This window comes from Lycorma delicatula, chromosome 4 (genome assembly GCF_047948215.1).
Source record: "Lycorma delicatula isolate Av1 chromosome 4, ASM4794821v1, whole genome shotgun sequence".
NCBI classification, from domain to species: Eukaryota; Metazoa; Arthropoda; class Insecta; order Hemiptera; family Fulgoridae; genus Lycorma; species Lycorma delicatula.
The window spans coordinates 26,755,259-27,043,616 of record NC_134458.1 but is presented as its reverse complement, the minus strand read 5'-3'; the positions used below and the strand labels follow the sequence as shown (position 1 = coordinate 27,043,616).

General features: G+C 30.2%; 4 protein-coding genes and 1 pseudogene across 11 annotated transcripts; 4 read left to right on the top strand and 1 right to left on the bottom strand.

Annotated features, from left to right (window-relative positions):
• Window positions 1-4,440: 4,440 nt before the first annotated feature.
• On the top strand, window positions 4,441-51,493 carry LOC142322588 (cytochrome P450 4C1-like; annotated as a pseudogene).
• Window positions 51,494-61,200: 9,707 nt separating this feature from the next.
• On the bottom strand, window positions 61,201-122,392 carry LOC142323212 (vascular endothelial growth factor receptor 1-like). 4 transcript variants are annotated; one of them, XM_075362551.1, is made up of 10 exons: window positions 122,263-122,392; window positions 85,066-85,211; window positions 75,453-75,620; window positions 73,760-73,898; window positions 71,169-71,320; window positions 67,713-67,855; window positions 67,412-67,540; window positions 65,995-66,076; window positions 63,863-63,968; window positions 61,201-61,222 (listed from the first exon to the last, which is right to left on the bottom strand). In XM_075362551.1, the coding sequence occupies exons 3-9, from the start codon at window positions 75,523-75,525 to the stop codon at window positions 63,958-63,960; spliced, it is 729 nt and encodes a 242-aa protein (XP_075218666.1). In that variant the 5' UTR covers window positions 75,526-75,620; window positions 85,066-85,211; window positions 122,263-122,392; the 3' UTR covers window positions 61,201-61,222; window positions 63,863-63,957. The 4 variants fall into 4 exon arrangements, with proteins under 4 accessions (XP_075218666.1, XP_075218667.1, XP_075218668.1 ...); XM_075362552.1 differs by lacking the exon at window positions 122,263-122,392 and adding an exon at window positions 105,776-105,918; XM_075362553.1 differs by lacking the exon at window positions 85,066-85,211 and having other exon boundaries at window positions 122,263-122,390.
• Window positions 112,591-246,446, top strand: LOC142323210 (uncharacterized). Its single transcript, XM_075362549.1, has 7 exons — window positions 112,591-112,814; window positions 146,818-146,919; window positions 194,410-194,511; window positions 227,756-227,995; window positions 236,491-236,667; window positions 241,256-241,444; window positions 246,393-246,446. Exons 1-7 carry the CDS (start codon window positions 112,788-112,790, stop codon window positions 246,423-246,425), a joined length of 870 nt encoding a protein of 289 aa, XP_075218664.1. The 5' UTR covers window positions 112,591-112,787; the 3' UTR covers window positions 246,426-246,446.
• LOC142323213 (dynein axonemal heavy chain 1-like) lies at window positions 246,434-269,224 on the top strand. Of its 4 annotated transcripts, none has more exons than XR_012756051.1 (7): window positions 246,434-246,579; window positions 252,352-252,504; window positions 256,182-256,369; window positions 260,746-260,902; window positions 262,676-262,877; window positions 268,362-268,532; window positions 268,630-269,224. XR_012756051.1 is itself a non-coding variant. In XM_075362556.1 (6 exons), the coding sequence occupies exons 2-5, from the start codon at window positions 252,373-252,375 to the stop codon at window positions 262,841-262,843; spliced, it is 645 nt and encodes a 214-aa protein (XP_075218671.1). In that variant the 5' UTR covers window positions 246,434-246,579; window positions 252,352-252,372; the 3' UTR covers window positions 262,844-262,877; window positions 267,262-267,763. The 4 variants fall into 4 exon arrangements, 2 of the variants coding, with proteins under 2 accessions (XP_075218671.1, XP_075218672.1); XR_012756050.1 differs by lacking the exons at window positions 268,362-268,532; window positions 268,630-269,224 and adding exons at window positions 265,642-265,783; window positions 266,770-267,220 and having other exon boundaries at window positions 246,435-246,579; XM_075362556.1 differs by lacking the exons at window positions 268,362-268,532; window positions 268,630-269,224 and adding an exon at window positions 267,262-267,763.
• Window positions 269,225-281,351: 12,127 nt separating this feature from the next.
• On the top strand, window positions 281,352-284,977 carry LOC142323216 (dynein axonemal heavy chain 10-like). Of its 2 annotated transcripts, none has more exons than XM_075362568.1 (3): window positions 281,352-281,475; window positions 282,847-283,003; window positions 284,776-284,977. In XM_075362568.1, exons 2-3 carry the CDS (start codon window positions 282,854-282,856, stop codon window positions 284,941-284,943), a joined length of 318 nt encoding a protein of 105 aa, XP_075218683.1. In that variant the 5' UTR covers window positions 281,352-281,475; window positions 282,847-282,853; the 3' UTR covers window positions 284,944-284,977. The 2 variants fall into 2 exon arrangements, with proteins under 2 accessions (XP_075218683.1, XP_075218684.1); XM_075362569.1 differs by having other exon boundaries at window positions 281,358-281,448.
• Window positions 284,978-288,358: the final 3,381 nt, after the last annotated feature.

The window sequence follows — 288,358 nt, the reverse complement described above, 5'->3', positions numbered from 1 at the left end:
TGTCTTGTGGAAAAGCAATTTCCATTAATTTGAAAATTAATCGTTATAAATTTTAATCATTTAAAATGTTGCACTCACCTTTCAAAAAGTTCATCTCAACACTAAGCCTCCTACCATTTCCATCACTAATCCATAAATTTCACACAATTTACAGTAAATTTGGACAGAATTAGATCATTTCGATTGAAGATCAAATCGCAAATTGTCACACTCAACTATCTCTACCTGCTGTTATGAGAAAGCAATTTATTATGGTCTGAAAAAAATACCTGATACCCCTAGTAAATCAGTTAAAAATATTCATACACAGTCCAATTCACTATTGTTAATTCCTTTTTATAGTAACTGCTCCTAATTCTTGCACATGTCTTGTATGTCAGCAAGTATTCATGTCGCTCGGTAGATTAAAAATTTATTTTAAACTAACTCTTGTTAGCTTATCACTTATTTATTTTAGAATGAGCGGTTAAGAAGAGTCTGGTCTTTTTAGGTAAAATTTTTGGTTTTCCAAATAATTTAAATCAAGTAGAAAATAGTTTAATTTTTTTAACATGACACAACGTTCAAGAATGTACTATAACAGTAACTAAATTTCAATTTTCCTTATATCATTGTTGTAGAAGAGTAGAAAATGTAGCAGTATCTCTACATTTCTTCAGCTTCTTTTAATCTAAAATATCATTTAATTTAAGCACTAATGTTTGTGAGAAGTATAGCAGATTATAATGTGTGTTCAGTAAAACAAAAATCATTTATCATAAAGTGTTCTAAAAAATTTATTTAGGATTAATCTGAAATAATAAATTTAGACTTTTCTCCTACTGAGTTGAGGGTTGAGGTGGTGTTTATAATGTATTGTATATTAATTTTATCTGTGCCAATCTTTCTTGAAGTTGTGTCATGTTAAAGCAGGTCTGTTACAAGAGATACCGAACAGAGTTGCTTTCTCTTCGTATGATAATATCCATATATAATCATGTGTTAAATTGACTGAAGGTATCATTTGCATCCCAATAAGCTAGATATGCTTACGTACAAAAAGTATGTTCAACTAACAGTGAAGAAGGAAACAGGAAAACACTTCACTCCATACTTTTCCCTGTAAGCATGAGTACATTGTTGGATATTCTTTCAGTGGTTGTTATCTGCATTTTGCATCCTGAACTAAATACTAATCTGCCTTCTATGTAAAGAATCTCAGCTGGTGTATAAGATTATTATCCCTTCCTCTTATCCACCATGTTTTTTCTGATGTGTAAATAGTATATGAATATCATACACAATCCTGGCAAAGGTTGAGGATGGAGAAGATAGCATAGCAGTAGTTTTTTCTTGGAGCTTGGTGGTTGAGACAGTGGTGGTAGACTTTACTAGGAACGCTGTTTCCTGTTGTGCAATAATCCAAAAGACCTGACTAATGACCATTGTTCCTATCAGTTGAAGATTGGTCTCCTACTTTTATCATGTAACAGCTGTATTTTTGGACATGTTCACAGGTTTCTCAAAGAAACTGTTCAGCTAGTGAATCAGAAATGGAGGTCAGTGTGCTGAATAATGAAGAGACTGTGGATACATCTCATCAAGAGTCCCCGCTACGATCTACGATAGCAGAAATAAATTCTGTTGTCTCTCGGAGAAGAAGACCTGTTAATCAGAATTTTAAAAGATCACACTCTGTTATATCACGTAATTAGACTACATTTTTTTTTTTTTAAAGTGGAATAGTAAAATGTATTGTAGATGCCAAATATAGGTCAAGTAACTGAAACCTACTGAAGAGTCAGGGATCTATTTATATGCCAGCACTAAGATTCTTTCTTTTCTAGGTTCATATTATAATGAAAATTGTAGTATAAATGCTGTAATCTTTATTTATTTTTAAAAAGGAGAGGACTGATTATTTTTAGTGATGTATGCTTGTGTTTGGAATTTATGAAACAGATAATTGAGGACATAGAATGTAATAAATATTGAGTCTAAAAGATTAGCAAAGAACCATTAGAAATGGAGAATAGCATCAAACCAGTCAAGTGACTAATGATTAAAAAGAAAAGAAATTTTGTATAACTGGTATTGGGTACCATTATTTACAGGTAAAAAATAATTTCTTCATTAATGTATTTATTGCAAGTTTTCTAAGTGTTGAAGATTATCTCTTGCCCATTTCAGTGTCTACAATCAACACATGTATAATCAGATTATTCATATTCGACAGATAAAATTAAAAAAGATCACAGTTTTTTTTTTATAGTGTCTCGGTAAGTAATATGTATGTATGCAAGACACAGATCAGAGAGTGCAGCCTTGGACATGATAATAACAGTAGTCCTGTACCGAAGAAACCAAGTGCCAAGAACAAACATTTACTTTGGCAAAAAACCATTTAATTAGTTTTCATGTAACCATATGGGTCAAGTTATTCTTTTATTCAGGTCAAGATGCTTTGCTTGTTCAATGTCACACATTGAATTAAGCATTTTTCAAAAAGTATCTTCATTTTTCCACCGATCACAAATCTGTTTTACACATTTTATTTATTTATTTTATTTCTTTGTAAAATCTGAAACTTTTTAACTTAAATAAAAAATCATACTTTATGCAACACTCATTTAAAAATACTATACAAATAAACTACAAAAGTAAAATGTGTAATTAGATAAAATTTTAATTTAACAGTTGTACTACTGGATTAGGATACAGACATTAACACTGGCCAGACTGAAGAATATTTAGTGTGTGTGTCTAGTAGTAGATTGAGCTTCTGCTACTACTGTCATGTCCCTGAAGTAAACAATAAGTATACTTACCATTACAATCATTAAAATGTCTGTTTACATTGATAACTAGGTTAGTGTATTTACTTGATTCACGTAAATGAATACCATTTAAAATGAAATTAAGTAAAGAAAGGAAGCAATTGTGACAGGGAGTTAGGTGTTGAGCTTTTCATCTAAATTTGTAATTGAAACTGTAATAATTTTCATTACACTGAAAATGACGATGAACTTATGTAAATTGTATCAATCTTAAATTTATTCAATGAACTTTTTTTGTGCCCAGCTACTGGTGATCACTATTGTCAAGATGCATTACACTCATTTTAGCAGTCTATCTGTCCAGAATGGGCATTAACCTCTTGAAATGAGGTAGCGCTAATTTTTGTAATCAATCTTGCCTTTTTTAAATCCATTAATTTTTTATCACACAAATTAAAGCTAAGGGTTACTATCTGGTGACCTCTTAGAACTTTGAATCACTGATGTTCTATTTGTGCATAAAATTCCTGTAGTATTCCAATTTTTTTATATTTTGATGTTCTAGTCGTGTTACAGTAATTATTTTCAGGTAATGAACTTATTTTCTTGTTTTTTTATATAAAAAAAGGATTACCTAAAATAAGTTTTGCAAAACATAATTGTGAATTCTGTAAACATAATTGTATAGTTCTCTATACAAATGCAACATCAGTTTAACATATAAGCTATTTCAGAAATAGGCTTAAAACTTTTGAATATTTTACTACTCAGTTACTCAACTTTTTGAGAATAGAAGTGAAATGGAGTTGCTCTTGATAGATAATAAAAAAGGTTAAAAAACAGCATTCAAACAGCATTGTTTAATTGTTTAATGTGACACTATTCTTAAAATCTAAAACAAGAAAAATGTTGAAAGAAAAATTATTAAAATATCCAAATTCAAAATTTCGGAGGAACAAATTTCAGATTCATTCAAAGTACCGTTAGCAATATAAGAAAATTTATAAAATGAATTTTGAGCTAAATTTCAGAAAAAAAGTTATAAATAGCATTAAAAATCATTCATTTTATTTAAAATCATGCACAAGTTAATTTTTACAATTTTCAAATCATCATCCTTCTGTTGTTTGACGGTTTTCTTTTCAAATATAAATGGATGAAACTAATTTGTAACCCTTTCACTGATGTAGTAGATCTACCACACACTTTTACTTTGGAAGCGCCCACTTCTATAGCTTAGTGGTGGGAGTTGGTTATAGCTACAGTAATCAGAATAGACAGTTTGTGTTCAGTATTATTTCTAGTTTATAACAGTGCAAGCCTCATTTATCCTCATTCTAATTATTAAGATGCACTGGACTTAAATATGTACAGGTGAATAGCTGATTCTACTTTTCTTTTATTACAACAGTACATTCTCAATACAAGTCTTTTCCATAGTTTTACTGATTATTTTTCTTTATATTTTTTGTTTTGATGCACTATAATTTTTAGGGGGTTTTTGGTAAAAAAACCAATATAACTTCAGAAAAAAATTGTGGAAGTGGTAATATTGTGATATCTATATCAGAAAGTTGTTACTGTATGTTTAGGAAGCTACCTTCAAGATGTTATCATATGAAGAGAATGAATTAGGTCATAAAATATTAAGAAAAATATGGGATCCCATTGAAGAAGAAGGAGTATGGAGGATAACATAAAACTATGGTTGTATCAAGATCCTGATATTATAGCCGCAGTAAAAGCAAGAAGGATAGTTGATTGCAATATGTGTTATGAAGGAACAAAACTAATAGTAGTAATGAGAGCTACACCAGAGGAAAGAAGACCACTGGGCTTGGAAAAATTAAGATTGTGTGACCAATTGTAAAGGACTTAAACCAACTGGAAGGTGGAGTTCACATGGCGAATGAAAGAGGGATGTGGAATAGGCTTATCTACAAGGCAAAGAATCTACTGAGATTCGTGGTGCCCCAGCAGTAAGTAATAAGGTCATAATGAGTCATAATTTTCCCCAGTTCATATAGTATGTAACATAGAGACTGTAATCTGTTGGTATTCCTATTTTTAATGGTATTTATAATACTTGTGATTATCACTTTACTTCACATTATGTATTAATTTTTATTTAATAGGTTTTATGTTTGTAAATTCCAGTTTATAATGATACAGAAGAGGTGATAAGAAAGAAGAAAAGAACAAGAACACACAAATTACATAAGCATGAATATAAAAAAAATAATCGAACCAAATCTTCAAGTCATTCAGATGCATCATCTGAGTTCTCAGATACAGATTAAGGGATGCCTAACATCTGCAATTTTTTATAGCACTCAGGTAGGTGTGTATGTTCACTAAAATATGTATATATCAAACTAAAATTAATAAAAATAGTTATACAGCTGAGGAATAATTTTGGAGACCATTGATTCTCTCTTGTAGAATATCTGGCCAACATTTTTGCGGTAGCAAATTAGTTGAATTCCAATGAACCCTCTTTGATAAACTATGCAACTAATTTGTCCTTTGCCAAGCAGTGTAGTATTCACTGAAACTGTAATTTTAATACATTACAAGTATGTAAACATCCCTTCCGCATTTTTTAGCCAACAATTTTATTTTCTTATTTCACATCTACCTGATGTTACCTGCATTTTATTGCTGCATAAAATGTTATTACTTAAGTTTTGAGATCCTGATAGTCTTTGAAATTCACATTTTTTATTCATAAATTTAGTTTATAATTCGTGAGATTACTTTCTTCTGTTAAAAAAAAAAAACAATAATACAATCTGTCAATATACAATTTAAAATTTCCAGGTGTATTTCAAAGTTTTAAAGTTATAAACTTATTGTTAAGTTTATTTAAATTTATAAATCCAGTTTTCTTTTATAAAACACACCTGTTTTATTTATGACATTATTAAAATCTAATTTGTAACAATGAAATGGATCCTCCTGTATCAGATACTTTTTTGTAAAAATAAAAAAACCATTCTTGTGATGAAGACGTAATTTTTCATTAAAAAAATTCAGTATGAGATCAATCTGTTAGAAGTTTCATGTACAGTTGACTCCAGTAATCTGAATTAATAATGAAGTACTTAATTTTATGAATATTCTAATTTTAATGACATTTATCAACACTTACTCAAATTTTTTAAAATACATTTTTTTATTTAAGAGATGAATAAATATTTTAGTTCAGAAAATTAGACCGATTGAAAAAAAAAAGACTACATTTTGTCACATCATGCTCCTACAGAAAAGACAAATATTCTTTAATAAAACTAGACACTTTAAAAGATTATATGTAATCAATTTCCGTGTTTTTCTTGTTAAAATCATTTAAAAATTTAATTCATTATGTGGTAAATTTTATTATTTTCAAATTTTTTATATTGTCCAACATTATTAAAAAAATGTATAAATATTCAGTATCTTGAAACTAATAAATAAACAGCAGTTATTAATGAGTTCCCCTCTATCCAGTGCCAATGGCCTGTTAGGAGGGCAGATGAGCAGGTAGAATTAAGGGGATTTTCTTGCTTTTGGAATAAGAAACTGGCTCTGAAGATGTTATAACCACACATGTTGGTCAACAGCATAAAAATATGAAAGGAAACGGGAAACCACTGCTTAAAGATTCTAGTGAATATCCTCAGTAGAATCATCATTGCTTTGTTCAATTTAAAATTATCCAGAATTTTAGAATTCTACCGGAAAAGATATTGAAAGAAATTAAGAAAAAGAAGTTGAGTGTGACATGATAATTTTCTATAACAGGTACATGGAATGACTGATCAACATAAGCTGGAAAAATACACATTGTAATAAAAGAAATTAAAATATTCTGTATTATCATCAAGGATGTTAGTGAAATGAGATGGCCAGGACCTAGTTTTTGTAGTGTTGAAAGTTGTAAGGTTTACTATTCTGAAACATCAATGTGAAGTCAGAATAATAGTTAAGGACTTAATTTCAAGACAAGTGGTTAACTTTGTACAATTTTGTTGGAAATGTGTTTTGAGCCCTATTCCATTAAATATTCAGGTATATGCTCTACAACTGATAGTATGAATGACAAAGTGACATCTCTTTATTTTACAAAAGAGCACATGATAAAGAGAATTGCAAAATACCAAACGATAGTGCTAACAGGGGATTTTAATGCAAAAGTTGGGAAAGGAAGGACTGAAATTATATTGAGCCACACGGTTTAGGAAAATAAAATGGACCCAGAGAACAACTGAGCCACTTTGCAGTAGAATACTAACTAGGTGTGTTGAATACGTTCTTTGATCTTCCTCCTAGATAGCAGTATGCTTAAAGGTCATTGATTCTCTTGACAATAATGTCTGGAATCAGATTGCCACTATTATTGGATATCGTTTTTTATAAAACTAATTATTATATGCTCTTTTGTTTGCAGATTTCTTTTTATTTATTGTGTTTCAGGAGAATAAAGACATCTTATTTCAATAAACAGTTGAAACGAATGTTACATATACATCTGTTCAAGATGTATTAGACAAGTCATCAAGATAATGATTCAAGTGTTGATGATTATAGTCATATTCAAGAAATGAAGTTTAACGTTTATGATTCTTATAGTGACTTTTATTTGTTTGAGTTTATACTAATTCAGTTCATTATTAATTGAATTTACAATTGTGATTGTGCCTAGAAAAGTAATAATTAAAAAAATTGTACTTTTTCTGTAATTAATATTATTTTTTTAATTTTGCATTACATTCAGAATAGTTCTTAGTCTTTTAATAAACAATGAAATTTTTAGAAGTTTATCTAATTGTTGCCTGCGTCGGATCTTATAATTATATAATATATTTTCAATAAAACTTCTTTCGAAATTGAGATACATTATCAAACAGTAAAAAAAAACCTCAATAAGGTTTTTTATATTAAATGCAATGTTCATTTAGCAAAATTTCAGTGATTAAAAATAACATCTATTAAAATATTTCTAAAAACAATGTATATGTTTTAATTATGTAACATATGAATGTTTTTATTAACCAAACAAAAAATATTAAAAACACAAATGTTCAATAATGTAAATTCTTTATAGTTTCAAAATTTGAGTCTATAAAAAATATGTAAAGAACCAATTTTTTTGTTTTAGTAAAATGTAATTTTTATTATACAATTTTTTTTATAATTTAAAAATTGTTTAATCTGGCAGCTGTTTTATGTCTATTATCCATTTCATTGTTTAATTTTGTAAAACTAATTTTCATAAATGTTAATTATTTTTTTAATTGTTGGTTGTATGTGATTTGATTCACTTTTTTTACAATATAATGGTAATTACTAAGTCAGACAATAAAAAATTGCTAATTGCAGATGGATTAATAAAAATTTTATGTAAAAATGAAATGGAAAGTGGTATTTATTACCTGACTATGGATGAGAAGTAATGTATTTGAGAATCCTTAATTCAGTGTTTCTTTTACATTACATTTCCAAAGAATATGTACAGATCTTTTAGGAATATGCATCAAAATCTTTTCTGAATCTTGTAAGTGACAATGAACATGAGACATCTGAAAGAAATGAAGTACCAGATGTGGATGTCTAGTGTCAACCAAAAAGACTGGAACTCTTGGCATATTATATATATATATATGAAATATGTATACTATTAAATACGATGTAGCAGAAATGTATAGTTATAAATATTTCTATCATTCTTTCTATATGTACTTTGACATAAAGATCAACTGTAGTGGATTTTGTGTAGTTAAGTTTTTGTTAATTGTACATCCTATTTGTTTGTATTGTTAGTAAATTTTATTTACCTGGTCTTCAAATCTTAAAAATTAAATATGTCAGTACACTGGCATTTTCAATGCCCGACACTTTTCTGTTTATATTTAGTATTTTAAACAGACTGATTTTTGTTGTTGTAGTTTATTATAGTTTTATTTATTGTATAACATTGTTAATAAGTTAAATAATCCAGTACGATATGAATCTTATCAAAATTTTTGGTACAAAGTTATTCATTTAAAGAGAATATTTATAATACTCATTTTGTTTCTTATATTTTGTTACTATAGTTATAATGTAGCAGAAGGTAAGATTTTTAAAAACAGAAAAATGTATCTGTCAGTGTAGAATTTCAGGCCTGCACTTAAAATGTCAATAAATTTTCCATTTTCCATTTCTGAAATCTAATAATTTTTTAGTGCACTATCATGGAATTTTCTAGTCACTACTTTTAGAAAATTACATTACTTTTAAAATAATTTTATTGACCTGTAGCCATCTCAAATTGCCAAGGCATTATGTTATTCATTAAACCACAATTATTTATTACTGCAGTGAATATAAAGTTCTAATGTTCACAGTTCACTATCTTTCTTTATTGTATTCTTTTGAATAAAAGGACAGGTCATTACAATTAGAATTGCCACAGTCTTAGTTTCATTTGTTTATTTTATTGTGATATTAAGTGGGTGATATTTGTACATATTAAAAAATAAAATTGTATAATATTTATCTATATATATTTTTAACTGATTTATCTAGTCATCCAAAATTTTACTTATTAAATTAGTACCCTGTGTATAAGCATTTGTTTTGTTTACTGTCCAATACTATTATCTTTATTTTTTTTACTTTTTTATATAAGTAGTATTTTTCTTTAATTAGATGTAGTAGAACATTAATATTGTTCATGTTTTGTTGCTACTTTGCACTCTTGTAATAGAATATATAAGTATTAGTGGGTTACATTAGTAAACATTCATGTTTATATTAGAATCTTTGTGCAGCATTTATAGTGTATGATTTGTGTTTATCTTTTTTAAAATTGTTTTAAATGTGCTGGATTTTTTTTATTGTTCATTTATTCAATATTAATAAAGATAATTTTGAATATATCTTCTCTTGTAAATCACCTTGTTTCATTCATCCTATCAATTAAAGATAAGATCATCATAACTTATCAATGGTAAGGTTAGAAAAAACAAGACCTATAACCAGTGATTTTTGTCTTTTAACCAGTTTCACTTCACTAACCTATGCCTTGCAGAAGTTTCATACTTTGAAACCTAATCATGGATTAGTAATTGAAACCTGTTATTTCATTCTGTATTAAATCCACTCAACATATTCTACTTAATTGGTTTTATGATTATTTTCTTTCTTGATGAATTAATTCACCACAAAAACTTGTTTTAAGTTGGTATGTGGGAATATGGCAATGTGATATTGTGGTGTAAGAAAAATGCCACGTCTGACCAGGATTAAAAGCCAGGACCTCCAGGTGAGAAGTCAGGACACTACCACACTGCCAAAGAGATTTTTACCAGTTACTTTTATTGAATTAACCAGTTTTAATTGAGATTAACCATAAAATAGAAAGCTAAACCTGAAAGTTATTCATTGTGACTGCTCAGTCGTTTGCAGAGAGCATGCGGCCAAGCTGTATAATTGCCTGTAGATATATGTGTGAAAACTGACAAGAGTCTGGTACACAGATGGCTGTCATCCACAGTGACATGGTGATAACATGAAAACATTGATTGTATTGGCCAATTAAGATTTAAACTCATAAAGACGGTGACCCTTACTGCACAGGGTGGGCAAGAAAGTTATGTTTTTAAACCTTTTCTTTCTTTCTTTTTCCTGTTTAGCCTCCGGTAACTACCGTTTAGATAATTCTTCAGAGGATGAATTCGGATGATATGTATGAGTGTAAATGAAGTGTAGTCTTGTACATTCTCAGTTCAACCATTCCTGAGATGTGTAGTTAATTGAAACCCAACCACCAAAGAACACCGGTATCCACGATCTAGTATTCAAATCCGTGTAAAAATAACTGGCTTTACTAGGACTTGAAGGCTGTAACTCTCGACTTCCAAATCAGCTGATTTGGGAAGACGCGTTAACCACTAGACCAACCCGGCAGGTTGTTTTTAAACCTGGAGCGAGCTTTGCTTTACCTTGGTCATCTCCTCTTTCAATCTGATTTGGCCAATAGTGGCCTCTGCTTCACATCTCTAAAGACCAGATACAGGTTCCCACATACTGTAAAGTGAGCAACAGGTTCCTTTGAATGATTGTTAATCAACAGTGTTTTAGCTTTACAGAGTGACTAATATGGAACAAGGTGACATCCAACGTAGGGGTTACCATCCTTGAGGTCTTTGGTGGGCCCTGGACTGGATCCACACTGACAAAAATTCATTATTCCTGGCATCAAACCTCACCACATGCAGGGAACAAGGAAGTAGGTAGTTTTGATCCATCGATCCCTCGGTTGAGAGTATTAAGTACACACTAATCGTTGATTGGCAGCTGGAAATCCTAGTGGATAAACAGAACAAAATCTTGTTTCACCACCCATGGTGGCATGGTTAGCAATTAGAGGGTGACTTTTATTTTATTAATAATCATGGATTAGTAAGAAGCAACGTTAGCTTTAATACAGGTGATGTTGTATATATAAGAATTGGAATATGTCTCAGTGATGAATTACTGTTCTATTGATAATAATTTGTGATATTTGAATATTAAAGTTAGGTTTAATTCTGTATTTGTTATTATCATGGTAATTAGATTTCCATGTTATAACTAGTTATGTTTTCTGAAAAAATTAAAGAAAATGATTTTGAATTTTGTGAAAATATTATATTAGTGTGTGATATTAACATAAATCTCCTTGAAAAAAATGATACATATGCTACATCATTGTTATCAACCTAAATTCTAATCAAATGAAACAAATGATTCATAGGCTTACTAGGTTAACTTATATAATACACTTATATAATACAATAAACACACATTGATAGAACATACCTTTATACCAATACTGATTACTTAATTTGTGAGGTCGTTAGCCAAATAAGTAAATCAAATACAACTTATTGAAAGTAGAGCACTTTGTAAGCACTAAATAGTAAATAATTGGCAATATATTAATTAATAGTAAAGATTTTAAAAAATGCCTATATGATTGTGTTAAGCCAGTCAATGAAAATCATGATAGAATGGATAATAGGATTAATATTTGATATCTGACACTGGTAAAACTTAATTGAAGTAGGTGTAGAGAGGAAAATCTGGTAGGATTGCAGCCCATAAAAATGAAATATTTAACAATTAAATCCAGGAAATTAAATGTATATGTAAATTTTATAAAATACCAGTGAGTATAATCAGCAGCAATATAAATTACATACAAACTGATTCTACTGCCTATTCATAAATAAGCAAAAAAATTCATTTAAATAAAAAATTATGTCTTTCCAAAAACATACTAAATTACTATGGAATACAGTAAAAGAGATGATTGGTACTGTTAACAATCACTTGCCAGATCAATTGTGATTAATGTTGAAACAACTAATAATAGACTGGAAAAAATTATTAAGCTGGAAGGGATTTTATAAAAACATTTTTAATACCATGAATTCAACAGTATGTATTACACAAATATCTAGTTTGAGGTGATATTCACGAGTTGCAAACCGTTCTACAATTAGATTGTTAGATATGGAAAATCTAAGAAAAATTTTATTTATTTGCAAAAAAATCTTACTGGCTTTGATAACATTACTATTTTTTTCTCCCAACCTAGGAGAGTGGACCAGCTAATGCATTGCACACCCTCAGAGGTTGCCTTTGCCTCTAACCTACCAAGACCCCGCGGGTCCCAGCTATGCCGTTCCCTGCAGGAGTCGTTCTCCCAATAGGTCGGGATTGGGTCTTTTATATACCTGCCTCTAACCGTACCCCCTCCCTAGGGAGGGATCCAGCCGGTCTCGGTCTTTTTTTTATTACCCACAAACTCAGGGGATCCCTGGTCAGTCATCAAGAGTGGTTCACCTCAGCAAACCACTCTCTCATGAGCAGAGCTACCCCTGTAAGACCCTACCTCCAGGTTACTCCGTTTCACCCAACAGCATCTCGTTCCTTGGCCTTTATAATATTTGTGACTAAGGTTGCTAAGGTTGTTGTTGTGTCACGATGTCCCATTAACATGTATTGTACAGTATTATCTGGTGTCAGTCCTTGAATGGCCCGTGTGTGCCTCAGTTCGTCCCACCAGTGACATAAGTATATCGTGTGTTCCACAGTATCTATTTCATCACGGTATTGGCAAACCGGTTCAGGCCTTCTGCCAAAGTGGTAGAGGTAAGTCCCAAACCCTCCCATCAACAACTGAGAGAGGTGGAAGCCCACCTCCCCGTGATTTCTGGAGACCCACGAGTCAATTCATGGAATCATCCTTCTTATCAAACAACCGGTATTTGAGGCTTGCCAGTATGTCTGCCATTCTTCCAACATCTGATTTCAGGCTTCTTTGCGCGGCACATCATGTCGTATCCTTTTCAACATCAGGACGTGAAGATGTACGGGAGGAACTCCCGTAATCAACTTGAGTGCATTCTGTGAAACAGTTTTGTAAGCCGATAGTATGCTTATATTCATCCTATGCTGTAAAGATGAGACCCGTTGAAGGTTTTGTTTTTTATCAAAAGCCTTTGTAACCATACACCTAAATATTTGACCATGTCGGTTGCATGGATGTTCAAATCACCTACTCAGACGATTATGTTTCAAAGCCTATGACAGCCAGTTAATGCTGTTGCTGCGGTCTTAGTGGGCGCTAACATCAATCCTTTGTCTGACAGCCATGCCTGTATTTTGATGAGCGTGGCATTTGCATACTCCTCCATTCTTGTTCAGAACACCCTGAAACCAGTAAAGCTATGTCATCCGCAAAGGCCACTAGTTCCACGTCTCCATCAAATTCAATACATAACACCCCATTGAAAGCTAAGTTCCACAGGAGTGGTCCAAGGACTGACCCCTGTGGAATTCCTCTGAATACTTCAACTGGGGCATCTCCCTCTTCAGTGCTGACGTGCATCATTGTGTGATGAAGGTAAGAATTTATAATACTTCTGAGATAGGGACTAACGTTTTTTCCAGTCAAGGCCTGATTGATAACCAGCCAGGAGAGGCTTCCAAAAGCATTTTTGACGTCTAGGAGAACAACCAATGGTATCCTCCGTCAACGCCGAGAACCACCTGCTCTTTCTCTGGCCCAGTTAATCATGTACTGCAGAGCGTCAACCGTGGACCTTCCTTTGACAAAACCGAATTGCTTGTGAGACAATCCGCCTCTCGTTTCCAGTTCAGCCCCGAGTCTGGTGACAATCATTCGTTCTAATAATTTCCCATTGGTATTTAACAGACATATCAGTCTGTATGTAGTTTCTCCTGGATTTTGGTCTTTGGTTTTGGAATCAAAACTAATCTTGTGTCTTTCCAATAGTCTGGGAAGCATGTCTTTTCTAGTGCCACACTGAATACGTCCAATACTGTCTGTACACTATTTCCTTAGTAATTTTGCCTGGAACTGAGTAAGGCCCTGGACACTTGTTGGGATGTAAGGTGGTTACCGCAGATTTAAGCTCATCAATAGTGAAGCTATTGTTATGCAGTACCGGAATTTCCCACCATTTGGTCTCTATGGCTGGAAATAATTGTTCCACCTTCTCAATCACCACGAAGAGGGGTGATATGTCTACCAAATCGGTCCATCACAGCTTTGTAGGCTTCCCCCCAAGGATCAGCATCAAGCTCAGCAATGAATTTCTCCCATGCGTTTATGTTAGCTTCTTTGATAGCATCAGTTAATGCCTTTCTTGTACAACGGCATTCTTCTCTCTTTACCTCATCCACTCAATCAGTTCTATGCATGTCCTGCTGCATTCTTCTCCTCAATGCAAGTACTGATACTCTTATTTCTGAAATTGCTGGGGACCACCAGTATACCCAGGATCTACCTGGCCCATCCTGCTGTCCTGCACATCTGCAGGCATTTTGCAAGTATTCAGAAAGATGTTCTGGGGTTATTTGTGTATTTCCGTCGAACATTTGTGAAACCTCATCAGCCATGTTTCTGGCTTCGTAGTCCATTGGCTTCTAGCATGGGATTCTGGTATATCTGGGCCATGTGCAAGCCACAGAACATTACTTGCAAAATTATAAAGGATAATTTTGATTGTTTTAGTTATGTTCCTACTTAATATTGTAATAAAGAATATTATTGCTTTGAGTAGTTTATTTTATGGAGAACTGTCTGACTGAGCTAGCTAAACATCTCTTGCATTACACCTATGCCAAAAGTGGTTAATGCTTCAGATTTTAGCTAATTATGACCTATTAATAAGTATTAATTGATTGTATAATCAAATAAATAATTATAATCTATTGGAGATAATTGAATATGTTGTACATCTATAAATTAAAGTGTTATTCATATGATTGGAATACTTGTCACATTATTCTGGTTTTTGGAAAAATGTGGTTTTGGAACAGATTGCAATTTTTACTTGAATGCTTTCAAGATAATCTTGAAGTTATAATTTCCTTTTTGTGGATTTAATGTGTATCTTTTAAATTATTGATCATGATTTATTTCTTTTAGCCATAGAATTTTGGTGTTAGAAGAATTGCTCTGAAATGGGTGGAGAGTTATTTTTAAAATATGTAATACATTATTCAAATAAATGTTGATGTTATGTGTAACTTTGATAATATTTGTAACAAATATGAAGTTCCACAGAGAAGTGTTTTGAGGCCTCTCCTTGTTTTATACATTGTGTTAGTACAATGTTTAAATATTATGATTATGATATTCATTTGCTTGCAGATGACCGGTTGACTATTTTTAAGTTTATCTGATATAGATGAGTTTTGTACTAAATTAAATAAAGATGTCTTGAATTTGTGTAATTATTTATCTAAAAACATATTACACAGTAATCTGTAAGTAAATAGACAGAAAACAATAAGAGACAAAGATCTGATTATATTATTGCAGGATGAAATTTTAAAAATTTTGGAAGATGTTAGAGATCAAATATTTAGGATTTATGTTAGATAATTGACTTTTAAAATGCATTTTCATTATTATATACAAAGACTAAATTAAAAAGCTGGCTATATTTTTGCAGAATTGGTATTAATCTAAGGTATAATCATATTTATTGGTATATAAAAATATTAGTGTGCCTTGCTTTAATTATTATAGCATACCTAGCAATTTTGAATAAATTACAGCTATTACAAAATAAATGCATGATAATATTAAATGTACTTTATCCAGTGCACATATCTGATGTACTTTTGTGGTTAGATTTCTTGGATATTAATAGTTTTATTAATTTTAATGTTGTTTTTATTTATAAAATGAAAATCAGGCTAATGTCAACTAACTGAAAATTTATTATTGAATAAGGATTTACTTAAATATGGTACTAGATCCAAAAGCAATTATTAAATAATGGCAGTTAAACATAAAAAAGCTCCAATTTATACTATAAGGGATTACATATATATTATAAATTACGTGATTTTCTTAAGAATGTATGTGTTATTAGGGTAAATGAAAGGTATGTGTTAGTAGCATATTCTTTTATTAATAAAAAAGGATCTGGGGGCAAAACACAGCTTCATTTAGTTTACTGTTGAATCTTGGCACAACTATTGTGACTCCATCTTAACTGCTATACTGTATTAATCAGATGTTTATATTTAAATCATATACTGTTCCTTTTACAAAAACTGTAGTAAAAATATTTTATCAAAGTTTTATTTTTTTATTTTATTTTATTTATTTATTTTTTCAGTTAAGTTAATTTCAATTAATTAATTAGACACGATTTCTATTGTATTGTCCAGTTGTTAAAAATTATTTTCTTTACTATGTAAAACTATTCACAATAATAGCAAAAGTTCCTAAATATAAATGAATTTAAGTAATGGTGATATGGGAAAATTGGTGAATTAAGTATTTCTGAACCCTGTAAGGCTATGAGAACTTGGTTAAGTAATTATTTATTATTGCATTGTAAAACTTTCTTAGTACAGTATATTTTTCTACTTTTTGACTTTCCAGAAGAGTGTACAGGCTGAAATTACTTTACATGAAGAATACATAAGCAAGACTCTGGAATTGGGTACATTTATTCTTCTAAATATTTAAATTTTATCTTTATAGATGCTTGTGTATATTACAAGCATAAATCTAGATATTTGCATAAATTTTGGTATGATTTTTATACTTTTGTGATAATTTCTCTGCTGCAAACTACATTGCGATTGGGTTTAATTTCATTGTATTATATATGTATGTATATATATATATATTTTTTTTTTTTAATAGTAGTAAAAGATGACTATTAATTGCACTGGTGACCACTTTATCACAGCAATTTAAAAACATTTGTTTTAACTTTTATATTCTTAAAATAAATGTTAGTTTTTAATTTATCTTTAAAAATTTGTCAAGATTTATAAAGTGATCTTCCTGAAGTTGTTATGATTTGATCAGAAGAATTTTATTTGTCATTACTCACAAAATTATAGCATTATCCACATTGCTAGTGTCAAAATAAGTTCTCTTTTCAATCACTGAAATTTTTTACTAAAATCAATTTTTAAAATTTTATTTTTTTACTGTCACAGTTGCATTTTGACTTTCATCTGGTACTTTCCTCTTTTATCCAAGTATGAATAAATATGATGTCAGGTATTTAAATATAGTGGGATAAACATAATTTCTTAATTCCAGTCTTGTTCTTTTACAGATTAAAATTTTTCTACCAATCTTATGTAATTACGTTGCCTTCTATAAAATTTCCTAACAAAATAGTTTTCCTTTCCTTTGAACAAAGTTTTCCCTGTAAATTGCACATTTATTTAATTACCAATTTACTTCATAATGTTTCATTTGATGCTAATATAAAAAATTACCTAAAAATATCTTCTTTCAGATAGTAATTTAACTGGCCACACAACATTTTGATTGCATTACTTATTATAAAGGACAGCTTCTAAATTTATTAAACAATTTTAATGTACTGTAATGAAGAGTTATAGTCAAATCATGACTGAGAAAACTTAACTAGTTACAGAAACAAACTACCACAACAAATTTCTATATACACCTAGCTTTTCGATACAACTATTGCTAAGCAGATTCATCAACATGTTGACTGGCAGTAAACATTCTGGCCCATCAGCTAGCAAAAACTTTGGTGAAACCAAGTACTCCTTTTTTTTAGCTTGTATATTACAATAATAATTATACAGTTAACACAAAATTAATGAATCTCTCAAAGACTGAAACAAAATAAATATTCATGTTTTATAGTGAAATAAATAAAGCACTGTATTGGTGCTTTTGTGATTAATGACTAGTAAAGCAAGTACATGTGTGTAACTACAATGTAATATTTCACGGACTCTTTTATTATAAGGTAAAGTGTGTAAAGCAGTATGTCAGGAACTGGGAAGTGCTTGGTCCTCATTTTATCTATTCAAAAGTTCCTCAGAATCTATTATTTTTACTTTGTGTGGGTCACAAATTTTTCTGTCACCTGATGAACTTATCATTTATTATTAGACTTTTGTGCCATGATCCAGCAGATGTAATGCTTGGAAAAGGCATGTTCATCAGTCTTTTCCATATCTTATAAAACTAATTGAAGGGAAAAACTCAAGTGACACAAATGAGTATAGTGTGAGTTGTTTTTTCTACAAATTACTTAATTTATTGTAATTAATAAGTATTTGAAAAATGAATCTTTTTGTTGTAGGTTAACTGCAATAATTGATTTGCAGGATAATATAATTTTAGAGAAACTAAGTTAGCATTGTTTTCATCAGTGATGATAAAAATGTTAAAATATACATTTTTGTAATGAAAACCCTTTTTAAAAACATAAAAAATTTGGTTTATCAATTGCACTTTTATACATGTAAATATAAATTATACATAAATAATATATATATATTTATGTATAATTTATATTTACATGTATATATTTATTTATTTATTTATATAGAAGTAACTATGCACTTTTGTTGCTGGACATAATACCGGTTCTATGTCTGGCACACTTATTTTAATTGGAAGCATAGGTAGTGTAATTAATTATGAATCTGATGTTTTTTCTGCCAGTGCAGTGAAGTTTGAAATAGTTCATACATGTATTATCCTTATAATTTTACCTTTATGTTTCAAAAACATATTTTCTCAGTACAGTTACACAAAAAAATGAAAAATAACCACAATATCTATGTTATTTCAGAGTCCAGCATAAGAATAACCCAGAATAGATATAGCACAATGTATTATAGATAATGAAAACCTAATTTTGGTATGCTCATCACATTAAACTTTGTGAATGTTTAAAACTATATGTCTTACGATTTATTTAGTAGATTTAATTTTAGAAGCATGTGATTTGGTTTGTCTGGCATTTCTCCCACCACCACCCCATTTGATCGCCCTAAAGTATAAGACTGAATGTTTGTGCCACAAACAGCTACTGTGCCTCAAAATGGTTTAGCGACCAATATCCTAATTAGCTCCTAGAGCTTACCTAACTGCGTGAGCGGAATAAGCGTGGTGCTCTACAGCACCCACTTGCGTGTCCCACCGCTCACTTGTCATATATTACTAAAATGGGTAGGCGCACCCCATCTACATACTAAAATATATGACTTGTCAATAAATTAAAATTTATTCTGTCAAGGACAGCAATTTGCTGCCACGCCTAGGTCGCTGAATGCTAGCAAGTACCTGTCCACCATATTATAGCGCTTGGAGCTATATTTGACTGATGGCCAGCCATTTCTTGAAGGTTGCTTCCTACAACAAGCAGTAGGAGTCTTATATCCCCTTACTCCCACACAGTCCGACAATGCAGCTCACGCCACATTGACTCGCTGCTTATGAGTGGCCAATTTTCCCCTTGACCTCTAAGTTCCAGGGTGGCCTGAGTTCTGCCCCCCCCCCCCTGAGCTGGGCAGTCGAACATCATGTGTTTGTTTGACTGGACCTCCCCGCAGATGCACAGATCATCAGCTGCCAGGCGGAAGCATGTGATTTGCATCTGTCAGCTGTAATCTATTCAAATCTATACCATATAAAAACAGGAATCATTTTTAACAACACATGTAAATATAGAATAGGCATGAGAAAATGTTGAATTATGGATCTGATACAATGTCTATTTCTGATTTTGTTCTGTAATTTACATATGACTACGTGCTGTAGCAATTACTATGTACTTAAACATCTTATTGTATTTATAGTGTAATTCTCATCTGAAAATATTTTTCACAAATTACAAAGTGAATTTTTATTAACCACATATAAAAAAGTCATGAAGTAACAGTGTGAATGTCAAAAACTGAATTTAAAATGTATGCATAAAGTTTATTTAATGTTTATTCTTTCTGTCAAATTTAGAATTAAATTTGTAATAAAAACAACAAACTTCTATAATGCATTTTTTTCTTTCTAATAGTGCTGTAAAAGTAACAATAAATTTAGTACCCATATGTATTCAGTATTTTCCTGTTGGAAACCTGTTACTGAATATTCGTTACTAGTAACTAAGATACAAGATACTGTATGGCAGTTTATCTTTATTAAATGTACAAGTACTATGTTATACAAAGAAATTTCGGTATAATTTACATCATACACCATTTTAAAAAAGTGACTTGCAGTTTTTACTATTCTAACAAAAATTAAATTACAATGAAACAGATTTTTACTTGACTCATTCACTCCACCGATTTATTTTTAATGTCTTTTTATTTATAATTATTACTTAATTTATATTCTGCAAAAAAATATTAAAAAAAAGAAGATATTGACTCACCTCTTGTGATTGATCATTTCTGAATCTTTAATCCAGTAAAATTTTCATAAAAAATTGTTTATAACTAAAAATTATTACATAAAAATGTGAATACACACTCAACAAAATACAACTATACACAACTGAACTGATACATCATGATCAATAAGGAAATAAAATTTTAATCAATAAAACTTATAACTTCTATTTATTTATCTTACTGAGTTCTTGGGTAGATTTCAAAAAGGCTACCTATTGCAATAAAGCTACATTGATATTGAAAGCTACGTATTGTAATGGATACCATGATTCAACTTCTGGAAAATTTATATATCTTCGCGTTTCACATCCTCTAGACCCCAAAACCACTGTCAGGTCAAAAGTTTATATATATATATTTCACTTTCTTGTGGACACGATAACTGCTGTAATTTTGTGCCAGTTACTTTCAAATTGTTCCTTAAAAATAACTCATCCCAAAATCTTGGTCGAGTTCGTTAATGGCCAAAATCGGATCATGGGGGTGGAAATGGGTGACTTTTTAAAAAAAAAAAAAAATATTGCTATATTTCTTACTATTCTTTGGATAAGGGCCTAAAACTTATCTAAGTAAAGTCTTTTGATACTACCAACCATTGGCCCATGGGATGGAAAAAATGAGGTTTCAAAGACAAAAAAATCATACCTCCCTTAATAGCCACAGCATCAAATTGGTTTAAAGTGGTCATTAGTCCTCTAAACATTACCTAAAACTTTTGTCTGAAACAATTTTTGACTTAACCAATGCTTACGGCAAGGAATGACCAAAATGTTGCTGGATGGGGCTTGTTGTATGCGAACATGTAAAACTTTTTTCACATGCAACCATTGCCGTTTTGATTTAAAGTTTTTCTTAACTTTAAGATGGAAATCTTTTTTATCCCCTACTTAGCACCAGTGAAATCTGCCTTCACCTTCCAGCGTGCTGAAAGGGATTTTTTTAATTAGGGTTTTTTTTTTACTTTTAAATATATTTTTTTCTTAAGTAATCTACTGTTGACGTTTAAAAATAACATTTTTACCACTTACCATTTTTAATATTTGTCCTGATTTTGAAAAAAACTCTTTCCATTGGCACTGATATAGCCATAACAAACAAGGATGTTTTTGCTAAATTAGCGCGTTCTGGGTATAAAATTGCCCGTGTACACCACCAAAGAAGTGAATCTTCTTTCCAAAGTGTCTTTGGTATATTCATATGAAAACATATCACTAAATGCTTGCCTTTTGAATCTAGGATCCAAAAGAGCCACTTTCCAAAAGAGACAAGATATTGTTCCACGAACAATTTTTAAATCTGTCATTAAATTCTGAAATTAATCTTTCAAGTAAAGTTTTTGATGATTCATTGTTTAAGATACGATGAAAATTAATCATTATTTTTATTATGCTATCAGTAGCTGGCAAAACTTTTGATATGGTAACTTCATTTTTAGACGGCATTTCTTCAGTTAATAATTTGAAAGGCTTAAAAATTTTTATAATTTCTGGAATTATTTTTTTCTGACGGGATTGTGTAATAAACCTGTTTCTAATGGTTCTTGCAGATTTAAAATCCTTTTTAACATGTCTATTGTACTAGTCCAATGAGTTATAATATCTATTTTAAGTTTTACTGGTTTTATTCAGGGCCTCAGTTGTTCCTGCATGGCGATAAATTTGTTGGTGGCTAGAGAACTTCTATAGAAATGTTCTGCAGTAATTTTTACTTTCTGAGTAATATTCTTAATTGGATCCAAACTGGCTCGAACTATTAAATTATAAGTGTGAGGAATACAAGGAAAATATTCCCTTTGAGTTAATGGTACTGTGGCTTTTATATTGCTTGCCATATTGTTTACATCTGTTACACAAATATTTTTTCATCTATTTCCCAATCAGTTGTAAAACTTGTCAATTCTTGTTTAATATATTCCGCTGTATGTCGCTCATTACATTCAAAACAGCCTGAAAAAGCTGACTTTAAATTCCACATGTCTCCTAGTATATAGTGAGCTGTCACTGGTTGGTAAAAAGTAGTAGCACTAGACATGTACCCATCAGTCGTTAATGATATAAAGGATGCAATTTTCAACTGTTTCTTCAACTTTTCTGTGGCCACAACATATTGTGCAGCAATGTTGCTTAAAAAAAAAGTGAAGTTATTTTGTATTTCGGTTCAAGATATTTCAATAACTCGTTAAAACCGGAATCTTAAACTACAGAAAATGGTTGCAAATCTTTAATTATCATTTTTTAAATCAAATCATTAATATTTTCTCTCGGGAAACACTCATTGGCTTCCTAACAAGTGACAATCATTTTGTTTTCTAACTAGGCTACTATCAGAATCAGACTGAGGAGAGCGGTTGTTCCAGCTATCAGTAACGCTTACTTCGGTTCTATCTTGTTGCCCTTGATGGCTACTGCTACTAGACTGAGGAAGTTTGACATTGACGATGTAAATGTTAGTGTTGATATTATTTCCGATGGGAATGTGCTATTATATGTAGGAGGATGTTTTTTTTAATAAATGTTTTTTTTTTTTAATTTGTTGTTGAACCACCTTTTACAAAATATGAAGAGAGGAGCTAATTTTACTCCGCCTTATTTTCCGATTCTTCACTAAAAAGTTCCAAACCTCCGCTTTAAACTTCATCAAAATAACTTAACTTTCATCAGTAAACTTAATTTTTTTTTTAATTTTTACCATGTATCTAAATATGAAATAAAAATGATAAGAAATAGAACAGCAAAATTTTGATACATAGCTGTTAAATCAATTGGCATATATGACTAATTTGTTATACTATTTATTCAAAATTGAATAGGTTAACTAATTAAAGCAGACAGACTAAACCTTCATAATTTTAGTTACTTAAATATAAAGAGATATCAAGAGAACAAGACAAAGGAAAGGGAATGTGGAAAGGAATAAAAATGATGGGATATTCTGGAAAAGTAGATTTTTAAAAAATGTTAAATTAATTCTAACAACATTACCTATTCAAAAAAACAAAGTACTTGAGTTCATAGATTATACATGCATATGAGGATTCTTTATAATTGACTAGAAAGTCAAAAAGTGAAATATAACTTTACTCTCACAATTAATTAATGGTATTTGATTGTACTGTAATCTACAATGACAATATCAAGTCTTGTACTTGAATAAACAAAAATAAACACATATATACATGCTTAAATATATATATGATGACATTCAACTAAAAAAAGCCAGTTCAAAAAAAATGACAGCTATTCTCACCAAGAAAAAACTTCCCTCGCCAGGCTTTCTTCATAAAACCAAGTATAATTTTGCTTATCAAAGAATGTTAATCTCATTGACATGTAAATGATACTCAATCCTACAAGCAATATCTTTACTCTGTTAACAATATCGAACATCATTACTCTTAGAAAATTAGTTTGATTGATATCTATTGTAAAGTGGGATTAGAAAACCTCTTTAGTATATAGTTAATATATTCAATGTATGTTGTTTGTTTATTTTACATATTTTATTTTTAGTGCGTTTATAATTTCATATTGTTCAAACATGTGTATCAGAGTGATATACATGGTCAGAGCTAGCCTTTCTATCCAGGAAATTGATACCAATTATATTTTAACAATAATGGCTTCCCAATAGGAGCCGTAACTCCTAACTGAGGAGCCATCATTCTATTGTTTAGTTCACATATCCTGGCTTGAGAATCTACATGTAACAAGTTACTTACTCTCATTATATGAACAAGTGACAGCTAGTTACAGGACCCACATCAAGAAAACTGCTCTGGATATCAGATGACTTCCAAAATATCTTATATATTGATCAGTAAAATTGTACAGACATGTTGATTCTTAGTTATTATGTACATGTTAAAATGTTTGAATGGATGTCATCCTCTGAAGTAATACATTACAGTGGTTCCGGAGGCTAAACAGAAAAAGAAGAGAAGAGATGACTGGATGTCTTGTTTCTGTAAGATGATTTTCAAAAGATTATTCTGTTATTGTGTCAAGTACATGACTATTTCTGTTTTTGTATTTAAGGGTGAATATACATCCAATCTAGCCAATGGAGAATTTAGTGTAATCACTAGAATTTAAATTAAATGTACCCGGATTCTTTTGTTATCAGAGCGTAATCTGTTATTTAAAAATACTTGTTTTGTCAAACTAAAAAATAATAATAGTAAATTCTTCAATTAGATTCACAAATTATTTGAATTTTATTTTATATTAACCATAACTTATATCTATTTCTATGTAATTTTTTTTAAGAAAAAACGTTTTCAAGAAAGAAAATTTTATACAATAAAATTGGAATATTATTAAAGAATCTCTGTATTTTTAATTTATTTTAATTTTTTTAATACAGGAAAAAAATAAAATCAATAGTTATATGTTAACTTTTACAGTTTACTGAACTGTAAGAAATAATAAATTAAATGCAGAAAGAAAAACATATTGAGGCTAATATTAAATAAATGTACATAAGTAACAGAGGAATAAGCTTTTTTCTTTAAAGTTCTTCTTCCAGGAAAAATATTAATATTACTGCATAGAAAATTATTTACAATGAATACATTATTTGTAATATCTACTGAACAAAAGAATACACATATATATAAAAAAAAGGAAATAAAACAATCTTCTTTAAGCAAAAATATGTAAAACAAAGTAGTAATGGTAGTATAAAATTTTAATATAATTCAGCATCAATAAATTCAAAGAAAATAATAACAATAATTTTTTTTTTCTAGGTGGAGAGTTGAAATGCACTTACGTATGGAGTGTTGGGCTCCCTCTGGTGGTCTTATCAAACCACCACTAGTAAACTACTGGTTAAAACCACCCACCTTTCTATCAGGATTCTGCCTGGAACTGACCATTTTTAATTGACCGTAACACATTAAAAACTGGGTCACTTAGTAGAGCAGCTCTCCATGCCGTTATGAGAGAGAGCGGTTATGCTCTCGTGGCTTTGTCGGTGGCTCTTCATAACTGTTCAGCAAAGCTGAGTTTCCGGTCAATGATCATACCAAGGTTTTTCGCGGAAGATTTGATCTCGTCAACCTCATCCCCGACACGCAAGGGGAGGAGGATGTCAATACAGTTTGTTAGAACCATGATCTCCTTCTTACTGAGGACTAGAGACAATCCTTGGTCATCCAGCCAACCGCTGACACTGTGCATCGCTCGGCTGAACCTTAGTTCGGCGTATCCCACGTCGCGGGCTACAACAAGTAGCGCAACGTCATCAGCATAATCAACCAAGGCCGAATCTTTCGGCATCTCCAGCCTCAGCAAGCCATTGTAGACAGCATTCCAAAGGTCGGGGGCAAGGATCGACTCCTGCACCTCCCCGACATGATGGTGGTTCTATGCCAGCCTGCCGCTGTCTTATAGATGAGACCGCAGTTCCTTAGGTATGCATCCACCATTCTGAGGAGGTATCGAGAACACGTAGAATGAATTCTCCATATCCCGAAGCAAGTCGTTCCATTGTGAGAGTTGAACGCGTTTTTCACGTCCAACGAAACGAGAAGGACCACATGGCGCGAAAAATATTTGTGGCCTCTGCTTGCCGACGCACTGCCTCAACAACCTCGAACTGCATCCAGGGTCGACCGACCCTGCTGAAAACCGTACTGGTAGGACCTCCTGATTCATCGCCGCAACCAATCTCTTACTTAATAGTTCTCTAAAACCCCTTAATAAGACATTCTCAGCACAACCCCATAATCTCCTGCGTCCATCAGTAAACGGGTCACTTCCAGTGCCTCGGCTTCCCGTGGGGGATAGAGGCGACACATGCAGAAGCGATCAGTCGCACGGTCTAAGGAACCACGGCTTCAGCGCCAATGGCCTCCCGGTGGTTATGTTCCCAGGGATTACCGCCCCTGAGGAGATCTTTCCTGTGAATCTCTTTTCATCAATTTTATTGAAATTGTATTTTTTCACCAGCCGTGGAGCCTCTGGGCGCTCCCGTGCACCGTCTAGGACTCTAAACGAGATGCATTGGTGGTCTCTGACAGTGCAGGACTCTCCAGTCTTTGACGAGCGTGACCAGCTCTTTGATGAGACGAGTGAAATAACGAGAATGGTCTTTGGATATCCTATCTGAAGACCGGGAACGTCATCATGTTCCCTACATTGAGGACTGCGAGTCCAGTATGTGCTGCCACATCCAGAATATATTTCCCTCTTGAGTCATTATGCTCCATACCCCACTCCACAGCCTGAAGTTGAAGTAACCAGCTACCACCACCTCACCAGCAGCAGCAAGGACAACATCAGTGCGTTCAACAATCCACAAGCCAGATCCCATACCCACCTGAAACACTGAGGGACTTGTGCTCTAGACCTAATCTGGCAGTACACCCAGCCAATCTTTTTCATAGACTGGCTGAGTAATCTGAAAGCAGCCTTCTTGCCAATCTCTATCATGACTACCTTCTGCTTCCTGACATTAGTATTTGTAATGCTAACCTTCAGTTTCCTATATCTCCAAGATCTCTTCTTAGTACTGCTTCCACATCCTCCCTTCTTTGTCACACAGTTCAAATCTCGGATCTCGGATCTCCAGGGTCTCCTGTGGTTCCAGATTGCAGGCAACACCTTCTCTGAGTACAGCCTTTAGGACACACTGAATGTTCAATTGTCTTTGGTGCTGCTCCCAAACTCAATTAGAACGTCTCCTGCTCTGGCCTTTCTTATTCCACCTCACTCTCTTCCAGTTTCACCTCCTTCCAGATTGACTGAGGATTTCAGCATAAGTTCTCTCCTCAATCTTTTTTATGAGGATCACTTTTTTAAGAATCTTCCTCTTTTTCTTGTTATTGCTGCTCTGGGTGCTGCCTCTGGGAGGTTTTTATTGCTCCTTTGCAGCCTCTTTATCTTCAGAGTTTTGCTCCTTCTTTTTGCTCTTCTTACTTTCCATGCATGTACATAATTCCACTTGTGGATCGTTTCAGTTTAAATGGGTGCCCAATTAATAATAATTATAATAGTAAAAACAACAACAACAATAATATACCATTATTAAACAGAAGAAAAATTAAATATATCACAAGACCTTCAGAAATGAGAAATATTTAATATTTGCAATAAAATCCTACTCCATAAAATTAGCATAATCATTAAATAAGAAAAGAAACAAAAAATAAATGATTGTAATTCTACAGATCATAATACAGATAAATATGAAATAATATATTTTTTAAATAATAAAACTAAAATTTTACATCAGATCCAACTCGAATTAGTTTTGTCGAATAAATATTTATGCAGGAAATAATAATATAGAAAATCAAAGTAAATATGTAACAAAATAAATAAAATTTTAAAAATAATATATTAAATTTCAAATTTTATAGGTTTTTATACCTGTAACCATACAAGATTCACAGTCACACCAAAAAAGTTATTAATATTTTGATTTGCTATTTTAAAAAGTTTGTTTGTAAATAAAGAATTCAGAGTTCAAAATCTTACCTTGTATTGTACATATGATTTAATTAAATTTTGTAAAACTTTGTGATGTGTGTTATGTCTTTTAATAAGTGGGTTATTAAGTAGTATTAGGTATGTGCTAACTGTTAGTATGCAGTTATGATTATTATTAATAATAATTGTATCAAAAAAATAATAAATGAACATACTAAAATTTAATGAGTTGTACAAGACACCACTAAATTTTTTAAAACATTTTCTTTACTTATTCTTCTTTCATATACGATAAATAAATTATAACAAATTAAATTGCATAATTTTAACAAAAAAAAATTATATTACAAATCATAACATACAATTATGTTGACTCAAAATAGTTGAAAAACTTTCTCATACAGGTTGTGAAGCAAAGACAACAAATTAACATTGAAATTTAATAAAAGAAACCACAGACCAAAATTATTTAAAAAAAAAAAAAAAACAACTGTAAATAATTAAGTCTAATAGCATCCTGAAAAAACACTATTAAAAAATATAAATATTATATTTATATTTCTTAGTTTTTTATATTTCTTTATATTTATATTGTTATTTCTTTATACTTTATAAAAATAAACATTTCGGGATGCTATTAAGAAATAGCATCCTGAAAAAAACACAAAACTCTTACTGTTACCTTAATACTCATCAACAGTATAAAAGCCACTGGTCCATTAACAACAGAGTAAGCTTTTCCAAAATCCTCTTACAGAAATGTCTGGTTGGATTCAGCAGCTACTTGCCATCTTGTCACAAATCTGTGTATATCCCTAATAACTACTCTTTTTAAATTCACAGTTTTTTAACATCCTCTTTAAAAAAGGATGTTTTTAAACATTTTTTTTTTATTTTGAGATGAGATTCTTCTGAGGGTTCAATAGTAAACTTTTTACATACATCTTTAGTCATAATACTTTGTCTACATAGATAATTAAAAACTTTTCACTTTTATTCTCATCATTGTTTATTAACCTGGGTTTCAATTCCAGTCAATTTTTTTTTTTTTTGGTTTATTCTGGGTGAAAAACACTTTTGTGTTTTCATCTCCTGGACACGTATTTGTTGTAATAAACAAACATATATCACATTTTATGTCTCAATTAGAAAACTAAAATTTCAAATTGCTATATGGCAATTGGTATGAATAGCTGATACACATTACAGAAATTTAAATTATTGAGTATAAACAGGTGGTCCTAAGAAACCGTAAAACATAAAACAAAAATATTTCATTATCCGTAGAATAGTTTGAATGTTAGCCCCAGTTTAAATTTGCGATGCAGTGCTGCATAACAGATCAATCCACAAGAATGTGATCGTTCTCAGTCAGCTGTCATAGCGAGCACAAACTGGTGCATCCATTTGTTTCATCAGATATTCATGAGTGAGTCTAATGTAACCTATTCACAAACGGCAGATAATGACCTCTTCTCGACAGTTATTTCTGCATGAGAAGCTCCATGGTGAAACAGTGTTCTTAATTAAGTGAAGTGTATTTTTCATGGTAGCATTCCAGTCACTTTGCACCTCATCAGGAACCATCCTCTTCAGGCAACAGACAAGATCGTTAGAAGCAGTGGTGGTTCACGTATAGGCACTGTGGAACTGCAGCACCCCCTATTTCCACTTGATTTTATTGATAACATTTAATATAATAAGATCCTTTTTCTTTATATTTGTACAGTATATAATCCTTGAGCTTAATGTCAGTAGCCATCCCCCAGTTTACGTAAAACATACAAAAATCTTGGTATGAAACTGTGCGCTTCATAGTTCCAGCAGTGTGGTGTTTGGCTATTGTGCACAGGCGCACATAGCTGTGCGCGAGGCTGTAAGGGAGAGAAAGCACTGTTACTCCTGCAGTGCCATCTCTGGCGTGCGTATTGGTGGAAGATAGTTTTTTTTTTACTCTGGGTGTGTTAAAAATGATAAAGTGTTAAAAATTGTGTACTATATTTTTGAATGTGATAAAGTGTAGAATTAGATTATTATCCTGCTTCCAGCTATTCTATTTGATTCTTTTTTTTAAAACAACAACAATGGATTTCATTTTTAAATGAGTAGATCAATCTTGAACTGTAACAATTTAGGTTAAAGTAAGTAAAAAATGTTTGATTTTGTTCTTTTAGGGTTTTATCAAGTTTTTCAATAAATTTTCATTTTATACATGTTTGCTTCCATTTACACAATTTTAAAGCAAAGCCTAAAACTTTTCTGGACCAGCACCCTCGTTAATTTTAGATAAGAGCCGCCTTAGAAGCAATGACTAAGTATTTTACACTCACTATGAAATTTATCATTCATAAGAGGATGCAATAATGTTACTTAGCATTATTTTTTGTGGTATAATAATACAGAATGATCTGTTCTGATAAGCAGATAACTTTCAAATGAAAATTAAAAAAACAAAATAGAAAACTTAGGATGAAAAAAAATACATCCTGCATTTTAGAAAGCTTTGAAATATTTTAATGAAATTCAATGTGCATGTATACTCAAAATCTACAAAATAAGTAAGTTTGAAAATTCTACCTTTTGAAGATTCCAAAATGGTAGCCATTTGAATCTTTAAATATTAACAATTCCATAAATATTAGTTTTATTAGAAAATATGTTAAGCCTTTAATTGTAAAGACACCTCAATTGTTCAAATAGATTGATAAACAGCTGAGATATGATTAAATTTTTACAGTGGATCACAAAAATGATGCAATTTGATAATTGTGCTTGTTTTCACTTTTTTCACTAATTGAATTAAAAATAATTAATAATAACCCCTTATTAATGATTAAAATTGGAGCGGTTAATGATTAAAAAAGTTACATAACCACCATTTTGGAATTTTCAAAAAATTATATATGTTTACTGTATAAATATTTATACATGTTTTAAATATATTCATATGTTTTTATTTTTGTTTTTTTTATTATATATGTATTATGTTTTTACATTTATTATGTAGAAGATGCCATTGAGTAGATGTATCCAAAATTCATTAAAATATTGCAATCTGTTCTTAAGATATACAATTTTATTAAAAAAACACAAAATGGCAGACACAGGAAAATGAAGTTTGTTCACAGGAACGTTTTTGTTTATTCTGATGCCCCGAATAAGTCCCTTAAGTTTGGCCAACACTCCCAGAAAAAAAAGGTTACTCTAAAAACTAATACTTTTAAAAGTAAATAGCTTAATAATATTCATGTTTCCAGTTATTAAAAAGATGTCAATTATAGAGTTTTTTAAACTCATACACAGAAAGATCCTTGAAAGAATATTTGATAATTGAGAAGAGTTGGGAGTGTGGAAAAAGTGGATTATAATTTTATAAATATTAAGAAAGCCTATAGTAACCTGTCTAGAAGAATTGTGAGGGCAGCATAAAAGAGGAAATGAAAATTGTGAAAGCACAATTAGAACCTCAAAAAGAATGACAGTTTTTTTTGGTGGAAACTAGTTTAAAATCCCGTGCAGAACCTTTGTTATTTATCAGTGTTATGGATGAAATCCAAATGGAAAAGAATAAGAAATAATAAGACCAGTAAAAACAGAAACAGGAAAAAGAGGATATAGACAAAAATCACCTTACTGCTTGGGTAGAAGAAACAGGAAAGTAATAGATGCAAATAACTATACAGAAAAGTAGAAAAGGTGACTGTTCTTCTTATGACTGTTCCTAAGATTAGTCTAAGAGCCATAATGGCCCCTCCTTATATAAATGCTTTTTGTGAAACCAAATCAACCTAATATGCCTTCTATCATATATTCTATTTTCCTGTGATCTACCCTGTTTTTTATGCATAATAAACTAGTGGTAAAATAGTACTCAAATTTATCTTAATCTACTTATAAATGGCAATAATTACATTTTTTTTTAAAGAAAGAAGTTATTTCCCAGTTTCATAAATTTAGTTTATTAATAAATACAGTTTATTCAGTTTTATTTCTTTCGGACAGTGTAATAATTCAGGTGATATGTCACCCAATTTATGTACTTTATTCTTGTTTAAATCCTTCAAAATACTATTGAATTGAATTTAAAATATAGTTATCTGTAAAGTAATCAATTTCTTTTGTCTCTTCTTGCACTTCATTAAATAAAAAAACTCTCCTACATACTTCTTCTATGTATTTTTACCATACATTTCTCTCTGTAACAAAGATTACCATCCACATCTTTGTTTAATTTTTCAAAATTATTTTTTTAAATCTCTTTATGTATGTTACAATCTATCATTTTGTTACTTCAATAGATCTCTCTTTCAACCAGTTTTCATTGCTACATTTCTTGTTATTAATTTCATTTTTGTCCATTTTCATTATCCTAAGTCTTTTACTACTCTTAAATTTTACTTTACCTCTGCTTTAATTATTTTTTTTTTAATTTGTTTTCAAATCTTCAGTTGCAGTAAATTCTGTGCCTGTTTATTTTAATCATTCTGGAGCAACTTATATACTCATATTTCAATTAATTACATGCAGTGCAATATTTCTTGTAATATTTAATAGGATTAAAAATAAAATAATCCATTTTCCGCATACAAGTGGGTACTATAATTTGCTGTTTAAGAAATAAAGTCCAGATGGACACCATTATTAAATTATATAACATATAACTGTCCCAATGCTCCTATATAGCAATGAACAACAATATCTGTGACAAGAAAGAATCAGATAGACATGAAGATGCTGTTTTTAAGAGTGAAGGAAGTTTCTTGAACAAATGAACGTAAAAATTAATTTATAAAAAGTAAGTTAAATGTGGATTCTATTAATTATAAGATATGGGCTGGGTGGATGGTGTACCTAGAAAGAATTAATGATACCAGAATACCTAAGTAGACTCTGAATTATGTAAACACAAAAGAAGAAGAATTAAAAGCCCGTGGCTGAAATGTGATGTTTACAAAAATTAATCTTTCTCTATCTATTTCCCATCTCTTCCTTCTCATACTTTTTTCTTTTTTTAAAACTTCAGTATACATTACATCATTATTAAATTGTAGTCAGAATCAATGTCTGCTCCTGCGTATTTTTTAATTAACTATTGGGCTAATACAATAGTAAAGATTTTTGCTTATGATTGATTCATAGCTTAACAAGAAAGCATCCTATTATGAAGTCCCCTTATTTGCATTACCGGTTTTATTTTACATATTGTTATTTACATGAACGATCTAGACAAGGTATTTTAATTTTGGAAATAAAATGTGAGATTACATGACAAGTAAACAAAGAGGCCTCTCTGATTAATCCAAAATTCTTTTGTGAGGTATTTCTCAGTCAGGGACAAGTAAATTTATGATGAAAAGAGTCTACATTAAAAGATTTATGGGTAAAGAAAAATTTATTTTCATTCCTGTTTACTATGCAGTATATAAACAATTAAAAACATTTTATTATCTTTTTAATAAAGATGTTTTGCAGTATTTAACTTTAGATAAGATCGATCTTTGAGCATTACAATCTATTTGAAAATAATTAGTAACTAGAGATCAAATGTTAGAATTCTTTCCGTACTGACATTCCCCTTAATTGCTTTTAATGCAACTACTTGCAATATGTGATTTTTAAAAGAGTGAAGTTCCTTTTATATAAACATAATGATTTATAAAATATAATTTATAAAAGAAATTTATCATGCTATAAAGAAAAATTTTATTATTGCAACTAATAAAAGCTTTAGGTCCTATTTTAAAATTAAAATAATATTAATTGTTATACCATAATTACAGTACCTCTGATTTTGTTTATATTTTTTTTTATATTTAATCATTCATTCCAGCAACTACAGGCTACACCCCCATTAACTTACCACACCACCATTTATTATTTTTTTAATTATAAACAAATTTTATATACAACAATAGTACTCCTTTCTAAGTTACAATAAATAAAAATTAAAATAGAAAATGAGACAATTGAATTTAGAAACTTCTTCATTTTACACTTGAATGCATAATGGATTTACATTTTGAACTGTTGTGTAAAATGTTTGAGATGTCTTGTTAGATGATAAATTTTCATAGAATGATTAAATTGATTTTGTTTAGTTCAATATTAAACCACTTGTTTTGTTTTGACGCATCTAACTCAATCCCTAAGCTAGTCATAAATAACTGTTATTCCCATACATATTTCTGTCTTAAATATAATATTACATTTACTTTAAAAAAATCAGAAGAAAAATGGGCAGTCATATCTTTTATGCCAGTAAAAAAAATCATATAAACCACCTTTTACTAAATTAAAAATTTTAATATTTTTTTGCGCTTACATTTATGATTGTATCAAATTTTTTTTTTAAATATCACTCCTACAAAATATAATAATATTAACTTTTATCAAACCAGATAACAAAATTACTTTTAGTGATGCAGTGCAATACTTTGAGCCAATGAGAAAGGATTTAATTAATCTTAATTTCTACTTTCAATAAATCATTCTTCAACCTACAAAAGAACCTTCACATAATTTATTTAAAATTAAATTAAGATCCTTCCTCTGTAAAAAATAAAAAATATATATATATACACATTCCTAAAAAGTAATACTGATTAGATAAACTTGAACTTTCTGCTTTCTTAACAGACATTTACTTATTACAATATTAGAACGTATAACCTTCAAAATTGTTATTTTATATTGTATGTTTCAATTTTATTTATAAGTTTTGTATAATTTCTTCAAAATTATTATGTAATTATTATTTTTATATATGAATAGATATATCCATATATGAATACATGGATTGTAAACACTTACTTTCTTCTCATTTATGATTCATGAAGTTCTTTTTAATGCTTAACTGATCATTGGTTTTTTCATTGTCACACTATTCTCTTCCAGTGAAATATTAAAGCAGCTGTTCTTTGTTATCAGTGGAATAATACATTTACACTGTTCTTAACATAATGTAAATAATATATAATTATTTTCTGATCAGAAAAACATATTTATTTACTTTGAAGTTTTAAAATTCAACTTAAGCAAATCGGTACTAAATACAATTCATTTTTTAAATACGCTCATTATTGGTTTACCTTTTCAAAATCCTTTAAACTGGATTTAAGAATAATTAATTCTAATTTCACAGATCAATTCAAGAGTTGGTGAATGTACAGATGTATATCCATATGTAGCATTATGTACATTAGATGCAATTTGTAGAACAGCAATGGGTGTATCAGAAAAGCTCAACATGGAAATGGAGGTGATTTTGTTAAAAATTTGGAAACTGTGTTCAAGGTAAATTTATATGCAATTTTATAATCGGTATAAATCTTGATAATAAGTTTGTCTTTGCATCAGTACTAGATTGAAATATATTTATTAATTGGACTTAATGGATTTAAATCCAGTTATTATATGTAGAATAAGAATGTAAAATCTGCAAGAGTAAAATCCTCATCCTATTTATCAATATGAATCAAAAAATTTTAATAGTTACGTATTTAAGAGAGAAATTTAAACTAAACTTCTCAATTATATTCCCCATTGGGCTACCCCAATACACATTCACCAGATCATGATAATACTCTCTCCATCTATCTTTATTATTATTCTTCTTCGCCATATCTTTTCCATCCTTGTTTTTTATCAACGCTGCTATCTCATTTTTATTTTGCCTCTTCTTCACCAGGCCGTACAATTGTTTCTTTCTACTACCAACATTCTCTTCTAAATCATTTACAAACTCTCTCCAACACCTCTCCTTATCTTCCTTTATTATCCTTTTTCAATTCCTCTTTTCTTCTTGACACATTTTGTTTCTTTAGGCTATCACATCACCTTTCATTCTAGAAACACCCTTTTCTTTTCCCTCTCTGTTTTTTATCTTACAAAACATCTCCATCTTTCCCTGTGCAATTTGTAATGTTCTGTAGCACATTTTACCACATGGTATCTTTAAACTGTTTCTATTCCTTCTCCATTTCTCCTACCTCACTCCTTAGAATAATATGTTTTGTATTTTTCTTAAAATTACTCACAAACCCTCTTACTCTCACTTTCACTACCTGTGTTTAACATCAAATGCTTCTCCCAGGGCAGCCTCTATATCCATTAATTCATAATCCATAAAGAAATTTTTCTTGATCATTCTCTTTATTTCCCTGTTGAGGACCATAGAGTTGGATAAATTCTCTAACCTCTCCTCTGATAGGAAAGCTTAATTTAATTATTCTATCATTTACGTATTCCACATCTTTAGTCTGTTATACCACTCCTTTTATAGGATAATTCCTACTCCATTTTTACACTCTTTACCTCCATTCCACGCCAATTTATAGTATCCGCTTTTTTTTTATTCCCCATTCCATGCAATTTTGTCTCACTCAACCTAGGATATTCAAACCTTAAGTAATCACTATGTCTATTATTTCCTCTATCTTCCCAGTTAATGTCCCACATTTGTATTCCAATCTTTAACTCTTTACCTTTCCTGTGCTGTTTCCCATATTTCATTTTTCCTAGTAACCTATTTCTCATAGCACCCCTGGAAGTCCAAGTACTACACATTGCCTCAGGGGAACGCCCTAACCGTGGTTGTTTCCTAATCAAACTTTCCATAAGCTGTTCTTACAAAGAGGTCGCTTTGTTTCAAAGCCATTTTTAAGCTGCTGGAAGCTATTTTATGGCCCACCACAGCCGTTATTCTGCCGCCACACATGAGGGATGAGTCAAATTATTTACTGGTAGTTGATACTCACCATTTCACAAGACTGTTTTTGGCTTAGTTGCATTTTTTAAGTGCACTGTCCCTCTTTCTTGACAGTATCTCACCACACCACTTCAGACCTTGCTAATTATTCAGGCAGCTTTATTCAGGCCTTGCTGCCTGTTACTGCTTATTCGGGTTGCCCCTTAATCTCAGCAAACCATCATACTGATACCTGTTCCCTTAACCTGGAAATACAACCAATGCTCACAGCTAGGGATCCCGGTCCACAGGACAGGATTTACTCGATGAGTAATTTTCAAGATTAAATTTCGACATTAGAAGGATTAAATTTGTATTGCTGCTGAGTGATTGGTACCGCACCATTTGAATATAAAATTTACAAATAGTTCTATCGGTGACTGACAGTTAGCATTAGAAGAGGAAAATGCTTACGAGATGCAGGTGCCTTATAATGCACCTGTGGAAAAGTGAATACCAGACAATGGGGACTTGTAACTCACAAAAATTATATGCATAAAAAAAATACTGCAGCCATGTTAATAATTACAAAGGTACTTTATAAAAATGATTGAATACCTTCCTTTTTATTTATCACTGTGCTCCTAATACTACAAATACAGAATCTAAATCAAAATTGTTCCTTAATCTTGAGATATATTCAAAACCATAATGTCCTTAGACCAGACATCTCCAAGAATGTTCAAGATTGTTTCTAGGAGATCAAATATGGTATTTAAAGACTGTACATTTATAGAGGTAAAAAGGTTGCTGCCTATTATTAATTATACATCTCCTAACAACAAACGGAGTATTGATTGAATTATATGTCAAAATAGAGACGTTAAAATCAAAAGAGAGCATGTTAATAAAATCCATTATGTGCAAAGAGAATTGCAGAAGACTATTCTACAATTACCACATATGTCTGAAAATATAAAGAGGATGTGAATTCAATGACTGATATCTTTTTATAACCTCAGTGAAACCAGAACAACTTCCAAACTGTACACATTCATCATCAGATACCTGCTGTTTCTAACAGTAGTAAAGATTGATGGATGACTACATTTATGAAATTTACATTTGTCAATCCAGAGCAACCTGATTTGGAATGTTCTGTGTGTAAATTTAATCTTAATCACACTAGTGGGGATGAATATAAAAACTATAATCTTTATAAACATTTAATTATAAGGTTCAATTATCTTAACATCTGGCACTGTTAGTATTATACAATTTATATAAAAATAGAGAATCCACTTACCAACAATTGTGAGTATCAACTATCCAAGCGCTTTCGGATTATTCCTCCATCATCAGGGATTACTGATAAATTATGAATTTTATAGTTGTGCATATAAATTTTTATAAATGTAATCAATACATAACAGTTGTAAACATCTTACTGACAAGATGTTTTCTTTTAACGTTGACTTATTTTAACTATTGACAATCAACTGTTATGAACATAATAATTTTAAATTTTATTTTAATTTTAATTCCCATTTATAAAAATGTTTAATTTTTATATAAATTTAATTATAACTATGTAGTTTGCTAAGCAAGATTTAATTTTTTTTCACAATGAGTTCAGGATATGTTATTACATAGGTTCTCTTTATAATTAAAATATGTTAATACAATCACTTCATTTTCTCTGAAATTAGGTTTAAGAATGAATATGACACAACAATATAGAATATTGAGCTACCAATATATAAACAAATTTATTCTGCTGATATTTAGAGTATTCACATATCATTTCATATCATAAAAAACTATTCAATTTAAAAATATTTGATATCCTGAAAGTGGTGTATTAATGACAATAGCCTACTGGGTTATAGAGAAATTATTCCTGATCAACCAATCTAATTTTTCTTGTACGCTTGTAACCCATACTTCAGAAACCACCTATCTATTCTTTTCATTTCTAAATTAATTATCATCCATGTTCTACTACCATAAAGGATACACTTAAAAAATATTTTTAAGAAATTCTAAATCTAAATTTAATACTAGTAAAACGTCTATTTTTCTTGGAGGATCTTTCTTTTGCTAATCTACTTTTAATATCTCCCTTGTGTCATCTACTCTTAGTAATAATGTTAAAGAAATAGGTTTTAAAAACTTTTTTGTTTAAGGTTTGGCAACAAAGAATGGTACGAATATGGTTACAAATACCAATATTATTTTCACTAAGTAATATAAAAAAAGTTCATGATGAAGCAGTTAAATCGACTCTACAGTTCACAGAAAAAGTTATAAAAGAAAAACATGAAGAATGGGAAATGAGCAAGGATGAGTATTATAAAAAATTAGGTAAGTAATGGTTTCTCCTTCATAATTTTATTGTCTAAAATTGTCAGAAGTAAAATTGAAAAACCTTTGTTAAAAACTGATCTGGAATTTTAAATTTTTAAATGTTACTGGAAAATTGACATTGCATGATGGGAGTACATTTTATTGTATGAACAATCAGTTTCAATTATTTATAATTTTCAATTTTTCCAGGATGAAGATTAGATAATATTTTGACAATATATAAATTGTAAACTTATACTATGGCAACATTATTAGCAAATTTTCACAAAATTATTAATTGATGAGATTTCTTAGAAATGACATCAACAACACAGTGTAAATCTAGACCTACTGTAAGCTCTTACCTGTGAAATTAGAAATAAAGTGTTGATATCATGGATTCTAAGATGATAATATGATTTTAAAATCAACACAAGAGTGATTAATGTGCTATTTTTATTGTAATAGAACCAAATATAGACACTGACAATAATGCTACATCAGATCTAAAATCGAAGTAGAGTTCTATGTAGAAAAACCTTTTGATTAAAACTAAATGTTTAATATTTAAAAAGCTCAACAATTATATTATTTGTACAAACATTTACTGTATAGTGTATAATTTATTTTACACCGGGTTGGCCTAGTGGTGAACTCATCATCGCCAATCAACTGATTTCGAAGTTGAGAGTTCTTTTCTAGGTTCAAATCCTAGTAAAGGCAATTACTTTTATATAGATTTGAATACTAGATTGTAGATACTGGTATTTTTTGGTGGTTGGGTTTCAATTAACCACACATCAGCCTAAGACTGTACAAGACTACAATTCATTTACATAATCCTAATTCATCCTCTGAAGTAATACCGTACAGTGATTTCGAAGGCTAAACAGAAAAAAGAAAAAGGTGATTTATGAACAATGTAACAAACTATAAGGACATTTTCTACTAGTGAAAACAAAGAAGAATATTTATATAAACATGGGTCTAGAAATCCTTTGTTAACGAGGCTAAGATTTCGTCCTGATTTCTGCACCTTTGGTAAAATTAAGCCAGACTGTATTCTTGGGACCCAAATTAAGGGATAAATTCAGTGATTTGACCTAGGAAATCTGACCTAAAAAATAGAAGAAAAACATAGGTCCCACAACTATATTTTTAGTAGTTTTTGAGAAATCTGGGATAAAAGACAATGATTTACTGAGAAAATTTCAAGTACCTACATATACACAGACAACACAGGTCATCAGAAAAAGAAATAAATAAGTTGGAACTGAGATAAAAGTAGATGAATTAGAATGTATTTTTTATGCTGAATCTTAAAATGAAATCAATTTTTTTCATCACCCTCAGATTTTTAGTTATAACCCTTTAAATTATTGAGAAACTTCTTAAATAATAGAATACAAAAATAATAATAATTACAATTAAAATTCCTACTTTTATTTTGCAGGCATTTATGTTTATCTTAATTCCTTTTTTCTTATTTTCCTTTTGTCTTCAGTGAAGTCTTCTCTTTTTATCATTCAGCAGCATATAGATTCATCCCATCTGCCATGATAACGTTCCATCTGCAATATATCTTGGTGGAACCTTTCTCCTTGTTCGTCGCTGATGTCACACAAGTTTAAAGGAAAAAATCCAAATGAGAATGTAAAAAATGAATTTCAATGACATTCTGCAGCCTAAATTTTTGTAGTTCACTAAGAGTTCATTTATAAGCTGATCATGATTTTTTTGTTTTCAAGAAAATCAGTAACAACATTTTTGAATGATTTCTATGCTGCCACTTCTTGAGGATTCAGTTTGTTGTCAAATATATTTTCACGAATTAATTTTCTTATTTGTGGCCCGATGAATATTTCCTCTTTTGATCTGGCTTCACTTAATTGTGAAAAAACCTCAGTTAAATGTTTAAAGTCACCTCCATCTTTATCTAATGTTTATACAAAATTCATCAGGCCTACTTTTATGTGTAGAGGTGGTAAAATAATACAATCTGTTTTGACAAGGGGAATATTGACAATATTTTCCATTCCTGGGATAAACTAATTTCTTTTTGGCCAGTCTTTAACTGCATAATGTTTATCTGTAGCCCAACTATTCCACACACATATATTTTGTAAAGCCGCTCTGGAGACCAAGAAGAAGCCCTATCACTTTCAGATCAGCAATGATTTGCCATGTTCATCATACTTAGTAGCTTTTAAAATTTTTGACATACTTCTCTATGTTTCTTTCGTTCCTGCAGCATGTGCTACCGGTATAGAAGAAAACTTATTCAAGCTATGCAATAATAGTGCCCGTAAGCTTCTTTCTGATGAATCTATGCACAAACGCCAATCATGAACAACATATTCAATGTCCAATTCAGACATCTCCCTAACATCATGGCAGGAACAAATTAATCTATCTCTTCTAAAGTATTTCAGTAAATTTTTGTTTCGATTTCTATATACTGAAATTTTAGTTTTGTTGTTTAATAAATTCCATTCTTTAGGACATGAACTAGGAATTTTGTATGTTGTTTCAACAAATACAAGTCACGAATTAGGTCGCTCAGTTCTGCTTGTGTGATGAGGTGAGGTTAGGTATTTGATTCTTCTGGAATGTAATTAATATCTATTGAAGTAGAGGATTCATTGGTTGAGCCTTCTGGGAAATCAGAAATTTCTTTCCAAGAAGTTGGAGCAATCGGAATCAGTAAATCAACACCATGAAGTACTGATCTTATAGCTGAACGAACATTTGGGTATGCAATACTGCTTTTATTATTTGTTAAGCAAAAATAGCAGTCATCATAATTGTTAGTAAGCTGTCACCAAATCATAGGAAAGCCAAAACGCAAATGCTCTTTTTTCCTTTTAACCACTGTGTTAGTTTAATGTAGCACTTGATACATGCTATATGTGGACCCCAGGATTTATCTCGGTCTCCCAAGGGACAGTCAAAATAATGTCTATAAACAGTTTTCAGCAGATTTGATAGTGGTTTTTATTAACTTTTGGTGGCGAATTCTCCGCAAAAGTAACAAAAAATATTTGGAGAATTTTTACAAAACCGATATTTATTTATTGTAAAATTCAAAATGTTTTAATGAAAGAAAGTGAACTGAAATACTACAAAAATACTTAATTATAAAAATAATTAAGTTTTAATTTGTTAATACTTAATTACTCAAAATTCTTCATAAAATTGTTTCCCATGGAGTGCAATAAAACACAAACACACAACTTAACAATTCTTGATGTTCAATAAAATAATACCAAAATTTGTTCTGTCATAAAAATCTTTCACTACATCTATAGCATTACTTATAAACAATTTTGTTGATTGTTAGAAACAATCTTTGTAATATATATATGTATGATAAAACCACTACCACAATTAAAGAATACAGCTAGTCATACCAAGAGCTACAACATGAAGAAAATTTCATCATGTTGAATTGCTCATTATCTGACTCTCTGACTTTTCTATACATGTCTGGCTTGGCATGAAATGACAGCATTCAACTGTTATGTATCAAATACGGTTCTACAGCATGCATTGCAATATAAATCAGATGTGAGCAAACATACAGAGATTCTAACTTATTTGTATTGTTCGTTCCAAGAATAATGGAATAAATAAATTTAAGGTGTTTTGTAACTTAAGAATGTTACGTGATGGTTTGTTTCAAAATAGATATTCAGATTCAGCATACAAATTATTATATAGAACTCCATAGAACTCCCTGTTCGGTTCCAAATTTTATGTTGACCAGTGTAATTAATTTTTTTTTTAAATTAAAGTATTATTAGCCTGTATGCAATTTTGTTGTTTATTTCTGTTTTCCATAAGAACTACAGGAAGTTTAAACAGATTTCTAGTTCTCTTGCATAAGTTTTTTATATGTTTCTTGTATAGGAGGCATTTTATCAAAAAATAAGATTTTACGAAGAAAACTTCAAGTAAATAAAATTTTCAAAATCTTCTATGAGAGATGGTTTTTTTCTCTTTTTTTATGACTGAATTTTCTTTCTTTGTACTAGACAAAAACTGACAACTGAAAAACACTGGAACAACTGTGAAAAACTTATCCAATAGATAATCTCAATAGAGATCTACCATTATGTAGAAACAAAATTTACATCTTATTATGTTTGAGGTCTTAACAATATATACTATCTTTCATCAGGAAAGAAGTAGACAAAGAAGTCAATCGACCAAGGTACTGCTTATGTTCAAGATAATTTATTCAGGATTCTTCTTAACAATAAATTGTAAGCCTTTCATTAAAAGATATTTTAAAGATTGTAATTAAGTAAAACTTTCTTTATCGTTTACAGAAGATGGTGGTAAATTGGCATTCTTAGATTTGATGTTAGGTAATGGAATGACTGATAATGAATTGCGAGATGAAACAATGACTATTATAATTGGTGGCCAAGAAACTACAGCTACTGAATTGAGTTTTGCACTTTTATTAATCGCCATGCATCCAGATGTACAAGAATTGGTATGTATTATTTTAATAATTTATATATAAACAATTAATAAATTGTATTTTAATTAAGACTGCTTTTGTCATTTATAGTGATAAAAATAATAATTTCTGTGGATCAATATGCTCAATTTTAAATCATCTAAATAAAAAGAAACACTATTTTCTTTTACATTTTAATTTTTTTATGTTTATTTTGAAATTATGCTTTTGATTATGGTGTAACCTCCAGAAAAAAATAAAGGCATCATTAGTGTTGAATTTTAACAACTTCATAGATATGATTTTTTTTTTAATTTTAATTAATGTAACAAAAATAAGTTGCAGAAAGCACTATGTAGATTTATTTATCAATAACAAATTAATTGATTAATGATAATACAATTATAATATAATCAAAGGTACAAAAAAACCAGGTTTATCCATCATATATACTGCAGGTAATATTTTTTCCAAGCAATATTTATGTTGTTCATACATTACATGTAGACTAAAAATAAAATAAAATAGAAATAACCCATAGCCTTACCAAACATTCCCTTAAGCCATTAAGAACATTCCTTTAAGCCAAGAAGAACAGAAATGGATCAATGAAAATATTAATAAGATTACCAACTTACAAATTCTGTAAATAAAGTAATGAGACTAGTTTTTTTGGCAGCCAAAATAAACATACAATTATATGAACAGCTGATTTATATTCAGTATTAATATTTTTAGTCTATTGTTACCACATGAGAGTAAACAAACTTTTTGTGAAACAGGTTTTTGTTGTGCATTACAAAAATGAGTGATATTAATTATATACAATATTGTGCAATCAAGTTTTGTGTTAAACTCTGTGAGAACGCTACTGAAAATGGCGTATGGAGATGATGCTCTGTCATGAGCCGAATTTTCAACGTGTGTTCAAATGGCCAGGAACAGTTGCGAACGATCCACGCTCTGGAAGACCATTAATGTCAAAAAGTGATGACAATGTTGAACAAATCTTGATATGATATGGCTTGATAATCTTGACTTGATATGGTAAGACCAGCGATTAACTGTCAGCATAATTGCAGAACAATTGAATTTGAACCATACCACTGTCCATCAAATTTTTACAAATGAATTGGACATGAAAAAAGTTTGTGCAAAATTGGTCCCAAAAAACCTCAATGTTGAACAGAAAAACAACAATGTGGGAGTGTGCCGTGATCTTTTTGGATGAATTGAACTAATCCTGATTTTCTAAAACTAATGTTGTTACTGAAGATGAATCTTGTATATTTGAGTACGACCCAGAAACAAAATGCCACAGCAAGGAGTGGCACACTTCAAACTCCCCACATACTAAAAAAGCAAAACTGAGCAAATCAAAAATCAAAACCATGCTAATTTGCTTCTTTGACAGTAATGGCATTGTCCATAAGGAGTTTTTGCCTACAGGACAGACTGTAAATCAATATGTTTACTGAGAAATTCTTGAAAGACTGCGGAAAAAAGTTGCCTGCATGAGAACAGCCACCAAACTGGATGCTGCATCCCGACAATGAACCTTGTCACACTGCACTCACAATTAATAATTTTTTGGCAAAGAAAAACATTACTGTAGTTCCTCAACCACCTTATTCACCTGACTTGAGTCCCTGCGACTTAAAAAAAACACCAAAGGACACCATTTTCGAACAGTAGAAAACATTAAAAAAATGTAACTGAACATCTGAATGATATTCCAGTTTCTGAGTTCCAACACTGCTGTGAAGAATGGGGAAACCATTTGAAGCATTGCGTGGCTTCCCAAGGGAACTATTTCAAAGGTGTTAGTCGATGTATAATTGGACTATAAATAAAAATTTTTTCTGAACCATACTCATTAGTTTATTTATAAACCTCGTATATCTGCAACAACAAAAATAAAAAAAAATCCATTACTTCCCAATCATTAAAGTTAACACCAGAACCTGTTTCTAATTAACTACCCTAACTATCTATAAACCTGGAGAATTCTACAAAAAAGCATCAGTTTATTATATACCTCCTGACTACATTTCATCATTTGATGTACAAAAAGATGTAAAATTCTTTCTTGTTTTCCTAATACTAAATATTACCTATATTTCCGAAGATTCTCTCGCACGCTGATACAAGCATTATTTTCTCTGCAAATCCTCTTCTAGTGGTCAAATAAAAAATAACACAGTATGTACCCTCTCAGCTTACATGAAATATTATAAATAATTCTTATTTTTCCTAACCAGTGATTTTTCATGGGAACAAATGTGTTAAAAAATCCTCTATGACCATCTACTTTTTAAGTTATCTCTAAAATAATTAATGGAGTTATGTGACAGATAAACTTACTAACAAGTTTATTGTTTTACCTCCCCTGTCATGCATCTATAGTTTCATGTTATAATGTCCTAGCAACTATTCTATCATTCTACCTTTTCTTTGAAAATATACTTTCTTGAAGAGCCTTCTAATCAATCAGCGCACATCTTAATAAATCATTTAGTATTTTTCTAATCAATTTTTTCTTTAAGAATCTTATGCAATAAGATTCTTTATGGGCAAAGGCTAATACGTAATTAGTATTAGCCTTTGCCCATTAAATAAAATTCTTCTATATCTAGTAAAATATTTAGTTAGGATTAATGACTAAATTATTAAAAACTTTTTAATTTTTCATTGTTCTTTTTTGAACAGGTTCATGAAGAGCTAGATTATATATTTGGTAATGATAAGTACACAGAACCAGGCCTATATGATCTTAATAAATTAGAATATTTAGAACGGGTTATAAAAGAGACTATGAGATTATTTCCAGCATTACCAGCAGCTATTGGTAGACAATTAGAAGAGGACGTAAAAGTGGGCGATTTTGTAGTTCCTAAAGGTAAATTTTACTTTTTTTTATCATAGAATATTTAAATTAAAATAATAATAACAATAAAATCTAAGTTTTATTTAAGAATTAAAAAAATGAAATGGACTGGCACTGACTTTTTATAAACTAAATATACATATTCAAATAATAACTGAACTAACTTATAATTGATTAATTATTGTTATTAAAATAATTGCACAAGTTGTAACTCAACTTATGTAATTTACAGGTGTATAGCAAGTAAGCATGTTAGCTTAGGAACATGTAAGTTTCTTTGAGTGAGAATATTTTACATTAGCTACTTACAGACAAATACTAATCAAACCTGACTCATATGTGAACAAAAAATATATAAATAAAAATAAAAAAATAATAAAAATAAAATAAAAATTCTATAATTTAAAAACCATCCCCCTGATGACTTTTCTATTAGTAAAAATCCTGTTGCCTTCAACTTATTGATTCATATTTCGATCATATAAGTAGCATTTACATAATATTTCCATTTAAGAATGAAATGTAAATGAAACACCCAACGTTACTTGCTAGCTGTCTCATAATTATCATTACATCAAACCATTAATGCAAAAGCATACTGTATAACAGTTTACTGTAATTACCATAGGGTTAAATTTGATACAATTATCTGCATTAGAACAAGCAGTATTTTTACTTTCTATAATATTTTAAGGAGGAATTATACTTTCTATGGTATTTTTCTATAGAATGAGGAATTTGATAATGAAATCTAACAGTATATTCTTTAATAGGGATTATAGGCAATACAACCTTTTATGAATAAAAATGTTAAGATTTTCATGAATCTTTCTTTCTATTATAAATAAAATATGTGACTGAAATAAATTTATACACAGTAAACATCAATCAACAAGAAAACTAAGTTTTAAAAATACATTGAATTGCACGAGAATGACCATTAACAAGTATTCAGTAGGGTACATTATGAATGAATGATCAAATAAAGTAATTTAAAAAATTTAATTAATTATGACTTAGTATTATTGATTTTATTAAAAAAGTCTCTTTAACTCACTTCTCCATACTATCATAATAATTTTTTTGCTCAGTTCATAATGGATGTTTCGTTTGGAGTTTACAAAAATGCAATGTTTAAATATGCTGAGTATCTCATCCTACTTTGTATAGATTATATACATTCATTCTGCCAGTTTTACACTTATCATATAAAATATTAATGTTTACTATTATAAAGTTGCGCTTTAAAAAAATACTGGCTCTCTTGAGCTGAAGTTAATAAAAGATTGAAACATATTAGAAAAAATAATTTTAATTTGCAATAAATAATACCATAAAATTTTACGCATCTTGTTATTTATTTGTAAAAGCCATGAAAGAGATTTTCCTGTTAAAGCCAGGAAAATTACACAACTTTGGCTACTGATGTCTTTGCTTTTGATAGACTACTTCATAGAAGGATGGTTAAATGGAACATTAAGATAAGTAAGCTAGTAAGTAAATTAATTAATTAGTAAATAAGATAAGTAAGGCAGTACAAAATGATAAATAAAAAAATAATTCTACTCTTCGAGTAAAATTCTTTGATACGAGACAGATGGTTACTTTATCTCCCCACTACCTTGAGCAATTGCTACCACAACTGAATAACATCAATGACATTCAGAAATCATCATTCAAAATTTCATAAATATAAATTAATCCAGTCTGAAGATATCAAGTAAAATGATAATTGACAAAAAAAATTAGGCTTTTCATTCCCCTGTGCAGCAAATTATATAAATCAAAACATAGTTACAATTATAACTTTGACACAACAGTATAACTTCTAATTGTATAATATTACGTTACCTAAGATCTCTTTTTTATGGGTAGGGGTGAATTACAATGAAATTTTATTGTAATATTATTACTAAAAGTTTATTAATTAAAGTTTTAATAACATGAAAAGTTTAAACAAATCAAGAAACATTTTAAATTTCAGGAAATCAATATTTTAAAAATTTTATAGACTCCCCTGCCTCAAATATTGTCCTCAAAGTATTTTTTTGGGTCACTTGCACTACTACTACTATGTCTAGGAAGTTGTTAAAAAAATGTAAATAAAAAGATAGCTTTTTTTATTTTTTGGGGAAGGAGGAATTTTGGGGCAAATTTTTTTAAAGAACAGTAAGATAAGCACGCACTACTGAGCTTAATATAAAGTGGGGTTATGTTTGCAAAATTTTGATACAATTGACCCTAAAAAAGTATTTATTCCCCTTTAATTTTTTGGGTCATGAAATGTCAAGAGAAGCAGAAAAAACCTAATCCACATTTATTGACTGATTACTGTACTTTCCTTCTTGCAGCATATCTCCAGAGCTATGATCCCAATAAAGTGAAAATAATATACAAGTAATTCTATGAACCTTTAAAATTTACTCCTACTTATAAAAATCAAATTGAACTATTTTTTTGCTATAATTCTTCTTCTGCTTCCAAAATTATACCAGAAAATTACCCCATATACACGAATCTCTGAACCAAATTTTAACAAAATCGATTTATCCAGTAAAACGTTATTAAACTTCTGACATGATCCATGCCTATGTATGGATATTTAAATCAATAAATACTTTTATTAATTCCTACCTTTCTATTACTGTTGGAATTTTGCATTTGAACTTTTCTCTTCAAATAATTGTATTTAGGATATATATATTTAGGAACATAAAAATAATAGGATGAACTCGCTGGAGTATATGGATGAACTTTCATCCATATTCAAAATTAAAACATATGAAATATTCATTTACTTCATTATTTCTTTTGCAATCTGTTTTCCACTTTCTCTATGTTGAAAATCAAAAGGATATCAATTCTTTTGGGGAAATGTTTTTTTTCCAATTGTTCATAAAATAAATATATAGCTCTTAAAGGTTTCAATTATTAAGATTTTTGTAAGTTTCACATTTTATAATTCATTAGCAGGTGAAATATGCATCAAATCTACATATCTCTTCTGGCCTTGAAACTTCAACAGCTACATTAAAATTTAGTTATAGAGCACATTTTCTATTTCTAGACAAAATATTTTTTTCTTTTATTTATTTACATTTTAATTTGATTCATAACTAATTAATATTTTTGTTAAGTATTCAAATTTTCAGCTTTGAAAGCTCTTAGTTAAAGATGTACAAAGGTGTAAAAAAAAAAGGTATTACAATTTGGTAAAAACCACTATGTTCATATTAATAAAAACAATCCAAGTAATGTTTCATTCTTGTTGTTTCAGGTACTGATATAGGTATATTTATATATGAAACACATCGTGATCCAGATCACGATTTGTGCAGCAAATTATATAAATCAAAACATAGTTACAATTATAACTTTGACACAACAGTATAACTTCTAATTGTATAATATTACGTTACCTAAGATCTCTTTTTTATGGGTAGGGTTGAATTACAATGAAATTTTATTGTAATATTATTACTAAAAGTTTATTAATTAAAGTTTTAATAACATGAAAAGTTTAAACAAATCAAGAAACATTTTAAATTTCAGGAAATCAATATTTTAAAAATTTTATAGACTCCCCTGCCTCAAATATTGTCCTCAAAGTATTTTTTTGGGTCACTTGCACTACTACTACTATGTCTAGGAAGTTGTTAAAAAAATGTAAATAAAAAGATAGCTTTTTTTATTTTTTGGGGAAGGAGGAATTTTGGGGCAAATTTTTTTAAAGAACAGTAAGATAAGCACGCACTACTGAGCTTAATATAAAGTGGGGTTATGTTTGCAAAATTTTGATACAATTGACCCTAAAAAAGTATTTATTCCCCTTTAATTTTTTGGGTCATGAAATGTCAAGAGAAGCAGAAAAAACCTAATCCACATTTATTGACTGATTACTGTACTTTCCTTCTTGCAGCATATCTCCAGAGCTATGATCCCAATAAAGTGAAAATAATATACAAGTAATTCTATGAACCTTTAAAATTTACTCCTACTTATAAAAATCAAATTGAACTATTTTTTTGCTATAATTCTTCTTCTGCTTCCAAAATTATACCAGAAAATTACCCCATATACACGAATCTCTGAACCAAATTTTAACAAAATCGATTTATCCAGTAAAACGTTATTAAACTTCTGACATGATCCATGCCTATGTATGGATATTTAAATCAATAAATACTTTTATTAATTCCTACCTTTCTATTACTGTTGGAATTTTGCATTTGAACTTTTCTCTTCAAATAATTGTATTTAGGATATATATATTTAGGAACATAAAAATAATAGGATGAACTCGCTGGAGTATATGGATGAACTTTCATCCATATTCAAAATTAAAACATATGAAATATTCATTTACTTCATTATTTCTTTTGCAATCTGTTTTCCACTTTCTCTATGTTGAAAATCAAAAGGATATCAATTCTTTTGGGGAAATGTTTTTTTTCCAATTGTTCATAAAATAAATATATAGCTCTTAAAGGTTTCAATTATTAAGATTTTTGTAAGTTTCACATTTTATAATTCATTAGCAGGTGAAATATGCATCAAATCTACATATCTCTTCTGGCCTTGAAACTTCAACAGCTACATTAAAATTTAGTTATAGAGCACATTTTCTATTTCTAGACAAAATATTTTTTTTCTTTTATTTATTTACATTTTAATTTGATTCATAACTAATTAATATTTTTGTTAAGTATTCAAATTTTCAGCTTTGAAAGCTCTTAGTTAAAGATGTACAAAGGTGTAAAAAAAAAAGGTATTACAATTTGGTAAAAACCACTATGTTCATATTAATAAAAACAATCCAAGTAATGTTTCATTCTTGTTGTTTCAGGTACTGATATAGGTATATTTATATATGAAACACATCGTGATCCAGATCACTGGAAAGATCCTGGTAAATTTAACCCGGATAATTTTCTTCCAGAGAATTGTCGAACAAGACATCCATATTCATATATGCCATTTTCAGCAGGTTTAAGAAATTGTATAGGACAAAAATATGGTATGTTACAAATGAAGACTGTTTTATCTACACTTTTGCGACGATATAATATACAACCAGGGCCTGAACATAGTACCGTAGATAAAATTGATGTAATAATGACAACCACATTAAAATCTAAGAAAGGATTTAATGTGATATTTAATCTAAGATAATCGTATTATGGTATATAAATTTAATAATTAAATAATAATTTATACATTGTATTTATTTATTTATTTATTCTATAAGCATAATTTTATTGTAATAAAATTTTATTTCATTTTTACACTTTAATAAAACATTTTTTTGAAAAAAAGAAAATCAATGAAATTACTTGTTTTTATTACCATAAACATGAAAAATACTAAATCCATCAAGATAGGTTCTAGCTTTAAACTCCTAAAATTCTGAACAAGATGTAGTAGTCATTACACCACAACTGCAGTGAAGATCAACTTAAAAAAATTTTTATTAGTGAAGTGGACTTTGGTGAATTTATGTTAATGCAACAATTTCCCATTCAGTTTAGATGCGGAAAGCTCAGGGAAAAAGGTTCAGTGAAATATTTGGCACAACAAATTTGATCAAGTGAATATTGTTAATTTTGAATATTACTAAATTATTAAATCTCTGCCACATATATTCTTGTACAAATAAATTGTAGTTCTGATCAGTACACAAAAATCCATTATATAGATCAAATAAATATTAATTAAATTATCGGATAAAAAATAAATGTGTTTTAAGTCTATTAATTATTTAAATACAGACATGAAATAATGTTAAGGTAAATAAATATATTGATTATAAAAAATTACTATAAAATAATTCACAATCAGAAGCAGATATTAAAAGTTATTTTATACATTTATATACTTTTTGAACAGGTTGCACATATGGTTTGGTTTCTTTTTACTTCCTTGTTACAAAGTAAAAGTATAGCGATTGCAAAAAATTACGGTTTTCAGATTTCAACAGAAATATCCATTTTTATCATCTTTGAATCATTTTGACTAGCATTTTACTAGTATTTCAGTTATTTTGACTTTAGCATTTTCAGCTTGACATCTGTATGTACATACATATGTATATATGTACGTATGAATGTATCTCACATACTCAAAAATGATTAGCTGTAGTATGTTGAAATTTTATATTTAGGAATGTTGTAACATCTAGTTGTGCACCTCCACTTTTGATTACATTAGACTGAAACAAAAGCGTCCAAAAAAGCCCGTAACCCAAAAAAAAATTGAATTTTGGACTTTTTCTTAACTGCAGTAATAAGCCCTTATTAAGAGCTTTTCAATTATATATCATAAGTCCTACTTATTTTCAGTGATTCCAGAGTTATAGCCAAATAAAATTCTTATTAACAAAATATTTGAATCTTACAAGGGAAGGGCACATCGGTTTAAATCAGACCATCTCTTTTATTTAATTTTTTTTTTTAACTTGTTTTGTAATTTAAATGTATTGTTTTAATAATTATTAACCTGGGATTGTAAAAAAGGTTTTACAGTAAATAATAATTCAATAATAATAATAAAAATAAAAAAAATTTGAAAAAATATCAGAAGTTATTAGTGAAATAAAATTGTATGTACTTTTAAAAATGTGTATATGTAATTTAATAGGCATTATTACATATGTGTATATGTAAATATTTGGTGAAACATCTGATTATTTAATATTTATTGAAAATCAATATTTAGAATCGTATTGTTTTTGGATTTTCTAGTTTAATTTCTGTTTAATTTTATTTAATTATTCTGAAATTTTTGTTTAATTTTATCAGCATTAAATTCAACTACAGAGTGATTGAAAAATAGACCCTCAAAAAAACTATATATACTCTGAGGCATATGTGCCTGATCTTTAATAAATTGCAAAAAATTGTTATCTTTTAGTTTATCACTCCAATGACATGGCAATAAATGTGTAAATGTAATTTAATACATGTACCAGGAAGTCATCTGGTGTCCACATCAGATTTTTTAATAATTAGTTTTATTTAAAAATTCATTAACAGAGTAATTTTGTTTCCATAAAAGAAAATCTTTTAATTTTACTTTAAATAAATCGGTGGGAAAAGTTTTCAAATTACAATTTATTAAAAATGACAATGGATACATAATAAAGCCTTTTCTCAACAAAGCTCCAGCTCATGCATTACAACTTATACATAGATTCTTGACAAATTACAGGATCAAATGACTTAAGCATGCTTCTTACTCATTAGACGTGGATTGCTGAAATTATTGGCTCTTTCCTTATATATTATTGGCTCTTCCTTATATTGGCTCTTATAATTCTGCTTAAAGGAAAGAGAATTGAAGACGGAGAAGAGATGTAAGAGGACTTATAAAAGTCTCAATAAAAATAACTTTGAAAGATACTTACAGTAATGAAAACATTGCTTGAATAATTGTCTCACATCAGAAGGGGCTCACTTTCAACGATCATTGATTTAAATAGGTAAAGTATTATTGTTTTTACGAGCCAAAGTCAGATATACTTTGAGCACAACTCATACTAATCACTTCAATAAATACTATATGAAACTGCTACTTTTCTCAAGTTTTTTTTTATATGTTTATTGTAATTTGTTGCGACTTATGTTGGTTGTCGGCATACATCTAGACAGTAATTTTTCTTTTTTTTTAATCTTTGGGACTACCGTTAGGTATTGCTTCAGAGAATGAGATGAATGATTTGTAGCATGTGTGAAAATGCCATGCCTGACCAGGATTTGAACCTGGGACCTCGGGATGAAAGGCCGAGATGCTACCACTTGTGCCACAGAGGCCAGCTAAGACAGTAATCTACCACACATGATAAAATGCATCATGTATAGTAGCTCCTCATTCAACATTTTCTGCAATTCTTGTTTTCAAATATTCATTATTGCTTAACACAGACACTAAACATTGCTTATAATTCTAGAATTAAAAGTCTTAAGGTTCAATGATCATTATGGTCATTCCTCCCACCCATCCTACCCAGTACTTTGAAAATCTTTATCCAGAAACACATACATAATATTATTGTAGTGAGGAGGTACTCCTTGTTGATAAAATAACATTTCTGCCTATGATTTGGGATATTTCACATAATTGGAGCACAATTTTTATTCTAAACGTTATCTTTCTTTTCTATACTATTTGAAAAATTCTCCAAAACACAAATTATCTGCATCCTGTTCAATATGTGCTGAAAATAGTTTTAAATAGCAACTTCTGAATTACTTTGTTGTAATTTTTTATATTTAATGTATTTACCTTAGCATTCATTGTTCGTATTAAATAATTAGCAAGGACTTTAAACACATTCAAATTTTATCCTATTATTTAATTTTAAGAGTATAATTTATGTATTTTTATGTTCTGATCAGAATAAAATATTTATAGATTTATCTATTTAATTGTTCTTCAGTGTTCTATCCTTTCAGAAACACTTTAATCGAGGTACATTCATTAATGTGAAAAGCTCATACATTAAGTGCTAGTTTTCAAGATTTTGCTACTTGAAGCAAAAGGAAGGTGGTTATCAAACACAGGGTTCTTTAACATTTCATGTATCATAAGATGCGAATCACCTGTTACATTTATATGGAAGAAATAAGGTCCCATACCGAACAAGAAGTCTAGCATTGCTAAGTTTTTCTTAATACATATATGAGAATTTTCATCAGATTGACAAACACAAGTAGTCATTGAACATCTGTACAAAATAAATAATAAATTCCTCACAAAATTCCACTCTTTGGTCAAAATAATTTTCACAAAGTGTATGAAGTAACTCAATCGGCTGATAAAACAACTTTAAATTGGTTTAAAACTTAAACTTTTGGAATTACATTATGAGTATTTCTAGCCAAAACCATATTGGTTCGTGGAAAGTCCGCCCTTATCTTCCATGGGTCTGACCAGTCTCGGCCAGATCATTCGTTCAAAAAGCTTTGCCAAAACGTCTATCGTGACCAGCAGTCTGAAAGACGAAGGGAGGTCAGGGTCTCTCCCAGGCTTAGGTATCAGTACAAGCTTCTGTCTTTTCCACAGCTCCGGGAAACTACCCTACTTAAGGCAGGCGTTATAAACCTCTAATAGTGCCTCCAGCCCAGCTCGGGCCGCCTCTCTAACCACCAGACTCGGAAGGAGATCCGAACCGGGTGCCTTATCAGCGCGTATTCGCCACGCGGCGATATCAATCTTGTCTCTAGTGAACAATGGAGAGGTCACGTCGCCCCGATCAAGAAGCGGGAAGACATCCCGATGGGGGAAGAGGCCTTCTATAACATGTCTGACCTCTCTTGCATTTCTGGTAGTGAGCGTTCTACACTTCAGTACTCTTTTAACTATAAGCGTATATGGTCTCCCGCAACGGTCAGCGTCCACCTCAGCCGCCGCCCTTTTCGAGACTCGAATAAGTAGAGTTCGCTGTTTTCTATATTCTCTGTACCGGACAGTGTAGAGATCTTTCATAGAGTAGTAATACGCCCGCGACGCCAGTCTCCTAAAGCGATAACATTCTTTTCTCTTCATGGCCTCTCCCAACTATCTTTTGGGGAGTAGTCTGGAACAGACTTCTCGAAGGAAGTCCACAAGGTGAGTGGCCTTCTACTCCGCACAGGTGACCTCTGGAATGCCTCGAGCAGTATTTATTATTAAAGTCAAAATAAATTATTAATCACTGATAAGAAACAATTTAATTTAAATGTTCAAACAAAACAAGTTGTTTACTGCCGATGCAGTAAACAAATAAACATCTTTTTCTTATTAAAACTATACTATATACAATAAAATATATAAAAAAAGATTGTATCCTATGTGTAACAGGTCCAATCGCAAAAATCACAGCAACATGTTATAGTCCATCATCCAAATAATCTTAATACGTAAAACAATCCTTTTTAACAAACATAAAACCGTATCACAAATTGTACTATCGCAGGGCAGAACAAAACACAACCTCAAGTCTTCAGTCAACCTCATGGTATATTATATGTTTTAAAAAAAGTTTGCATTGTAATTATTTTCATCTTATTTCTATCGTAAAAAGCATCATATTTATATATTTATATTTATCATATTTATTCTCCTTTTTCGATATTTCTGAATACTCAGCCCAGAGATAGGAAACTATGCCCGGTCATAGGAAATACAATCTGCAGCTTTGCAATATGGGGTGGTGCAATTTATAACCAATTACCTATCATAGTTGTCAAAATAGAATTGTTACTTTTTCTCCACACCCATCACCTATAAGGCGAACAATGCCCTAGGGTTCAAGGTTAGTGGCATTCAAACAATCAAAAAGAAGGATGAGATGTCATCAGATCTTTTACTGTATTCATTTTCTGTCCAAACACAGGCTGTTGCATTTTATTTTGTAAGCTTAGATTTCGAGTTGAGTGTCCTTTAACGAAACAAACTTTGTTGAAATATAGCTGTCTACTGTAATAACTAGACTGGTCGGGTAGGTTGGGAAGAGGTTGATCTTTTTTACAGTCAAAGGAAAGGATAACAATCTTTTTGAAGATTAAAATTTCATAAATAAAATGAAAAACAAATATTTTAACTCGCAACACTACTACCTGAACAACAGGCTTGCTGAAAACAGCTGATGTCATGTGATCAAAGTCGAAGCCTCTCATTGGTTGGCGAAGAGAACATAAGTTTTTCAGCCAGACATTAAGCAGAATGTGAGTTTTTTGACGGTAACCCAGATTTTATATTTATTATTAAATAGGATAGTGTTTGTTTTGCTTTATATTGACATTAAAGAAATGCAGATTTCAACATAGAATACAAGAATCCATTAAAATATAATTTTCAGAAAAGGATGAAGAATATGAGTTTTGCAGTTCAGCCCCTCAATTTTAAAATGCAATAACAAAAAATGTTTTATAATTTTTCCTAGATGTTTGTGTATATATTTCACAGCGATACCTCAGAATTGGTTTGATCAGTCAAGTTGAAGTTCAAAACAAATGAACTGAGTGCTTGGTTGCCGGCTTTTTTAACATGCATATAAGCCTGAAAGCAAACATTTATTTATTTACTTCATGCAATTTAGCAGCATAAATGATTCCCTGATCTGTTAATATCTCAAGAAAGAGCTTTTTACGTTATCTTACAATTCTATATATGTTTTCAATATTATATATTTGCCTTTATACCTATATTTTTATCAATTATTATTGCAATTCGCGAGTGTGACCTTTGAAAAGTTGAAACAGGCCTATGGGGAACATTGCTTATCAAGAGCACAAGTTTTAAGCTGGCACAAATCATTTTTGGAAGGCCGAGAACACGTCGAAGATCAACCTCGCTCAGGGAGACCTTAAACTTCAAAATCTGACGAAAATGTTGAGCATGTGTAGGTTCTTGTGAGATCAGACCGTTGTTTAACTATAAGGATGATGAGTGAACAGTTAAATTTAGACTCTTTCACCGTACATCAAATTTTGACAGACGATTTGGACATGCGAAATCGGTGCGGAAAAAACCTCACAACGGGACAGAAGAACAATCGAAGAAACGTGTGCGTTAATCTTCTTGAGAGGATTGACAATGACCAAGAATTCTTCAATCGTGTGACCACAGGTGATGAATCCTGGATATTTGAGTACGATCCTGAAACAAAGCGAAGAGTGGCACACTCCGTCATCTCCTTGACCGAAAAGATGTCGAATGAGCAAATCAAAGATTAAAACCGTGCCGATTTGCTTTTTTGACAGTAGGGATATCGTGCATAAAGAATTTGTTCCTCCACGACAAGCTGTCAACCGAGTGTTTTACAAAGGTGTCCTTGAAAGGCTCAGGAAAACAGTGTTTCGCGTGAGATCAGACATTGCTGACAAGTGGATGCTTCATCATGACAATGCCCCGTGTCACAGTCACGGAATTTTTAACCTCAAAACGCATTTCTACGGTTCCTCAACCCTCCTCTTCATCTGATTCGAGTCCTTGTGACTTTCTCCCTTCCACGAAATTGAAACGTGTCTTAAAAGGACGTCATTTTGGAACTCTGGAGAACATTCAAAAGATTGTGACCGATCAGTTAAAAGCCCTACCGGTTGAAGCCTTCCAGCGCTGCTACCAGGAGTGGAAACAACGACTCCGCCTGTGTATAGCTGCCCAAGGCAACTACTTTGAAGGGTATAATATTTTTGTTTGAAACATATAAAAACTTTAGTAAGTAAAAAGTCAATCTCATTACTTTTCTCACACACCTCGTATATATATATATATATATATATATATATTCAAGCTCGATTGAATGTATTAATTTTATAAGGTTACAGATTGACATAACTAAAATAGAAGTTTCACACACAGTACGGCGGATATATCTATTACGTAATACCAATTTAATTTCTTGACTAATCATCATAATAAAAGCTTAGTATATAATGTTACTGTGAAAAATCAATATATGGCACATATCGATATTCTCCGTTGAATGTCGACACATACCAAATAAGTCAGTGAAATATTTGTTTATTCAGACTTTCGCCGGTATATGTAGACAAACACAGTTAACCTATGGTGAGGGTCGAAACGATAATAATTAAAAAAACAAAATCATCTAATACCAATCTCTAAGGTAAATAATTTTTTACGAGAAACCTTTCTAAAAAAAAAAGTTTAAATTTAAGCAAAACATACCTACGCTCGCTAAACTCGTCTAATTAACGTTAAATATAAAAATTATATATGTTAATCTCTAATATTGGAGGCAATTAATCAAATTCACCTCATTTATAAAAAAAGTTAATCAAATTTTCCACATTTTATAATTTGGAAGGGCCAATCAGGATATAAAGAATATGCTAAGTGCATTGATGAACGGTAATGTTCAAAAATGCTCAATTTTTTTTTAAATATCTTTATTCAACTTCTACCATCAGTGGATACTGAATGCGGTGAATTTGATTAATCGCCTCCAGAGTGTTAGAGAATATCATATATAATTTGTGTATTTAACACGAGGTTAGCGAGTATAGCTTATGTCTTCTTTCTTTTTCCTGTTTAGCCTCCAGTAATTACCTTTCAGATAATACGTCAGAGAATGAATGAGGATATTTACACTCATATGAGTGTAAATGAAGTGTAGTCTTGTACAGTCTCAGTTCGGCCATTACTGAGATGTATGGTTAATTGAAACCCAACCACCAAAGAACACCGGTATCCACGATCTAGTATTCAAATCCATGTAAAAATAACTGACTTTACAAGGACTTGAACACAGGAACTCTCGACTTCCAACTCAACTGATTTGGAAAGACGCGTTCACCACTCAGTGGGTTACACAGCTTATGTCTGGCTTATTTTTAACTTCCTTTTTTTACGATGATTTCTCATAATCTATTTACTTTGTAAGAAAAACAAACCAACATACTTGGCATTTATAGACCTAGAAAAGGCATTCGATAATGTAGACTGCAATAAAATGTTCAGCATTTTAAAAAAAATTAGGGTTCAAATACAGAGATAGAAGAACAATTGCTAACATGTACAGGAACCAAACAGCAACAGTAACAATCGAAGAACATAAGAAAGAAGCCGTAATAAGAAAGTGAGTCTGACAAGGATGTTCCCTATCCCCATTACTTATTAATCTTTATATAGAACTAGCAGTTAATGATGTTAAAGAACAATTTAGATCCGGAGTAACAGTACAAGGTGAAAAGATAAAGATGCTACGATTTACTGATAATAATAATTAGTAATTTTAGCCGAAAGTAAAAAGGATTTAGAAGAAACAATGAACGGTATAGATGAAGTCTATATATATAGTATAGAGAGTCTATATATTTCGTATAGAGAAGAGTAAGATTTACAGAACATGCAACATTACCTAATCCTTGAAGTTTTAAAAAATTCATATTTTTTGATCTTACGGAAAACTCAAATTTTAATTCTGTATTTTCATGATTTACTTGAAAACAGACTCCTATTAAGTTATTTTAATTTAGCTTTATTTAGTCGTTATTTGACTATATATTGTAAAAATTTGTCAAATTATTGTATCTGAATCAATTCTCATTGTTTAACCAAAGACTAAATCAAGGAAATTCTCTAAGATTTAAGAAAATTATCATGATGTTTATTGTTGTTGATAAAATACTTATTTTTGGAGGTAAGCATTATTTGTTTGCATTTCCCTCCTTATACTTCCCATAATTGCCCTCAATTATATAATAAACTTATTGTTTCCTATAAGATTAAATAAAATTTAACATTCTAAACCATTTTTATCATCACTACTACTTTTCCTTTTTATTTAAAAATTGTCTTCTTTCTGTTTAAATGTTACTTCATTATTGTTATATTAATTTTCAAATATTCATATCTTTAATAATTTAAGCATATATATATATATATATATATGCTATATATATACATATATATGCTATATATATACATATATATATACAAATATATATATACATATATATATTTATATATATACATTAAACTATTAATTTTTATTAAACGAGTTTAACATTAAACGAGTTTGATTAAAAGATGTTTTTGGAAAACATTTTTTAATCCGAATGATAACTTACAAATAAAGATTAAAAAAATAACAGTTTTTAAACTGATAATAAATTTAAAGAAACTCATATGTTAAAATGAAGATAAAGCTAAAAGATGGTAAAATGAAAAAAAAAAAAAACATACTCAACATCGGTCGTAATTCAGTCTCTTCTTGAGCATCTGTTTTTTGCGTTGTTTCATACATACATATCCAGGTGTTGCTGGATTCGGTGTTCCATCATTTTCTCTATTAAGATTTACATAAGTAGGGGAACTTAACATACTAAGATAATCCTGTTGACTTAAAAATTCAGCATTTTCTTTCAAAAATGGATCATTCAAATCAACATAATGCTGAAAAGAAAGAAAAAGTTGAGTAAATATTTAATAATGTAATTAAAGATACAAATTAAAATATATTAATATATTTAACATTTAATTTTATTTGTTTTTTCAATTAATATTCAAATATTTTTTGAACATTTTCATATAAAAAATACAAAAAAAAATCCATTTTTTCATTTTGATAAAATAATGTAATAGTTAAACAAAAAATACATTAGAAAAAAAAGGTTTATTTGTGATTTTTTTAGCACATATTGAAATATGACTCTGAGAGCACCTTTATACATTTTTTCATAGCATCTTATTATTTCTAAAAATATCTTATAAGTGAATTAGACAGGTTCTTGTCACAATACAATAAAAAACATATCTTTTCATTCACCCCTACATCAGTAATGGATTGTCAGATGAAGGACCCTTCACCAGTTCACCTAAAGTATAATAAAATAGGCACAGATTTACAATTATTTTTATAAATATCTTCTAATACAGTACAGTATGTAGAAGTTTTTACTGATGTAGAAATTTATATTCCATAAATAAACATTTATTCACAAATTCCAATTAAAAAAATGTTAAAATTTTAACTTGTGAGAGTGCTTTCTGTTGCTATGCAATAACTTAAGAATGCTATGCAGTGAAGGATTGGTTCTATCTTTTTTCTTATTAGTGTTGTTGTAAGGGTAAAGAGGGTGAACAAGTTTGCGTTATCGTCATGACAACTTGGTCCATCGTTCTATTTGCAGTGTAGTAGAAAGAAGATAACTGATACAATATCTATTAATATACAATCATTATTAGATACAATATCTATTAATTAAGAATTAATCTGCCAACTAAATCTGACATCTGCTTCATCCCAGTTCGATTAACAAATTTCAAAGTATTTTGTATGGAGGGGAGATTTTTAGGTCCTCACTATCTTCTTTGATCTCAAGCTGCCATTTCCATATATAAAATATGTTTTTTGACTTTTATCTATGGCCAATTTTTTTTTTTTACGAACTAAAGAAAAAAGAAAAATAATTCATCAGCAAAAATTCTCTTCTTGTTACTATTAATACACACTTAATGCAGAGTATAACAAGAAGAAAAACAGAATCCACAGAAGACAGAGGAAGAAAAATGATAGTAACAAATAAAAATAGTGATAGTATAAATTACAGGTTTAGCTAATACGAGAAAATAAAATTACATTAGATTATGCTAAATATGACACCATCATCATGGTGTTATTTTTGGCTAAATAATCACCAATTGGTAGTAAAGATGGAGGATTATTGTGATGCAAAATCCAATAATTATTTGTCCCCATTTGTGATGATTTTCTTTGAAATGCCTCTCATAAACAGCATAAAACTGCTAAATAATACTGTTTATGACTTTACAACCTTGTGATAAGAATTCATAACAAATAATGTTGTAATAAAAATAAACATAAGGAGAACCTTATCATTCGATCAAACTTAAGATTTTTTTTTTTTCAGTTTTGACTTTTCAGAAAGCTTTCGTTGAGATGTTTGGATCTTCATTTTGATATTATAACCATAATTCTCTCTTTTTTCTGTTTAGTCTCTGGAACCACCTTAAGGTATCACTTATGAGGATGATATTTAAAGTGTAGTTTTGTACAATATCAGGTTGACCATTCCTGAGACGTATGGTTAACTGAAACCCAAACACCAAAGAACACCAGTATCCAACATATTCCTGTATTTCATCACCTGTCATGACGTGTCTGATTAAATTTGGGCCATTAGTAACATCAGTTAACAATTGTTCTTGATGTTGGTTTTATTGAAAATTAAACTGTTTTGGAACACATTTTTCTGCTACTCATTTCATACCCTAAAAGTCAGTCAAAATTATTTCACACGAGATATAAGAGATTCCAAATTTTCAGCATCTACTTTAATAGTATATTCTTGATCACTGATCATAACATTCTTTATTTTGTACATTTTTCCATCGGTTATTGATGTGTTAGGATATTCAACCCTTCTGTTGTCTTCATCATCTCCTTTTTGAAACTGACTGTTCTATTCATAAAGCCTTGTTATCATCGTAACGTCCATTCCAAAAGCCTTCTCTAACATCTTTATCACTTCACTGCACCCTATTCTATTTTTAAAGAAAAATTTAACGCAGATAAGAATCTGTATTGTTTCATCATTTTCAAACAAAATAAATTGCCACTTATAATAATATATATACTAATTACTTGCCTGCCAAATTTGAACTGTACATCTAATGTAACTGAAAATATTGTTATGCATTACAGACAGTGCTGCCATCATGTCAGAAAATTATGAACTCTATCAAAAACGCAGAGTACAGAATTAAAAAAAATTTATTATTTTTTTATCACACCTTGGATATGTAGCTTTGAAATTTTTCAAATTATATTTTCAAAAAATTTATAATAACCACACTTTATTATATTTTTCATACAATCTTAGGATGGATGATGACAAAACACAGATATTTAGAAGAAAGTATTTATATTTTAGAAGAAAGAAAAGTTGAAATGGGAGATTAGTATATAGAAGCAAAATATTAATTTTAAACTAGTCAGATAATTTTTATTAAAAGGGTTAATAAATTTATTATTTAAAAGATATTAAATTAAAAAATAAAACAAAGCGTTACCTTTCGAACACTATCTTCTAGCATATCTCCTAATTTTTCAGCAAGACCAGTAAAAGATGGCCTCATGGAAGGTCTTTCTTGCCAACAATCTAACATTACATCATACCTATAAAAAAAGAAGCAAATAAATAAAAATATAAATGTAAAATTATTATTATTATATTTGACTTCTTAAAGGTATTATTACACTATTGTAATCAAAAATTTCCTTTATTATGAGGAAAGGATCAATCATCTAAGAGGTCTGTTCAGAAAATAACCGAAAATTTGTAACTATGCACGGACGGAGATATTTAGTAACATGTGTTTGGCAGCATTGTGTTATGCATAACCTCCTCTGTAACCACATGTTCTTGGATTGTTGATATCTCATTTAGTTTTCGTGTTGTTGTTATTTGGGTGCAACATGTTTAAGTGTTAGCAGCAATTTTTGTGTTGTGCGATTTTCAGGAGCAACGATACAATGTAAAATTTTACATGAAACTAGTGAAAAATTTCACAGAAATGTCTCAACTTTTGAAACAAGCTTATGGAGATGATGCTGTAAATTGTACACATTGTTATAAATGGTTTTCACGATTTAAAAGTGGTTGTCAGTCAATCGAAGATGACTCTCGACCAGGAAGATCTTCGCAACTGATTATACCCATGTTCAGAAAATCAATGAACTGGTGTGTGCAAACCACCGATTGACTCTCAGATAACTTGCATAAGTGGATAGTATCTCAATCAGATCATGCTATGACATTTTGACTGAAAAATTGAACATGCATTGAGTTGCAGCAAAGTTTGTTCCTCGTTTGATAACTGAACGGCAGAAAGAACATCAATTGGATGTTTGTCGGCAAGGTTTTGAACAAGCCGATGATGAAACATTCATGTAAAAGATCATAACAGGAGGAGAATGCTAGATTTATGGCTATGAGATTCAGACAAAATTTCAATCATCATACACAAAAAATGATTATACATTACAAAAATTGCTACTAATACTTAAACATATTGCATTCAAATAATAATTACACGAAAACTAAATAAGATATCAACAATCGAAGAATATGTGTTTTCAGAGAAGGTTGTGCGAAACACAATATTGCCAACCACACACCACTAAATATTTCTGTTGGGCCGTAATTAAAAATGTTTGGTTATTTTCTGAAGATACCTCGTAACTGATAAATGCAACTGAAGTTGGCAAAGCAAAGTGCTGTCCTATTTTAACTTTACCTTTTAGGATTTCATGAGTCTATATATTTAATAAACAACAATTACCATAATAGTAATAATCATAACAAAGGTGTTATCATAACAGAAATAATAATATATATAAATAAATATTTTTTGAAAATGAAAAGTATTTTCAACATTTGACTCAACCTTATTAAAAAAAAGCAAAAATTAGCCCCAAATTCCAACTCTTAATTATTATCTGTAATATAAAAAATAATCAAAATAAATTTATAATATTACGACTGTAATAATAGAGTTATGATCAAATATGATTTCCAATTTTTATAAAATTATGCAGTAAAGTTCCTTGATATTAATAAAAAAAAACAAAAAAACCATGTAATAATTTTTCATAAAAATGTTTTTCTCACATCTGTAGGTATAACCTGATCTTTTTTTCTTTTATAGATTGTTAACTATTAAAATAAATAACTATTTAATATTTAGCAAATGCTCCTACTTTAAAAGAAAACAAAACTAAGAAATTACCATCATTAAAACATTAAAATTAAACATCAACAAAAGTATAATTAATTAACAAATAAATTTGAATATGGTAATTATCTTCACGAAATAATAAGATTTATATTATTCAAATTTATACTTAAAAAGTAATAAAAATTTAAACTATGGTACCAAAATCAGTTTTATTATCTATAACAGATTGTAATAGCAGTAAATAATTTATCTTTTGTATCAGTATTTGCATCGGTAAATAAATGTATATCCATATAACTTAAATTGTCTTTCAATTAAATATTGTACAATAATGTTCTGCTAAAACAGTCATCTATGCAGAAGTATTAAACAAAGACAATGAATAAGAGCAGTAAGTTAAAAAAAAAAATATAGTTTTAATAAATAACAACGCAAGTAAAAATATTAATTTAAAAAAATCTTACAGATCTTTTGCAGCATATTCAGGCTTTTCCATTCTAAACCCTTCTTCAAGTTTCTGATATAATCTTTCAACATCTTCAATACCTAAAGAACATCAATGGTAAATGAGAATTATAAACTGCAATATTAACGTTTTTTATAGATAAGTCAAAGTAGAATTATCAACAATATTTTTATATGTATTTGCAATAAACATACTTTAAAGTAACTCATTCTCACTCTGCTAATCTCCATAGCAGAATAGTACCATCTGTCTTTTATCCAGAGGTTGTGGATTCGAGTTCCAGTCAGGTATGGCATTTTTCATGCATTACATAATTATCATCCATGCGGACTTCTGCCTGTGGTGGCTGTGTAAATAAATTAGATTATGTAAGTAAATATAAAAGTACAATAGCAATAATTGGTGTTCTGGCCAATGAAAATAATTCCCACAACACAATACCGTATGCCCAAACATCCGATTGTATTGAAAAGTTTCTGTCACCAATTGCTTCAAGAGCCATCCATTTAACTGGTAATAATCTCTATAAATAATGGTACATGTTTTAGAATATTAAAGGACTAAAAACTGATGAAAAATAAAATTTAACATTACAAAATAAATACTTTAATAAATAAAATAAAAAAAATAACATGGGAAACTTAAAAAATGATTTCCAGTTTCTTAATTCAAAATTTCTTTCAAATTCAATGCATTTTTTTAAAAACAGTTATCAAAGTGAAGTATAACAAAACCTCTACCTTATAGTTATAAACAGCTTTCAAGTTTACAAATGGATTTCACAATAAAAAATAGTATCAACATCAAACTGTTTTAATAATACATAAAAAAAGTTGTTAGAATAACTTTTTGTGTTTAATTTTATGGTTTTATAGAAATATAATACAATACTATTATGCCATTGATAATATTATAAGTGTTTAGTATCCTTTTCTAGGTGGATTGTTCAATGAATCACTAGTGGATGCAAAATATAAATATTTACTGTAACATAAGATGCTTAAATTAGTCTAAAATTACTTATCTCCAGTAAAGCCCATTAGGGCTATGAAAGGAGGGGATGGTGTGGCGACTGGGGATGGTCTTCCCCTATGGGTTCAGGATGTCTATATGTAAAATACCAACTATACATAAAAAAAGTTTTGAAACACAAAGTTTGCATCTTTACACAACTCTAATATAAAATGAAAATTATCTATCCTACGAAAAACACCATAACAACGCATTCTCGGCCTATTCGTTTGGAGGACAAAATACAACTGGTTTTTTCATACCATTAAGATGGTCCAGTACACACTACTTTGCCACCAGAACACACTACCATATGGTAAGCGTATTAAAGCGTACAGAACCTACTATAATATAATAAAATAACTTATAAATAAATTTATTGTATAAAGAAATCAATCGCTCACTTTGCCTTTCTTAAAGTAATTATTGTTTTTGTACATGTACATATTTTTAGACAGACCAAAATCACATATTTTAACAATATTATTTTCAGCAAGGAGTACATTTCTGGCTGCAAGATCTCCATGGAGTACCTAAACATAAAAAATTTAAATAAATAAATTTCTATTATCATACATTTATGTTCAAATTTACAAATTTAGAAAAAAAATATCAAAATTACTGAACTGATTTTCCAAAAAGAATTCCTACTTTTTTCTTATTTTATATTTTAATTAACGAAATAAAAATAAAAATGATTGTTACCTTACGACTAGCCAAATATTCCATTCCTCTTGCAATTTGAAAACTCCAACATAAGAGATCTTGAGTAGATATTTGCTGTATATTATTTCTACTTTGTTTCCATTCTTGAGGAGGATCTCTACAGATAAGATAACCATCTTCACCTAAAAATAAAAGTGCATTCCAATTCCGTATAAATACATATTTCTAAAAATTCTTGACAGGGTGAATAATTTAAATACATTTTCAACAAAAGTAAATGACAAATATTAGATAGATATTATACCTTTTGGGATGGAAGAACAATGTTATGTGTCACCATTAAGATGGAGGGGGGTGTATATATATGAGAATGGATCAATAAGTGCAAGTGTTTGAAGATAAGTGGCATTGCTGAGGAAAGTTGGCATTACTACAGTATATTACTATCCACCAAATGATGCCATACAAAATTTCAGACCGATTCTTAGGTTAATTTTTATCTGACAATCATTTGTATTAAACATATTTGGTGTTTTTCGATACAACAGAAAAAGAACAATATTGATTCCTAATTACCTTTTTATTTTTGGATGGAAAAACGTGCAAAGAAATAAAAGCAAAGTTGGATTTTCTCTATAGGGACTCTTCACCATCTGTGACAACTGTGAGATATTGGTTTAACAAATTTAAATGTGTTTTAAACACATTTAAATCTGTGTTGGATCTGTTTTAGATGAGCGCTCAGGTCACCTGGTAGAATGGTTACTGAGAAAATCGTTGAAAAGGTCCATGATGTGATTCTTGCTGATCACTGAATGAAAGTGCGCAAATTAGCAGAGACCATAGATGTGTTGTACGGAACATCAATAAACATCTTTATAAGTTAAAATTGAGAAAGCTGTCGGCCTGATGGGTACCGGGATTGCTCACTTCAGACAAAAAGTGGATACAGCTGTCAACTTCAAAGCAGTGATTGGATCTCTTTAAGTGAAATCCACAGGAGTTTTTACATTAAGTCATCACCATTGATGAAACCTGAATCCATTACTACATGCCACAGACAAACGACAATCAAAACAATGTACTTTCTTTATTTCCTCATTTAGATGATTTAGGAAAGATGCATAATATTGCTCAGTGTTCATTCCACGCTTCTCTGGAAAGTCACCGAAAGACGAAGATTTTGCCATGAACATCCCAAAATTCCATATCTCACACACAAGCTTCAAGCTTATGTGGCAATACGAAAAAAAAGGCAGTGGCCATCACATTTTCCACATATGGAACAGTTTTTGTCTTCTTTGGATCAAGTTTCCTGATTACAATCCACTGTTTTGACTGCTGCATAGTCTTAGATTAATTGTAGTGTATTAAAGTTTCATCACCTGCATAAAAATACCACTAGACTACATTTAAACATCTCCAGTACTGTGTTTAAAAATGTTTACTTCTTCATGGTTTTGATCAACTGTGAGCACTAGTCCTGCGAACTGTTTTCACATATATAAATGTTCATATACAAATTTGATATACCATTTATTTTGATGCCAATAATTTTAGTGATTTCATGCACTTCAATCTTTCATTCTCCATTACTATACTATGGATTTTTTCAATATTTTCTGGAGTTTTAACTTCAACAGGTAATCTACAGATTGTACAGTATTGCTGTGGTCATCATGTGACCTCACCAAAAATAAACAAACCACTACTAGTAAACTGTTCTAATTGATGGACCTGATTCACCATAATATTTTTCTATCTTTGCTTTAGTTACCTCTGTGGTTTTGATTTTCAAAAAGTAATGTTTTATCATTGCACGAAATTGCCTTTTTCCATTTTTCACAAATCATAATACTGGATTGATTTAAATGACTACCAACAACAGAATTATAAATGTATCTGACTGAAATTTGGTATATGGGGCTAGTGGAATTGTGGAAAACTGAGAATGATTTAATTCGGTACTACAAGCAACATCTCTTAAGTTTGCAATTGGTACTTTGTCTTGACATTTGAATAAGAAATCCAGATTTCATCTCCAGTAATGATTAATAAAACATCAGTGTGAAGAGGCAGTTTTCTCAAAATCTTTGTCAATTCTTTCTATCAAATCATCTGTTATTACCAAAATCCAAATGATTTGGATTTTGGGCCTTTTTGGCCCAGTTGATTGCAATCTAAAGGGAAGGTGCACAACTAGATGTTACAACAGTTCTAAATATAAAATTTCAACATTCTATATGGCTAATCGTTTTTGAGTTATGCGATATACATAAGTACACATATACGTACGTCATGGTCATGTTCCATCTTGCCATGCCATCAAGATGTGGGTTTAGAATTTTGAGGAGATGGGTTCAGCTCTCAAAAAAGATACCACAGGAAGTTCAACGAACTCAATGAACCCCAGAAAACATTGAAGCAGTTTGGGTCTCATTGGAAGGAGCCCACAATGATTGACAAGAAAAACATAACAGCATTGAACATACACCGAACAACCATCTGCTGAATACTCCATAGTGATTTGAAGTTTTATCCTTACAAAATTCAAGTTGTACAAGAACTGAAATCATCAGACTACCGAGGTGCAACAACAATTCTGTGATAAAATGATTGAGAAGATTAATAACAACCTTAATTTTGTTGACGACCTTTTCATATCGGATGAGCTCATTTCCATATCAGCAGGTATATAAACAAATAGAATTGCAGATATTGGGCAGCTGGAAACCCTCCATCAATTGCATGAATGACCATTACACAGTCAAAAGGTTACAGTTTGGTGTGCCGTATCAACACGATGTGTGAATGGGCCTTACTTCTTTCAGGAAGAGAGGGAATGCAATGACAGTAACGTCTCTATGATATTTTGATATGCTTAAAACTTTTGTAACAGAACAACTTCAAAATTCAGCAAGATGGAGCTATGACCCACAATGCAACAGCTTCAATGCCAGCCGTTTGACAGCACTTTGGTAACTACATAATTTCACAGTTTGGTGAGATTCATTGGCCCCCAAGATCACCAGATTTGTCGTTCTGCAATTTTTTCTTGTGGGGCCACCTCTAAAGTAAAGTGTACATCACTCATCCAACAACAATTCTTGAGTTGAAAACAAGGAAGAAATCGCTTCGAGAAAAATTGCTCCAATTACCATGGAAGTGTTTTAAAGTACCATGTAAAATCTCAGTATTTGTTTTCAGGATGCGCATGCTTAAATGGCATCATCTTATGGGCATTGCTTTTAGAAATTGAAATTTTTTATGTTGGGACACTTAATGGCATGTAATTACCTTTTGTTTTCAACAATAAAACTTATAAATCCATTTTTTTTACTTTTGTGAGCGTTATTCAAAATTTACCATTTCCTTGTGTCACACTGTACAGTTAAAACAATTAAAAAAAAATATAGTGAACACCACTTGATCTATATAAGGTATAACATAACAACTATTTTAACTACATTCTAACTATCTATAGGTATAACATACCAACAGGTGTAGAAGAAATAGATGTCATTTCAGTTCCAATACTATTTATTTGTTGACTATCCTCAGACATGCTACCCAAACGAGATGTAATTCCATTTGATTGTGATGTCCCAGTAGTGCTATTAGATATTGGTATATTAACATATTTTAATCTAAAAACAAAACAATAAAAAGTTACAATATTAAACCCCTTTAGACTTTCTTGAGTTAAAATGACCAAGATAAAAATGTTAAATTCTAATATGCTAGTTAAAAGTTAACAAAGTATCTAAATTTTAATAAATCTCCATAAATTATTTTGGTTTTATTTAAAATTAAACAAAAATTCAAAATTCTAGTAATCAAATTTTCATTATGTCTATCAATAAGAAAATTTTTTTTTTATTTAAACAAAAATGTAAATACTTGAAATAATTCCTAGTAAAGGTTTTTTCATAACCACATGAAAGAGAAGAAATAATCAAACAACATTCATGTATTACACACATTGTATTTTTATTTATTGTATCTTTATTTATGTAAAATGTTATTAATATTACTATCATGAAACTAATTTTGCACTAAGTTCATGAGTAGTGCTTTTCAGTCATACTATACATCTAGTAATTCATTTTTAACTAATTCACACCATAAATTTTCAACTTTCCTAAAAATGTATGATCCATTTTAAAAAATAAATAAAAAATAAACAATAAAATAAAACTACGAAAAAATCTGCAGTAACTGAACAAAAAATATCTCTGTTCATTTTCCCTCTATCTGCACATTTTGTGTCTTTTTTTAACAGGAATTTAAAGAAAAAATTGAAATCTTTATTGAAATTTGTTGTACATCTACCCAACAACATCTTCTACAAAATGAACAAAGTCATTTAAAAAAATCTAAAGCAAATTCATGAGTGATCCCTTTATACAGAAAAAGTAACTGTTTTCTGTGCTGTCTCATTCCAGAGATTTGATCTATTTCTTTGAAAATGAGACAGGTCACACAATAACTGTTATTGCAGCTCAATAAATCGATATGATCAAAACATTTTTAACTAATCAATTAAGACAATATAGTGGATCACTTTGGTTTCAACATGACAATGCAACAGCATACGCTGTTCACATCTCTATTGCTGCAGTACAACAGTTATTTTGGAATCGTGTTGTGTCACGAAATTGAAACATTTCATAGTCAGGACAATCTACTGATTATAATGCATGTTATTATTTATTGGGGTATTTTTTTAAAAAGTAGGGTCTACAACACTAAACCCAGAAGTACTGATGAACTTAAGGCATTAATGTGAAGAAATCAGAAATATTATATTGAAATCTTGCAAAAAAAATGTGAGACACTTGGTAAGACTTCAAGAAAATGTTTGTTCTTAAAGGAAATAATTTTTTATGAGTGATGTTTATAAGGTAGTTTGTAAATGGCATCTTAAATTTGTTGTAAATAGAATTAATTAAATTCAGTTCTGAGGTTTTCATTTGTTTTTTTTTAATTTCCCTTTTTTGGCTCTCTCTGTACATAAAAATAATTTTTTTTTTTTTTTTGTCTTCAGTCATTTGACTGGTTTGATGCAGCTCTCCAAGATTCCCTATCTAGTGCTAGTCGTTTCATTTCAGTATACCCTCTACATCCTACATCCCCAACAATTTGTTTTACATACTCCAAACGTGGCCTGCCTACACAATTTTTCCCTTCTACCTGTCCTTCCAATATTAAAGCGACTATTCCAGGATGCCTTAGTATGTGGCCTATAAGTCTGTCTCTTCTTTTAACTATATTTTTCCAAATGCTTCTTTCTTCATCTATTTGCCGCAATACCTCTTCATTTGTCACTTTATCCACCCATCTGATTTTTAACATTCTCCTATAGCACCACATTTCAAAAGCTTCTAATCTATAAAAATAATAATGAAGGTAATATATGCATTTACAAACACAATAAAATCAGTATAAGATAGGATAAGAAGGTTATTAAATGGAATTATCTGTATACATATTGAATGGAGAATCAGAAAACAGGTAACAGTCCTTTTGTGAAAGGAATTTTTTAATTAATTTTTAATTAAATTAAGTAAAACAATTTTTACTTTTATAAATAACTTTTAAGTTAGTACTAACTACTGAAATACTGTTTATGTAATTTCATTTATTAGGTTAATTTGTTATAATTTTCCAGACCCTAGCTGGGAAATGAACCAATGACCTTTTGTATACCAGGCAAACAAGAGGAGCCCACCAGGTTGGTCTAGAGGTTAACTCGGCATCGCAAATCAGCTGATTTCAGAGTCGAGTATTCTAAGGTTCAAATCTTAGTAAAGGTAGTTATTTTTACATGGATGTAAATATTAGATAAAATATTAGACCGGCGTTCTTTGGTGGTTGGGTTTCAAATAACCACACATCTCAGGAATGGTCGATCTGAGACTGTACAAGACCACACTTCATACATATCATTCATTCTCTGATGCAATACCTTACGGTGGTTCTAGGAGCTATAAAAGGCAAGCAAGAGAGTATCTTATAAGCAGGACTGATGAGAAAAAAAATAAAATTCTTAAATTAAATTTTTTTAAAAATGAGAAAAAACTTACTTTGGAGATGATTTAATTATAGTAGGATCAATCCGTCCAGTAATTGGATTAACTTGATTAATAAAAGTTTCTCTATGACTTTGTAAAAATTTATGAAGATTACCATATGGGCAATATTCAACAATAACCAATAATTCATCTGAAAATACACAAAAAATAAATAAACAATTATTAAAATGAATTCATATAATTTTTCTTTATAATACTATACAATTAACTCTTTGCTTACAAAGCAATAAGGATTTTTATTTTTTTTTTAAATTTGAAACATCATGATTTAATGAATTTGAAATATTGATTCATTACAAAGATGTTCTTGCCATAAAAAATTGTGTGGATCAGTTCCTTTCCTAATCAGAAACAAGTATTACTAGATGATAACTTATATATTGATCAGATAAAGATTTACATTACAAGGCCATATATCAACCCGACATTCATGATTAGTTAATCATTTAAAATTAGAAAACCATAAACAGTAATAAAAAATAATTAATTAATCAGTAAGATTAGTCTTCACAGATTGCCTATTATAACTGCTGTTCTCTAATGCTACAAGAATAACATTAAAAAGAAGGTACTTTTTTATACTTATCGATCCAATTTTAATTTAATTTTTCATAAATTTAATACTTTAATTGAAGATTGACAGTAACATTTACTTAAAAATACTTTGTATAATCTTAAAACTTCAAATTTCTATTTTAATAAGACATACATTTTTCAAAACTAGTCTGAATTTTTATTTGAACTATATTCAGTTTTTAATAAACTTAATTGTAGTCATAGACATATATTTTCAGACATTAATAAATAAGGGAAATTAAAAGGAAAAATATTTTAAAAATGGACTATGTTCTTACTTCAGAAACAACAACAAATGTACAAGTATAAAAAAAACATGGTAGGAAACCAATTACAAAGAAATCTTTAAATGACTGAATTGTGAATAACTTTTAATAGTATAACTTGTAAAACTACATGACTTTTGACTGTATAGCTTTACTATATATGACTTTGAAAGGCTCTATTTGCTATAAATATCAGATAATGGAATTAGACCATTACATTTATTAGACCTTAAGAACATTAAATTTATCTACTGTCTGAGTAAAATTTTAAGATAACCCATGGGATTCATTTCTCTCTATCCTGTTGACTACTTCTTATCAAAATTAAATGTCATCAATTCTTCATATATAAAAACTGCCATGTCAAATTTCATTCAAATTGGTTCATGAAGTCTGGAGACATCAACAAAAAGACAGGTCAACATACGTGCATAAGTATGTACATACACATATCCCGTGTACATCCTTCAGGAATTTTTCAATGATAAGTTTGGGCTTTTTAGTTAGAGGGGATCATGAAATTTCAAGTAGGCAAAAATCCTGACATCCAAAATTTGACTTAATCAACATACTTCCTCTTATATAATATACTGAATAGTTAACAATATAGATGGGAAAATAAAAACAAAAAAAAGAAAAATTTATTGTTTTTTTAAACTATATAATTTTAAGTTAACAGAGTATTTTATAGTTAAAATATTTTTTAACAGGTAACGTAATATATTAATAGTTTCAAAAGTGTTAAAATGAAGTAAAAGTACATTTTATTATACATATATACTTATGATTGCTAAGATTGCGAGTACAAGCAGCTAATAAATTAACAACATTTAGATGTCTACCTAAATGAATCATTATTTTTAATTCAGATGCGAGAGCAACTATGTGCGTCTCATCAACATTTTGTTTAACCATTTTGACAGCAACTGTAGTAACAACATCAGGTTCCAAAATACCATCAGCTTCACCTTTCAATACAACACCAAATGCACCAGAACCCAATTGTTTACCTGGAAAAAAAAAGATTAACACAATGGTTTTTAACAACTGGAAAAAATTAAAGATGTAAACAGTTACAACTATTGATTTAATCTGTTTGTAAAACTTTAACATAACATTTTAATGCAGTAATTAAAAACTGTGCACTACAAAGGTAGAAAAATAGCATAAGTGTTTGATGTTACTATGAAATCAATAAACCTGGTTCATCATTTTGAAAAATGAAAGAAGTAAAATGAAAATTTAAGGAAAATTTTCAAGTGAGTTCATAATTCAAACTAGCCTGAGGTAGGAAGATATATTCCCAGCCAGCTTCTTAATATAGGTAGTGAAAAATTAGTAAGAGGAATAAAATCTAAAGGAAATGGCATTAAAGTAACTATATAGAGTTTGCTTCTTCTAACAATATAAGACCTTATCAGTAAATATAAAAATGAATTGATGAATGAATATTTGCATTACAGAGTAGAGCAGAAAAATCTAATAATTTTTAAAATAATGTAATACAGTAATTACAAAGATCTCATTTTTATTCATGTTCTACACTTCAACATCATATAAATCATTATTATTGAAAAATAAGTTTTTAGTTTTTCAACTAATAATAAGAGGGAAAAATGCAAATTGCAAATTTCATCCGTTTTGATCCAAATGCTGCTGAAACCTCTCATTACATTTTACAGTATGCATCATGTGAGGTGGTATGGCAGCCACCTCATGTTGAATTGCTACTTTTAGTTCAGGTAGTGAATGTGGTTTACTACTGATGTACACATTGGATTTTAAATAACCCTCCTAGGAAGATCACATACTGAAAGATCAAGTGAACACGATAGCCAGGTGATGTCTCTACATACTGTTAATTAGACGTTCCAGAAATATCATTCTTAACACTTCCATTGAAACCCATGTGGGCAGTCGTCCCATTCTTTTGGAACACAGTTTGGGTGAATTTATGTGTCACCTTGAATTTCTGCAGATCAAACTGTATCATTTTGCATTCACTGACTGTTTGACCATCTTCTTCAAAGAAATACAGACTGATCATCCCAAGCTTCACTACCACACACCATATTGTGACTTGTTGTGTATGAGTGGATGCTCATGAAACTACCATGAATCCGTATTGAATTAATATCAGAAGTTCTGTATATTAACATCACCCAACAGGTGGAACTGGGCTTCATCACTCTTGAGGATTATTGTACTTTCTGTCATCATCTCCAACATTGTCTCTGCAAAAACTTACCATTGTTCCCGATCATGAGAAGTAAATTTTTGAACAACTATCAGAGTTTGTAGGGATGGAAATTCAAGTCAGAATCCAGAATTCTTCTGACAGTTTGATTGGGGATATATAGAGTAAAGGAATGTCGATGCACCAAATGATGAGGGCTAGCCTCAATCACCTGCCTTACCTATTTAATGTTCACCAGTGTTTGTAAGGATCTTTTCATTCCTAATAAGTTTTTTTATATTGATCTTGTCCTCCTAAAATTTTCCATCATACGTATGATTACGTATGATGGAAAATTTTCTGGTCTGCCATAAAGCATTGACATGCCGTTCTATATTGCAAATTTTTTCTTAAGTGAATTCACCTGACTTCTTAGCAACATAACCAGCTGCTTTTCTGATGCAATTAAATCTATCAATTTCACACCTGCAATCGAGATTTCACAGGAGATTGCCTCCTGTGAAATAGTACAGTAACCACCCATTACCATCAATAATAAAAGCGCTCTTAATAATATATCCTAATAGCTTTTAAATTTTAGCCTACTGCATATAGCATAATTGCCTTGCACACGCCCTTATACAGGAAACTCATAGCCTTAAAATTAAGACCACAATTAGGATTGACCCTTGTCAAATATCAAAGAAGGTCATGCCTTCTTCATGATGTAATTAAGGTGTTTTCTTGAACCGCAATTTCTCGTCAAGAAACATCCAGAGATACTTTTGAACTTGAACATATTTAATACGAAGGCCTGACATTGAAATACGAACTTGATAGCCTCACTGCCAAATGGCCTTTAAGAAGCATCATCGAAGACTTTTCTGGGCTGAACGTCATCTTATGTTGATGACTCTACAACTCATCCTGTATGCCTGAGTTGCTCGGAGCTCAACCTCCCTCTGTGAGCTTCTTTCAACCAGCAGGAGCCCATTGTCGGTATAAGCCACGATGAGACACACGCCAGGCAATCTCAGCTGCAAAAGGGAAGCAAACTCCACTACCCACAACAATGGACCCAACATGCTGCCTAAGGATAACCCTTGCAGATGGGTTCCCAAGATGCTTGGGAACACAAGCGGCTCCGTTCTATGACGAGGGTATTGGAAAGTTTGAACCACGCTATGACAAATTTCTAAATCGGAGTGGCGACTATGTAGAGAAATAGCGTAACTTGTTACAAATAAAAAGTTTTTTTATTTTCACTGTGGTTTTAATTTCATGACCGATCAGACCTTGAAAAAAAAATAACCCTCGTATGACAAGATTTCATGCCAAGGCTTCAAAAAAGGAAAATCATTTTTCATAATCTTCTCTGAAACTAATACTCTATTGCTTATCAACATACCAAGAATACTGAAATTCAGATAATATTCAGATCCACAAGTGACACAGTTATTCTATTCATCACAGAGACTGGTTGTATAATGAACATCTTAACTCTTAGAGAAAGCAACTCTGAATAGTGCTAAAAAATATACTATATAGAAACATTAACCTTAAAAAAATAGATTTAAAAAAAACAATAAATTAAAAAAAAAACAAAACAATCAGTTTCATTAAATTTTGCTTCATAAAACATTTTAAATATCTAGTTCCACAATTTTTATATTTATTTAATTTAATTTTCTTTCATGCTGAATCTTTTAATTCTCTTATGCTTTTATGTAAATCCTTTTTAAACTGTTTCTAATAGTTAACTGATATTTTATTTTGTTCAGGGTTAATAAAAAATGTGAATTCATCATTTACACAGTATCATAAGATTAATTTGAAAAAAATACTGTATTTTTAATACAATAAAAAAACTTATTTATTTCTACTGTAATTTTTTATTTTTGGAGCCTTCCAGGCAAGCTAAATTTTTTGCTAACTGGAACAACCATGGTTTTAATTAGTTTAGGTTATTGAAAGTCATGTTTATTGTTAACTAAGACTAATAATAAAAAAGAAACACAGAAAAGATAATTTCTTTAAAATAAATACATGTAAAATAAAAAGAAATAAAATTGTGAAAATGTACGAAGGGTGGGTGAATTGTAATACACATCTTGCTCATAACTTCTAAAAGAAAAACAGTCAAATGAAACAAATATAGCAGAAAAGTACATTTTATTTGCTACAAAACATTAATTTTTCCACTTAGTCACCATTTACAGCAACACATTTCTTCCAACAGTGAACTAGGTTTCTCATTTTGTCAATGAAGAATGCTGGCAGCCTTTCCTTGATTCTTGACTTCACAGTGTCCTTCAGTTCATCATCCATGATGAAATGAGTACACTTAATATCACTCTTTAATTCTGGAAAGAAGTGAAATTTGCAGGACTTTAAATCTGATGAGTATAGATTCAAATTTCAACTTCATAAGAGCCATGGCAATTGTACGCAATGTATGTGGTTGAACATTATCATATTACAGAATTATCAGCTCTGTGAATTGTCAAACATGATACACACACACCTCCTAATTCGTTCTAATATTTCTATAAATGTCACAGAATTTACAGTCGACCAGGCTTCTATGTATTCTGTCATGTACACATTTTTGGAATCCCACAACACTGTCAAGAGAATATTGTATATTTATATATATATATATATGTTGGTATATATATATATATATATATATATATATATATACCAACACAACCAATATCACATAAAAAATCAATAGTCAGGAATCTTGTAAACAAAGAGTAATAAAATTTACAACCCCGAAGATAGACTGGAATATATATAAAAAAAAAGGTAAAAGATCTATTAATAAATAATTATCTTGAAAATATCATAAATAAAATATTTAAAAGTACAATTCATAAACACTTTAATAATATATAAGCCAACCATCCTAATAATAATGATAAGAGTATGAATTATGTTGCATTAACATTAATTATGTTGTAATAGATTCCCCTACTCATGTACGAGTAAGGGGATCAATTACAACAAAGGTGGAGATAAAATATTGTTATCTCGACGGGTAGACCAGTTAATTTGTTAGTATGCAAGAGAATTTTGTACGATGTATGTGTGAATGTGTACTGTCACCTGAGGAAGCTTAAAGAATTCTAAGTGAAACATAGTGAATTTAATTTATAAGTTTGTATGGTTGGTTGGTTAACCCAAGAGAGATTAATAAGGATAATATTTTTAAGTAAAATATGTCTTGTTATTATATATGTCCCCTTTCCTTTTCCCATTTCCCCTTTTCACCCCCTTTCCATTTCTTTCCCCCATTTCTCTTTCCTTTATTTTTCCTATCTCCCTTCCCTTTTCTGTTTCCTTTTCCCATTATCCATTTTTCCTTTTCTTAGTTTTCCCCTTCTTCCCTTTTTACCTTCTTCCCTTTTTTGATTTTTATCTTTTCTGATTTTTCCCTCTTTCCCTTTCACTCTTATTCTCCACACATAAATTGGTCCAGCAGTATTTTAGTCTATAGCAGACACACATATCGGAAACATTGAAATGGAATAGTAAAATATTTAGTATAGTGTGTGTTGCTTTTACGTCCAACAGATAGCGCTGTTTTTCAAAAAAAGCATGTTTTTACCTGTTATAGGTGTGACATCTTAGGTATATAAATAGTAGGTATATGAAAACACGCACATATTCAAATGCAGTGTTGTATCAAAATTTCAAAGCAATCGGTGAAGAACTTTTGGAGATTTAAGATATTGAACAAATGAACATTTACATTTTTATTTATATAGATTTACATAAACAAAAATATACAGATCACACTAATAAATGACACCTTTCCATAAGTAAAAGATGCCTTACACAAGGTGCTCACATCACCTCATCACACGCAGTCCTCATGGGAGCCCATTATTATTAAAAAAAATTTTTTCTTAATTTATTTAATATTATTTTATTTAATCTATATTTAATTCTATTATATTTGTAATATTGTTCATTAGGTTGGTTCGAATCTTTCAGTTCAAACCCAGCTCACACAATAATAGAGGCTCACACATATATATATATATATTTAAATAGCATATGACATGCTTGGTAATGTAAGGATTCCAATGCTGAGTCATACATCTAAATCAGTTCAGCTGTTAAGCTGCTATGGTGGAACAAACATAATACATACGTACACCCGAAATACATAACTACTTTTCGGGCAGTCATGTATTTATCATCAGTCTTTCTCAAAATAAAACTAATATTGATTTTTTTAACAGTTATAGTATAATATATATAATAATATATGTTAAATCATTCAAATAATTGCTTTTTCACTTTTTTGGATTCAGAGGACAATGAAATGTCAAGAAAAAATGAGTGTAAATTCTGTTCATTCAATCATGCATATGTGAGAGGGAATTTTTGATATTATATTATTCTTATTTTTACAGATATTGACAATGATTTTGGAATAATTGGTCCAAAAAAAATAGTTGCTGGAGATAGTGCTAGTTTAATTTGCAGAGCCTCAATAATTGATTTCAATTCACATTTTGATTGGGAATTTCCAGATGCTTCCAATAAACAAGGTAGGTCATATTTTTTTTTTTTTTAATTTGAGCTTATTCATAACATAATCTTCATGTATTACTTGAAATAAAGTAGAAATTATGTATAGAAAATCTGTTAATAAAACATCTGATTTTTTTTCTTGGCTAGAAGCATTTGGGGATCCAAGTATAGGACTTAGGAAGCATTGTGATTAATCTGGCTGACTTTTCTTCAAATATCTCAGATTTGTATATAATCAAGCTTGTTAAATGTTTCATTATATTAGGAGCAGCTGAAATGCTATGCTCACTGGAATGTAATGGTAGAACAAAATGTCGGACAAAGAAATAGGTGCTACCATCTTGTAGCTTCATTCTCCTAGTCAAATTGTTAACCCATGACCTCTCATATCTGTCAGTTAACATTGTTAGTCAAGTACTTCTACTATCCCAGTGTGTCTAAAACAACTTAAAGACTTCCATTTCAGTATTGTGATCCAAAAGAAAAATGGCAGAACATAGAATACCAGTACTATGATTTGTCACAATTAAAAAATTCTCTTGACAGTGTTCTGGGATTTCAAACCATCTACATGACTGAGTACCTTCAGGGCAGGTTAGTTGTAAATTCTATGCGATACATAGAGACATTAATTCATCTTAGGAAATGTGTGTGTTATGTTTGAGAATCAATAGAGCCAATAATCTGGTCAAAAAATATCGGCCCCCCACTACACTATTACCAGAAACAGCACGTCATACACCAGTTTTTTTCATTATGAAGTCAAAGCTCAAATATCTGGTGAGGATTTTCAGTCATCCAATATCTGGTGTTGTGCAAATTAACATGCTCAGATAAATGACACCATTCCTCGTCTGAAATGAGATACAGCTAGTTATCTGTCCATTAACAATGTTTTTAAACCAGTTGCAATAATTAAAACATTTCAGTTTGTCTGTTCTCTTAGTTATGGCCTTACACAATACAGTTTAAAATTTAAATCATGAAAAATCTTTTAGCAAGATGTATATACTTTATTCCACTTTGTTGTGACAACTATATATTTTTGTAGAGCAGCAGAAATTCTTCTTTGAATATCTGCTACAGCCTCTGCAGTCCAACCAGAAGGTCACCTGTTTCATTTTACATTTGAAATAGACCCCGTTATATTCATTTTCTAAATGAATTGCATGCTACACTTTGCTGGGTTACTGGCATTCAGAAATTTTTATGTGAATATTTGACATGTATTGACAGCTTTGAAACAGTGTTTTGTATCAGGTGACTCTTAATATGATCACTTGAACATATAAGTGAATTGCTGCACAAGGTGCTCACTTTGAACATTTTTGTAAATATATAATAAATATGTTAACATTTGCTGATGTAAATACAGAATTTAATTTAATTTGTGTTTTCATTTTTAGAATGTAACATATCATGCCTGTAGTGGTTTGATTTTAAGCTGCTCATACAGTAGAGTATTTTATTGATTGGATAAAATGAATTTGTTTAAAACTTATACTCACAAATCAGAATTTATATACAAATAGTTGTTTCTTAACTTGTATTTGTTTTAATTTTTTTTTCAGTTGTAAGAGTAAAAAATAATACAACAGAATATTCTTATCAATCAATATTAGAAATGATAAATGTTACAACTGATTTGACTGGAGCTTATCATTGTTATGCCGTTAATTCAGAAGACAACAGAAAAAAATCTGTAATTCACTGGCTGGAAGTTCAACGTAAGTTATGTTACATTTATTTTATTAATAATTATGTTTATATAAATATTAATTGTGTTTTAGAATAATTTTTTATAATAAAATTTATTACTGCTATCAAAAATTTATAGACAGAATTCTTTGTCATTATCTGTCCAGAATTTATTTTAATTAGATTTTTGTTGTTTTTAAATTATGTTCCAAATAAGCCATCAGTTCAATGGATTCTGTGCCAGAATGATATTATTTTTTTTTTATGCAAAAGTTTCTGCATTCAAATCCTGATCACCCTTGGGAATTTTTAATATACCACCAATTTTTCATATCATATTTACATGCACAAGCCTTAAGCTTTTCTGGTGAATTATCATTTTAAAGAAAACAAAATTTTTAATGTTTATTTTTACAATTAATTCTTCTTAATTATCTAAAGCAATAAGAAACATATATATTGCATTAAAAATTATAATAATTCATCAGTTGCATTACCATTTTTATCGGTTGGGATAGATTTAAATATAATATATTAAACTATGAAGTTCAACCTCAACAATCGCTTTATCACCTTGGATGCTCGAAATTTTTTGCCTATCTACTCAAAATACTTGCAGATACAATACAATGATGAATTTTTCTCACTAGGGTTAATTTTTTTGCAGTTAAAAATTCAATTGCTGCATGTTGTTTTAGATGCATTGACATAGCAGGTGTAAACAATTCCATAACAATGTCAAATGAAAGAAAATGAGAGGGCAAGGATGAAAAAAGTTTTGGAATGTAAGTAGTAGAGGAATGAAAATACAAGATGAAAGAACCTGTCACTCTGTGTGACATTTTATTATTTCATTACATTTTAGCTGTCCCTCTTATATTGTTTAACCGAAGTATATTGTGAAATTTCAACCAAGATTCATCTTTCTGTTAATAAAGGTTTTTTTTATGTTGACATAATAAATCAAAACATATATACATAATAAATATAAATACAGATATCAACTGAGTTAATTAAAATAATGTTAAAAAATTCTGATCAATATAAGATTGGAGTAAGAAAGTGCTCTTTTTGTTTGTTGTATAGGAATAAATAAATTTATAAAAAAGAGAAAGAATATTGTAGGATAATACAGTGAAGTAGTTCTTCTTTTTCTCCACTTAATAGGTAAACTAAGTAACCTGTTTCTGCATCCACCTTTTCAGAGGTCTTCCTCCATATCTTTTTCCATCTGGTCTATATATCAGAACTTCAGCTGACAGGTATTGTGACTAATAATGTGGTATACCGCATGAATTTATATCCCTTAATAGTCTATAAGAGAACAGGCATCCCTAACTCATTTCTCTTCCTGTCTGTCCTAATGTATCCAGCTGTTGCTTTTAAGATCGTCACCTTCCTGACTGTAATAAATGAATCTCTTCTTCATTGTGATCCAGGTCTCACACTACATAAAAATACAGTTACGGCAAGTGCTTTGTGGAATTTCATCCTTGATTAGTTCTTTAAAGTTTTATGAACATTTCTACATATTGCTCTAAACTTGTTAAGTTTGTTTAAAATAGCTTCGTCTTTGAAAAACTGCACATCACATCTAATGTGATTAAAATGTGAAGCTTGTACCAAAATAATGTATAAGCTTCGAAACCTGGGATCAGAATTGAATACTTTTTTATAAAGACCATCATTTTTGATTTCAAAGCTAATATTTTCATCTTATATTTAAACTTTTGCAAGGTAAAAATTGCTCTCAGCAGATCACTTTCGTTTTCTTCAATTACTATTTTATATTTGCGTATAACAAGGAATTTAATTTGTAAATTACAACCTGCACTCCTGTATCCACCTTTTTAGGGTGGAAAAAGAAGAGAAGATGTTACAAAGTGTTGGTGTTATGGTACAACTCAGCTTAATGTTTTTATTAGCAGGTAACTTTACCAGTTACCTGCTGCCAACTGGTAAAGTAGTTATTAAGGAAAGAAGGAAAATTAAACAGTAAATAAATAAGAGAAAAGATAAATACGCATACTTACACCAAGTAATTGAAGATTTGGTGGTACCCAATCAAGTGTTACAATTACACCAGCAGCAACTGATACCGAACAATCTAATTCAGCATTACCACCAATCAATGCAACACTTGCATTAATGGTAGGTTTTTCAACAGTATCTACATGTGCTATTAAAAATAAAAAACATTTTTATTAGTTTTAAAACCAATCAATCACAAAAAAGCTAAGTGACAAAATTAAACTGGAAAAAAATAAAATTATAATAATAATTTTTAAATTTTGAGGTTGGGGAAAAGTTTCTTTGTATTCTTGAATAGATGGCTTTATCACATAAATCTGGTAATATTATTCAAATCTGGCAACATGCTTTTGAAAGGTGACATATCACTAAGTATTTTTTAGAAAAATTATTATTATATTAATTTATTTATTTAAAAATTATTTCATCTCGAAAATGAGCAAAAATAAATAAAAGATTCAATACATTTTGAAATTGTATAATAAAAGAGGAGAATGTGACTCAAGCGATTAAAAAAATGTGACATCTTTATGAACATGATCAGTATCAATATATGAAGAAGAAAGCTGGTTCAAGGGATTTCAACATGGATATTTTAATCTCAATAATGCACCTTGTTCGGATCGGCAAATGACTGAAAAAGTCGATGAAATCATGAAAAATTGAATAAAATCAGAATATTAACAATTTTGATATCAGTAACAAACTAAACAATAACCACAAACAGTTCTAAACTATTTAAAGAAGTCTGGATAAAAAATACTCAGCGTTTGGATGTCACAAAATTTAACAAAGATAAATTTAATGGATCAAATTTTCATCTGCGAATCATTACTAAAACAGAACAAAATCAAACTATTTTTGAAATGGCTCATTATAATGTATAGAAAAATCACGGTCAAAGAAAGCTAAAACTCCACAAATGGTTGTAAAGTCAGAATTGATGCTAAGAAAAGTGGATGATTGTGATGATGATGATGATGGTGTGTGTGTGTGTGTGTGTGTGGGGCATTTGAAATGCATTGTTCACTATGAACTGCTGCTACATGGTCAAATGATTCTAACCTCACTGTCAATAACTGAAAAGATTATAATAAATAATAAATAAATACTCAGAACAATTGTGATAAAGCAATCAGGATTAATCAATAGAAAAGACGGTGCCTTCCACATGGCAACACCAGACTCACCTTTGGTGATCTGTTGAAAATTGCGAGAGTCAAGCTGAGATATTTTGATGCATCCACTGTATAGTCCTGTCCTAATAAAATCAAACTACTACTTGCTTTGGTCTCTACAGAACTTTCTTAAAGGTATAAAGTTGGCTATAAAAGAGACCTGTGAAAATCACTTACCACAGTTTTTTGTCCAGAATACATACAAGTTTTACAACAATGGAATTATGATTTTACCTCAACAATGACAAAAGTTGGTTGATCAAAACGGTGTATGTTTGGTTTAAAAAATTTCATTTGAAACATAAAAAAACTTGTTCTACTTTGCATTAAAATACAAAGTATTTTCATTTCCCCTACCCATTTTTAATTATTATAAATATAAAATAAAAATGTTAACTATTTAAAAATTTCTTACAGAATTAACATTAAAATCTGGGTAGAAAGATTTAATTACTGAATCAAAATAAACGTATATAAATTACTTCTGGATTAAATATCATGTGCCATCAAGTTTGAGATCGATAATCTGTAAATAGGCTGACCTTCATAAAGAATACCCAAAAATACAGCTCATTAAATTCTCTTTAGTGATTTAAGATTCAGACTTTTTATTCAAGACATTATTTAGTAAAGCTGACAAAACGAATCTGTTTTTACAATTATAATTTCAAAAGACCTTACTTTGAGGTAATTGTTACAAAATTCATTAGTCGATTGAAATATTGAAGCATTATTTATTACAAATCGATTTGTTTTAAATCAATCTGCCAACTCTCAAATTGCTAAATCCTTTTTTCACTTGTTATACTTTTTATGAGGCCATAATAACTTATTGAGATATAGGAAACATACACATACTGTATTTGCTTTGTTATAAATTCATCATTATAAACAAGATAATAAATTAAAATTATAATGAGTAGATTGTTTTATTATTGTAATAAATAATTTTCTTATCATATAACAAATGTGGCAAGATTTCTTTGAAATATAAAACTAAATAATTTATATAAAGATATAATGACAGATAACTGGAAAAAATCTCAGCCAAGTCTACATAGTTTAAATTTATTATTTAGTAATAATAAAGTTGAAATAAAAATCTTTTACATACAACTTTCAACAGACAAAGGCCAACATTAGTGAACTATCACATCTTTATAAAAGCAAAAAAATATAAAAATAAAATAAATATATATTTTTTTAATTAAATGATATGTTTACTTATTTGTATCCCACAGCAAGAACCGAATCATTAATTCTATGTAAATTTTCTTATTTGACTACATATTTTGTAAAGAAAAATTATATAAAGGAAAGATAATGTAAGAGTGAAAGAAACATAAAGAAAGAATTAAAAAGTAAATCTCAATTATCAGGTTATGATAATTAAATCAAGTTAAGTTGAAAACTGAAATAAATTTGAAAACGAAAAGATACTCAAAAATGTAAGTACACATAAGAAAATAAATAAATGAAAATGAAGAAATTATAAACTAATACATTAGATTGTAATGGGAGAATCTGAGATGGAAGTTTCAGTTAGATGTTTTTAGGCTAAATAAATAATTTTGATTCAAGTTGTCTAAAAACTGATATGTGTGTATTTTATTCTAAAAACATTGTTAGAAATATTTGTTTTATATCTTTTTTTATAAATTATTATTTATTAATGTTATTTCTTATTTTCTGTTTTATATATATGAACATTTTACTGTGCACATCATGATATACACTATCACTCCATTATGGACTATAATACAGAGATATTCACAATTATTTTGATTCATGGAATGCAGTTATGCACAACTGGTAATGTCTTACAGCAAGTATTGGAAATGTCCACCATCTTTCTGAAGATAGGAGCGAATCATTCGCACCATATTTCTTGATACCCTTTGTAGAACATCACTGCTAATGAAATTTATCTCGAAAAATATGGTGCACAGAGTTTGGTCCTTCTTTCAGGAAAAAGTGGACATTTCCAACACTTGCCTTAAGACAATACCAGTTACGCATAACTACATTCTATGAATCAAATGAAATGTGAGTACCTCTGTATTATAAACCATAGCAGAATTATAGTATGTAGTATCATGATGTACATGATAAAATTATCTGACTGTATATATATATATATATAGTTACTGAATATAACTAGTAAAATTAATAATAAAAATCTGTTACATTTATTAATAATAATAAAAAAGGAAATAACAATGCTTAATATGCAATACATGAACAGTTGTAATATGACACTTGCAACCCACACTTGTACTTGTAACTTTGTAACTGTTGAGTCAGCTAGTGGTTTAGAAGTTTTTAGGCCACATTTTTTCACATGAAATGTGAACTTGGTCACGCAGTACATATAAGAGTACACTATTTCTACTTTTAAACAATTGAATGGACATCTTTAACATTTTTATTGTTAAATTTTCATGAAAAATGTTTGTTTTCCAGTTTATTTCTTTATCTCAATATTGTTTAGCAAAGCTCTTTATTCATATTTAAAAATAAAAGCAAAAATAAAGCCAAATAATAGAAGGCATTTAATGTTTTTCACAGCTAGTTTCAAAGCACAGTAAAGCACTAAAAAAAAAAAAAAAAAAAAAAAAAAAATAGCAATAAATTTTATTTTCTTTGTACATAGAATAAATGTAACAACAGAAAGAAAGAAGATTTTATTTTAATAAAATTTAGTTAAGTTTCTAGCAAAAAGCAAGAGCAAAAAAGGTAAACCTAGAACAGAAGAATATAAATGAATTCAAGGTGAAAAACTGAAAGAATATAAACAAAACTACAAAGATAGATAGAAAACAAAAAGTAGTGATAATGAAGCTGTTTTGTTGTGGAATACACAGGAAAAAACATGATAATATGTACAATCTTTTTTTTTTTTTTCATTTAAAAACCGGAAAAAAAACAACAAAAATTTAACACACCTAGTTACTTTAATAACTGAAGGGTTTTTTGTAGAAAACAATATAAGTGCAAAATAAATAAAAACTTTTTCCTTATAAATATTCTATGTGGTCATGCTTATACAATAGAAAATGAATATGTAGTTAAACAAGTATCAGAAGATTGATATTGAGAGTACGTATGTGTACGTGCATGCTGAATGTGTTTGTGCATGTCAAAATGATGTTAAAATAAATGAAACACAGTGAGATGCCGATTATGTGGATATATCCAACTATCCGACATTAATCACTAATTATCACTAGGCAATTTAAAAAAATTAATATACAGAATGTACATAAAATAATAGTGGGGTTTTAAATGTTTATAGCTTTGGAACAAAGCATTGTAGAGAGATGAACTGTGTGTTAAATGAAAGAGAAACCCTCCAAAGTTTATGTATGTGAAAACTAGCGCATGCGAGTTCTGATTCCAGTACATACAAGCAGTGGTAGTCACCATGTTTGTGGTGGAGAGGAAGGTTCAATGTATGTTTTGGCTTGCTATGTTTGTGTCAGTTATATGTGTTAAGCGTGAAGGCTGTCATGTGTAAATGAAGACCCTGCATGAAAATAACATTCAGCGATGTGACAATCAACCCAAAGAAATAGGTAGCCTACTGAAGCAAACACATCCAGGATGGCCATCAGTGTCTGATGAAACGATTGAAGCAGTGCAAACAAGTTTGTTGCGTAGCCTGAAGAAATCCGTGTGAAAGTGTTCTAGACAGTTGGGCATTCCTTAAACTACTCACTATGTGTTAAAAATATGGTTACATTTCACTGCATACAAAATTCAGATGTTACAACAATTTTATCTGCAGGACAAAAAAAAATGATTTGATTTCACTGTAGATATTCTGGATAGGTTAGAGTTATTGGCCCCTTAATTTTTTCTGAAAAAACAATAATGCAGCAACCCAAATAACAGAGAATTCCATTTTCCAGTTAGATGGAGGACCTCCACATTTCATTGCAATCGTGCAGGATTTTCAAAACGAAACATTTCCTCAGTGATGGGTCAAACAAGAAGGGTGGATTGCCTGGCCACCATGGTCTCCAGACCTTACCTGGATTTCTATTTTTGGGGTTATGTAAAACCACAAGTGTATTCCATTCAAGTTCGAAATCTGGACCATTTAAAGGAAAGGATCATTGAAGCTGTTTCTTCTACATGGTGGATGTTCTCTGCCATGTATGGCAAGAAACTGAATATCATCTTGATGCGTGCAGGGCAACTAAGGGAGCACACATCGAAATCTACTCAACAAGTAAGAAATTTTGTTCTCTTTCATTTAATATATAGTTCATCGCTACAATACTTTGTTCTCAACCTATAACCATTTAAAACTCCACTATTATTACTACGGACACACTGTACTATTTAAAAAATCAAAAATACTATTAAAATAAAGTTTTACTTTAACAGGAAGTGTATTTTTTTTATATGATGAATTAATTCATCACAGAAACTTTGAAGCCTGTACGTGGGAATATGGAAATGGAATTTTGAAGCTTATATAAAATACAATACCTTACCAGTATAAAAAGGATTTTTGATAAAAAACTAAATAAGAAAACCAGAATAAAAAAAATAATAAATAAGAAAGTTATTAAAGTGTTTCAAGTAGTGCCAGAAAAAAAAGAAAATTCATCAAAGTAATAACAAAAAAAAGTAAAAACTGTACCAAAAAATGAAAAATTATTGGGAAAACAGAAACGTGAAAATCTAGAAAAAAAGCAGCTAATTTTGTTCCTTTTACAGAATAATGGAAAAAAATTGATGCTTATATTTTTTATTCATTCTAAAAAGTTTTTTAACTTTATAATCATTTCACTCATCTCAGAAATTTTTCAAAATAGGTCTTTATATAACTATTATTTACAATAAAACACTTTTGTAATTAATAATATTAATACAAGGATCATTAACAAAATATATACAAGTATAGCAATTATTACAGCTTTCTTATAACTGATTATTTTATATAGATTAGCTGCCATGTTCCCAAAAAGATATTGAGCCAATTAGAGTATTTTCATACCACTTCACAATTAAGAATGTCATTACTTAGTTCTGTAACAGGGCGACATGCACATAAGGTGTTGTTTTTTTTAATTGAATGAATTTTTCAGTGGCAAAGAGATGAAAATAGATGATGAAACAGATAAAATTGTTTTAATGGACAAGCTGTATATGCATGTCAGCCCTGACGCAGACTTTAGTTATATGATTAAGATTTTTAAATTATGCCTCATCATAGATATGTTGCTGTAAACCTGATAGATTTGAATGACACCATTTATACAAGAGACGGGAGAATAGTTACATTCTAAGGAAAAAGCTTATATTTCTTGTTTACAGAAATACCAAGCAAACTTATATTTTTATAGGAGGTTGGTTTCCAACTGTTTTTTTTTTACTGGTGTAACTATTGAAAGTGCATTTTCATGAAATATATTTTTCAGATTAGAAAACTATTTAGAATAGTTTTTATTACTTCAAATTTACACGTAACTGGTAATAAATGGCATAAAAATTTTTTTTTAAACAAGAAATAGTAAACAAACTATAATAAAAGACTGATAACGTATAATGTGAAATTTAGGTACTATAACACAATGATAAAACTTAAATGTTTATAATTCACAGAAACAACTACCTAGCAAATAAACCAAGAATGCAAAAAATTATCATAAAGTAGAAAGTAAAATATTATGTCAATGGTAGAAAGATAATAAAAATACATGCAGATAAAATGAAAAGTTACAGTAATTTGAAGAGATTACAGATAAAATATGAAAAAGGAGATTATGCTTCTTGGACAATTAAAAAAAATAAGAAAAAACAGGGTGACTATGAAAATATTTAATTGCTTCGTAAAATGTAAGAACAAATCTAATCGCTTTAGATAAATGGAAGAATTAAAATAAACTAGACAGACGAAAAGGAAGAGAAGATATTTGACAGAAAAATATTTAAAAACAAAATACAAAATCTACAGACTTTCCAGGAAAAACCAAGGGAAAAAGAGGAAAACCTAGAACAGAAACAAACTCAAAGTGAAAGAATGAATCAACAAAACATCAAGCTAAAAAACAAAATTCAAAGTGATCTCGTTTTGATGTGGACTATAATAGACAGAAACAGAAAAACCAAACAATATCTACAATATTTTTACATTTAAAACTGAATATGTAAACAAAAAGAATCTAGCACATCTAATTATTTTAATAGTCGAGTGTATAAAACAATATACTCAAACAAACCAAAATAATAAAAAAAAATTGTTTTCATAAAAGATATTCTATGTTAATCATGCCTATTCAATAGAAAAAAAATATATATACCTAAACATGTTTCAGAAGCTTGATAATTAGAGCGCAGCACCATTTGTAATTTTATAGAGAATAGTGTATGTACCAGAGAGTCTTTGTGCTGTTGAAAAGAGAACTTTTAACTTGTTAATAAAGTAATCTGTCTTTATTAATGAGATACAGTAGTGGAAGAAGCAAAATTACAGTGAAAAAAAATCAATTATTTGGTTGCATGGAAAACCACATTCACATATATGTAAAAACATTTAAACAGATTTTCAGCCTTCAAACAGTTAATTGCAAACAACTCATAAAAATAAAATTGGGAATATTGATTACACTGATAACAGAAGGAAAAATTCTAACACTCAGAAAGGCATTTAAATTCATTGAAGAAAACTGCATTCCTTTTTATAAGCATATTGACAGTTACACTTGACAGGAAAGCCACTATGGAAGAAGGAAATGCTCAAAACAGTAGCTTAGTTCTGATCTGAATTACTGTAGAATGTACTGTGCGTTTATAATTAAGTTCCCTCAATTAAAAGTATCTTGTAGATATTATCTAAAAATTATATTATCTTATAAATAATATTATCTTAAAAAACTTAAAATGTTGCCTTAATATTCTATACTATATATGCCTGCCTATGTAAACATAATTCAATGTGGTTATAGTCTTTTTTCTAGCCAACTTTGGATCATGTTTAACACTTTTCTTAGTGTTGACTGACCTTTATCCTAAATTCTTTTGTTACTAATTTATATGTTTTTTATTTTGGAGCTTCTTCTTCAATAAAAACCCTCCCTTTTATTTTAATTTTTTGATTAATTTCTGATTTTGTAAGTCCAGAATTTCTATTCCTAGTTTGATAAGTCTTTTTTAATGTAATCACAATAAATACTTTTAGTTTTTATTTCTTTTCATAAAAGAGGAGTATTTTCTTTACAATTCTATTATCACTAATTTTAAAATATGTCCTATGAAAGCCGATCTCTCACGCATTTTTTTTTATTTCTTTAAATTTTTGGCATAGTATTTTGTGGGGGTGGAATTTATATACGTATATTATGTCATTTTCCTTATTGAACCAAATATTTTCCTGAAAAATTTATTTTCTTTGTTTTGGATTTGTTTTAAAAGGCCCATATTTATCACGGTCAAACGTTCTGCTCATACAACACTTTTCGACGAATTACCATATCGAAATACCTAATTCTGCATTTATAGAGGCATATATTTTTTGTTGTATGTTTTATTTTAGATGATAAGCCAATTTAGTTTTCAGTTCTCTCTTTCATAGATAATTTCATTTACATTTTTTTTTTATCTAACTGGCATTTTTTGTTGATAGATTTAATACGTAAAACTATTTTTGCTATTGTTATTTATTTCATAAAAAAATTTATATACAATATAATAAACAAAAGAGACCGGTTAGGGCATATAGTTAGAGGAAGTGGAATCTTGACAACTGTCAAGTAGACAGTTGTAATCTGTAGAAGGATGAAGAAAATAGATTATGTAAAGATCAAAAACTACAATGGGGCAGCTGGTAACAGGAATGGCTGACCCAGCGTTGGCATAAGGGACCTGCCACCAAGCAGAATACTAGATAATGATGAAGCACAACAGAAAAACAAACAATGTTAACTGCTGGACTGTGATCAATTGTTTTAGAGGCATGTAGTAAGTAAAGTGAAAATAAAGGACCAAAACTATACTGGGATTATTTTGTAGTAATAATTTTATGTGCTTATTATATTTACTTTATCATTACTTCATGTGTCTATATAAATAATTTAAATGAATTTTAACCACATAAATTCTAATCTTACAATTTATTTTATAATGACATGATCTATATATACAAAGTATTATTATTATTATATATTGATTAGAATAAAACAAATATTTATTTATTTAATTTAATAATAAAACTAATAACAGTTTTAAAAAGTATTCCAATTTTCATATAATGGGTAGAACATCTATGCCACCCAGTGTATCAATAAAATTCTTGTCTTAATTTAAATTTTACAAATGTAGTGGATTTTTCTGAAATCCTCCAAAACATCCTTACAAATTAATCCTGTCATATATGTTAGGTTTCACAAAGGATAAATATGAATGAAATAAACTAATGTATTAGTTTATATATAGTGATTCCAAGTTGCACAGTAATCTCACTTACATACATACATACACAGACACAAACATACACCCTAAATACATTACACTCCTTTTTGAGCAGTCATGTAAAAATAATGATAAATGATCACCACTTTGGTTAAGGTCGTCATAAACAAAATTGTTTATTTACATCAACCTATCCTTCCGATGTAAAATTTTTGTGTTACCCCATGGCTTTCTGAGTACTTTGGGTATAACTGTCTTGAAAAAATAGATTGTTTTGAGGTAGTTGCATTTGTTAAATTTCATTTTTCTATGTTTAATGGTTAAAATTATTCAAGGTTTCCCATACTCTATTAATAGCGTAATATATATTCTCTCTCTGCCTGTCTGTCTATCTGTCTCTTTTTGTTTGTCTCTCTGTCTGTTTGTCTGTCTGTCCCTCTGTCTGCATGTCTGAATGTGTGCGTGTGTGTGTATGTGTAAAATTATATTTTCATTTGTGATAGATCTTGCTGTCAATAACAAATCAGATTTTGGTGCTTCCAGGAAATGCTGCAAGATGAGAAATGAATAAAAAGTGGATGAAACTATATTTAATAAATCCAGTACTCATAAATTTAATAAAATATTGGTTACAGTTTTCCAAAATTGGTATTTATAAATGACTGATAACCATAATGGTTATTATTGCTTAAAATTAAAAATTGTACAACAAAAATTAAGTGAGTTTGTTTTAAATGCAATTGTTACATTAACAAAATTAGAGACCTTTGAATTAAAAAAAAAAAATATGATAAAAAATTAAAACCAGCAATAAATTAGCCCAATATCTTACTAACCTTTAATTCATAGAGACTTCATTATCTCAATATCTTTATTAAAACTGACTGTCACTAATATCTACAAAGAATTTTTCTTGATTAATGTACAATATTATTATTATTTTAAATGGAATAGGAAGACTGTTGCCACTTGGTACAGTCTTTGCTAAATATTTTAATACTATAACTTTAATTTTAAAAACCCAATAAATAATTATGATAATATAGTAAATTTAACAAAAGAAAAATATTAACACGTAAATGACAATATACTGTAAAAAATAAACTATTAAATTCTTTAGTAACATATTCCATATTTATTTTTGAAATAACACTTTTCAACAGCAAATGTTACATTGGACATTGTTTGCTGGTACAGTATAAAGGTTGTTACTAGATTTCAGTAAAAATTCCAGTTATGTGTTGAATCAACTAACTGTCAGTACCAGTCTAATTTGAATATTATTGTTGTTAGTCGCCATAATCATAATTGGATGTAGGCAACCTGATCATGAGTCAAAGTCACTTCCAATAAACAGCATAAAATTCCAAGAATAACTTACATTCAATACTAAGTTAACTAAGGATTGTAAGGACCCTTTGTTCACAGAGTCAAATACACTACTGCAAATCAACATTCCAAGTCCATTGTAGTGGAGATGATATTTCGCACTACAAGTGACACTTTTATCTCTTCACCATCCACACAGACCGTGTGTACAAGTAACATCATCACTAACAGAGAAAGTCACTCAAACTGATATAGTTTGTATCTCAGTTCCTTTAAAATTATAATTCTTCTTTTATTACTAATAAAAAGTATATTATTATTATTTTGTTAGAAAGTTGGAAGTTTAATATCTAGTTTAAATAATGTGCAAAGAATTACAACAAGAAAATTACATGCATGCAAGGCACTTAAAAACTATCCAGCTAATACATGCAATTTAAGCAGTAGCAATTTTTTTTACAAATATATTGTTAGTTATAAAAAAAAAAAAAAACAGATATGTACAAATTCTAATCTGTATGATTTTAAAATATATATAAAAACTTGGCATATATACATGTAGTTAATATATCACATACAATGTTTCAAGAGAAATCTGAGTATTTTATAATGAATAAAAAAAAAACAGAACTAAACAAAAACATCTTTTGATCATAAATTATCAATATTTGTTTTTAATGAAAGATTTAAATATTCATTTAATAATTTAAGCCCGAAAAATAAAATTAACGATTTTATTTACATAAAGAGATCTAGAAACTACTAAATTTTATTACAGTTACAAAAAGTTTTTTAATTTAAAATATGAGGCAGCTAAAATGTAACGTACATTGGAAGTAACAGGAAAACAAAATCCCACCCAAAGCAATAGGTGCTGCTGCTATCTTGCAGTTTAATTTACCAACTACTAAGGCTCTAGTGAAGTTGAAATTTGAACCTATTTCTGACCCTCCACACTCAACCCACTGGGATGGGCTAATTGTGAACTCATCATCGCAAACCAGCTGATTTGAAGTCAAAATTTCTAAGGTTCAAGTGCTAATAAAGGCGGTTATTTTTATACAAATTTGAATACCAGATTGTGGATACCGGTATTCTTTGGTGGCTGGGTTTCAACTAACCACACATCTCAAGAATGGTCGACCTGAGACTGTACAAGACTACACTTCATTTACGTTCATACATATCGCCCTCATTCATCCTCTGAAGTAATACCTTACGATGGTTCTGGAGGCTAAACAGAAAGAGAAAATGCATATTCACCAGATTTGGTGTCCTGCAAACTTCATTTGTTTTAGCAATTACAGAAGCATATTAAAGGTATTCATTTCACCACTGATGATGAACTGAAGGATACAGTGAGATCGTAAGTCAAGGAAAGATTACCACCATTCTTCACTGACAAAATGAGAACACTGGTTCACTTTTGCGAGAAATAGGTAGCTGTTAATGATGATTATAAAGAAAAATAAATGTAAGTTTTTATAGCAAATAAAAGGAACTTTTATGCCACATTTGTTTCATTTGACTACCTTTTTTTCAATTGCGAGTTATGAAATAGTGTGCATTACATTTCAGTAAGTCCTCATATTTGTTTGATTATTTAACAACCTTCAGGTACCTATTGGTGAAAAATTATGTTGGATTAAATAAAAAATGTAATTAGATTTGAGAATACATATTTTATAAATAAACATTTTATTTTAATAAAATGTATTCACTGATTACCTTTAAAAATTTATCTAATACTTATGAAAGGTTTTTAAATAAATCTACAAAAGGGCTGGCTTTAATTTCTGAAGGCCATACTTTGGCTGATTAAAACTTGCAAAAGTGATAACTATCTAATTTAAACCTTTTGAAATTTAATAAAATATCTTTTAATTATAACAAAAATTTATTAGTTAATTTATACAGCTGATTATGTTAACAAAACCAACACAGAATGTTTCACATCACTATGAGTTGTAAATACAGTCTCATACATATAAGTAAGCACATGCAATAATTTTAATAAAAAATAAATTATGTTAACATAAGAACAGAAAAAAGATGATAAAAGAAAAATGAAAACAGAATGATAAAGTTAATGTTTTATATATATATATATATGCACAAAAAGTGAAGGTGAATTATTAATGTTATCAGATCCAACTTGAAAGAAATAATAAATTTGGTTAAACTCATTTCTATTTTAAAGCAATCAGTCTATTAAAAATATTGATAAGAAATAAAAAAAATACAGAAAACAAAATGAAATTGACAAATATGTAGTTTAGCAACTTAATTCAGAGAATGAAATTATAAATTACTTAATTTTCTGATTTTGCATAATAAAGTGTTATTACATAAAATTTAACAAGTCCATGTTTTTAAATCAGGTTGTCAGGTTTATTAAAATTTTATTTGCCATAATAGGCAATACAATTTAAACATTTATAATCAGCTTATGCTAAATAGTAATCTATTTCTATTAATACATAGAAATTTAACTAAATCCGGTTTGCGTTCATTCAAATGGGGAATATATAAATAAAACACAAATTTATTGTTAAAAGATTGAATTAAAATAATAAAATTTTGTTTAGCATAGAAAAAATTGAAAATTACACAATTAATGTCGGTTTTCCCATTATTTTATAATTAAATAATTGATTTCAAACTTAAACAATAACTTATACAAGATGTTACTTCATAAATTAACTTTGTCATCTAACAAAACCTAACCTCAATAAAATACTTCCAATAATAATCTACACATTAAAAATAAATCTGATTAAAGAAATGTATTAACGTAATGACAATTATGTGATGATGTCATTATTATAAAGACATGATGGTTAGCTATGATGATGATTCATAATCCTTTATACTTAGGGAAAGAAAGTAAAGTTGTAATGAATTTTAAGCATATGTTTATCAGTAACCTTTATTCACTGGGCTTTAATAAAAAATTAAAAAAAATATTAACATTTTAATTAAATTTTTCACTGTTTTATTATATCGCATAATTAGTGCTGTCACATACTTCAATATTATTCCAAAATAAAATATTTTCTTTTTATAATTATGATACAGTTTTAGTAATTTGTTCACCAATTTAAATGAAAATAAATTTTTACAGGAAAATGTAGATAATGGAAGTACATTTTAATACACAATAATGGAGTCTGAATCACCATAGATTTCCACTTAACTGGAAATAATAATAAACTTAATAACTGATTTGGCCAATAGAATAATGAAACATCTTTTGGTCCTTACACCATAATCAGTTTTAATTTTAAATTATTATAATTTTAATAATATTTAATGTAAAAATTAAATGACATTTTTGAATTTGAGTCTATGAATGTAAAATTAGTATAGTCATATAAATATATGAAATTTCTTTAAATGTTAGACTGAACTCAAATATGTGTGCCATTCATATTTGATGATCCAAAATTTTACATGTCTTTTTATATAATATCTAATATATCTTGCTTTTTATTTATCTCCGGGACCATCCTCCGTTAGATATTGCTTCAGAGGATGAGATGAATGCCTGACTGGGATTTGAACCCGGGACCTCTGGATGAAAGGCCAAGATGCTACCACTCAATCCACAGAGGCCGGCAAAATTTATCTTTCCTAATATTTATTATAAACTAGGAATTCTGTAAATTTATAGAACTGGTCTTCATGTATTACAGAGGGAACAAGTACTCTGGATTTAGGCAAAAATTAGATGCTAAATTTCTTTTGACCAGATAGTCAAAATGAAATCTAGGGCTGATTAAGTAAGTATAAATTTTCAATATGCCAGTAATTACATTCAAAATTTTAGTCAAATTTTAGATCTGTGCTGAAAAATGTAGGACTACAGCTTGTTTTATAACAACTGAGAGGGTAGCAGATGTACAGAAAAGACTTTTTTTAATTATTAGTAGGGTATAAGTTTTTAGTTCTGTATCATATGGAGAGTGATGTCAATTATCAAGAATGGGGTACTCTGTAAAACAGATAAAAGGAGATAAGCATCTTATAGTTGTATAAATTACTTCATGGTTATACATACAGCAGTATTAGAAACATTAGGCTGAATGTACAGTTCAGAAACCTAATAAGTATAAAATTTTCTATTTTATTTATTAACCTAAAATTTCTCCTACTTCCAGATGTATTACGATTTCAAATTTCAAATCACAAGTATTAATCTCTTTAATGGGAATTCCATCATTAAAAATATATCTTTGATACAATTTTATTTTTTTAATCAAAATTTCATGTTATTCACTTAAATTTGTATTAATAATTTTATTTATTTTTAATACCCTTATAATTACAATTTTCTAGAGATTATGTGAAGAATTTTAAAAGAATTCTATAAAATATGTTAATGTTTTAAGATTGTTCTACTCCATACATCTCTCTCCCTGTTCACTGGTTTTACTAGTGAGAGATGGCAATGTGCAGGGAAGTACAAGAATCCTGATTAAAAAAGAAAATTAGTATTTTAAAAACTATTTTCTATCATTTTAAAAACTTTTATTTTGAACTTGTGATTAAATAAAATTTTTAATCATAAAATAATTTATGTACAGGATAAAATTTATTTATTTATTAAAGATAATTTTGTATAACATTAAGAGATTTTTCAAAATTTTATATACTCCTTTTATATTTTCAAGTCAATGTCTGAAAACGTAAAGTATGTTTAAAACTCTCTCAGCACATGATCATATGCAGTATTTACTTAATTTTATTATTTTTATATTATATATTTTTACATTTATTTGTCATTATATTATTTATTTTATATGTAATATTTTTATATTATTGTACGGGAGAAAATATAAAAAACTCTACTAGAGAAAATTCTGTACAATTCATATGATACTAATTCTAAATTGATGTGAAAACTTCAAAACATGAAGACTAATTAAAAATCTACAGAATATATCACAATACTGCCTTGATGAACGATCGGTCGATCATTCATAATTTTTTATAATCTACACAAGTTATGTTATTCTACAATAATTTTTCAGGTTTTTGATATTTAGTACAATAAATTACAAAGGTTATACAATACAAGTAGCAAAGGTGTATAGTATTCTTTTCAAAATTGGAAATACTGGTTCAAAATCAGTAACTTCTTTCCAAATTCAATTCTATAAATACCTCGATCAGATTTTGTAATTTTTTATAACTGATGAAGGCATAATTAAATCACTGGACATTAATTGTAAGCTATTTTAACACATTTTACTAATATGTGTATAAATCAATATAATGTAATTTATACATTCACATAACCTACGGCATTTATAAAAAAAAATATATTTGAAAACCGTGAACTACACACAGCGTACCAAGCGTACACATATTCACAGAGGTAATGTCACTGATAAATAAATAAACAATTAAAAGATGTAAGACAGTTTTACATTCTATTTATCAGCAATCATAAATTTAAACAATCATGCAAAAATAAAATATTTAAAGAATTATTTTCTTACGTAAAACATTAATGTCATATGAAATATGACTTTCGTTTTCTTCTCTTACACCAACGCATTCAAAAAAACCAGCATCTTTTGGTGATAAATTCATTAATATAAATCCTTCTCTTTGTGTAAAATTTAAATATAGTCCATTTTCAGTTCTCCCAAGCGCCATCTTTTGCAAGCCATAACACCCATAATTATTAGTAAGCAATGATATCAATCACCAATGATTTTTTATATTATAGATAAATATGACATTACTTTCCAAACTGTATTATCTCAATAACAAATGACTATCTATAAATGCTGTTCTTGGTTAAAAAGCTGTGCAAAACATGTATGGTTAGTTAGAGGTGATGGTTGGTTTAGAAGTGTATTTTTATACATCATACTATTGAGATTGCAAGAAAGGTTGTTCCGACAATTACGTGGATAACATGGAACCCTGTTGTTAGAGAGAATGATGACCCGTAAATTGAATCTGCTAGTGTGAAGGTTGATTGTTGATATTCTCATTTTTGTAGAAATGTAAAGTACAGTCCTAGAAGGATAGTTAGTATTAGTGATTTATTTGATATTGATAATTTGTTTGATAAGATTCTGTGGTGTACTCATGTTACTGTAATTTCTGATGAAATTAGGATAATTGTGTTTAATAGTGGGATTTCTATTGGATTAAAGGATTTAATAGATTTTCGGGGTCAATTTATTCCGATTTCAATTGATTGTGCTAATCTTGAGTGGAAGAATATTCAGAAGAATGACAGGAAAAATATTATTTCTGAGATAATAAATATGATTATTCCTATTTTTATTAGTGATTTTACTTTATTTGTATCATTTCCTTGAAATGTTGCTTCTCATGTAATATCTCGTCATCATAATATTATGGACATTGTTGATAAGGTCATACCTACTGCTATAAGGTTATACTCTTTTGTTTGAGTTCATTTAACAGTTCCCGTTAGCATTGTTATTACATTTATCGATAAAATAATTGGTCATGGTCTTTTTGTAACTATGTGAAACGGGTGATTTTTTTTTCATAAGGTACTTCTCTAGAGTAAAATGTTACAAGGATTGCAAATACATACACTTGAATTATTGAGATTGCTGTTTCAAATGCTGTTAAGATCATTTGAATCGGTATAGTAAGTATTAATATTTTCATTGATGTATTTCTTAATAGTGTTATTAGGAGGTGTCCTGCAATTATATTTGCTGCGAGTCGAACAGCTAGTGAGATTGGTCGAATAAGGTTTCCTGTAGTTTCAATTAAGATTATTATTGATGAAATAGGGGAGGGGGTGTTCCCTTTGGTAATATGTGTTTAAATATTTCATTTGTAAAGTTTTTTCATCTATATGTTGTGATTATAATTCATCTTGGTAGTGCGATTGATATTGATACTACTAAGTGTCTCGTCGATGTAAAAACATATGGAATTAACCCTAGTACATTTCTAATTATGATAAATATAAAAATTGATATCGCTAATTAGGATTTCTTTTTGGTGGGTCATTGATTTAAATTCATTTATTAGTTTTTTTCTATTATTTTTATTATTATATTTATTCGAGTTTTTAGTTCAGTATCATTTTGGTAAAATTATTGTTGTTATTAGTATAATTATTCAATTTCTTTGTAATAATTTAGTTGCTGGATCAAATGTTGAAAAAAGTCTAGTTATCATTTTCAATTAATGTTTATTTTTATTTTTTTGGGGGGGTTTTTATATTTGTTATGAAGAATAACTTTGTTATGTTCATTATAATTGTAGCTGTTGTCATTATTAATATAATGTTTCATATTATAGGGGACATTTGTGGAATCAAGATGCACATTATATGTATTTTTTATTTGACAGTTAAATGCTTTCTTTAAACTAGCGTCTTTCATTAAGAGTATTCTATGTTTACTATATTTTTAAGAGACCATTACTTTCTTTCAGTCGCTTAATGTTTATTTATTTTTATGTTTTTATTCATTTAATAAATGATTTTATGTCAATTCTTTCTACGGTAATTGGTATAAATCTGTGGTTTATTCCACAAATTTCTGAACATTGTCCAAAAAATACTCCTGGGTTTTTAGTTATTAATCTAATTTGATTTAGTCTTCCTGGGATTGCATCTATTTTTACTCCTATTGATGGAATTGTTGTTAAGAGTGGATTACATCAGATGATGATACGATTATTCGGATTTGTGTTAAGAATGTAATAATTATTCGGTTGTCAACTTCAATTAGTCGGAATGAAGTTAAGTCATTTTGTGGTTTCATGAATGATTCAAATTCTATTTTTTTTGAGTGAGTATTTATATGATCAGTATCATGGATGTCCAATTGTTTTAATGGTGATTGATGGTTTAATTATTTCTTCTATTAAATATAAAATTTTAATTGATGGGATAGCGATGAAAATTAAAATAATTGCTGGCATTGTTTCTATTATTTGATTTTCTGTTAGTAGGTTATTTGATAATTTATTTTCTGTTATTGTTATTATTATAATTGTTACTGTTATTGCAATAGATAACAAGATCATTATAGTATGATCGTGGAAATTTATTAGTTGTTCAATAATTGGTCTAGCTCTATTTATTATATTAAATTTTATTCACGATGAGATTTCTAAGGAAATTATTTTTTAACTTATTAATGAATTTTAAGTTCATGGCAATTTTCTGCCGCTCTTAGAATGGCTTTGATACTGATGGTAGTTCATTAAATGAGTGTTTAGGGGGGGGAGTAATAAAAAATTATTCAATTGATGACGATTTATTGTTTTTGAAGATTGTAATTCGTTTGAATACTATCGACTCTCATATGATGAATATAAATATTATAATTCTAATTGTTGAAATTAAGGATCCTATTGATGAGATTATATTTCATGTTATGTAATTGTCTGGGTAGTCTGAATATTGTCTTGGTATTCCCGCTAGTCCTAGGAAGTGTTGGGGAAAGAATGTTAGGTTTACTCCGAGAAATATAGTTGAAAATTGAATTTTTAATCATTTTTTATTTATTCTTATACCTGTTATTAATGGGAATCTGTGAATAATTCTTGCCATAATAGCGAAGATTGCTCCTATTGATAGAACATAATGGAAATGAGCTACTACGGATAACGTCAATTGATGAGTTAGCTAGGATTATTCCTGTTAATCCTCCAATAGTGAATAGAAATACAAATCCCGTGGATCAGATTATTTGAGGTGATTTTTATTTTTGTTATTCCTTGCATTTTAGCTATTCATCTAAAGATTTTAATTCCTGTCGGTACTGCAATAATTATAGTCGCAGAAGTAAAGTACGCTCATGTATTGGACTTATTATAAGAAAAAAAAAACCATACTTAAAATAAATAAAAAACCAAATAATAAAACCGAACTAAATTTAAGTCACCTCTTATATAACCAAGACTATAAAATAAAACACAACCTCTAATTAAGAATACAAAAGACATAAAAAAAAACAAGAAATTCAATCAAAAAAAAAATTAAACTCATAGAAAAGGAATTAAAAAAGGTTTTGTTTACATATGAATTTTTTGTTTGTTAACAGTTATAAGCTACAAGCATTATGTTTATTCTAAGTTTTTTCAATTTTTTAATTCAACTCTTTGTTACTGAAATAAAAGTGATAGTTCTAATTTAATATTCGTTTAACAATCATTAAAATTGTCTCGATGAATTTTTAAAACTGCAGAACATTTGAATTGTTAGGTTGACCGCTTTGTAATGATATACAATAATTAAGACAAACAAATAACCTTGTACACAAATGAAATGAAAAATTGTCACTGTTAAGTAATAATATGTACGAATGGAGTATGGGGTAAATGTGCAAATAACTAGAAAAAACCATACAGCAAACAAGCTTGTTTCCATACAATCACTAATTTAAATGTTAATGGTAAATAATTTAAGGTGTAATCATGTTTCATCATGCTGTTCCACATTAAATATTAATTTTTAAAATAACATTGACAAAATCTCTTCTCTTCAACTCTTACTATAATTTTCTGTGTATATTTTTTATGATGTTCACAACATTGAAGAAACAGCATTATTAGTATATAATCTAAAAATGATTACACAACTGTATCTGAAAACAAAACTATTGTTTACGGTTACTTATATTACTTAAAGGTAGGTTAGAAGTAGGTTACTTAAAGGATAAAACAATAAACGTTAAAAAATACGTTGAATAGAACTACAGTTGACAAAAAAGACTTATTTTACATTAGCAGACATTAAATATTAATATTAGCCTAATTAACTTACGTGTATTACAAACAAGTAACGAATATCAACGATCGACGATTAAATTACATTCATTTGCAATATTTTTAACTCAACCAACATAACTCCCAAACAGATGATTACGACAAATCAGTCGGACCGACGATACCAACATGAATTTTAGCAGTAATGTAAATGCTGACATATATAAAATGACTTTTTATAGTACAATTTCCAAAAAAAAAGCAAAAATTACATTACAAAACAACGTTTTAAATAGTTGAAAATAAAAAGAAATGAAAAAAATTTTTAGCCGACTTACCGGTATTGTATAAATGTGTGGAAATATACTCACAGAAGACTTTATATCTGAAAGACTTTATAACAGACATTTTATATCTGTTAAATGTTAAAAAAACTCGACTGCCAAAAAAAATGTCCCGGCCAGAGCAGATCATTACACGAAAATGAAAAGTACAATTCCAGAGCTCCTAAATTTCCGACCTTTGCCAATAAATCCGTGAAGGCAGTATATCAATATGACTTTCGTTCTTTTTCCTGTTTAGCCTCCGGTAATATTACGTATCAGATAATTTCAGATGATGGTATATGTATGAGTGTAAATGAACTAAATGAACTGTACAGGCTCTTTCTCATTCCTGTTTAGCCTCCGGTAACTACCGTTTAAATAATTCTTCAGAGGATGATATGTATGAGTGTAAATGAAGTGTAATCTTGTACATTCTCAGTTCGACCATTCCTGAGATGTGTGGTTAATTGAAACCCAACCACCAAAGAACACCGGTATCCACGATCTAGTATTCAAATCCGTGTAAAAATAGCTGGCTTTACTAGGACTTAAACGCTGGAACTCTCGACTTCCAAATCAGCTGTTTTGGGAAGACGCGTTCACCACTAGACCAACCCAGTGGGTTCTTGTACAGGCTCAGTTCAACCATTCCTACCCACACATATGCAATGGCGGTTGCAGCATTTGCCGTACACTGGCGACCGCGTGATTCTGCCCAAATCGATCGCTACCTTGTTTAAAATGCCCGTAGTATAACCTTCCTGTTGCCTATATCTTGGAAATGACATTGTTCATTTCGTTCGATGTAATTATTTTGCTGCATCGTGAAAGATTGCAAAATCGCTTTGATTATTTCGTCTCTGTTCATTTCGCAATCAATTTGCACAGTAGCGTATAAGTATAAGTATTTGTAGCGTATACACAGTAGCGTATAAGTATTTGTTTTATTCGAATCGTCCTTAATAGAGTTCACCAGTCAGCGGTCGAAATCGGTGACTTCTGAGGACCGGTTTTGTAATTTGTATTTGATTTTAAAATGAGCACATTCTTAGCCCGTTAGCCGTGCGGGTGACAATTTTGGGTACTGTATAATTTCTTACACAACTGCCCAAAAAGGGGTGTAATGTATTTACGGTGTATGTAAGTATGGTTTTTCTATTGTAGCAGCTCAACGGCTGAACCAATTTACATATTAGAACCCGAGTTGGATTCCTTACATTACAGAGTGTCATAGGTTATATAAATAAATATGTTTGTGTATATATATATTAAAAAACACTCATATGTTTATATATATTCTTGGTTAGATAAAAAAAAATAAAAATTTGAAATTTTTTTTATTTATTTAAACATGTATATATATATATATATATTTATTTATTTACTTATATAGCCTATGACACTCCCAGTAACATAAGAATTTTAATGCGCTGTCATACATCTAAATCAGTTCACCCGTTAAAAACTGCTACACTGATATAAACATACATACATGCGTACACCCTAAAAACATTTTAATTCTTCTGGGCAGTCATGTAATATGTATAAATTTATTCAGCTGTACCAAACTAATATTTATATTTACTTAGAATATTACTATGTATGTATATATATATATATATTTATTTATTGACTTTTTTTTTTGTAGCCTACACAACTCCTGGTAATGTAAGGATTCCAACACAGGGTCATCCATCTAAATCGGTTCAGCCATTGAGCTGCTATGGTGGAACAAGCATATATACTCAAACACCCTAAATACATTACAATCCATTTTGAGCAGTTGTGTAAAAACTAAATTAGCATATGCTTAAATAATATTTTAACAACTTTTCATTATTTTTAGTGGGGAAAAGTGATCGACCAGAGATTGTTACAGATTGGCCTTCAAAATAAAAATAATGCTGCGGGTTCTTATCGACTGTACAATCCCATTGAAAAACCTTATTAAGGTATAAGATTAAAAACCCATTTTTATGGATTTTTAATCTTATACTCGTAATATCAATTTTTTCATTATTTTTAATATTGTTAAATAAGTTTGTTTACTTATATCTTATGGTGGCAGTTAGGTAAATCTGTCAAACAGATAAGCATTCTTGGTTTTCACTTGCCGCTCTACCTGAACCAGACTATTGAGGTGCTATGTAAGCGTACCTCAATTTTTATTTCTTTATGTGTGGTTCCAATATTTGCTTTTTATGCTGAATGTGGGTACCATCAGTTGGATTCGGCCAATTTTTTATCATAACTGGCGGCCTACGGTTTGCAAGCACACGAGCATTTTGAATTAATTTTATGGAGCATGGTTTGATAAATCATTTAAATTACCCTCTTAATGTTTCAGTCAAGTCCTTTTCAAATGAATGCTTATTTAGTAACCTACTTGGGTAAAAAAGTCCATAGTTTTATTTTTGCATTTTGTATGCATCGTTTCAACAGTCTTAACAAATTTATCCGTACACCATATTTTTAACATAATTCCTGGTTCAAGAGCCAAAATAAAATTTCACTATGGTACATCGACACGTTTCATAAGTCCTATCAAGGTATGGTGATTTCCCACTCTATATTAATCATTTCTTTGCTCCAGCAATACAGGAAACAAAGCATCGATAAGAATCTTGTCCTTCAGAACTATTTCTTACTTTAAAAACACTTCTGAAAAATTTTTTCTTGCTTTATTGTCTAAACAGGTACAGCTTGAAGTAGTTTGCAAGGATGATTAGTGCCATACATGATATTTGTGAAAACAATATACTGTTTTTGGAGAAACATAATAAGAACCGATGCCGCTCAACAATTTACTTATTTCTGGATTATAGATTATCAAGTGCCAAATAAAATCAAAATAAAGATAACAGTAAGTATGCCATTTTTTATTTTAGCTTGTTGTACTTGGGGATATGTTACACATGAATTTAACAAGATATGCGATGATAAAATGTGAGGTGAAAAGAAATTTAATCTTTGCCAGGAATTGATTACAACACCAGTTTTTCTGTAACCTAATACTTTAACTACTACACTAAACCGGTAAGAGTGGACATCTGTCACTGAGGGCAGCATCTGGGGATGTCAAATCAATGTTACATAACTTCAGAATGGAATATTTTCCCTGCTTAAATGCACTTGCAGTTTCATTTTGAAATTAGTGTTTGTCCATTCATAGGTTAACATATGGAACAAATTTCAAATTATACTCGTTAAAAACATAATGAATAACAATAATTAAGTTCCAAAGTGAATCACAATTTTACTTGATCGGTTATTAATTTTATATTTCTATTTTTTACAGATATTCAATAAAATGAAATGAGCACAACAGAAAAAATCAAGTTGAGCAAAAGGAACCCAAGACAAAGAATATGTGACTTCAAGCAAAGTTCTGACAGCTTTTGAAAAAGAGGAAAAAATTCTTAATTATTGACCTCAAAATCAATAGGGGATGTAATGAGAAACACATATCTTGCTCTAATAAAAGCCTTGGAAGAGAGAGGTAGAGTAACGAGATTGATTCAAAACAGCCAGATTTAAATAAAACAGAATACCAAGGTTCATCAGAAGATTCTGAAGAAGATTTGGATGATGATTTACCTGATCCAGTTCAACAAGACAAGCCAAAATATACTAAAATTGTAGATGATGTGATTCACCTTCAAAATATTGGATATATGAAGTTTAACCAGGCATCAGGAAAAGCAATCATGTCAGAGAAATAGTACAAAGAGGGTAAATTTATTTTCAGAATAGTGCTGGGCCTTTTACACAAATCAGTGACTTTGTCATGATTTACAAAAAAAATACAAAAAGGAGGTACGGTGAGTTGATTTTCATTGGTACATTCCTCTGTGAAGGGTGCAGCATTTTGTTTTTTGTATCTGCTTTTCCCATCAAAAGATGCAGTCAGTAATTGTTCTCTGGAAACAGAAAATGGTTTAAATAATTGAAAAACCAGACAAAATTATTGAACATGAGAATTCTCAAAGGTATTAAAATTCTTTCACAACGTGAAAATAAGACTGATAAAAAAAAAGTTTAATAGTTGCACAGCTTCAAAATCACATTGTTAAAGATAAAGAGAAATGTTGACAACTATTTAAAAGGTGTAACCCTGCATAGAATATTTAGCCAAACAAAATTTGGCCATAAGAGACTGCATAAAAACAAACTATCACTGAAACTGAAAAACAGGAGTGACAGAAACACTGGAAATTTTATAGAACTTCTGAAGCTTGTTGAAGAGTTTGATCATGAAGCATCACCTTTTAAATGTAGAGCAAAATTTAGTATCAAATACATACCTTTCACCAGAAATACAAAATGAATTCATCCAGCTTTTAGCATCTTCAGTTGGGGAAAAACTTGTGTATGACAACCACAGAACCAAATACTACAGAATAATATTTGATTGATTCAACACATGACACTGCTCACCAAGAACTGTCAAAGATCATTAGATATGTAGATATAAACTTTAAGGAAAAACTGTAGTTATGAAGGAGTCTTTCTTAGTATTCATTCAAACTCATAAGTCTTGAGGTAAAGGTATGATATTTTTCAGTACTGTGCAAGCTATGTACGTTTATTTTTCGTGGTCAGCTGTTCGATCAGAGAGACTGAAAACTGCTCTTGGTAAGTGAGTGAAGAAGCTGTTAAATTGACAACACTTGGTAGAACTAATGGAAAATATAACAGACAATCAGAATGACAATTCAGATACAACAAGTGTTGCGATTCAGTTTTACATCAGATGTTAACTTTGAGTTTCTGGTCCTTTTTCAGTTTTGAAGTGCTATACTTGTCAAGATTGACCGATTTTAGAAATGGCTTCAGGATGACACAAAGAATTTCCATAATACTGCTCAAGATATTCAGGCTTTACAAGAGCATTTCCTAGTAAACAGTGATGCCATATGCAAGAATTCTCTTGAGAAGCAAAGGAACTGTGCAGTACTCGTGATCTTCAAGTTTAGAAACAACAAAGGAAGAAGAAAATGGCTGGAGAAACAAAAGAGGATATAAGGCTAACAATAGATAATGAAATGCTATGAATGATGAAAAGTATGCTTGACAAAAACTTATGGAAGAAGAATTGATCATCAGCTTGAAAAAACTGAAATCAGTTTTGACTTTCTTTTACATACAAATGTACGCAAATATGTACGCAACTAATGAAAGTAGCTTGAAGCATTTTTACGGGAAGGTTGGATGGCTTGGAGATGTTCAGTGAAATAATGGACTGGTGAATGCTACTCAACACAAGGGCTGATGTTAAGATTTCGACACCAGCAGACCTGCTACACTTCATCGTGTAGTTTGGGGATGATGTATTTCCATTTCTGGAAGCCGGTCTTCAGATCTTACTGACTGTTACAACATCCAGTGCCAGTTGCGAAAGGTTAAAGTTAAAACTTATCCTGGTTACCTGAGATCATCAGCGGGACAGAAAAGTTTTCAGCCTTGGCTTTGCTGAGTGTGAAACGGGAGGTTACCGACAATAGCATAAATTTGAGAAACTAATCAATGAATTTGCAGCAGTTGAGACAAGGAGCATGTTTATTTGAAGTTATGTAATTATATCTAAAGTATTACATCAAACTACTTCTTTCACTTTATTTTAACTTATCAGGTTATGACATCCAAAATAATGTTTTTAGTTTTCACATTGTTATATTCACAGTATTCACATTTTATATAATATAAAATAATTTATATATTAAAACAATTATATAATAGTATTTTTATTTGGAGACATGTACAACATTCTCGAGGGGAACCTTTTTAAAATTATTTTCAAACAGGTGGAATCCATCCTTTCCGCTACACCTACCTCAACATAAAAATCTTAAATGGCAATAGTTACATTTAATTGCATTCTGTCTTACACCACGTAACCACTTCTAGCACATGTGTTAAATTCTTTACTCTACTTTGTTGAACAAAAATAATAAATAAAGTGAAAAGCCTTACTGTATTTGGTTACATGTTTAAGTTGTGTTTTTCTGTTTAGTACTTTTTATACATTATACTTTAGTATAAGTAATAATGAGTTGATCTAATAATTTAAAAATCAATATAAAATCTTTTCTTTCTTCAAAATCTGATTCGCTAATCATATAGCCTCCGATAAAATGAAACTTTATCTAAGATTCAACACTGTCATTTTACCTCCAATAAATTGCAACTTTATACACGATTCAACACTTTTGTGTGTTTTATGTAAAATAATAAAATATTTAAGACGTAAGCAGGTTTATAAGGTTATATTATTAAACCAAATTTTTATATAATAAAGGAATAAATCAGTTTTCATTGTCTAGATTTCAAATTCTAAATCTGGAAAGATTGTAGTCGCAAACGTGAAAACTAGAATTGATAATAAAAATGGGCTTAATTCAAAAGAAATAATGAATAAGTTTTTGTTTTTATAAAAATATTTTATTTACGGGTCTCTAAATAAAGTAGACATTAGTTTGTTTTTTTTTTGCAGCCAAAGTGACAACACTGCAAAGTTACATAAACAAACATATGGTTATATGAACAGCTGATTTATATTAGGTATTAATAATTCTAGTCTATTGCTGCAGTATATGAGTTGTTAACAAACTTTTCGCGAAATGAGTTTTTCTTGTGCGTTACAAAAATGAGTGATACTAATTACGAGCAACCGTTGTGCAATTAAGTTTTGTGTTAAACTCTGTGAGACTGCTACTGAAACCTTTTCAAAATTAAAACGGGCGTATGGAAATGTTGCTCTGTCACCTGCACGTACGTATATAAACTATTAATTCGTATAATCGCCTCCATTGTTGAAGAATTTAACAAATATATAGCGATTTATTAAGTATACCGATCATTTTACATATTCTCCATACAACATTCATAAAATATGTATTTAACATTAGTTATAAGAAGGTATTCATAAAATATGTATTTAACATTAGTTATAAGAGGGTAGCTTACGTAAGTTATGTTCGGTTAGGTTATATTGATACAAGGTGTGGCATTTGCACACAATCTGGTTGGTCTCGTGGTGTACGCGTCTTCCCATATCAACTGATTTGGAAGTGAGAGTTCCAGCGTTCAAATCCAAGTAAAGTCAGATTTGAATACTAGATCGTGGATACCGGTGTTCTTTGGTGGTTGGGTTTTAAAAAAGTTGGTTTTTTAAAAAGTTTAAAAATCCTAAGGAATATAATTATATTATAATAAGTGTATTTAAAAATATATAATTTAAAAAAAAAAAAAAAAACATCATGGTTTAATTCTTATCTTAAGGTTTAGTTTGGTAAAATAATTACATATGTTTTATTTAAGTACTTATTTTGGTTCTTTAAGAACAAATTTATTATTATACTATTGTTATTTATGATGCTAAGATTATTGTTGTTTAAGTTTACTTTTATATATTTTGAACCATTGTTTTTTTTTTTTTATAGAAAATTATGATAATGTTAGGGGTAGCTTTATCTTATATTTGTGTGGCTTTTAGATATCAACTTTTAAGTTTACTTTTATTTATTTAAATTAGGTAATGTTAGGGGTAGCTTTATCTTATATTTGTGTGGCTTTTAGATATCAACTTTTAAGTTTACTTATATTTATTTTAACTACTGTTTTTTTATTTAAATTAGATAATGTTAGGGGTAGCTTTATTTAATATTTCTTTTTCTTAAATTATTAGCTTTTGATTTTATTGACTGGTTTAAGCTATAATTTATTTAACTTCAGTTAGGGGTAGCTTGAAGTTGTATTTGCACAAGGGAGGAGATCCTTTTTTGAATGTAATTTGTTTAATTTGTTGTTTAAAATTTTGTAGTTAAGGTCCCCTTTAAATATAGTTTTAAAAAAAATTTGATTTTTGTTTTAAAATTTGGCTTTAAATTTATAACGCATGTAAAGTTTTGTTAGGTTAAATATCCTTAATGGTTAATTTTTATTTTCAGTGTTAAGGTTTTTTAATTTAATTTTTTAATTTAAGTTATATTTTTTAGAACCAAAAAATGTTGTCCCAGCATTTGCGGTTATTCCTCAGGTTCAAGTTAATTTTTTTAGAATTTAGTCTTATTTAGTTTTAATATTTTATATTTAGGTGAAATTTATATAATAAATTTTTTTTTCTATGTAAATTTGAATTTAAACCAGGATTAGATACCCTGTTATTCTTAATTAGTAATTTTTTTCTAAGGTAGTTTATTTTTTATAATTGAAATTTAATAGATCTGGCGGTTTTTAAATCTTTTTAGAGGAACCTGTAATTTAATGATATTCCATGATTTTTTGTACCTTTTTTTTCTTGTATATCTCTGTCGTTGAGTGTAATGAAAATTTATTTTCTTTTCATTTTAAAGATTTATGTTAGGTCAAGATGCAGTTATAAAGAGGTTATTATGGGTTACATTAATTTTTGTTTTTGATTTTTTAATTTGATTAAATTTGAATTTGGATTTAATAGTAATTTTTTTAAATTAATTATTTGAATTTTGCTCTTAATTATGTACATATTGTCCGCCACTCTCATAAATTGAGATAAGTCGTAACAAAGTTACGACTTATCTCAAAAATAATTTCGCCTGTTTATCAAAAACATGTCCTTTTGTGATTTATTTAAGGTTTGGCCTGCTCAATGATTTAAATAGCCGCAGTATTTTGACTGTGCTAAGGTAGCATAATAATTAGTCTTTTAATTGAGGTCTGGAATGAAGAGTTTGACGAAAATTATACTTTATTTTTAAAATTTAGTTTGAATTTTATTTTTAAGTTTTTTTTTTTTTTTTTGTCTTCAGTCATTTGACTGGTTTGATGCAGCTCTCCAAGATTCCCTATCTAGTGCTAGTCGTTTCATTTCAGTATACCCTCTACATCCTACATCCCCAACAATTTGTTTTACATACTCCAAACGTGGCCTGCCTACACAATTTTTCCCTTCTACCTGTCCTTCCAATATTAAGGCGACTATTCCAGGATGCCTTAGTATGTGGCCTATAAGTCTGTCTCTTCTTTTAACTATATTTTTCCAAATGCTTCTTTCTTCATCTATTTGCCGCAATACCTCTTCATTTGTCACTTTATCCACCCATCTGATTTTTAACATTCTCCTATAGCACCACATTTCAAAAGCTTCTAATCTTTTCTTCTCAGATACTCCAATTGTCCAAGTTTCACTTCCATATAAAGCGACACTCCAAACATACACTTTCAAAAATCTTTTCCTGACATTTAAATTCATTTTTGATGTAAACAAATTATATTTCTTACTGAAGGCTCGTTTAGCTTGTGCTATTCGGCATTTTATATCGCTCCTGCTTCGTCCATCTTTAGTAATTTTACTTCCCAAATAACAAAATTCTTCTACCTCCATAATCTTTTCTCCTCCTATTTTCACATTCAGCGGTCCATCTTTGTTATTTCTACTACATTTCATTACTTTTGTTTTGTTCTTGTTTATTTTCATGCGACAGTTCTTGCGTAGGACTTCATCTATGCCGTTCATTGTTTCTTCTAAATCCTTTTTACTCTCGGCTAGAATTACTATATCATCAGCAAATCGTAGCATCTTTATCTTTTCACCTTGTACTGTTACTCCGAATCTAAATTGTTCTTTAACATCATTAACTGCTAGTTCCATGTAAAGATTAAAAAGTAACGGAGATAGGGAACATCCTTGTCGGACTCCCTTTCTTATTAGGGCATCTTTCTTATGTTCTTCAATTGTTATTGTTGCTGTTTGGTTCCTGTACATGTTAGCAATTGTTCTTCTATCTCTGTATTTGAACCCTAATTTTTTTAAAATGCTGAACATTTTATTCCAGTCTACGTTATCAAAAGCCTTTTCTAGGTCTATAAACGCCAAGTATGTTGGTTTGTTTTTCTTTAATCTTCCTTCTACTATTAATCTGAGGCCTAAAATTGCTTCCCTTGTCCCTATACTTTTCCTGAAACCAAATTGGTCTTCTCCTAACACTTCTTCCACTCTCCCCTCAATTCTTCTGTATAAAATTCTAGTTAAGATTTTTGATGCATGACTAGTTAAACTAATTGTTCTATATTCTTCACATTTATCTGCCCCTGCTTTCTTTGGTATCATAACTATAACACTTTTTTTGAAGTCTGACGGAAATTCCCCTTTTTCATAAATATTACACACCAGTTTGTATAATCTATTAATCGCTTCCTCACCTGCACTGCGCAGTAATTCTACAGGTATTCCGTCTATTCCAGGAGCCTTTCTGCCATTTAAATCTTTTAATGCTCTCTTAAATTCAGATCTCAGTATTGTTTCTCCCATTTCATCCTCCTCAACTTCCTCTTCTTCCTCTATAAAACCATTTTCTAATTCATTTCCTCCGTATAACTCTTCAATATATTCCACCCATCTATCGACTTTACCTTTCGTATTATATATTGGTGTACCATCTTTGTTTAACACATTATTAGATTTTAATTTATGTACCCCAAAATTTTCCTTAACTTTCCTGTATGCTCCGTCTATTTTACCAATGTTCATTTCTCTTTCCACTTCTGAACACTTTTCTTTAATCCACTCTTCTTTCACCAGTTTGCACTTCCTGTTTATAGCATTTCTTAATTTCCGATAGTTCCTTTTACTTTATTCATCACTACCATTCTTATATTTTCTACGTTCATCCATCAGCTGTAATATATCGTCTGAAACCCAAGGTTTTCTACCGGTTCTCTTTATTCCGCCTAAGTTTGCTTCTGCTGATTTAAGAATTTCCTTTTTAACATTCTCCCATTCTTCTTCTACATTTTCTACCTTATCTTTTTTACTCAGACCTCTTGCGATGTCCTCCTCAAAAATCTTCTTTACCTCCTCTTCCTCAAGCTTCTCTAAATTCCACCGATTCATCTGACACCTTTTCTTCAGGTTTTTAAACCCCAATCTACATTTCATTATCACCAAATTATGGTCGCTATCAATGTCTGCTCCAGGGTAAGTTTTGCAGTCAACGAGTTGATTTCTAAATCTTTGCTTAACCATGATATAATCTATCTGATACCTTCCAGTATCGCCTGGCTTTTTCCAAGTGTATATTCTTCTATTATGATTTTTAAATTGGGTGTTGGCAATTACTAAATTATACTTCGTGCAAAATTCTATAAGTCGGTCCCCTCTTTCATTCCTTTTGCCCAGCCCGTATTCACCCACTATATTTCCTTCCTTGCCTTTTCCAATGCTTGCATTCCAATCTCCAACTATTATTAAATTTTCATCTCCTTTTACGTGTTTAATTGCTTCATCAATCTCTTCGTATACACACTCTACCTCATCATCATCATGGGCGCTTGTAGGCATATAGACGTTAACAATCGTTGTCGGTTTAGGTTTTGATTTTATCCTTATTACAATGATTCTATCGCTATGCGTTTTGAAATACTCCACTCTCCTCCCTATCTTCTTGTTCATCACGAAACCTACTCCTGCCTGCCCATTATTTGACGCTGAGTTAATTACTCTAAAATCACCTGACCAAAAGTCGCCTTCCTCTTCCCACCGAACCTCACTAATTCCTACTATATCCACATTTGTCCTACCCATTTCCCTTTTTAAATTTTCTAGCCTACCAACCTTTTTCAAGCTTCTAACATTCCACGCTCCGACTCGTAGAATGTTATTTTTTAATTTTCTGGTGACCCCTTCCTTAGTAGTCCCCACCCGGAGATCCGAACGGGGGACTATTTTACCTCCGGAATATTTTACCAAGGAAGGCGCCTCCATTATTGCTATGTGAAAATGCAGAGAGCCACATTTTCTTGGAAAAAAAGCAGCTGTAGTTTTCCATTGCTTTCAGCTGCGCAGTACTCAGAGGACTGAGTGATGTTGATACGGCCGTTTAAGTCGTCCTGACTCACGCCCCTAACAACTACTGAAAGAGCTGCTGCCCTCTTTCAGGAATCACTCCTTAGTCTGGCTCTCAACAGATACCTCTCCGATATGGTTGCACCTTCGGTCCAGCTACTCTGTATCCCTGAGCACTCAAGCCCCCTCACCAACGGCAAGGTCTCATGATTCATAGAGGAGGATTTTTAAGTTAAAAAGCTTAAATTTAGGAGAGGGACGATAAGATCCTATAGATCTTTATATTGGTTTTAAATTTTTTTTTTCGTTTATTTTTTAAATTTTTATGAGTTTATTTTTTTGTACCTATTTTGGATTTTTCTGTATCTTTAATTTTTTGATTAATATTTCCTTTTAGTTTTAATTTTGTTGGGTTTTCTTTTTGCCTTTTTTTTTTGTTGTTCTGGTTGGGGGTTTATTTTATTACAATTGCTGGATGATCTTCTAATTCTAGAATTTCTCAGAGTATTTCTTATGAAGTTGTTTTTTTTTTTTTGATTATTTTTTGTTTTATCTTATATTGTGAGTCTTTATGTTGAAGGAGTTATTTAGCTGTTAATTTAAATTATATTTTGGCTTTTATTTTTTTTAGGATTTTTTTGTTTTTCATTATTTTAAGGTGATAAAAAGTTAATAGTATTTTATACTTTCTTATAATTTCAAGTTAATTTTCAAGTTAGTTATATAATTTAAGTTAGTTGATATAATAATTATAATTGATATTATTAGGGCTATAATTAGGGCTAATTGATATTAATATGGGGAGGAGTTCTAAGTGGGTTTGCTGGTGTAAAATTCTCTGGATCTATAGTGAGGAATGGATTTATATTAATTATTATTATAAAAATTATTATTGTTATTGCTATTCCTAAAATATCTTTGGTTGTGAAATATGGGTGAAATGGGATTTTGTCAATGTTATTTTTTATACCTAGTGGGTTAGAGGATCCGGATTCATGTAGAAATATTAGATGTAGTATTACTATTATTGATATAATGAAGGGTATAATGAAGTAAAAAGTAAAGAATCGGTTTAGTGTAGGATTATCTACAGCAAACCCACTTAGAACTCCTCCCCATATTCAACCTGAATGATATTTCCTATTTGCATACGCAATCCTACGATCTATCCCTAGAAAATTAGGAGGAGTAGTAGCCCTAATAATATCAATTATAATTATTATATCAATATCATTCTCAATAAAAATAAAATTTCAAACAAGATCATTCTAACCAATAAATAAAATAATATTCTGAATTATAGTAAATACATTTATTCTACTTACATGAATCGGAGCACGACCAGTTGAAGAACCATATATTATTACAGGACAAATCTTAACAACAATTTACTTCTCATTTTTTATTATTTACCCCATGTCCACAAGGATATGAGATAAATTATAAGTTAATAAGCTCAAAGCAATGTAACTTGAAATTATAAGAAAGTATAAAATACTATTAACTTTTTATCACCTTAAAATAATGAAAAACAAAAAAATCCTAAAAAAATAAAAACCAAAATATAATTAAAACCTTAACACTGAAAATAAAAATTAACCATTAAGGATATTTAACCTAACAAAAATTTACATGCGTTAAAAATTTAAAGCCAAATTTTAAAACAAAAATCAATTTTCTTTTTTAAATATATTAAAAGGAACCTTAAAACTACAAATATAAACAACTAATAAAACAAAATACACTCAAAAAAGGATCTCCTCCCTTAAGCAAAATTATAACACCGAAGCTACCCCTAACTGAAGTTATAATAAAAAAATTACAGCCCAAAAAGATGAAACCAAACTTAAAGCTAATAATTTAAAGCTACAAAAATTTAAGATAAAGCTTAAAAATCATTTTAGAGGCTGATTTTTAAATCATTTTTTAGGCTGTAATTGACAAAGCTGTTGTGATTGAGTTTTGCATTACATCTAAAGCAAATTAAACACATGAAAGATTGACAAAATGATTCTTTTTGCATTATTATCCAGTATCTCTGTCGCAGTGTAAGAGTCTTAAGTGTTCAGAGTTGACAATTAGATTAGATTAGATGTAAATCATCCAAGCATGGATCTAGTGAAATAAGCTTACTTTGTTTATCAGTAACCTGATTCTTTATCTCACTGAATTACATGGATTGTGATTGACATGTAAAAAAGTACAGAGTGTGATCTAACTCCTTAGTAGTAAAATGTACTAAAATTACATTCAGACTGTTTGGATTTCATATGGTGAATGAATCTGAAACAGAAACTAAATGTTTCTGTTTGTTTGTAAAGATGAAAATCTTTGTGTTCAATCATATACAACATTAGATATACATGAAGTTAATGTAGTTTTACGCCTTTCTAATACGCATTCAGGATTTAAATTATCATCATTTAATGTAATATTACAATCCCTTGGCTAATGAGAAGAAGACTGTAATAGCTAAGGAAGACCACGCCACCATAGTGACATATCAAGTAACCTGCTTGGTGAAAAGCTCTAGACAATATGTCTGCTGGATTATCAGAGAATTTGATGTAATACCGATTGGTAATTGAAGTGTTTTGTTGAATGTCAGAAACTATTACCTATAAATACTTTCCAATTCGAAGAATGTCCATGAATACAACAAAGTGCTATGATTGAATCAGAGTATAAGTGTATCTCATCAAAGTGTATAATGCAGTTATACAACCTTCACAAATAAACTTGAAAATAGTAAACAACCAAAGAGTTCAAGTCTGGATAATATGATTTGTTACAAGGGGCTAACATTGACTTAGAACAGTAAATTAGTAATTACATGGTTGGAGTATAAGTGTGTATATAAATATAATAACCATAGCCATTGTTATATAAATATAACAACCATATACAGGCATCAGAAAATCCATGTAATTTAATAGAATGAATTTTTCTATTTTTATTAAACCTAATGGATCTACTTATCTTACATGACTATTAGATGTAATTGATTATACAATGAAAGCCACTGTATTAATGGTTTGGGCAGTCAACTTTGAGTTGTCATAATTACTACATAAACTGTTTGTATGATTATAATAATAAGGCCAATGAGTCCTAGAGGATCACAGACACCTGCTGTGATGGAAAGAGTATTCCTTTTAGTATAAATTTGTAAATTGTTAGAATGAGTGATTTGGAAATTTAGTGAATCTGACTTTTTGTTCCTTAGAACTCTTAAGAGTACATATGTTGTCTTCTTGATTAGATAGTATGGATGAATTATGATAAGACAAAGAAAAACTGCAATTGTTAGAATACCACATGTGAAGTGAAAAACCATACTGTTGTAATAATTTGGACATATCGTTCTTTAATAGAATAACTCCATTTGGGTAATCTGAACTGGTAATTAGATCATCGACATAGAAATAATTTTTAATAGCAAACAAACGTAAGAATATATCCTAATTTGGTTTCTTGGAGTACAGGATATTTAAAGTTTCAAATAAACTTTGTAGGTTTGTCAGTAGGCTACCTGTTATTTCTGTTAAATCACACATCCAATTGCACATTGCAATTGGAGTGAAAAATTTTGACAAATTTTCCTTTCCTTTGAGATGAAAATTAACCGTTTTCTTTAAATTGTTTTAAAATAGCATTCACTGACACTTGACCAACACAACACACAGAAGCTATCTGTCATGTCCAACTGATATGCTTAGAGAGAAACCATTGTCAAACACAATTTAAAATTTTGTATAAAAGAATGAAATAAATTTTCAAAAAACATGACAACTTAAATAACGAATATCTAATAACCTCACATTACACAGACAACTTAATGAATTTGGTCAAGCAGTACCCACAACATGGAAGTTACAAAAAATTCCCTGTTATCGATTAATGCCCGTTTACTTCTGTAAAATAATCCGACTGTGGAAAAATGTAATGCAATTTATTTTTCATAAAATGGATAAAATTGATGTGAATCAAAAATTTTTAAGATATATAAAGTACAGATTATAAAGTAAAGTTTCATATTTGAAATTATAGTAATTTTTACAAAATATCCTTCATCATAAAGTTTTAAGTATTATTTTCTATTAATTTATTTCCTCGGTTTATTTTATTGCTCAATTAGCCTAAAATTTATAACCAGTCGCGTAATTTGTTTGTTTGTTTGTTTATTTTTCAGATATTATTTCGCCGGTATTATAAACAGAAAACAAAGTCAGAAACGTTTGCGTTTACGAAATAGTTAATTTATTTTGTAAAAATAGGAGAGTGCAAATTGTATTTTAAAATTCAGTACGTGATAAGTTTGGATACAATAGTCAAACAAAAATAATGACACTTATTTTAATCTACCTTAAAATAATATATATAAAAAATGCTTACCCCGACCAACAACGAGGGTTATCTAAAATAAACGTATAAGATTTAATATTAATGGTTAAGTCTGACCACAGACATGAGAATCTAGACTGTGCAATAAACCCAAGATGGCCGCTGGAACCATACGCTTCACATTATGTCACGCCCGTAATCACACTGTCTCTCCCCACCACTGGATAACCGTCTTCCACAACAAATTTCTTCAACCGCCAGAGTTAATAATCGTGAAAATAACCACCCCATCTAAACTTCCTACACGGCAGCTCTCTCAGAGCAAGCGACCGACCGACAGTTTAATATTAATTTTTTTAAACATTTGATAACTTATAATCATAAAAAATAATTGAAACCAAATTTTAAAACGTATATACACGTTAACAAAGGAACGTAACCAAGGAATCCAAACAGTAGTAAGGTTCTCAATTATTTCTTTTTAGCTAGTATTTAATTTACCTTAAATAATTTACACTCACGCATACTTTCAGTACTTTAGTTTCAACACAATTTTACAACTTAGACCGTATTCTCATTAGTAATCAATCAGAAACACACAACAGGATCATTTCTATTAATACATATGATAAAAAAATATTAATGAATATTTTTTTAATACATGGGGATTATGATATAAAACGATTATTTCCAAATTTACCTCATATCAAGTCGACTACCGTATTTCACAGTACAACCCAGCACATCTGTAATACAAATAAGCTCAATAACACTTAGAGATGTTACTAATTTCACGCTAGTCCTTATAAAAAAAACAAGTAAATTTAGACTCGATTTGATCGCTATAAAGTTCCCTTTTTCTAATGTAAATTTTGTCTATGGATGGTTCAACAAGCGATTTTTTTCAGCATTTTTATAATTATTTTTCTCTCAGATTTGTCACATAATGTTTGAGATATGGAGGTCCGAATAATCGACGTTTTAATAAACAGTAATCTCAGATTATATTTAATTTAAATCATAATTAATCTGTGAATCTTCTAACACGAAAATCTCTCAAATAATTCGAATACTATAACAAGCAATAATTTATGTAAATTTTACGGATAAATAAAATATGTAAGTCCGGAGGTCGGTTGTATAAAATCAGTGATTATTTTACTAACTGTATTATACAACGTAAAAATAAAAAAGTTATTAAGTATGATTTTTTTATTAACACTACTACATAAAACGAGAAATATCATAAAGTTCATTAATAGTACTGTCAAATGGAGAATATAACATCGATTTCAAATATTTTAGGAATTTTTTTTTTTTTTTTTATAAATAATAGTAAAATTATAATATGCTGATTCGTTAATAAAATTAAAAAAATAAATAAAAAAATTTTACCGTAAAAATTAATTTTTTTTTTTTTTTCATTTCCTTAACGGTTATTGCTTGGAACGTTTATTCTATGCAAATGTGTTATAAGTAGAAAACACAACGGAGTAAATTACCTGATCCCGAAATTAGCAGCCAAAGGGCGAGGGGGGAAGGAAAATTCAGGATAATTGGCAACATAGCACCTGTGTAGTTACTAATGTTGATCTATTTCTTATTAAGATTAATATTCTCCGTATATTAAGAGTGGGGGAGAGTGCAGAGACTCTCCCCCCTCGTTTGACTCTCGTTCTCTTAGTTGTGTCGAAATTCATCAAACTGCGTATGTCAAAATGTGTGTTAGTTGATGAAAAATTTTATTAGTTTATAATATTAGCTGCTTCCATTACATTCAGCGATGGAGAAAAAATAAACAATCTTACATAATAATAATATTAGCTTACATTTTTTTTTCTGATAATTTAATAATCTATTAAAAGTGTTGTTAACGAATAACGTTGTCATACAGTAAATAATGCTTTATTTCTTTTCTGTAAGTGTGTTATTGTTTTAAAAATCGTATCAAATTTTTATTATTTGTATTTATCGTATTAGATGTATTTTACGTGAAGCTAGAAAACCGTTTAGAAAATAATTCTACGTGTAAACTAGGTAAGTTCTTTCAAATAATAATATTTTGTAATAAGAAAAATGGTACACAAATAATGTGATTATTGGTTAACTTATGGGAATGTAATGAAGTAAACGTTTTACATTTGGACATTTTGTTTTGGCAAAAATCATTATTTTTAGGTTAGTCAAATATATTTTTATTCTTGTTATTTTAATTAAAATTAAGTACTTTATAAAAATATGTAACTAAAATAATTTGCTTTCAAGTAAGTTCCGATACACTAGAACAGGGGTTTTGCTGAATCTTTTGTAGACTAAACGTTTTATTTACGTATTTCTATTTAAAGTGCTCCACTTATTAATTATTTCGGGTATCAATATTCTAGTTTTTTTCTTTGAAGTTCTGTTTTTTGTTTAGATTTCTGTTAATAACAAAACCTTTTGCCTGTGTCTACATTTGGTGATTAATAAATTAGCTATCTATTTTAGAAAGATAAATTGCCTTTGTTGTTTAGTATGAAATACTTTACAAATATTTTCTCACTTTTCTTGAAACCTTCATTATGTTCTGCAGATCAAAGCAGAAGGTCGATTTTATGTTAGATGGTCAGACTTATTATTAACTTTAAAATTTAGCCAAAAGTTTTGTTCTGATTTTTATTTTCATTTTTATTTTTTATTAACCGTGATAACTTACAATTGAACAACGTAATAAACGAATACAACTTTTCAAATTCACTTGTACGTGTTAGCTAAAGAACATAGCTAACGGTACATAAAAGGGTAATGATGAATGAGGCTTTCAATTATTTAATTTTACCTAATATTCAATTAATATATATAATTACAACCGCGCACGTAAACGTGACGATTGCACATTTATATAAAATTACATTCGCGGTGCGCGGTTTTATAATTTTTTTTTTACTAAATATTTTTTATTTTAATTTAAAGCAGAAATTTAAAAAAAAATCGAATATTGTAATTAACAATAAAAATGTAATGTCGCCGCGACTGTGTCACAGAAAGCGTACTTCCTTGCTACATAATACACCAAAGGTCTTGGGTTTTATTTACGTATTAGTATCTGAAGAATTTTCCACATCTAGACTGTAACTACTTCAATAGCTAATCATCTTAAAGAAAAATAACTGAACTACAAATTAATGTAGATTATAAAAACGATTAACGAGTGATACGTAAGGATGTAATGATATGATTTCACTATTTCTAAATTTACCACATCTACAATACAAATACGCGCGTTCGCCCTCACACGCACACACACACACACACACACACACACACACACACACACACAAACAAACAAACAAACAAAAACACACCCACAGTGAGAGAGACAGAGAGATTTATTTTTTATTAATACTATCAAAAAGTAATGTGTGAAGTTTATTCTGTGTTTGTTCAGATTTTAAGTTATACTTCGTTCTTATATAGTAATGAGCTATTTTAACATAGTACAAAACATTTAACCGTGTCTCATTTTCATTTTTATAATATATTGTTATCGTAACACTATTAGCAGAGACAGTACAGCAAATGACTGATGTATTGAAGGTCTCCGGTTTGATTCTCATGTTAGACACCACCACCGACAATTGTTTCAGCCAGGTTTCATACATTAAAAAAAAAATTAACAGGTCTTGAATTCAATTCTTGACTTACAACGATCTTTTCAATAATTCCAATCGAAATAATCTTCAGAACGAGTATATGAACGGATTATATGCTATCTATAATTATACATTTTGAATTACTTGCTGTAAGTTTTTGAGAATAGAGGTCAGATAATCGAGATTTTGATAAACGTCAATCGTAGAATATATTTATTTTGAATAGATTTATTTGTTCCGTTTTCCAACGAAGGAAATTTTTGTTTAGCTTTTATTCATAATTAATTCATATAACAATCGAATTGCACAATAAAACTATGCATATTTTACGGATAAATTAAACACGAAAGTCCGGGTAATTGAGAATCGGATTAGTAAAATAACTAAGTGTTATAGTAATTGTATCATTTAATTTTTTGTAGCACGGTGATCCGAGCGGTAACGTAATCGTATATTCATTTTTTTAGGAGTAAAGCGTGGTCATTGTTCGTATGAATATAAATTTATTAAGTACAGATTATAAATACATTTTTTTTTTTTTTATTTTTACTTAAATTATCTAATAGTTTTTTTTATTACCTTATACTACAAATCGTGCTTGTCTATGTAAGAGACAGAGAGAGAGTGAGAGAGAGGAGAGAGAATAATCTAGCGGCGAGAGAGAGTGTATTAGTATGCAATACTAGTGAAAGGGGAGTGAGACAATTTAAACAGCATTACAACAATGGATGTTTATTTATTTATTTATTTTTTTTACTTCAGTATTTATTCACTAAGAGCTCGGAAAAAATTACAAAAATGTGTATTTCTATGAATATAAAATATTAACACTCGGATGTTATTTTGCTGAATCGGTTACATTTTATCGTCCGATGACTCCTCAAAAGTGACCGGCATTATTCTGTTGTCGAGTTCCATTAACAATATATCCCAGTCTGGCGAACATTTTTTAAATAAATAGGTAAAATCGGTTTAAAACAGCAATATTACATCGCCTTGTTTTGCAACGGCCACATTAATTTGCTGTTATATCTGCCCCAGATTTTACTGTAGTTGCAATACATCTAAAATACCTCAGATACTAAATGTAACGGTCAGAACTGTTTTCTCTGAAAGTAATGAAATATTTATTCCAAAATGTAAACCAGATAATTTTACGTTAATATATTATAATAGTTCTTTTCTTTTATTCTGCAGTTGAAACATTTTATTTGCTTTGCCTATGCGTGAGTGTGTGTGTGTGTGTGTGTGTGTATATGTATTGAAGCATAATGGACGCACACTTATATCACAGTCACAAAAAACAAAAGAGAGAATATGAAGAAATTTGTTAGTTATTTATAAATCGTTTATATTACAGAGCATGCTTACTCACTTATTATATATCTCTCTCTCCCTCTCTCTCTGCAGTATGTATATACACACACACACACATTAAAACGGATGAACACGTACAAGATTTTACTATTTTAATTTTCTGATTGTTTACCGTAATGTGCTCTATTACCAGAGGATCTATGGCCATTAGTTCAGTTTTTTCGAAAGAGATATGAAGCCCTGTCTTTTGTGCTAGGTTTTGAAGGCTCATGATTTGTGTTTTGGCTTCTTGAATATTATTTGCTAAAAGAGCGAGGTCATCTGCAAATCCTAGGCAATTTAGTGTGATAGAGTTTTTCTTAGTACCCGTTTTTATATTTTTGGGATTTATTTCATACCATTTTCTCATGACAAATTCGAGGGCGCAGTTAAAAAGGAGTGGTGAGAGGCCGTCTCCTTGCCTCAATCCAGTTTTTATGTAGAAGGGTTGAGAGAGTTCACCTCTGAATTTCACTCTGGACTGGGTATCGGTTAAAGTTAATTTTATCATGTTTACGAGTTTAGGGTGAAGGCCCAGGTTTCTCAGAATATTCAGCATGGATGGTCGGTGTATACAATCATAGGCCCTTTTAAAGTCGACGAAGGTGATTATTAGTTGTTTTTTCCGTCTTTTATATAAGTCCATCATAAGTTTTAGGGATATTATTTGCTCCGGGCAACCTCTCCATGGCCTAAATCCCCCTTGGTATTCCCCAAGTTCCAGTTCAAGTTGGTCTTTGCATCGGTTGTATATGATTCTCGACAGGATTTTGTATCTGCAATCCAGGAGAGATATGCGTCTGTAGTTTTCAGGATTAGTTTTATCCCCTTTTTTATGTAATGGATGGATGAGGGCTGTGGTCCAGTGTTCTGGAAGTTTTTCTTCGTTCTATATTTTCACGAGGCATAGATGTAGGGAAGTTTTGACTGAATAAACCGATGAGTGTTTCCAGAGTTCTGCGAAAAGCTGGTCTTCTCCGCTTGCTTTGTAGTTTTTTATTTCATTTAAGGCTGCGAGAACTTCTTGAATTGTTGGCGGGTTGATATTTACCGGTGAAGTTTTAACTGGAGTTTCAGTGTCAATCTCAAAAAGCTCTGGGGGGTCGTCACAGTTGAGGAGTCTATTGAAGGTTTCTGCCAAAATTTCAGCATTTTCTTTATTGGTGTGGGCCATATTTCCTTTTTTCCTCTCAGCATAAGGGTGGGTGGTTCATATCTTTGAAGATAAAAAATATATATATATATTTTTTAATTTGAATTCAAAACTTTTCGGGATTGCAGAGAAAGGCGCTACTACCCGCCATGAAGTGTGTGTGTGTGTGCGCGCGCGCGCGCTTGAGATCAATGTCAACAATTATTTCATGTCTTTTTTATTATTTTCTCATTAGGTTTTGTCGTTTCATACAAAAAAAGAAAATTCTGAAGCCTGAACTATGTACATTAAGACAAAAATAAAGCCTGAAGTTTGCAACAATTTTTGCACGATAATTTTTGTTGTTGTACATTTTAATACGACTCGGTCCTCCATGCTATGTTGGTTAAAAAAAAGTTATCTATCACTGTAACTACCAATTTTGTATTCGCTCGAGTATTCCATTTATTGTATGTTAAATTTTAAATTAATGTAATTATAATATGTAATGTTAAATTACATAAATTTTAAAATACGAGAATATGAAAGATTAATACAATTTTGAGTCTTGTGTTTACAAAACTAATCGGTTTTAAAATAAAGCGCTGCTGAAAGGTGCCGAATCCCCAATCAGCCTTTGTATTTTTAACATGCCAAAAAAATTAAAAATAATTTTATGTCGATTCAAATTTGTTAATAGATGGAATTTGACGCGTCAATTGAGTATTTCTTTAGTATGCGGAAGACATAACAATTTTTTTTTGACACGCTGTCTATCTGGCAACGTCTTAGCAACGGTTGCTGTACCATCGGAAGGGGATTCGGTCCCCCTTCCTCGCTTCATGTACATTCAACCGTTCAAGGTTAAACAGTTACCACTTTTAATGTGTTCCATATACTATAATTTATCACCAACGCCTTTATCAATGATTTATTTATTTTTTTTTATATTCGTTGTGACCATTGTTTCGATTGAAATTATTGAAAAAAATGCTTTAAGTCAGGAATTGAATTGAGACATGTTACGTTTTTTTTTTTTTGTGTGTATGAAACCTAGCTAAACAATTGTCGATGGTGGTGTTCTAACATGGGACTCGAATCTGAGACGTTCAGTATATCGGTAGGTTTTTAAAATCTTTTATTATGAATTTATATATAGATGTCGATGTAAAAATATATTTATTTTTACAAGATACCAATAGATTGTGATTCTAATGTTTGTAATATTTCTTTTTTTTGATGAACGATATGCGGGTAAGGATTACGAACGCAAATTTGTGCCCAAAACGAAAATAAACTCGAAATCTTCAATACGTTAATCTTCGGTTTTTAATGATAATTCAAGCCAAGAATCGAATCTAGAATTTTCTGATTTTTTTTTTTTTTTTGAGAGGAGAGCGATACTCATATGGGATACCTTGTAATCTGAGAGGTGTCCAAGTTAAAAATGGATGCCGAGACCTTTAGTACATCAGTCATTTGTTCTACTGTTTCTCTACAAACTGTGTTAAGGTAACAATCTGTTATAAAAATGAAAATGAGACGATAAAATTTATAATATAACTTTTTAGCGGGCATCTACCGTGCGAGTTGTAGCGTCTTGGCCTTTCGTTCGGAGGTCTCTGGTTCGAATCCCGGTCAGATATGGCATTTTCACACGCTACAAGATTTAGAGTTAATTACACTACTCGATTTTTTTAAATTTCTGCTTTAAATTAAAATAAAAAATTGTAATTTTTGGCAAAAAAAAATAACTGAAGCGCGCACCCGAATGTGCTTTTATGTATATGTGCAATCATCATGTTTACGTGCGCGGTTGTAATTATATATATACATACTGAATATTACATAAAATTAAATAATTGAAGGCCTCATCATTTATGGACTGTTGGCTATGTTATTTAGCTAATCATGCAGGTGAATTTTAAAAGTTGGATTCATTGTACAATTGTAAGTTATCACGCTTAATAAAAAATATTTAAAAAAATCAAAATAAATTTTTGTTGCAAAAAAAATTAATAATAAATATGACCACCTAACATAAAAACCGACCGTTTTGATCTGCAAAACACATCAATGTAAGTTTAAAAAAAGCGAGAAAATATTTTTAAAGTATTTCATGTAACAATAAAGGCCATTTTACCTTTTTAAAATATATAGCTAATTTATTAATCATCAAATGCAGACACAGATAAAAGATTTTGTTATTAACAGAAATCTAAATTTTTTTTAAAACAAAAAACAGAATTTAAATAAAATATTGACACCCGAAATAATTAATAAGTAGCAATTATTAGAGGACATTTAAATAGAAATTAAATAGAAAAAATTTAGTCTACAAAAGAATCGGAAACCTCTCTTTTAGTGTATACTAAAAGAGAAATGTATAACTTACTTGAAAGCAAATTATTTTTATTGTGTATAAAGTAATCTATATATAAATTTTATAAGGAGCTTCAGATCAGTATATTTTTGACAACGCTACCGATGGGAATGTTTTCCTTTCTTGCTTAGCATTCATATATATATATATATATATATATATATACACACACAACATGCTTCACTCTCTTTTAATTATTGTATTTCATAAGATTAGGTTTTTTTTTAACAGAACAAATAATTTAAATGATTTTTTTATTTTGGTTGGTATATAATAAGTAGAATACAGCGGAATTGAGTAATACGTCAACCAACGACGCATAAAAAGAATGGCATAATTACCTTTAAAAATATGTGAAGTTATTATGTTTATAAAATATATATATTTAGAAAGCGTTAATGAAAATCATTTAGCTATATAACATTTGTACATATTAATTGAAGATGCAGAATATTCAAGTTTATTTTTATAATTAATCATTAAAAGTTCATTAACATCGGTTCTGTAAAGTAAGATATTTAATTTTATTTTGAATGAATAGGTTATTAAATAGTTTTGTAATTTCTTAAAAACGTTATCGAGAAGTAAAATGAGGCTCTTGTAAACTCGTATTGTGCAGCAAAAAAAAATCTAGTTCTGTTATTTTACAGAGGTGAATAATTATTTAGGAATGTTACTACTCTTTTCAGTACAAATAACACACATTCTTTCATTTAAACGAATGAATAGAAAACATAGAAAAAATAAAATTATCTGTAACAATAATTTTATGCTTATTTATGATTGCGAAAAGTGAACATTGTTTCTCTACAAATTATTTTGTAATTTAAATACACCACTTTTCTTTAAAAATTATTCACGTAATTTGTGATAAAATTGCTATAATTAAAGATTGTTAATTTTTTATCCGTTCGATGGCATAAGTATGTTTGCCTGTTAAACAGAAGGCCCCGTGTTTGATTCCGAGTAGGGTCCCTCCTAATAACGAATCAACCTTCAATGTAGTTACTGATGATTTTATTTACTGATCCGACTTAAAAATTAATATATCTAAAATGAGATATGATAAATTTCATGTTGAAAACCTCTTTCTAACACGTGAAATACACTTGGCTTACATCAGTAAATTATATACAATAAAGTTTACTTCCCTAGTTAATGGCCAAATAACCTATATAGCCAAGCATATAACGCATTTCATTTTTATTTGTTTATTTTTGCGATTCTGGTTCGCAACTATTTAGAACTATTTGGATACATTGTCAACAGATAAAGACAGTAAATGATTATTAATTTATTTTGTAAAAATAAATTGAGTGTAAACTGAGTTCTAACATTTTTAATCTAATAAATAATTTGAATACAATAAATGGGAATTATTGTTTCAAAGATGTTATAATATTCCGTAATAATATTAATTTAAAAAATAAAAATCACTTTGTCAATAATAACAGACGTCTCATACAAAAGATATAAACTGGATGACGTTAACAACTGGATTAGGTTATGTTAAAAAAGAGTGAAGACTCGAGGCACTAACTGAATGCGTATGCGTAATCAATCTATCTACCGACAATTTCCCGCCAGTCCAGTACTAGAGTTCCTGGCTTGATTAGTTATTTCTCGGTTTGCACTCATTATGTTTGCCTGTCTTCCCCCCCCCCCTACGGCGCGACCACCATCAACAGACATCTAACTAGTACTTTTAAACAACATTTAAGTAATGAAAAAATTATTCCATGTAATTTATTTTTTAACTCGCCATCTCTGTTTACACTGTCTGTCTTCTCCCCACCACGGCGCGACCGCCAACAACAGACATCTTTTAACGAGTACTTTTAAACATTAAAGTAATGAAAAAATTATTCCATCTAATTTTTTTTTTTTTTTTTAACAACTCACCATCCAGCACACAGGTTGTCTAATATTAAATTAGTTTTACTATATTGTTATTATTTATCAGACTTGACGAACTTATAATTACATAAAATATTAAAATATCTTTTATAAATGTGCACTAAAACAGCCAGCGTTATATAATGACATTTTTACTTAATTATATCTAACAAACTGTTATGTATGTAATCAAACTCATTTCGTACATGTCAATACAGACCTGCAAGCGCATCAATAATTTTTGTTTAGTGTCACTATTATTTTTTTTTTTCTAATCAGGAATTTAAAAAAACATGGCATCTTTTATGACATAGATTACAAAAATCATGAATGGTACGTAAGGAGGTAATGATTAATATTATTTCTAAAGTTCAAAGTTAACATATCTAACCGACTTCCATATTTTACAGTTCAGCAACATTCAATATTCAAATCAAATGGATGTGTGTGTACGCGCGTGCATACACGTACACGAATCTACTTATAAATGAACTTTAGTATACACGTAAAGCCTAATTTAATTTTATTTAGATCTTTTAAAATATAATTCTTTGTTTTTAAATAATACTTGGCTATCGATGAATGAAACACTTTAATCCAAAGATTCTATTAAGCGACATGAAATTAGATTTTGTTGGGTCTCATTTTCATTTTTATAATCTATTTTGTCACCTCCGTAATATAAAAAACAAATGATGTACTGAAGGTTTTGGGTTCTATTCTCGGCTTGGACACTACCTTATATGTTTAATGCTTGTTTGAATATTGGCTATTAAAAAACGGTTACTCAAACGATTTTGTCCGGATTTTTCTCAGCTTGGAGACAGTTCACATATAATATGCTTATCCGAGTATCGTCTTTAAAAAACACTATTCATGATCTTAAAGCCCCGGGATTGACTCTTGGTCGCTACAAATAATTACTTGCGTAATGCTTCTGCCTCAGATTGCTTATATTCATGTGAATATTAATTACGGAATCGATTTGTTCTTCACAGTTCAATTTTATTTACTTAAGTATCATCTGTAAACAAGTTTGATTAATATGTTGGAAAGAACCGATTGAAACGCTGAAGGTCTCGGGTTCGATTGTTAACTTAGACATCAGCTCACAAATATACAGTTTAACCAGATTAAAAAAACTAAATGTATTGGGTTCCACTCTTTGAATTAGCGATTTTTTTTTTTAATATCCTCATTTTTAATTTGCATATAAAGATAACAAATTCAAAAATAAATAAATAAAAATAATCAGACGGTGAAAGCGAACGAAAGCGAAAAGTTGAACGTTTTATCTGATATTGTTGACTTTATTTAATTATTTTATAAAACAGCAAACTCTATTCTGGGATGTATTAACGTGGTAGCCTGTCTAACCTTGAACGTTGAACGTTTATACTATGATGGAGTGTGGAAGGGTTACACAACATTACATAACAAAGAGACGCAGGCCAGACAGCGCGGCAATTAACGGTTATCGTCTTCACGCCCCATTACTAAAACAAATATTCATAATCTGTTCGTCATTAATAATTAATTAATTCGATTGATATCATATTAATATCTATTTTTTTTTTCTCTTTAATTATGAAATGAAGAGGATGTAAAAATATTGAGTCATGTTTTTATTTTCAAACGGTTTATTTTTTTAAACACAGAATCACATGTTATTAAATCAAATCAATATGATGTTATTAATCTATCGTAACGTACGTATTTAAAAATTTGACATTGCAATAGTTAAAATGAAATATTTGAACAGACACAGATTTAATAACTACTATGTCAGATAGTTTATTTATTGTGTAAATAACAAACGGAATAAAGTCGGTTTTCGGCTGTAATAAAGCACTCAACAGTTTCTAAGGGGCGGTTAATAAAATCTCTCTCTCTCTCTCTGCGTGTGTGTGTGTGTGTGTACATTATATTAAACTATGTTCCCCTTCAGTGATCCCAAGCTTTCTATGAAAGAATTACTGTTAAAATTTTTTTTTTTTAATTTCGTCCTATTTTAACGAAAATAATAAATATTTCCATCAAAACAAGTACCGTATAGTTTGAAAGTAATATCTGCGCAAGCATATGTGGTTCTTCATATTTAGTTTATTTTTTATTGCATTTATGTCCATATGTTAATATTTTTATCTCACGTATTTTCCAAAAATATTTTTTCTTTAAATCTTTTTACCCGATAGAATCGTGGCACTTTCTAATTTAACCATATTGTTGCACATTCCTCAGCTTTCTATATATATATACACACACACAAGTATATAGAAAATATATTGATGTAAAATAAAAGTATATATATTGGATTGCTTGGCATTTCTCCCGCTACCACTCCGTTCGGTCGCCCTAAAGCATAAGACCGAATGTCTGTGCCACACACGGCAAATGAACCTCGAACAGCTTAGCGACTAGTCCACCATTTTATAGCGCTTGGAGCCATAACAATTAGCTGGTGGTCAGCCGTACTCAGGGTTAGCTTCCCACGGCAATGCGGTAAGAGTTTTTTCCTTAAGTAAACTATGGATGCCGGTTGACAAAGCAACTGCATCCAGGAACACACGTTCAGACAATGCAGCCACACATATTGACTCGCCTTCTCCTTCGCCCTCCTCGAACACCGGTTCAGATAATGTTGGTTCGAAAATGGATGTAGGGGTGACCACCCGGGAGGGTATGAACCCAATCATTGAAGAGTTTTCACAAGCCGGGGGCAGCCCTGGCAGCTCTGCCCCATTGGCCCGTGCATGATGTTTTGACGGAATAGAAGGGTTGTTTTCCTATTTAGCAAACCCTAAGAGTACCAGTGCAGCTACCAAGGGGAGCTTATTGCCTCGTCTAGAATTCCTCCGAGCAGCTTTCACAGCTCTCGTTAATGGTTTCGAAAATATTGCCTCAAAGCTTAAGGAAGTAACCGTAGTTCAGAAACCGGCCCCGGCGCAGCCGCATAGGTATACTGAGGTGCTTAGAGGCATATTTAATTACGATTTGAAACTTAATATATTTTCAAATACAGTTATAAAGAATACCTGGAATGTAAAATCATTAAACGTTAGTTAAAACCATTCAGGTGGCAATTAACAGCTTAGAAAGTAGCATAGTTAAGTATACCTGATTACATTTTTGAAGTCATAACTTCTTTTTTCAGAAAATCTTTGAAATTTATTTAAGATAGTGCAATTTTAATTGAAAATAATAAGGATTAAAGCAAAGCAAATCTAATTATCAATTAGAAATTCTTATTTTTTTGTAAAAGATTATTAATTAAATTAAAAAAATTTCTATTTAAATAAATATATCGAAAGTAGTTTAAAGGTATAGAATGTAAAAGACTATTAACTCAAAAATTGAAACTAAATGATTCAAGATTAATAATATAATAAGATATCTTTAAACAATGATAAGAGTTGAAGAAAAATGTAAGTACGGTAACTTTGTTGGTAGTAGTGACGTAATGTTAGTGACGTAGTAGTAAAGTAATCTTTACATTAAAAGCGTATATTGCGTAATTGTATTTGGAAGCTGATGTGTGATCAGATTCTGCTTTCGCCCCATACCATTTGGTTCTTGCTGCAATCTGTCTAAGCAACTGCATGTGTCAAAATATGTACTGTTACATTGAAGAAAAATTATATATGTTTATTAATTGCTTCCCCATTATCGGTGTAAAAACCAAAAATAAAACTTATATTTTAACTTATCTAATACGTACAAGTTATTAATCTAGTATAAGTTATTAATCTAGTATCAGTGTTATTAATGATTAACGTTGTCATTTTCAATAAATTGCATTATACATACAGAGCCGTAGTTAAAATTAATAAAATTCTCTAGCGTATTCGCTGTGTTAAGTAGTGTTCTATATGAATCAACAGTTTAGGAAGACTGTTGTAAGTAACTTCTGTTGTAAGTAAACTATGTAAGTACTTCTGATAATAATATTTTATATTAAGAAAAATAATACACTATTAAATAATGTTATTTGGACGTAGGTTAATGTTAATTACGTGAACGTTAATTTATTAGCAGAATTGTGAAAATTTAAAAACTAAACGTTTTGACATTTACACACTTATAAAGCTTTAAAAATTACCATTTTTAGCTTAGCCAAATATGTTTTTATTCTTGTAATTTAAGTTTAAACTGTATAAAATTTATATATATAGATTACTTTATAAAAATACAAAATAAAAATGCTTAAGTACCAATAAAACATTGAAGAGGGGGTTGCTGATTCTTTTGAAGACTAATTTTTGTTTTTTTAAAATTATTTTTAAATTAGAAGACTATTTTTTTTTCTATTTAAATGATATAATTGCAAATTATTATTTCTTTTAAATATGAGTATTTTATTGAACTTCTGTTTATTGTTTTATAAAAGTTATGTTTTTGTTAATAAGAAAATCTTTTACCTTTGTTTCCATTTGGTGATTAAGTAGCTATTTATTTTAGAAAGGTAAATTGCCTTTGTTGTTCAGTATCAAATATTTTACTAACATTTTTTACACTTTTATAAAACATACATTAAAAAATTAAAAGGAATATAATGTTAAAGTTGCAGAAAATATTATTTAGTTTTATATATCTTGTTAATGTATCAAAGTTAACAGCGATAACCTTTTTTCTTTGAAAACATAAACTTTTGAACAGAATTTGATGAGATTTAAAATTTTGACATATTTTTAATCGTTCCTGTGGTCATGTTCAATGACTGGTACTGCCATTGTTTCATCCTGGATTCAATTGATGTTGTTATTATTGGCAATTTTTTTATATTAGCAAACATCTCTTTAGAATGTGGTCAATGATTATGTCGGATTTAAATGTGTATTCATTGTGGACATTGTTCTGTTTGTGTATATATATTTATTAAGAGTGTTGTCTTTAGTGTCTGTGTACCTTTTCTTCACTTATCCCGTGTTGTTGTTTTTACCTTTTTGTACATTAATTCATACCATCCTGTTTTTTCTTAATTTTCTTCATGCGAGTGGTCTCATAAAGCCATTTCTTCTTTGTTTTTTGTGTTGCTCTTCTTAATTCATTATTCAGTTTTCTCCGTGGTCTCTTATCTTCATTATATTTCTTGTAAGACGAAGAAAAAGATAATAAGTCGGTAACCTTGGCTTCCTTAACCTAACCGATGATTAGTGTTTTATTGTTTTTTATGGGATTTTTCATATTCACACTGAATTCATTTGCTCTTTGGCCTTCATTTATTTCCTTCAATAAAATAAATAAAAGAAAAGTAAATAAATACTTGTATTAAGAGGCTTTTCACAAACATTTAGATATAAAGTATTTTTACTTAATAGCTTTTTCTGATTTCATGAAGAAATACGGTTAACTTCTTCAGTTACATTGATAAAGTTATGTTTTAAAATCATATTTATTGTATTTGATTCATTTTAGATTATTTATTTTTATCTTTTGAATCAAATCTTATCTTTCAGTACTTTATATCCCAAACAAGCTGTTTATTAGTTAACCGGTTTATTGTAGTCTATAAAATTATTATTAGTCTGTAAAATTTCACATATTTATTAGCCTAATTGTGTTTATCATTTTACAGCATTAAATGTATTACTGTGAACCTATTTCAAAAATAAAGTAAACCGATTTATTTTAAGCCAATTAAATGTCAGTCACAATATATAATTAATTATCTAACTTTTTTTAACAGTTTTAAATAATGTTATTGAACTTTTCATTTTATTTTTGTTAAGGATGTCTTACATTTTCTTTAATTTTAATTGTTTACATCAGCTAGTAAAATTAACTATTTCAGAAGCATATTATTGCAAATTACCATTATACAACCAGTGTTACAATGCATATTACTTAGTCCTAGAACAACCACGAAAAAAACAAAAATTATTATAATATAATATTGATTAATAAACAGTATGTACCACTTATGTTGTCAAGAGCAAGAAAAATACAATATTTGCACTAAACCACAGTTAATTAATTATATTCTATTAAACTATATTTAAAATAATTCATCAACATCTTCCTATTAGTATTTTAGGATATGATAAAATAACAATTTTAAAAGTCTTAATTATGAAACATTTGTGCATATATATTACAAACAATAAAATCATCATTATAATTAAAAGTGAATAATGATAATGTCTTACTTATTATGCTTCTGTTTCCATTTTTAACAAATGACTGGCCTTTTTAAATATCTCTCCATCAATTTATTTTCAACAAAATTGTAAGATTTTCTTTTACAAAAGTAATAAAACCAAAACGGTTGTAATTATTACTTTAGTTAATAAACTCTGAATTATGTTTATTATTGTTTGAGGTGTACAAAAAGTTGTACTTAAATTATTTGCATTTCTATCTTCTAAATTTGTATTTTGTATATACTTGATATATTTAGCATCTTCATTAATTTGTCTTACTTTTATTTCACGTATAAAAGTTATTCTTTTATTTAGAGTGTTGTGGGAGGTGTCTGAAAAATTTAGACTGATTCATGACATCAAAATTTAAAAAAAAGTTCATGCGGAAAAACAATCCAAATCACTTAATTTTCCCTCTTTCTACCATTTTTTTTTTTTTCAATAAAAATTTATATCTTAAGAATGATTGTAATAATTTAATAAAATTTGGTGTATGTGTACTCAATAACATCTTCTACTAAATAATTAACTTTGAAAATCCAAAACGGCAGCCTTTTAACTTCTAATCATTAATAGCCCCATAGATATTTGTTTTATTGAATTATGTTGTATTAAATTAAAATTAAGCCTCTTATTATAAACAAAATTGAAATTTATTTGTTCAGATTAATCGCCAAACATTTTCACTTTTGTTTGTTTAGATTCACTTAAACAATTTCATCTGTAACAGGTAAAATTGTTTAAGCGGATCGTAAAATTATGTAGTCTTAAGATTTTGCACTTGTTTTACTAAAAATAAAAATAATAATTAATTATTTTAAATTCACAATAGTGAAGGAAGAGAAAATGAGCACAAAATTGTCAGATTGCATAATTTTGCAGGACATTTTCCTAGGATGTTACCTAGGAAATTCAGAGTATTTTCCTAGGTTGTTTTGTTTATTCTAGAGACATTTTTTAGTAAATAGATTTTTTAAATGTACGAATGACAAGTTCCAGCTGAAATAACTGTGGTCTGCAGTTGACACTCATTCATTTTAACTAAATCAGGCGTGAGAAATACCGATAAGAGATATTACTCTTACTTCGCCCATTATTTCTGTTAATAAACATAATCTTTAATAGATAATATCTGAATAGTAAAAAGCTTTTTGAAGTTATAATTCAAGGAAGAATAAGTCGATCCAACTGAAAAAGAAAACCAGATAATTTAAAATAAGTCCATATTAAAAGAAAAAACAGTTTATATTTAATTATATGAGTATGTAAAGTATGAAGTAATTAGCCGTTTAGCCAGAACCTGGAACCTTGAGGCTCAGGTCAGCCCAGACAAATCCTGGAGCCAACTCAGGGGCTCCTCAGGCTTCCTGGGGCTGTGAGGCCTACCCTATAGCCACAAAGCTTGCTTTGGTCACCATTCCCATCTACCCAGAGAGCTCCACCCCCTGAACCGTGCAGTGTACGTTATCTTCATGGTTGTGAGAATAATACCGATAAATAATAATTATAGTATTCAGGCTGTATAGAAACCTGAAAAAGAAACTAAATTACAAAAGATAGAATAATAATAACTACGGTAACTAATGCGGTACAAATACCCAGTTAACAATTTTGAAAATTATAAAATTGTGTGGAGAGTTATTATAATAGCATCCCATTGCACCTCCCAAAACAGTGCCCCAGGAGCATTCCATTTGTTACCAGTTGATGGTGAAGATTGGTCTAGCCTCTCACCAGGTGTTTGCGTACCTCATCACTCTAGCCTCACACACAGTTCCCACAGGAAGCCCATTATTGTTAAACAGAAATTATTTTATTTTATTTAATGTAAATTTAATTCTATTATTTTTATAAAAATATAATTAGATTGATTTGAATCATTCAGTTCAAACCCAGTTTACACAGTGATAGAAACGCAAACACGCGTTTGAGTTTGCAAAAATAAAATATATATATTTTATTTTTGAGATCTTTCGAGATGAAATATCTAAAAACCTTCTCATGCCAAGAAACACGGCTAAAAATTTGGTTGCGATTGATCAAGTAGTTTTTTTTGTTTATCCCAAACAAGCAAAAACCCTCTTTCTCTTATATAATAGTATAGATTTATAGATACCCATTAATTTTGATTTTACATAGTCTGTTATGGTTACTAACTTCTTTTTTTTAAAGTCATTTTAGATCACTTCACACAAGCAATAGTAGAGTTGAAGAACAGGGTGTTTGCAGTCATTCGCATACTATTTCTTATTACCTATCCAAATATAATACTCATAATATAAATATTCATGTTGAAAGGAATTAATCGGTTGAGAATAAATAAACAAAATCTAATTATTTACCAAGAAAAATCCTATTTTTGCCATATTTCAACTCATCACAGTTAGAAAACCTTGTGAAATAGTATAACTGTAATTTAGTCTAGGACATTTGTGATCACTATCTTTGGATCACTTCAGGAAATGTCTTTCAGCATTTTCTGATGTATTTTGGCTGTCAGATCGGTAGATATATGAGGTTTGTAAGTAAAGTAATGAGACCGGTTCAGAAAAACTTTTTATTTACAATCCAATTATACATGGACTCTATCACCTTTGAAATAATTCTCTTGGGAAGCCATGCAACACTTCAAATGGTTTTTCCACTCTTCATAACGGTGTGGGAACTCAGAAACCAGAATATCCTTCAGATAGTCGGTTACATTTTTTAAAATGTTTTCTACTGTTCAAAAATGCTGTCCTTTGAGATGCTTTTTAAAGTGGGGGATAGGAAAACGTTGTAGGGAACAAGTTAGGTGAATAAGGTGGTTGAGGAACTACAGGAATGCTTTTTTTTTGTCAAAAACTCATTAAGTGTGACAAGGTGCATTCTCATGATGCAGCATCCAGTTGTTTTTGATGGCTGGTTTCATGCAAGCAACTCTTTTCTGCAGTCTTTCAAGAATTTCTTTGTAAACATATTGATCTACTGTCTATCCTGTAGGCAAAAACTCCTTATGGACAATGCCATTACTATTGAAGAAACAAATTAGCACGGTTTTGATTTTTGATCTGCTCATTTTTGCTTTTTTGGGACACGATGAGTTTGAAGTGTGCCACTCCTTGCTATGGCATTTTGTTTCTGGGTCGTACTCAAATATCCAAGATTCATCACCAATAATAACATATTTTTAGAAAATCAGGATCGGTTTCAATTCGCTCTAGAAAATCACGTCACACTTCCACCCTGTTGTTTTTCTGTTCAACAGTGAGGTTTTTTGGGACCGATTTTGCACAAACTTTTTTCACGTCCAATTCGTTTGTCAAAATTTGACGGACTATGATATGCTTCAAATTTAATTGTTGTGCAATCATTCTGACGGTTAATCGCCGGTCGTACCATATCATGTCTCTGATTCGCTCTACATTATCGTCACTTTTTGACGTTAACGATCTTCCAGAGCGTGGATCGTCCGCAACTGATTCTCGGCCATCTGAAAATGCGTTAAACCATCTAAAAACTTGGGCTCGTGTCAGAACGTCATCTCCATATGCCCTTTTCAATTTTGGTAATTTTTAGTAGCATTCTAACAGAGTTTAACGTAAAACTTGATCGGAGAACGTTGCTTATAATTAGTATCACTCATTTTTGTAAAACAACAAAAACTCGTTTCACAAAACTTTGTTTACGTCTCACGGGGCAACAATAAACTAAAGGTATTAATACCTAATATAAATCAGCTGTTCATATAATTATGTGTTGTTTACTAGTAACTTGAATTTACTAGAAACTTGTTTACTAGTAACTTTATTTCAGGTCGACCGTCTCTGAGGTGTTTGGTTAATTGAAACCCAACTGAATATACCCAATTTGAATATAGTATTCAAATCCGTTTAAAAGTAACCTGCCTTTACTAGGATTTGAACTTTAGAACTCGACTTCAAAATCAGTTGATTTGCGATGACGAGTTCACCACTAGACAACCCCGAGGGGTAGGTGCGCGGTAGGCCTGAGTCTATTTAAGACTACACGTTTACCGGTTCACTTAGCAATCCTTTGCAAATTTTGTTACGCCCCAGTCTTGCCAATGACTTCTTTTTTTTTTTTTTGAGATGAAGGGCATCGACTGTGTTAGTCATTTCGCCGTATGATAATGGAAATTTGTAGCATATGAAAAAATGCCATGCCTGACTGGGATTCGAACTCAGGACATCCGGATGAAAGGCTGAATCGCTACCACTCCACCACGGATATCAGCATTTTAATTGTTGATGCGACTGTAAATAAAAAAAAAAAAAACGATAGGTTATTACAAATTATGAGAAACTTTTTTTCTTTCCATATTTTTTGTTATTTGAAAATGTTTTGTTCTGAAAAAATACGCCTTTATTTCTTTATTTTATCAAATTTATTTTTGAATAAAATCATATTAAAGAAAAAATCTTCAAAAAAAGTGGAATTTAAAATAATTAAATTACAACTATTTTTGACAACTTTTAATCGATTATTAAATTATCATCAACAGATATTGGGGGAAGCTGATACGGGTGGAAAATTTTACATATAAAAGAAAAAAAATATATATTTGTGAAATACTAGAAAAAATAAAACATTTGTTCGTCGATTAAAAACTTTAGACAAAAATATCAATGTTAAGGCTTACTAACATTTGTTTTTAAAAATAAAAATTCTGGAAAGAAAAAACTACTTTGTGTGTAGTTTTGAGTAAATCTTGATATCAGAAAATAAATAAATAAATTTCTTTTGTGTTACTCATGTTATGGTGGTGTGGGCGCGTGGGTGCGTGTTAACCGTACGGTATATTACAAATTATGATGTGTCAGCAGTTTGTAAGTGATAAACTAATTTGGGTAGTGTGTATGCCAGTTGTCATCCAGCAATATGTGACCTTCGGCAACTGTTTGAAAACATGTTAGTTGAATTTTATATTACTGTTTTTTTTTTTCTTGCAATCATCCAAGGACAACAAAATCAACGTTGTCGACAGATTCACGGAACACTTCTTCGTCAGACAATACATTTATTATTATTTTTTTTTATTATGGCTGTGTAGTGGTTGGTTACTGATGTTTTTTTTTTGTTTTCAGTCATTTGACGACTGGTTTGATGCAGCTCTCCAAGATTCCCTATCTAGTGCTAGTCGTTTCATTTCAGTATACCCCCTACATCCTTAACAATTTGTTTTTTTTAATTTTGTAGCCTACCAATCTTTTTTAAACTTCTAACATTCCACGCCCCGACTCGTAGAATGTTATTTTTTAATTTTCTGGTGACCCCTTCCTTAGTAGTCCCCACCCGGAGATCCGAACGGGGGACTAGTTTACCTCCGGAATATTTTAACAAGGAAGGCGCCTCCATCATTGCTATATGAAAATGTAGAGAGCCACATTTTCTTGGAAAAAAAGCAGCTGTAGTTTTCCATTACACAATCTGCCATCGTTTAAAACACACACATACACGCGCGCGCACACACACCCTCCCCTTAGAGACTATTGAGTGCGATATTAAACTCGAAAATCGTCTTTTTCCTTTCCTTATGTATACAAAATAAACAAACTACGTATCATTGTATTTAATTAATCATTGTCTACTCAGATATTCCATTTTAACAAATACAATTGTTACATTTTAAAATGCGTACAATAAGATAGATTAATAAATAAATTACACTGTTGATTCTTGTATTAAAAAAACCGTTTGAAAATAAAGATATGTTGCAAAAGGTTCTGGTTTCGAATCCCTAATCCCAGACACCCTAAAAATTCATTTCATAAATAAAGAGAAAAAAATAACCGGATATTATTTGTTGGCAGTTTAGATTAATAAATTGTTTAATATAAAATAGATTATGAATATTTGTTTTAATAATGCGTATTAAGATCACGACAAGTTCCTTCCCGCGCTGTCTGGCCAGCGCCCGTTGTTGAACACAGTTATGTAAAATATTACTCACTCCAGCCGACTACAAAGGTTCAAGTTTAACAGTCTGACGCGCTTTAATAAATAAATCCCTTACGCGATAGAGAATTGAGTTATCTTATAAAACAATTAAATTAAATGAAGTCAAAAATATAAAATAAGACACGCAACTTTTCGCTTTACCTTTTGATGGTTTTTATTTATTTATTGATTTTTGAATTTGTTGTCGCCTTAAGAATTATTTTTATGTGCAGATTAAGAATAAAATATAAAAATATAATTGAAAGAGCGGAACCCAGTATCTTCAGTTTTTTCTGGTTTAATCTGGTTAGCATGTAGATTTGTAAGTTACGTCTAAATTGAGAAACTAACCCGAGACCTCCAGCGTATCCAATCGGTTCTTTATTAACATTTTTATTATGAACTTATTTACGTCAGTAAATCTGAACTGTAGGAAGAATAAATCGATTCCGTATCTAATATTTATATGAATATAAGCGATCTGAGACAGAAGCATTACGCAAGTAATTCTGTGCGGCAACTAACTATCAACTACAGTGTCTTAACGTTATGAATAATTTTTTTTTTTTTTTTTTTTAATTATAAGCATATTACGCTGCTGCAAACCCTCTCCAAGCTGAGAAAAAACCTTAGATCTTCAGACTACGAGTAACGTTCTTTTAACTGGCAATACCCAGATAGGCATTAAACATGTGAGCTTAAGTCCAAGCCAAGAATCGAACCCAAAACCGTAAGTATATCATTCGGTTGTTCTATTACGGAGGTGACAAAATAGATTACAAAAATCCGACATCCGACAAAATTTAATTCCACGTCACTCAAAGAACTTTCAATATAATTTTTGGATTAAACTGTTTCGTTCATTGAGAGCCAGGTATTAGTTAAAAACGACGAAATATATTTTAAAAGATCTAAATAAAATAAAATTAGGCTTTATACGTATAATAAAGTGAACTAATAAATAGATCTACGGGTGTATGTACGCTCTTACACACCCATTCGATTTGGATATTGTAGACGGGCCGAACCGTGAAATTTAGAGATAATACTAATCATTCATTACCTCCTTGCGTACTGTTCGTGGTTTCTATAATCTACATCGTAAAAGATGCGGTTCTGTTATTTTTCTTTTTGAGAAGGTGACTGTTCGTCTTCTCAAAAAGAAGCAAATCTTTTGTTCATCTTCTCAAAAAAAAAAAACTGCAGTTCCAGATATCGATCGAATCTGGAACTTTTAGTCTAGCAGGTAAGGTAGCCGGCGCTACCTCTTCTCTAATAGCATGTAGGTCGTGTTACATCTAAAAAAGAAAAGATTAATAATACAATTTTTTTTAAATTCCTGATTGATATTTAAAAAAAGATAGTAACACTTAATTTTACGTTATGACTCTGTTTTTGATTAAGAATTGATTTCACACTTTTGTATATTTATTTTCATTTGCTTTATTTTTTCTCGTTTTGTCACCTTGTTTTAGTTAGAATCGGTTATATCTGTACTAATTTCAAAATTATATTTACGTAAAATGCACTGATTATTCTAAAAAAAATCAATGAAAAACTGAAAAATTACTGCTTAGATGTTAGTTAAAATGTTTCAGCGGTTGGTCTCGTCGTTGCAGTAGGCAAGATTTCTTACGAAAATTCAGGATTAAATTGACGTTAAAAGATTATATTTCACACTCTGTTATTTTTCTGTTTGAAAGATCTTATTACAAATCTTTAAGTTCTTTCCTCGACGGTGTGCTTTTTTTGTACCGATTAGCTGAGAAAGGTGCAAGAATATTATCTATAATTTTTAAGTTACAAACAGATCTAGATGAAATTCCAACAGAAAGCGAAATTTTAACCAAATTACAGAAATAAATTTTTATAGTTCTATTTGTTTTTAAACGATTGAGGTTACGGATAACAAACTATTAAATACATAAGTCGTAATTAAACCTTCTCTTTTTTATTCATCTTAACTAAATTTGATTTCCTATTAAAATATGCCGGTATATTTACGTATCTAATTATTATTATTGCTATTATTACTTATTCAACACACGTGTAAGTCTCTAATTCATTTGTTAGTTCTTTTTAATCGGTACGGTTTATTTAATTAATTAAAAAATTGGGATTTTTCAGGTTACAAAAATTGAAATACAAACTACCCAAGAACAATACACATACTCTGAACGGTTGTTTCTGGATAAACTTGAAAATCTACAGCAGTATTCTTCCTTTCTGGTAATTATGAATTTCTTATTTCATATTGTTTAATTAAAAATTAATAAAATAAGTTTATCTTAAGTAGTTTTTTCTCGGAAATTGTGATCGAATTAATTTTACTTTTCTACTACTGGTGGGTAGTTTTATACTCGGATGGCGTGCTTAACTTCAAAATGGAAACATCGATTTTATGAAACGTATATCAAAAGATTAATTTCATCATGAAAGTTACAATCGGTAAAGGTCGATGTAAAAAAACTAAAATAAAAGATCAAGTTATTTTAGATTAAACTGAAAAAAAATTGTTTGAAATCAATTATGAACCAAAAAAGTGCAATGTAAAAAAAAAAAAGTTGAGATTCCGTAACAATATTAAATATATCAAAAATTATTATTAAAATTAAGAACATGTGTATAATTTAGAAATGAATCGTTTTAAGAAAATAAGAATAATTAAATTAAAAGATAATTTACGTAATAAATCGTGTATCATAAAAATTAGGTTATGAAATAACTGACATATGTAAATTTGTTACAAATAGTGTTTTATTCGGGCGGGACTGAGTTCTAGTTACAGTTAGACTTGGGGTTTTTCTCATGGGACGAAATACATTTCTCATACAAAAAAAAAGGTTGCGGGTTAATTCGGTGTCCGCTTACTCTAATAAACAAAGTTTTGGCGATTGAAAGTTTTATTGTAACCTTTTTGCTGAATTGAAAAATGAATTCAGAATATTTCCATCGATCACAGTTTTTAGTGACAATATTTTTAAATATTGATTTTACGAAATTCTATGTCTTTTTCTTTAACTTACGTACATAAAAGAATATTTTAATCATCTCTAACAGAGAGTAGGGTACAAAGATAATATTATGAAGGCAATAACTGTATATGCATGATTCATTACATGATCTACATTTCAGCACAGAACTTTATTCTGTCATACAATTAACACACACCAGTATTGTTAGAACGACAGTGAGTGTACACTACTGAGGTTTCATTCTGTTTTGTGATTTACAGTTATTGTGTCAGGTATGTTATATTAGTAAATAAATATGTCAAGGAGTGCATAAATGATCCGTGTGTGTGGGAATTTAAAATTTAAAAAAATAACGATAAACTTAACTCTATATGTTGCGATTAAAAATTATCGCGTTATTAATGGGTTTGCAGCTTGGCTACTCTAAAATTTGTTAATTTTTGTATGAATTAGACAGCAGTGATAAAATTAACATATTTTACATATTAAAAATATGTTAATTAGGAAAATTTAAGTTATATAAACGTATAATGTTAATAATATGAATGTCTCGGGAATAACACAAAAATTTGAAAAAAAAAAATTTTTGATAGGAAAGAAAGTAACAAATAATCGTTTTAATAAATTTGTAAAAATATTTTTAGAAATTTATCGGCGTAGTTTTTATTTAATATATATATATATATATATATATATATATATATATATATATATATATATATATTTAATAATATAAGTAAGAAAGGAAAAAAACATAGGTAGTGAGTTTGTAGAAGGCGACCGATATTTATAATTTATGTGAGGTTCTGAGTTCGACACCGAGTAATTGTCATATATCTTAATAATTATGCGTACATAGTATTTAAAGCAGAAATTATTTGTAAAAAGTGTACGACATATATACAAGAAACAGTCATTACAAATTTTTATATTTAACATTTCCCGTGTTTACTTTATATTTTTTAAGCTAAATTAAAAAAAATCACAACATTGTTGGTCTAACATTGTTCATCTAATTCTTTACGTACAATTATAAACGACGCAAAATAAAGAAATTACAAAAAAAACTATGTTTATTTGGCTGATCAAAGGAGCACTGAAATTAAAAAAAAATTGAAGTAACATAATTTAACGGTGTACTCGTATTTTCGAAATAAAATTCTATACGCGTAATTTTTTATTACTACAAACGACGTTGTAACTTTTCTTCTCGTCGGGAAAAATCTTTGGATCAGAGGTTAAATTTTACGTAAATTTTTCATTTACAGTTACCGTTTTTTGTTATAATTCCAACGAGAAATTTTTTAAAGCTTTTTCACGAACGGAAAGGCATTAATAAATTTAAAAAGTGTCGAAAACCTTAACGGTCAATTTTTTTATTACAAAGTTTTTGTAAAAATGCACTTTGAGTGAGAAAATTGAAAAAATACACACATGTTTAAGTAGCCCACCGCATACAGCGAGAGAGATTGATGGTGGGGGTGAGTGAGAGAGTGACTGTTGAGAGAGGGGTCGAGTGAGAGAGTATCTGGTAGAGAGAGGGGTCGAGTGAGAGAGTGACTGGGTGAGAGAGGGGTCGAGTGAGAGACAGAGCGGGTAGTGTGAGAGAGTTTGGGTGGGAGTGGGAGCGAGGGTGATGGAGAGAAATTGAGAGAGGGGTTGGTTGTATACATAGGTTACGCGAAAATTTGGTTTCAGTTATTATTTTGTAAAATTAAAAGTTTTCAAATCTGTAAAACATTAATGCTATACTGTCGGTTGTTATTATGAGAGGAGAAACAGTACAGTGTAGGTAATACATTTTAGTTGGCGCGCCAATTTTCATAATTTATTTTGCAGATTTGTTCGGACGTTGTTTGAAGCGACAGAGAAATAACGTGCGTAGCAGAGAACGAAAGCTTATGGAATCTAGCGACATTACAGATGACGCTGTGATATTCAGTTCAATTTGGATCCTCGTGTCTGCGGTCATTCTTGTTTAACTATTTATTATACGTTGTTTATTTTGTTTTGGTGTTTAATGACCTTCATTATTGATCGAGGTAAGTTTCTTTATATTAATATTATTTTAATATAGCTTAAAATAAGTGTTATTATTTTTGTTTTCTTATCACGTACTGCATATATACTGATAAATTTAATCGTAATATTTTTAAAAAAAATTATTAAAATTAAGGGAGATTAATTATTATTTTAAATAAAATGTAATAATAGATATAAAATGATCAACAAATCTTGATTTAATTTAATTATATCGAACGTCTATATAAGAAATATTTTAGGCTTATTAACTTTGTTATTCGACCGCAATACACACACACGTACGCACATTTACGGTTGATTTGAATTGTTGTACCATCGCGTGACCAAATTTCGCAAAAAAAACAAATTTCGCTTATACCGTCGGAAGATTGTTGCAGCTTGTGAGGCTTAACACACCAGGTACTCAATTAACCGGGCGATCGAGTTCGGGACCCGGCCAGTCCGAATTATTTTTTTTACACTTTAAATATTATTTAATTTTACCGCTCGCCTTTGACGTCACAATATACTCGTATAGCAGTAGTTTAAAGCATTTATTGGGGTGGAGGTGTGCGATTTCGCAAATATTTTTATTTTTAAAAAAAATACGACTTTAATTAGGTGAAATCTCGAGATACTGAGGGTGCCCTTGCTCTACAGCCTCGCCCCCTTGAGTTTTTAAGTTGAAAATTTAACGCATCAACGCCCCATATATAGAAATAAACTGACCGTCTTTGGTCAAAATCGGTCCGGTTGATCTGGTCGAAGATTTAGAGGCCAACACCGAACTCTCACACTCGTACATACGAACATTAACATTCGGAAAATTTCCATCCTGTTTTTTTGGATTCCGTAGATGCGAAAACGTCAAGATCCGGCGAAAATCGCATATGCCCAAATCGGACAGATTACGATACTTTTTCCTTCTAGAACTACAGCTCTATTATTGCGTTATTTAGACGGGAAAGTAAAAGAACCGCTCAAGATTTTCCTGGATAGATCAAGGGAAATCATGATAAATACATAACCGTGATAAATTCATGACAATGAGTGTCACAAAATATTTAATTAAATGAAAAAAAAAAAATTAAAATCAGTTAAAAATTGTATTATACTAAAAAATAAACACAACCTCAGGCGATTTAGTACAATTTATTAACACAGGATCAAATTGTATTTACTATATATAACCTATCGGCCAAAATGTTCCGTTGAATCGCTTAAAACTTTACTTTAAATTTACTTTAGAGATATCCTTCGTAAGTTAGATCCACGTGTGGATGTCTGTTGCGTATGGAAAAATTATGCAAACCATAGAAATATGATTTTACTCGCAAATAAATATACATACAGAATGTTTATATAAGAACTGTTTGATTGCAAGTACGATTTAAACGGCATTATATTTAAGGTAGTATAACTTACTTACTGTGCATTAGTGTCTATCCTTAACGGGTAGATTCTGAAGTTTTTCTTGGTGTACTTCGATATATGTACCGTTCGTTGCCCTGCAAATGTCCAGACGGTAATCCAGCTCTTCCCACGTACTCTTCAGGATGTCGAGTGTAATGTATGCTACCGTCGCACTGCAACAACCCTCTTCTGTAGATGGTTGATGTTGCGAATTTTTTTCCGAATAATGATTTTTACATGCCCTCCCAAAAAGAAATCTAATGGGGTTTCGGTTCCTTGGTGGCCGTGCGATCAGCCCTCCTCTGCCATTCCGCTTGTTTTGAAACCGATGTATAATGCAGCACGGACACGGTTGCTGTAATACCGCAGAGCGCCATTTAGCCGATAGAAAATTAATCCGTTTTACTTCCTTGTACGAAGTAAAGGAAGTAAAAAGTATTTGAGCTAAATGTCAACTTTTAGTGGTTAAATGGGGTCACATTAATTCGGCATTAAGCAGGTAATGAAAAAAAAAAACTACAAAAAATAAAATTATAAATAAATATTTATTTTTATTATTTTAGATGAGAATAATGATATCAAAGATTAAATTCCACGGAAAACTAAACGAACTGTTCCGGCATTTGCCCTATTGTATCAAGGGAAACCGTGGCAAAACCTTGATAAGAACAGCGTAACAATATTTATGTCTACGATACATATCACATTACAGGCTTATAATATAGTAAAAACGACTTATACATTACGATAATATTACAATTTTAATTATAATAAATCTTTATGATTTATAAATTTCTTCCACATCTAATGATATCCATCCTTTTTCCCTGAAAAAAGAAATAAAAATTATATAATAATAACAACAATCTACAATCTCTTATCGATAAAATATATCGAAAGGTTTTCACCTGTTACACCCGTCTTCAGAAGAGAATATAAAAAGAATGGAATGAAAAAACACATTATGTGTCACGGTGGTTCATTACAAGCACGAGTATATTACTTCAATTCTAACGATCGATTATGAATACATTTTTGATACAATATTAAAAAAGGCTTATATAATATAAGGAAAATTACAATGAATGCAATCGATATATGGATTAACAGAATAAAAGTTCTTTGAACGATAAACTCAAACATAGAAATTTACAATTACGTAATCTATTCTGATCGGTTCCTGCGTGCTGATATTTGTCATATATATGTATTTCTGGGGTTTGCAACAAAAAAAAAAAACATCAGTTATTTTCCAGTTATAAATAAATCAAAAAAATTATTGTGCTTTAATGAGAAAATATCGTTTACTATGATTAATTTACAAAATGTATGAACAGAATTGTCCCTTTCATACAAGTGACGTAAACAAACAAATCGTTTTCAACTCTAGATGAGGGAGATTAAAATTTAATGAATCAATTTTTATTTTTTAACTAATTTTTCTTGTGCTACCTCGTTAGGCTACCTAATGATGGCATATAGACCTGCAGTCCAGTCTTTGGAACTGTTGCTAATTGCATCTTAGTTAGCAGTCATTTTACTGTTAAAGTTAAATATTTAAAACTTATATTCAGGTATAAAATAGATAATAGCGTAGATAGAGCTATTAGTCCCTAGTCAAATGTAGGTAGACTACTCTCGCATCAGAGATTTATAGGGGGGTAAAAATTAATCCACTTTGATGGAATGAATACAGTATGTGGTTTCCAATATGACAGAATTTTAGAAACTTCTTTCATTGTAACTGTTCCGAAATCGACGATTTTTTTTAATCGATTATATTAAAAAAAATATCGTTACATTGTGTCATCTTAACCGATTTTTTTCAGTTTTCTTTTATATAAAAAATGTATCTGATAAAAAAAGTTTTTTTTTTTATCAAAAACACTTATTCTCTTATATAACAAAAAATGTATTCTTTTAAAAGAAAATAGAAAAAAGAGTAAAAGATCATCATGAATTTGTTTGATGTTCAGAAATATTAATTACTGAATTAATACATCATTTTTCTTTCCGACCCTTCATTATATATGTTACCGCCCTCAGTAAAAATTTAAATTATTACTTTTTTCAATTTATTTGTAGTTATTTTGTAATTTAGATCTGTAATATAAGATGTTTCTGTATTTTAGGTTAATATTATGCAACCTAATCTATTTTCCGGCCTCCGTGGCGCGAGTGGTAGCGTCTCGGCCTTTCATCCGGAGGTCCCAGGTTCGAACCCGGTCAGGCATGGCATTTTCACACGCGCTACAAATTGTTCATCTCATCCTCTGAAGCGATAACTTAACTGTGGACCCGGAGGTAAAAAAAAATCTAATCTATTTACACGTTTCATTAATATGTAACCTCTAATGTCATTTTTATAATACATTTAGCTTCATTTATTGTAATAAACGAATAAAATAAAACAGATTGTTAAATTACGGGTTAATATTAATTTTATTATAGTAAACAGTATGAAAATAATAATTGCGAGAAGATAGTACTGTCGGATAAAACGTTCTGGGTTCGATTTCGGGTTGCGCTTGACATTATCTTACATTATTATCAAAATTCATAACGTGAAAAAAAAAACAATTTTAAAAAAATGCGCGTGATAGTGAGCGGTTAACTTGCGTGGTGCGAGTGGTAGCGTCTCAGCCATTCATCCAGAGGTCGCGAGTTCGAATCCCGGTCAGGCATGATATTTTCACACGCTATAAAATTGCCATTTCATCTCATTCTGTGAAGCGATACATAACGGTTGGTCCGGAGGAAAAGAAAAAAAAAATATGCGGGTACTCTGGATGTTGTCATTGCGAGTAAAATAAATTAACTTAAAAGAAACCGATTATAAATGTTCGTTTAATTCATGTCGGATAACGTTATAAACATCCTGCAATCATATACAAAACTACATGCCGACGCGCTGTCTACATTTTACTTTGCGATGTAATATGCGAGTCACCCTCTCCAATCGCCGCCACACCAGTCTTTGGTCAAGGTTAAACTAGTAGCGCTGTGCGGTACCCCCGTTTGCGTATTATTTTTTTTTTAACGCGTAAAACTCATATAAGTATTACAGATTATGGAGTGATGCCTGAGCTGTAACTCAGCTCAGAGCTGTATGGCAGCTCTGTTAATTATATGTTACTTTGTGATCTCTAATTATAATTTTTGAATTAAATCCATACTAAATGTGTGTTTGCGAGTTCGTGTTCGCGAACACAAACATAAATATTAAGCTGTCGTTGGTCGGTTGGTTGTGTTACGAGAGATGAAACAATGCAGTCTAGGAAGTGCACTTTAGAGGGCGGGCTAGTTTTCGTAATTTATTTTTGCTGTGGCGTTTGAAGGTTTGTTGTTTATCCGGACGTTTGTTGCAGGGGTGGGGAGCGCAGAGAAATTACGTGGTGACAGAACGAAGCTTATGAAATACAGCGGTCAGTCTCGGCTTGTTTACACAGTTCAAATTAGGTTATCGTTTCTGTGTTCATTGTTTTTAACAGCTATGTTTCCCGTTACCTTTTTATGCTCCACACTTGTTTCTTGTTTCCTTTCATCGGAAAATTTTCTTTACCTAACTTTCTCTTTTACTTTTACTTGTACTAAAATAATCTTCGATAAAAATTCTTCGCTGTTTTAGAACTGCCGTAAAAATATTTCTTTTACTTTTTGGAACTTTTATGCGAGTTTCTTTTCGCGTATATGTAAATATAAATAAATATACGCTTCAGGTTTTACATTCATCGCATCTTTAATCTGTTGTATTTTTTAATTGAAATAGACAAAAAAAAGTCGAAATGAGATCAAAGATTATTTATAAAAAATCTGATACGGATACCACATGCCTTCCTTAGACGCCTATTAAATAACGTATACGCATTTTATGCCGCACTTCATTTGAAAATAAGATACGATTTTCGAATTCTATAATAAAGTTGACGGTTACATAATTGCATCGGGGTAGGCGCCACATCGCATCAGATTATTTCCGTATTTTCACATTATTTGTCCGTAACAGCATTTTTATATTAGTACGACGCTCAAGTAGGTGTGTGGTGAGTACATAAAATTAAAAAAGTACATAAACCCGTAATTAAGTAAAAGTACGTAAAATTTTATTTCACTAATAACTTCTGATTTTTTTCATATTTTTTGTTTTTGTTTTATTCTTATTATCGGATTATTAATTATTGTAGAAGTTGTTTTTTTACAATCGGAGGTTAATAATTGTTAATAAATCGATATATTTAAATTAAAAAAAAAAAGTTAATAATAAAAAGCATATGAAGTCGTAATTTAATCGATGTGCCATCCTCTTGTAAAATCTAAATATTTCATCAATTAAAATTTTATTTCGCTATAACTCTGAAACCGATGAAAATAAGTACCGCGTATGATATATCGTTGAAAAGCTCCCCCGATGAGGGCTTATTACTGCAGTTAGAAAAAGTCCAAAATACAATTTTATGGAATTTTGGGCTTTTTTGACATTTTTGGTCCGGTCGATTATAGTCAAAAGGGGAGGTGCACGACTAAATAGTACAACACTCCTAAATCCAAAATTTCAACATCCTACGGCTAATCGTTTTTGAGTTATGCGAGACACAGACGTCACGCCGAAACTAGTCAAAATGCATCAGGGATGGTAAATAATGATTCCTTTACTTCGTACAAGGAAGTAAAAATGAAATTGTGATTATCCTTTTTAGATAATCGAAATTAAAATTAATCAGTTTAAAAATAATGGAAGTTACAATGTTACTTTTCATTAGGACTGACATTCAAGCGCTTTTTCATTCCGTTACTCTTTTGGAAAAAAAATTGCTTTGATATTACAAAGGCTGAATTTATTGTCACTAATTTGAAAGAACAACTTGCTATCGACAGTTATCATTGCAAAATGTCGATTTCCTTCTGTTATAAGGAAAGGAATCGTTCCTGTTCTTTCACAAAAAACGTAATTCATCTGTGCGATAAAGTCCTTAATAGTTCTCAAAGACGTGGGACGTCATTCAGAAATCGATTCAGAAGTTTTTGACACATTAACCTTACAGTCCTGATCTCGCGCCATTAGGTTTTTTTTCGTTCGGTTCTCTCGAAAAGTTTTTACGTAGCACCAAATTCGGCAATAACCATCGAGTCAAAAATTGCGGTATAAGAACGGGTTAGATACCGAGTTGAATAATCCTTAGTTCACGGAAAGATGGCTACATTTAGCGGGGATTATGTCGGTAAATAGTTTTAATTTCATTATTGAATAAATAATAATTTTTCTACTGTCGTATATCTCTTTAATTTCCGATCGATCTTCGATTATAACCCGAATAGAAAATGTAATTAACTTTTTTAATCGAATGTTATATAAAATTTATTCTCTCTTCCTCTCCTCTCTCGCATAGTCCTAACCCAAAATTTTGCTGACAAAATTTATTATTATAATTGATTTTCTCTTGTTCTAAGACGTGTTGGTTTCAAGTACATTTTTACGATAGTTTTTATCTCTGTTATTTTACGAGCGGAGGGGTTTATGTTACGTTTTATCTATATAATGACTTCCTTGTACACCTATTAAATTTACATATACGCATTTAAAAAAAAAATGAAAAGTACATAAAATGTTATTTCATTAATAAATTCTGATATTTGTTTTTATTGTTATTATTGAATAATTATTTACCGTAAAAGTTTTTTTTACAATCAGAAGTTAATAATTATTAATAAATCGATATATTTACATTAAAAGAAAGAAAACAAAATTAAAAAAAAGGAGATGAAGTCTGATTCGAACCGATGTGCCTTCCTCTTGTAACATCCCAATAATTCATCGATGAACATTTTGTTTGGCTATAACTCTGGAACCGGTGAAAATAAGTACCGCTTATGATATATCGCCGAAAAGGTTTCACTGAGACCTGCGGTTTTGGGGATTTTGTGCTTTTTTGGACGTTTTTGATTCGGTCGATCGCAATCAAAAGGGACGTTGCACAACTAGATGTTACAACAATCCTAAATTAAAAATTTCAACATCCTATAGCTAGCCTTTTGAGATATGCGAGGTACATACGTAAGCAGTCCCAGGAAGGGGGAAGCCAGGGATGGAGGTTTAGTCGGTACTGCGCAGGTATACATACGCCCTTTGTTATAACTGGCGGAACCTGTTAGCGAGCCCGACATTGCTTAGGCGCCCGTAAACGGGGTCCTCCACCTCTTTAAAAAAAAAAAGGGTACATACGTTTGCACAGACGTCACGCCGAAACTAGTCAAAATGGATTCGCGGATGGTCAAAATGCATATTTCTATTGAGATCTGATAACCGAAAATTTTTCGCGATCCTTTACTTCGTACAAGGAAATAAAAAAAATAATAAATGATGAAAACAAAATGAAACGGCGAAACAAAACGAGATATTTTGACAAAGTATAATGACCTAATGTAGTAGATTAATCCAAATTTCGAAGAACCTTACGACTCCAATAAATGCAGTCGTTTTAAATGTCGAATTTTGTCGCTATTACTCGAACTGCGAATTAGCTCGTATGATGTTCAGTCTCATTTTGTGCTTGTTAATGAATCGTTTTATTTCCTCTCGAACGCTCCGAACTCTCAGATAACCGTGTATCTTAGAGTTTCTTGTAAACCACGGAGCCTCTGTTATAATTCTCAGTAACTTATTCCGATATCGCTGAACGATGTCAACGTTACTCTCACTTGTAGTACTTCACAGCAGGATTTTACCATTCCAAATTGGATTTAGGATTGTTGTACACAAATGTTTGTTCGATAATGATAATTGCCACCCCCTGCCTAGCAATCGGTACATTTCCCTGAACTAATCCAGTAATACAAACCGGAATAGTGCTTACATACGCTAAATACGATATTCTGACATGCACACACACACACACACACACACATGTATATATTATTATTATTATGCTTTTACGGCCAACATGGGACCACTTAAGTCAATTTTAGTTGGATCTTTTCTGAGAAAAGCGTGTTATTTTACTCTTCCGAGCTGCCCAGTATTTCTTCATCCGTAAACACCCTCTTCGTTGTATTTTGTCGTTTGTCTGTCTTTTGTTTAAATCTAATGCTTTTATCTTTTAGCTTTGTAATTTTTCCAGTTTTATTCTGTAGGTCGGTCAGGGAAATTCCCAATTCTTTCATATCTTCTCTAATTTCTTTGATCCATCCTACTTCTAGCTTTTGGAACCAGAGCTTTTCAATGATATTTCTTGACAGTCTTGTTTGCGGTGTCCTTATGAGATGACCGAAGAAAGAGATTCTTTTTTTCCGCATAGTATCAGTAACAGGCTCTATTTCTCGATACACCACCTCATTTGGCACGATCCACCATCGGCCTTCTTTTTTGTGTTTTTTATCGATACACGTTCTGACAATTCTCCTCTCTATTTTCAGAATTTTTTCAATTCGGTTTTTCTGAGTGATTTTGAAAAGTGTCTCGCTTCCGTAGGTGACTTCTGGCTGTACTACAGTTTTATAATGTTTAAGGTTTGCTTTAGCAGAAAGGCATTTTTTGTTGTATGTTGACCGAGTTAATTTTTGGGATTTAATCATTTTATTTGTCCTGTTTTGCCATGTCACTTTTTCATTTAAATTATAAGTTATTATTTCCCCTAGATATTTAAATTGTTTTACTATTTTAATTTTCTGATTGTTTACCGTAATGCGCTCTATTACCTGAGGATCTATGGCCATTAGTTCAGTTTTTTCAAAAGAGATATGAAACCCTATCTTTTGTGCTAGGTTTTGATTTGTGTTTTGGCTTCTTGAATATTATTTGCTAAAAGAGCGAGGTCATCTGCAAATCCTAGGCAATTTAGTGTGATAGAGTTTTTCTTAGTACCCGTTTTTATATTTTTGGGATTTATTTCATACCATTTTCTCATGACAAATTCGAGGGCGCAGTTAAAAAGGAGTGGTGAGAGGCCGTCTCCTTGCCTCAATCCAGTTTTTATGTAGAAGGGTTGAGAGAGTTCACCTCTGAATTTCACTCTGGACTGGGTATCGGTTAAAGTTAATTTTATCATGTTTACGAGTTTAGGGTGAAGGCCCAGGTTTCTCAGAATATTCAGCATGGATGGTCGGTGTATACAATCATAGGCCCTTTTAAAGTCGACGAAGGTGATTATTAGTTGTTTTTTCCGTCTTTTATATAAGTCCATCATAAGTTTTAGGGATATTATTTGCTCCGGGCAACCTCTCCATGGCCTAAATCCCCCTTGGTATTCCCCAAGTTCCAGTTCAAGTTGGTCTTTGCATCGGTTGTATATGATTCTCGACAGGATTTTGTATGTGCAATCCAGGAGAGATATGCCTCTGTATATACATGTATATATATATATATATATATATATATATATATATATATATATATATATAAATTCCTAGCGATTTAGTTGTTTTTGACAAAAATTTGATTACGTTAAATTATTTTTGAAAATCATATTATGTAGTATTTTTGTTTATTGTACTCTAAACTGTACCTACATTTTTCCAATTGATATTGAATTTAAACAAGTGAAATTCTGTTTGGAATTTTTTGTTTTGAAAAAATACGGCGTTTCTTCAGTCACGCAGAATATGCCGATATGATTTTTGTGTACGGCTTTTTGCGATAGAAATGGTCCGGCTTCAGCGGAAGAATACCGACGTAGGTATCCTGGACGATTAGTAAAGTATTTTAGAGGAATTTTTAATAATCTTCGTGAAAATAACACTTCCCAGAGCACATGTTTCATCTGAAAGTCAACCGATAAACAGCGATGCAACAAAAAACATTCATCAGGTGCTACAACCGGCTAACAGCTTAAAGAATTTCTACACGACGTAATATTCCTCAAAATCGTGTATGGAAGTCATTACGGCATTATGACTCCTTATGTACAAAAAGTTCAACCCTTCCGGCTCGGTGACAATACCAGACGACTGCAATTTTATCGACGGGTTAATAATTATTACCGCTTAATTCCATTTATTCTGTTTTCGGACGAAGCTACTTTTCCTCTTAATGGCGTAAACAACGTACCAAATACTTATCGGTGTTCTGAAGAAAACCCGCATCCTGTAGTCGAATTAAATTTCCAGCGACCGCTTTCGGACAACGTTTGGTGCGACACGATCGACAACCGGTTAATAGGCCCTTTCATATTAAACCAAAAAGTAGAAATTATCCGGAATTTTTAAACAAGTTTTAACATAAAGCCCTTGAAAATTTCTAATCGATAAAACGAACTGAAATATATCGACTTGACGGAACAACAACATATTCACGGCTACGTTCAATCCGTTTACCGGTAAATATTTCATCTATGAATCGTCTTAATTCATTCGTGATGCACCAAGACGATTCTCAGATAAAAAAATTACCGGTAAATGGACGCTACCTAGATCACCGGACCGTACTTTTTTACATTGTTTCTGGGGATGGATTAAATGCGAGGTATGCAAGCAAAAGGTGGAAACACGTAATTAACCGATTTCTTTTTAAATAGATATAAATGAACTGTTTTGTGCGAATGTAAGTGGCACAAAGGACACCGCTGGTGGTTTCCTGTAGAAGTTATTTTTAAAAAAACTTCTCTTAAAAATAATTTTCGATTAGATTTTCATCGCAAGACGAAAATAACACGATTTTTCCCCTGTTTTCCCCACGTTTTAGTATATCTGCTTTTATTTTAAACCTGTAGACGGAATAGACGGAATACCTGTAGAATTACTGCGCAGTGCAGGTGAGGAAGCGATTGATAGATTATACAAACTGGTGTGTAATATTTATGAAAATGGGGAATTTCCATCAGACTTCAAAAAAAGTGTTATAGTTATGATACCAAAGAAAGCAGTGGCAGATAAATGTGAAGAATACAGAATGATTAGTTTAACTAGTCATGCATCAAAAATCTTAACTAGAATTTTATACAGAAGAATTGAGAGGAGAGTGGAAGAAGTGTTAGGAGAAGACCAATTTGGTTTCAGGAAAAGTATAGGGACAAGGGAAGCAATTTTAGGCCTCAGATTAATAGTAGAAGGAAGATTAAAGAAAAACAAACCAACATACTTGGCGTTTATAGACCTAGAAAAGGCTTTCGATAACGTAGACTGGAATAAAATGTTCAGCATTTTAAAAAAATTAGGGTTCAAATACAGAGATAGAAGAACAATTGCTAACATGTACAGGAACCAAACAGCAACAATAACAATTGAAGAACATAAGAAAGATGCCCTAATAAGAAAGGGAGTCCGACAAGGATGTTCTCTATCTTCGTTACTTTTTAATCTTTACATGGAACTAGCAGTTAATGATGTTAAAGAACAATTTAGATTCGGAGTAACAGTACAAGGCGAAAAGATAAAGACGCTACGATTTGCCGATGATATAGTAATTCTAGCCGAGAGTAAAAAGGATTTAGAAGAAACAATGAACGCCATAGATGAAGTCCTACGCAAAAACTATCGCGTGAAAATAAACAAGAACAAAACAAAAGTAATGAAATGTAGTAGAAATAACAAAGATGGACCGCTGAATGTGCAAATAGGAGGAGAAAAGATTATGGAGGTAGAAGAATTTTGTTATTTGGGAAGTAAAATTACTAAAGATGGACGAAGCAGGAGCGATATAAAATGCCGAATAGCACAAGCTAAACGAGCCTTCAGTAAGAAATATAATTTGTTTACGTCAAAAATGAATTTAAATGTCAGGAAAAGATTTTTGAAAGTGTATGTTTGGAGCGTCGCTTTATATGGAAGTGAAACTTGGACTATCGGAGTATCTGAGAAGAAAAGATTAGAAGCTTTTGAAATGCGGTGCTATAGGAGAATGTTAAAAATCAGATGGGTGGATAAAGTGACAAATGAAGAGGTATTGCGGCAAATAGATGAAGAAAAGCATTTGGAAAAATATAGTTAAAAGAAGAGACAGACTTATAGGCCACATCCTGGAATAGTCGCTTTAATATTGGAAGGACAGGTAGAAGGGAAAAATTGTGTAGGCAGGCCACGTTTGGAGTATGTAAAACAAATTGTTGGGGATGTAGGATGTAGAGGGTATACTGAAATGAAACGAGTAGCACTAGATAGGGAATCTTGGAGAGCTGCATCAAACCAGTCAAATGACTGAAGACAAAAAAAAAATTTTAAACCTAAAATTAAAGTCTGGTTCTTTCTCCATAAAGGAATTGGAAACGTATTCTACGGTCCCTTTCTCTTCTAAAGTAAAGGCATAACGTGTTTTTTCTCTAAAATCTGTTGTTATAGAATTAATAGTATAAACGCCCTCTTCTAAATCCTCTATTTTTTACATTTAGATACAGTAAAATTAGCGCTTAAGTAAAATGTCTGCACAGCATTTTTTCTACTATTTCTTTAGATATTTTTACTTTCTCTTCTTTTTTCTGTATATTTTCTTTTTCCTCGATCGTTAAGCTTTCGAAGGGACTAGTAACAGAAATATCCACGTACTTAAAAACCTTTGTGGTACACATATGTTCTTTAGATTGTATTTTGAAAAATGGTGTTTCTTTAGGCCAGTAGTGGAAATAATTGTTTTTATAAGACATCTGTATAAATCCCTCTTGTTTTGCGATTTTATTAAATTCTACAGCCACCACAAAAAAAAATGGTTTCTTCACTGCGGCCACGCGGTCCCCCCAACCCCTTCTCAGACACACGTGTGTCTGAAGGTTAATGATTACGTGGAGTGAATAATTACTGTTTACTTCTTCCAGAAAATCGCCGCCCCAAAAATGCGATCGCGAATAGGTGTCACCATTTGTAAGTTCCCTATTACCTTCCTTTCCTTTCAAGAAAGAAGAAAGAGGGAACGAGCCCAGCAGCCATCAGCCCAGCTGTCACAAGCCCAGCAGCCACTGACAGCACGGAAGAACGAAGAAACCTGCACTTTCCCCCGTTCAGCCCTTCGGGGAATTCCAAGGTTAATGGTATGTAACTTCGGTTACTACCAATTCTTGGAAAGTGCAGGCCAAAGAAGAACGAAGAGGTCTTCGGAAGAAGAAGAGGGAGAAGAAGAAGGAAGACCAACCACTCGCCTCAACATCACGGACTGGAGTCCGGAACAGAGCCCAGCAAAGATGCGTCCTGAAGGGCAGCCATACCAGATAGGATGAAGAGCTTCTACACAACCTCTCCTATTTCAAAACTTACAGTAAGATAAAATAACCCAGCAATTGCGACTCCTCCGGAAAAGGGGACGCATTGCTCCCTCCTTACAGGTAGTGCCCCGTTGTGGCGTATTCCTGCTAGCCTATTAAGAGTTAGCACCGAAAGGACTTAAGTGGACGATCTGAAGGGGAATTACGTCGGGAGGAGAGGCTTTATAAGCCTAGCCTTCCGCGGTCGGCCCATGAAATGGGTTCGATAACGCTGGTTTAACAACGGATTGGAATGCAATTAAATCCGTCTTAAATTCACTAAAATAATAATAGACAAAACTTGAAAAATTAGATCCGAGATTAAAAAATAACCTTTTTAAAAAAACAAGCCCGATTAGAATGATCCAGCAGCAAGGGACTCTGTCCAGGTTCTGCGATAAAGTAGGGAGTAATAGACTCCTCCCAACTTTGCATTCCATTAAATTCTATTAATCTGCGCTTAAATTGTCCCTTAACAGTAAATTATAAAGTTTTTTCTCCTAGCTTTCTACAGTAAATCGCAACAATAGGGAATTTCTCTGTTGTTATTACTATAAAACCAAACACTTCTACGCTAGAATTTACAGGTAATTCGATCCGGTTACCTTTGTGTAAATTTTTATAAAATTCAGCGCTATATTTTTGCTCGTTATTCTTTATTTTCAATACTTCTAATGCGCTGGCGATATCTAGAGATTTTTCAGCTTGTTCGAAATTCTTTCTTGTTTCTTGGATAATTCCTCCAACAATTTTACGCCGTAAACAACACAACCTGTAATCGGCACGATTTGCTGGCTGTTGTAGAAATTTAAGTTGTTTTTAAGGGACGATTGTTTCTCTGGAAATCGTGGTTTACAATATCTTGTATTAAGCCCGTTTGTCCGGTATTTACAGTTTGCGCTAAATAGAAAATTATAACCGGGAAAAAAAAGTTTCTCCTATTTTTACGTAAGCGGAGTAGAAAATATTTAATTTGTTGTTTTTCTCTTCCGTTTCCAACAAATTTATCGGCAGCATATTAAAGCTAAATCCGTTTAAAATGTAGCGTATTAAGTTTTTTTTTTTTGCTTGTCTTTATCGAGTTTTATCTTGTATCCGATTAGTTTTTTAGTAAGAGAATTTGCCCATAAACGCCATAGATGAAGTCCTACGCAAAAACTATCGCATGAAAATAAACAAGAACAAAACAAAAGTAATGAAATGTAGTAGAAATAACAAAGATGGACCGCTGAATGTGAAAATAGGAGGAGAAAAGATTATGGAGGTAGAAGAATTTTGTTATTTGGGAGATAGCATGAGAACTTTTTATTCTTAAGTTGGCTGCGTCGTTTTCAGAAGCGATTTGTGATTCGTGTCATGTCAGATATCATTAGATAAATGAATTATCAACCATTAGGTTTATGAATTTTATACATACATACATACACACACAGAGAGAGAGAGAGAGAGAGAGAGTGATAGGCTTGTACGTTTACGAAGAAGAGTTGTGATTATTTTATCATAAATAACACTTGAGTCACATATATTTATGATACATGACTAACTATATATAACGATTTTAAACACCGCCAGAATGTCTTTAAAATAAGTAATATTTTTATTGCTGAATAAATCAATAAATTTACTCGGTTCATCGGTTGATATTTGAATACATCAAATTTTGTTGTTTTACAAATACTGTTATAAAGAGTTCCTGTGGGCATTAAACTATGTAAACTACCGGTAAGAGCTAAAAAAAATTTAGACGGTTCCGAAACTTGAAAATTTTCCGATTCAAAAATAAAATGTTAAATATCGTATTCAATATTCGTTAACACCTCGGAAATCAATTTAGTTAAAAATTATTTCAGATGGTGCGATTCTGATCGATTAAAACGAACCGATTTATTTGTTGTAAAACTTATTTATTAAATAAAAAATACCATTTTAAATATATTATTATTGTAAATATTTTAAAACTATGGGACATAATGAAATGTTTATTCGAAAATTTAAACCAAATAATTTTACGTTAATATAGAACTATCAGTAACAAAAAACGACATTAAATCAAAATAAACTATAAAGAAAAGAGCGGGGTAACTTTATGTAGTGTGATTACGAGAGATGTATTAAGACACAAGTGAAGTAGTCTATATTGCGTTTGCTGTGTGTGGGCTAGCTGCTGTACCCGTCTCGTTCGCTGTCTTTCTCATACGTTATTTGTCTCTTTCTGTACCGAACAGTCAGATCTGATTTACTACATGCAACAAAACATCGTGTTACGTCGATGAAAAATGCATTATTTGTAGTTAATTTATCTTGCGTTTTACGAATATTTTGTATAAATACAAAAACGAAATAGAAAAGGATTCTTCTACACAAACTCGGTAAGTAATTTAAATATTAGTATTTTGTACTAAGAAAAATAGCACGGTACTAAATAATGTGGTGACAGAATAAACGGGAATGGTGAAAATTAAATGAACTAAATATTTTAATTTTTTTTTTTACAAATTACCAAATTGGTTTGTAAACCGATCGATTTAGACATAAACATTCGATTTAGGCGATATCTCTCGATATATACAACTACATTAAATCTAGTAAAAAAAGTTTTTTTTAGGCTATTTATTTACAGGTTTTTTGTTTTTTATTTTTATTTATATAGTAGTGATAGTAATGAGGTTTAAACTGTAGTAAACATTCCGGGGGTCATAAGAAGAAAGAAAGAAAAGTAATAGCGAATTAATATTATTATTTTCATAATATAAGTTGTCAAATATAATACAATAATTTATTTAATTCGTACAAATTAATGCCGGTCCGCTAGATAAAAATTTGCTTTTAAGATTACAAAGTAAAATAACTTATTTTAAGTACCAGTACAATAAAAAGAGGAAAGCCGGTTTATTTTGTGGATTAATCTTGTTATTTAAAATCGAATTATTATAGGTATTTTAATTATAAGATTCTCGGTTTACCGACTTCTCTCGTTCATTTATCCGAACGTTCGTGTTGTTTTCAGTATTCTTAAGTTAACGTTAAACAAATCTCTTTGTTTCTCTTTCTGCAGCTGAAATAACATTAAAATATCTAAATTGAAGTAACTGTTTTTTAAAATTAATATCTGAAATTTCGATTAACCGAACATTCATAGATCGTTTATCGGAGGTAATATACCTGTCAATTTAAATATTACGTCGGTTATTTTACGAAAATAATTCATTTTTTTGCTTCAAATTTAGGTATTTTGTAATTTATTATATTTCTATATTGTAATATTTTCTTTTCAGTGATTCTAATCCTACTGCGATCATTTTATTTTATATTTTTTTTATTTTTAAATTTTAAGATAACAGCGTAACCTTTCACTAGATAAAGTAAACGAGATTAAAGTAACTAAATTTTATATGTATAAAATAATCATGAAGTCAAACCGGGAATGGAACTCAGGACCGAGTGTGCAAACCTCTCCTTGCAAAAAGTAGATTTTTACTTTTTAACTGGCAATATGTACATGTTTATCAAAGGTGAATCCAAATCCAGTCGGATTATTACAGGAAGGAGTAGTATGCAGTTTTATCGAATAATATGTATCTCAGTAGCGATTGAAACACAACCTAATTTTAACATTTTTTATATAAAAAAATAATCATTTAATTTTTTTTCTGTTTAGCCTCCGGAACCGCATAATGTATTATTACTTCAGAGGATGAATGAGTGTTGTCTTGTACAGACAGTGTCACAGCTCGACCGTTCCTGAGGTGTGTTGATTAATTGAAACCCAACTCTCCAAAGAACACAGTTATTCACGATCTTACTGTTCAAATCCTTAGAACTCTCGATTTCGAAATTAGCTGATCTGCGAAGACAAGTTCACCTCTAGACCAACACGGTGGGTTCATTTTAAAACGGTTATATTAAAATTTCTTTGGTTACTGATCTAGGTTAAAGTTTTCAGTATTTGGACTACATCTTTAACCAAAGCATCTTTATCAAAGGCACGTTCTTAAAAATTAAATAATTAAATATTTATAAATTCTGTATCACAGTGTTCATTAAAAATTATTATTAGAAAATAAACATTCACAGTAATTATAGCATTTTGAAAGTAGCAGACATGAATTCATAATCGGGAGAAATATTTAAATAAACTCAAATACATTTTGTAACAGTGGATAAAGGTGTATAATTAATTTACATTTTTCAAAATTTTATATTTTGGATATCGGATGTAAAATAAGGTAAGTTTTGAAAATCTAATTTTAATTTTATTAATTTACAAGACGATCTATATTTTTTATTTACATAAGTTATTTCTTTTAACGAATAATATTTTTGAAAAAAAAACTTTATTTTACTAATTAATTCTGTTACATTTCTTAATTTTTCTAATTCAACAGAACGATTTACATATTACGTAATTCCATAAAATTATCTTCAATTATACTAACTGTTTTATGAAACTCATAATATCTGTACTAAGAGACTACCGGTCATTAATCTGATTTACAATAACATTTTGTTTTATTTCTTCTAACAATTTTTTATATTTTTCTCCATCATAAGCATGTAAATTGGTAGTAAAGAATTAAACAATCGAACCGAGACCATTAACAATTCGTCTTTTATTTCTTACTTTATTACTTACCAAGACTATTTTTAACTTATTCATTTTCGAACGAGTAATAAATTTTAAATAATTACTTCCATCTCTAGACTTATGACTGTTTTTACTTACATTATACAATTTATAATTAAAAGGTATAATTAAAACAATTTAATAAATATTCTTAAATATTATTCAAATTTTATAAATAGATTTACTACTTTATCATAATGAATAAATGTACCGGTAAAAAGCCTCTAATCTGGCTAAATCTAATTCTATCGGGCCCGTTTCCGAATTAATAGTTAGGACCTGCAAGATATTTTAAATACAGATTAGTTTCTGTATCGGAGGATTTTTCTGTTGTATCTGTTTAACCTTTCAAGGTCGTTAAATGTATTTTACTTTTTGTATATGTCGTGCTGTTTTTCACTGAACTGACTTTTCCTTTATCATATTTATTTTTCTCTTTACTTCATCATCTTTACTTTATGATTTTTGACGTAATCGTTTATTATCTGCCGCTGTATATCTGCTTCTAACAATGAAGTTGGGTTATGTCCGTAAAATTTTCAAACCGTTTTAATTTGGTAACAGAATAAATACTACTCTTGTACGCAATAACTGCATATTTTATTTCATTTTTAATACTATCGTTTTTAATTTCTTGTCGGTTATTAAAGATTCTGATATGTTCAGTTACCGTAGACTGAAATCTTTCACGTTGACGATGGATGTTGTGCTTGTAAAATATATTTTAATTTTATATATCCGCATTCATTTTTGAATTATTGAATTCGGTATCATTAGAAATAAATTTTTTCAGGTATTTTATGACGGGTAGATTAATTTAATAATTTATCAGCTGCTTCTGTTAATTGTGATCTTTCAATCCATTATACTTGTGTATACCTAAAAAACTATCTAAATTGACAAAATCTTTTGTTTTTCAACAACAAAAAAACAAACGCCTATCGATATGAAGTATTTTTAGTGGTTTAGGTGTTGGAGTCAAATTCATTTCTGAATTTAAAGGAATTCTTTCACGATTTGTTTTTAAACGAATTTCACATTTATATAATTTTACATATGTATTTTTAAATGCGGGGTTTTAAAAACGCTATCAAAAACATGTTCAAGTCTTGATATATGTTCCTCTAAACTAGTTGAATAAATAAGATAAACAGGTTAATTTTATTCTGATTTCCAACTAGTATATTCGTAATGTGTTGGGAGGTAGGTAAGCTATTAGGTACATTTCATTAGAAAGCTACCTATTGTAATGGATACCGTGATTCGACTTCGGGAAAATTTTGATATATCTTCGCGTTTCACATCCTCCAGACTCCAAAGCCACCTTCAGCTCAAAAGCATATATATATATATTTAACTTTCTCATGGACAAGATAACTGCCGTAATTTTCCGCAAATCACTTTCAAACTGTTCCCTGAAAAAAAGATGCGACCCAAAATCTCGTACGAGTTTGTTAACGGCCAAAATCGGACGATGGGGATGGAAATGGAGGGCTTTTTCGAAAAAAAAAACAAAATATTGCTATAACCTTTTTATTAAGTAAAATATCGAATTCGTTTATGTTTCTACGATTCTTTGGATAAGAGCCTAAAACTTTTGTAAGTAAAGTTTTTTGATATCACCAATCATTGGTTCAGGGGGTAGAAAAAAATGAAGTTTTGAAGACAAAAAACAAATCACACCTCCCTTAATAGGCACAGTATCGCATCGCTTTAAAGTGTTCTTTAATCGTCTAAACATTACGTAAAACATTGTCAGACACAATTTTTGATATAACCAACCCGTACGGCAAGGGATGACCGGAGTGTTGCTGGAATTGTAAGACGGGGCTTGTCGTAAGCTAAACATGTGAAACTTTTTTCACATTGTCGTATCGAGTAAATTTGAAGTTTTCTTAACTTTAAGGTGGGAATTTTTTTTATTCCCTCCTTAGCACCGGTGAAATCTTTTTTTTCAACTTCTTTTTAAATTATATTGATGTATTAATAATTATTAACCTCTTGATTGTAAAAAAGGTTTATAATAAATAATTCAATAATAATAAAAAATATGAAAAAAAAATCAGTAGTTATTAATGAAATAAAATTTTATGTACTTTCCATTTTTTTAAAAAAAGGAAATGAAGTCGGATTCGAACCGATGTACCTTCCCCTTGTAAAAGCAAAATATTTCATTAATTGAACATAAAACGATAAAAAAAGAAATATTTTTCATTCTCGAGATAAAAACAAAAATGTACGCCAGGTAAAGTTATGTAAACAACAAAAAAGTCCTAAATAAAATAATTCTGACTACTCTAATTGTACAAAAATCTACCTAGAATAATTATGAAAAACGACAAAAAATATTTGTTTTTCTTTCTTTTCTTACAAGCACATTTTCATGATATAGTAAGTTAGCGATGTGAAATTTAATATTATTTCTATATTTGATGTAGTCGGGTGCCTGTGTAGGCTATATGAGGTGGTAACTACCGAGTACAAGATAACGCATAAAAGTAATATTAAATTTCATATCGCTGACTATACTAATTTTTTTTTTGTCTTCAGTCATTTGACTGGTTTGATGCAGCTCTCCAAGATTCCCTATCTAGTGCTAGTCGTTTCATTTCAGTATACCCTCTACATCCTACATCCCTAACAATTTGTTTTACATATTCCAAACGTGGCCTGCCTACACAATTTTTCCCTTCTACCTGTCCTTCCAATATTAAAGCGACTATTCCAGGATGCCTTAGTATGTGGCCTATAAGTCTGTCTCTTCTTTTAACTATATTTTTCCAAATGCTTCTTTCTTCATCGATTTGCCGCAATACCTCTTCATTTGTCGCTTTATCCACCCGTCTGATTTTTAACATTCTCCTATAGCACCGCATTTCAAAAGCTTCTAATCTTTTCTTCTCGGATACTCCGATCGTCCAAGTTTCACTTCCATTTAAAGCGACACTTCAAAAATACACTTTCAAAAATCTTTTCCTAACATTTAAATTAATTTTTGATGTAAACAAATTATATTTCTTACTGAAGGCTCGTTTAGCTTGTGCTATTCGGCCATCTTTGTTATTTCTACTACATTTCATTACTTTTGTTTTGTTCTTGTTTATTTTCACGCGATAGTTCTTGCGTAGGACTTCATCTATGCCGTTTATTGTTTCTTCTAAATTCTTTTTACTCTCGGCTAGAATAACTATATCATCGGCAAATCGTAGCATCTTTATCTTTTCACCTTGTACTGTTACTCCGAATCTAAATTGTTCTTTAACATCATTAACTGCTAGTTCCATGTAAAGATTAAAAAGTAACGGAGATAGGGAACACCCTTGTCGGACTCCCTTTCTTATTACGGCTTCTTTCTTATGTTCTTCAATTATTACTGTTGCTGTTTGGTTCTTGTACATGTTAGCAATTGTTCTTCTATCTCTGTATGTGAACCCTAATTTTTTTATACTAATGAATCTGAAAAAAATGCCGTTAAAATAAAGAAAAACTCGCTCGACTATTTTTTGTTATTCTAGGTAGATGTGTACAATCAGGATTAGTCTTTTTTTTTTTTAATAATTTTTATCTTGCAGTATAAAAACCAATTACATATTTTAGGGTAATATTGTTTTAGGTATAACTATGTATGGATTATGATTTTAAATACTCATCAAGAAAGCACTGATAAAACTATAGTAAAAGTAACGGAGAAAGTCATTATGATGGATAATGAAAAATGTTATTAAAAAGATATTTGCACAAACTTAAACTTTATAACTAACAAACTGTTAAAATATATCATCAAATAAACATATCAATATTATGTCGAATATTTTGCAGGTTTAACTGTACATCTTTTTCTTTTTCCTGTTTAGCCTCTGGTAACTACCGTTTAGATAATTCTTCAGAGGATGATATGTATGAGTGTATATGAAGTGTAGTCTTGTACATTCTCAGTTCGACCATACCTGAGAAGTGTGGTTAATTGAAAACCCAACCACCAAAGAACACCGGTATCCACGATCTAGTATTCAAATCCATGTAAAAATATGTTTTTTAAAAACAAACTTTTTATTTTATTATACGTATAAAAAAATTATTTCAATATAAATATTCTTCCAGAATTATATTATATTAGCCAATGTTAAGTGTAAATGCTAACAGTGATTTTTTAATTAAAACTGAATAAAATAACATACGTAACAAAGACTTCAACCAGGAATACATACCACTAATAATGCTTGCATATTCTACATACTGAATCCTAACATGCGTGTGTGTGTGTGCGCGCGCGCGCGTGTATGTAAAATTTTACATAAGAGGATATTGATAACATTTTAAAAATTACTTCTGCAGGAATATTGATAGTTATGCCCCAAAAGGGTTTGTATCTTATTTTTGATATATTTACGTACAAAAATTTTTTTAAATTGTTAAACAATGGGTTTCTTTTAAAACGAAATTGCTCTAAAAACTAGAAAATATTTGTAATTTGTAAAAATTTTCAACATTAGTAAAAATTTTGCGCTCACAAAATATTACTTTGTCTTATCAATTTAATTTTTGTTCAATTTTTACCTTTATTAATCCTCGCAGAACACCTATTCCAATTCTTCAGTAAAATTTTATGAGCCGCAATGGATTTCTTTTTACAAATATTGAAAATTACTTTGATTATATTACAGTTACTGAAAAATTATTTCCTACTTTTTAGAGAAATTTTTTTAAATTTATTTATTTTTACTTTTTGGTCTGCCGCATTCGCTTGTTCGTTCAAATGCTATCGATTCGTTCACATCGGTTTATAATTTTTTCTCATTCTTTCTTACTCTAGTAGCGGGCGCGTAATAAATAAAATAAAAACTCAACTTTCGCCCGCTAAAAATCAACTCGTCGAATCTCGCCCGTTTTGCCTTTTCGCTTTCATTCGCTCGCTTTTCATGCTATTTCTCCAACCGTATTTTACGGTGTGTTGCAGTTTTTTTTTTTGTTTTGTACTCTAGTTTCATCTTTTTGTTCCGATGAGAAAATACACTACACGAAGAAAAATGATTTTGTTATAGTAACAGAATTCATTTACTTACAACAAATCGGTTTGTCGTCGTAACAAAATCAGATAACTTACAGTAAAAAATCAGTAACGATAGTTAATAGTAACAAATCCATTTTGTAATCGTAACAAAATCGTTCCCTGCCACAACACACCCTTAGTTACCGAAACATATGATTTGTTACCCGTAAGTAAACAAATAAATATGTTTTTACAAATGTTCGACATGTTTGTTTTAGAACGATATTAAATACGGTATATTATATTATCATTCGTGCCAAACGTGTATGATTTTTTTTAATAGTTTTCTTATGTTCGAAATCCTGTTTAGATGACACACGTGAAATTTCAGCTTGATTGAATAACGGGAAGTTTATCAGATTTCAGTTACTAAATTTCATCTAAATAGGATTTCGAGCATAAGAAAGCTATTAAAAAAAATAACTGTAATTGAGCGTTATTTCTACGCTCTTTCGTACGGGTAAAAATGTACTTTGCACGATTCATAGCGTTATCCGACAAACACCGCAAGAAAATGACCAATTTTCTTTAATCTAAACGCTGAAATTGCATACAGAATTACAGTTCTTCTCTCTGGAATATGTATATATACGTTGTTTTCTACATGAGCATAAAGCAAGCGACTTTATTTGAAAACTGAAGGTGTTTGAATCTAAAGGGCAAGTCTAAAGGAATGTACGCCGAACATTCAAAGGTATATTTACCGATAATCCAAATAGTATCGCAAAAGATAGAGAGAGACCTTTTTTTGTAGAAAATTTAATTTCAAAAACTGTAAATGGTGTCAGAATTCGATCGATCAACGGTTTGACCGTAGTAAATTTAAATATAGGAAAGGAACATTATCCGGTTGTTACCGCAAGCAATTTAAACGATTACCGTCATGAAACGATGGAATATTTCGTTACGGTAATAGTCGTAAATTCTTTTCGGTTATAAAACCTATTTTAGTACAAAATTTCACCTCGATCGGCCGTGTAGATTTTGCGTGAAAGAATAACAGCCTCATAAAAATTATTATATATTTACACAGATTGTATCACAAAGTTTTCCCGGGCCCTTTCATAACCTTTTCTACTCGTGAAAATAATCTACTCGTTTAAATTTCATTTAAACATTCGTCCTAAAATACTTCGTTTGCGATTTACGGCTAATGAAAGAGACGTGAAAAAGTTTTCTTTGTTTGATTCAACTTACTCTATACCGTTTTGTTTAGAATTAAATCCTCTACAAGTTTTGTTTAAAAGTTATTTAACAAAGTTATTGTACCTCTAACATTAAAAACAGGGTTTTTACCCCGATTTATTAATTTCACACTAGATTTCTACTACTACTGCAGATACGGTTCTAGGATATATTTTTGTTCGATTTTTCCGGTCAAAAACAAAACGATTCACTAATTTTGTCCCTTAATTAATGTTTTAAAAATTTCAGTGACATTATTTCACCGGGATAGCTGAAATCCGACGTAACTCGCAAACGAAGCATTTTAGGACAAATTTTTATTATAAATTTTCTCCATTATCTTCGCGAGTAGGTTGTGAAAGTCCCGGAAGAAATTCGTGATACACTGTGTATATATAATAAATAATTGTATATGTAATAGATAATACATTACCGGGAAGATAACATTTTAATTGAAATTAAATGAGATTCGATTGAATCGATTCTTTTTTCTACAACTGATGAATTGATTCACCGTACAAGTTTACAAAGGAATGTAAAAATGGAAATTTTTAGCATAAGCAAAATGTTACACCTCACTGATATTCGAATCCGGGACCTCCAGATGAAACGCCGAGACGCTACCACACCGCCACGGTGATCGGAAGAGTGGTAACCTTAATATAATTTATTAAATCAGTATATTTTTAAAATCTGAGTTCGATTTCTAAACGGTTTTATAATTACATTTTTTTAATATTAATCTATTTTCTTTTTTAAATAAACCTTTATTTAGTTTATTAACTTTTGATAATAAATAAAAATATTTATGTATAAAATTAAATTTTTAATTATGTTTAACTGTTTATTTTAACATTTATTTTATTATTTTAGTTGTTTTAAATAGATTTTTAATGTATATGTGAGGGTGCGCGTACGTGTTACGTAATTGATAATAAAAAAAACTGTAAACAACAACCGTAATATTAATCTATTTTGTAAGAGTTAAGAAGACGTGTATACACTGAAGATCACCGATTGTACGCGGAGATGGACGAACATGTATACAGCCTAACTCACTCGATCCAGTCGCTTAGCGTTACGGGCGATAAACGAAATTAAAATTTACGTTTCATCAATGTGTGTTGTTTTATTTAAACAAAATTAACGTCTTTATTTTAACATCATGGTATGTGCTTTTTAATATAGACTTAATAATGTAAATATACTTAATATAGAATGTAGTGTATTACCATTTTTATTATATTTTAAAAAATAGTATTGAATAACTTGTTTCAATCCTGCTTGTAGTGTGTGTTTGTATGTGTGCGTGAGTGTGTGTGTGGGCGCGCGTCCTAATCCTTTATTGCTTTTATATTAATCCTTTATAATCATCAAATTATTGTTGATTTTTGTTTGATTATTGTTGATTTTATTTGCATTTTTGTGCGAGTTTGCGTGCGGGCGCGCACATCTATGTATGTGTATGTATTTAATTTATTCTTTTAACTGATTGTTAAACGAATGAATTTTGACTTTTTTTGTCATAACTCAAGCCGATCTTAACACACTAGTTATGATATATTTTTCAGTCTACCGGTTGTGAATTATAAAAAATAAAAATTATTTTTTTCTTATCACACTTTGGAGGTACTGAACCGACTTAAAAAAAAATTCGGTTTTTCTATATAACGTAGACGTACGTAAATAAATGATTTACCGTAATTAAATAATAAAATAAAAATGAAAAAATTTTCCAGAACATTACCAATATAACTATGAATATAATTTAACCGTACTTAACCTACGCTCGCTTCGCTCGCTAACTTTGACTAGCGAAGGTTAAGTTTGGTTATGCTTTTAAATTTATTTATTATATATATATATTTATTTGTTTATCTCATAACCGAACACGAATATTGCCCTTTTTGTTATCTTCAACTGCTCATTCACGTTATCTACGAACTTTCAGGCAAATCGTGTCTCTTCTTTCGTCTTCGTGTTGACCTCCAATATAACGTATTGCAATCTGGGAAAAATTGAGGTCGGGGGAATAATTGCTCAGAATTACCAAATGATATATAATATAACTAATGTAATTTCACAACTTACATAGAAACAAATTTCCCCGTTACTTTTTACACTTTAAATATTATTCATTTATTTAATTCTACCGCTCACCTGTGACGTCACAACATAGGAGTAAATTAGAGCAATTTTTGTGGCGGGCATGCGATTTTAAAAAATGTTTTTTTGCAAATATTGCTATTTTTTAATTATTAACAAATGCGCCTAAGTAAAATATGACCTTAATTAGGCGAAATCTCGAGACTGAGGGTGACCTTGCTTCACAGCCTCATCTCTTTGAACTTTTAAGTTGAAAATTTAATGGCATGCGCCTCATACGAAGAAGTAATCAGACCAAGTTTGGTCTAAATCGGTCCAATAGTTCTGGAGATATAAGGTGATTTATATGCAAACACCGAACACATGTTTATACGAACATTAACAACAGGACAATTTCCATTCGGTTTTTTTGGTTACTTAGGCGTCAAAACGTCAAGATCCGGTGAAAACCGCATATGCCGAAATCGGACCGATTTCAATACTTTCTAGAGCTGTAGCGCTATCGAGACGGGAAAGTTAAAGGTAATTTAGTAACTCTTCTTTGCGTTTTTACTGTTAGACATTGTGTGACGTATAATAAATCGACTATTCTAATTAAAAAGGTACACTAATAAATTTATTTATAGGAAAATCGCTCTATTTATGAAAAAGATGCAAAATTTAAATTTAACTATATCTGGTTCCTGTATATTTTATGTCCGCATTTAATAATAAATTTGGTAATTATATAAGTTACGGTCTCGCCACTGATTTTGATGAAATTTGGAATATAACTTACGTAAAAGAAAGTTATTCGTTACTATTAAAATTATTAGTGGGAAACGCCTTCCATCGAGTTACGTCCCTTGCAAGTTACGCAGCACCCTTACCGAAATTTCGAAATATTACAAGTGTAAATAAACTTTATTTTGGGACCGAATAAATCGGTTTCGATGAAATTAAATTCACTTAAGGTTAAATTAATTTAGGTTTAGTTTACGATGTGGGTTTTGGTAAACGTACAATATACATTATTTGCGGAGTAAAACGCTCGGTTTAAATGAAATTTAATCGAGTATAGTTAGTTTAGAACAAGGTTAATGTTAGGTTTACGAGTAAGTCGGTTGAAATTTTCCGTAGTTTATCCGATTAATTCGCATTTCAAGATTTCTGTTCGACTCGACTTTAAGCAAATCTAACCTTATTCTTAACTAAATTTATACGAAACAAAATTTTAGTCGACAATTATTGTATGTTACTGTGAATGCTCGATATCTGACAAATATGGATTTTCTCCGGTACATATCGGCTCACACCAAATACATCTGTGAAATATCAAAATATTTACTTATTCAGACCTTCCCCAGAATATGTGACAACACAGATAAGTTCTGGGGTAGAGGGTTGAAACGATAACTAAATATTAAAAAAAAGGCACTCGATACCAACGCTTACGGTAAATAGATTACAAAAAATGCTCGTAAAGAAGGAAGTTTAAATTTTCGCCATATGTAACCTACGTTTGCTAATCTCGTCTAATCAACGTTAAATTTACAAATTAAATATGTTATTCTCCCACACTGGAGGCGATTAATCAAATTCACCGCATTTATAAACAATCTAATCAAATTTTCAGAATTTTATAAATGAAAAGGTCCAGTCGCTATCAGCGTACCCTGAATGCGGTGAGTCAAATTAATCGCCTCCAGTGATGTATAATTTGTATATTCGATTTAAAATACAAATTTATTCCGATAATACTTTAACAAATAAATACACGGAGTTCCATTCTCTGGAATACCTAAAGTTACATTTTTTTATCCTCCGGGAACACCTTTAGATATCGCTTCAGAGGATGAGATGAATGACAATTTTTGTATAGCGTGTGAAAATACCATGTCTGACCGGGATTCGAACCCGAGTCCTCCGGATGAAAGGTCGAGACGCTACCACAGAGGACCGCTTAAAAGCTTCATTGCCGCAGGTAATTCTATCCTACTAAACGGCATTTGTATGTGTGTGTGTGTGTGTGTCCCCTTAGCTTAGCACGGGAATGTACTGTTCACTAGCTGAAACTCCTGATTCGTTAGTACATGTCTAGCGGTGATTAGATGTATACTTGTTATATTATTATTTATCGATATACCTTATTAATATACGTTATATTTGGGGAATATTTAATACCTTTTAACCGCATCTGAATTTCGGTAAGAAAATCGTAAATATCTCGAAATCGGTTGGTCCTAGCGCTCTGAAAGATTTTTTCGAACCCCCCAGGAAGTAAATCTATCCGCTCCCAGCGGTACCCATCGGATGATAATATTTTCAAGCGCCCCCGGGGCGCCGTTCGGAAATCGGTGAGGGGGTGTGATGAGTTTCCACTGTAGTATTTCGGCAACCGCTCGTCCGATTTTCACGATTCAAACGGCGTACGTATCGTCAGCCGGTTGAACGCTAACTGTTAAACGTATCGGATACACTGTTGTTCCGCTGTATCTTAGTTATACGGAAATTAAATAGTTTACCCTGTGTTCAAATTGCAGTCGGTAAAACGTACCGATACGATCTTTCGCTAAATACGCTCAAACATGTGCTCTAGCGCAGCTGTAACGTATAAACTTATGAAGATAAAATGTAGAAAATAAATAATATATTAAAAACACTTTTTAAAAACCTCCTTAAATTAAACACGCTTAACGGTAAAAAAAAATTAGGACTGTATCTAAGAATGGATTTGACAACAAATACTTTTGTTGTTACTGTATTACAGGAAAATTCCGATTCGTTAGTATCTTTCTAGAGTTAAATTTCTAATTTAACTTTCGTTATATCGGTTTTCATCATTCAAAAAAAATATTTTCGCACAAGAGGTAATCGATTTTGGACACCTAATAATCCCATTCCGAGACGCCGCCCGCCAGAGCAACCCGTCCGGGGGGGTCTAGCTGCGAAGGGCGTGCCTACGGCAGGTCTCTACAGCCAGTAATACAAAAATCTAGCCTAATCTAAGTACAATTAATCTAAGGTTTGTCGCATCGAGTCTAGTTCATATTATTACTCGTTACCTGTAAGGTGGAGGTTCATTCATCAACAGGAGCACAAAACCGTGAAAATTTGAACGTATTTTAATTTTATTCGTTCTATATTAATTTTATTCGATGTAATTTAGAAAACGTAACAGTAGCGTCCTGAATACTGGTAATCCATTTCTTCACCTCTTTATGAAGACATTTTCAACAGTTATACGCTTTATACTATCGTCTAACGTGATATAAATTTTAGGTCTTAAATAGATAAATGATTTCGAAACTGTTCTTTAAATACAGCCGGGATTTGTGAATCTTCTGCATCCGTACTTCTTGTATTATACGCATTATTTTATGACTTTTACAACTATTGAAAAATACTCTTAATAATTTTTATACGTATAGATTCTTCGGGTAAAACATTCAGTTTTTTGGAAACATCAAGAGATAGGTTGAAACTGCTTTTGAATTCCATTATTCTAATTATTATTTTTTGTGGTATTTCCACAGTTAAGTGAGATTTTTTTTTTTTTTTGTCTTCAGTCATTTGACTGGTTTGATGCAGCTCTCCAAGATTCCCTATCTAGTGCTAGTCGTTTCATTTCAGTATACCCTCTACATCCTACATCCCCAACAATTTGTTTTACATACTCCAAACGTGGCCTGCCTACACAATTTTTCCCTTCTACCTGTCCTTCCAATATTAAAGCGACTATTCCAGGATGCCTTAGTATGTGGCCTATAAGTCTGTCTCTTCTTTTAACTATATTTTTCCAAATACAACATTACGAATTATTAATTTCTCATTTCGGCTTCTTGTTTCAACATAAAAGTACAGCATATATATATATATATATATATATATATATATACTATATGCTTACTTACCCACTATATGCTTACTTGCGTTTCCCGACGCAGTCAATTTTTCTAATTTTATGTATGTTTTTTAATCAATTTATCGGAAGGCGTGTACTACTCTTCGTATCGAACATACAGTAACACTAACAAGGGCTGTGTTAGTTCAGCCGTCATGTTGTACAACGTCGCATTCCTTACAAAATCAGAATTTAAAAAAATGCCGATAACAGTTTTTAGATATTTATCTGAAGGGTATTTGCAAGCCCAGAAATTTCTACTGAATATCTGTTTTTTTTTTTTTTTGTTATATATATTATAGCACTGTTTAAAATTCGTTATTGTATGCATTATGAATGTAAAATACAATAAGATTATAGTATTTTGTATTTATTGTATTAAATGGAAAAGCGCGTTTTACCTCGTTTTATTGTTAACACGATTTTTCCTTCATCGCAAATTTGATTGCTTATAACTCGACAACGAAGGAATTAACAGAAAAACGGGTTTCACCATTGTTTTTGTTGTAAAATTTTAAATCGAAATCCTCCGTCATACGTCCACCTTCCTATTTAAAAAAAAATAAGTGATTCAACATAGCGGATAAAATTTAAAAACCAACAATAATGCTGATTTTTTAAAAATGTGGAACTCCATTTCTTCCCGTTTCCAAATACTTCTCAGATACACAGCAAAAAGCTGTTCCCGTACTTAAATATCACCCGGAGTGTATAAAAGAACATGTCCTGAATGACTGATTCATCAACGTCCAGCAAAAATACTGAAAAATGGATGAAAATTTGAGTACATGTTCTTGCGCTGTTCCATTTCAATAAAATGGATTTTTTAACATTCCGAATATAAAAGAGTGAAAACAAAGTAACAATGAAACAGTTTTTTTTTTTTTTTTTTTTTTTTTTTTTTAATTTGTCGGTAACAAATGAAGATATCAACTTGATTTTTGAAATTTCATTAAAGATTTAAAAAAAAGTTTCTACATTTTCTTTTGAAAGTCAGCCTTGAAAGTTATAAGAAAAGTAAAAAAAAGAAATATTTGATCAATCCTTGCAAATTTTCACCGTTTTCGATTATATTAATTGAGATACCTAATCACTAGATTGGGGCTTGCAAATACTCCTTCATATTTTTTTTTGTCTTCAGTCATTTGACTGTTTTGATGCAGCTCTCCAAGATTCCCTATCTAGTGCTAGTCGTTTCAGTTCAATATACCCCCTACATCCTACATCCCCAACAATTTGTTTTACATATTCCAAATGTGGCCTGCCTACACAATTTTTTCCTTCTACCTGTCCTTCCAATATTAAAGCGACTATTCCAGGATGCCTTAGTATGTGGCCTATAAGTCTGTCTCTTCTTTTAACTATATTTTTCCAAATGCTTCTTTCTTCATCGATTTACAGCAATACCTCTTCATTTGTCACTTTATCCATCCGTCTGATTTTTAACATTCTCCTATAGCACCACATTTCAAAAGCTTCTAATCTTTTCTTCTCAGATACTCCGATCGTCCAAGCTTCACTTCCATATAAAGCGACACTCCAAACATATACTTTCAAAAATTTTTTCCTGACATTTAAATTAATTTTTGATGTTAACAAATTATATTTCTGACTGAAGGCTTGTTTCGCTTGTGCTATTCGGCATCTTATATCGCTCCTGCTTCGTCCATCTTTAGTAATTCTACTTCCCAAATAACAAAATTCTTCTACCTCCGTAATCTTTTCTCCTCCTATTTTCACATTCATTGGACCAACTTTGTTATTTTTAATACATTTCATTACTTTTGTTTTCTTCTTGTTTATTTTCATGCGATAGTTCCTTCATATATATATCGAAAATACAGTTTTCGGGATTTCTTAAGGGGTGCGATGGCTTACAGTATATTTGAGAATATTAATAAAATTGTTTGGGTTATTATTACGATTATGTTCCAAAATATGTCTGGTAAAATTAGATCGTTGCTAGTCGGTGTATTCTTTATGACTGCTATGATACAATAGAAGTAAACTATTTTTTAAAATTTTAATCCTCGATTAGATTTTAACCTTAAATATGAACTAAATATAATTCATATGAACATAAGAAAAAATTTTGATGAAATTTTGTTTTACTTAAGTAATAGTAAAGTTAAGTTTCACATTATTATATCGACCGAACTTGGATCGGTGATGACATTGAATTTAATTTCAGTTTAGGTTATAACGTATATTATTCAAAGTAATAAACTCGCAAAGAGTGACTGGTATATGTTTATTTGTAGATAAAAATATTAAACACGAAATAGTGTAACTAGAGTTAGAAAATGCAACACATCGGGTCGGTCTAGTAGTGAAAGCGTCTTTACAAATCAGCTGATTTGGAAGCCGAGAGTTCCAGGTTCAAGTCCTAGTAATAGTAAAGTGACTTATTTTCATACGGATTTGAATACGAGATCGTGGATACCGGTGTTCTTTGGCGGTCGGGTTTTTAATTAACCGCACATCTCAGGAACGGTCGAACTGAGACTGTACAAAACTACATTTCATTTACACTCGTACATATCATCTTCTGAATACCTGAACGGTAATTCCCGGAGGACAAACAGGAAAAAAGAAAGAAAGAAAAGAGTTAAAAAATGCGAATTCAGTCGGTATTAATTTTAGAATTAATAACGGGAACCGTAAACTGATTGCCGTTTATCGATCGCCTTTCCAGAACATACGTTCTTGCCTGACTAGCTTAGATGTTTATCTACAAAATATAAAGACGGATGATAACGTAATTTTAATAGGGGGATACGAATTTGAATATTATTGATAATAATAAGCTAATAAATGAATTTCATTTCTTAGTATTGTGCAATTATATGAATTTAAATCACGTGTAAACAAATCTATACGATTACAAAACAGTCTCGATGACGTAATGCTGTCGACCAGCTGCATAGACAATATTTTCTTTAATAGCGGTTCCGTTGGAAGAGTGACGTCATTGACCATTACTATACTTTTTTTCATACGACACTTATAAACTTCAACAACCGATAATATTATCGATAAAATAAATTATGATGAACTTAATCTTTCTTTCTCCTGTTTAGCCTCCGGTAACTACCGTTTAGATAATTCTTCAGAGGATGAATGAGGATGATATGTTTGAGTGTAAATGAAGTGTAGTCTGTACATTCTCAGTTCGACCATTCCTGACCCACCGGGTTGGTCTAGTGGTGAACGCGTCTTCCCAAATCAGCTGATTTGGAAGTCGAGAGTTCCAGCGTTCAAATCCTAGTAAAGCCGGCTATTTTTACACGGATTTGAATACTAGATCGTGGATACCGGTGTTCTTTGGTGGTCGGATTTCAATTAACCACACATCTCAGGAACGGTCGAACTGAGAATGTACAAGACTACACACTTCATTTACACTCATACATATCATCCTCTGAAGAATTATCTAAACGGTAGTTACCGGAGGCTAAACAGGAAAGAAAGAAAATTACGTTAAATAAAATAGACTAATATTAAATAGATTAAAACAAATTCTGTTTAATAAAGATTTCTATTTAATATTAAAATAGAAAAAAATAAAATAAATAGATCTATCTATCTAATAATATGGCTTCCCATGGGGGACTGAGTGTAAGGCTACTGGTGAAGTGATGCAGAAACCTCGTGCGATCATCAATCGGTAATACACGTATAATGCTCGTAGGGTGCTGTTTTGGGAGGTGCAATGGGATCTTCTTATAATATTTTTGCAAACAATCGTCCGATTTTCAAAATTTGTTACTTAGTAGATTGAAAGCTAACTTTTGCGTTTATCAAATACTTTCGATTTAACAAATAACGGTTATTCGGAAATATTACATCTTCGCAACCGATCTTCCGATTTTCAGAATTCAAGCGGGGTGTTTACTAGTATAGAAAATCATAATGGAACCAAACCAAAAGAAAAAGAACAACGTTTGTCAGCAGTTTCTTTTGGGCAGTCGTGTTTTTTAATTTTTAATATTCATCTCTTGTTTATCTTATAATTTGTTTTTGTAATTTTTTTAGACGTAATCTATATAATGTATTATTGTGTCTCGATCAGAATGAAGGTTTATCTATAGTAATTAGTTTTATAATGTGAGATTTGCCGGTTCAAATACTACCTGCTGCGAGAGGTTAAAATTTGTAAACCAAATTGAAAACTCTCCGACTAACTCATAAAGGGTACATCGATGGTGGTAGTTTAAGATCAGGCATGTTCCTTTACTAAAAATAGTTCATTGTGTACCGTTGACTATCAAATTAGGCTAATTTTAACGTCTAAATTTTACCGTGATCGCTTGCTTGTTTCTATTTTTTCTCGAGAACAATCGGTCGGTGTTTTTGTGCCCTCAAGTGTTTCTTTATTAATAAAATTTTACTTTTTAAAGGACCTGCCAGAAAATTTTCAATAATATTTTGAGCATTTTTGTCAGGGTATCTTAAAATCTAAGAAAGTTTTGTTTGTTACGTTCTGTAACCAAACGGTAGACGGTGACGTGATTTTAAACTTTTTTAGTTATTAAAAAAAAAGCGTAAGTATCTCTAATATTTCATACCACGAGTACTAGAAGAGTAGCGCGTGACTTTCCCGTTCCCTACTCGTTGAGCCGAATACAGAATAGGACACCATTTTTGTCATTCGATCAACTTTTGTAATAATTTCACCAAAAATTAATGTTTAAATCAGTCGAAGTACGACCGAATGATTTTTTAAAATGTAACATTTATTACGACATTACAAAAAAGTGTAAGATTTGTAAAAAAAAAACTTCATTCGCGAACCAGGTTGTGTTTTCGAGGGTTAAAAAACCCCATGAAAACGCTTTCGTGCTTTTAACGCAATAGTTCAGTCTTTATTTATTAACTGTTCAATAATATATATCCAACGAGTTAATTGTTAAACAAATATTTTGTTTAAAGGAGGAGAACGCCGTTCGAAGTGTAAGACCCTTTTTTTTTTCTATAAGAATTTTTTTTAGATTTCTTTGAGAAGAGGAAATGAGGTAAACGCTAGTTTTAAGTTAAAAAAATTTTGTAACAAATTAATTTTCTTAATTTATGTCCTTTGAAATGTTCTTTAAATTTATTTTCAAAGTATTATATGAAAAAAGTTTCGGTTCGGTTCAAAATTTCCAAAAAAATATTTGCAATCGCATTTCTTGAAATTATATTTGTACAAATAAAGAAAATCAATTCAAGGTGATAGGCTGAAGTAGAAAAGGATTTATTCTAAGCGATATATTTTTGTTTAAAGAAAGATAAAAATTAGTTTCATTGCACCCAATGAGGTGTGTGTTATTATTATTTATGTTTTTTTTTTAAGTTCAAACTCACTTTTAGGTTTACTAATGTAGATGTAAATACTGCGTATATCTTTGTGCAGTAAAATTGTAATTTAAATCTACTGTTAAAACATAATTTTGAAAATTATCTAAATTCTGATTTTGTTTAAAAAAATAAAACGTCGATTATTATTATTAATATTTTAATTATTTTAAATGAACTATCAGAATGTAATGAAATTTACTATACGTTCCTGTTATCGGGTTACAAATAATAAATATATATATATTCGTTAACCTCTTTGATGTAGCGAAGGTTTTTCCTCTATTATTCTCTACTTTTCTGCCGTAAGTAATTTTTACACGTGTACGTTGAATGAAATGCGATAAAAAAAGCATTGAATTTATTTCAAACGCTAAATTCCAAGTCCTTAATGTTATATGAATTTTCTTATAGTTATTTGATTTACTCGATTTAACTTTATGGTTTTGTACTTACTATTATTTCGCCTCTCAAGCGATGATGAAAATATATTTTGGGTTACCTTGACCGGGCAGTGGAGTTTATTATTAAAGAACTTTGGATCCGACTAATTTTTGAATTCGGCTGACCGATTTCACTTATTACTTTTGTATGGAAAAAAATTACGTTACCATTTTTGCGTAATTAGCAGATTATTTTGTTAATTGAGGAATTTAACTGTGCAACAAAGTTTGTTTATATTATATTTTTACGATTTCGCTGATCTTTTAGTACGGTTATCTGAATTCTCACGCGGTGCTAGTTTCTTTCACCGCCGTAATGTGGACATCTACTTTGTCGAATCTAAATCGTAATGCATTTTAAATCCAAGATAGTTCCAAATACTGCCTTAGGTATTTTAAATAAATACTATGTACTGTATGTTATGTACTGTACTGGAATTTTTCTATTTTGTTAGTTTTTATATAATGAAGGTAGAATGTGATACGTACTAAATTTATCAAACGCTATTTTTACCGAATTCCCAATAGATTTTAATTTAATAAATAATTCAAAGGATAATTAGCCAAACCTGTTTTATTACAACGAAATTCAGTTGTCATATACCTCGCATAGTTTACGAATTCTGTATGCGATTGTTTTAAATTTTATTTTATTACCGAAAATTAACTACTAGTGAGCGAAATTACTTTCATATGTACAGGATGACAGACTTAAAACCGAACCGACCCGGTTCGAACTGTAATTATTAGTGTCACTTTTAACATTGCTGCTACTACGAACTCCACTATTAATTGTTTATTTTATTACTCTCGTCTAGCGACGGGCATAATCGAATTGAGATTAATCGGACGGCTCATTTGAAATATGAATGTTACTTATTTTTTTCACAAGTACAAACATCGAATAAGATTAATTACTGTTGAATAATACTCTAATGTTTTGACTGTCTACGGCTTATTGGCGCCGCAATAAGCAAATGCTGCGGTTTCATTTTAATTATCTCATTCTCAATCGGTAGTTTTTGTTAATATATCTTGCGTGTTAATTCGTACAATGTTATTTATTACTGTTTACTAAATTTACTTTTTATTCTTTGGTGATGGTATTTTTACGAAAAGAATTCGCGTTCAAATTTTATTTGATTACTAGCATCCCTCGTCGCGGGTTCGCCCGTACTATATGCGTAAAGAACTTCAAACATTTGGAATAGATTTTTAGTAATTACGTGTGGACTGTTGATCTCAAGATTTATCGCTATTCACAATTACTTGTTAAAAGTAAAATGTTAAGATAAAATTCAAATTCCAAATTCTCAGATTCAAATTTTTAATAATCATATCAACATAAGTCTTGCCCGGCTTTGTTTTCCTTCGGACGCCGGTTTGTGAAATTAAAAAAAAAAAAAATATTTCTCAGGAGCGGGTAAACCTACATTAATTAAATTTAGAAAATCTAGTTTTTTATTTTACGAAATAAAAATTTTGAAAACTTCACCTTCAAAATGGCGGCCATCATAATTTTTATTCGTCAATATCTTTGTAATTGTTTGATAACATTTTTACTAATTACAAAATTTATTAAGCGTTTTATTTTGAACAAAATGACGCCTCACTTTTAAAATTCCGTTGACAAACAATCAAGTTGTAGCAGACAACCCGGGGCAGTACGCTTTTAAACCGTAATGGAAGCTGATAATTATTTTTTCTGTTTCTATTACCTCCTTTAAATGTAATAAAAATTATCAACTTTTAATATTTTAAAAGCCCTCGTATCCCTTCTAAGTTATATGCTTGGAAATGTAAGAATTTTAAAAACATTTAATCAAAGACAAAATTATATTCGTATAGATAATGTAGTTTTAAATAGTTATTTCATTTAATTCTGCAGTCTAAACATTTTATTTGCCTTGCCTACATAGTCAAAAGACCAAGAGAATAAAAGAAACGAACAGATTTGTTAGTTGTTCATAATATTACTAGCTCACTCACTATCATCTCTCTCTTTCTAACATGAGTTACAAAACTGTTTTTAATATACTGGACAGCTGTCGTTATTTGTCTATTAATAATGATTTATGTCTTTTGGTTGTATGCGGTGTCACTTTGTTTTTTAACGGCAATGTATTATACTACTGTAGTCTGCAGTTGCTTCATATCTTTCTTTTCTAATGTACTTAAATCAGTTATATTCTTTCTAATAATAAATACAATAACATTTCTTCAAAAATATCTTCACTTATTTGAATTATTAAAAAATCTACAATCATTTTTTTTTTTAAATATTTTTTTAATTTGAATATATTTTATTTAAAAAAATAAAAAAATGTTAAAAAATGGAAAAGGAGATGTCTGATCGAACCGATATGCCTTCCCGTTATAGATCGAGATATTTCATAAATTGAATTTTCATTTAGGTTCAACTCTAGAACCGATGGAAAAAGTATCACTTGTGATATATCATTGAAAAGCTCTCGATGAACGCTTATTACTGCGGTTAAGAAAAAGTCCAAAATCAAATTTGTTTTGGATTTTGGTTTTTTGGATTCCTTAGATGTCAAAACCTGAAGATCGGCTGAAAACCACATATGCCCGAATCGGACCTATTATAATACTTTCCCTTGTAGAGCTACAGCTCTGCTATAGCACTACGTAGATGGGAAAGTGAAAACGCTAATATTATGCAATATTAGCGTTTTCACTTTCCCATATACGTAGTGCTATAGCAGGAGCGCATGAATATTTCCTACCGAGTTAAAGCAGTGTTTATAATCAATCGTTTCAAAATAGAAAGGAAAAAATTAACATGTAGCGTTGGACTGTTTGTCCCGGTCTCTTTTTACAACTGTAATGCATGTAAAGATAACAAAGCACAATAGATACCGGTTAGAGCAGCCTTCTATGAGAGCAGTGATGTTTACTAAAATCCATTGTCAGCTAAATATTAGTTGAATTTTTTCTGCAGACTCGGCATGCTGATATGTTTGACTCGATGAAGAAGGCCGTAGGAAACATATCATTTCTCGCATTTTTTGGTAAATCTGGCACATGATTTTTATTGTTCTTGAGGATGGCTCTACTATTTTTAGAAGTAACTGGGATTCATTTCAGGTCATCTACAACTTTATGCCCTTATGGAATTTAATCGTACAAAAGAACGCATAGTCGTATTTGCTGTAAAATATTAAATCAAATATTATGGATGTGTAATAATACATATATGTACTGTTTTTTTTTTTGTCTTCAGTCATTTGACTGGTTTGATGCAGCTCTCCAAGATTCCCTATCTAGTGCTAGTCGTTTCATTTCAGTATACCCCCTACATCCTACATCCCCAACAATTTGTTTTACATACTCCAAACGTGGCCTGCCTACACAATTTTTTCCTTCTACCTGTCCTTCCAATATTAAAGCGACTATTCCAGGATGCCTTAGTATGTGGCCTATAAGTCTGTCTCTTCTTTTAACTATATTTTTCCAAATGCTTCTTTCTTCATCTATTTGCCGCAATACCTCTTCATTTGTCACTTTATCCACCCATCTGATTTTTAACATTCTCCTGTAGCACCACATTTCAAAAGCTTCTAATCTTTTCTTCTCAGATACTCCGATCGTCCAAGTTTCACTTCCATATATAGCGACACTCCAAACATACACTTTCAAAAATCTTTTCCTGATATTTAAATTAATTTTTGATGTAAACAAATTATATTTCTTACTGAAGGCTCGTTTAGCTTGTGCTATTCGGCATTTCATATCGCTCCTGCTTCGTCCATCTTTAGTAATTTTACTTCCCAAATAACAAAATTCTTCTACCTCCATAATCTTTTCTCCTCCTATTTTCACATTCAGCGGTCCATCTTTGTTATTTCTACTACATTTCATTACTTTTGTTTTGTTCTTGTTTATTTTCATGCGATAGTTCTTGCGTAGGACTTCATCTATGCCGTTCGTTGTTTCTTCTAAATCCTTTTTACTCTCGGCTAGAATTACTATATCATCAGCAAATCGTAGCATCTTTATCTTTTCACCTTGTACTGTTACTCCGAATCTAAATTGTTCTTTAACATCATTAACTGCTAGTTCCATGTAAAGATTAAAAAGTAACGGAGATAGGGAACATCCTTGTCGGACTCCCTTTCTTATTAGGGCTTCTTTCTTATTGTCTTCAATTGTTATTGTTGCTGTTTGGTTCTTGTACATGTTAGCAAGTTCTTCTATCTCTGTATTTGAACCCTAATTTTTTTAAAATGCTGAACATTTTATTCCAGTCTACGTTATCGAAAGCCTTTTCTAGGTCTATAAACGCCAAGTATGTTGGTTTGTTTTTCTTTAATCTTCCTTCTACTATTAATCTGAGGCCTAAAATTGCTTCCCTTGTCCCTATACTTTTCCTGAAACCAAATTGGTCTTCTCCTAACACTTCTTCCACTCTCCTCTCAATTCTTCTGTATAAAATTCTAGTTAAGATTTTTGATGCATGACTAGTTAAACTAATTGTTCTGTATTCTTCACATTTATCTGCCCCTGCTTTCTTTGGTATCATAACTATAACACTTTTTTTGAAGTCTGACGGAAATTCCCCTTTTTCATAAATATTACACACCAGTTTGTATAATCTATCAATCGCTTCCTCACCTGCACTGCGCAGTAATTCTACAGGTATTCCGTCTATTCCAGGAGCCTTTCTGCCATTTAAATCTTTTAATGCTCTCTTAAATTCAGATCTCAGTATTGTTTCTCCCATTTCATCCTCCTCTATAACCATTTTCTAATTCATTTCCTCCGTATAACTCTTCAATATATTCCACCCATCTATCGACTTTACCTTTCGTATTATATATTGGTGTACCATCTTTGTTTAACACATTATTAGATTTTAATTTATGTACATTATTAGATATATAGATATATTGTGTGATCCATTAGATATATATATATATATATATATATATATATCTAATGGATCATAATGGATATATATCTATTATCTAATATATATCTATATATATCTAATATTATATCTAATATATATCTATTAGATATATATATAGATATATATATTAGATATATATCTATAGAATATAGATATAATATAATATATATATATAGATGTAATATATATCTATAGAAAAAAGTTAATAAAGAAAGGTGTTTTATTATATCCAATTCACATCGGAAGATGTGTTAAGAGTGTTGTCTTTCTGTTCTTATGAGTTCATACAGCGTTTAACCGATGAAGTACATATCTTTTATTTTTAATAAAGTTTCATTCTGATTTATAAAGTCAGAACAAATATTTAAAAGCTTGAAATTGTTCGGGTCATTTGTATTTAAAGGAAATACCGTGTTTTTTTGTTTAAAAAAAAAAATTAAAAATTGCAGTCTTCAAATTACACGAATGCGGTTGCTATTCAGTTTTTCCTTTGGTGGCTTAAACATTCATAAAAATTTTGATCGAGTTATTGTCTAGTTTAACCCTAACTTGCTCAAAAATCAGGATAACACAGATAAAGGCACCGGGGACTGATCAACTTGACTCGGATATTTTCTATCATATGTTGCTATTTTCTATCAGAGTCGCTTGGCAGGCTGTTCTCGGGGTGCCTAAGCTAGGGTTGCTTTTCGAGTTGTTGGAAGGTGGCTTTGGTGAGGGTGCTCTTAAAATCAGGAAAGGATCCGAGTGAGATCAGCAGTTATCGACCCGTCAGCCAAATTGCTTGAAAGGCTGGTTGTGGAACGGCTCTGGAAAGCATCGATATGAACTCGCTTCTTAATAGAGGCCAGTACGGCTTCGTTAAAGGGGTTGGAACCAAGGATCGCATCTTAAATGCTCTTGCCGAAGTGGAAAGCGCCGACTGTAAATATGTGTTGGCAATTTTTATTGACATAGAGGCAGCATTTCCATCCTTATGTTGGAATTCTTTTCCTTTTTCCTGTTTAGCCTCCGGTAACTACCGTTTTTAGATAATACTTCAGTGGATGAATGAGGATGATATGTATGAGTGTAAATGAAGTATAGTCTTATACATTCTCGGTTCGACCGTACCCGAGATGTGTGGTTAATTGAAACCCAACCACCAAAGAACACCGGTATGTGTTGGAGTTCAGTCCTCTATGAGTCGGAACGCCGCAATGTTCCCGTAGCCCTGCAGGCCGTAGTGCGTGACTATTTGTATAAGCGTACGGCTCTGTTTAGAGATACATACCTGGCTGTAGAAACGTCCGTCACCAGGGGAAGCCCGCAGGGTTCTGTTCTCGTTCACCTGCTGTGCAACCTGGTATTTGACGGATTTCTGAGACTGACATTCGTAGAAAGGGTCACGGCCCAGGCGACCCTCACATTAAGTATAAAGGCTGTGTGATCAGCCGAGTTAGAGTTCATAAGTGTCTCTGATGCACAAGCTTAGGAGGATTGCTGGGAAGGATTACGGGCTATCGGGCCGTCATTTGTACACGGTGTACCGAGGTGTCTTCGAAAGTATGGTCTTTTATGCTGCGTCCGTTTGGGCCCATAGGTTGGATAGAAACGGAGCACTTATTCAGAATTTAATTAATAATAATTGTTTATTTAATCGGGTCGGTTCCAATCCGACTTCATCTCTTTTTTTAATTTAAATACATTGATTTATAAACAATTATTAACCTCTGATTGTAAAACGATTTTTACAATAAATAATAATTAAATAAAATAAAGAATATGAAAAAAATATCCGAATTTATTAATGAAATAAAATTTTATTTACCTTTCATTCTAAAAAAAATGTGTATATGTAATTTAATAGGCGTACAATTAAGTCATGCGGTGTCCACGGTATTTTTTTTTTCTTTTTGTCTTCGTAACTTTGGAAACAATATTGGTGATGGGAGAATCGATCAAAGTTTAAAAATATCAAATTCTGGAATTTTTAAAAAAGTTTCTAGTTTATTTAAATCTTTATTAATAATATTACAATAAAAAATCATCATAATTCACCCCCACCCCTTAAAAAGAAACCTTAGATAACTTTTTGTTGTACATTTTTCAGTGAAATTTTCTTATTTCTTCCATTTAACATACTAAATGAAAATAAACCTAATCGTTTTCTTGGGATGTGATTTTGGGGGTAGGAAAGCAGAAAAAGTAATAAAATAACGAATTTTTTAAACTTTTTTCTTGAATCATTATAGATTACAAAAATCCGACATCCGACAAAATTTAATTCCATGTCACTCAAAGAACTTTCAATGTAATTTTTGGATTAAACTGTTTCGTTCATTGAGAGCCAGGTATTAGTAAAAAACGACGAAATATATTTTAAAAGATCTAAATAAAATAAAATTAGGCTTTATACGTATAATAATAAAGTGAACTAATAAATAGATCTACGGGTGTATGTACGCTCTTACACACCCATTCGATTTGGATATTGTAGACGGGCCGAACCGTGAAATTTAGAGATAATACTAATCATTCATTATCTCCTTGCGTACTGTTCGTGGTTTCTATAATCTACATCGTAAAAGATGCGGTTCTGTTATTTTTCTTTTTGAGAAGATGACTGTTCGTCTTCTCAAAAAGAAGCAAATCTTTTGTTCATCTTCTCAAAAAAAAAAAAACTGCAGTTCCAGATATCGATCGAATCTGGAACTTTTAGTCTAGCAGGTAAGGTAGCCGGCGCTACCTCTTCTCTAATAGCATGTAGGTCGTGTTACATCTAAAAAAGAAAAGATTAATAATACAATTTTTTTTAAATTCCTGATTGATATTTAAAAAAATATAGTAACACTTAATTTTACGTTATGACTCTGTTTTTGATTAAGAATTGATTTCACACTTTTGTATATTTATTTTCATTTGCTTTATTTTTTCTCGTTTTGTCACCTTGTTTTAGTTAGAATCGGTTATATCTGTACTAATTTCAAAATTATATTTACGTAAAATGCACTGATTATTCTAAAAAAAATCAAAGAAAAACTGAAAAATTACTGCTTAGATGTTAGTTAAAATGTTTCAGCGGTTGGTCTCGTCGTTGCAGTAGGCAAGATTTCTTACGAAAATTCAGGATTAAATTGACGTTAAAAGATTATATTTCACACTCTGTTATTTTTCTGTTTGAAAGATCTTATTACAAATCTTTAAGTTCTTTCCTCAACGGTGTGCTTTTTTTGTACCGATTAGCTGAGAAAGGTGCAAGAATATTATCTATAATTTTTAAGTTACAAACAGATCTAGATGAAATTCCAACAGAAAGCGAAATTTTAACCAAATTACAGAAATACATTTTTATAGTTCTATTTGTTTTTAAACGATTGAGGTTACGGATAACAAACTATTAAATACATAAGTCGTAATTAAACCTTCTCTTTTTTATTCATCTTAACTAAATTTGATTTCCTATTAAAATATGCCGGTATATTTACGTATCTAATTATTATTATTGCTATTATTACTTATTCAACACACGTGTAAGTCTCTAATTCATTTGTTAGTTCTTTTTAATCGGTACGGTTTATTTAATTAATTAAAAAATTGGGATTTTTCAGGTTACAAAAATTGAAATACAAACTACCCAAGAACAATACACATACTCTGAACGGTTGTTTCTGGATAAACTTGAAAATCTACAGCAGTATTCTTCCTTTCTGGTAATTATGAATTTCTTATTTCATATTGTTTAATTCAAAATTAATAAAATAAGTTTATCTTAAGTAGTTTTTTCTCGGAAATTGTGATCGAATTAATTTTACTTTTCTACTACCGGTGGGTAGTTTTATACTCGGATGGCGTGCTTAACTTCAAAATGGAAACATCGATTTTATGAAACGTATATCAAAAGATTAATTTCATCATGAAAGTTACAATCGGTAAAGGTCGATGTAAAAAAACTAAAATAAAAGATCAAGTTATTTTAGATTAAACTGAAAAAAAAATTGTTTGAAATCAATTATGAACCAAAAAAGTGCAATGTAAAAAAAAAAAAGTTGAGATTCCGTAACAATATTAAATATATCAAAAATTATTATTAAAATTAAGAACATGTGTATAATTTAGAAATGAATCGTTTTAAGAAAATAAGAATAATTAAATTAAAAGATAATTTACGTAATAAATCGTATATCATAAAAATTAGTTACCTGGTCGGTTATGAAATAACTGACATATGTAAATTTGTTACAAATAGTGTTTTATTCGGGCGGGACTGAGTTCTAGTTACAGTTAGACTTGGGGTTTTTCTCATGGGACGAAATACATTTCTCATACAAAAAAAAAGGTTGCGGGTTAATTCGGTGTCCGCTTACTCTAATAAACAAAGTTTTATTGTGTTCCTAATGTAACCTTTTTGCTGAATTGAAAAATGAATTCAGAATATTTCCATCGATCACAGTTTTTAGTGACAATATTTTTAAATATTGATTTTACGAAATTCTATGTCTTTTTCTTTAACTTACGTACATAAAAGAATATTTTAATCATCTCTAACAGAGAGTAGGGTACAAACATAATATTATGAAGGCAATAACTGTATATGCATGATTCATTACATTTACTGTAGATCCCTACATTTCAGCACAGAACTTTATTCTGTCATACAATTAACACACCAGTATTTTTAGAACGACAGTGAGTGTACACTACTGAGGTTTCATTCTGTTTTGTGATTTACAGTTATTGTGTCAGGTATGTTATATTAGTAAATAAATATGTCAAGGTGTGGGAATTTAAAATTTAAAAAAATAACGATAAACTTAACTCGATATGTTGCGATTAAAAATTATCGCGTTATTAATGGGTTTGCAGCTTGGCTACTCTAAAATTTGTTAATTTTTGTATGAATTAGACAGCAGTGATAAGAAAAATCCTTAATTAACATATTTTACATATTAAAAATATGTTAATTAGGAAAATTTAAGTTATATAAACGTATAATGTTAATAATATGTAATTTAACACGTTAAATATTCATAAATGAATGTCTCGGGAATAACACAAAAATTTGAAAAAAAAAAAAAATTTTGATAGGAAAGAAAGTAACAAATAATCGTTTTAATAAATTTGTAAAAATATTTTTAGAAATTTATCGGCGTAGTTTTTATTTAATAATATAAGTAAGAAAGGAAAAAAACATAGGTAGTGAGTTTGTAGAAGGCGACCGATATTTATAATTTATGTGAGTAATTGTCATATATCTTAATAATTATGCGTACATAGTATTTAAAGCAGAAATTATTCGTAAAAAGTGTACGACATATATACAAGAAACAGTCATTACAAATTTTTATATTTAACATTTCCCGTGTTTACTTTATATTTTTTAAGCTAAATTAAAAAAAATCACAACATTGTTGATCTAACATTGTTCATCTAATTCTTTACGTACAATTATAAACGACGCAAAATAAAGAAATTACAAAAAAAACTATGTTTATTTGGCTGATCAAAGGAGCACTGAAATTAAAAAAAAATTGAAGAAACATAATTTAACGATGTACTCGTATTTTCGAAATAAAATTCTATACGCGTAATTTTTTATTACTACAAACGACGTTGTAACTTTTCTTCTCGTCGGGAAAAATCTTTGGATCAGAGGTTAAATTTTACGTAAATTTTTTATTTACAGTTACCGTTTTTTTTTGTTATAATTCCAACGAGAAATTTTTTAAAGCTTTTTCACGAACGGAAAGGCATTAATAAATTTAAAAAGTGTCGAAAACCTTTTAACGGTCAATTTTTTTATTACAAAGTTTTTGTAAAAATGCACTTTGAGTGAGAAAATTGAAAAAATACAAACATGTTTAAGTAGCCCACCGCATACAGCGAGAGAGATTGCCGGTGGGGGAGAGTGAGAGAGGGGTCGAGTGAGAGACAGAGCGGGTAGTGTGAGAGAGCGAGGGTGATGGAGAGAAATTGTGAGAGGGGTTGGTAGGGGGATCAGTGATGGAGAGGAAGCGAGACAGAGGGTCTCTCTCGCTCTTTCTCTCTCTTTCTCTCTTCTCTTAATTACTTTACAAAACTGATAAATTTAATCGTAATATTTTTAAAAAAATTATTAAAATTAAGGGAGATTAATTATTATTTTAAATAAAATGTAATAATAGATATAAAATGATCGACAAATCTTGATTTAATTTAATTATATCGAACGTCTATATAAGAAATAGAGATATTAATTTTGTTACTCGACGACAACAATACACACACGTACGCACGCACACATGTAAGCAAGTTTACATCGCGTGATACTGTACTGTCCGACGGTAGCCAATCAGATCGAAGGAAGCCACCTGCGGTTTGTTCATTCCCTCTCTCGCACTCCCCCTCATCGTATAGTCGCAGACAGACAGATGTTGTTTTTACTTCATCCCAAATAAATTAAACGAAAAAATAATTACCTCTGATATTTCTCTTAGCAAAAGTCGTCTGTCATCGTATTTTATAAATTGTTTTATTTTATCATATCGAACTACCGTTTTTTTATTAAATCATTTATTACCATAAAGAATTTACTTATTGCATTTATTTTTTTTATTTGATTTTTTTTTTATTAAACATTTCGCTTTTATTATAATCTGAATTTTTTAAGATTTAGCACAAATTATGTATTACAGTAAATAAAACTGTACTTTCAAAAGTAAATTGAACTAACATATCCGCGGTATGAAGCTTTTTTGTTATTTAATAAAATCTAATGTTCCAGCTTAATAAAACTATATGTGTATATATGCAAGAGTATACTATATGTGTGTTATGCAAGAGTTTGCACACGCACACGCGCGCAGAGAAAGTAATCTGTTACTACATAACTGCAATTTTTTACATTTACTTATTAACAAATGTTACTATTCGTAAATGTATACGACGGAAACATCAGAATCTTTAATTTACGAAATTCACACGAATCACATTTACCGGTACAAAACAAAATTCACATTACTACCTCCCCTTTTGATTGCAATCGACTTGACCAGAAGTGTCCGAAAAAGCCCATAATCCAAAAAAAAAATTGCATTTTTTTCTTAACTGCAGTAATAAGCCCTTATTAATAACTTTTCAACGATATGTCATAAGCGGTACTTATTTTCCTCGGTTCCAGAGTTATAGCCAAATAAAATTATAATCGATGAGATATTTTGCTTATACAAGGGGAAGGTACATCGGATAGAATCCGACTTCATTTCCTTTTTTTTAAATGAAAAGTACATAAAATTTTATTTCACTAATAACTACTGCTCTTTTTCATATTTTTTGTTACTATTGAATTATTATTTATTGTAAACCTTTTTTACGATCAGCGGTTAATAATTATTAATAAATCAATATAATTAAATTAAAAAAAGTTGAAAAAAGAGATTTCGCCGCTACTAAGGAGGGGATAAAAACATGTCCATATATATATATATATATATATATATATATATATATAAACGTTTCAACTGACGGTGGTTTTGGGATCTGGGGAATGCGAAACGCGAAGACATGTCGAAATTTTCCGGAAGTCGAATCACGGTAGCCATTACAACAAATTTCTTTCTTATGAAATCTACCTAAAATCAGGTTTTTTTTATTTTTTTTTTGTCTTCAGTCATTTGACTGGTTTGATGCAGCTCTCCAAGATTCCCTATCTAGTGCTAGTCGTTTCATTTCAGTATACCCTCTACATCCTACATCCCTAACAATTTGTTTTACGTATTCCAAACGTGGCCTGCCTACACAATTTTTCCCTTCTACCTGTCCTTCCAATATTAAAGCGACTATTCCAGGATGCCTTAGTAGGTGACCTATAAGTCTGTTTCTTCTTTTAACTATATTTTTCCAAATGCTTCTTTCTTCTAAATCAGGTTGCTATCATAATTATACTAGTATTTCTTTTGACGTTTCTGAAAAAATATTTAAGTCTTGACATGTGTTTAGCGACTGGATGACACATTTATAAAAATACCTAAAATTTAAATAACCGACTTCGGTTTGGGGTGATTTTATTATTCTGGCTGCAACTCTATTAAAATTTAATAAATTTTATCGTAAAAAAAGAATCTGTTCTAGATCAGATCAGCTGAAAAGGCATTATTTATTCATTTATATTATTTACAGGAAGTGAAACTTGGACAGTCGGAGTATCTGAGAAGAAAAGATTAGAAGCTTTTGAAATGTCTTGCTATAGGAGAATGTTAAAAATCAGATGGGTGGATAAAGTGACAAATGAAGAGGTATTGCATCAAATAGATGAAGAAAGAAGCGTTTGGAAAAATATAGTTAAAAGAAGAGGCAGACTTATAGGCCACATACTAAGGCATTCTGGAATAGTCGCTTTAATATTGGAAGGACAGGTAGAAGGGAAAAATTGTGTAGGCAGGCCACGTTTGGAATATGTAAAACAAATTTTTGGCATGTAGGATGTAGAGGGTATACTGAAATGAAACGACTAGCACTAGATAGGGAATCTTGGAGAGCTGCATAAAACCAGTCAAACATACGTTCACTGTCGGTGAATTTATTATTCTGAATCAATACGTTATAACCTAATCTGAAATTAAACTCGATGTCATCACCGATCCAAGTTCGGTCGATATAATAATTTGAAACTTAACGTTACTATTACTTAAGTAAAAAACAAATCCATCAAACATTTTTCTTGTAATTTTTATGTTCATATGAATTACGTTTAGGGTTAAAATACAATCGAGGATTAAAATTAAAAAAAATCATTTACTTCTACTGTATCGTAGCAGTCATTCGCTATCAAATCATCTAATTCATTATTTTAAGGCGTAATAGCATAAATAGTTAAGTTAACATCATTAACATGTCTCATGAGAAATGAAAAATAAACACAATAGCAATAATAACAACACAATTAAATAATAAATCTTAAATACCCGATTCCTGTCGGGCTAAAATTAATATCTGTTATCTGAACAATCAATTAAATACGTAAAATATTAAATTTTCTGTTACCCGTTAAAAAATTAACGCCTACACAATTATAGTGAAACATAATGAAAAAGAGTAAATCAGAATCAACGTATTTTATTCATCGTTTTTTACTTGGGTTTTTTAATCCGTTTTACAGTCTTTATAGGGGATAATACTATTTCGCTATAAAAACATCTATATCTGTTTATAGTTTTCTTCGGGTCATTTTATCAAATAATATCGCAATACTAATTTTACGTAACATTTGCATTCTATTTCTGTTAAACGTACGAGAAAAGATAAAAGATTTACTGAAAGTGAACGCTGCATTTAGGGATGAAAACTTACTTAATCAGGTACGGTTACTTAATTCACAAAACCTCATTAAATCTATTCGGTAGAAGAGAGAGAGTGTGTTTACGATGTCGATAATTAGACGCAAAAATTATTTTACTATTTAATTTAATTGTATTTTTAAGGGCTCCTTTTTGCATTTTGTTACAGGTATATTTATTGATCGGTCAACTTATACTGTACTTTTTAATGTTTGCGGTAGCTTTATATAATAAAATAAAATAACTAAGGTAATAAATTAATAGTTCAATTTAAAATATTTAATTAATCTATCCGTATACAATCTACCGATTTAAAAAAAAAAAAAAAAAAATGTGGCATATTTTATTGTAGTGTTTCTAATTCTGGTGTATATTATTATATTGTTTTTTGGGATAATATTTAGATTTCAAATAAAATAAAAAACAAACGTGTAATATTAAATCGATTTTATTACGAGACCGGTAAAGGATTTTGAAATTTCAAGGAACGATTTATTTAGGTTCAACGGCACAAAACAATCGCGTATTAGTTAAACAATCTGTAACCTATGAATTCGTTTCAAAATCAAAAGGCAAATTTATAAATTGACTACGTATATTTCGATAAATGGATTTGCGTTAGTGTAATTTGATACGGTAACGGCATTTTGAGTATAAGTAAACCAATTTCAAATTCTTCTACCTTTTTATTATTTTTTTCAAAATTAGACGTTCATAATTAAAATTAATAATTATTAATTTTAATTAAAGATTAAAAAACAGATCACAAACTAGAAAAGTTAGCTCTCCGACTAATGAATATATAAGGATATTTTCACTAAACAATAATACTTATGCGATAAAAATGGTAATTAAAAATTATTATGGAATAAACTGGAAACGGTGTTCATAATTTCCAAAATAATGGATCGTATTTGTTTTTTCGATTTAATAAATCAAAAGGATATCTCGATGCTGTGTGACACGACTGAGTGTCGTCAGTACGAGGAAATCGTACGAATCAATAAATTAATACATACATTTACGTAATAAATATTTTCTAAATAAATAAAATCAAAATATTTTCGTATATTCTACTTACATTATTAAAGTCGTGTTTTGCCTGATATCCATTTATAAAATTTTATTTGTCGCTTATTAAAACATTTCATCACAAAACTTTCTTTCACCGCAGTATATCGCATTAATGAAGGAAATACGCTAATGAAAATTAAACATATTAAAAAAAACTTGCAATCCAAAAGCAGCATAATTCAAATTCTTATTTTACTTTATTTTAAATACATAAATTTTAATTTAATCATTTAAAGGCTGTTACCAAAAAAAAAAGAAAAAGATTAATTTTAAAATTAATGATTTATCTTTGCTAACTATATACAACTTAATTTTAGTTCTCTCTCTTTAGACAGCATTACGGGCTGATGAAAAAAAAAAAATTTACGGTGACTAATATTTTCATGCCTCACCCTCTAATCGACATGAACAGTGGGGGAGAGAGAGAGAGTGTGAGAGAGAGCGCGCGCGCAGCGGTCACGTACACTCCATTTCTTAAGTTTTTTTCTATAGTATCACTTGTCCTTGAAAGCATTACAAATAATAGCGTCTGTCTTTTTGTTTTAAACTATTGTCAGTTTTAACTGAATTCTTTTTTTTTACCACAAGCGGCAGTGTAAATATAAAAAGAGAAAACTCTTTTATGTTATAGTCTAAAATAGACTGTAACATATATATAAATATATGTTAAAGTTTTACGGTTGTTTCATCAATTCCTTTATAGATAGATATACATAACTCTTGTACGAACAAATACAAAAAAAAATTTCAATAAATAAAACTTTTTTTCAGGCTTAATTGGGAATATAGAATGAGAAATTAAATAGATTCCTGTCTTCACCAAAACACGAATATACATTTTATATACTGATATACCGATTCAAAATGTTTATAATGATCTCCAAATGGTTATCTAATTAATAAACATCATTACTTTCATAGTAAATATTACTCTTAATTAGTAATATTATAGTAGCACATATTTTACATACATCACAGTCATTAGAAAAAATAGAAATAATATGTAAAACAATAAATTAATGTACGAGTTTTGCGCAAAATCCTTTAAAAAAAAGAATGACAGAATATGAATCATCAAACTACAACGATCCAATGATGTTGCCGATGTGTTGCGTTTACCTTCAAACCGTTTGTAATCTTTGCAACGAATCTTACATGCGTAATAATGTAATAATAATATTGAATACGTAATAAATAATTTGATCAAACCGAGTAATAAACCCACCGGGTCGGTCTAGTGGTGTACGCGTCTTCCCAAGTACTCTCGACTTGGAAGTCGAGAGTTCAAGCGTTCAAATACTAGTAATGGCAGTTAGTTACTTTTATACGGATTTTAATACTAGATCGTGGATACCGGTGTTTTTTGGTGGTTGGATTCGATTAACCACACTTCTCAGGAAAGCTTGAACTGAGACTGTACAAGACTACACTTCATTTACATTCATACATATCATCCTCTGAAGTATTATCTGAACGGTAATTCCCGGAAACTAAATACGAAAAAGAAAAAACTACGTAATAAATAATTTGAACATCTGCCCGAATATTTGTACATCTGAGAAACGTACAATTCACAGAGCTAAACACTGTCGAAACAATTTTACCGAATGCATTTACGGAATTACTCTTGCACTTCTCACCGATAAATTTATCGACGATGATAAGACAACACTCGCCGTTAACTTCTTATCTTGGTTATTATCTGTACTATAAAAATGTACAGAAAAACAGAACGGGAACGGAATATCGTTTCATCTGTAAGCACACAAAACACACATTGTGAAAGTTATTTTACGATTGCGTGCGTTACATTTTACTTTGGTAATAAAGATGAAGATGATTTTGAGGCCGTTTCTTGAAAAAAAATTACGAACATTCTTGCTATCAAGATAACATTCTACGTTATATCTGCGGATTTACAGCAAGACGAGTTGCGATGCGAGAATTGTAGTTCTCAACTTGTACCGGACAACAAAAATCTTAGTTCGTTCACTAGTTTGGTAGACTTTATCGCTAAAGGTAGATCGATTAGGCTCATCAAGGCCTACAGAAGACCGTTTAGTTTACGTATAAGAGATTTCAGTTACACCGTCTAGAACAGCAACCGATGCGAGTGAACTCGGGCGTGTAACTCAACGACTACCTGAAAAAATAGGCGACTTATAAATTCATACTTTTCAAGGTAATCGATAATATAATTTTTTTAATCGAATACAATCATTTAGCTTAAGAAAAGATTATTACTGCTGTTATATAAAGTCTGAAAGCTTTATCTGTATTTAATTATTCATCTGTACTATCTTTACGTAGTATTCATCGGTATTCGATAAACTACAACGAAAAAGATTTGTGAAGTTATTTACACGGTAAACTACGGTAAGAATTTAATAAATTATTTAAGCGCTTATTTATACGAATAACTAATTCGACGTGAGGTCGACGGATAAATGAATTTAATTACCGGTTTTACTAAATATTTAAAACGTAAATATATTACACAAACGGAAGTTTAGAAACCGTACGAAAATTAATACTCGTAAATAACGGGATTCTAATAAAACCTGATCGGTTGTTGTCTGATTAGACGTAAGAGAACGGGGGAAACTATGTACAGGACCAGATTTACAATTCTCGGCCAGCAATCCATATATATACGGTATATATCGATGATTACAATAAAGTAAATAGGGGAATAAGCAGAATCGGTGGAATAGATGAGGAAGCGGCGTGACATACAAAGCGCTATTATCGTAATTATAAAACGCTCACCTCACCTCGGAACAAAACAAGGTAATTACTCGTAGTAATTTTGGCGGTTTTTTTAACAATGACATAATATTATGTAGGGACAGAGTCTGCTGTTCTCCGACGACGTATTACTCCGTAGTAACCTCCAGAAAAATCAACTCGCGCAGTGAAAACGAAACAATAATAACTCTTGGAATGTTTGTCGATCGGTGTTGAACTTTAGGTACGTCTGAAACGCGCAAAAGAATTCCAAAATATGTTTCATTAACCGTCTAACAACTAATTTTATTCCTGTTTGTTCAGAGGAACGGCGATCAAGAATCAGGCCTTTTATCGAGCGATAACTTTCGATCAGAATTATTTTTAAATTTAAAAAAAATACGTTCTTTTAGATAAACAGAATCAGAAAATGACTTCAGGAAATAAATATTAGTTACCTACTGTATTTTTTTTTTTTATATATAAAGTTTCATTCTTTTCGTAATATCTGTTATTACGGAAACAATGAAACTATTTTTTTAAATTCTTTTAAAATAATAGCTATGCTTACTGTTTAGGAAAGGTAGAATCTCAGTTACCAAGTATTGACTTAAGAGTCAAGTTGCTGTTGCGATCATAATAATGAAAAAGATTTTCTTACTCGGCTTATAAAGATGTTTTTTTTCTTATTAGAAGTAAATATAACCGACAGAAACAGCTATCACTATAATAACCGTCGGTAGCCAAAAGGTCAACGACCCGAAACATGCAAATCGGGTGATGAGAAAATTTTAATTATATTATTAACGTTTTAAAATCCGTCCAAGTTTTACAAAGGCGTAAAGTCGAATCGGGTTAAAAAGAACACTAAAACGTAATTATTTTTCTTTGTTTAGTTTTCCTTTAATTTTTACGCGATTCAATAACGTAATGAAACCGCATAGGTAAGCAGAAAAACAACCAGAAAATAAAACATAACAACCTTGTTATTTTATCATCATTATGGAGCGAGTTTTTAAGCTTTAAAAACATTGGAAAATATGTACGGCGACACTCGACTGTTACAAAATGTAAAATTATAATAAACGATAATTAATTACTAATATAAAACAACGACAAAATTAATAACTAATAATGTTATTATTTATCGAAGTCTATTTAAACAAATTATACTTTTCTATTAAGTAGCGGTCACAATACACGGTTTTCTCTTTAGTCGGCAATTAAACGGAAACATTTTTAAACAAACGGCTGTATTACGTATCGATTAATAAAACATTGTACCGTTAATGAAAATGGACAAACGTTTCCTATCGCTCGAATAAAGGAAATGATTTTAATAAACTTAAAGGGTGAAGTAATCCCGACCTCGATTCTATCTTACGAGATAAAATGTTTAATCCTTAGACTTTTTTTTTTGTCTTCAGTCATTTGACCGGTTTGATGCAGCTCTCCAAGATTCCCTAAGTAGTGCTAGTCGTTTCATTTCAGTATACCCTCTACATCCTACATCCCTAACAATTTGTTTTACATATTCATAAACGTGGCCTGCCTACACAATTTTTTCCTTCTACCTGTCCTTCCAATATTAAAGCTTTAGACTGTTTTTAGCTGATTTCGCTTTCGACTCGAATCGTCCTAAAACCAAATTACACTTAAAAGCTGCGATTTTAGATTTACATTATAATTATTACTTTAATAGTTTTTCTTTCGCGTTACGTATTTGGGTTTTTTTACTGTTTCCTAAAGATTTTTTTTTATTCCTAATAGCATTTACTAACTACGATGTATAATTATTTTATGTACTTGAAATAAATATAAGATATTTTTTTAATTTATACATATAAAACAGAACATTTTGCAGCCTTCCTGTTTTGCAAGTCCAAGTCGAGTTGTGTACGTTGTAAACTTCATTAATATCATTTATTCCTTGATCACAAAAAAAATTTACTGTTCGCTCGTATCGACTGGATTAATGTTCATGAATTTCTAAATAACTTATCGTTTTGCGATTTTTTAATGCTCGGGATATCTGATCGACATTTTGAAAAGAAAAGAATACAAAGTGAAGGTATATTATAATAACGCAAAAAAATATGTACTACGTATGTGAAAAAGATGACGGTAGGAGAGTACAGTATAGACTTAATATCTTGTTCTATGACAAACTCTGTGTTATGTAACAGTAAGTAGATCTTTTTCAAGTTAAATTTTCCGCATCGCGGCAAAGAACAAATTCAAACTCCGCTTTTAATTAATTACGGTATTTTGTACATTAATAATACAAACGTTTTACGAAAGTAAATTTTTTCACGTTCTACTCTACCTCACGCGTATATATCGCAACACCTACTCTTACCTAAACCGGCGTCTTAATAGAAATAACAAATACAAAGAAATTAATGATAAAATTCTAACAAGCGTCAGCTACAATTTTGTGGAACGTGTTTACCCTAACGCCTCCGATAAAGTTTCTCTCTGAAACAATTTGATGATAATCGTAAGAAAATACGGTTATAAAAAAAAAAATAATATCTCCACATCGTCTATCTAAAAAATGTAATTTACCGATTAGACATTTTTCCACTAAAAGGAGAAAACTATAATCGGGAATTTCCTTTACAGAATAAAAAATTTAAGTTTAATGAAAAATACATACGGGATTGAGAATTTAACTTTTAAAATATATATTAGCTATTCTTATTATCAGAATTTTGTTTTTAACTAATAATCAATATCGAGTTTTAGTTAAGAACAGTGTACTACACTATTTTTATAACTTTCAAAGTAATCTTTCAGCTATTTTTAGAGTAGAGTTTTTAAGTAGAGTTAGCAATTTAGCAGTTTACTAAGTCACTGTGATCGCTATTATTCTGTCAGTTTGATACTCCTTAAAATTTGTTGATCGTAATAACAACTTGCTACTACTACGCTTTCTTAATATGTTACTTCAGTTTCGTGTAAGAATTTGTGTGTGTGCGCGCGCGTGTGTGCATATTACCTCGGTTAAACTTTTAAGTGTGCACCTTTCTTTCTTTTTTTTTTGCTGTTTAGCCTCCGGTAACTACCGTTTAGATAATTCTTCAGAGGATGAATGAGGATATGTACGAGTGTGAATGAAGTGTAGTCTTGAACGTTCTCAGTTCGACCGTACCCGAGATGTGTGGTTAATTGAAACCCGACCGCCAAAGAACACCGGTATCCACGATCTAGTATTCAAGTCCGTGTAAAAATAGCCGGCTTTACTAGGACTTGAACGCTGGAACTCTCGACTTCCAAATCTGCTGATTTGGGAAGACGCGTTCACCACTAGACCGACCCGGTGGGTCGATTTAAGTGTGCACCTAAATTCACATAAAGTTTGCAAGTCGCTAGATTTAATATATACTGTAAAAAGACGGTTTTAGTTATATCTTGAAATATAAAATTTCACTCTTCTGCGGAAGTACGAAAACGAGTAAGGTAAAGGACCTCGTTTGAAAAGTTACACGATGGAGACGCGATTAACACCATATACGACCTCCTTTGCTTCCCTTACTTGTGTATTATATTAGGTTACTTTTGATACATTTGATCGGGGAAAGAAATTATACGTGCGGTTTAAATTTAACCGGTCCAAGCCAGAATCAAATACGCTACCTTTAAAATAACCGATACTTTTTAACGCTTAGCGTTATCGGTTAATGGATTTTTATAAATATCAATTAGCTTATAAAACGCTTCCTCGACTTATAAAAAATAAGAAAAAAGTCTTTTAATTTTTTTTTAAATAGCCATTTCTGACTAAAATAGCCGATGTTCGGAAAATGTTAGGTTTAAAAGCGCCTAAATTTGGCTAGGAAAACGAGAAAGATTAGTTAATAGGGCGTATTTTTAGAATATTTTTTGCGTATTTCACACGAAAAATCAAGTAACCTTCAAATATCGGTAGAAAAGGGGTTTTCTTCTTTTTTCCTACTGCGATTAAATAAGAACCGCTATGAAAAGTACAAATTCAACAAAATACAGGATTGCGATCACAACATATTAAGATAGCCGCCGTATCGCTCGACCCGATTAAATAAAGTCAAGTTGCCGAATAATATGTATCGGGTCAGAAAAATATAATTAAAGAAACATCTCAGAAAATATTTTCTGTACTGCCGGCTTAATTTTGTTAACAGTTATGCGAGCACGTCTTAAAAACGAAACAGAATTATTATGAAACACACCCGAAACGATTTACCGATAAGTAATCTGACTGCACACCGAGAGCTCCATCGTCACTCCCCACTCTGAACAGTATTGATATAGTAATAAATAATATTGCGTTACGTCGATGATGTAATTCGCGGTATGTTTTTGATAACAACGGGGTTTGTTGAATTATTCTAGCCGTATTGCGACATCGACTGAACTGTTGGTTCTCAAACAATGTTGTTTCTGCGACCTTGACCGAAAACAAGCATTGGAAAAGGCAAGGAAGGAAATATAGTGGGTGAATACGGGCTGGGCAAAAGGAATGAAAGAGGGGACCGACTTATAGAGTTTTGCATGAAGTATAATTTAGTAATTGCTAACACCCGATTTAAAAATCATAATAGAAGAATATACACTTGGAAAAAGCCAGGCGATACTGCAAGGTATCAGATAGATTATATCATGGTTAAGCAAAGATTTAGAAATCAACTCGTGGACTGCAAAACTTACCCTGGAGCAGACATTGATAGCGACCATAATTTGGTGATAATGAAATGTAGATTGTGGTTTAAAAACCTGAAGAAAATGTGTCAGATGAATCGGTGGAATTTAGAGAAGCTTGAGGAAGAGGAGGTAAAGAAGATTTTTGAGGAGGACATCGCAAGAGGTCTGAGTAAAAAAGATAAGATAGAAAATGTAGAAGAAAAATGGGAGAATGTTAAAAAAGAAATTCTTAAATCAGCAGAAGCAAACTTAGGCGGAATAAAGAGAACCGGTAGAAAACCTTGGGTTTCAGACGATATATTGCAGCTGATGGATGAACGTAGAAAATATAAGCATGCTAGTGATGAAGAAAGTAAAAGGAACTATCGGCAATTAAGAATAGCTATAAACAGGAAGTGCAAACTGGCGAAAGAAGAGTGGATTAAAGAAAAGTGTTCAGAAGTGGAAAGAGAAATGAACATTGCTAAAATAGACGGAGCATACAGGAAAGTTAAGGAAAATTTTGGGGTACATAAATTAAAATCGAATAATGTGTTAAACAAAGATGGTACACCTATATATAATACGAAAGGTAAAGTCTATAGATGGGTGGAATATATTGAAGAGTTATACGGAGGAAATGAATTAGAAAATGGTTTTATAGAGGAAGAAGAGGAAGTTGAGGAGGATGAAATGGGAGAAACAATACTGAGATCTGAATTTAAGAGAGCATTAAAAGATTTGAATGGCAGATAGGCTCCTGGAATAGACGGAATACCTATAGAATTACTGCGCAGTGCAGGTGAGGAAGCGATTGATAGATTATACAAACTGGTGTGTAATATTTATGAAAAAGGGGAATTTCCGTCATACTTCCAAAAAAGTGTTATAGTAATGATACCAAAGAAAGCAGGGGCAGATAAATGTGAAGAATACAGAACAATTAGTTTAACTAGTCGTGCATCAAAAATCTTAACTAGAATTCTATACAGAAGAATTGAGAGGAGAGTGGAGGAAGTGTTAGGAGAAGACCAATTTGGTTTCAGGAAAAGTATAGGGACAAGGGAAGCAATTTTAGGCCTCAGATTAATAGTAGAAGGAAGATTAAAGAAAAACAAACCGACATACTTGGCGTTTATAGACCTAGAAAAGGCTAAAAAGATAACGTAGACTGGAATAAAATGTTCAGCATTTAAAAAAATATAGGGTTCAAATACAGAGATAGAAGAACAATTGCTAACATGTACAGGAACCAAACAGCAACAGTAGCAATTGAAGAACATAAGAAAGAAACCGTAATAAGAAAGGGAGTCCCATGACAACATGGGACTCCCCCATGGATCTTGCTGATGAGACTATTGACGATTCAGTTTTAGAAAATATTGAGGATAATATTCAGAATGCAAAATATATGATACTCGACAAGTGTAAAGATAACGTTTTAGATAATCGTCTACATAAAATATTCAATGAAATTGACAGTGCTAGTAGTGATGGATTCAGTAATGACAAATCATTAGTATTTGAACATGATATAAAAATTAATAATAATGATGTAAGTGATAGATTAGTGGAGTGTAATAAACAAAATATTAATGACGCTAAGAGATATACTTGTAATCATTGTGAAAAAACATTCCAAGTCAAAATATAATCTTAAGTATCATAATAATATTCATATCGAAAAAAAAAGTTACCATTGTACAATATGTCAAAAATCATTTTATCGGAGAGGTGATTTTAACTGACATTTTTCTTCTCATATCGCTGAAAAAAGATTTAAATGTAACACTTGTGGAAAATCTTTTAATAATAATCGTAATTTGCAGAGACACCTTCTAATTCATACAGGGAAGAAAAAAGTTACATGTAATATTTGTTTACAGTCTTTTAATAGGAGTAGTACTTTAAAGAAACACCTTGCAATTCATAATAGTGATAAAAAACATTCATGTAATATTTGCTTTAAATCTTTTAATCAGAATGGATTATTAAAGATACATCTTTCCACTCATACTCGTGAGAAAAAGTACTCGTGTAATATTTGCCTGAAATCTTTTGGTCAGAGGTGTACATTTATCTACTCATGACAATGAGAAAAGTTTTTCATGTAGTATTTGCCTGAAACCTTTTAGTCGCTGTGATACTTTGAAAAGACACCTCTCTATTCACACTGGTGAGAAAAAATTTTCATGTAATTTTTGTCAAATGTCATTTTTTGAAAATTATCGATTAAAAATACATCTTTCTGTTCATACTGGTCAGAAAAGATTTACATGTGATTTTTGTGATAAGTCTTTTAATAGAAAAGATAGATTTTTAAAACATATTGATTTTCATAATGAAGAAACGAATTGTGTAAAATTGTTTTCATAAGATTGTATACATATAATTCACCCAAGATTAAGATATGATGCATGATTTAAAATTAGTTATATTTTTTTATTTTAAATAAATTTTCGTATGAAATTAGTGTTTTATTTATATATAAGTCATTCATCTTGTTTCTACGAGTTATTTATTAAATTTATTTCTACTCTAATACATACAAATTCTGTTCAAAAACTAGCTGTAGGCCAAGGAAAAAATAATTTCCTTAACCCAGTCTTCCATTGCTGGAAGTTCTCCTTTGGTAACGTTGTTAATTGTGCTGTCACGTTTACTTTTGTCCTCTCAGCCCTCAAATTGGAACACTTTCATAGGGTTCTTTACCTTGGGGAAGAATCAGAAATCATATTTGAAAAGTAAGGAGCCCACAAAACCGAAAGAAATTTTTGCTTGGCAAAGAAATCATGAATTGGACACTAGGAATGGAGAGAAGCATTGTCATGATGTGACAACCTGAAGTCCAGTTTCTTACAATGAATTGTATCTTAGTTTTACAAATAAATCTTAGTTTTAATGCTATTTCACTAATATTTTAATGTCCAAGAAGGAGCCTCGTGTTATTATTTTGACTCAGGTGATGATAACGGAATAGCGTTTTTCGCCCCCCCCCCAAAAAAAAAAGAGTTCTGCATTAGATTATGAAGTAGCCATTGTTGTTAATACATAATGTGATGTGTATTCATAAAGTCATGGGAACATAAATTTTTGTTTGTACATCATATTACATTGTATGTAATGTTCTGAGAATGTTTTTGATTTTATGAAAATATTTATTTCTTTATTAAATACTCATTTAACACTATAATGATATGACCTTTTAATTAATTTCTATGATAAACCTTTTTTAATTTTATAATTATCTTTATTTCTGATTTTCCGAATTTACTCTTGCAAAAAGTCAACCCAGGTAATCAGTGTTTTTCTGTGTGTGTTTGTGTATATATATATTCGCACTTCTACAGTCTATATAAATTATATATTAATGTACTTGAAAATCTTCTAGAACAACTCTGACAGTTGGTAACAAATAAAAGCCATTTAATAATAACTTGTCTTCTTCTTAAAAAGAAAAAAACATGTTCTAAATGAAAATTAATGACAAACACATAAATATGAATTACTCTATTTTGCGGTTTAAAAATGCTATTGAATAGGTTAGAACCCCAAATAGATCACAAAATAGGAAGTATCAAGGACGTTTTTGAAAGGGACAATCATTTCTGGAACAGATACAAAGTTTCTAGTTGATGTAAAATACTTCTTTTTTTCCTGTTTAGCCTCCGGGAATTACTGTTCAAGTATAACTTCAGAAGATGAATCAGGATAATATATATGAGTGTAGTTTTTTACTGTCTCAGTTCGACCATTCCTGAGATGTGTGGTTAATTGAAACCCAACCTTCAAAGAACACCTGTATCCACAATCTAGTATTCAAATCCATATAAAAATAACTGACTTTACTAGGACTTGAATGCTGATCTAAAATACTATATATCCAGGAACAAACCTATCTTTTATCAAGTTTCAGAAAACAGAGTGACGACTCCTTTTCAAACTTTTGAGAGAATACAGGGTTGACTGGAAAACTTTAAATCACATTAAACTCACAATCATAGTCTAAATTTAAATTTATGGAAAAAATAAGCAAATCTTTTCTAGCCACAACAAAGTTGAAACAATATGATGCACTGTCATTGATCCTCTTTAATTTGGTTTTGGTAGATGAATGATATGGGTTCAGGAATCGAATCCAAAAACTGAAATGTCAAAATAAGATGCCTAGTCCTTTTGATAACCCGGCTGTTTTACTTGAAACAAAGAAACATACAGTTAATAAAGATAACCCAAAAAAACAGGCCTACAGGTATACTTTTCCAAGTTGAAAATCAAGTTGAACATCAACTCATTAACAATAACGACAATAGAGATTAAATACAGAATGATAAATGTCACAAACTAATTTTAGTAACCAGGAGAGATTATAAGCAGAATAGATAAATCATCAATTGAAAATAGAATATTAAAACTGAAGAAGTCTAGATTTATCACCAAAAAAAATCTAAAATAAGAAAAATCTCTCTAAGATCACAAAATTAAGATGTATGCAACTGTACCAATACCAGTAATCGTATATGGCACTGAAACATTGCACCTAACTGACCTTGAATAATTGTTCAAGATCAAAAGAGGATTACTGAGGAAAATCGATGGTCCATAAGAACTGAAAAAAGGTACAGACTGAAATCTAACAAGAATATTACTGATATCAAGAAACAGGGATGAAGAAAAGAAGGTTAAATTTCTTGGAGCATACAATTGGGATCAATCCAAATAGATTAAATAAGTAATGAGCTATGGAACGTAAATTACAAATCAAATTACCTGAAACAGATTGAAGGTGACTTTCAAAGGATAGGCTTGAAAGAAGAGGACTGTTGTGATTGAGATAATATCTGAAGAATAATTTACAGTATAAAAGTTCTTGTGGCAGAAGAAAGAAAAACAGGAAGAAAATGGACAGATGAGCAAAAACAAATCCAAGCCAAAAAAATGAGAAATGTATATAAGTGATACTTGTGTGGTCCTAAGTTTGTCTTTTTACGTAAAAAAAAATTATCTTCGTAGTCTTGCTGGATGGTGAGTCATCATATGACAAGGAGTAACTCCTTGTCATTTTTCGTGTAGAAAAATTGTGCCTTTCAACTTGATACAAAATTTAGAAATTCTTCGTCATCCTTTTTACTCTTTGTACTGATATTATTATATGTAGTTCACCAGTCTGTAGCAGTTCTTTCAATTTCACACAAGTCTTTTTTTATTTCTTACTTATTTAAGTCAGCTGGTAAGAATTCATGTCAAAAAAATTTTTATTCCTTTTTTTATTAATGAAACTTGCTGCTTCCACATTAAAAATTTGGGAGCTTCATCGTCAGCATAGACTACATTCTTTTTTTTTAACTTAAAACTCCTCCAGTATTTTCGTAATAATTTAAATGTTCCATGTTCTTTAAGAATGTTGTCATAATTTGGTGTTAGAATATTCTCTTATGTGACGTAAAATCTTTCTATTCTGCCAAATACATAGGTAGTATAAAACTTTATCCACATAAAGGGAAAATTTATTAAATTTAATTAAAAGCTACACTTTGTTGATATAATCAAGTAAAAAACCTGTAACAGTTGAATTCTTTTTCTGACTCAAAGTGGCATCTGAGAAGAATTTCAGTTTCGTTGTAGTAGAAATACTTTTTGCTCTGAAAAAAGTAAGTGAACATTTTTAAATTGCAATGAAAAATTAGTAATTGAAAAAAAAAGTAGTGTTTGGAAAGTAGCAGAATATTTTATGACTGGTAAAACATGGTTGAATTATTACAAAAGAAATTTTTTTTAAATATTCATGATATAAATTGTAGGTGTAATATGTAAGACAGAAAATTCCTTTTCTAAGCCATTTCTTAAAAAAAGGGCCCTTGATGTTTTTAAGGAAAAGTGACTTCAAAGAAAAATACTGAAATAGGCATTTTATTTCTTTTAAAACAATGTCAAAGAGAAGCAACTGCAGTAAAAATGTAAATTAATGGGTTAATTACACACCAAAATTGTCAGAATACTTATCTGGAAATGTTTTTAATGCAGACAAAACAAATGCTTTTATTGGAAAAAAGCATTATTGCATTCAAAAAGTTTAACTTATATTAAGCAAAACAGTGCAGTATAGAAAATAAGTTTTATTGTCATAAAAGGTTTTAACAAAAATATTTTTCAAAAAATACAAAAACATCTTGCAGCATAAGATTTTGTGAAAAAAAATATTCTTCAGAAAAGAGAATGGATTGACAAAGCATGTAGGTCATCACAAAAAGTATTGTTGGTAATTGCTTCAGAAAAACAGAAGTCTGTAAGGAGACAGAGCTACCTGAATCAAAATCAGCTACATGATGACTTAAGAATTTGAAAGTTATTTTAATTCACACAATAGTTTTTAAGATATTCAATGTAAAACTCAAAATTCGGTGTCAAAAAACAAGGTTTTTTTTTAGGTTTGTAGAACAATAGCTTTGTTAAATGACTAATAAATGCGGAATATTTAGTAACAAACCAGAAAATTTAATTCTGAGAAAATTAATATAAATACACCCAATAAAAACTTTTAAAAATTTATTTTTTATTGATGTAAAATAGACAGAACATCATATTATTCTTTCTGTACTTAAAAACCATTTATTTTAAAAACCAAAAAAGTTAATTACTGAAAATAATTTTAAAAGAAACTCAAACTTTATAAAACAATATTTTATCTATGTATAATCAATAATTTACAGAGGTAAAATGAATAAATACATAAAAACTAAGTTGGAATGTACGGGAATGTGTACTGGAATGCATGGGAAAGCTGGTCAACAATGAAAATTGTGTACTTTGTTTGAATCTGTTGTCATAAATTATCATACAGATTAAAGAAGTGTAGTTTTATCCTATCATAGTGTAAAACCACTACGATGGCCATTTCAATTTTCTAACAAGGAATATGCCAATGTAAGTTTTGTTTATGGATTTTCTAATGGAAATTAGAAGCTGCTCAACATGAATATTAGGAGAGATTTCCTGAAAGGGAAATTCCAAATATGAAAACCGTTTCTTCAGTATATAAGCATTTGATCTTCTCCATTATCTCTCACCACTGAATTTAATCATGCACATAACTAAGTTTTCATTAAAATTAGAACTCCATTTTAAGTATACATCGAATATTAAGCTAATTATTTAAAAATTTATCATATAATAAATATTATTTTTAAAATAATATTAACAAAAAACGTAAAATAATTAGCTTAATATTTATCTTAGAAAAAGCTTTGGTAAAATGTACTTCCAATAAAACTGTATGTATTGTTATCTAACGTACTGATGTATAGTTAAATGGAGAATAGATTTCATGAAAGCATTATTAGTTCAAGTGCATGATTTAATTCTGTAATGACAAATAACAGAGAATCGGTGGGGCGAAATTGACAGTAAAATTCTAAATGCAGGATTGCACTGAGAACTTGTGGTGCTATTCAGTTATTCTGATATGATTAATGTTGCTTGAATATCTGTTGTTAATATGTTAAACTGATAAAAGAGTAATTTAAATATAAAAAAATTAAAGCAATTTTGGAGTCTCTTCATTACAGTACAGCAGCTATAACGGAGCTTGTTCAATCAGGATAGAAAGATTTGGATAATGTTGCAAGAAGAAAGGTCAAACGCGCTGACCAAACCGTTAGAAGCAAAGTACGTACTAAAATTTATGTTTTTTAAGCAAAGAATTGTAAAAAAATTATGTAAAATTTCCAGGTTTTTATATTTATGAATATATCTTTGCTTAAAATTATTTTGAGAGAGATATATTTATGTTTTTAACATAAATATATCTCTATATTATCTCATATTATATCTCTTTTAGTAACTATGTATAGAAAATTGGCCTCTTTCCTAAATAGCAGTAAGGATAAAAATAAATCTTTCAAAACAGCAGACACTTTAATATTAATTTATGAAGACAAAGACTAAAATTTAGGATACAAGAACTGTGTAAAAGAAAGAAAGAAGATAGAATTAACGGGAATTTGACAATTTTAAGTAAGGGAGACCAATATTGCTAGATAATTTGGTTCTAAAATAGATTAATTAGATACAAATTTTAGTTAAATGTCATTGAAGAATAGGCTCAATCAGGAAACTTCAGTAACCTCAGGATTTCAATTTTAAATATATTCAGAAAAATATTAATTGAGAAAGAAAAATAAACACCTTTTTGTTTAAATTTTAACATAATTAATATGTGTAATGTAGTTAAATTTTTGTTACCTCACTTTATTGAGATTATATTTTATTTAACACTAGTAAGCATGACTAGCCTGAGTAGGGAGTAAAAGTAGAAAGAGTACATCTAAGTCAACCATTCATTTCAGAGCTTTCTGGGACGATTGGTTTGGCTTTTTATTAATAGAGGTAGATATATATATATATATATATATCATTAAAAAATAAAGAATACCAGGGCATGTTTTACGAATGGAAATAAATAATTACTCCATGTTTATATAAACATAGATTAGTCAGGAATTATTTGAATATGGAATTTACAAACCAATGGATATAGCAAGGCACACCATTTAATTGGCCTCCTAGGTTATAACAGATTTAGTGACTAAATTCTCAACAATGAAATTATATGAATCAGTTTGGAATACTATGTGGTTCTAAAAGTAGAAGCGAGAACGTAACAATTTTCAGTAATTTAAAAGAAACATATTTTTTAATGAAATGGTAGTCATGATGGAACGGAACGTTGAATTAAAAGATGTTAAAAATATAATCTTAATCAAATTTTTCGTTTCGTCATAATTAAAAAAAAAGTAATAATGACTTCTCGATTAATAATATAATGCCAAAATTTTTACGAATTTTACTATTCAAGAACAAAGAAAATGAACGGCTTAGTCCCAAGGTGTAGTAATTACATTGGATATCAGCTGATATTTATTTATTATCATTACCAACATGACAAAGCTGTAATACTATCGAAGACAATTTTTTTGTTGAGATATTTAATTTCAGATTAGTTCTTATTACAGTTATATTTATTTTAGGATAGTAAGTCTATATATTAATATAACCTCAACTAGTATTTCCTTGTTTTTTCCTGAAAAATGTATTTTTTTCTTTGAAGGTTTGAAATTTTAAATATTTTTTTGAATATTAGAAAACATTTTTCAGAGATTTATACCATTTTGTTATGAAACATTTATAGAAATAATGTTGAGAATGGATAAGAAAGCATTGTGTCGTTTCTTCCCGTGCGTTGCTGGTATCTGTTGTGACTTTAGGCAGTTGTCAGAGGGTACTTTGTTAAGTTGTTATAAAGTGAGTTTTAACAAATTTTCGCAAAGAGTAAGTTGATGTGTTTTGTATCATTAGACTTTGATTAGTTAATTTTTCACCTTAAAACATTTTGTAAACGACTGTCGGTCATCAAATTTTCAAGTTAGTGAGTTCAGAACTATTGACCAAAGATGATTTTTGAAAGCCTCGTATTGTTAAAAAAATAATAGTAGGCTGATGAAAATAATTTTACTTGGAAATATTTTTGTAAATCTAACCCAACTATGGTTTTTTTTCAGTGGTTAACATTAATGTATTATGCGTTGTGCTTCTTATTATTGTACTTATTCGATTAATTTACAATGGTTTTGTTTCATTTCAAACTTTGTTTTATTAAATTTATTTTGTTGATTGTTTGTGGGGATAATGTTTTATAAAGCTGGTTCAGCTAATAATTCAAGTGAAATGTTAGCAAACCCAAAGTGTTCAGATAAATTCACGAAACATATATTCTCAACTTAATGAAAACAGTATAACTAACATAACACATTTAATATATTGTTTCCACTCATTTTTTAACAAATTAATTCACTTAATATCATGTCGAATTGAAGCATTACACATATTACAAGCAAAGAGCTGGATGCTAAACAGTTAAAAATGAATTGAAATTATCATTATAATCTCAGAAAGGATTAAAAATATTTCATAGAATTTAAAACTGAAAACTGTTTCAGTTGTTAAGTCTTCAGTTAATTAAGGAATAAGTAGAGGGAAAAATTTATAATTATATTTTAATCATCAAAAAAAATTTTGCTTAAAATCATTAAACCATTGAAACTTGCAAATCAGATTGCCTGCCATTATCTAATGCATACCACTCGAGTAGATAAAAAAAAGAACCTTAAACTAAAGAAATATTCCTATCATAAAATGTGAAGGATGGGATATTATTTTGTATATCACGATTGTAAACTTTCACAATAAGATTTTTAATGTTACTTTGGCTAGATTTAGGAAATTGGTTTCTGTCACTAGAAGTGCCAAAGATGAAATTAAATTTAGTCAAAAGAGTGGGCTTTATAAGGTGCTGTAAATTCAGTAAAGGATACATGGTCGAACTGAAAGAAATATATAGAGTAGAATTTGCTCATAAATACTGAAAACCAGATCAGTTGACTGTAGCTCTACATTTATTTGAAACTATTATAAAATTTGTTAGAAACTAGTTAAGAAATGTATGCAAATAAACAATTGTGAAATATGCTTTATCAATAATAATGTGTAATTAGTCATAGGGTAATTGTTTACAATTACAGTTTCACCTCCAGTTTTGACGAAATTTAGAATATACATTATTTAGAACCAAGTTATTCGTTTCAATTGAGATTTTTCATCAACTCCTTTCTCACAAGTTACATCCCTCTAAATTACACAGTACCCTCCAAATATTTTGTAATTTAACAGTGCATAACTGTAAAATACATTGTTTTACAAAGTAAATAACTTGAAAATTCAATTGATAGGTTAGGTTCGGTGATTCTGTGTACTGAACTTTGTACAATATAAACATAACCCTAATGCTTGCATTGCTCATCAACTTCATCTAATTAACCTTAAATATTAAATTGACCAATTCTTACGTCGAGTTCATAATTATATATCACAAACATTATTTAATCGAAAATAATGTATTTTGTACAAATTTAATGTTACTAACTCAACCTTGATCTAAACCTAACTAAACTCAGTTGAATTTCACTTAAGCCAAGTTACTTACTCTTTAAATAATATATATTGCTGGTGCATTCCATTTTAATTCAACAAATGATCAATGCATCACTATTTTTGATTATATTTGGTATATAACTAACCTACCTTGTAGTGGCCAAAAAATATTTTTTATTAGTTTTCAGGCTATCAAATTGTGTTTGTAAAATGGCATAAGGGTTCTTGCTACCCCAAATATGACAATTATGATGAACACAGTTAACACCACTGAACAAATACACATACATCACTTTATTTCTGTGTTGTGCAGCGGTAATACATGCATTAGTTGCACAGAGAGAATATCATCAAAGATTTTGGATTGGTAGGATTTCCAGCCACAGAAAATTTGCTTGAATGTTTTTGTGCTTATATACCACTTCATCACTGCCTTGATATTACTTCATATACTGCTGCATAGCAAGAACCATATTCTGTTAGTGAAGAAGAAATCTTAATTCAACACATTGAACGTAACCTGGGCATGTGTACCAGAAGAATCCTAGTTCTCCAACTAGGAAGTGTGTTCCTGCAATTTTTAAAAATTAGTTGTTTTTTATAATTTTTTACATTATTGATAAATTCTCATTTTAACTTTGTAAATGCAAATTCTTTTGTGCTTAATTTGCAGATGAAATTGTGTTCATCATTAGAGTAAAATATTATGACTAATGCATTTAAAAAAAAAATTATTGATTTACTGTTGATGGTGCATTATACAAACTTTTCGCTAATCTTTTCAAGGAGTACCAGTTAATTTTGAGGAGTACCAAGTAGAGAGTTAATTTTATACAGTTCATTCATTTGAATGTGGTTGTGTGTTCAAATCTTTTATTTATATTGAATCTAGAGTAGGGAGGTCTTATGTTTTTGTACTGTTTTTGATTTTTTGGTTTCCCTTGTTGGAAAAGAGAAATTATTAAAGAGGTAGTTGGTTGAAAACATACAGTATTTATACATATAAAAAAAGCAAATCAATTTTAGTATTTAAAGGAAGATAATGGTACAAAGGCTTAGTTTATTTTAGTTCTTTTAGAACATATTATTCATTAGATCAGTAGTTATGATGATATGGATTCATTCATTTATTAGATGTTTCCATAGAGTGAGATAAGAGAAAATGGTTGTCAGATATGAAAAAACCACCCTTCTACCCAGAAATATCTCAATCTAATTAAAAGTGTTCCATTGTTTGCATATGGATGATAGTAACAAAGTTGATGCCATATTATATTTGTTTGTTAGAAATTACAGTATGAAGAACAAGCAGGTTGTCGGTTCATTGATGTCTATTAGTGCTTTAAATGATGATGAACTGAACATAATGATTGCCAACTGCCACTGAGGGGAAGCTCGGTCTGATTCCAATGAATGAGCTGGCTTTGCTGGAGATCAGCTCCTGCACCCACAACCCTTCTCTAGGACTACCTTTGTTTTCTGTAGAAGCTTTGTTTTCCCGACTATTTTTTTAATTAAAAATTTACCTCTTAATATAACAGGTTTTTCAAAAAGGATACAACCCTTAGATTAAGATAGAAGTCACACTTTGGTAAATTTTATTTCTCCCTACTTGTCAGTTGCCAACTATGTACTCAAGTTAACAGCTTGTAAAACTGTTGTAACATCCTTATTATGCACAAGTGCTTTACCGTATAAATTCATCTATTGTGTTAAAGACTTATCGTGTTTAATATTGAGACTTATTGCACATATAAATCTTATAGACGAGTAAAAGGCGAGTTTCGGATAGAATTTTCCAATTCTCAGTTCTTAATAAGGTATTGCGTTCAATTAATAAATTTTGTGAGACTGGGAAGTGTACACAATTGGCAAAGCACAGGACGACTGTTACTGTTAAGGTAGAAGTTCTGGAGGATGTGAAAGAATGTTGTCTGACTTGCTTGCCCACTATGTCGCTCAGAAAGTTATCTTCAGGCTGTGCTTTCAGGGCTACTAAAAAACTCGTGACAAAGGGTTATTGTATCTGTGTTGTTTAAGAACTGAAAGAAAGTAGACCGTGGAAATTGTTTACAGTTTTGTTCTTTTGTTGATGACAACTGTATTGAAATTTTGGATCGTGTTTATTTCAGTAATGAGGCATGGTTTCCCTCAGATAGCTACATTAAAGCCAAAACCTCCGGATATGTAGCGCTGAAAATCTTCACTCGTTTCATGGGTTACCATAACACACATGTTTCACGTATGTAAAATTGGTGTTTGGTGTGCGATCTTGTGGCATCGTGTTATAACCCTTTATTTTTTGACAATCTGTAGACGGTATGGTTTATTGCAACTTAATTGCCATCAGATTTACATGAATGAGAATATTGGTTGTAGCAGGGTAACGCAACGTGTCATACTGCTAATGAAATGACGGATATTTTTTAACGCTTGATAATTTTTTGGCCATAGTTTGATATCAAAAGTGTTGTGGCCTCCCAGATCTTACACCAGCAGACCTTAGTTTTTAAAAATAATCCTCATACATTTGACAACTTGAAAGCGAGATTTCAAACATTACTAAGCAAACATTCTGAAAAGGGGTTGCAAATGTTATGAGATGTGTATGAACCTGCATTGCAATCACAGGAAACCATTTTGAACATCTATTGCAAAGTTATTATAGGTAATTTTGAATATTGTTGTATGCCTTTTATTAACATTAATATTTTTGTAATAAATACATGTCAAAGTGGTTGCATCCTTTTTTAAACACCTGTTATTTTAACCAGGAAAATATTTATGTAACTATCAATATTTTGGTATTCTATTTCTGAAACGTTTAGCCAGAAGATTCTGGAGAAATTGCAAAGGATCTACATGCAATGGGCTTGAGTGGGAAAAAGATGATACCAGCTAATAGTTTAAAATACATTAAAATATCAGCTTCTTCAATTTTGAACATTGAGTATGAGAGTTCCTTACAAGGTCAATAAGATAAGAACCCAGTTCAGAGCTATAGTAAATCATAAAACTACAGATAAGATTTTAATTGTAAAATCTACACAACACTGATGTTTTAATGAGTAATTTGATGCTGAAATTAAAAATAAAGCAAAGTTTGCATCTACCTCCACTAATGATAAAAAAGTTTAATCTGGCAATCTTTTGTAATTTATAAGTTGCAATCTTTTCTAAGTTGCAACTTACTTATGACTATTGTGATTTGACATTAACAAAATTTTCTTTTTGTATTGACTGTTGACAAGTGGAGCTGTTGATTTTTTTAAGGCATTTTCATATTTTCTGTTAATTTAGATATTTTCTAATCTGTTAATTTTGATATTTCCCAGCCATGGCATGTTTTTTAATAGGAATATTCTTGTTTTTTATATTACAATATCAATTAGGCGTATCAGGAGATAAGATGTTGGTTAAGCTATCCTTGCTATTGTATTTTGGCTTTTTATTTCTTAACTTATCACTCCATTTTATAATCTATTTACCTTCTATTTTATAACTATAAATTGTTTATGTACGATGATTCTGTTTATGAAGTGATATATATGTTGCATGCTGTAGTGAAATTTTAACTGAGATCAAGGTAGCTTGGTGTACCATTTATAACATGTCCCTGTTATACAGCAATGCTTAATCACACACTGCTGCAGCAATCAAACAAAAAATTGCAGTACAGCCCAGACTAGATGCTTGAACCACTCCAGACTATTGAGAGGTCAGTAGTTTAAAGGTGAAAACTTTCAAGTGTGTCATTTTGGGCATTTAAAGACGCATTCTTCAAATAAAATAAAAAATGAAGCAAAAGTATTTATATAAGCAAAAATGAACCCTCTGCAAATCTTGTTTTGGTATGACCGTGTACTCTCATGTCATGTTTTTTTCTGGAAATTACACTGTCTATTTTTCATGTGGCTGTGTAATACTCATACATCTTATTCTGGATGTCTGGATGTGAATAACATCAAAAAAAAATAAAAAATAACTTTCAATGGTAACTTGAATTTTGCTCACAGAAAATAATTACTGGGTTTTTTATCCCTAGCTGGCATTTGGATCGGATTGACTACTAAGCCTGTATGCTGCTGCGGATGCCAATGTTTTTCTGATTTCAACAAATAAAACACTTCCACGCATGGTGGTCCATAGCTGTTGTTGTCCTGGCCTCATTAAGGTTTAGCCTACTGTTTTTTATATCATCATTGATGCGCTTGATCCATGTTTTCTTTGGAGCTATTTGTTGGACTCTCCAACGGGCGGGTTGTTTATGCCAGTGGAGTTTGTATGGTTGTTGGTTTCCACTCATTCTGCAGATTTGGCCAAACCATTCCAGTCTGTTTTTGAATCTGTTCCTCGATTGTTGGCTACTGTTCACAGCAAAGGTGGATATCCTCATTTTTAATGCGATGAAGCGAGACTGATGATTTGGTGTAGGCATCGCATTTGGAACATTTAAAGTTTGCTCAGGTTATTCTTAAATAATGTCCAGATTTCTGTTCCATACAATAAAATCGGCAGGATCAGGGTTTGGAAAAGACACACTTGGTTCATCAGCGAGATGTTGCTTTGTTTTCACAAACACCACTAAAGGGAAGCAAATGCAGCATTTGCTTGACCAATTTGACTGGATTTTCACTGTAGCTACTTTCTTCTGGACCAGTGAGCCCTAATATTTGAATTCTTGCACTTGTCCAATTTGCACACCATCCGGTTGGACAAGGGTGCATGAGCTTTCTGTTAGTACATGTGTCTTATTCACAGTGAGAGCGAGACAGATAGCGCTCTCCCTCTCTCTCTCTTGCTCTTGTACGTTTATATTCAGATATTTGAATTACTGTAACGTTTCAGCTATTTATACCATTTGCCATAAAGCAGATGGTATTTTTATTATTTTGAGATATATACTGTGATATATCTTTGTTTATTACAAGAAATATATCATGTTTGGCTGATAGCATAGAATTGTTTTTCGGCCAGAAAATACCAAAAAATCAGCTGCGTAGTCTCAGATATATATTTTTTAGTAAGTTTTTAATATGCTTTGATATATCCTTTATTTTCCTCAGTTACTAATACAACAGTTTACTGCTACCTATCCAAAATTATTGCATAATGTTTGACATGCTTAAAGTGAAGCCATGTAGCATTCCCTGATGATTAGGGACAGCTTAATAGATTGAACACAACTAAGTAGATGATTTACTAATTTTTAAGTTTTCATCAATATAATTCATTTTTTTGACCGATTCAGTAACATAGTGTAATTTGTATTGTCGCCTGGTATTGGTGAAAATAATACATCAGGTATGTTAATAAATATTTGTACCTATGTTTACTGTGAAAAATTGGATTGTCCTTTCTGACATGTACTTTCATCTTTTGCATTTTCTTTACAATGTTCATTAATTTTAATAGTAATCTTTCATTATTTTTGTTTGCAAGAACATGTTTTTACATATTATTAGTGATTGCTTTGCTTTTCCTTATCTGTTTAGCCAGAAAATGTTTTGGCAACTTTCACTTGATTGAAAATGTGTGATTTTTATTATTTAGGGAATAGAAATTTCATACTTTGATTACAGAATTTCCAGTGATGTATTAATTAATAATAATAATAAATGAAAAAAAATCTTGCTTAAACAAAAATAGCATTAATCAACAACTTGATAGTATCTGCTCATTAGATACACTGCCATTAAATAATAGCAATATAAACATTAATATATTGTGATTAGATGTTAAAAAACCAGTGGTATGTTGTAATATATGTTTGGATTAATAGTCACCATCCTGACTCCTTAGGGAGAAGATACCCCCACCTTGTTGTGATTCTGATTTCTACATCACCTCTGTTCCTAACCCTAATGAGCCAGCCTGACAGTACACCATAGTACAGTACAGCTTATTGACTGAGGGTCAGCAAAACAAGTCAAGACCGATTACATATTGGATTCATCAGCTAGACCTCTTTCAGGATGCTACTGATGCAAAACCTACCTCAGTAGACAATTTTATCAGCGGTTTATTTTATCAGCTTTCACATTTCCTTAGGCTTCTTCAGACATGAATAATTTATCAACCATTTGTGGATGTGTGAACCCTGTGCCTAATTAGGCGCAGAATAAAGATTTATGATAAATGAAACTGTATAAAAAGAAACTCTTGAACAAGAGCAAAAAACCATTTTTCCTTCCTACTGGGCTTGAACAAGTTATGGTTGTAAATTTTTTAATTGCAACTACCTTTTTCATAAGTCTCATGATTTAAATTTCCTTCAAGGCTATAAGTATTCTGCAATATTATGAGCTTCATATGAAAACTAGCTAATTCCACAAGAATAGACAAAGTTACAGTATGTAACATTTACAGAGCGGCTTCCCAAAGTCTTTCTCTTAACATCAACATGCAAGTCCAAATGCCCATATGTTTTCCCAAAGCATATCCACATGCTTCTTTTTCTTTCTCTCAGTACCCTTCAGATTCTTCAGGTATTCATAAAATAACATTCTTTTTTCTGATGTGATTAAAATAAATTTTACTTCAACGGTTTTAACTTCTATCTTTTTTTTTCTTCAGTCATTTTACTGGTTTGATGCAGCTCTCCAAGATTCCCTATTTAGTGCTAGTCGTTTCATTTTGGTATATACCATCCCCTATATCATACATCCCTAACAGTTATACGTATTCTAAACGTTGCCTGCCTGCACAATTTTTTCCTTCTACCAGTCCCTCCAATATTAAAACAACTATTCCAGGATGCCTTAATATGTGGCCTATAAGTCTGGCTTTTCTTTTAACTATATTTTTCCTAATTCTTCTTTCTTCATCAATTTGCCACGCCTTTTCATTTGTCACTTTATCCTCCCATCTGATTTTTAACATTCTCCTGTAACACCGCATTTCAAAAGCTTTTAATCTTTCTTCTCAGGTACCCAGGTTGTTCCAAGTTTCACTTCCATATAAAGCTACACTCAATATACTTTCAAAAATCTTTTCTTGACGTTTAAATTAATTTTTGATGTAAACAAATTATATTTCTGACTGAAGGCTTGTTTTGCCTGTGCTATTCGGCATTTTATATTGCTCCTGCTTCATCCATCTTTAGTAATTCTACTTGCCAAATAACAAAATTCTTCTCTTCATAATCTTCTCTTCCTATTTTTACATTCAGTAATACATCTTCGTTATTTCTACTACATTTCATTATTTTGTTTTGTTGTTTGTATTCATGCAGTTGTTCTTGAGTAGGACTTCTTCCATGCCGTTCATTGTTCTTCTAAATCTTTTTTGCTCTCAGCTAGAATTACTATATGAGCAAATCATAGCATCTTTATCTTTTCACCTTGTACTGTTACTCTGGATCTAAATTGTTCTTAAAAAGTAATGGGGGATAGGGAACATCCTTGACACTTTTTTTTTATTACGGCTTCTTTTTTATGTTTTTTATGTTAATAATAATAATTATTACTGTTGCTGTTTGGTTCCTGTAAATGTTAGCAAAGAGGTCCCCTCTTTCATTCCTTTTGCCCAGCCCGTATTCACCCACTATTTCCTTCCTTGCCTTTCCCAATGCTTGCATTCCAATCTCCAACTATTATTAAATTTTCATCCCCTTTCAATTGCTTCATCAATTTCTTTGTCTGCACACTCTACCTCATCATCATGGGTGCTTGTAGGCATATAGAAATTAATAATGTCGGTTTAGGTTTTTTATTTTATCTATTACAATGATTCTATCACTAGGCATTTTGAAATGCCCTACCCTCTTCTCCCTACCTTCTTGTTCATTAACCTACTGCCTGCCTGCCCAAGCTGAGATAACTAAAATCACCTGACCAAAAGTCGTTTTCTTCTTCCAACTGAACTTCAGTAATTCCTACTATATCTACATTTATCCTACACATTTCCTCTTTAAATTTTGACTTCTAACATTCCACGCTCCGACTCGAATGTTAATTTTTTAATTTTCTGGTGACCCCTTTCCTAGTAGTCCCCTATCTGGAGATCCAAACAGGAGACTAGTTTACCTCTGGAATATTTTACCAAGGAAGGTGCCTCCATCTTTGTTAAATGAAAATGCAGAGTTACATTTTTTGGAAAAATAATAATATAAAAAAAAAAAATAGAAATAAAAAGCTGCTCAGTTCATATTTGATTATAAAGAATTATATGTTATACTGTGATTGTGTTACAGCATATGGAAAATCAGGAATTTGGTTATGATGCCATTCAAAATCTTAAAGTGTATCTAATAAAGGGAACTGCTATGATTGTTAAAAGTGTTGCTACTAGTTGTAAGGGACCTCAGACTGCTACTACTAAATTGTTCGTCGGTAATCTATCTGATAAAACTAAAGCACCACAAGTGACAGCTTTGTTTGCTAAATATGGCATTGTGGTTGAATGTGATATATTGCACAACTATGGTTTTGTGGTAAGTAAATATATATTTATTTTAATTTTGAGCTTAAATTAAGTATCATATTTCCTGAGCTTTGACTCCTGCCAAGTGGACTTCCTGGACCACTATAAATCTCATTCTGTGTGTGCATTTCCTTGGGTGATATCCTACTGCATCAACCACACGAATGTTATCCATCTCTTACATTGTGTCAAGTACCCGGTTTATCTGAGCGCCTTGATTGCAGACTTTGTCATACTTAATCTAGATGACAGCAAATCAGTATTTCATTTCATTGCAGTAGAACAGTCCATTTGCTATTCATTAGACAAATAAAGCACCATACTATATCTATCCAGGTTTTTTTCTTTCTGTGTTATGCACATTAGTAATCATGCAATTGCTTCTAAGGGAGATATTTTGGGTTACCCATGGGTCAAAATATTCTTTGTTTTAAATAGCATTTTTAAGTTTAAGGATGCTTTGATTATGGTTGTGGTGGTGGTGAATTTATTAGAATAAATTTAGAAATTAACTTTAGAAATTGCATTGTCATTCTAGTTTTTAATTTGCATTCTAGCATTATATCAAATGATGTCAACAACTGTGTCAAAAAATTAAATGGGTGTGTTGTAAATGGAAAAAGGATCAGAGTTAACTTGTCAACGAGCAGAAAGTGTCACCGACCTGCTATGGGTGATCTTGAACTTCAGGTGTAGTATAGTTTTGAAATACAGTCAAACTATTTCTGATAGTCAACCTATCTGTAATCTAAAATTGTTTTTAAGACATAAATGGTTCCAAAAAATATTTACTTTAATCTTTATTGTAAAAGGTAAAATTCTTTAATAGGTCGAAACCAGTTTTCACCACGTAAAACTAAGTGTAAATTTCTACTAACGTAGTGTAAATAAACCAAACACTATAAATCTTTCATTGCAAATTTTACTTACTTATATTTCTGTTATCAAAGTTATGTAAAACGTTCATTACAATCTATTTGTGATTTATAAAACTTGTTATTACGGTTATAAATTATTTTTCTTTTGGTCATATTGATACTTGTTTTAAGTTTCTGAATTGGAAAGACATGTTTAATTAATTGTTAATTAATATTAAAAGTTTCTTACTCTCTGTTACTCTTTACTCTCTCTCTGTTACTTACTATATATATATATGTTACTATATAATTACTATAGAATTCATCTTCATCTTTCTAGCTACTAATCACTTCTTCCACTTCAAGCTTTTAAATTAAGAGTGGTACAATCTGGCAGGGTAATGTTTCCTCTTACTATATCCAATCCTGAAATTTAAAGCAATTTGACTGTGATTATTATATTCTCTTAACATTAAATAAAAAAACGACTATCCTGGAAAGTATTGTCATTTTGTAGAATTTATTTAATTCATTTGTTTTATTAAATCCTCAATTGATTAACAGTAGAGTTATTTTACTGTTCATTAACTCCACCTCTGTTATGTATGCTTTTAGTTTTACAACGTTTTTTTCCTCCTTTTATTTTGTGTTTTGACTTTTGTTAAATTTGTCAGAATTTAATTTTTTTATTGTTCTAATAATTTTCTTAAGTTTATTTTTATACTCTTACTGCTCCTATTGAGTGGAAGTTGAGTTTATAGTTGCATTTTCCCTCCACAGAAATGTCTCGTTTGTTGATTTAACTAAGAAAAAAATCATTTTTTTAAAAGAAATTTACCTTTTAAAAAGGAGTTTGGACTAATTAATTTAAAATTAAATTCAGCTGTAGAACTAGCATATGTAGTGTTGCTGCCTTTTTAGTGCAGCAGGTCTACTATTGTATACTGTAGTCTACTAGTGTATTCAGCGCATATGTAACAATGGTGAAAAAGAGGTCTGTGCTATTATTTAATAACAAATGTGTAAAGTTAGCTGCAGTTGAAAGCCATTTGCGAAGTGTATTCTTCAGTAAGATTTCAGTTAGCTAGAAACTGGAAATCCATTTGTCACATTGTAAAGTTTATGAAGAGTTGGGTATAATGGTACAAATGTACAGCGTGTATGGAAATGAACTGAAGTTATGATAAAGACTGAAGTGGCTGGCTGTTTAGATAGTAATGAATTAGCTAAGAAGATTGATGATATTTTTTTGTCGGTCTTATGCACTTAAAGAAATCTTAGTAATGGTTAGGGTATAAGTTTTGTGCCTACTGGGTTTTGAAATTTTCACAAGCCAGTACAAATTTTCAGTCCAGTATTACAGGATTGAAATGAAGGTGAAATTAATATGGGCAGTGAGACACGGCCCATAAATAAATTTAAATTTTGAAGGTAGGCCAAATTTTAAGGTTTTTACTTAGTTGTTAGTTGGTAGTTCAAAAAATCAATATTTTGTAAATTAGATAGTATTATATTTTGGCTTCATATATAAACATAAAAGGTAAAAAAATCTGTCTGTGGAGTCAGGGCTGTACTTTAATCATAGAGAAAACCTTGATACTGTCTACAAATTGTTGACACAAAATATTATCAGAAAATTCTGATAATTATTTTGGATCAGAAGAAGAATGAAATCAGTTGATTTCATGGAATGTGGCATGATATCAACTTTCCATTCAAAATAAAAATTGTTCTGTGGTATCATTTTTTGTCTGACAATGACCTTCTGTCATATTTGCACCCCAAAGCCTTCATACTTAGGCTTTGGTGCAAACAGTTGGGTTGAATTTTTTTTATTTTCTTAGGTTAACTTAAATAAAAGATGTATGCCTTAAATTTTGAAGGTAGGCCAAATTTTAAGGTTTTTACTTAGTTGTTAGTTGGTAGTTCAAAAAATCAATATTTTGTAAATTGAGATAGTATTATATTTTGTCTTGTTTATTTATCTTATATTATAAGGATTCATTTTTATTTATTCTGTTTATTTTAAAGTGGAATTTTCTAATCAAAAGATTGACAAATTGTACTGAAAACAGTGTTACATGATATTGAAAGTTGTTCAGTAATTATTTTTCATTCGATGTTTAGAATTTTATTTTCTATTGTTTTATATCTGTATAAATAAGTTGGTTTTTCTTCACTTTCATTTTTCGAGGCATAACATACATTGTAAATAGTATATTTATTTCATCATTACTGTTTAATGCTAATTAGTCATTTATTAAAGAAATTTTGATAAACAGAGTGATTCAAAATTGCAAATCAGTCTCTTGGAAGATGATTCCATAGCCAAAAATAGGAAAAATGTTCATATAAACGTAGGCTAGAAAATTGTTCATTAGTGGGTTTTGGCTTGCAAAAAATTTAGCTCTGCTTTTTGTTCGCTCCGTGAAATTAAACAATTTTACTAAAATTCTTACAATACAAATCTAGGGATAATTTTGGTGCTTCCTTATGTTTTTTTATCTAAGAAATTGAATAAAGTGGTCCCATACCTCTGTCCTGCTTAGGTTTTAAGAAGGTAGAACACAAAACCGTTTTATATACCAAAGTTATATTATGTTCCCAACATATACAAAATCTGCCATTTTGTATTTTAAACATATAAATTGAGCGGTTAATTGTATTAAGCTGAAAACTGCTAGAGTACCTAGAAGTTCTCTAGGTACAAATGTTAATGTGTAATGAAAGAAAAAAATGGGTTTTTCATTTGAACCTACAAATTATGGCTCCAAAAACTTTTTAATTAATATATTTACAACCACTGGTTTATTTAAATGTTGTTAAAAAAAAATGTTAAGCCTCTCATGACAAAGAAAATAACACCTTATTTATTCAAATCCATTCATAAATAACAAAGTTAAAACAAACTTTGATGAAGTAACTTTCTCGAAGTGAGTCACTAGTTTAAAAAACCAGTTTTCATTTCGTTCTGAATAAAATTAAATAACTTGAAGCAATCTCAACTGGGATAATTTTATTAATGTTATATAATAAATTATAATAATCTAATATATTGAAAATATTGTAGTACAGTAAGATCGTATTGAAACCATAAAAATGTATAATAATAAATAATATTAATATTGAAAAATAATTTACATTAAAACAGAGGTTGTAATTTGTAAAGGCAAATAAAAACTAATACCCAGTTTGTCTTTTGCTATTGATCAGGTGAATACATTGATCTGTGTTGTAAAAGTTTACACACAAGTCAACAAAAAAAAAATAATTGAACTTGATAAAAGTAGGTGAATCAGAATGTATTTTTTATGCTGATTCTTAAAATGAAATTTTTATTCTACATCGCCCTGAGATTTTTAATTATGACTCTTTAAAATAACTTCTTAAGGGACTAATCAACCTTGATATTTTGCAAAAAGTTTTTTCATAAAATTTTTCCATTGATTTTCATACTTGTGTACTTCTTAATCTTGTGATAAGATTCATTTTTTAAATTAATATTTCAAGGACAAAAAATAATTACTGATCAGAAACGGTCAAAAGATCCGGTAAAAACAGTAAAAAACAGATTTTTGAAGTCTAATTTTTGATCTAGGATAAGACAGGTGGTTTAATTAAAATCATTTTAAAGATTGTTTCTTTATGAATTAGTTTAGCATCCAGTTACTGTTCTGCATCTGTTTGTTTACTGTATTGGATAGCAAAACATATTGTTTTTTGTCGAAAATAGCAAAATTTCTTCTTTATTGTGAATGTTAATAGTGTATTGTGTAATTCGAGGTCAATTATTAATGCGTTAGTAAATTAGGTTAACCCACTCCACGGGGTTAGTCTACTGGTGAACTCATCACAAATCACCTGATTTCAAAGTCAAGAATTAAAGGTTCAAATCCTTATAATGGACCTTTTATATGGATACATATTATCCTCATTCATCCTCTGAAGTAATACCTTATGGTGGTTCCAGAGGCTAAACTGAAAACGAAAGTAGTCAAGTTATGTTATGTTTGGTAGGCATGTTTTCTTTTTTTTGGTCCTCATGTGTTTTCAAATGTAACTGCCAACCACAATTACCAAACTAAATATTTGTTGTAGTTTATTTACAGATTTAGTTTTTCGTCTAACATATCAGTAGGTTTTTGGTAGTAGTACAGTTGCTCTTTCATTATGGGTCAAAAACAATCGACCAAAAAAGAAAAGAATACTTATAATTCTGAGAAAAATAAACCACAATGGTGTAGAGAAATTTTGTCAAATAATTCCCCACCAAACTTTTCACAATCGCATGTAATTTATTCAGCTTGTAAATTTAATTTGAATCCAGTCTTTGTTAGCTTGTTGCTAACAAAAATTTAGATGTTGCTATTAGCTATGATGGTACATGGCATAAGAGAGGGTACATCAAATTATGGAGTTTGGTGTATGTTAATTGATTAATAATTAACATAATATAATTAGTGTTAACACTATGCTATAGTGTTACACTATTGTCAAAGTTGTGCCGTAACTAAAAATCAGTTAGGAGAAAACAGGCCTGAGTTTTTCTTCTAAGTATAAGGGGCATCAGCCTGAATGTATCCAAAATTATGATGGGTAGTCCCAAATATGGAGACTGTTGCTGCAGAGATTCTGTAGAAGCGGTTTTTTTCCTATAAGTTACGGTAATCCACTGTTGTTGGCGAATCTTCAGTTTGAATGTGTATGGTAGCAAAACTAAATTTAAAAAAAAAACAGGCATGTACATCTGGCTACAGCTCTGAGAAAATTAATAAAAACTTGTGCTCAAAAAGTAACATAGCTGGTAAAACCTATGGGAACTTAAAAGAAAGCAATGTTATTAAATTAACAAGATTTTATAAAACTGCAGTTTTTTCAAATATTAGTAAGGACGTGAAACAGGTAATAATGGCTACCTTACACCTCTGCCTCCACTGAACAAGAATCAAAGCGCATGAAATGTTTGTAGGCAATGAGAGTAGGTGTTTCTACATGAGTCTTGGCTAATGGCGAAAAACCCGGAAGTCATAATGACAATATCCACACACCACTCAACACAATAGTTTTTAAGATATGTTGCCCCAATATATCAGATTAGTTGATCTCATTGTTGGAATGATATACCCAAGGGCGCACACAATGTCAGTGAAAAATCTTAAAATGTAATTTAGTAATGTGGATACTAGTTTCATTTTTAGTCATTTCTAGTTTATTTTTTATGTAATTTTTTTTTTAATACAGGTAGAAATTAAAAAAATATACTATAGTTTATACATTATCCCTACATTCAAAAAAAAAAAATCATTAGACCTGGTGAAAAAGTAACATATGATGTTCTGAAATTATAAGAGTTTTTGAAATTTTTCTGGTGAGTAATATGCTTGTACAATAGGAATTATTTACCAAGGTTACAGGTGTTTTGCATTGAAGGAAATTTTTTTTTAATTTGGGTGTATTACTCCCTGACATAATAGAATACAAAAATAATAATTACAGTAAAATTCGTACCTTTATTTATAGACATTTATGTTTTTCATTTCTTTTTTCTTATTTTCTTTTTGTGTTGAGTGAATTCTCTTTTTATCAAGCAACAAGTCATTCATCATAGATTCATCCCATCTGCCTTGATAATGTTGTTCCATCTGCAATATATCATGGTGGAACCTTCTCCAAGTGTAAAAGGAAAAAATCCAGAATGTAAAAAAAGAATTTTCAATGACATTCTGTAGCCTAAATTTTTGTAGTTCACTAAGAGTGAATTTGGCTTCACTTAATTGTGAAAAACTCTCAGTTAAATATTTAAACCCACTTCCATCTTTATCTAATGCTTTTACAAAATCCTCAAGTCTATGTAAAGAGGTTGTAAAATAATAGTCTGCTTTGACAAGGGGGATATTGACAACATTCTCCTTTCGTGGGGTAAACTGATTTATTTTTGGCCAGTCTTTAACTGTGTAACGTTTATCTCCAGCCAGACCACCACACAAACACAAGAAATATATATTTTATAAAGAGAATGAGAAGCCATATCACTTAGGTCAGCAATGAATTCGCCATGAGTTTTAAAATTTTTGATATATTTCTTGTTTCTTTCATTTCTACAGCATGTGCTACTGGTATAGAAGAAAACTTATTCGAGTAATGCAACAACACTGCCTTTAAGATTCTTTTTGATGAGTATAGATAAACACCAATCATGAATAACATATTCAATGTCCAGTTCAGACATTGGCCCCTTAATATCATAGCAGGAACAAATTAAACCATCTCTGCTAAAATATTTAACTAAATTTTTGTTTTGATTTCTGTATATTGAAATTTTAGTATCCTTGTTTAAAGATAGGCGGGCAATGCTGCTGAGTCATTATGGAAAACTATAAAGAAAAAGATTGTGAGAGCTGATGTGACCTTCAAAGGGTAGGTCGATTAGAAGTTTTTCACCCACATAAAGTACTTATTGGTGAGATCATGTACCGAGATGTGCAAGTGATTTAGGGGATAAAACTTCAGTGTTGGTTATGTAGTGATGTATGAGATAAAACCTCAGTGTTGGTTATGTCCCTCAGGCTGGCTCTTTGCAGTACCCAGAAGACAACCATGGAGCTGCTAGTGGATGCTGCATGCTGCTCGTCAGCTCCACACTATTGGCAGGATCCAAATCTGGTAAGCCAGTTGCCATGTCACCAGAAGGAGGAAGAATCCAAATGTTTTAGATGCTGGGATACAAGCCATCTTGCCTGTAAACTGCAAGAGGCCTGACCAATCAGCACTTTTTGTCGAAGTGCAAAGAAATACAAAATGTGCAGCCTGGGAAGTTGAGCTACAGGACTGGTAGTAAAGAGTGCCATAAAAGTAAATGAAAATCTTCCAAATCAATACAAACAGGAGCTGGAGAGTCTATGATTTGGTATCAGAGATTGCAAGAAAGGAAAAACCAGACTTCATGCTCTGCAACGAGCTAAGTATAGCATTGGCCACTGAGAGTGAGTGGGTCTGTGATGCTGACAGCAGCACCACCATTATCAAGGACTCTAGTGTCTTGCAGATAATTTGTCGTGGCAGAGGTTCAGGCTGTGCCTCATTGTCACACACTAGATATCCACTCATGCTTATAAAATTATAGTCACACATCCTGCCTTACCTGATAAATTTTTTTTATCCTTTGTGTTTCACAAGTTTGAGGAATAACTAATCAAAGTTAAAGGCCATTGAATTTATAGTTAATGTAATCTATTTAAATTACAGCTGTTTCATAATGTATCATTTTCATTTATTTTGTTTTGTATTTCAGTTCTGATTCAGTTTGAATACATTTTTTTTTTTTGTAAGTAAGTTTGACTTCTTTAGTTTTTATTTAAAAAAAAAAAAATAAAGATAATAAAAATATACTTGTCTTAAATATTATTTGCAATAAAGTTTTAAAATAAATAAAACTTAAACAAGACTCTATCTCAAAAACATTTTTTTTTAAAAAGCACCAAAAATTTTATACTGTTTTCAATTATAAATTAAAACCATCAAGTATTGCTCAGCTTGTACAGGACTTTTCTTGCCTTCATTTTATATGTCAGGATATTTTATCATGTCCTTTACTATTAATGTCTAAAAATAGTGTGAGGAACTGATAAATTAAAATTATTTGTTTTAGGCAAAAAAATATTTAGACAATATTAATAAAGAACTGCAGAGAATTGAAAATACATTAAAAGATCTGAATGACAGTTATGTAGAAGCAATGAGAGAACGTCAGATTTTACAAGAGGAAACAGAAATTATGCAAAGACGTCTTATTGCTGCTGATAAATTAATAACTGGACTTAGCTCTGTAATTTATCATCTAATTTAATTTAATGTAATTTAATCTAATTTATCATCAACATAATGATAATGGGTAGGCATTAAATCAGTTTTTATGTTCAGTTGTAACATTGTCTTGTGCAGTTAATAAATAAATAGATTTTTTATAATGTGGTAAGAAAAAAGGATCTATGCTACACATTATTGAAGTAAACTGGAGAACAAAAGAACATTTACAAAAAATTGATTTAAAATATAAAAGTAATGTCCATTTCAATCGTTAAAAAATAATAGATAATGGGAAAATGTTATACATAAAAGATTAAATAAATTAATAAGTAATGAGAAATAAAATAATGTTAATAATACTTTTGGCAAATAAGTAGAACCTACAAAACTATAAAATAAGCATTTCTTACATTGTTTTTAGAATGAGTGAAAAATACAAAATTTTACCTTAGCTGTGCATTCTTTACCAATTTTTTTACAAAATAATTCTCTAATCTAATTATCTCTGACCTAGTCATCCTCGTATTTATTTTTATTTTTACCAGTTTGGTTCTACTCTTGGATAGCATTGTTTGTGAAGTTAGCAATGAGTGAAACATTGAAAACTCACTTACCATCAGTCATTATGCTACTACCTGGTTTTGTATATTAGTTTACAATGATTAAATTTACCATCTCTTTGTTTTGCAGGTTTTTAAAAGGACTTTCTTGTTCTCTCTCTTAAGCCAAAACTTGCACTCATCAAAAATACATTTATCATTCTCAAATATACCTTCCAGTTTTTTGCTATTTTTTTGGAGCCTATAATTATATTATCAAAAAACCATTTAAAACTACAAAAATAATGAGCACTAGAAATGATAAAATATTTTTACGTCTTTATTAGATATATTTTTAATAAAAAATTAAGCTAGAAAAATGAGCCACAGAACTTGCTCTAAACCCCAAAGATAAATGTCTGTTATTACGTTCAATTTTACTGACTTCTTATTTAGGATTGCTTTGAATAGCCTGTGCTTTTTACAAATTTTCATTGAATGTGGAGGTAAGTTCTACACATATGTACATCCCATCATAAAGTTTTCCCAAGCCTGGCACTCAGTGCCATTTATTTGCCAGCCTTATTCTACAGTATTGAAGTTAAAGGAGATCCCATAATATACACATAATTATGCAACCTTGTTCAAAAACTATTGCTCAACAGAGTGGCAATACTTAAATGTACAGGCAATAACCAGTCCTCCCCATTCAGCTTCAGTCGTACCAACATCTTCCACATAAGTGGCCTCTTTTAACTTGAACACTGTTTTATTCACTTAGTTTAGTCTATAAAGAATAGTTTATTAGCAAACACTTGCATAATAATTTAAAGAAGGTGTTAAAAATGATATCCATCTACTTCTATGCACAACATGTTGACCATGTTTGCAGCTACTCTTGTTAGCTCTATCCTGTCTTATTTCCTGGATGACATTAGTAATGTTTTTTTCAATTCCTGCAAGATGTGAGGACTGCTCTTATAAAAAATTTTTCTTTTACATAACCCCACAGAAAGAAGTCTAGACTAGTCAGATGAGGGGATCTTGATGGCCACAATCCTTTAGAAATTATTTTTCCACAGAAAACATTTTGTAGCATCTACATAGAAGGGCAAGCAATATGGCAAATGGTGCTGTCCAGTTGCAACCAACAGTCACGCTTATTCTCTTTCAGTAAGGCTAGGAACTGTTGGATAATTTCTTGGTAGAAGGCAGCATCCACAGTTTTTTTTTTCTTCAAAAAACAAGGGTTTAATTTTCATCCCCTTGAAACCAACTCCGTTGGATTCAGCGAATGAAGTTTAGGGTCTTATTATTATTGTAAAACACCTTACAGGTTTTCTATACATTTATCCTAGAAGCATCTTTGGTGGAGTGGTACTGATACTGTTGGCTTTTATCCAGAAGGCCATGGGTTCAAATCTTGGTCAGGTTTGGTATACTTCAAAATTCATTTCTCTTCCTTATGTAAAAAAAAAGAAAAATAACCTAATTGGGCATTATTCTTATTACATAAATAAACAGCAATATTTTGTTTTAAATAGAACACAAAATATTTCCCAAATTTATCTTTAAAAAGTATAATTGTTCTTTTTACTTTATATTTTACATTTCATTCACAACTTTTATAAGAGCTATAAAGTAATTTTTATTGAAACATTTTTGTTTTGTAAATATGTTTTCTTTTAATCTGCATAATTTAAAGAATTATTGAATATATAAGGCAGAGCTGTTTGAAGAAAAAATTGCTTGATCTTTTTACATGAAATAATTATTCAATTTTTTACAAAAATGTAATAAACTTTGGCTAAATGATTTAATTAAATTATAATCAGTTATATTCACCTACGTGAACTTTCTATATGGCACCTACTTACTTTTAACTCACTTTGGAACTCTGCTTGAAAATTACTCACTGGAAGTTGTTATCACATCAAGAAAAAATTACTTCCACAGAATGATGACCATCGTGAGTGATTTTCTAAAGTTGGAGTAGAGTTCCAAAATGCATTAAAAGTAAATAGATACCATACAAAAAGTTTACATAGGTAGATGTAATTTTTTTAATTAATTATAAATTGCGCTTGAATGCAATTAAGATGAATTTTTATTGATTCTATTATAGTAAAGAAAAATATCCATTGAACATTGATCTAAAAGTTATTCATTTTTCATGTTTGTTTATCTTCTATTGTTTCATTTATTGGTTAGGGCATCTACATTTATGATCAGATATATTTTACTCATATACTTGAGGGTGAGGGTCAGTGTTCTTTGTCGAGTTGAGATCTTTGATTGATTAATCATATCTGTCTTTAGTGCAAATCCCTTTACAAATTGTGGGCAATTCTTCATAAGTCACCTTTGCCAGGTGGTCCTTTGTAAATTTGATGTTCTCCTGATTTGAAGGACTTTTAATCTGTGTCTAATTTTCTTGGAGGTTGATAACTGAAACCTTTTGTCGATACAAAATGTCACTAAGAGTCTTTAGTTTTACCAGCTTCAACAAAAAATTTTATATTTAATGTGGTGAAGGAAAGATTAGTTTGTTTTTTAAATTTAAATCTCTTCTGGGGCTTGTACTTTTTGTTTGTTGTTGTTTAGTGCGTTTAAATTGAGGGTTTCCAAACACTCCGGTATGTTGTTAAGTAAAAGTCCACCGTATCCAAGTACTGTCTTTTCTAGACTGTGATCTTGTTCGGTCCAACCAGTGGATTCTTAAAACACCTTTCCATGTTTGACTGCTGAATTATCGACCAAGTAACTAGACGAGTCCAGTAAGAGTTTACAGTTCTGGATGTGATCCAGAAAGGTGATTGTGAAGGATGAAGAGTGATGTGTGAGGTTGTGACTGGCCTGATTTGATTTAGTTCACTCATTAGAATCTCCAGTTTCTAAATGGTTATCCAGATGCATCAAGTATAGGCTCGATCCGAATTTTGTATTTAGATGTTTAGTTTGGGATTTTAAACTTTAAAAGTTTAAAATCCAGATCTGAATCATCGCATCATGTTTTCTTTACATATTACTGCATACAAAAGTAAGTTTTTGTGTACAATTTTTTTCTTAATTGAATGCCCATGGTTTTTCATAATTGCTAAACTAAAAATTGACAATTTTTCTTTTATTAATAGGTGTACAGAAATAGGTATCCATATTACAATAAAAATTTCCTAATAAAACATATTTTCTTGCATATATCTTTGGTAATTTTCCTGAACACTTTTACATTTAGTCACTAGTTAAAACTTAAAACTTGTACCTTGCTTTTGTATATCCTCATCACCTGTTGCTATCCCCTTCAGAAATGTGTCAATTGCTTTCTGCAGCTCTTCAAAATAAATTCTGCAGTCTCATTAGAATTTTAGTATGCCTAGGGGACAAATCCAACCTAACCAGTTAAAAAGTTCTTATTGAAAACATTCAGATAATTATTCTATTTGGCTAGCAGTACAGTCATAACCATTTTAAAAAAGTATCAAATTGGCAGGTAGTAGGACTCTCCTGTGATTCTGAATTTACTACTGCAATATGTATTTCACAACAAATATCAGGGTGTAAGAAATTCATTTCCTTTCTTTTATCAATCTAGAAATGATAACGCAACACCTGCCTTTGTTTTGTGGATAAATAAGCTTGCATTAAATCCACTTCACCAAAAAATACTGGTTATGTGAAATGAATGGTAATAATTTTATAGATGACTGTAGGAGAATCATTTTCTGTTAAAATGTGATTCACCAAACCAATAAATCATTATGAACACACAATGATTCATCCTTAACATGACCGTAAATTTCATTAGTCTATTGATGAACTTCCCTGCATTTTCTTTATATTAAAAAATAATAGATCTTATTTCACATACCACAAAATATTATTATTAATTTTAAAAAGGCACAAAAACAATAAAAAAAAGCTTAAAATCCAAAATTTTGGATTGATTTTGATCCAATTGATTTTGATCATTGCCCTGTGGTATGATGTGCCAATAAATTCATTCTGTATAAATCTCATATTTCTTTTTTTATTTTCTTTTGCATTAATTTTTTCCTTTGTTTTCAACAGTTTGAAGGAGTAGAAATAAGTATTGATAATAAAGTTGGTGTATTTGTTACTATGAATCCTGGTTATGCTGGAAGAACAGAATTACCAGAATCTGTGAAAGCTCTTTTTCGCCCAGTTGTGTGTATTGTACCGGATATGGAAATGATTTGCCTTATCATGTTATTTTCTGAAGGATTTTTAGAAGCAAAGGTTTGATTTTATTTAATTTAATTAAGCAATAATATTTTAAGCATTTTTATTGCAGAAGTGATTATGTTTAATATTGGTAAATTAATTAGAATGGTTTGTAATTAAAAAATTATTATTCATCAAAAAATTAGATTTAAGGAAAAAATGTACCTCTTAAATTAACCTACTATTAAACGAAAAAATTTTTTTATTTGCTAATTTTAATGAATAACTAATATTAATTTTGTAAAACTGTATTAGATAGCCTTTATCTATTAACAGTTGTGAAACGTGACAGCTGTCTTATGCCAGCTGTAGAAAGCAGCCTTTGTTGTACCTTTGCTTGTTATTTTCTATATAGGAGAATATTTATTTTCTATTTATTCTTTGATGAACATTGTTTCACAGACTTGTGCTGTATAAAACTTATTCAACAAAATTCCTGGAATAATAAAATAATATTCCTGGAGTCCCTAGTTGTGATTGAATCATGCATGTTAATACATTTAATTGATGAGATGACACAAAAACAAAATTTTCATTTTTTTTTTAATGCTAATTATAATCTAAGTAAATCAATAATTAGTTCAAACCGAAAAATTTCTCTTAAACCATCCTTTCTTTTATAGGACTTATACGCTGTTTAAGACAAAAGACAGTAAAGAAATTATAACTGGACTCTCCTCAAACTGGTGTTTGTCATGATTAATATGAACAAACCATGAAAGATTATATTATTGATAGGTTATTAATTATAACTTTTCCCTTATGAGTAGGATATTTGTTGTATGTGTAATTAACCTTTGCCTTCAAAAATTAGTAATTTAATTGTTCTCTTTATAGTACATGTTAAATATTTTTCTTATGACATTGATGAATGTAAACATCTGAAGTACAAGTCTCAGTGGTATGAGTTTCTTTTACTGAACGTAATGATGTTAATCGTACAGCCATTCGCCATTCCCTGTGAATAAATGTGTTATGTATAGGGAAAGCAGGATTTCAATTTTAACCTACCGGATTGGTATAGTGGTTAACTCGTCATCGCAAATCAGCTTATTTTGAAGTCAAGAATTCTAGGGTTCAAATCCTAATTAAGGCAGTTACTTATGAATTTTAATACTAGATCGTGGATACTGGTGTTCTTTGGTGGTTGGGTTTCAATTATCATGCATCTCAGCAATGGTCAACCAGAGACTGTACAAGACTACACTTCATTTACACTCATCCTCATTCATCCTCTGAAGTAATACCTGAATGGTAATTCCCGGAGGCTAAACAGGAAAAAAAAAGCTCTCCAGTCAAGAGTTACAAAGTATAAAATAAAATTCTGATAAGTGTTTATTTAAAGTATCTAATTTTACACTTAAAATTTAAAAATATATGATTGGTTAACAAACTGGATGACCCTTATTAAATATAAAATAAAACCTCTATACATTGTTCATTAGCTTGAAGGCAGCACAAAAATATTACCACTGACAATTTGTGTACCAATTATTCCCATTTACAGTTTCTTCTTGAAAATAAAATTGACAGATATAGGAACTATGAAGAAGAGTAAAAAAGAAACACTTAAAGAGTTCCAAGCCAATAAAAACAGAGAGGTTCATTCTGAACTTCTACTTTAAAGATATAATGTAGACATCAGTTTGTCACAAAAATAACAAGTTATGTTATTTTTGTTAATGCAGAATTCCAGAATTATCGTTTTATTGATCCAAACACAAGAAAGCCACAGATTATAACTGATTATAGTAGGATTAAAGGAGGCATGAATACAGTTGATCAGATCTGTGCTACCTATTTTGCCTCATGAACAAGGCAGTCATAATATCTATTTCCTTTTAAATAAATATTAATAAATAGTATTAATAATAATAGTAATAATAAATAATTAATATTAATAGTAATATTAATATAAATAATATTAATAGTATAATAAATATTAATAGTAATAATAAATATTATAAATAGTATTCACAAATGGTTTGTTTATACTTTAGATATATAAAAAATTATCTTTCATCATGTAGAGTATTTTTGAAATATTTAGCTATGAGTTTAATGTAAATGTATATCTGAAATAATTACCTAAAGGTATTTCAGCTTTTCTACAGAGATATCATTCAGTAGATTCCATTGTGGTGTTAGTGAGGAACAACGAAGGAAGAAATGTGGTAGATACGTCACTTGCAGATGAGCAAAAAATATAGATACTATATTTAAAAAGCTGTAATTGTGATAAATCTAAAAATAAATAAAAAATAATTACAATATTATTAAATTTGTATAAGTTTTCTGCTTTTTACCAATTAAATTATATATTGAATTTGAGTGGTTTACATAGTACACCACATGCCCATCAGTGTTATAATTTAGTTGCATTTGGTGCAGGGTTAATTATAGCATAAAACCATTCTTAGGATAACCATCGTAGGTCTGATGTTATCCCAGCACATTCCATAATTTAAGGATATTCCATAAATATGAAAATGTCAGCTCTGATGATATTCCAGGACTTGCAGGATAATATATAGTCATATTACAATACATTCTTGAGATTTGACATTTAATAGTCCTTAATGACATCATTAAGTAAATGAATGTCACATCATTCATGTAATGTTAAATGAAAGGCATGTAGGAAGTATTTGGGATTTTACATACTTGGGTAGCAAAATTACAACTGAATGCCACGTAATAGGAAAGAATGTAATAAGTATCGTAAACCAAGCAAAAGCAGTTTTCAGTATGAAAGGGAAATTGTTCACATCGAATAATATTAACCTGAAATTAAGGAAACAGTTACTAAAAACTTATGTGTGGAGCGTACTATTATACGGAAGTGAGTCTTGATCACATGAAAAGACAAAAAGAAGAAGGCTAGTATTTGAATTATGGTGTTACAGAAGAATGTTGAAGATATGGTGTTCAGAGAAAGTAAGTACTTTTAAGAAAAGTTGGAGAACCACAATGCTTGATGGATTGCATGAGGAAGAGTAGAAATAACTAGATTTGACATCAATTTAAGCATGACTGCTTGTTACTAAATATTGTGGAAGGCTGTGTGGAAGCAAGAATTGTAGAGCTTGTAGAATTCCTTGGCTGGAATGTAATGGTCAAATGATTCAAGATTTTGGTTGTCAGTTGTATAAACAATTTAAATTTCAGGCACTAGATTGAGAACTCTGGAGAATTGCTTGCTGCAAACCAACCTGTGGATTGCTAACCAAAGAAAAAGAATGACATCATCTAAATATCTAATTAGAACATCCATAATAAATTCTCTAATTATATTTTTACTAGACATCCATGGGATATTGCGAGGATAGGATTCAAAAATATATTCAATTGATATATTATGAGCATCCAATAATGTTTTCAAGATGGATAATTAATAGTCCCTTTTGAGCATTCAGAAAACTTTTACCTTTATTAAGTGAAAAAAAATTGTACAAATATTATATTGAGAAAAAACTCATCTAGTCTAGTTACATTCTTCATAGGTAAAAATAAGGTTGCATCACAAGATAATATTCTTGTACACGAGAAGAGATTCTTTTTACACAAGGACCTAGTCCATAGAAATCTTTAGAAGTAAAGACTAAAAGTATTCATATACTCTACATAATTTATTGCAAAATTTCTTTACATTTACTCAAGACAAAGTTTTGAGAGTGCCCTAGAAGAAGGTTTTATAATTTATTATAAAACCAGGGAGTTATAAAAATAGGACTATCAAAATTACCCACAGACATATGGATGTTATGTAGCATATTAATATTATACCACAATTAGTTTGAATATTTTGCTGTCCCACTGCAGACACTTATACTTTTTATTTTTTTGTATTTAGTAACAAAATGAAATGATTTTTAAAAAGTTAGAAAAAATTATTTTAATAATGAAGAGAAATAAGCGTACTATTTAAAAAGTTTAATTGGTTTTTAAAGTTGTTTTTTTTTTTATATGTAATGGGGTACCCAAAAATAACCGGAATTGTTAAAAATAAATTGCTTTAATCATTTTTATTTACCGAAATTTTAATAAATTTCAAAGTACTTTCTATGTCAGTAAATGCATTTGTCCCATTAGTTTTCTCACTACTGGAAGCATTTTTGAATTCCTGTAGAGGATATCAAGCATTGCATGATTTAACTTTGATTTCCTTCATTTAGCTATGTCATGATAATGTAATTCACTTGTACATACTTATGTCTACTCACCTTCTTTCTGATTTTCACTTGCAGATCTATAATCCCCCCATTCACCTTAGTAAATTATGTAACTTTCATCTTATTTTTGTTTTTTATTCAGTTATTTTACATAAAAAATAAAAATATACTTAACTATTATTATCACAAGATAGTGCAGGGTATCAGTGTCTCAAGATATCCTACATCTTATAATATTACAGGATATCTATCTTATATATATAATGATGTATCTTTAATATAAGAGACAGTTTTTAGAACTTCCATATATATCATTTGTGTTTATATCAATTTTACCAATATCAGTTCTGATCAATGTTTAAATGCCATTAATAGTATAAGTGCATTAAAATTAATATCCTAATTTTTTACTTTAATTCATGAAACTTAAATGCTAAAAATTAAGTGTGAAATTTTGCTTTTCCATTAACAAGTTTAGTTTAATTAAATTTCCATAAAAATTGTATGCAGCATAATAAATGAAAGAATAAAGTATTATGCCTACAAGCAAATTTTTTCAAACTAATTTTGTGAAATTTAGCATTAAATTTTGCAAATGAATGGTCAAATAATCACATGACAGCCACTACATTTAAAGAATAATAGCTTTTGCAAGCTATTATGTATTAGGCTGGTTCTATGTATTTGTGTAATTTCCAGAATATTGAACGTAAACCTCATAAGCATAAGAATTTCATTTGAATACCAGAGAATTTTTTTATGCTGATTGCTTGTATTAACTTTTTTCACAGCTACTGAACAAGCACATGAAAAAAAGAAAATAGCTACAGAAAAAGCACAAGAAATTGAGATAAAAAGTAAAGAAATATCTACTGAAAAGGCTGAAGCTGAAGAAGTTTTGTCTGAAGCAATGCCAGCGCTTTTAGCTGCCAAGGCAGCTTTAGGTGAACTTGAAAAGGCTGATATAACTGAGATCAGGTACATTATTCAGTTAAAATTATTTCATAAATTATAGTTATTTATGACTAGTTATTTAATATAAATATGTATATTACAGTAGGGCCTCCCTTAACCAAGCCTCTCTTAACCGAGATGACTGAGATGACCAGTGGTTGAGTAGTATCTTGGCCTTTCATCTGGCATTTGCGGTTGTGGTTGCAGGTTTGAATCCCGCTCAGGCATGGCATGTAATTCCGTAGATATATAATCCTATATATCTATGGCAATGAAATGTCAACATAATGTCTTTGTATGGTGCACAGACAAAATACCAGTCGTCAGAGTGGAAATCACAATCACCTCTGCAAGAACAGAAATTTAGTTTAATAGAAGCAAAGGAAAAGCTATGTTAGAAGTTTTCCTTGATTCACAGGGTACATTCACTATGAATTTATTCCTGACTGGGTGATCATGAACTAGGGAAATGTATATCAATATTCTGTTGATGGAATCCAGTAAGAACAAAGCATCTTGAAAAATAGAAAAAAAAAGGAATTAGATTCTTTTACATAACAATGCACCAACATAACAATCCATGCTTGTCCAGGTGTTGTTGGCACAACACAGTGGAACAACTCTGGAGCATCAACCATACCCTATCAACTTGGCACCAGTTGAGTTTTATTTGTTTCCTTGCTTAAAAAAGCTCTAAAGGAGAAATGATACAAAAACACTGTGTTGATGGTCATCTTGATAATGCAGCCAGGGGTGATATTTCAAAATGGGTAGGAATGTTTTCAAGAAATTTAAAGATGCTGAAAAAAGTGTATAGTTGCCAAAGGAACTAATTAGAAGGGAGAATGTACTATATAACTTTTTTTATGTAAGCTTTTATAAAAATAAATTCATGAATATTTTGAACTACCTTGTGTAATATATATGAGGGTTATTTTTTTTCAAGGTCCGATCGGTCACAAAATTAAAACCACAGTGAAAATAAAAAAATTGTTATTTGTAACAAGTACTTACATAGTTACGCTATTTCTCTACATAGACGCCACTCGCGATTTAGAAATTTGTCGTAGCATGGTACCAACTTTCCAATACCCTTGTCATAGAATGGAATCGCCTGTGTTTTCAGCCAGGTTTCTACACTGGTCTGCAGCTCGATGTCTGTGCCAAAATGTTGTCCTCCTAGCCAGCGTTTCATGTGAGCAAAGAGGTGAAAATTGGATGAAGCCAAATCCAGGTTGGTATGGTGGGTAATCAAACCCCAACGAAAACGCTGCAGGAGCTTATTTGTTACAGCTGCAGTATGCGGCCGAGCATTGTCATGGAGAGAAGTAGTTTTAATTATACTCAAATAACAAGAAGTTGTAGTTTTAAACGAATTAATTTTAATTTCAATTAAAACATTTTCTATGTACTTTATGGTATTCTGTAATTATCTCATCATAACCCCCAACACTTGTGACATATACATATATACATACTATATAGGAACAAATACATATATATATATATATATATATATATATATATATATATATATATATATATATATATATATATGTGTGTGTGTATGTATATGTTTAAAAAAAACTTCTGACTGACTGACTGACTGATTCACCAACACCCAGCAAAAACTGCTGAAGATACATTGATGAAAACTTGTATACACATTCTATTAAATTATATACACATTTTATGGTATACATACACTAAGAAAGGATTTTTTGAAATTCTGAGTAAAGGGTTAAAATGGAGTAACAAAGAAATTTCCTGGTTTTTTTAATTTTCTTGGTTGCAAATGAAGATAACTTGATTTTTCGGTAATCTTCATTTTAATATCTAAAAACTAATTCTAGATTTTTCAAAATTTGACCTTGAAAGGGATGAATGTAAAAAAAAAAATTAAACAATGATTGTAAATTTCCCCCATTTCTGATTATACTAAACAATATATTCACTAAATTGGGGCTTGCAAAAAATAATCAGATAAATACACTGTATTTATTTGAGTACCCCCTGCCTCGAATAAGCCCCACAACTCGATTTTCCGGACCGAAAATTAAAAAAAAAAATCGAGTATATACCAATATTAAAGTGCAACAGACATGATAAAAAAATACGAAAATATTCAGAAAGTAAAGCATTTAATTCGTTTTTTTTTTAAATTACAATATTATTATTACATTAATAATTAATTACCATAAGTACTAGATAAGTTCAGAATCAGTAGGCCAGTAAAACGAAAAGGAAGTATCATGTTAAAAAGGTTCATCTCAATACACTTTTTAATATGGGATTTTATTTTTAATTAATCACTGTCACTGGCAATGTCTGTAGAAGAGTTACTGGTAGTCTCCTCGTCGCTCTGCCAAAGTGATCGTCTTCATCACCATCAAGTTCATTAGTTATCCCGCATTTTTAAAAACTTTTCCTTACTAATTCTGTGGAAATACCTTCCCGAGCATATTTTATCTAAACACAAATTTGGTTAAAATCTGGGTGTTTGATTCTTCCTGTAGGCATGAGAAAGAAATTTTCATCAGCCATCCATTTACTGTACTGTGGTTTTAATGCAGATTTGAACGGTTTATTAATGCAGACATGTAGTGGTTGCAATAGAGATGTCAATCCACCTGGAATTATTACTTGGTTTGTCATACCCTTATTTAAAATGTCTTTCACTTTATCATTCATATGCCCCCGATAACTATCCATTACTAGCTTACTGGTATTTTTTTTATTAAGTAAATCTCCTGATCGCTTTTGCCATTCACACCTGATCCAATCTAAAATTAAGGTTTCGTTCATCCAACCTGATTCCTGTGCTCTGATAACTCCATTTACCTGTACGGTAGGAAGAATTTTTCTTTTAAAAACAATGTACGGAGGTAATTTTGATCCATCAGAAGTAATGCAAAGCATAACACTACACCTTCGTTTTTCATTACCACCAGTGCACACTTTTCACCTTTTTTGTTTATGGTTTTGTCAAATGGCATTTCAAAATATACGGGGGTTTGATCAGCGTTTCCTATTTGAGAAGGCAAATAGCCTTTATCTTTTCTAAGATTTATTATGTATTTGTGAAAATGTAATATTTTTTGTTCATAAGCTTTTGGAAGTCGTTGAGAAATGGTCGTCTTTCGTCTTATTGACAAATCATTTCGTGCAAAAAATCGTGTTATTCATCCACGGCTTGCTTTAAAATCAACTTTATTCAATGATTTAGCAATTTCACGAGCATATGATTGACACATTTTTGTCGTGACAGCATAACCGCATTTCCTTTTTTCTATAACAAAGTCATACAATGTTTTTTCGATATCTGTGTATTTTGGTTTTAAGCCACGAAAAGCCCGTTTATTACCAGTGCCTTTCATCAGAAGTTGTTTCTTCTTACGCCAATCTCAAATGCAGCTTACATCTACGTCAAATTTACTTCCTGCCGCCCGATTTCCAATTTTTTCAGCCTCTTCTATAAGCATAGTTTTTCATTTACTGTAAAAGATTGTAGACGCTGTCCTTTTGTACTCATTTTAATGCCGTAATTAAAATAAATCACTGTATAAAACTTTACAAGATAAACTAAACAGATAAAATGCACATAATCGTCCATATATACAAAAAGTATAATGACTATGGCAAATAGACAAGACGACGATCGGTAACTGATACTGTAACTGTAGTGTCATTAGAACCGAATGCAGCCTATACAGAATGAATATGGTGATATGATAATGGAATATGAATGGAATAAAAATACCGTAACTTCATTCCTTTCGATAATATGAATAGGATGTTAATAATTAAGGATGTATTCTGTATAAGCTGCATCCAGTATTGATAAACAAATGGCTAATGTAACTATATATGATTGAATTTAGGTACTTCTAAGAAAACGTTTACTTTACATAAATTATCCTGGCTAAAGGCTATGTTTCAAGTAAGCCCTGCATCCTTATTTTTTCTCTCCAATTCTAAGAAAAAAAGTGCAGGGGGTACTTGAATAAACACGGTATCTAAAAACCATTTTCAGGTATTAGGTAGACTTCATAAGAAAGCTACCTATTGTAATGGGTACCATGATTCAACTTCTGAAAAAGTTTGACATATCTTTACGTTTCACATCCCCCTGACCCCAAAACCACTGTCAGTTCAAAAGTTTATATTTACATTTATATATATATATATATATATATATATATATATATATATATATTTAACTTTGTGAACACAATTACTGCCGTAATTTTACGCCAGTCTCTTTCAAATTGATACATAAAATATAATGACCCAAATTCTTGGTCGCGTTCGTTAATGGGTAAAATCACACCATGGCGGTGGAAATGGGAAGGCTTTTTCGAAAAACCAAAATATCGCTATAAGATTTCTATTAAGTAAAATATCAAATTAGTTTAAAGTTCCTACTATTCTTTGGATAAGGGCCTATAACTCATCTAAGTAAAGTTTTTTGATATCATCAACCATTGGCCCAAAGGGGTGGAAAAAATGGGGTTTTGAAGACAAAAAAATTCATACCTCCCTTAATAGGCACAGTATCAAATTGGTTTAAAGTGGTCGTATAGTCCTCTAAACATTACCTAAAACTTTTGTCTGAAACAATTTTTTATATGACCAACCCTCACGGCAAGGAATGACCAAAACAAAGTATCGCTATAACTTTCTTAATACCTAAAATATCAAATTTGTTTAAATTTGATACTGTACTGTTACTATACTACTGTTCTTTGGATAAGGGCCTAAAACGTTTTATGACCTTTTAGGGCCTAAAAGATTTTATGTGACCAATCCTTACGGTAACCCTTTTGACATCCCTTCCTTATGGCAAGTGATGACCAAAATGTTACTGGAATTGTAAGAAGATGGGGCTTGTTGTATGCTAAACATGTGGAACATTTTTCACATGCAGCCATTGTATTGAGTAAATACAAGTTTTTCTTAACTTCAAAGTGGAGATCTCTTTTATCCTCTACTTAGCACTGGTGAAATCTACCTCTGCCTTCTTGTGTGCCGAAAGGGATTTTTTTTTAATTTTAATTTTAATTTTTTAAGGGGTGCAACGATGTATCGCGCAGCGGCTCAACCAACATAGACACTGTTCTCATATGGGCAATGTGACTGACTGCACCTGCCTCTAGTTACGTGAAAAAAAAAAACATAAAATAAAAGTAACTAACAAATTTAAAAAAAGAATGATAAATGAATTACGGTCACCTCTTAGTGGTGTTTGTCGAGTAATGCTAAGAACCGGGCAAAATATATTTTTATCCGTACTTCATACGAGTAACCAGTTATAACGAATATATTTAAGATGGAAGTGCTGTCTGTTTTGAAACCCACATTCTTAGATCACTCAAAGTTTTGAATCATGTACTGACTAAATTGTTGCTCTGAAGAAATTATAAGACTACTATGAAATTGAACAGGCTTTAATTTTTATTTATCATTATTATTCTCACAAGTATGAGTTAAATGAACACAACAAGGTTCAAGGGGCTGAGCCCTTCGGCTAATCAGGAAGGGCAAACAAGGTGAGCAATGATCACAAGGGGAAACAAGTAACCATATAGCATAATAAGTAACCATATAGGGGGAGGCAGGCAAAGTCACAATTGGGATGCTAGTATATATTTATATATTTTCCTCCTTGATTTTTATAGTTACACTCATTCTCATGAGAAGGACATTTTACATTTATGCTAACTAATATATATAAGCCGATGTAATAATATCCATGTTTTTGTTTTCCCTTATTGTTCATGAAACATTATATTGCAGACATCAAAAAAACTTGAAGAGATGCAAACTATAAGTAAAGCAGGTTTTGGCTTACTAAAATTTGTTGAAGCTGTACTTGGTTATTGTGTTGTTTATAAAGAAGTTAAACCAAAACAAGAAAGAGTAGCTGCTCTCGAAAAAGAATACAATACTGTAAGTATTAAGTTTTATGTAAATTGCAATTTATATTATTACTTATAATAACAATTGAATGAGTGCAGTGAAAAAAGAAAAGATTCTGTGCTAATTAATTTATGAGAAACAAAGAAAAAATTATTTGTAAACAAAGCATTGGTTGTTTACGTATATTAAAGCATATTTCAATATTTTTATAACATAATGGTTAGGTTAATTTTTTAACAGACCTTGTACACAACATGTATTTATATTAGGATTGTACTAAAACTAATGTTTGTTGGATCATAATTTATTTATTAACAAAAGTGATTATTTACAAATACAAAATAAGCCATTTTGCACTGAATATTACTATTAAAAAACATCTCTGTTGTATTCAATACATTTTCACTCATCATAATCTTTTCATACACTTCTGAAAGCACTTTGGAAAAAAGTGCTTTCTATACATCTTCTGTTTGGCATCTTTACATCTTCTGTTTCACTAAATCTGGTATCCCAAAGACATCTTACATTGCACCAAAGAAGTGAAATTGCACTGATGGCATAAAATTTGAGCTGAAGTGGGATGGTCACCATAGCTGACCATCCCAATTGCCTAAGGCATTTTTTTGGCCCTAGTATTAAGAAGCAGTTTAATGGCATGACAATTTTTTCAAGTCTTATTTTTTTGATAGCTTCTAAGAGATTTTTTTAATGATGTAATATAATATTCATTGTACTCTATCGAGCTCTATTAAAGAAAATCCAACAAAATGGTTCCTTTCTAATCCCAGAAAACAAGAACTATCACCTTAGCTGCAAACTTCTTAGGCTTAGTTAAAGTACTATGTGGCCACTTCATTGATTGTCCCTTACTTTCAGGATCATTTTGATACACCAAGCTTCATCTTCAGTAATAACATTAAAAAAACGCACTTCTCATCAGCTTCAAACATGGACAACAGTTTGCACACAATCTTTCACACCTTGCACTCTGCAGAGCTAGTCTTTTATTTCCCTGGTATTCATGGGATCAAAATTACTAGTCCTAAAATAATCTCTATGATGATTGGTGGTCCATCTGAAAAAACCACCAAAAAGTCTTGTGAAAACTCTTTGATCAGCATTGTCTATGGAAGATAGAAAATGTAAATAGACCTGTGGAAGATAGAAAATGTAAATTATTAGACATCCCATCTACAGTTTAAAAATATTAGACATGTAGAACCCTTCACAAGGTCTCATATTTCTTGATCAGCAAAGTAGTAACAGGATCATGTGATTCACCAAAGAACAACAAAAATTAAGAGATGGATCAATACTAATATAAACGTTTAATGATGTGCAAAGTCGATCTCTCTTCTGTCTTGCCAACATGGGTGGTATAAACATAAGAAGGATATGTCGCAAAATCTTAAATACTAGCCATGGAATAATTTTTTTCCGGGATCTTAAAGTGATTGACATTACTGAAGTAATAGATGAGCTTCATTCCCAAGTTGTTGTAGAGGTAAAGCGAATAATGTAATGCCTGGGCAAAATAGAAGAACCTGCACCTTCCCATACCACTGGAGAACCTTTCGGTTTGAGTACAACCTTTCATCCACAACTCAGTGATGTATCTACTGTCAAGGATATGGCTGCAGAACATGTTGACCACCTTCCATTCAACAGCCACAGCTGAGAGTACTACAGAATACTACAACTTTGCATTGAAGCTTGGTCCAAGATCATTGGGTTCACATTCTCACCTGAGAAAACAAAATGTTCAGTCTTCTCTCGCCTTCAAGAACCTTTTATTCCACAAGTCTTTGTCAATGGAGAGCCATTTGCTATCTTTCCTGACACTAAGTTTTTAGGTTTGCTTTTTGATAGCTGTCTTACGTGGGTCATATATATAAAACAGTTAAAAGCGAGGTGTTCTACCTTAAAAATTCTAGATGTGCTACGAGTTCTTAGCAGCAACACCAGTTGGGAGCCAATCAATCATGTATGTTGCAGCTTTATTATTCTTTAGTTCAGTCCCATTTGGATTATGGTTGCATTGCCTACTCTTCAGTGTGTGATACTATGCTTAAGATGCTGGATGCTGTTCATCATGCTTTTCTTTGACTTACTGCAGGTGCTTTTAGATTAAGCACTGTTGCAAGCATACTTGCAACAGTGCGGTGAGCCATCACTTCGGAATAGACGGGACCAGCTACTAGCATCTTACTCTGCCCATCTTAAAGGACAAAAAAGCAGTCCTCACAAACCTCATTTACAATGGTATAAAGATCATCCACACTATACAGCTCCAGTGGGTGTTCATACCCAGCATTTACTGCACCTTTTTTAAGATTTGATACACCTTCTATTTTCCCCAACTTATTCCTGTTCATATCCTCCATGGAGACTCAACCCCATAAATTTTAATTATGACCAACACATATAATAAAAAATGAACAACTCCTATCGTTTTTTAACAAATGGTTTACCAATTTATCTACAAGCCAATCATCACAAATCTGATGACTGATCCATTGTTCAATGTCTGTAAATAGAAAAAAATTTATCATGAAAGTATTCTCTCAGTGGTATGAATTTCACAGATCAACAACCATTACTTTCAATATATTTAGTACTAGAACTCAAAAACAACAAATATGGTAACCAATGAAGTCTGCTGTATGAAAAAATGCCTAAAAGATTTCATCAAATTAATATTTTTTGAGAAAGTATTTTTTGATTATATATTAAATTTCCTTATTAGAAAAATGTAAAGTTTACTTTGAAAAGTTAAACTGCCCCAATTCTAAGGTTAAAAGAACAAATATATATTCACACAGCTGTTCATTTATATACCATAAATCCAGACCAACCATTCACTGGTTGATTGGTGGCTGATTCACTGGATGATCTGTTTATTTGTGACAGTGATAGCATTTTTTGATTTTCAACAAATTTTCTAATAAGTTTCTTTGCAATTAGGCAGAGTAATGTAATGTAGTAATTTTCCCTAAAATTATGTATTACAAAATGGTAACTTCTATCTTTCTTAGATAGCAGGAAGGAGAGTTGTGTTGGAAAGGAAGTTTCCATCACCAAGCCTCTGCTCCTAAGGTGAATTCTTAATTTATCTTTCATTCCCGACGTACTTCAGTCTGTTTCTCATTGTCACACACTAGATATCCACTCATGCTTATAAAATTATAGTCACACATCCTGCCTTACCTGATAAATTTTTTTTATCCTTTGTGTTTCACAAGTTTGAGGAATAACTAATTAAAGTTAAAGGCCATTGAATTTATAGTTAATGTAATCTATTTAAATTACAGCTGTTTCATAATGTATCATTTTCATTTATTTTGTTTTGTATTTCAGTTCTGATTCAGTTTGAAAACATTTTTTTTTTTGTAAGTTTGACTTCTTTAGTTTTTATTTTAAAAAAATGAAGATAATAAAAATATACTTGTCTTAAATATTATTTGCAATAAAGTTTTAAAATAAATAAAACTTAACCAAGACTCTATCTCAAAAACATTTTTTTTTAAAAAGCACCAAAAATTTTATACTGTTTTCAATTATAAATTAAAACCATCAAGTATTGCTCAGCTTGTACAGGACTTTTCTTGCCTTCATTTTATATGTCAGGATATTTTATCATGTCCTTTACTATTAATGTCTAAAAATAGTGTGAGGAACTGATAAATTAAAATTATTTGTTTTAGGCAAAAAAATATTTAGACAATATTAATAAAGAACTGCAGAGAATTGAAAATACATTAAAAGATCTGAATGACAGTTATGTAGAAGCAATGAGAGAACGTCAGATTTTACAAGAGGAAACAGAAATTATGCAAAGACGTCTTATTGCTGCTGATAAATTAATAACTGGACTTAGCTCTGAAAATAAACGGTAATTTTTTGTTTCTTAAATTAATATTGCTCTTATAATGTCAACATCTAATTTATCATCAACATAATGATAATGGGTAGGCATTAAATCAGTTTTTATGTTCAGTTGTAACATTGTCTTGTGCAGTTAATAAATAAATAGATTTTTTATAATGTGGTAAGAAAAAAGGATCTATGCTACACATTATTGAAGTAAACTGGAGAACAAAAGAACATTTACAAAAAATTGATTTAAAATATTAAAGTAATGTCCATTTCAATCGTTAAAAAATAATAGATAATGGGAAAATGTTATACATAAAAGATTAAATAAATTAATAAGTAATGAGAAATAAAATAATGTTAATAATACTTTTGGCAAATAAGTAGAACCTACAAAACTATAAAATAAGCATTTCTTACATTGTTTTTAGAATGAGTGAAAAATACAAAATTTTACCTTAGCTGTGCATTCTTTACCAATTTTTTTACAAAATAATTCTCTAATCTAATTATCTCTGACCTAGTCCTCCTCGTATTTATTTTTATTTTTACCAGTTTGGTTCTACTCTTGGATAGCATTGTTTGTGAAGTTAGCAATGAGTGAAACATTGAAAACTCACTTACCATCAGTCATTATGCTGCTACCTGGTTTTGTATATTAGTTTACAATGATTAAATTTACCATCTCTTTGTTTTGTAGGTTTTTAAAAGGACTTTCTTGTTCTCTCTCTTAAGCCAAAACTTGCACTCATCAAAAACACATTTATCATTCTCAAATATACCTTCCAGTTTTTTGCTATTTTTTTGGAGCCTATAATTATATTATCAAAAAACCATTTAAAACTAAAAAAATAATGAGCACTAGAAATGATAAAATATTTTTACGTCTTTATTAGATATATTTTTAATAAAAAATTAAGCTAGAAAAATGAGCCACAGAACTTGCTCTAAACCCCAAAGATAAATGTCTGTTATTACGTTCAATTTTACTGACTTCTTATTTAGGATTGCTTTGAATAGCCTGTGCTTTTTACAAATTTTCATTGAATGTGGAGGTAAGTTCTACACATATGTACATCCCATCATAAAGTTTTCCCAAGCCTGGCACTCAGTGCCATTTATTTGCCAGCCTTATTCTACAGTATTGAAGTTAAAGGAGATCCCATAATCTACACATAATTATGCAACCTTGTTCAAAAACTATTGCTCAACAGAGTGGCAATACTTAAATGTACAGGCAATAACCAGTCCACCCCATTCAGCTTCAGTCGTACCAACATCTTCCACATAAGTGGCCTCTTTTAACTTGAACACTGTTTTATTCACTTAGTTTAGTCTATAAAGAATAGTTTATTAGCAAACACTTGCATAATAATTTAAAGAAGGTGTTAAAAATGATATCCATCTACTTCTATCCACAACATGTTTGACCATGTTTGCAGCTACTCTTGTTAGCTCTATCCTGTCTTATTTCCTGGATGACATTAGTAATGTTTTTTCAATTCCTGCAAGATGTGAGGACTGCTCTTATAAAAAAGTTTTCTTTTACATAACCCCACAGAAAGAAGTCTAGACTAGTCAGATGAGGGGATCTTGATGGCCACAATCCTTTAGAAATGATTTTTCCACAGAAAACATTTTGTAGCATCTACATAGATGCAAAACAAATCAAATTATGCATCTACATAGATGCATAATATGGCAAATGGTGCTGTCCAGTTGCAACCAACAGTCACGCTTATTCTCTTTCAGTAAGGCTAGGAACTGTTGGATAATTTCTTGGTAGAAGGCAGCATCCACAGTTTTTTTTTTCAAAAAACAAGGGTTTAATTTTCATCCCCTTGAAACCACACACCAATATACCTATTTTTTAGTGTAGGGGAGATTCAAAGAAAATGTGCAGGTTTTCAGTATCCCAAGTTCAGTAGTTCTGACAACTAACATACTCAACTAGATGAAACCATGCTTCATCTGTTAAAAACACTTGATTTAAAATCCCAGTGAAGCCTCTAATGAAGTTCATGAACCATTGATTGCCATGAACCCTTTTAGCATAATCGTATTAGTTAGCTCATGGAAAACCTTCTTCATTCAATATGGATAACATTTCAGCTTCTCTTCACTGCAGTGTGTGGGATGAACCTAGTAAAATGTTCTTTTCCCACTTAGTCTCTGCAAAGATTTATGAAGCGATCTTGTAACTGCTGCTTTAATGTCCTGTACGACCTGTGTCGAGCATGTTTCTGGTCTAATCTGTTTTAAAAAACTTAACAAACTTCTGAATTACACTTGTCATTGGTGCTTCCTTTCCGAATTTCTCCTGAACATTTGCTGACACACAACATAGATTTCTTCTCTAAATAAGTTTCCATAATGAATACAGGTTCTTCAACAGCTAACCATATTTTAATAAACACACAATTATGCAGCTTTGTTCAAAAAACCATTGCTCAACACAATACTTGTACAGACAATAATCAGTCCTCTCCATTCCAGCTTCAGTCATAATGTGTCTTCCACATTATTTTACTTATCTCACACCGATATGCATTTTAAGAAAAATATGGATTTAGTATAAACTACTGATTGATGGGGCCTTTTTTAAGTTGAACACTTTGTATAAGATTCCTGTAAACCTGTTAATGAAAGGTTATATATTTTTTGCATAAAAAGATTGAATAAAAATTTTACTTAACAACTAAGGATGTTATACTTTCATCTTTAAAAGGCTTAAAAACTCTTCAAATCAGTATAACTGAGTATAACAAATAAATTACTGAGAGTGGACAACCTTGAATTGGCTATGATCATTGGGCCTGCATGGTAGAGTTGAGCAAATGGTTTTTACTTTTTTTGTAATCCTTATAATTTAAAAATAAAAATCCTCCACTTTTAATTCTACTTTTTATTTTTTTTCTAGGTGGTCAGAAGATCTTAAAAAATTACATATTGAACAAGAGCAAATTATCGGAAATTGTCTTTTATCAGCTGGATTTTTAACATATGCAGCACCATTTAGCTTTGAGTTTAGATATCAAATGATTTATAAAGATTGGATGACTAAAATATACAAATTAAGAATACCATTCACAAAGAGAGAGTTATCGTATTGAAAACCAGCTTGCTGATGATGTCAAGATTAGCAAGTATTTTATAACAACTAATTAGAAGTTAGGATTTAGAAAATTGTTATTCTGTAAAAAATAGTATTCACATTACTCCACAAGTAATTATTTTTAACACTACCGCTTTGGCAGAGTGGTAGTGTCTCTGCTTTTAATCAAGAAGGTTATGGTTTGATTCCTGGTCAGACATTTTTTCAAACAATACCATACTTTATATTTCATATGTAACAGTAATTTTGGTGGTTAGTCTATTGTTTCTAAAAATTAATATTGCATGAGATCATAAATAACTTTACAAAGAGAAAGGTATATGCAGTAAAATTTTTATAATAGTTTTTTTTAGGGAATAAGATATGATCTGTACTCTATAACTTGAATTGTTAATCTAAATAATTTATTAAAAACTAAATATTTATGACTATAGGATATTGTGCCATAAAAAATTAACAATAAGTCGTCGACATGCATGTCGACGACTTTGCTATGAATCAAAATTTCATCTTAGTGGGAAATGATATTATGAGTTAAAACTAATGTAATATTATAAATGGAAATTATGCGTAACATTAGCACTAATGCAAGTATGCATTATGCAAGCGTATCAGGAGTTGCTTGTTTGAATATGCTGTGTACATGGCTCTTTCCTCAACTACAAGATGGATCTGAGAATTTTATTTGACAACAAGATGGGGCGCCTACTCTCTGGCATAACTCTGTATAGGATTGGTTGAATGATCTTTTCGCCTAGTGCTGTATCGATCAGTGTGGTCCTGATGACAGAGCTTGTTTGGTGGCCTCCTAGATAACTCAATCTGACTCTTTGCGATTTGTTTTTTTTTTGGGTTTTTAAACGATCTCGTGCATGTGCCTCTGTTACCAACCGATCTACTCAATTTGATGCACTGGATTGAAGTAGCTGTCGCTTCCATTGCTCTAGACATGCTGGTTGAAGTGTGGTACAAACTATTCCATTACTTAGGAATCTGGATTTCATACTTCTAAGTATGAGATGATAGATTTGGTTGGATGTTTGTCACGGCATACATCCAAACAGAAAGTGTTCAAAGGTATTTATATTGTACACTTGGTTGGATCTTTTCATTGAGAGCAGATTTTCAGCTGATGCAGTGATCATTTTATGGTTTTATTGTACATACCTTTATTTTTATAAGTATTTTATACCATTCATTTAATATTTTTATCTTGTCATTTTATATGAACATCAATATTCTTATTAAATTCTTTACTGATAAGCTATTTATTTTTCCAGTTTCGACATGATATATGATCAAAGTTCTCCTGGCACCCCAGTAATTTTCATTTTAAGTCCAGGGTCAGATCCAACTAGTGAACTAATGAAACTAGCTGATCGATGGGGAGCTGGACCAAAATTTAAGTACCTTTCTTTAGGTCAAGGACAAGATAAGGTAAGGTATATTACAGATACTGTGATGTATGTTTATATAATAATATTACTATGAATTAGTTTTCACAAAAATGAAAACAAATGTTACAAATACTGTCTATTGAAATAAATGTTACTTAGAACATTGTAAAAGATATTAAAACTCCTTAACAATCTTTTTCAAACAAAAAAAAATTTGTTTAAGAAATAAAATTCTTCATGCTTAGCAAAGATTGAAGAAGAAGAATTATATTAAAATATATTATTACTAGCCTATTGGGGCTCTACCCCCTGGACTACAGGGCCCAGATTAGCTCAGACAAACCCCAAAGCTGACCCAGGAGCTTCCCAGGGCCACAGGGCCTGCCACAGAGCTTGCTTTGCTGGTCATTCCCATCTACCCAGAGGGCTCTGCCCCCTGGACCCTGCAGTGTTCATTATCATCATGGTTGTGAGAATAATACTGATAAATAACAATTAAAGTATTCAGGCATAGAAACCTGAAAAAGAAACTTATTTACAAAAGGCAGATTATTAGTAATTATGGTAACTGAAGTACACACACCTTTGACGATGAAAAATTCATAACTTATATCTGTTCTCAAATGGTGCGAGAACAAACAGACAAAATTTTGGCTTTACATATAAGCATATTCAAATAAATTAGAACTATATTTAAGATAAATAAATAGTAGGTTAAACAATAAGTATGTGCATGATGTTGTGTTTTCATGTGTAAAATGAGAATATGAACTATGTTCATATATTCCTATTTTAAAATATTATTATAAAACATTCTGTATGTTTATTGTTATCTTTTTTATTTGAATTTAATTCAAGCTCAGGTATGATAGAGTTCTATACTGATAAGATGCAGGCTTATTGCATTAAAATGATTATTTTTGAATTTAGTTTACTAGAATTGCTACAGGATCTAAAAGGAATTTGGTTATACAGAATAGATGTTTGATTCCTGCTTACTATTTTTAATACTAGATTACAGTGAGTTGAAGAAAAGCTAAAGAGATAGAAAAGCTAATTTTGTACTTTACCAAGCACTAGATTAAACTGTTTGGTAAAATTTCTGAGATGTAATTTAATGAAGTATACCGCCAAAAGTAATTTTAAATTATTTTGGAATCTTTATTTAATTTTATACATTCACTCTCCACTTAATTTTTCGCTTGTCTCTGTTGATTTAATTTTCACATGGTGTTCCACTGTCAAACAAGGATTATCCTCATTCACTGAATTAAGGAGCCAGAGTTAAGGAATGCTTCTTGTGAGCATCGTTAGTAGTTCCTTCTGTTTCAAAGTTATCCCAGTTACAGGCAGTGGATCTCATTGGAGCATCTTGTTGAAACTGATTTCTATACTCTCTCTGTAGTGCAACTATGTTCTCTATCTACCAGTAAGCCTTAAGGATAAATTTTCTTTCCTCAAAGCTTAGCCTTGATTCAGTCATTATTTAATCACACCTGAAATCAAGATGATAGTTATTAGCTGTAAAATAGTGTTTACTTTTTTTGGGGCACCTGATATAAATTCTTGTAAACTAATGTACTTTTTGTTGTGGTCAGGTTTTTTGTTAATATTTTATGTATTTCTTTCCTTCAATACTTGAGCTATCTTCTCTCCTACTGCTTCCTTTCCAATTCTTATTTTTCCAGTTTCTCTTCAATATGACTTATTTATCCTACTAAAAGTATATGATTGCTTATAAATTGCAGTTATTACTTATAAAAAGCATTATTGCTTATAAATATTTGTATAAATTTACTTTCTTTTGTTATAGGCGGCAGTTTCGCTTTTAGTAAATGCAATAAATCGTGGGAATTGGTTAATGTTACAAAACTGTCATTTGCTGATCAGTTTTATACGAACTTTAGAAAAGATATTAGACAAAAATACAAAACCACATCCTGATTTTAGGTTATGGCTTACAACTGATCCAACTCTGTGATTTCCTATCAGTGTCCTTCAGAGGTCAACGAAAGGTAAGTTTTCTTAAAACTGACTTATCAATATGGTATTTCATTTTCAATTTTTTCCTTTTTTTTGGAAAAACTACTATAATTTTTTTAAATACAGATTAACTATAAATGGCTCTTGATATGATATGATTCTGGATGCTGTTTGATGTAGTGGAAACCATAGTACCATAAGTAATGTTTTTACCCTGTAAATTAGTTATATTGTTTTACCGGTAACTATTTATCAGCATATTTACTTATAAAAATTAACTTGTTAGTGTGGTTCTAAGGAAAAGGGAAAAGATGTTAGCCATTTATCTTATAATTCTGTATTTAATGTATATGGTTTTCCTTTATTTTACAATGTCATGTCACAGTTGGCGTGACCCTTATCTCCCGATATTGTTCCAATGATGGATAGATTTTCTCCTCCTCAACCTTATTAAATTCCCAAAATCTTGTGTTTTTTTTTTTTTTTAATTTTTATACTATTTTAGTTTTGCAATTGGTGAAAGTCTTTTATGCTCTAACTTCAGTTAGATGTAATTTACTTAAATATATACATGTAAGTACTGAAGAAAACATTGATGTGTGAATAAATAAATTAATATTTAAACATAAGTTTATATGACACCTGTTAAGAAGGATCTAAATTATTATTTTTTTGTTCATTTGAATTTGAACAGAAAAATTCAGCTTACCATGGCAGTAACCCTAGTTTGCTTGCATGATTTTTTATACCCTAGTAAAATGATTCATTTCCTGCCAATAAAAAAAACCAGTCTGTAATTTGTACAATACGTAAGTATTATAACACCATTTACAATATTTTTTTTCTATACTCTTCACATTTTTACTTTGTGTACATTGACAGAATGCATTAAACAATGCTACTACGGCAAATTTTGCTAAAACTTTGTAATATTCAGGATATTACATCATTTGTGATGTAATATCATGTAATGATATTATGATGATGATGATGATGTAATATTATGTAATTTATATCATTTTGTGATAGCTAACTATGACACTATGGAGTTATATAAATTTAAAAATTGTATAACCACTTAAAAATAGGTAAACATTAGTTATCACTGATCAACATTCTGTCTACTGATGTCTGTTTGTGGTGGTTTCTTTGTAATGTGAAATTATATATTATTTTTTATCATTTACTTTGAAAGATTTTATTTTTATCACTATATTTATTTATTCTCTTACTCATTTTCTGAAAATTTTTATTAGATGTAGTTCATCTGACTTACAGTATTTTATTGTTAATGACTTTTATGTGATAATAACTCACCTGGTTGTTCATTCCATGTTAACTGGTGAAGGAGAACTCCTCTATCACTTCCTTCTCTTCTTTCTCCTTGGAATGTAAAAAGTAATTTTTTTGGATTGTTTTAGGGTACCATCTTCAACTTGTTTTATTAGCAGCTAATTTACAACAAATTTGTTTAAATATGCTATTGGTCACAAAAATATAATGTTAGGCTAATTTATCAATAAAAAGTATTGATATTGAAGTATATATGTAATTTATATACAACCAGAGTTACTAGATTTTCAAGATAAAATCAACTGAATAAGAAATTGGTAGTGATTTTTAAAAAAAATATGAACGGTTAAGAAATAAACTGGTACTGATCAGTACGGGTACTGATCAATTGGATGGTTGAAATTTATATACAGATTGTATTAAAGATTTTAGGATACTATCTATTAAATTTCTTGCTAAGAAATTATAGGTATCGATCAATTACAGGCAAATAGCTGGAAATACCAAGATGCATAAAATTCTTACACAAACTTAATTATTTGATTTTACTTGTTCAGTTAGGGGGGATATATTTTTGAAACCTGAAAAAGGTTTTTAAGTATCGGTGGTTATAGAACAAATGCCAACATTCAATGATGGTCAACAAAAGGGAAATTCTTTGAACAGCTTGTGTAAACTGCATTAATTAAAATTACAGGTTACCGTCTGCTAACTTTGTTGCTAGTTAGCAGATGATCTTTTAGACATGAGTTTATTTTAATTTATGAAAGCGGTAAGGAATTTAAATGCACTAGTAAATATAATTACAAAGAAATAAATAAAAGAAATATAATGGTAAACTACTGCATAGTTGAAATTCATGAGCAACCTTAGTTACTTGAGACTTGAATAAAGTAGTCTCTGCCATCTTCCTTGTACAGTTATGTGAAGGTGAAAAGATTAATTATACCGCTCAATTATGGTTAGAAAAACAGAAAGTTAATTGATAGTTACAATATATGTGTAACCTGGAAGGGTTTTCTAAAAACTGAATTATTGTAAAATAAATAAGTCCATGATAAAATTGCTGTCAAAAAGTAGGAAATATTACATTTAATAAATATTTAATCCTGAACTTCTTCTGATAACTCCAAGTACTTGTACATCTCTTATTCTTGATATAAAGCTAGGAATTAGGTTTAGCTTAAACTAAGTTTTAACTTTAAATTAGGATTTTACCTTGTTTTTAGTTTTCCACAAAAACGGCTCCTAGTTATTTAACTTTTTATTTATCTTTGTTTACCTTTAATTTATTTACCTTCCAAAGTTCTGAATTGGGTCCTGTTTTAGATTAGTACACTAGAGCCAGATTTTGTGTGAGATTATTAGAAACACAAGACAGTGTGTATTTAAAAATTTATAATTGTTAAAAATATTTTATAGATAGCAGTTATAGTTTGACTGATTTATTGCATTTGATTATTGTAATTGGAATTAACATTTTCGTATTAATTTTTCTTATAGTTGTAACTGAGCCTCCAAATGGTCTCAATTGAATTTACGAAATACTTACTTTAAATTGAGACCTGAATTATTGGATAGCTGTTCTCATCCAAAATTTAAAACTATAATTTATGTATTAGCATTTTTTCATGCTATTGTTCAGGTAATGTTATTCATGATTAATTTATTAATTTAAAAATATAGTTTATACATTTAAAAATTGTTTCTTTTTTAACAGTTGTTTTCCCCTTTTTTATGCTTTAAAAATCTGTTTTATTTAAATCTTTTACAGCTTTTACATAAATTTTTATTATAGTTTTGAATAGTTTGAAGCAGCATGTAATTCACTTTTTTGTGTTTTTCAAGCAATAGTAACCTGTTTTTTTTTGCGTTGTCTTAAGTTTGAGTATGTAGAAAGACAAAGTAGGTACAATACAAATTTCAAAATTTATTCAGCTAGGTCATAACAAGATGGGTAGTGTGAATATTTTATTTTATTAAGATACACTATCTAGAAATATCTTTCAATATACTGAATCAAATGACTTTCACTACTAGAAATAAATAAATAAATTTATTTATTGATTGTTTTCGTTGTTATTGTTGCTTCTATGTTTTATAAATTTTCTTAATTTAATTTAAGGAACAGAAGTACAAATAAGCTTCTTATGAGTTAGTCTCATAATAAAACCAATAATAACTACAACTTTATTCTATTAATCAGTTATAAATGTTATTGCTATGCTTACCTTAAGCACAGCCTTTAGAAAAAGATATGTCTATATAAAGTAAACATAAATGTAAAGATATATTTACAAAAATTAACAGTAATTATTAATGAATTTTATTGAAATGAGACTACTGGTCTTTTATTTCTCATCATATTCTTAACAGCAAACTTACATCTGCAAAAACTGTAACTGTGCATGGTTCTTCATTTATTGAGCAGACTGAAATATAAGTCAACACACTTCATACGTTTATGTATATATCATACTATTTGAACTTGTTTCATTGCCCATATAGTTAATGAAATATATTTATACAGACATTCACTACATATAAGATGGCTACAAAAGGACAAGTTCTTATATTATAAGAATGTTGTAATTTAAAATAATGATATATTCTATTGTATTTTTCATACAGTTATACTGAATTTCTCATGACTTAAGAGGATAAACTTCAGGAGTGCATTATAAGGTCAAAATAAACAAAAACGTGTCTTAAATGAATGTAGGTGCAAAAATGCTAAACATTCAAGTTTTAGTTTGCGGAAAATCTTTTCTGATTACTGCTCCAAAGGTGAAGTGATGCTATGCTATATAATACTTGGAATGGAGATAAATGAAGAAAAATTAGTGACTTGTATGTTATTTGATCCGAGAACATTTTTTTATTGGGCCCATAGAACTGTGTTTGATAGTTTCCAATATAAATGTTATAAATCATAAAAAAATTGAAATTAAAAATTCACTTTTTTAGTATTTTTATTAATAAACCGAAGCACATCAGCTTCCTTGTGGGACATTGTAGTTATTGAAATAATGAAAGTTCTATGAATAATATCATAATAATGACATGGCAATAAAATTGTTTTCAGATTACAGTTATAATATTAATTTTCACTTTTTCCCTTAGGAACGACGTAAATATGGTAAAATTGGATGGAATATTGCCTACGATTTTGGTGAAATGGACTTTATTGTATGTACTCAAATAATTGAAACATATCTGAAAAGAGTTGTGATGAGTACAGACCAACGAATACCATGGGCTAGCCTCAAATACCTAATTGGAGAGGTCACTTTATTATTTTATCTTATAACTTTTAAAATTTATTTTTTTTATTTCTGCCATTATCTTATGTTTTGTAAATTAAATTTATTATCAAAACTGAAATTTAATTATTTATTTTTAAATTTAAATATAAAAGCATCTCTTAATATTAAGAATTCTTTTACAATTTCTCTTTCCCTTCTAGTCACTCCAGATTGGAGACCAAATATTTACCAAAATATTGCCAAATATATACTTGTACTCATTGTGCCGCTATTTAAGTTTACTGAGTTCCTATATTTTTTATTGTATTTATTTATAATATTCTTGATAATGTGAAAATAGCAAATATAATAATTTCTTATATTTAATACTCTCTGAGTAGGATATATTGTTAAATTTTATAAGTTTTCCTAAATTTATCTTATTATATTTGTGAAAAGTAATATAGAATAATAAGTTTTATTAAGTATTCAAATTTTAACTTATTTACTTTAAAAGTTCTGAAAACAAAGTAATTAATTAGTTGCTATGTAGAGATGGATATTATATTGTTTTTTTTGTAGGATTACCTTTGTAACTTTTTCAGGTTTTGTTCATATATAAAATTTTAATGTTTTATTTTGAAGTATATTATAATCCTTATAACAGTTACATGTAATTTCTCATTATATAAAACATAATTAATAAAATTCAGCACAACTGAATTGTACAAACTATATGACTAATTATCCTTAAAAATTTTTCATAGATCTTTGTTTTTTTATAAGACAATTCAGTTGAAGAAATCGTAAAAATTTTCACAAAGCTCTTCATGTGGAAGAAATGATATTGTAGAAAGGATAATCAAAGATAATTAAGGATGATTGAAACTATCCGAAGAACTATAAAAAGTGACACTGTAACGATGGCTGATTTTATTTACTGTATATTTTTTTTTTATATAATGAATTTCTTTTCAGGTTATGTATGGTGGACGGGTAATAGATGATTTTGATAGACGTATAGTAAAAACATATATGAATGAATATATGGGTGATTTCTTATTTGATTTCTTTCAACCATTCCATTTTTACAGAGATCCTACTGTGATTATGTTATACCACCTGATGGAACCAGAGATGATTATATGGGTAAATAATTACATCAGAATTATAATTTAATGGTTATAATGCTATGATATTATTTAATGCTTAGATATGTCTTAAGTAACATCCTTAATCTTTTCAGACACTGACATTTAGAGAATACAGTTTGCATTTCTGAAGAGAATGTTAAGAATATTATTAACCCATTAGGTATGAAGATCTAAACCGCTAAATATTTTGGGATGTAGAGGAACGTAGGTTACCCAGTTGGCATCTTGGCCACTATTTTGGCTTCTTGTTCAATTCCTGGATAGGAAATATAGACCCCCCCCCAATAAAGAACCAGCTGGCTTACCAACTGCTAGAAGGTGGCTGCATGATACTGTATTTTGAGGATAAGAAAATGATAATGAGGATAAGGATAAGAGTAGTAAGAAGAAAAGGAAAAAAAGGTTTTTAAAAAGATGTAGAATTCAGTAGGTCAAATAGTACTATTTAACTTCTCTAAATATAGTAATTATATAATACTGTTAAAATTACTTTTTCCATAACTTTTTAATGAAAGATATGGAATATGCTCATGTTAAGGCATCAGTTTGACAAATTTGTTTTTAAACTATTCCACTGACTAGTGTTTGAATACAGTAAAAATATGAAATTTGAGTGGATGGTTTTATTGTGTACATAAAACCAGTTTACACCATGACTGCAGTACCAGCAAACAAGATATTTACTTTTGCCAGTTTTTGAATAAACTAGTCTTTTAAGAAAATTATTTCAAAATAATGTTATATAAATGTAAAATTTTATTTTATTTATGTTAACTGTTATCATGGATATGGGAAATATTTTTGGCCAAGAATTGTATTGGCCTCTTTAATTTTTGTTTATAATGTTTCCTATTTGCATTGTATTAATGTCCGTATTTTTAAGTTTTATGTATTTTATTTAGAGTTATGCATTTACTTTTTTTTATTTCAATAAATTTTATTTAATTTCACAATAAGTAAGAAAGTAAATCATAAAAAAGTTCAAATTTCATAACAAATTGTGTATTGGGTGATGAAGATTTGTTCACTTTATTTGTTAGCAAGTTATTTTTTTGTTAAGCTATTTTTATTACTGACAATTCACTTTCAACATACTGCAAATACAATTGAAAAAAGCTGGGAGCTATTAACAAGAGTTTGAAAAAGTGAATTATTAAATGTAGCAGCCATTTTTTTTTTCAAATAATGGAACATCAATCATAAAATTTTCTTCAAAAAATTTGGTAATGGCAAACTACATTAATGTATTACACGATGAAATGTTAAACAAAGCTAATGTTGTCTTGTTTCTTCATTTTTGATAAAATAATGAATGATTTATCAGGGCCAATTATACAGAAGACCCTGGTTATATTTTAGCTTGTAGATGGTTGATTTAAGTTTCACTATGATGTCAGACAGCTAGCTTAAAGTGAGAGCAATTATCTAGCAGTAAAATAGTGGAGATAAATTTTTAAAAAATGACCAAAAATCAATGTTTGCAGTAAATATATAATTGATCATATAGTTGCCCTGGAACCTGTTATTCAAAACGTCTTCACCAACACCTGGTTGTTGTATTTTTCAATATGCAAAGGGCATATGACAAGGCATGGATGAGAGGAATCCTAAATACACTGCATGAATGGGGTGTAAAAGGGAATCTCCTTGCATTTATCAGGGATTCCCTCAATAATCAGTCCTCTCGAGTTTGAGTTGGAATGGCAGTATCCATACCCATAAATAAAAAAATACCCATAAATAAAACTTTAAAGTTTTTGCCTTTTGACATATGGCAATTTGATGTTTTATGTTACATTTTTAATATTGTTTTTATTTTGGTTTTGTTTTGCATTTAACATACTGCATAGACATTTTACATCCGTTTTATTTTTAAGATAAATTTTAAATGTTAATTTTTAATTATTTACTCTAATTATTTTTTGTCTGGGTGCTGATAGTGACACCTCGTTGTGCGCGCAGGAAAAAATTCAACTTACTTGAACCTTAACAAATACACAATAACACAACTATGTACTAAACCAACAAACACAATTCACAGTAAAAACCTGTTTAAACTTACATTCTAAATGTATATCTACCTAATTCTATAAAACTGATGGCAATAGTATTAACTGATGGCAAGATGAGAACAGCAGGACCAGCCACTGAAGCGAGAAGACATACGCGTAATCTTAGCTTTAAAAAAGAGCCATCATGAATGTTAATATGCTTTACTTTAAAAAATTCATCTTAGTTTGATTTAAAAAGTTGATAGGTTTCGACAGTTTTTTGTACATACAAATTTCAGGTCAGGAAAGAACCGATAGAGCTGCTGAGGGTACCTATGTTTAGCTGGCTTTCACTTAGCACATTTCTTTTCTGATTATGCATGCTTCATAAAATATTATTTGAGAAGTACATCCACAAGAATGAAAACACGTAGACTGTTTAAACTATTCTCAAAATTTATGTTTTTTAAAATGTTGTATGAACTATTGATCAACTTATACACCTTAAAAAATAAGATTAATAAAATACTGCAAGAGAATCATGAATGACATTGAATTCTCTACCTGAAATGCTGAAAAAAGACAAAATAGGACAAAACAGATTTTTTTAAATATAGTGTACAGTAAACAGAAAATACAATAACTGATTGCAAAGATTTGCTTAATAGTTGGATTCTGGAAAACTGAAAACTACACCTTTTACAATGTATTATAAACGGTTAAAGTCTCATTCACCAAAGTCAAATATTTTCTATTGCAATTTCACTGCATTCTTTTTACACAGTAACATCTTCTTTTCTTTAGCATCTTAGTAGATGCTACTAAAAATTCATATTTTTTTATAAGTCTTAACCAAAAAGGATCATTATTATCCAAAATTTATGAAAAATATGTGCCTTACTGCAGATTAACAATGTAATGCAAATATTCAAATAGTAGATAAATAACAAAAAATTGAGTTTTATAATTATATGCAATAGAAGGAAGATAATTTGGGGTTGTAAAGGAAGCTCTCATAAACAAAAAAAAATGAAGCAAAGTTTGGAGGAGGTTAAATATGGAATAATATGTCAGCCAAGTGCTCCATAGGTCTTTTTTTTCCCCTACTTCCCCGGGCCGGGTATCCATTCAAGTATGCGCAGCCAGGGAAAGTGTCCTTTAAACTCAAAGGAGGCCTCCTCACCTGCCGGCTGTATGTCCGGCACAGCAGGTCAGCTCCCCCGGTTGGATCTTTTGTTTTAATGTGCCTGCCTCTAGCCCTCCCCCGACAGAGAACCAGGCCCGACAAAACCGTCCCTAGCCCCCGCCGAGGAAACCGGGTCTCGGTCTTTTCATTACCCAGTTGTTATGATCACCAAACGAAGGAATGATCTTCTCCTCATAGCTGCTTGCCTTAACGAAAATATTAAACTGCTAAGTTACCACGGGGCCTCAATGGCCTCTTAAAAGGGCTACATCATCTTTAGCCTTTAGCACTATCTTGGCAAACTCCTCCATTTTGTTCCAATTGTCAGTGGATCGTAGGAGAAAAAGAAGCAGATTCTCCAGATTTAATTCTTGCAGCCCTGCACGTCGTCTATGTATAGTCCATCTATTACAGTGGAACAGAGTATGTTCGGAAGTATCCGAATCCTGGCAGAACATGCAAATAGGTGCTGGTCTTCTACCGAATCGATGTAAATAATATTCGAAGCTACCATGCCCAGAAAGTATTTGAGTAAGATAATAACCAAACCTCCCCATGTCCTCTATCAAGCCACATGCCCAAGTCGGGTATCAGTCTCCTGGTCCAGGTAGCTTTAGTGGAAAGATTCCATCTGTCCTGCCATATGCGCCTGATGTTAGCTTGGACTTCTTGTTTTGGCATGCCACGATACCTAAGTGATCGCTCCTTAACTAAGAGGTCGATAGGGGGAACCGATGATAAAACACAAGCCGCATCGTAAGAGATGGTGCGGTATGCAGAAGTGATGTTTGATGCAGAGTTCTAAGTCTTACGACATTTCTTGCAACACAAAGTGCTTTTTCCCATATAGGTACAGCAATAATACAGAGGTTAAAGTTGAGGCAATGACCTGCCGCCTAGATGCACGTGGAGCTTCATGTCCAGCCAACAATCTTGTTAAAGCCTTTGCGGTATTCTCGACCTCTTTACATTTCTGTGCGAGATGAGGACTAAACTTTAGAGCTGGGTCTATAATGACCAAGATATTTTGTTACTGCCACACGGTCTAGTCTGCGATCTCCCACGCGGAGATTTAGGTTTCTAAGTCGCCTTCTTCCAGCCAGAAAAATATAGTGACATTTATCTAAAGACAAAGATAGTTCTTGGTCCAAGAGCCAGTTATTAACCAATGTTAGCACTTCATTACCGGTAACTTCAAGGTCACGTTCAGTTTTGGCTTCAATTAATATAGCCAAATCATCGGGATAAGCAAAACAATCGTTGCATCCGCTGTTTAGGCGCTCATTCGCGGAAAACTTGTACGTCACAATTTAACTGAAAAAACTGTAATAATTCCTTGCATCATACCTTATTGTGTCAAAAGTGTAATTTCGCTCTCTTCGGAACTTCAAATGACAGCGCTTTGAAACGTTTCACATCGTACTCTTCCTTCATCCCCTACCTTTTCCCTGCAAAATATCCCACATAATTGTCCCTCCCAGCTTTCCAATAATTTTCAATCTCCCCATCACTCTTCTCTATTCTCATCTTGTTGTCATCCTGCTCATAGCGTTTGCCCCTCACCCTGTGTCACCACGCCTACTCCCACGACACCTTCCATCACTCTAGCTCCCAATTCTCTTTCAAATAATCCACTCGTAATCCGTTCCACTCATATCAGCTCCACTCCAATTTCACCGCAGTCTGATCCCACCACAATGTTTTTTCGTGGGTGGGTGTGTGTCAATCTCTCTGTTGTGTCTCTTTCACACACTTGAAATTTGTATTTTACATCATACACACTTTTCATACGATGTGCTCAAGACAATGGAACAAATTCTGCTCCAGAACCTCTATTAAACTCTCTGTTATTATATTATTCATTCATCGGATCCCAGTCATGCATAGGTATTCATATCAAACTTCCTTCCTGTGAATAAAATTCACCCTCTGGTCTTCTCTGCTTGATTTTGCTCGCTCGCCCCCCCAGTATGTTTACGCCAATGCATAAAGCGGTTATCAGTTAATTCAACTTGTTTGGTGTTTGACTTGTTTTCATCTAAAATTTAACAGTATTTCAGTGTAATGAATATTTCATTTATAATTAAGAAATTTTTCATACACTGAAATTTATGCATTCCATTCAACATACATTATTTATATGCTCAGCTGATTTTTTCATTTAAGCCTTCAGTATTGATTATTTATTAAGATTTAACTCTGTATTATTTCATGTGTTTATATCTTGAATAGTAATAATAAGAACTTTTAATGAAGAAGAGGAAAAAACATTCCGAGATTGTTGTATTGTTTTCTTTAATTTTTTTTCATAATTACACATGTACATCTTTTTTCTTTCAATTTTATGTATTTTGACGACATTGTAAAATAAACTCTCTTGATACATTCTCTCTCAAGTTGTTAAGCTGTCTTGTTAAAGTTTTATAAGTTTTCTTGTTAAAAAGTGTGTTTCAATTAATTATGAAAGTACTAAACTCAAAGGAATTTATGTAGACATATATAAAATCCACGATTGTGAGATTACATTTTGTGCAAGTGAATATCAAGATATTAATGTTTTTCTTTGTACAGTAATCTGTTAAACTTTGTTATGATAGTCCAGATTACATCCTGTGTAAGTGAATAGCAAGATATTAGTGTTTTTCATTGAAAGGTAATCGCCTGCTAAATAGTAAGGTAATCGTCTGTTAAATAATAAGATATTATCATTATACTCTGTATTATTATATACTTTGTGTAAATAAAAGAAACATTAAAGGTAACAAATTTATCTATACTTTACAAAGGTTTGTTGTATATAAATTTCGCACATGGAGATTTTGTGCAGTCTTAACAAAGCACAAAATTATACAATATATAAATACATTATCACAATGTGATAATGTATTTATATATTGTATAAATATGGTTATACAATTTTGATTTCATTCTGTTAAAAAATAAAGTCCAATATTCTTTTGGCAAACACGAGCTATGTGTAATTTTATTTTTGTAACTTGCCCCAACAGTTATATCTCTTAGCTTTATTTTAAACGCGATTAGTTAAAACTATTTGAAGTATTACACAAAAGCTCTAATTTTTATCTGAATTCATTACGGGAGGTGACTTAAAAGTATGAGACCAGAACTCTATAAGGAGGAACAATTAGAAAATTTGGTTAAGCTTCAAATTATTTGAATCTATGAACTGATAGTTGATAGCTTCAAGCCCTAAATGAATAAGCCTATTTAAAATCCAGCATACTTTAACCGCATTCTAAGTACATGAATGCCTAACTCAAAAAAGCTGCTAGTAATAACATAAGCCGATGCAAAGGTGAGATTCACAACACTAGTCGGTAAAGAAGACCACAAGAATGACTATGAATGTTGTAATAACTGTTTCAAATATATTATTAAATTATAAAAATATTACTTTTTAAATTTGATTTGCCATTTAAAAAATAGATAGTATCAAATTTTCTTTGTCAACTATCATGAGCAAAAACAAGTAAAATTGCCATTGAAGTTCCCCAAAACTGAAAAAGTTTAACCAATCTCTGTACTCGAGTTGAAAAATGTTGCCTACCGTTTTTTGGGATAAAGGGGTGCCATTTTGGTTGATTTCATGGATTGTGGATCAACAATTACAGCTGACATTTACTGCAAAACGCTTACCAAATCGAGACGTGCGAAACTGTTGTTTGGCATAATCCTTTTTCACGACAATGCACACACTGCTGCCTTAACCAAAAAGACGATTCAAGATTTTCTTTGGAAACTTTTTGACCACCCTCCACATAGTCCTGACCTTGCATCTAGCGACTACTTCTTGCATTTGAAAAAGCGGCTTGGAAATGACAGTTTGAAAATGACTAACTCAAGGCTACCATTGTCAACTGGTTCAATTCCCTGAGGGTGAACTTCTATGCAGAGGGATTAAAGAATGCGGTGCAGCATTACAAAAAGTGCTTAGAACTGAATGGCGATTATGGGGAAAAGTGAAGTAGATATGTAGTAAACTAAAACTGTAAGTAAAAACCTTTTCTCACGTTAATGATCAGACTGCCCTTACTTTATGAATATGCCTCGTAATTACAAAATGAAAGTTCCTGTGACACCATCTAATAATATATCGTTATTGACAAACTCACAGGAAATTTAATGCACAAAATTGAAAACAACCACAGTGGCATAAACAAACATACAGTGGAACTGAAGTCAGATATTACACTTAACATTCTCACCTAACATTCTTAATATGTTAAAGGGGACAATAATTGTAGGTTTATATCGTTGCTGAAATAGAAGTTCTTCTGGAATGCACGTCTATCCAAAGCTGCATTAGTGACTATCAGAGTTTTTGCTCTCTTCCAAATTCTTAGTATGTTCTAATATTGGGTAGGGCTAGTGACATTTATGTGCATATTGTTAAATCCTTAAAACAGGTTCTGCTGTTTTACCTTTAAAACTGATATTCTTAACATTATATTATAAGAGGAAAAAAAGGAAATGGAACTGAATACTAACTGATTTTGCAAATTCAAATATTCATGGAAGCTGATTTTGTAATAAAGCAAAACCATTAAAACTACTGTTCATCAACTTTGGACTTAGTATTATTTATAGTATTAGGGCAACAAACTTATTTTAGTTAACTTAACAGATTCAGTGATTGAAATCATGAGAGCATTATTAAAATTGAAGATAATACAGTTTTATATAAATTTAGTCAAGGTTTAGATAAGCAAATAGAAATTAAAAAAACTATTTTAGTATTTAAATATTTATAATTTAAATAGAATACCAGTTTTAAAAGTAAGCATCAGAATCCTTTTTAAGGCTTTATTTATATTTTTAGCATATGTTGCACACAAACGTAATTAGCCTTACCTGATACTAGAACGTATCAAGGGTTTTTACCATCAGTGTTGCAACATATTTAAAACTGATATAATACGAATGAAATTTATAGAATAAAATGAAATCTGTGCTAATACATTTATAATGGAAAGACATGCAAATCTTAAATATATTTTCAAAAACACATGAGAGCAATTAAATATTTAAAAAATATCAGTAATGTAGCACATCATTTATTAAAAAACAAAAAAAATGGTAACTAATAAGCAACAAGACATGAGTAGAATTAAAATTAATTATACATTATTAGTAATGTAGAAACAGTGCATTTTGGAAAATTATTATATATATTAATATATAAAGATACATTAATTAAAGAATTTACTAAAGTGAATAAAAAAATTAGACTTTATTCTATAGAGAATAATTTAATTTCAGGTTGACTGTAACGGTCAAACCAGAAGCAATAATTCATATTACTCTTATCTGAATGTTGATAAAGTTAATTGGCTATTTTAAACTTATGAGAAAATGTTTTACTAAATACTGCATGCAGGAACTGATGCAGGGCATCTTTGAAAATATTATTACTCTATTAAATAAAAAGGTAATAGTAGAATATTTTCTGGCTTTGGAAGTTAAATATAAATATTCAATCAGATTTCAGAGTAGTAGAAATTAAAAACACATGTTTTGAAGATAAAACATTTTTTAAAATAGTATAATATATAAAATTCAAACATTTAAAAATATAATTTGATTAAGGCAATTCATACATAGATAAATTCAACTTTTCTAATAACTTTGTGAAGATAAAATATAATTTAGTTATTGGACATATAACATAAATATAACATATTTCAAATTGTTATTATTCTTTTTATATCAATATTCAAATCAGTAGAAAGAAAATAATTTCTTTGCATTCATGGGGAAATCTTTTAAATGGTTTGTTAACTGATTGAAAATGAAAACAGAAGGATAATAAGGTTCTTTCTTGATAAGCCGAAGTATTGTGTTGAGTTTCAACAATGTGTGGTTTGGTAGAAGGGGAAATTGTTATTTTTTAAGAATAACTGATCATTCTTTTTATCAATGATCGCATATTCATGAACATAAACACAAGATAAGTTAACATTTTTATTTCTAAAAATTGATTTACAAGATTAATACTTGGGCGTACTAGATAATGATTTGACAGCCCATTTTTGAATCTTAAAGAAGATGGAGCCACAAAAATAATTATACTTTAGATGGAAATGTATGTAAGCATAATATATATTTAATAATGATTACCGTTTCAAGGTTAAGACGTTTTAAAGCAAAACAGAATGGTTTTTTTTTGTAAGAAACAAAATTAATTTGATCATCCCATAAGAACTTAACACCTCACCCAAAAATAATGTAATGGAACACCCTGAAATTTTGCTTTATGGATAACAAAAATAGTACTGTTATCATTAATGTAAATTCTATTCCCATGACATCAATATGTACCCGAGAAGTACAGTGCAACAGTTCTATCCATATTAAAATTAAATGTTTACAATCCATCCAGTGAATTATTTTTTGGCCTGCTGTTATAAAATTTTCAATTCCTTTTAAATAATTATTTTCAAATATAGATACAGTTGTGTAGTCTGTGAAGAGGGTTGCAACAAATGGCTCAAGATTTTGAGGCAGATCATTAAAAAATTTGTTGATGTTTTGTGGTTTGTTAATACATTTGACCAGTCGGTATTCAAAGATAAATACATAAGCTTAAATAAATACTGCAGGCGCTATTTACATACTGTAAAACAAAGCATATAAGAATTATTTTGCAAATATACCAAGTAAATATAAAGCTGCAGTCAGCAATTAAGAGCGAGAGTAAACTAGGAAAAAATATTTGTAAATCTGTTTCAACAATATTTAAATTGATCATTTTGTTAAAACATAAATAATATGGGAATGTTATTCAAAAAAGATAAAAATAAATTACCTGTATCTCTTGGGTGTAGATTGTAGGGTAACGGTAAATTTTGTGAAAAAAAATGTTTTTCAAGTTTGAAAAAAGCACAATTTTTATGGTCTTCCTAACTATTTTATTCCCACCTATAATCTAAACCCTTTGACTTGTTAAAAAAATAATGTTCTTGTTTCACATGCTTCCTGGTTTATTACAGATTTAAACGATGCGTTTAATAAAAGATAGGGAAACTTAATAATTATGAACTAGTAAAAAAAAAGTAGGGAGTGTGTATACAATCAGGTCATTCAGCACATAAAAAAAAAACAAATAATTTTGTACTAGTAGAATTATAGTTAACTGCAGTATACTATACTGATATACTGTGTATACTAGGTTCATTCCTTTTCAGTGCTATAATGAATGACTTAAATCAGTTTTGTAGCCTGATAGAATACAACTTTAATTTATTAATTCAACTAAAATAAATCTCAGCATAAGATTTAATGGTGCATAGCATTAATGATTTTTAGTTTAGTATTAAACGAAGGAGAGATGCAAAAGAAAATATTGCCTGACTTAAGAATGCTGGAAAATGAGGTTGGCAAAGTTAAATGTTTACATTTTTTGTTTAGATCCACCTCTCTTGAACAACTGTTGTAAGGTTTTTTATGTACTAAACTATTAATTCTTGTTTATTTACTAATAACATTTTGAGATACTCTGAAATTAGCAGTTCATTTCAAGGCTATATAAATTAGAGTTCACACTTAAGTTTTGGGGCCAGTCACCACCGCATATCTGTGAAGTGCTGCTGTGTCAAAAAATTAATGATATAGAACAAACTTTATAATAAATGTTGTAGGCCATTATTTGTTAAATCACAGATTATGGCTACTATTGCTTTGTGTATTTTTTATACACTAAAGGAAAAAATAATTTAAATAGCTGCAGTCAACTTTAATAATTACATTCTCAGGATGTCAGTTTCTTGATCTGGTTCTAGCTAAATGAAAAACCAGTTAAACTTCAGTAGAAAAATATATAATTAATTTACGCAGCATTTGCGTACCAGGATAGTGTAAGTTCTATTTTAACCGTAAATAGTTAACAAAAGAATAAATATTACTATTACCAAAAACAACATAATTATAAAAAAACCTTTCTTTTTTTGGTCAACTAAAACATTAAATTAGTTCATAACCTAATTTTGTGGAGAAATTAATACATTTTTCTTTTTTTTTTTAGAAATAAATTACTATATTTTTTAAGCAAAGAATTGTAAAAAAATTATGTAAAATTTCCAGGTTTTTATATTTATGAATATATCTTTGCTTAAAATTATTTTGTTTTAAATTATTTTTGCTTTAAATTATATATTTATGTTTTTAACATAAATATATCTCTATATTATCTCATATATCTCTTTTAGTAACTATGTATAGAAAATTGGTCTCTTTCCTAAACAGCAGTAAGGATAAAAATAAATCTTTCAAAACAGCAGACACTTTAACATTAATTTATGAAGACAAAGACTAAAATTTAGGATACAAGAACTGTGTAAAAGAAAGAAAGAAGATAGAATTAAGGGGAATTTGGCAATTTTAAGTAAGGGAGACCAATATTGCTAGATAATTTGGTTCTAAAATAGATTAATAAGATACAAATTTTAGTTAAATGTCATTGAAGAATAGGCTCAATGTCATTGAAGAAACTTACAGTAACAAAATCCATTGATTAATAACAGCATTTGCCTATAACTAAATACCTCAGGATTTCAATTTTAAATATATTCAGAAAAATATTAATTGAGAAAGAAAAATAAACACCTTTTTGTTTAAATTTTAACATAATTAATATGTGTAATGTAGTTAAATTTTTGTTACCTCACTTTATTGAGATTGTATTTTATTTAACACTAGTAAGCGTGACTAGCCTGAGTAGGGAGTAAAAGTAGAAAGAGTACTTCTAAGTCAACCATTCATTTCAGAGCTTTCTGGAACGATTAGTTTGGTTTTTTATTAATAGAGGTAGATACATTTATATATATCATTAAGAAAAATAAAGAATACCAGGGCATGTTTTACGAATGAAAATAAATATTTACTCCATGTTCATATAAACATAGATTAGTCAGGAATTATTTGAATATGGAATTTACAAACCAATGGATATAGCAAGGCACACCATTTAATTGGCCTCCTAGGTTATAACAGATTTAGTGACTAAATTCTCAACAATGAAATTATATGAATCAGTTTGGAATACTATGTGGTTCTAAAAGTAGAAGCGAGAACGTAACAATTTTCAGTAATTTAAAAGAAACATATTTTTTAATGAAATGGTAGTCATGATGGAACGGAACGTTGAATTAAAAGATGTTAAAAATATAATCTTAATCAAATTTTTCGTTTCGTCATAATTAAAAAAAAAGTAATAATGACTTCTCGATTAATAATATAATGCCAAAATTTTTACGAATTTTACTATTCAAGAACAAAGAAAATGAACGGCTTAGTCCCAAGGTGTAGTAATTACATTGGATATCAGCTGATATTTATTTATTATCATTACCAACATGACAAAGCTGTAATACTATCGAAGACAATTTTTTTGTTGAGATATTTAATTTCAGATTAGTTCTTATTACAGTTATATTTATTTTAGGATAGTAAGTCTATATATTAATATAACCTCAACTAGTATTTCCTTGTTTTTTCCTGAAAAATGTATTTTTTTCTTTGAAGGTTTGAAATTTTAAATATTTTTTTGAATATTAGAAAACATTTTTCAGAGATTTATACCATTTTGTTATGAAACATTTATAGAAATAATGTTGAGAATGGATAAGAAAGCATTGTGTCGTTTCTTCCCGTGCGTTGCTGGTATCTGTTGTGACTTTAGGCAGTTGTCAGAGGGTACTTTGTTAAGTTGTTATAAAGTGAGTTTTAACAAATTTTCGCAAAGAGTAAGTTGATGTGTTTTGTATCATTAGACTTTGATTAGTTAATTTTTCACCTTAAAACATTTTGTAAACGACTGTCGGTCATCAAATTTTCAAGTTAGTGAGTTCAGAACTATTGACCAAAGATGATTTTTGAAAGCCTCGTATTGTTAAAAAAATAATAGTAGGCTGATGAAAATAATTTTACTTGGAAATATTTTTGTAAATCTAACCCAACTATGGTTTTTTTTCAGTGGTTAACATTAATGTATTATGCGTTGTGCTTCTTATTATTGTACTTATTCGATTAATTTACAATGGTTTTGTTTCATTTCAAACTTTGTTTTATTAAATTTATTTTGTTGATTGTTTGTGGGGATAATGTTTTATAAAGCAGGTTCAGCTAATAATTCAAGTGAAATGTTAGCAAACCCAAAGTGTTCAGATAAATTCACGAAACATATAAACTCAACTTAATGAAAACAGTATAACTAACATAACACATTTAATATATTGTTTCCACTCATTTTTTAACAAATTAATTCACTTAATATCATGTCGAATTGAAGCATTACACATATTACAAGCAAAGAGCTGGATGCTAAACAGTTAAAAATGAATTGAAATTATCATTATAATCTCAGAAAGGATTAAAAATATTTCATAGAATTTAAAACTGAAAACTGTTTCAGTTGTTAAGTCTTCAGTTAATTAAGGAATAAGTAGAGGGAAAAATTTATAATTATATTTTAATCATAAAAAAAAATTTAGCTTAAAATCATTAAACCATTGAAACTTGCAAATCAGATTGCCTGCCATTATCTAATGCATACCACTCGAGTAGATAAAAAAAAGAACCTTAAACTAAAGAAATATTCCTATCATAAAATGTGAAGGATGGGATATTATTTTGTATATCACGATTATAAACTTTCACAATAAGATTTTTAATGTTACTTTGGCTAGATTTAGGAAATTGGTTTCTGTCACTAGAAGTGCCAAAGATGAAATTAAATTTAGTCAAAAGAGTAGTAGAAGTAGCTGTCGCTTCCATTGCTCTAGACATGCTGGTTGAAGTGTGGTACAAACTATTCCATTACTTAGGAATCTGGATTTCATACTTCTAAGTATGAGATGATAGATTTGGTTGGATGTTTGTCACGGCATACATCCAAACAGAAAGTGTTCAAAGGTATTTATATTGTACACTTGGTTGGATCTTTTCATTGAGAGCAGATTTTCAGCTGATGCAGTGATCATTTTATGGTTTTATTGTACATACCTTTATTTTTATAAGTATTTTATACCATTCATTTAATATTTTTATCTTGTCATTTTATATGAACATCAATATTCTTATTAAATTCTTTACTGATAAGCTATTTATTTTTCCAGTTTCGACATGATATATGATCAAAGTTCTCCTGGCACCCCAGTAATTTTCATTTTAAGTCCAGGGTCAGATCCAACTAGTGAACTAATGAAACTAGCTGATCGATGGGGAGCTGGACCAAAATTTAAGTACCTTTCTTTAGGTCAAGGACAAGATAAGGTAAGGTATATTACAGATACTGTGATGTATGTTTATATAATAATATTACTATGAATTAGTTTTCACAAAAATGAAAACAAATGTTACAAATACTGTCTATTGAAATAAATGTTACTTAGAACATTGTAAAAGATATTAAAACTCCTTAACAATCTTTTTCAAACAAAAAAAATTTGTTTAAGAAATAAAATTCTTCATGCTTAGCAAAGATTGAAGAAGAAGAATTATGTTAAAATATATTATTACTAGCCTATTGGGGCTCTACCCCCTGGACTACAGGGCCCAGATTAGCTCAGACAAACCCCAAAGCTGACCCAGGAGCTTCCCAGGGCCACAGGGCCTGCCACAGAGCTTGCTTTGCTGGTCATTCCCATCTACCCAGAGGGCTCTGCCCCCTGGACCCTGCAGTGTTCATTATCATCATGGTTGTGAGAATAATACTGATAAATAACAATTAAAGTATTCAGGCATAGAAACCTGAAAAAGAAACTTATTTACAAAAGGCAGATTATTAGTAATTATGGTAACTGAAGTACACACACCTTTGAGGATGAAAAATTCATAACTTATATCTGTTCTCAAATGGTGCGAGAACAAACAGACAAAATTTTGGCTTTACATATAAGCATATTCAAATAAATTAGAACTATATTTAAGATAAATAAATAGTAGGTTAAACAATAAGTATGTGTATGATGTTGTGTTTTCATGTGTAAAATGAGAATATGAACTATGTTCATATATTCCTATTTTACAATATTATTATAAAACATTCTGTATGTTTATTGTTATCTTTTTTATTTGAATTTAATTCAAGCTCAGGTATGATAGAGTTCTATACTGATAAGATGCAGGCTTATTGCATTAAAATGATTATTTTTGAATTTAGTTTACTAGAATTGCTACAGGATCTAAAAGGAATTTGGTTATACAGAATAGATGTTTGATTCCTGCTTACTATTTTTAATACTAGATTACAGTGAGTTGAAGAAAAGCTAAAGAGATAGAAAAGCTAATTTTGTACTTTACCAAGCACTAGATTAAACTGTTTGGTAAAATTTCTGAGATGTAATTTAATGAAGTATACCGCCAAAAGTAATTTTAAATTATTTTGGAATCTTTATTTAATTTTATACATTCACTCTCCACTTAATTTTTCGCTTGTCTCTGTTGATTTAATTTTCACATGGTGTTCCACTGTCAAACAAGGATTATCCTCATTCACTGAATTAAGGAGCCAGAGTTAAGGAATGCTTCTTGTGAGCATCGTTAGTAGTTCCTTCTGTTTCAAAGTTATCCCAGTTACAGGCAGTGGATCTCATTGGAGCATCTTGTTGAAACTGATTTCTATACTCTCTCTGTAGTGCAACTATGTTCTCTATCTACCAGTAAGCCTTAAGGATAAATTTTCTTTCCTCAAAGCTTAGCCTTGATTCAGTCATTATTTAATCACACCTGAAATCAAGATGATAGTTATTAGCTGTAAAATAGTGTTTACTTTTTTTGGGGCACCTGATATAAATTCTTGTAAACTAATGTACTTTTTGTTGTGGTCAGGTTTTTTGTTAATATTTTATGTATTTCTTTCCTTCAATACTTGAGCTATCTTCTCTCCTACTGCTTCCTTTCCAATTCTTATTTTTCCAGTTTCTCTTCAATATGACTTATTTATCCTACTAAAAGTATATGATTGCTTATAAATTGCAGTTATTACTTATAAAAAGCATTATTGCTTATAAATATTTGTATAAATTTACTTTCTTTTGTTATAGGCGGCAGTTTCGCTTTTAGTAAATGCAATAAATCGTGGGAATTGGTTAATGTTACAAAACTGTCATTTGCTGATCAGTTTTATACGAACTTTAGAAAAGATATTAGACAAAAATACAAAACCACATCCTGATTTTAGGTTATGGCTTACAACTGATCCAACTCTGTGATTTCCTATCAGTGTCCTTCAGAGGTCAACGAAAGGTAAGTTTTCTTAAAACTGACTTATCAATATGGTATTTCATTTTCAATTTTTTCCTTTTTTTTGGAAAAACTACTATAATTTTTTTAAATACAGATTAACTATAAATGGCTCTTGATATGATATGATTCTGGATGCTGTTTGATGTAGTGGAAACCATAGTACCATAAGTAATGTTTTTACCCTGTAAATTAGTTATATTGTTTTACCGGTAACTATTTATCAGCATATTTACTTATAAAAATTAACTTGTTAGTGTGGTTCTAAGGAAAAGGGAAAAGATGTTAGCCATTTATCTTATAATTCTGTATTTAATGTATATGGTTTTCCTTTATTTTACAATGTCATGTCACAGTTGGCGTGACCCTTATCTCCCGATATTGTTCCAATGATGGATAGATTTTCTCCTCCTCAACCTTATTAAATTCCCAAAATCTTGTGTTTTTTTTTTTTTTTAATTTTTATACTATTTTAGTTTTGCAATTGGTGAAAGTCTTTTATGCTCTAACTTCAGTTAGATGTAATTTACTTAAATATATACATGTAAGTACTGAAGAAAACATTGATGTGTGAATAAATAAATTAATATTTAAACATAAGTTTATATGACACCTGTTAAGAAGGATCTAAATTATTATTTTTTTGTTCATTTGAATTTGAACAGAAAAATTCAGCTTACCATGGCAGTAACCCTAGTTTGCTTGCATGATTTTTTATACCCTAGTAAAATGATTCATTTCCTGCCAATAAAAAAAACCAGTCTGTAATTTGTACAATACGTAAGTATTATAACACCATTTACAATATTTTTTTTCTATACTCTTCACATTTTTACTTTGTGTACATTGACAGAATGCATTAAACAATGCTACTACGGCAAATTTTGCTAAAACTTTGTAATATTCAGGATATTACATCATTTGTGATGTAATATCATGTAATGATATTATGATGATGATGATGATGTAATATTATGTAATTTATATCATTTTGTGATAGCTAACTATGACACTATGGAGTTATATAAATTTAAAAATTGTATAACCACTTAAAAATAGGTAAACATTAGTTATCACTGATCAACATTCTGTCTACTGATGTCTGTTTGTGGTGGTTTCTTTGTAATGTGTAATTATATATTATTTTTTATCATTTACTTTGAAAGATTTTATTTTTATCACTATATTTATTTATTCTCTTACTCATTTTCTGAAAATTTTTATTAGATGTAGTTCATCTGACTTACAGTATTTTATTGTTAATGACTTTTATGTGATAATAACTCACCTGGTTGTTCATTCCATGTTAACTGGTGAAGGAGAACTCCTCTATCACTTCCTTCTCTTCTTTCTCCTTGGAATGTAAAAAGTAATTTCTTTGGATTGTTTTAGGGTACCATCTTCAACTTGTTTTATTAGCAGCTAATTTACAACAAATTTGTTTAAATATGCTATTGGTCACAAAAATATAATGTTAGGCTAATTTATCAATAAAAAGTATTGATATTGAAGTATATATGTAATTTATATACAACCAGAGTTACTAGATTTTCAAGATAAAATCAACTGAATAAGAAATTGGTAGTGATTTAAAAAAAAAATATGAATGGTTAAGAAATAAACTGGTACTGATCAGTTGGATGGTTGAAATTTATATACAGATTGTATTAAAGATTTTAGGATACTATCTATTAAATTTCTTGCTAAGAAATTATAGGTATCGATCAATTACAAGCAAATAGCTGGAAATACCAAGATGCATAAAATTCTTACACAAACTTAATTATTTGATTTTACTTGTTCAGTTAGGGGGGATATATTTTTGAAACCTGAAAAAGGTTTTTAAGTATCGGTGGTTATAGAACAAATGCCAACATTCAATGATGGTCAACAAAAGGGAAATTCTTTGAACAGCTTGTGTAAACTGCATTAATTAAAATTACAGGTTACCGTCTGCTAACTTTGTTGCTAGTTAGCAGATGATCTTTTAGACATGAGTTTATTTTAATTTATGAAAGCGGTAAGGAATTTAAATGCACTAGTAAATATAATTACAAAGAAATAAATAAAAAAATATAATGGTAAACTACTGCATAGTTGAAATTCATGAACAACCTTAGTTACTTGAGACTTGAATAAAGTAGTCTCTGCCATCTTCCTTGTACAGTTATGTGAAGGTGAAAAGATTAATTATACCGCTCAATTATGGTTAGAAAAAACAGAAAGTTAATTGATAGTTACAATATATGTGTAACCTGGAAGGGTTTTCTAAAAACTGAATTATTGTAAAATAAATAAGTCCATGATAAAATTGCTGTCAAAAAGTAGGAAATATTACATTTAATAAATATTTAATCCTGAACTTCTTCTGATAACTGCAAGTACTTCTACATCTCTTATTCTTGATAGAAAGCTAGGAATTAGGTTTAGCTTAAACTAAGTTTTAACTTTAAATTAGGATTTTACCTTGTTTTTAGTTTTCCACAAAAACGGCTCCTAGTTATTTAACTTTTTATTTATCTTTGTTTACCTTTAATTTATTTACCTTCCAAAGTTCTGAATTGGGTCCTGTTTTAGATTAGTACACTAGAGCCAGATTTTGTGTGAGATTATTAGAAACACAAGACAGTGTGTATTTAAAAATTTATAATTGTTAAAAATATTTTATAGATAGCAGTTATAGTTTGACTGATTTATTGCATTTGATTATTGTAATTGGAATTAACATTTTCGTATTAATTTTTCTTATAGTTGTAACTGAGCCTCCAAATGGTCTCAATTGAATTTACGAAATACTTACTTTAAATTGAGACCTGAATTATTGGATAGCTGTTCTCATCCAAAATTTAAAACTATAATTTATGTATTAGCATTTTTTCATGCTATTGTTCAGGTAATGTTATTCATGATTAATTTATTAATTTAAAAATATAGTTTATACATTTAAAAATTGTTTCTTTTTTAACAGTTGTTTTCCCCTTTTTTATGCTTTAAAAATCTGTTTTATTTAAATCTTTTACAGCTTTTACATAAATTTTTATTATAGTTTTGAATAGTTTGAAGCAGCATGTAATTCACTTTTTTGTGTTTTTCAAGCAATAGTAACCTGTTTTTTTTTGCGTTGTCTTAAGTTTGAGTATGTAGAAAGACAAAGTAGGTACAATACAAATTTCAAAATTTATTCAGCTAGGTCATAACAAGATGGGTAGTGTGAATATTTTATTTTTTATTAAGATACACTATCTAGAAATATCTTTCAATATACTGAATCAAATGACTTTCACTACTAGAAATAAATAAATTTATTTATTGATTGTTTTCGTTGTTATTGTTGCTTCTATGTTTTATAAATTTTCTTAATTTAATTTAAGGAACAGAAGTACA

Coding starts and splice junctions, on each gene's coding strand:
- LOC142323212 (XM_075362551.1), bottom strand. CDS start 75,525: ATGGTTAAACAAAATGTTGATGAGACGCACATAGTTGCTCTCGCATCT. Junction 73,899..75,452: donor AAAAATAATGATTCATTTAG/GTAGACATCTAA, acceptor GTGTATTTTCAG/ATGAATTATTGGTTATTGTT. Junction 67,541..67,712: donor AATATTTGGCTAGTCGTAAG/GTAACAATCATT, acceptor TTTTATGTTTAG/GTACTCCATGGAGATCTTGC.
- LOC142323210 (XM_075362549.1), top strand. CDS start 112,788: ATGGAAATGTTGCTCTGTCACCTGCAC. Junction 194,512..227,755: donor AGCAGTATTCTTCCTTTCTG/GTAATTATGAAT, acceptor ATTGTGTTACAG/CATATGGAAAATCAGGAATT. Junction 227,996..236,490: donor TGCACAACTATGGTTTTGTG/GTAAGTAAATAT, acceptor TATTTGTTTTAG/GCAAAAAAATATTTAGACAA.
- LOC142323213 (XM_075362556.1), top strand. CDS start 252,373: ATGCAAACTATAAGTAAAGCAGGTTTTGGCTTACTAAAATTTGTTGAA. Junction 252,505..256,181: donor TCGAAAAAGAATACAATACT/GTAAGTATTAAG, acceptor TATTTGTTTTAG/GCAAAAAAATATTTAGACAA. Junction 256,370..260,745: donor CTTAGCTCTGAAAATAAACG/GTAATTTTTTGT, acceptor TTATTTTTCCAG/TTTCGACATGATATATGATC.
- LOC142323216 (XM_075362568.1), top strand. CDS start 282,854: ATGATATATGATCAAAGTTCTCCTGGCACCCCAGTAATTTTCATTTTA. Junction 283,004..284,775: donor TAGGTCAAGGACAAGATAAG/GTAAGGTATATT, acceptor CTTTTGTTATAG/GCGGCAGTTTCGCTTTTAGT.